Genomic DNA, 288,358 nt, shown 5'->3' with positions numbered 1-288,358 from the left:
TCCTGAATACAGAGACCACAGATGAAGAGTGTTGTCTATTTCTTGATTTATTATAAGGAGTTCAAAGCCATACTATTGCTAAATGAAGTACTCTGTATCTCCAGTCTCATAGCTTTGTTTCATAGCAATGATGGCTCAACCATGTAAATATACAACAGAGATATCCTTCTGAGCTCCAAAAACCACATCTAAACTGATTGTTACATAGATATTTCAAAGAATACTCAGTTCAATGCTTTTATAACTGTTCTCAGTGGCTCTTTTCCTATTGAATGCAGAGCAGATCATCTGTGCTCATTCTACCATTTGCCCCAGTTTCAAATTTAGGTGTGAACCTAATTTCTTCTCTCCTTTACCCACACAGAACCAAATCAATAGTTGGGTCTTCTCAAATTTCTGGAGCATCCTAGAGACTATGCTAGCTAAAGCAGTGTGAACAAAGGAGAGAGGGTGGAAAGAGCTTAGATTGAGGGGCAAGATGGGGCTATATCACAAGCCCTTTGTCTTTTCTCTTAATGGAATGGAAAGCCATAGCAACAGGACACAGTGATGTCTCCAAGCATGTGATCGGTGAGCAAAGGTCAGAGAGAAGGACACAAGGGAACAGGCAAATTAATAAGTCATTATAATAATGCTGATGAACTATACAAGTAACTAAGTTTGTGTTTGGTGGAACTAACCTTTCATCTCAGGGTCAGGAAGCCAGTGCAGGATCTGTGAGTGAGGCAAGCCTGGTCTACAGGGAATCCAGACCAGCCAGGGGTACCCAATAAGATTTTGTCTCAAGAAGGAGGAGAAGAGGGAGGAAGAGGAAGAGAAAGAGGAGGAAGAGGTAGAGGGGGAGAAGAAGGAAGAAATAAGAGAGAGGGAAGAAGAAAAGAAAAAAAGAGAAGAGAAGAAGAGAAAAGAAAAGAAAAGAAAAGAAGAAAATATAAAAGAAAAGAAGGGAAAAGGAAAGGAGGAAAAAGTGTCCTTGGTTAGAGATGATGTCAATAATAACTCAAGTATGGTTACATTGTAAAAGAGTAGTACATAATTTATTAATGAACTTATGTGAGATGAGGGATGAAGATAAGGAATCAAATGTTACATCAGCATCAAAGTTGTTTTTTCATTCTAAGTAACCTGAAATATGGAATTACCATGTGAACAGATATTGAAAAGAAAAATACATAGAGGGCAGATGTTACCGATCAATATAAGAACTTCATGTTTATGGGGATAGGGGAATTTAGACAGTCTCAATCTGTAGCTGAGACTGGTCTTTATAAGCAAGGATGTCCTTCAACTCATGCTTGTCCTACTTCCATCTCACAAATGTTAGGTTTATATGATGACCGTGATGCCAGGCATAAGTTGCTTATGAATATGTTGTACAGGGTCTATTGGCTCTTGAAGTAGGGAATTTAAATATTACTTTTTAATGGATAGTTCTGGATATGTGGAGAAGATTGCACTAGAAATAGTATTTGAAAGTTGTATAAATAATTCTGAACATCTGGATCAGATAGAAAAACAGGAAACTGAATGCAAAATGATGGATTGAAAGTTGAAAGAAAGGAGAAACCATTCAAAGACTGGGCCCTGGGTATATCACTGCTCTTCATTCTAACAAATGGATGATATACATGGAGATAAAGCCCGGAAAATGTGGTTAACAACAGCAGGAGGGCATATCTCATGGAGGATGAAGGTTAAACACTAGTACTGTGTAAGACAATTGTTACCTATGCTGCTTAAATTCAGTTGGCTTTAAGGGCTGAGCTTAGTGTCTGCCTCCTGCTACCATCCTGATTGCACAGAGCTAGAGTAAGATGCTTTCAAGATGCACACTAGCAAATCTACCATGTTTTGAAATAGTTTTCCTACTTATCTGAGTGTGATTGCCAGTGTCTCTTATGCAATACCTGTCAAGGAGTAACAGAGTAGGGACAATATTTACCAAACATAACTTAATTGAATTGTCTATGGATTGTGCCAGAAGTTAAACTTTTCCAGATTAAACACACACACACACACACACACACACACACACACACACACACACACACACATGCACAAAGGGTGGATAATATCAGGGAGTAGCCAAGTCAAGCGAGTATTGTGATTCATCTATTGATGACAAAACTCTAGTTTTTGCCTCATTTGGTACTTCCGATTCAGAGCAGCTTGTTAGAACAATCCAAAATGAATACCTTCCTAGGCGAATATCTAGGTGTGGCAGTTTCCTGAGGGCAAAGAACAGCCCAAAGCTAGCTAAGCAAATTAGTTAGAAGTTGTCATTAGTCAGCTATTCCTACTCCAGTGAAGCTTTATCAATGGACAGCTTGTAATTTTCCTAAACTTTTTATGGAGATGTGCATAGCTCAGTTCTCTACATCTACAAAATTTGGATGAATGAGGGCAAGATTATTTAAAGTGAAAAGATTTGTAAAAATAGTTGTAAGATAACATTGAGTAAATTAGTAATTATAAAATACTGTTACTGATAATTACATGAGTGAATAATAATCACAGGTCACCATACTTACATATATATACACACATATATATGGTTGAATATATGCCACAGAACGCACATGTATGTCAGAGAACAGTTTTACAGGAGTAAGTTCTTTCTTTCTACATTGGGGGTTCTGACTATCAAACTTAGGCCACCTGGTTTGGTGGCAAATCAACAATCTCACCTGCCTGGGTTACTTTAATTTTGATCAAAGTCATGTAGTATTAATGTCAACTTGTTCTGTAGACTTTGTTTACAGGACTTATTAAAGTAGAGTGAGATTACACTTTCTGTGTGTGCATGTGAGTGTGTTTTGTCTACAGTGTTCATGTGTATGGTGTATGCTCATGTATGTGTACCCATGTGGGTGTTTAGCTGTAGCATTCTCCACCATGTTCTTTGAGACTGAGTCACCGCTGACCTTAGAACTAGACTGATGACTTGTAAGTCTCAGTGATCCTCCTGTCTCAGATCCTCAAAACACTGAAATCATAGGCATGAATGACCACACCCAGTATTGTCTATGAGTGCTCACACTCTCACCATCGTGGAGAGAATGCTTCTTCTTACCCATTGATCTATCTCTATAGCTCATCTCTATTCATCTCTTGTCCACGAGTCCACCTGTACATCTTTCCTTAGCTTCTCTGTAGATGAGAGTAAATCTCTGCTTTTGCACTTTTATATAAGTAGTTAGTTTTATATTAGTAATAAGCCAGTATCATAAGGATTACAAAGAAGACTTTTCTCTTAAAAGCATTTCAGACCCAGCAAAAAGCTTATCTAGGAAAAATAACTTACCAAATAAGACTCTTTCTTTCCTGTTCACCTCCTGTATGTCGAGTCAATATGAACTGAATAGATAAGGAATTAATGAATGCATGCTCAAGTGATATGCAAAATAAAAGTCTATAGATGTCATTATTTCTTCCAAAAAGTGATTGCTGTTACCAAAAAGAAGTGAGAGGAGGGCTGGAAAGATGGTTTATAGGACTCGCTGCTCTTTCAGAGAACCTGTGTTCTGTTCCCATAATGCATTAGGAGGCTCACCACTATTTGTGCATTGGCTCCAGGAGATATGATACTCTCCTTTATCCTCTGAGGACACAGAGCACACGGTGGTACCCACACACATGTAGGCAAAACACTCATATACTTTTAAAAAATTAAAAATCATTAAAGTGTAGTAATAGAGAGTAGTGTATATTTATACCCAATAAAATTTGAAGTAAGCCCTGAAGAGATTTCTTTCTTTCTTTCTTTCTTTTTTTTTTTTTTTACTTTACATCATCTATTGCTTACTGTTTCCTCTCTGGCATTCTAAAATATCTCCCTAATTTTATATAATTTTATATTGTTTTTTAATTGATTTCTTTATTTCAGGAACAGGGCTAACCTAGAACTATGTGTGTCTTTATATGTGTAGACATGAATCACTTTGTCTACAATTTCATTATGAACATATTATACTAAAACCATCTTCAGAATCTTGTGCTTAGTTAGGAGTGGTATTTTACACATAACGTCCAAGTGCTTGGGAGGCTATGGCAGGGGGATTACTAGGAGTTCAAGGCCACCCTGGGCTACCTGAGACCCAACTAAAAACAAATAAACTGTAGCATTTTGAACCTGTCCATATCCTCTCTTTTTTACTCTTATTAGTTTAAGTCAAAGTTTTTCTCTATACACCTGGCTGCAAATAAAGAATTGGACTGTCAGATTAGAGGAAATGATCTTGACACATGACTTCATAACTCAAGATCCATTCTGGCAACTTAATTTCTATGGCCTATCATTGCTACAGGATATTTAAGCAAGCTCTCCTGGGTAGGTTTTTCAAGAGTATGGGATGGAGTGAAAGGTTACTTGAGGGTGACAAAAACTTGCAGGCACTAACTTAGGCAAATTGTCAGTGTAAGTTTCACTGGTGACATATTTCTGATAATATGGGATGACAAGTGCCATTTTCCTTCTGGGATAGTTTCCTCACATCCACTACCTCCATTTAACAAGGGGGAAAGAAGCCAAGCATCCCAGATGAAGAGCATAATCAAATACTTGACTAGTACCTTTTAAATTGGTCATGGCTATTGCAAACATGGAAAGAAAAAACTGCAACAGATCAAAGACTAAAGGGTATTGTAACATATGGTTTGTGTGTGCTTGTGTGTGTGTGTGTGTGTGTGTGTGTGTGAGAGAGAGAGAGAGAGAGAGAGAGAGAGAGAGAGAGAGAGAGAGAGAGAATAGAGAGAGAATAGTGAGGTAGTTCATGTAGTCCACCTGGTAAAACAACCTTTGACACCTGATACCCATACTTCTATGTCCCCAAGTGCTGGGATTTCAGGCATGTGCCACCATAAGTTGTGGTGTATAGTTAAAATGGTATGCTTTAACTGAAAAAAGTAAAGAAAAAAAATCAATCCAGATAAAATCTACTGGCTCTCAACAGATTAGGGGAATCAATGTACAATGTTTTAGGAGTGCACAAATTAGTAAGGCTTTAAAACTCAATTTTGGCCTTAGTTAATAAGTATTCTTTCTGCTACGTCAGTTCTTTTTAATTTTCTTTCCATTAGATGAACATTCAGGAGAGAACAATTATGGCTTTGAAAATTACTGACTTGCTGCTATTTATATTCATTAACTGCTAAACACCCAGGGACTACATGCCTCAGGGAACTAGGTCCATAGTAACCAAGTAGAACAGTAAAAGGTTTAACAAATCAAACTTTCCACTTATACTTTCCTTGTAGGAAGTATATTAACATTTACATCTACCATGATGCTAGAAACCAACACTTACTAAAAATCCATTTTGTGAAGAAATACTGCCAGCTTCATGCCAGTTAGTGAGATTGAAGAAGCTAGTTGGCTTTGAATGCAAACAGACTCTCTTCTTAGCTGCTGGAATTATGTGGACTTGAATTTAGGGATAACTGCAACAATTATTACTTTGGGAGAATGCTAAGGCATCCAGGGCTCTTCAAAGATTTTGAGACATCTTGGAAAATCATGGCAAAACCTCCCCTCCTCCAAGGTATTTTAGAAGAGAGGGTATCAGTAGGCAGGCACATAAAATGGTCAAGTTTTAATGATGAAGTCAAAGTCTGTTGTGCCTGTGAAAGCAGAAAAAATAAAATTGTTACCCTCACGTTCCTGACACAAAACAGATACAAGATCCATAATAGACACAAAGATGAATTGTCATTGAGTTTAAAGATGGAAGACACTGTGAAAGTCATTAAAATCTTGAGCTTTCTTTTAACTCATCTCTAGCAGATGGAGGAAACAATATAAATTCTACAGGGCATTATTAAAATGATTTTATTAGATAATTTAAAAAATACAAATGTGTCTTAATTAGTGTTCTGTGGCTGTGAAGAGATACATGACCATAGAAACTCTTACAAAGGAAAGCATTTAATTGGGGCTGGCTCCCAGTTTCAGAGGTTTAGTTCATTATCCTCATGATAGGGAGCATGGGTGCATACAGTCAGACATGATAGCTGAGAATTCTACATTTGGATTTGAAGGCAGCAGAAAGAGAGACACTAGGACGGGCTTGGGTTTTTGAAAAACCAAAGCCCACTTCCGCTGAGATACTTCCTCCGACAAGGTCATACCTCCTAATCCCTCTCAATAGTATCACTCTCTAAGCATTCACATGTATGAACCCATGGGGACCACTCTTATTTAAACCACCACACAGAGCATCTAGAGGTAGAGAGATGGGTGACTCAGTGGGTTAGAGTGTTTGTTTCTCTTCCAGGGACCCCAATTTCATGCCCCAACCCTACATTCCAGTGCTCACAAACATCTACAACCTCAGCTTTATCAGAATCTGAAGCCCTCTTCTAGCCTCTGAGGGCACCTGAACCCATGTGACAGACAGATGGGCAGACAGATAGACACACGTGAAATAAATCTTAAAAAACAAAAAACCCCACAAAACATCTGTCAGATATTCTTCCTAATTAATATTAGGTAGTAGATGCAAAAGAACTAGAAATAATTTTTTTTTACAGCCCTTACTGGCTATTTTTACCACTATAGCCACAAAGATACAATGGTAACAAATAAATAGAGACAAGCTGACTCAATTGTGGACTGAAACATCCATTCTTAGGTTTTAAGCAAATAGAAACAAATGACTCAGTAGAAACCTCAGGCTTCACTATTTGCTTTGGTATATAAAACTATGGGTTCCTAAAAACATCAGATTCTAAATATTTAACTAATGGAGAGCATTTAAATTAGGATTTCCATGCAAGTGTAGAAGTCCAAACTGGGCATTTTACTTTTTCCCATTTGTATGTCAGAATATAAACCAATGCCTTGTCCTTGAGTATATTTGTGTGTATCTGTGTGTACGTCTACGTTTTGAGGGTTTGAGGGGTTTTCAAATATTTGGCAGTTACAAGATTTTTGTCCCCCAGCCAGACGTTCATCAACCACTTCCATGAGTTTGTACTTACCAAGATTAAACTGATTTATGAACAACATTTATGGATGCACAACAGGTATCCTTACTATGAGAAGACATGACTCAGTAAAATTTTCCTGGAAAATTAGTTTCCAGCCCAGTGTGGTACTGCACTCAAGAAGTCTCTGCACTTGCAAGATTGAGACATGAAGATCCCTGAGTAGGGTCCTTTGAAACCAGTCTGGGAAACTTTTCGATTTCTATGTCTAGAAAATGCAACAGGAAATATCGAAAAGGAGTATTCCTATTAGGAGGAAAAAGGAGCTCTTAGTCCTGATGAATGTAAGACTCTATCAGGCTAACAAAAGTTGCCACAGTGGTGGCTTTATATGAAAGAAGTTTCAGAAAAGTTAAAATTTTGACTGTTAATTGTGGCAAGTCTCACCTATGCCAGAGATGAGTTGTAGATAAACTAAAGAGATGTGATAGGTTTGCACTGATATGAATAGCCAGTATTCAACACAAGAAAGGAAAATAACACAACACTAAACAGTCAAAAATATCCTGAGGTTTAAAGAAAGATCGAGTACCCGTACATGCACAGCAAAACAATCACACACACACACACACACACACACACACACACACACACACACAGTTCCAGCAAGGAATACTACTTTTTAAAAATTTTTTTTTAATTTATTTTTTTACACTCCAGATTTTATTCCCACCCCACACCCCCGGCACAGTCCACCCTCTCACTCATCCACATCCATACCTCCTCCCCACCCCACTGTCTCCATGAGGATATTCCCACCTCCTATCCCCCACTCCACCTGACCTCTAAACTCCCTGGGGCCTCCAGACTCTTGAGGATTAGGTGCATCATCTCTGAATAAACACAGACCTGGAAGTTCTCCATTGCATGAGTGTTGGTGGCCTCATATCAGCTGGTGTATGCTGCTTGGTTGGTGGTCCAGTGTTTGAGAGATCTCAGGGATCCAGATTAATTGAGACTGCTGGCTCTCCTACAGGGTTGCCCTTCTCCTCACCTTCTTTCAGCCTTCCCTAATTCAACCACAGGGGTTAGCAGCTTCTGTACATTGGTTGGGTGCAGATATCTGCATCTGACTCTTTCAGCTGCTTGTTGGGTCTTCCAAAGTGTGGTCATGCTAGGTCCCTTTTTGTGAGCATTCCATAGCCTCAGTAATAGTGTCAGGCTTTGGGACCTCCCTCCTAAACTGGATCCCACTTTAGGCCTGTTGCTGGACCTATTTTTCCATCTGACTCCTCTCCATTTCCATCCCTGTAGTTCTTTCAGACAGGAACAATTATGGGTCAGGGTTTTGACTGTGGGATGGCAAACCCCTCCCTCATTAGATGCCCTGTCTTCCTGCTGGAGGTGGGCTCTATAAGTTCCCTTTCCCTACTGTCAGACATTGCATCTAAGATCACTCCCTTTGAGTCCTGAGAGTCTCTCATCTCCCAGGTCTCTGGTGCTTTCTGGAAGGTTCCACCAACCTCCTATTTCCTGAGGTTGCTTGTTGACATTCTTTCTGCTGGCCTTCAGGGCTTCAGTCCTTTCCCTAACCCAATACCAGATCAGGTTCCCCTCTCCTTCCCCCACCCTACCCCTCTCCACTTTCCCTTTCCAGGTTCCTCCCTCCCTCCCCACTTATGACTGCTTTCTTCTCTCTCCCAAGTGGGACTGAGGTGTCCTCACTTGGGCCCTTCAGCTTGTTGACCTTTTTGAGTTCTGTTGACTGTATCTTGGGTATGCTGTACTTTTTTGGGGGGAGCTAATATCCACTTATTAGGACATACCATGCATGTCTTTTTGGGTCTGAGTTACCTCACTCAAGATGATATTTTCTAGTTCCATCTATTTGCCTGCAAAACTCAGGATGTCCTCATTCTTCATAGCTGAGTAGTATTCCATTGTGTAAATGAACCATATTTTCTGTATCCATTCTTCTGTCGTGGGACATCTGGGTTGTTTCCACCTTCTGGCTATCACAAATAAGGCTACTATGAACATAGTGGAACATGTGCCCCTGTGGCATGGTGAGGTATCTTTTGGGTACATTCCCAAGAGTGGTATTGCTGTGATCACCATGTATGCCAGCTTTTAAAGGTGAAATATACGTTGTTAACTTGTTTTTTTAAAAGATTTACTTATTTTATCTCATGTGTTCAGTGTTTTTCCTTCATGTATGTCTGTGCCATGTATACAGTGCTCTCTCAGAGGCCAGAAGCTGTCAGATTCCTCTGAAACTGAAGATACATATGGTTGTGAACTGTCATGTGGGTGCTTGGAATTTAACCTGGAAGAGCAGGCAGTGGTCGTAAATGCTGTGCCATCTCTTCAGCCACACAGGTGGTTTTATTTCTGAAAAGATAACTTGCAGCAAATTTAAAAAAGAAAAACGAATTTCCCCAAATAAAATCTTCTTTGGTATGATAGAGTACATTCCTTTCAGCACTTGTGGTCACACTGTATCATTTCCTTTTATGTGTCATTCAATTCATTTATTTACTTTTTAATCTAGGCATCAAACCCAGGGTCTCAAACATGCCAGGCAAGTGTTCTGCTACTGAGGTACATCCTTAGACATGAGACATTGTATTTAGTTATTTAGATAGGATCTCTTATAGGCTGTCCTCCAACTCATGATGCAGTAAACGATGACCTTCAACTAGTGCTAGGATTATAAGTATGTGCCAACTACCAAGCCAGCCTTCACTTGGTGCTGGACATTGAAATACAGGGCTTTGTTCATACTAATCTAACACTTTGCCAAACTGAGCTGTATCCTTAGCTCTAAATGTGCTCTTTTCTTAAATATTTTATAAATATGTTTGAAAAAGTTGCTAAAGGCAATACCTACATATCTTTGAACACAGAAGAGTTGAGCCAGTGTCTAACTAGATCTGTCATCCCTACTGAACAGTGTTCATAGTGGTGGTAGGAGATAATTTTCCTATCACCAGAGGAGCAAGATAAACATCGACCCAGCTATTAAATCCTTACTCAACAATGCTAACACACCTCCCAGTGTCGTGTGTCACAAAACTTGTGGGAATAGCCGACCACTAGCCAATTGGACTTAAGGTCCACCCTATGACATGCAACACATCCCTGAAATTGCTTAGGTAGCCAAGAACCTGAGATTCCACAGGCCATGGATCTAAGAGTAAACCAAAACCTATTGTTCTGCTAAGGAATGATAGTCATATAATGACTTCTAATGACATTCTGCTGTACCACATATCAATCTCTTGCTCAGCCATCATCAGAGAATTTCCACCTATAGTAGAGAGGAACAAATACAGACACCAACCATCAGACAACATGAAGAGAGTAAGAGACTTTGGAACACCTACTCCTAAATGGCAAATATATGACAGAAAGTATTCGAAAAGTTACCAAAAAAAAAAAAACCCATAGGAACTCAAAGAGGGTTTTAAAAAAATAAGCCTGAAAGATGGTTCTGCAGTTAAGAGCACTAGATGTTTTTACAGAAGACCTGGGCTTGAATCCGAGCACTCACACAGTAGCTTACAATCATCTGTAACTCTTAATTCTAAGGGATCCATTCAGGTACTTTCTTCTGGCCTCCATGAGCAGCAAGCACATGTGACAAGATATGCAGGCAATTTATTGTATAGGCATAGATGAGTTTGGTCAGGATTAAGTTTGATAAGGACCATGCCAAAGAAAAGGGAAAGCTGTTTAAGAGTACTAGGTGATCCAGATGTGGTGGTATCTTTAATCCCAACACCCAGGAAGCAGAGGCGAGGGGATTTTTGCATGATCAGCACTAGCCTGGTCTCCATAGTGAGATCCAAGCCAACGACTTGAAATGTCATTTACTATTTACTCATTTATTTATCTTGAGACATGGTTTTCCTGAGTTTCCAGGATGATTTAGTAAGACCTCATTGAAAAAGATCCCAACAAACAACAATAATAATTAACTGTGGCAATTCATTCATTCATTTACTCTGTAACAAACATTTATTGTCTATGGGATACTAGTCATTGAACTAGTTGCTAGGGCACAGAAAAATGGACTGGGAAACGATGTCTCAAGTTTCCATCTATTAAAGATTCATGCATAAATGAGTTACCATGATGCATGGGTGCATGGTAATACCTGTACATATGAGCAAACACAAGTATTCTGAGTTTCACAACACACCCCAAGTGAATGGCCTTCCCTCCTTCTCTCTTCTCTCTTCTCTCTTCTCTCTTCTCTCTTCTCCCTTCTCCCTTCTCCCTTCTCTCTTCTCCCTTCTCCCTTCTCCCTTCTCCCTTCTCCCTTCTCCCTTCTCCCTTCTCCCTTCTCCCTTCTCCCTTCTTTCTCCCTTCTTTCTCCCTTCTTTCTCCCTTCTTTCTCCCTTCTTTCTCCCTTCTCTCTCTCTCTCTCTCTCTCTCTCTCTCTCTCTCTCTCTCTCTCTCTCTCTCTCTCTCCCCCTTCCCCTCCTATTTTTTTACACTTCCCTGTCACATCTCTTTTTAACAGTGGTTTAAAAATTTGGCTGTGAATTGAAGTCATGTGAAGAACTTTAGAAAAAAAGCCTTGGTGAAATTGGGAGTGGTGGTTTGAGGCTGTAATTATCATGATCAGGAGGCTAAGGATCACAAATTGATGGCAGTCTAGAGTACACAGAGAGACAGTCCATTTCAAAAAGAAAATCAAAAGGAACGGAATAGTACTTGGGGGAGAAGAGAAGAAGGGAGGAGAGGAAAGGAATGGAGAGGAGAGGAAAGTGGGGGAGGGGGAGATAGAGAAGAAAAGAAGGAAGGAAGGAACAAAGGAAAAAGAGAGGGGAGAAAAAATCAGAGAGAAAGAATGTATTTACATTTGGTTCTCATACTCAGAGATTTGTAGTATGGAATAAGGATTAAAAATCATCTTGTTAATTCCAAGTAGAGGATCTTGGAAATGTTACATGAAATGGTTTTTCTTGAAGATTCTCTGTGGCCCAATAAAAGGAATTTTTAGAAGTATTCCCTGGCAACAAAATGAAGACAGGATTATGGGTTTTCCTGAAAGTGATTTATTCACTAGGCTTTGCAGCCACCGTGCTTATGAGTTCAATAAAATGTTTTAATATTATTTGTTTATTTATTCATTCATTTATTTATTTTGAGGCAGGGTTTCCCTGTGTATCTCTGGCTGTTTCCCAATTTGTAATCCTCCAGCTTCAGGCTCCCAAAATGCTGGGATTACAGATGTGGGACACTGTGTCCTGCTTAATGTCCTTTAAAAAAATCAGAAAAAAAATTCAACAGATTTTTAGAAGGAAGGTAATTTTACTTTTTGGGTGTAGCATTAGCAACTAGTTCATGCTATTTGTTTATCCATTGTTCCTAAACACAAACAACATGTCACAGCTAAGTAAGTATGGGCCAGTCATTTCCCACGTGACCTCCAAGAAGCTGAGTTAGTTATTCATTCATGCTTAGGCTCTGTCATTAATTCCTAACACAAAGTAGGTGCCCCCAAACATTTATCCATCAGTCAAAGTGCTATTAAATGTAATAGCACAAGAAATGTGAACTGTACTTTGGGACAAAAAGCCTAATGAACGAATAAAAAGCTCTGGATAATAAAACTGCTTGAAACAAATTTAGATCACCTCTCAAACAATTTATACTTCAAGTAAAACTGAGACACAAACAGCAAGGATGTTAGGTTGCCCATACAATTCCTGATGGATCTCAAAGGACTCTTTTCCTTTAGTAATTACAATGGATATTTTCTTTAACAGGTCTCAAAAAGGAGCCATCATCATGTGAACTTCTAGTTTCAATATTCAAAGTAGCACATGCTACCTTGGCTCTTCTGTTGGCTCAACCTTACCCCGACATCTAAAGAAAGTTCCACGTCAATCAATCAACCAATTGGAAATCAATGAAAACCTTTGTTCACACATCTGTTAACATTTAAAGATGCTCTATCTTCAGTATGATCAGGCAGACCAGTATGACCTGGCTACTTATTTGTATTTTCCATGAAGCACCGAGGTTCTGAGTGCCGCTGTTCCAGCTGTGACATTTGTGCAAATGCTGGTTCAATTAAAAAAGGAGAACTGAGTTATTTTTAATCAAGGGGCTATTTTTAATTTAGTCCCTAAAGAGTAATTAAATTAGTTGAAAAAAAATCACCCACCACAATCCTGCTTTTTCTTTTCTTATTTGGAGCACACGTGGATCCTATTGTCAGTGAAGCTATCTTTTTCTCTCTAGACATTATGCTACCACTTTCTTCAGTGCCTGTTTTGCTTTGGGTCACAGAGGACCTCAAAGACAGCAAACTAAAGTTGAGAAGACAGCAGCCTTCCTTCACTGAGCAAAAGATCTCATGCACATGTTCCCATAGAAATGGGGTAATAATAAAAGAATCAGAAAGAAGTATCATAGGAGGGAGAGATTGGGAAAAATCGAAAAGCTTTGGAAGATACAAAGGCAATAACCTGTTGTGTTTGGTCTTGGTATCTGTTGGTAGGCCATGTATTCCACACATGAAGGCAGAAGGATTGAGAACACAAGGCCTGTGTTACTAAATGAGACCCTATCCCAAGCCCTCCTGAAACACATAGGACAATATATTTGGGTGCTGGCATGACAGCCATTGTGTCAACCATGGCATTTTTAACTTTGAGGTTTCAGTGGTAGTTTGTAATTTCTCCAGGCCCAGCTCTGTAATTGCTGAGGTATTTAGAGCTGGAATGTTGTCTAGAGGCATTATCTGAAGTGAGATCCAGACAGGGTAAGCATTGAATGTGAGTAATGACGTTGTCAGTTTAAAATAAACACAGGTGCCAGTGGTCCTGTGTTATGTCAATGGTCATGCATTACTATGAAATGACTCCAGAGGCAGGGAAGAGGGAAGGGTCCAGTGGATTCATGGGCAAAGTATTGTGTATCAGTGACCTGAGAAATCAGGACATGGAAATCAAGAGGGCGCGTTCTACTCTTCTGTCTCAGGAAGGAAATAAAGCTCCAAATAAGGAGACTCAGCTAACAAACCCTGAAGATGACACATTTAGCATGAGAGTGCTCCAGTGACAAAGGTCACTTGGTACAGTTAAGAGAACAAGCTCGGAGCAGATGCCTCATGTTATTAAATTACTTACATCTGTGTTTCAGCTCACTCAGAGGTAGAGCTGGAGTTGACGGAGACAGTGCCCACCTTTTCATGAAAATTAAATGAGTTAGTGTTATTAAAATGCCTAGTTGTTGATATGCAATAAAGTGCTCAGAAATGGTAGCTATGTTTCTTTCCAGATACAGACACGGAGATGGTCACTGGACAGTCTAAAATGCTTCACCACCATGGTTCTAGGACTTTTCCATTCCAGCCATGTTAACATCAATTCAATAACAAAACTTCAACTCTTGTTTTTGCCACCCCTGGCCCAGATTAATTATATGATTTTATTATATTAACTCGTGTGTTAGAAAAATAATTACTGTTGATTTTTTTTGTTTGTTTAAATAGGTCTAACTATTTTAGTCTTAGTGGGCCTGGGACTCCTCATATAACTGAGGCTGATGTCAAATGTAGGGAGCTCCTCCTACCTAAGCCTCCTGAATACTGAGGTTAAAGGTACATGTTACTACAACGGGCTATAAGTTAAGGATGACTGTTTTTATCCAGTGGCAAAGTTTACTGACTAACCCACACACTGAATTCTGGGTCTATAGAAGGTTTTTGGCTACTAAGACTTACTCTGTTAGAAACTTCTGGCAAGTAGAAGCAATGGACACCTCTCTAAAGGATGCGTATTCTCAAAATTGCTTCTGAAGAAGCAGAATCTATGTACCTGATCAACTAGGCTGCCAGGTCCCATTTCTTAGGTTTAGAATTTCAGATCCATTCAGGAAACACTTAGCTGAATATCAACTGCAACATCAGTTATATGGAGAGGGGATCCCCTATTCCTCCCCTCCTTCGCCCACCCCATCCCACATACATACCATATATGCCAAAACGCACATCCTGGCATCTGCAAGCTAACTTTGTGCAGGAATTGTTGCTGGAGACATAAGAATGAACCTTCACGTCAGTGGGGTACTGGTAAAACATAAACTACTTTCAGGAGAAAATTACATCTAAAAGTTAAAAGGGAGAGCACAATGTTGTGATAAGACTTTACTGCCTACAGGCTTGAATGAAGTAGTAAAGGGTGGATGGCATTATTGGTATCTAATGAAAGAGACTATGTGCAGGAGGCTGCTTAAAAGGATCATGACTTTCATCGAAGGAATTCAATCAGCTTGGGGCAGTTTGGCAGGAAAGACATACGAGAGGAAACTGCCCTTGTGCCTTTTGTAGTTCTGCCAGTGACTCCTGTGGGCCAAATCCATCCAGTATTCATACAGAAAATGCATTGTATCTGGAGGTGCACATCCAATTTCTTTCTTTGACAGTCAGGGAAAATGTTTTGCATCCTCAACACAGAAGAGAAAGTCCCATTAACAAGTGCACCACTGCTTCTAGTTTCTGTCTGTGCCCCAGAACTGATCCTGTGTCACAGTTCTCCATACCCAAATCCTACCAGGAGAGAGCTGGTCTCTCCCAGGAGTGCTGATACTACTGGAAACACAGGTAAGACCACTACTTCTGCTCTGAGGGACCCGTAAGGAGCCCTCAGGACACAGGAACCAAGAAGCATCCTAGGACAGGATTCTTCCAGTTTCTGTCTGCTTCCAGAGCTGATCCTGTCCCACAACTCTCCATGCCCAAATCCTGCAGGAAGAGAGCTGATCTCCCAGGAGTCTGACATGCCTGTGAGTACATGTGAGACCACCACTTCTGGTCAAATACCTGGACCAAGAGGGACCTGCCCAGAGCCATCAGGACACAGGAACCAAAGAACAGCTGGGGACAGTCTGCACCCCAGAGTTGACCCTGTGTCACAGAAATTCATACCCAAATTCTGCCTGGAAAGTATCAGTCTCCCAGAAGTACTCTCACAAACTTGCAGGATGGACAAGCCACAGTCAGAAAGAGTAAGGCCAGCTAACACCAGAGATAACCAGATGGCAAGAGGAAAGGGCAAGAACATAAGCAACAGAAACTAAGGCTGCTTGGTATCATCAGAACACAGTTCTACCACCACAGCAAGCCCTGCATATCAACACACCAGAAAGCAAGACTCTGGTTTAAAATCACATCTCATGATGATAATAGAGGACTTTAAGAAGGACATAAATAGCTTCCTTAAAGAAATATAGGAGAACACAAGTGAACAGCTAGAAGCCCTTAGAGAGGAAACACAAAAATCGCTTAAATAATTACAGGAAAACACAAAAAACAAGTGAAGAAATTGAACAAAACCAACCAGGATCTAAAAATGGAAATAGAAACAATAAAGAAATCACAAAGGGAGACAACCCTAGAGATAGGAGACCTAGGAAACAGATCAGGAGTCATAGATGCAAACATCACCAACAAAATACAAGAGATAAAAGAGAGAATCTCAGGTGCAGAAGATACCATAGAAAACATTGACACAACAGTCAAAAAATGCAAAATGAAAAAAAGACCAAAAAACAAAAAACAAACAAACAAAAATAAAACACACACACACACACACACACACACACACACACAACCCTAACGCAAAACATCCAGGAAATTCAGAACACTATGAGAAGACCAAACCTAAGGAAAATAGGTATAGAAAAGAGTGAAGACTTCCAACTTCAAGGGCCAGTAAGTATCTTCAACAAAATTAGAGAAGAAAATTTCCCTAACCTAAAGAAAGAAATGCCCATAAACATACAAGAGGCCTACAAAACTCCAAATAGATTAGATCAGAAAAGAAATTCCTCCCATCACATAATTGTCAAAATACCAAATACACACACAGAAAAAAAAGAAAGAATCTTAGAAGCAGTAAGGGGAAAAGATCAAGTACCATATAAAGACAGACCTATCAGAATTACACCAGACTTCTCACCAGACACTATGAAAGCTAGAAAATCCTGGGCAGATGTTCTACAGACTCTAAGAGAACAAAAAGGCCGGCCCAGGCTACTATACCCAGAAAAACTCTCAATAACCATAGATGGAGAAACCAAGATATTTCATGACAGAAACAAATATACACATCTCTGCACAAATCCAGCCCTACAATGGATAATAGATAGAAAATACCAACACAAGAAGGGAAACTACACTATAGAAAAAGCAAGAAAGTAATCTTCTTTCAACAAACCCAAAAGAAGATAGTCACACAAACATAAAAATAACATCAAAAGTAACAGGAAGCAGCAATCACTATTCCTTACTATCGCTTAACATCAACGGACTCAGCTCATCCAATAAAAAGCTATAAACTAACAGACTGGATATGAAAACAGGACCCAGCATTTTGCTGCATGCAGGAAATGCACCTCAGTGTCAAAGACAGACACTACCTCAGAGTAAAGGGCTGGGAAACAATTTTCCAAGCAAATGGTCCCAAGAAGCAAGCTGTAGTAGCAATCCTAAGATCGAATAAAATCAACCTTCAACCAAAAGTTATCAAAAAAGATAAGGAAGGACATTTCATACTCATCAAAGGAAAAATCTACCAAGTTGATCTTTCAGTTCTGAACATCTATGTTCCAAATGCAAGGCCACCCACATTCATAAAAGAAACTTTACTAAAGCTCAAAACATACATTGCACCTCACACAATAATAGTAGGAGACTTCAACCCCCCCCCCCCATCAATGGACGGATCATGAAAATAAAACTAAACAGAACATTGAAACTAACAGAAATTATGGACCAAATAGATTTAACAGATATCCACAGAACATTTCATCCTAAAACAAAAGAATATACCTTTTTCTCAGCACCTCATGGTATTTTCTCCAAAATTGACCATATAATCAGTCCCAAAACAGGCCTCAACAGATGCAAGAAGATTTAAATAATCCCATGCATCCTATCAGATAACCATGGACTAAGGCTGGTTTTCAATAGCAACAAAAAAACAACAGAAAGCTCACATACACATACATGTAAGATGAACAACACCCCACTCTCTGATGACTTTGTCAATGAAGAAATAAAGAAATAAATTAAAGACTTTAGAATGTAATGAAAATGATACACAATGTACCCAAACTTATGGGTCACAACAAAGCCAGTGCTAAGAGGAAAATTCATAGCTCTGAGTGCTTCCAAAAAGAAACTGGAGAGAGCATGTACTAGTAGCTTGAAAGCACACCTGAAAGCTCTAGAACAAAAGAAGCAAATACACCCAAGAAATAATCAAACTCAGGACTGAAATCAACCAAGTATAAACAAAAAGAACTACACAAAGAATCAACAAAAATCAGGAACTGGTTCTTTGAGAAAATCCACAAGATAGATAAACCCTTAGCCGGATTAACCAGAGGGCACAGAGACAGTATCCAAATTAACAAAATCAGAAATGAAAAGTGTGATATAACAACAGAAATTGAGGAAATTAAAAAAATCATCAGATCCTATTACAAAATCCTATATTCAACAAAACTGGAAAATCTGGATGAAATGGACAATTTTCTAGACATATACCAAATACCAAAGTTAACTCAGGATAAGATAAACCATCTAAACAGTTCCATAACCCACAAAGAAATAGAAGCAGTCACTAAAAGTCTCACAACCACAAAAAGTCCAGGACCAGATCATTTTAGTGCAGAATTCTATCAGACCTTCAAAGAAGATCTAATACCAATACTCTTCAAACTATTCCACAAAATACAAACAGAAGGAACACTACCCAATTTATTCTACTAAGCTACAGTTATGCTATGTATTCTCCCTTGGAGATAGAATGGTTTCTGTCTAATCCGGAACTTGTCACCATTTCTTTTCATAGAGGACTTCATAAAATATTTTTTCTATTTCTATCATGTTTAATGTTCCAAATGGATTTTAAAAACTACTGAGTGTATATTACTTTTAGCTTCAGAAGATATCATGTATATTTAAGATGCCTTTAACTATTACACATTATTTTGATATCATAAAAAGTCAATACTGAGTTGTATATTTTAAAATATATTTTATTTGTTAAAAAAAATAAAAAGGAAGAGCAATACTCGAATTCATTTGGAATAACGAGAAACCAAAGATAGTGAAAAAGAATAACAATAAAAGAACATCTGGGGCAATTAGCATTCCTGACCTCAAGCTGTACTACAGAGCAATAGTGATAAAAAACTTGCATGGTATTGGTATAGTGACAGGCAGGTAGAACAGTGGAATAGATTTGAAGACCAAGAAATGAACCCACACACCTATTGTCACTTGATCTTTGACAAAGAAGATAAAACCATCCAGTGGAAATAAAACAACATTTTTAACAAATGGTGCTGGTTCAATTGGCAGTCAACATGTAAAACAATGCCAATTGATCCATTCATATCTCCCTGTACAAAACTCAAGTCTAAGTGGATCAAGGGTCTCTACATAAAACCAGATACACTGAATCTAATAGAAGAGAAAGTGGGGGAAAGCACATGTGTACAGGGGGAAATTTCCTGAACAGAACACCAGTGGCTTATGCTCTAAGATCAAGAATTGATAAATGGGATGTTAGTGTCTTAATCAAATTGACAATTTACCACTGCCAGAGTAATAGATGAATTACATATTCTCTTTCTGATGTGTGCAATAAACTTCCATACATAGATTGAAGCACATAAAAAAAGAAATGATAAATGAAACCTTATAAAATTTCAAAGCTTCTGTAAAGTACAGCACATTATCAATAGGTCAAAATGCCAGCCAACAGATTGGGGAAGATCTTTACCAAGTCTATATCTGATACAGGGCTAATATCCAATATGTACAAACAACTCAAGAAGTTAGACTTCACAGAACCAAATAATCCTATTTAAAAATGGGAAACAGAGCTAGACAGGGAATTCTCAACCGAGGAAACTCAAATGGCCAGAAGCACCTAAAGAAATGTTCAACATCCTTAGTCATCAGGGAAATAAAAATCAAAACGACCCTGAAATTCTACCTCACACCAGTCAAAATGGCTAAGGTCAAAAACTCAGATGACATTAGATGCTGGTGAGGATGTGGGGAAAGAGGAACATTCCTCCATTGCTGGTGGAATTGCAAGCTTGTACAACCACTCTGGAAATCAGTCTGGTGGTTCCTCAGAAAATTGGACATAGTGCTACCTGAGAACCCAGCTATAACACTCCTGGGCATATATCCAGAAGATGCTCCAACATGTAATAATGACACATGCTGCACTATGTTTATAGTAGCCATATTTATAATAGCCAAGATCTGGAGACAACCGAGATGTCCCTCTACAGAGGAATGGATTCAGAAAATGTGTTCTATTTACACAATGGAGTAGTACTCAGCTATTACAAACAATGACTTCATGAAATTAGTAGGCAAATGGATGTATCTAGAAAATATCATCCTGAATGAGGTAACAAAGTCACAAAAGAACATAGATGGTATTAACTTACGGATAAATGGATATTAGGCAAAGAGTGTGGAATACCCTTGATACAACTCACAGACTACATGAAGAGGAAAGAAGAACAAAGAGTGGATGCTTCAGTCCTACTTTGAAGGGGGAACAAATTAATCAAGGAAATACAAGGACAAAGGTGGAGGAGAGACTGAAGAAAAGGTCATCCAGACACGGCCCCACCTGGGGATCCATCCCACATGCAGACACAAACCCAGACACTATTGTTGATGCCAAGAAGTGCTTGCTGACAGGAGCCTGATATATCTGTCTCCTGAGAGACTCTGCCAGATCCTGACCAATACAGATGTGGATGTGCACATCCAAACTTTGGGCTGAGTGTGGGGACCCCAATGGGCAAGTTACTCTAGGAGCTGAAGGGGTTTGCAACCTCATAGGAAGAACAACAATATCAACCAGCCAGACCCCACTCCCTCCCAAAGCTTCCAGGGACTAAACCACCAATCAAAGAGTATACTGGGGATTCCTATGGCTTCAGCTGGATATGTAGTAGAGGATTGCCTTATCTGGCATCACTGGGAGAGGGGCCCCTGGATCCAGTGTAGGTTTGATGACCCAGGGTAGGGAAATGCTGGTTGCTGAGGCAGGAGTTTGTGGGTGGGTGGGGGAGCACTCTCATAGAGACAGGGTGAGGGATGAGGAGATGGGGGCATGTGGAGGGGAAACTTGGAAGGGAGATAATATTTGAAATGTAAATAAATAAAATAACCAATGAAAAAATAAACAAGTGCACCACTGGAATTATACCAATTTGTCATATTCTCGTCTGTAATCTAAATCATTTGTATAAGTAGTATTGAAAACATCTGAAAATCCCAGGAAAATAGAAATGGGGAGGCTGAGGTGGGAAGATCATTAGGTTTGAGTCCACCCTCGGCTACACAGTTAAACCATCTCAAAAATAAAATTGAAGCCAGGCATCATGGTACAGTCCTGTAATCCCAACACTCTAGAGGAGACAGAATCACTGCCAAGTTTGAGATCAGTTTGGTCTCCATAGCCAGTTTCAGGGCAGCCATGGCTGCATAGTTATACATTATCTCAAGGAGAAGAAGAAGAAGGAGGAGGAGGAGGAGGAGGAGGAGGAGGAGGAGGAGGAGGAGGAGGAGAAAAAGAAGAGGAATAAGGACTATAAGGACTAGGATGGGGAGGAGGAGGAAGGGGGAGGGCGGAGGAGGAGGAGCAGCAGCAGCAGCAGCTGGGCCTGGCCACACAGGGCTTTAATTCTAACATTTGGAAGGAAGAGGCTGGACAATCAAAAGTTAAAGGCCAATCCTTGTAACCTGACTTTGGGCTACTTTCTGGGTTCTTTCTCTATCATCCTACTCCACCCTTTATCTATGGTTTCAGCCCCCAATGCTAGGTAGGAGAGAAAGAGGGCTACAGGGAAGAAGGGCTTTGGCATCCTTAGATATTTCCTGCTGATTAGGGGCTTGGAGATCCTTGGGACAAGTTTATCTTCAAGGTCAGGATATCCAACTTCTTCTCATCTCTTTTCACAGGACCACTTGACAAACCTCAACAGCAGCAACCAGCAGCCAGCAGCCAGCAGCCAGCAGCCAGCAACTACCAGCAGCAACAGCAACCAGCAACCAGCAACTACCATCAGCAACAGCAACCAGCAACCAGCAACCAGCAACCAGTAACCAGCAACCAGCAACCAGCAACCAGCAACCAGCAACCAGCAACCAGCAACGAGCAGCCAGCAACAGGAGGAAGAGTGATAGCTGAAGCTCCTCTCAGGCTCTAGCCTTTACACACCCTTTCAAGAGTCTCTAAAATTCCAAGTGTAGCCATTCCTTGGGAGGTCCAGCCAGCAAATGATCAATGCAGATGTGGATGCTTGGAGCCAATCATCAGACTGAGCTCAGCAAACCTGGTGGGGTAGCTGACTGAAGGACTGGAGGAGCAGAGGGGGATTGCAACCCCATGGGAAGAACAACATAGGTTGGCCTGGCCACCCAGATCTCCCATAATCTAGACCACCAATCAGAGAGTGTACCTGGAGGGATCCATGGCTCCAGATACATATGTAGCAGAGAATGGCCTTACCTGACAGCAATGGGAGGGGAGGCCCTTGGTCTCTCGGAGGTTCGATGTCCCAGCATAGGGGGAATGATAGAGTGGTGGGGTGGGAGAGTGTGGATGGGTGGGGGAGCACCCTCATACAGGAAAAGGAGAGGAGGGTGGACAGATGTGGGATGAGGTAGTGGTGGAGGGATAACTGGGAAGTGGGATATCATTTGAGATGTTAATGAATAGAATTAATAATGATAATAATAATGATAATAATAAGCCTCTAGACTTCCAAATGTCACAATTCTTCAGAAACTAACTGTAGCTGGTAAAATCATGTACCTGCTAGAGCATGAGGTAAATCATAGTCAGTTGCTGTGACAACCTAAAGCAGCCCCATAGCCCACATCTGGGATTAAAACAATAACATATTCATATAACTTTTCTGTGTGTGTTTTTGTTTTAAAGAAACCAAATTTCTCACTACAAATCTTAGATACTCACTCTTAACTTAGTTGGTCTTGAACTTGAGATCTTCTTGCCTTGCCGTTCTGAATTCTGGAATTGCAGTGTACACAGTTTCTCCTGGCTCCAGCTATGTTGTTTCTAGCATTTATAACACTCCTATCATCCTTCAGCATGCCCAATCAGCCATGTGTTTATCATGCTCAGTGGGTGGGCCTCATGAGCCAGTAAGGTTGAAATAGTGACTGGGTTTTATTGTTGTTCTGTTTTACTCATTGCTTGTCCTTAGTCCATCCCTTTCTTCCTTTATTTTTTGAGAGGGTTCCTGTAGTGGTTAGTATTAAATTGCCAGCTGATATAATTCAGTTGTGTTTGGCCTTTGGACATTTCTGTGGGAAGTATCATGAGTGTATTAGTTGATGCAGTAAGATCTGCTCAATTCCCTACCCTGGCAGTGATCTTAGATTCTGTATACAGAGAAAGGAAGCTGTTATTCTTCTCTTTCATTTCTCTTTCTCTTTTCTGACTGTTGTGGTAATGTCACTAGCTGCTTAAAGTGCCAGCCACCATAACTTCTCATCTGTGATGGGTATACTTTGAACCGTGAGCAAAAAAACCAAAATAACCCTTCTCCTTTAATCTGCTTTTGCCAGAGTACTTTGTTACAGCAAAGGGAAAAGAAATTAAGTCTCACGCTGAGGTCTAACCTGGCCTGACTTCAAATTAATGGCAATCCTTTTACTTCAACCTTCCTGAGTGCTAGGATTGCAAATTGCATAGCCATAATCAGATAGAATAGTGATGTGTTAGTAACTGGATGGGTCAATGCCCACACTACTGGTTCATGAACAAGTATTTTTTTCTAAATATTTATTTTGCTTTTGTTTTATGTGTTTGAGTGTTTGCTTTAATATGTGTGTGTGCATTCATTCTATGCATCCCAGATACTCAGGGAGGCCAGAAGACAGTATTGGATCTGCTGAAATTGGAGTAATGGATGGATGGATGCTGTCATGTGGGTGAAGGGAACCACACATAGGTCTTCTTGTAAGAGCATTGCTTTGACCTGCTGAGTCATCTCTACAACCCTAAGGATGTGACTTTTTAAAAAATCACCTTGTACCACAAGTGAACTAATAAAAATTAGATGAATACTAGTTTATTGGCTTAAATTATTCTGCTGGTTTAAGATGCACAATGACATTGGTATAATCTGAGAAAACCACAAGAGGTACCAGGATATAGTTAATTTATGAAGATTTATATAGGGAGGGCCTATAAATATCAGTATATAAGAAAGAATAATTTACTAGGCATTATGGCTCATGCCTTTAACCCAAGCACTTAGGAAGCAAATGTAGAGGTAGGCTGATCTCTGAGTTAAAGTCCAACCTGGTCTACAGAGTGAGTTCCAGGACAACCAGGGCTACACAGAGAAACCCTGTTTTTAAAAAATCAAAAATGTATAATTCTATATTTATAATAAATGATGAAAAGTCAAGTAAGTTATCCAATAGTGCCATGTATAAAATGCGGAGTGAAAAATGTAAGAACAAAAATCAATGACCAGGGAAATGACTTCTTTACTTATATATTTATGGAAGTAATGTGAAGTCTCATTGTATATCCCAGATTTGGCCTCAAACTCACAACTCTGCTATAACTTTTTTAAGTTTAGAATTATAGGTATCTACTACCTACCATGCCCAGCTGTTTCTGATATTTTAATTGAGGTTCTTTTTAACTTTTTGTTTGTTTTTGAGACCTGGTCTCACACTGTATCTAAGATATACTGGGCTCACTCTGTAGCCCAGGCTAGCTTTGAATTCATAGTTTAACCTGCCTCTGCTTCTAAGTGACTGGATTACCAGTGTACTTCCCATTTATGAAAGACCTTATGTAGTCCAGTCTGACTTCCCATCTCTAGGTAGTCACAAAAGGTATTAAATTCCTAATCTTTCTCACCAGCCCAAGGATCACAAGAGCACACAATCATCATGTACTTTGAATGAATATATTTTATTGGGCAACACTTAAAGTTATCTCAAGCTTTATAAAGACCCATTATTCTGACACCACCTCCTGACCCAAGTGCGGTCAGTTAGCAATAGTTATAATCTCTATTGCTACAGTTTTAAAGTTCCATGTTCTCTTGGCTAAAGAATTAAAAGTGACACATTATTGGCACCATTCTTCTCTGCCCAGTTTCTTTACTGGGGAATGAATAAAAGGTCTTGAAGATTATGAAACCTTGTTGTGGCTTCATTGTGTACAGCTTCTTGGCCCTGAGACTGGAAATCTCTTAATTCACATTTGATTTTATTCATTTGGACCAAGAACTTTGTACCTTCTTCCCAGGCTCTGTCTTTTGGACATTGTTCCCTTTCCCAGTCTTCCTCCTGAAAAGATTTTGGGAGACACCGTAGCTGAGAAGATGATATCCAGAAGGTAACTCTTTGCCACAGGAAGAGACTTTAGACACTCCTGTCAACTCAAGGCTTCTGTAACCATTCCTGCTTCTACAAAAATAGAAGATGTTCCATCTGGAATCCCCTTATTCACACTAAGATCAGAGTTGGTAAAAGCACAGGACTGCCCTTACTATTATGCTACTTTCAAGGGGATTGTGGCTTCCAAGATAAAGTACATCTACTGAGTTCATTTGTTTTTCCTAAGGATGAAGTTGTGCTGGGTAGTCAGATTGACACAAGCCAAAATCATCTGAACGGAGGGAACTTCATTTGAGAAAAGGTCCAGTTCTAAGGCTTTTTCTTAATTAGTAATTGATGGGTGAAGGTACCAGCCCATTGTCAGTGGAGCCATCCCTAGGCTAGTGGTCCTGGGTTCTATAAGAAAACAGCTGGAGCAAACTAAGATGAGCAAGCTTGTAAGCAACACCCCATCATGGTGTCTCCATTGGCTCCTGCCTCCAGTTCCTGTCCTGTTTGAGTTTCTGTCCTGACTTTCTTTGGTGATAGAAGTGAACCCTTTCCTCTCCACCTGCTTTGGGTCATGGTGTTTTGTTGCAGCAACAGAAACCTTGACTAAGACAGATGATTGTTGCCATTTACAGTTGGAGATACTCTAGCCTCTTATGCTGGTCTAATGGAGTGCCTTGGTGTGTATTGGTTGATGTGTGAACATTCTCCTATTGAAGTCTGCTGTGTGCTCATCCCCACTTTCACTGACCCTGCAGAGATTCTTCCTTTCCCACAGCTTTCATGTGGTGTAGCTTTAAATACCCAAGTCTCCTGTAGGGGTTGAGCAACCAGAGGTATTTACACACCACCTCATATGCTTGTAAGTTCCTTCAGAAGTCAGGTCTAATCTATTTGTTCTCACTCAGTACCGTGATGAAACATTCCTACCCAGTGTTGTTCATCATACCTCCTAACTTTCCAGCTTTGCCAGTGTAGACCTTTCCTCAGCCACAGTCATCAACTTGGCAAACTCCAATTTTCAGTTCAGAGGTTTTGTTGTTGACATTGGCTACTTAGTTTTAAAGATGGACTGGGTTTGACTTTATCTTTGCAAAGCAAGAACTTTTCTTTTTTCTTTTTCTTTCTTTTCTTTTTTTCTTTTCTTTTCTTTTTTTTTTTTTTTTTTTTTTTTGGTTTTTTTTTGAGACAGGGTTTCTCTGTGTAGCCCTGGCTGTCCTGGAACTCACTCTGTAGACCAGGCTGGCCTCGAACTCAGAAATCTGCCTGCCTCTACCTCCCGAGTGCTGGGATTAAAGGCATGCACCACCACACCCGGCTAGCGGGAACTTTTCTAACACACTATCTAGTGCTTAGGAGTTCGGGAAAAGAGCTCAATTGCACAATAGGTCCAGATCCCATGGAATGGTTCTTACTCCTCTTCCCATCTCTCTTCATTTATAATTCTTGTTTTTTATATAACTTCTTTATGTTTATTTTATGAACATTGGTATTTTTGCCTGCATGCGTGTCTGCGTGAGAGTGTTACTGCAAATCTAACTGGCAAGTTGCATATAGATAGTGTAGATTTATCTGAGGCCATACCCCATGGTCTAGGCATTCACTTGCCTGGTTCTTACAGTAAATAGAAAAGGGAAGCTCTGAGATAGTGGTGCACTGCATCCCAGAGCAAACAAATGCATTGAATTGCTAGTTATATAAATTATGTGTACAGGGACTGGATAGATGACTTTTAGTAGTAATGGTGGCTTGCTATTCTTCCAGGATACCTACATGCTTCCTAATACCCACATGGGCAGCTAAAAACCATCAATAACTTGAGCTTCAGTATGTCTGATGCCCTCTTCTGGCATTTCACATACAAGTAGCATACTTACACATACACATACACAAACACATACACATCAACATCAATATAAGTCTTTTAAAAATTATGTGTACATTTTAATGACTTGTGTAGTATTGTCACTGTCTTTTAGGTGGGGAAAAATTTCCGTTTCTCTCTTCTTTTTTCTTTCTTTTGAGAAAGGGTCTTTGCCATCTAGCCCAGGTTGGCTTTTGAACTTGATATATAGCCAAATGTGATGGTTTGAATAAGAATTTCCCCATAGACTCAGATGTTTGAACATTTGGTACTCAGAGTTCTCTAGAGGAACAGAATTTATAGAACATATATAGGAGATTTATTAAAATGGCTTACAGCTTGTGGTCCATCTAATTTAATGGCTGTCTACCAATGGAAGATTTAAAAACCCAGTAGTTGTTTAGTTTATGAGGCTGGTTATCTCAGATGCTCTTCAGTATACACCAGAATCTGGAAGAAGTAGGCTCTAATTCCAGCCAAGGAATGGGCTTCTTAAGAGAGAATGAAAGGAGGAACTTTTATTGTTCTTCTGAAATGTAAGGTACAGTATAGTTCATTACAATTCTCTTTATGGCAGGTTATCTGTGCTGTATATCTGTATACAAACGTATTATAAGCTATCAATTCTATGCACCCCTTTAATCCTAGTACTTAGAAGACAGCAACAGTCAGATCTCTGGGAGTTTTAGGCTAACTGGTCTGCATAGCAAGTTCCAAGCCATCAGAGTTACAAAGTGAGACTTTGTCTCAAAGGGGTGGGGAGTTGGACTTAATCTGTTTGGATATGAAAGTTTAATAATTATGTTGTTGTTTTAGTTAGGGTTTCTGTGGCTCTCAAGACAAACCATGGCAATGGCAATTCTTCTTTTTTTTTTTTTTTAAGTATCCTTTTCTTTCTCCTCATGTTCACTCTTTTAACAGCATCTTTTTTGTGTGCTTTTACTTTCTTTTTTTAATAGTTTTTATTACATATTTTCCTCAATTACATTTCCAATGCTATCCCAAAAGTCCCCATACCCTCCCCCCTACTTCCCTACCCACCCATTCCCATTTTTTTGGCCCTGGCGTCCCCCTGTACTGGGGCATATACAGTTTGGGTGTCCAATGGGCCTCTCTTTCCAGTGATGGCCGACTAGGCCATCTTTTGATACATATGCAGCTAGAGTCAAGAGCTCCGGGGTACTGGCTCACAGTCAGCTATTGGATGGATCACAGGGCTCCCAATGGAGGAGCTAGAGAAAGTACCCACGGAGCTAAAGGGATCGGCAATGGCAATTCTTAGAACAGAAAACACTTAGTTGGACCTGGATTACATTTTCAGAGATTTAGTTCATTATCATCACTGCAGTAGGCTGGCATCTTGAGGAGGAGCTGAGAGTTCTATATCTGGCATGCAGAAGAATTGAAGGAAACATACTTTCTCCAACAAGGCCACACCAATTTCAACAAGGTCATATTTAGTGTCACTCTCTGTGGACCTATGGTGGCCATTTTCATTCCAACTACCATAGCTGTTCTCTGGCTGTGAGGTTAATTTAGCTTAGCCATTCTATGAGCTACTTGAAAATAGAGCTGATGACAACAAGATGTAAAAATATCTTGTATTATCTTGTAAAATTGCAAAATCATCTAAGAAACACAAACAAGAGAGTGAAAATCAGTCAATCGGTTACCTAAATAAAGCATTGAGGGTCATCAAGATGGTTAGTATGTGGTGGTACTTGCTGTCAAGGCTGATGCGCAACTTGAATTTAATTCCTGGGGTTCAAAGATGGAAGGAACTCCTGATGATTGTCCTCCCACCTCCACACACAGGTTGTGGTATGCATGTATAGCCATACACATGTAGAATAAATAAATTTATAAAGAAAATAGTTTATTGAAATGTACACTTTATATTTTCCTTGCTTTCTATTCAGATTTAGGATACCCTTGCCTAGCAGTGAGACTCACTGGTTCTAGTAGTCATCTGCCATAGCCATCAAAAACCTACTCCCCTGGGGTGGACAATCCTTCAGAGATGACACAAAAGTTGACAGAGAAAACAATCAAGTCCAACTTTAGACCTTAGTAAGAGAATTCTCCTGAAGTGATCAGTTTCAACCCTTTCCTAGGTTTTGATATTTTTCTCTCTGGTTGGTCCTCTTGCATGTCTATATGGGCATTTGTAAAACAGCTTATAGAGAGGAAAAAATGCAGCTCCCTGTTACCCGTCCACACCCACTGATACTGGAATTCCATGTGGGCTAGACTGGAGGACGAGGGAAGTCACTGACTAACTTCTGCTACCCCAGAGCAGTCTGACCAGAAGAGAAGATAGAACAGAGCGGGCTGTTAGTGCACATTGGAATTCCACAGGATTCCAGAACCATGAGCCGATGGTTTAGTAACTATAACAGTGTTATCAAACACAAACATACAAAGCTTTCTTTTCCAAAATGAGTCTACAAACACAGGGATTTCCTCCCCTGGGCTGTTTCCATCGGGGAGAACTCTGATAGGAAGGAAAGTCTAAACAGTGAGTGGCAACACAGAACAAGGGCATGAAGACTCAGCATCATGCCCTGCATGATCCTTTCCTTCCAGGGACTCACTAATTTTATGACTGCAGTGACTCATCTCCACCCCCATGCCTCAGTTTACAAAAACACACTGGTAAGATACCACCACCAAGACAAATTATAGCTTCGTTGACCTCTGTCATTTGTCATGAGGCAGTCACACAAGAAACATAGCAGACAAGATATAACCCTTTCAATCTATCATAACTTTAAAGAAGTATTTATAAAAGGTCAAAAAGACAGGTAACACCTCAGTGCTACAGGTGCCAGTGGAAAATGACTGTTATAGAGGTTGGCTTGGCAACTTACATTATGTAATCAGGTAATTATGTAATCCTGCCATTAAGCAAATTTGTGCGGGAGGATCTCCTTGAGTTGGTGGCTAGCCTGAGTTTCTGAGTCCCAGGCCATTTAGGGACACAGAGTAACACCCTGTTTCAAAACAAACACAAAACTCTTAATCAATCAATAGAGAAATAAATAAAAGACATAGATAGAAAAGGAGAAAAGAAAAGGAAAAATGAAGAAAGAATAGAGTGATTGTAGAATGGAAAGGGAGGACTTCCTGTGATGGACAGCAGTGACCTCAGATGTGTGACAAACTCTGGATTCTATGCCTATAATGAGTGATTGTTGTGCTAAGCTACCTCTCAATAAAAAATGTGATTGCCCTGTGTCACTGGGAGTAAGGCATAGTCCTATCCAAGTCTTATCATGTCTGGCCCCTTGTCTCTCCTGCAACACTTTGCTGGTCTTCCTTGGTTTTCCCTGGTCTTCACTTTGCAGAAAGAAATGTGCCAAAGTCCTTCTCTTGGTATTCTGGCTGATTCCGCTGACTCATGCTGATTCGGTGGAGGGGGCTGGGCAGGGCTTGTAGTTTCTGCTGGATAGAGGACTGCTACTGATTCATGTTTGTTGTTTGCTATTGGACTGGACTGCTGGTATCCTGACACTGAAGAGTGAAATCACTGCCAAAGAACTACTTCTAAACTGGCCCACCAAACCCTGTTCTTATGAACCTTCTTTTTCAGTCGCTGAACTAGAAGGGAGGTTGAAGTGTTCAAGAACCCTAAATAAAGTAGATTTAGAGAAAAATCTAAGCCTACAGCTAGGTTTCCATTACCAGGCATGATTTACCTCTTGTTGAGTGGTTCTTAAGTCAAATTAGAGAGCTGTTGGTTCCTGTCAAGATATAGGTTTTGATGCCCTGTTGATCATTGCTGTGGCTAGTAGGCATCAATTCTGGCCAAGACTGTCGATTGTTTTTTTTTTTTTTTGAAGCTTTCAAGGTGCCATCTAGTACCATAAAATCTACTCCCCAGGGAGGAGGCTTACAGGTCAGCTCATCTCAGGGGCCCCTGGACCCTATGTCTGAAGTGTGTGGTGTTTCTACAATAAAGAACCTTTGTTGTTCTACCTGTGTTGAAAAACCAAGGGCAATATTGGTAGCCTGCAATGTTTTGGAGTCTCTTGGGCAACCCAGAGCAACTCAGAAGAGGAATTCTTATGCCAGGTATTGGAGTTTTTGTAAGCTGGTCTTTGGCTTTTTGAAGGAGCAGTGTCAGTCCAGATTAGAACATTTTATTTAAATTATATATGTTTATTTGTACATGAATGTACATGTATTAGTGGTTTTTGCTAATAGCATTATTCCTTATGTCTTTTTGAGACATGCTTACTGTTATTTTATCTTCTTTTGTATGTATTTCCCTCCTTTAACAAGAGACACCCCCCGCCATTTTCTATTTCTCTTATCAGATCCATGATATCCTTCTGTTCTCCTCTCAATTGCTCCCCAAACTTCTGACCCTAGCAATGGTCTCTTTTTACTTACCTGATGTCTGTAGTTCCTCTAAGAAATGTATTCCCATCTGAGGGTCATCTCACTGCAACAGAAGGGTAATACTCAACAAAACTACTAACAACAGATCCCGAAGGATTTGTGGGGAAAAGGGAATCATTGTTCACTGTTGGTGGAATTGCAAACTCTCAAAATCAGTGTGGAGAATTCACAAAATTCTAAAAATAACCTTGGCATAGCTCCAAAGGACTGGATATCCTACCCCAGAAATACTTGCTCAGCCAGGTTCATTGTTGCTCTATTTCAATAGCTAGGAAATAAAAACAACCTAAATGTCTTTCAGCCAACATATTGATAACAAAATGTGGTTCATATCCACTATGGAATATGATTCAACTTATTAAAAAATGAAATAAGGATGTTTGCAGGTAAGTGTATTTCACAACTGATAAACCTATCTCAATGACATGTGATAACTTTTACATAAAAAAGTTCTATAACATAACATGAATAATCTTCTGTAAATACTTCAATTTCCGTGTTTCTTGGATTCATGCTGTATAGTGGGTCTATTAGACTGCATAGTCCATGCCTTTCCCTTTGAAGATTACCAACCTTTGCCAAAGGTATATTTCCCAATAAATCATCATCAACATCTTGAACACTGCAAATAAAAACTTGATGGTAGACACAAGCAATACTTTTGAGCCTGGAACTTTAGGGCTAGGGTCCCTGGAGAGAATTCTGTGCTTCTTAAGGCTATTGTATCCCATGCTTGAACAAAGAGCTTTATGACCTGGACATAAATGAGAGGAGAACCTGAAATACAGATGGGTCTATTCCAAGTACAGTCTGGTCTCCTTTGGGTAATATGTTGAAGTCCATCAGGGAAGATGACCTCAGGGTACTAAGACTGCATAAAGCATGGTAATCCTGTACAGGTCTCTCTCATGCTCTGTTCCCCCTTAGCTCCAAAAATACCAACTCTTGTCCTCAACTCATCCTGGAACTGAACCAGCAGTTCTTCAAGCACTGGTTCAGTCTTCTGGATGTTTCAGTACATTTTGTACTGAAATCCTTATTAGAAGTTTCCATGTCAGTTCTCTTGAGTCACCCCCACACAGCCTAGGTTTACTGTGTGAGCAGGACATGGTCTGGGTACTCCCTGATCTTGGCTTTCCTGTCAAGATGCCTGAGGCAGTGCACCATGGAGAGGAAGAAGTGGAGACCTTTGCCTTTCAGAAAGAAATCACCCAGCTCATGTCCCTTATCATCAATACTCACTATTCATCAAACAAGGAAATTTTTCTTTGGGAATTGATCTCTAATGCTTCTGATGTTTTGGAAAAGATTTGGTTTGGGAGTCTAAGGGACCCTTCCAAGTTAGACAGAGGAGAAGAACTGAAAATTGACAACATCCTTAACCCTTAGGAGCACACACTGACTTTGGTGGACACAGACATTAGTATGACCAAGGCTGACCTCATAAATTTCTTGGAAACCATTGCTAAGTTTGGTACAAAGGAATTCTTGGAGGCTCTCCAGGCTGGTGCAGGTATCTCCATGATTGTACAGTTTAGTGTTAGATTCTATTCACCCTCTAGTAGCAGAGAAAATGGTGGTGATCACAAAGCACAGTGATGATGAGCATTATACCTGGAAGTCTGCTGGTGGATCCTTCACAGTTCATGCAGACCACAATGAGCCTATTGGCCAGGAAACCAAAGTGGTCCTTCACCTCAAAGACCAAACAGAATATTTAGAGGAGAGGAGAGCCAAAGAAGTGGGGAAGAAAATCTTGCAGATCATAGTTACCAGGCTATCCCATTACCCTCTACTTGGAGAAAAGCAAGAGAAGATCACTGATGATGAGGCAGAGGAAGAAAAAGCTAAGAAAGAGGAGATAAGAATGATGTAGAGAAACCTAAGATTGAAGATGTGAGGTCAAAGGAGGATGATAGTGGTAAAGACAAGAAAAAGAAAATGAAGAAGAAATACATTGATCAGTAAGAGCTGAATAAGACGAAGCCTATTTGGACCAGAAACCCAGATGATATCACTCAAGAGAAACATGGTGAATTCTATAAGAGCCTCATGATTGGGAAGACCACTTGGCAATCAAACACTTTTCTGTAGAGAGTCAGTTGGGATTCAGGATATCACTCTTCATTCCCCAGTAAGCTCCCATTGACCTATTTTAGAAAAACAATAAGAAGAACAACATCAAACTGTATGTCCACCATGTATTCATCATGGATAGCTGTAATGAGCTGTTACCTCAATACCTCAGATTTATCCATGCTGTAGTTGACTCTGAGGACCTGTCCATGAATATCTCCCAAGAAATGTTCCAGCAAAGCAAAACCCTGAAGTCCTCTGCAAAATTTTGTGAATACATGCCTTGAGCTCTTCTCTGAGTAAGAGTCCACTGACCATTGCCACCTGTCTTGAGTTCCTTCACTATCATACCTTTCAGTCTGGAGATAAGATGACTTCCCTGTCAGAGTATGTGTCTCAAATGAAGGACACAGAACTTCATCTACTATATCACTGCTGAGGGCAAAGAGCAAGTGGCCAACTCTACCTTTGTGAAGTGTGTGTGGAAGTGGGGTGTTGAAAAGGTGTTCATGACTGAACCTATTGATAAGTACTATGTACAGCAGTTCAAGGATTTTGATGGAAAGAGCCTGATCTGAGTGACTAAGGAGGTCCTGGTGCTACAAGAAGATAAGGAAGAAAAGAAAATGGAGGAGAGCAAGCTAAAGTTTGAGAATCTCTACAAGCTCATGAAGGAGATCTTGGACAAGAAGGTTGAAGAGTGGCAATCTTCAGTAGGCTTGTTTCTTCACCCTGCTGCACTGTGACAAGCACCTACAGCTGCACAGCCAATATGGAGTGGACCATGAAGGCCCGGAAACTGTTAAGACAACTCTATACTGGACTAAATAGTGGTGAAACACACCTAGAGATCACTTTGACCACCCCATTGTGAAGACCCTGCAGCAGAAGGCTGAACCAGACAAAAGTGACAAAGCTGTCAAGGACCTGGTGGTGCTGCTGTTAGAAATTACTCTGCTTTCCTCTAGCTTCTCATTTGAAGATCCTCAAACACACTCCAACTGCATCTTTCACATGATCACACTGGGCCTTCGGATTGATGAAGATGAGGTGACAGTGGAGGAGCCCAGTGCTAATGTTTCTGATGAGATCCCTACTGGAAGGTGATGTGGATACCTGTCACGTGGAAGAAGTAGATTAAAGGCTACTCTTGGAAGCCCATGCTCTCTGTGTAGTTTCTCTGGGGCTCCCCTAGCAACCTGACTGACCCTGACCCACCTGGCTTTCTGCTCACGTCTCTTCTATCCTGTCCTTGTGCCTTAAGGCAGAAAGACCTCTTTCCTCAGAATAGCAGGGTTGGGTGTGGTATATTGTGGAGTTTTTGTTTGTTTGTTTTGTTTTGCTTTGAAATACAAAGTATTCAGTAATAATAATAATAATAATAATAATAATAATAATAATAATAATGTTTCTATGTCTTCATATTCAAAAAAGTATAGATCAAAAATACTTGAAGCCTGCATCTCATAAGGATTGGCATGAGTTCAAAACCAGTCTGGGCTATAGAGCAAGACTCTCCAAAACAAAATCAAGCCAAACCAAAACATAACTATGAAAAAAAAAATTACCTCTATATAAAACATGGCCATTTTTGCCTTAATCCCTAAAAAAAAATATAGTTCAGCATCTTTTTTACTAGCATTTACATTGCTGAGGTATTATAAGAAATGATTTCAAGTATACAAGGGATTCACATAGGTTCTATGACGCTATTATACCAACCTTATATAAGATTTTGCATACGCATTGATGCGTTATCTGCACAAGTCTTGAATCCAATTCCTGGAAGACACCAGGTAGCAAGTCATTAGCACTTTGAGCTAATTTTAGACCCTCAATAGACTTTGGAATATTGCAGCATGTTTTTATTGCTGATTTTTATTGTTTTAATATATAGCATTTAAAATCATATAAATAGAGGCAGTTCATTAAGAAGGAACAAAAAAATTAGTCTCGTATTTGGAGTTGGCTAGTGAAGTAAGCTAGAAAAGCAGATACTCAAAGACATTACGTGTGTGTGTGTGTGTGTGTGTGTGTGTGTGTGTGTGTGTGTGTGTGTGTGTGTGTTAGAAAAGATCTCAGGCTGACCTCAAATTTCTGATCCTTTTTCCGTCTCCCGAGTGTTATGCATACTTATAGGCATATGTTACCATGTCTAACTTTAACTGCTACTCTAAATTTTCCAGATCTCTTGGTCAACAGCTCTGTATAAAGATAACTCTCAGAAAAACAACATTAGAAATTAATCCATCTAGTGATACTATCTTATCTTTGCTTGTTGAGACATGGCATCACTATATTACAGATTTGGAATTCATTGTGTAGACCAGGCTGCCCTTGCACTTCAGGAAATCCTTCTTTCTCATCCTCCCAAGTTCTGAGATTATAAACATGAAACACATATGTCCAACAATTTAAATCACTTTCCAGGTTATATGACACTGATTTTTCAAAAACACAATCGACATTAAAAATAAACCCGCTCCTTGATTTGTTTTGTTTTGTTTTGTTTTGTTTTGTTTTGTTTTGTTTTGTTTTGTGGGGTGTCATCCATTAAAACTAAGTTATTTCTTGTAAACAGTTCCTCATCTTTTCTATGCCTAGGGTTGAACCCAGAGTATTTTGCATGCTGAGCATACATTTTATCACTGGATCAGGTCTCTTCTAAACTTGTAAGAGCCTATTTGACTAATAGATTTGGCCACAGATATCTTTTCAGAAAGTTCTGTTCTCCATCTTACCCAATTCTCATTCTTGTTAGCTAATCACAGGTATGTACCCTTAGGGTACACACTCCCCAGTACAAGGCCAGAGGAGCTTTTCTTGTTTGAAATAAGGTCATGAGGTTTGTAGGTTTGAGTAGTCTTAATGATGGAGAAGGACCCAGACAGACTCCTCGTAGACATTGATAAGATAAAACCTTAAGATCTTACTGTTGTCAGCAGTAAGAAGATAATGGTTTTAGGTTCTGGTTAGGCCATTTGCTTGCTTTAGGGCACACGTTACTTAGTCTCTTCATTGTTCAGTTCTTTCTGAAGTCAGGGTAATGATAGGGTTCAGCCAGCGGTGGGATTAAAAAGCTAAACACATCCCTGTAAGAAGTACTTAATGTGGTGCCTGGCTTAAAATGAATACTCAATAAACTTTGGCTGTTAAGCTGCGCATGTTCTCTACCTCTCAGAGGGATGCTCAGTAGAGAGGCAAAGCTCAGTTCCCAATCCCAGAAGATGTTTCTGGTTGCTGCTCTCACAGATGCTTAGCAATGTTGTTTAATCTGATAGGACCACAGTTATGTCAATTGTAAGATCTTAGAGAATACTATGCGGACCAAAGTGTTGAACTAACTATGTTGGCAGATTAATAATAATAGCTTGATTTTTATTTCAACATGAATGTTGTGCAAAACATGACATGAAATAGATATTTTAATATTATGGACTTTTTCCTTGCTTAGAGCAGTTGACTTGTTCAATAGTAGATAGCCAGCATCTGATATAGCGGCTGCATCTTAGTTGATTGCAAATATTTCTGTATTTCAGGTGAAGGGAGGGCAAATTTTCTGCAATCTGGAATGTCTGGAGATTTTATGAAGGATGATGGATTCAAGTGGACTTTGAATAGAGTTTAGAAGAGATGGTCATCATTAAGGGAAAATGGCCTTGTATTTCTCCCCCCCCCCTTTTTTTTTAATTTGTCTTTAGTTTTAGTGTCTGGATAATACTGAGTTTTCAGAGTGAGTTTGGAAATATTTCTTCCTTATTAATGGGCGAATTTAAGGACTTAAAAGTTTGTTAGGACCAAGCAGTAAATCTACTGGGTTTTTGCTCAGGGTCCTAACTATATAGAAGCCTTGGTTGGACTGGAATTTGCTATTTCAATCAGGCTGATCCTGAACTTACATATAAATGCCTGGGTTTTTTTTTTTTTTTTTTTTTTTTTTTTGTCTTTTCTCCTTGGTCCTGGGCTAATAGAATGTGCCACAATGCTGGCTTGTTATATTGTTTTGCTTCACTTTGGCAGGTTTAGAAAACTACATACTTCCTTATGTTTTAACTTATTAGAATATGAGTTCAAAATACTGCATAATGATTCCCTGGTTTTCAGTGGTATCTGTTGAAATACTGTCCTTCTTGCCTTAATGTATATTAATTTATTTCTTCTCTCTTTCTTTTGGTTAGTTTGGTTAAGAGTTAAGTAAATCTTGCCTATCCTGTCAAAGAATCAACTCTTTGTGGTCGGGGCAGGGGATCCCATAGACACTGAAGCAACACAAGTTCTTGTCATTACTTTGTTTGCTCATCATCAGAATTTGATGGTAAGATGCTATTGCTAAAACCATCATGTAAAAGCATGAAGTTTTCCTATAACTGTCCTTGCTCAGCAAAAATGACATGGAAACCTGATATATTCATATATCAGATTCTTATACTATACCTGGGCAGATACTAAGCTATTCTAACCCAACTATGATCGCCTGGCCTACTTCCTGGCCTACTTTCCAGCTATGTGTGTCCCCTTACCTGTGAGCTTAGTCATGCTCTAGCTGATCCTGCTCCATCCATGTCCTCATGGCGACTCCCTCATGGTGACTCTCTGGATCCACTCCCTCCCCTCGGACTGCCTTACTGGGATCTTTAGTCCCATCTTAACTCCTCTCCCAGCTATATGCTGATCACCTCTTAATTTACCAATCAGAGGTGATGGAGAACAATTTTTACACAACATTGAGGCACAAGAACTGCTGCTGTACAGGATAGGGCTGTTGCACACTAGAACTCACAGCTGGTATAATTCCATGCATAAAACATACAAAATTCAAGTTAGTCAAAATTCCAGCATGGATCAGGGAAGGACTCATATAATCACAACTCTTAGTTGAGACAGTTCCTGGTAGGTTGCCATGCTCCAATGAATGACCCTATATCCATGCATATACTAGTATCCTTATGGAGACTCATTGGGTTAAAATTTAAAAAGTGCATAAAGTTGGTAGGGTGAAATGGTGGTGAGGTGAGTATTGGAAAAGTTAGAGGGAAGAAAGTGGGGGTGAGTTTGATGAAAATACAACATATTCTGTTTTGAAGTTCTCAAACAAGGTATTCGAATGTATTCAAAGATCAACTCTTTATTTTCTGTATTCTTTGTATTGTCCTTTTAGTTTCCATTGCATTATTTATTTCTCAGCTCGGTTTGTCACTGTTGTCGAACTCTAGGAGTTATTCTAGTAAAAGCCTGGAAGACAGTAACACCACCAACAAATACGGTGCAGGCCTAGCTTAAGAGACTTCAGAGGGAAGCAAAGACTGTAAGAGCAGCTGGGATAGAGGCCATTCATTTCTGAGATATTTCAGCAAAGAATCTGATTGCCTATTGCCCTTGTCACTAGAAGTTGCCTGGTGTGAAACTAAAGAGTAATGGACTAAACAAAAGAAATTTCAAAACAAAATAGTTATATCTATTGCACGTTGTTTCATGCTGTATTAACTTTTTCTTCTACAAATTTTGATTTGCCTTTTTATCATAAGATATCAAGCTGCATCATTGGGTTGCTTATTTATTTTTGTATTTTAAATATACAGATTTTTGTGTAGGTTGGGTTGGCTTCAAACTCAATAGCTACCTGAGTATAATCTAATCTGCCTGTTCCTTAAATGCTAGTATTCTTATGTTGCTTTTGGTCATGGTGTCTTATCCACAAGAACCAAAAAGCAAACTAAGACATAGCCTATATTGGCCTTGTGATGAGAGCAACTTCCTAGCATCTGCCCCTTGTGTGCTAGAATGATTCTTAAGATTTTTAAATTATGCTATAAATCTTTTTTGACAATTAAAGTGTATTGCTCAACCATGTGTGTGTGTGTGTGTGTGTGTGTGTGTGTGTGTGTGTGTGTGTGAGTGATTATTGTCAGTATTTCCTCTTGCCTGTGATGTTTAGTTTTATTTCATTGAGATCTGGTAAAATGCAATCTCTGTTTTTTATATTAATGCTTATTAAGACTTTGTTTGTACCTTAAAATGGGATATATTTTAAGAATGTTACATGGGGGCTGGAGAGATGGCTCAGCATGTAAGAGCACTGAGTGCTCTGCCGAAGGTCCTGAGTTCAAATCCCAGCAAGCACATGGTGGTTCATAACCACCCATAATGAGATCTGATGCCCTCTTCTGGTGTATCTAGAGCAAGCAGAGTTGACCAGAGTGAGCAGAGGTCCTAAAAATTCAATTCCCAACAACCACATTAAGGCTCACAACCATCTGTTCAGCTACTGTGTACCCATATACATAAAATAAGTAAATAAATCTTAAAAAAAGAATTTTACATGGGTTTCAGGTTCCTCCAATAATTTGAAATGTGTATATATAATATATACATATGTATACATGATGATATATGCATCATATATATGATACAAAGGTAGGTAGATAGATAGGTAGATAGAGTGGTGGTTTGAATATATTTGGCCCAGGGTGTGGCACTATTAGGAGCTGTGGCCATGTTGGAGTAGGTATGGCCTTGTTGGAGGAAATGAGTCATTGTGGGGGTGGGCTTTGAGACCCTCCTCTTAGCTGCCTAGGGGACAGTTCTCTTCTGGTTGCAGTTGGATCAAAATGTAGAACTCTCGGCTCCTTCTTTAGCACCATGTTTGCCTGGTTGCTGTCATGCTTCCCACCTTGATGATAATGCGCTGGACCTCTGAGCCAGTAAGCCAGCCCCAATAAAATGTTGTCCTTTATATGAGTTGCCTTGATCATCATGTTTCTTCACAGCAATGGAAATACTAAGGCAGAGAGACAGAAAAATTGATGTGTGTATGTGTGTGTGTGTGTGTGTAAATTATATGTATCACAGTGGAGTTTCACTCAGATATAAACAAGAATAGCATTACATTGCTCACAATTGACTGAAATTGAAGATCATCATGTTAAATAAAATACACTAGTCCTACAAAGGGGAGCATGTTTTCTCCCATATGTGGAATTCATTGAGGGACGAAAATCAAACAAAAGAAAGGGGAGTAAAAACAAGTGCTCAGGATGTGGGAGGGGAACAGGAAAGCACAGAAGGAAGAAGGGTAAGAAGAAGCAATAGAGAGGTAAGTATAATCAAAGCATTTGCATGTGGAAATGCCACAGTGACTTTTAAAAAGACTTTTAATGGAATTACTCACAATGAGCAGCTTACCGGACTTAAATTTCAAATATACGAAAGAATGACAACCCTTGGAAAAATCTAGAGATACTATCATTCCAGTGTGATGCAGGAAATATTTACAGTTCTGAGACAGGAATAATACATATCCTGGACCGAAGACAGGAAAATGTGACTGTAGAACTACGTGGCCTTAGAAATAGAAAAGGCCATTCACAATGAACTTTTCCATGTCTTAACAGTAGTGGAAGAGAGCCAGAAGGTGGCTCAGTGGGTACAAGTACTTGTTGCCAAGCCCTAAGACTTGAGTATTGTCCTCTGCTCTCCATTCAGAGTAAAGAAAGTAAGGGAAAGAGGTAGTGGGTGCATAATTCATCAGGCTGAATGCTGTGTTCACAATTCAGATTTGATAAACTTAGTAATGCCAGTTTCCCCTTCACATATTTACTCAGCTCTTCTACTTGGATTGCAACCTTTAAGGGACATTCCACATATATATACAAAGCAGAAGTTTCAAAAATTTGCTGTCTTGTAACTATGCGTTTTACCATGAATAGGAGATAAATGTGTGCAGAGTGCACGTGTAAGTATGTGTGTGAGTGCATGTGTGTGTGTGTGTGTGTGTGTGTGTGTGTGTGTGTGTGTGTGTGTGTAGGTGTCCTGGTTTTGAACTTTCCTTTTATAGCTACCTCCTCCTGTGTGGGGGACAAAAAACCATTGATTTATTTCCTTCTTCATGTTGAAACTGGAACAGGATGAGGGTGTGAGGACTTCAGATCACATTTTCATGACTTATTACAAGAACTTGGCCTGTTTATCTACACTTTCAGTTTCTTATTTCTTTTGTGGAAATATCTCATTTCTAATCTTGAATAGGCACATTTTGAAGCTTGTCACCATCTACTTGAAGTTTGGTCAGATCTTTCTGTTCTCTGGTAATACTTGCCAAGACAATTAGGTGAGTGCTTTAACATTCATTTGATCCACTATAGATGAAAGAATGTAGATTTAAGAAGGCTGTGACTCTCCTACAACATGTTGCACATCATAATAGCTGATGCATAGATGCTCTCGATTGCAAATCCCTTTCTCCACAATGTGAGGACAGTCACTAGCCCCTTCAGTAGCCACCCTAACAAAGCTAAGAGATGCGGGATCCATTTGGACCATGGTCCCTTCTACACAGAGAAAAAAAAAGAATCAGATTCTACCTAAATGTGGTGGTGTACTTGTGTAGTCCCATCATTTTAGGTCAGCTACTGTATTTCAGAGACTTAGACCTAAGGAAGGTAAACATCTTATTATTATACAGCAACCTGGAGTATCCGCCACAGCTGACATTCTTTCTCTTCAGCTTACCGTCAAGAGAGAACCAAGAAAGAGGGACAGTCAGAGATGGTCTCTGGCAACAAGGTAGTGCTGAGACTAGGCTAGGCTCTGCCTCCTGGGTTCTGAGGTTAAAGGCTGTACTACCACACACAGCAAACAAATACTTGTCAGGTGGCCAACAATTAATTCCCTTCTTAGTTAATCTACTTATTTATGATTAGCAGACAAGCTCATTGCCTTCCTGAAATATGGTCTGAGTTCTGGGCACAAGTGGTTTTGGCAATAGCACAAGATGAAATCTGACTAAATGGTTAGGTGATTACAAGTTGGCTTCTTTTTTTGTTTTTCAGGGAAAAAATTAAATGTCCTTTAGGAATCTGCCCTATACAAATGCAAATACCACTTTGCCTTACAAAAATTAATGACTCCTAAAACGCACGGCCACTTTCCCCTTTGGGATTCTTGACTCAAGTATTTTTCTAACTATGTGAATAACCGAGTACTATCTTCATATCTTGGCATTTCATTTCTTGGAAATAATGGGCTCACTAATTTCAAAGTGCTTTCTCAAGATAAACTAAGATTATTTAACAATGAATACATTGTTTCATCTTTGGGACTGATAACACATACAAACATAAATTAATTCCTTTGCTCCTTCCAGCTTATTTATCAGACTGTGAGTTACAATCTATTTGAAAGAAAGCTTTTACATGTAAAGAATATATCAGACATGAAAAGAATGCTTTCAGAAACTTAGGATTATAAAATAACTTTGTCAAAATAGGAAGTTTGTGGAATTCTGCTAATAATTAAGTCAAAGTTGTATTATTAATTAACCTATTTACAACATAAATAAACTGACAGTACAAAAGTAATGTTAAGAGAAATTTAGGAAAATCTATTAGGTAAAATATTAGGACACTTGATTTTTAAGAAAGTAACTTAGAATGTTATACTAATAAGAAAAATAGGTTGGCTAGAAATTTTGAAGTCCTACGAATGTTGTTCATTCATTCTCTCTCTCTCTCTCTCTCTCTCTCTCTCTCTCTCTCTCTCTCTCTCTCTGTGTGTGTGTGTGTGTGTGTGTGTGTGTGTGTGTGTGTGTGTGTGTGTATGTGTGATTTGTTTGAGATAGTGTCTCACCCTGTTGCCTAGGCTAGGTTCAAACTCATGACCATCTTTTTGCTTCAGCCTCACGAACCCAGTATTAGAATTACAGGTATGAGCCACCATCCTTGTCTTGTTTTATGTTTGTTTTTTTTTCCCCAAAATTAAAGCATCTTTTTACTACTTTGCTCTCTTTCCCGATATGTTTCTTTCTCTTTTGAGTTTATTCCACTTAGTTGCAAACATATTCAAATGATTCAATTGTAAAGCAAAACACAGAAAGAAAGAGAAAAGAAAGAATAGAAAAGGAGCTGGAGAGATGGCTCAGTGGGTTAAGAGCACTGACTGCTCTTCCAGAGGTCCTGAGTTCAATTCCTACCAACCACATGGTGGCTCACAACCATTTGTTATGGGATCCAGTGCCCTCTTTTGGTGTGTCTATAGATAGCTACAGTGTACTCACATCTTGCCCGAGCTAGTATCTCGCCGGCAAGAATTCACTCGGACAACCGGATCCTTCTACCGCAAAGCTTTTATTGCTTCAACATAAGGAAGACCCCGAACCCGGAAAATGGCGCTGCTTATATAGCCCGCAGCGTGACATTTCAGCACCTGATGTGGCATGACAGCACCTGATTAGTTGCTCGCCCATCACCCCATTACTACACCCCGAGATGGGCAGTGACTGGGTGTGAATTTACTCTTGCACTTACGCATAAGGCTTGTTTACTAGTTAGGCACAGTGGAAGCCAGCGCCATCTTATAATGGCGATTGCTCATGGCACGGCTCTTCACACTCACATACAGAAAATTAAATAAATAGATACATCTAATTTTTAAAGAAAGAATAGAAAAAAAGAAAAAGAAAAGAAAAGAAAAAAAGAAAAAGAAAATCCCCTTGATCCCACCTCCTCCTCTGGCCCCTTTCTTTTATCACCCACACTTGCTTATTTGATTGGCAACATTTCCCTGCTTTCTGAATTTCTTTATTCTTCAGTTTTATGTCTACTTTCTGCTGCCTTGGTTCTGTCACATAGTGATGCTATCTCCCAGGGGGTACCCTTTATCTCCACATAACCAATGGGTCCTGCTGATGGTGTCTGCAGCTCTTGACTCACTCTGACTCTGCTAAGATAAAAACTAACCACACATGCTTTTGACATCTCGTCTATTTGGGAACATGGTACTAGACAATTGCTAAGAAATTTCAGCATGCTTAAATGGACTAGAGACTGCAAGACAAACTGTCCTTGGGGCAGCAGCAAAACCTCCAGATTGTCAAACCATCCAAATTTCAAAGGTGCTGACTTGTGTGAAGGCAGCCATAAGATCACTCTGGGTGCCATCAGGATCCAAAATGTTTTTGTTGTTGTTGTTGTTTTGGGTTTTTTTAGAAACAATATCATAATTTTAATGATTAGAAGTTTTATTTCTTTTGGTCTTCTTATATGCTTATAATGTTCCCCCTTTCCCTTACTAATTTCTTACCTTCCTGCTCCTTAAGTATGGTGGTGGCATTCTCAAAATTCTGTTATTTCATGTCCTTCCTTCTTTACTGTCTGCCTGCCTACCTTCCTTTCTTCCTTTGTTTAATTTTGGAGACATTATCTCAGGTATCCTAAGCTGTGCCCTTTTTTTTTAATTAGATATTTTCTTCATTTACATTTCAAATGCTATCCCGAAAGTTCCCTATATCCTTCCCTGCCTGCACTGCTCCCCTACCCACCCACTCCCACTTCTTGGCCCTGGCATTCCTCTGTACTGGGGCATATAGAGTTTGCAAGACCAGTGGGCCTCTCTTCCCAATGACGGCCGACTAGGCCATCTTCTGCTACATATGCAGCTAGAGATACGAGCTCTGGGGGTACTGGTTAGTTCATATTGTTGTTCCACCTATAGGGCTGCAGACCCCTTCAGCTCCTTGGGTACTTTCTCTAGCTCCTCCATTGGGGGCCCTGTGTTCCATCCTATAGATGACTGTGAGCATCCACTTCTGTGTTTGCCAGGCACTGGCATAGTCTCACAGGAGACCAGGGTCCTTTCAGCAAAATCTTGCTGGCATATGCAATAGTGTCTGCATTTGGTGGCTGATTATGGGATGGATATCCAGGTGCAGTAGTCTCTGGGTGGTCCATCCTTTCGTCTTAGCTCCAAACGTTGTCTCTGTAACTCCTTCCATGGGTGTTTTGTTCCCTATTCTAAGGAGGAATGAAGTATCCACACTTGGGTCTTCATAGAGCCAAGAATGAGCTGGGAATTAAGATTCTCCCGCTTCTATCTCCTCAGTGCATTACAGGCATTCATCACCATGCCTGGGGTCATATGGTCCTTAGGGTTGCTAGGTAGGACAAACACGCTACCAACCAGATTATTTCCCCAGCCATGTTCTTGCTTCCTTCTTACTCTCTCTCTCTCTCCCTCTCTCTCTCTCTCTCTCTCTCTCTTTCTCTCTCTCTCTCTCTCTCTCTCTCTCTCTCTCTCTATATATATATATATATATATATATATATATATCATCTATCTATCCTAGACCTATTTTCCAAATTTCAGCTATCTTAACTATCACCTTGGGACTGGTGACCCAGTTCAGTAAGTAAGAACACTTATCTCAGGCCCGAGAAACTGAAAATTACCCGGAGGAACCTACATAGTAGAAGGGGAAAAATGGGGACTAGAGAGCTGGCTCAGCAGTTTAGAGCACCGTCTACTCTTCCAGAGGTCCTGAGTTCAATGTGCAGCACCCACATGGTGGCTCGTAAGGATCTGTCATGGGAACCACCCTCTTCTGGTGTGTGTCAAGACACAGCGCTCACTAATTAATAATGTTTAATAATTTCTTTCAGTAATTAATATTTTTAATGGGAAGGAGAAGGGGGCAGGAGAAAATCAGCCTGGTCTGTACAGCAAGTTCCCCAACAGTCAGGGCAGCATAGTGGGAGTAAGGACGATTTCATTAAAGGTTTTTCTTTGGGGGTGGGGGTGGGGTGGGGTGGGGAATCGCGGTCTGGCCAGAGGTCTTTCTTCTGCTACTTAAGCCCTTAGTGATTTGTTGTCTCTTTCCTGTGCTGCAGCTGCTTGTTTGTGGTGTGGCTTTCTAACCTTTATCTCTCTAGAGATGCTCTGGGTGCATGCCCCTGAGGCAGAAGGGCCTGAAGAATCCGCCCATTTCCCTTGAGAGTTAAGTGGATCTTACTCCCTCCCTTTGTGTCTGTTCACGCAGAATAAGATTCCAGACACAGTCTAGCACCGGTCCAGTCCTCACTTCTCATTATTCGCCACGCTCTGAAAAATACAAAGAACAGGGCTGAGCCTGTTCTTTGGTTTTCAGGATTCCCTCTGTGGTGTGATGCCTTTTGTAAGAACCCGAGGAAGGAGCGCAGGCCCTCAGGCTCTCCTAACAGCAGCTCATTGTCAATCTTTTTTTTTTTTTTTTTTTTTTCCATTTTTTATTAGGTATTTAGCTCATTTACATTTCCAATGCTATACCAAAAGTCCCCCTTACCCACCCACCCCCACTCCCCTACCCACAAAAGCCGCAGCCTCTCACCCACTACCGATGCTATCTGTAGTCAGGCATCCTGCTGTATTCCTCTGACCCGTTTTCTGATTTTTCACCTTTGACGTTAGCATCACACCGTGCCTACGTAAGTGAGCCACACCTGTCTGTCTCACCAGCCTGTGGCGAGAACCCGCAGTTCTCAAAGAATGCCGCATACCGTTAAAAGTTGTCCATCTTACTTTACCTGCCCGCCTTCAGGGTGACTTCCATGAGCTATACTTTCTTTTTTATTGTTATTTTCGTAATTTAATTTACAAAATGATATAATTTAATCACAAGGTTTCTCCCTTCCGTTTCCTCCCTCCGAATTCTCGCATATACACCCCGATGAACCACACTGGCTAACTGTGATTTCTTTATTTCGTTCTCTTCTGTTCTTTCCATATCATTTTCTTTTTCTTCTTCTCTGCCCTGTCGCCACCTCTTTCGTCATCTGTTTAACTGAAAACCCAAAGAGCGGCTTGTGGCGGTGGACACCAATGACTCCAGCACTTGAAAGGCAGAGGAGGCAAGAGCCCAGAAGTTCAAAGTCACCCTTGACTGCATACACAATTCAACACCAACACGGGCTATGTAAGACCCCGTTTTGAAACAAATGAGCACACACAGAAGCAGTAGAGTGATATTTGGCAGGTCTTTTCTGTTCTATGGATTTATTAGATGGATTTCTAAATCCAAACAGCTCAACATGCCGTGAACCAGATTATTCTAGTATATAGGCCTCCAGCCGCAGCGAGGCCTAGCTTTAGAGTGAGCAGAGGTTGCAACTTTAGCTGGCTGTGCAGAAGGGAGGCTCCTCCCAAGATCCTTTGATCATCTCTTCTTGCTTCATCCCTGCAGTGTGTGGCTGGCTCCAGGCAATGTGTCTGGGAGAAGCTGTCTTATGCTGAGGGAAGCAGTACACTGAAGGCCTGCCTTGAGTATGAGTGAATGAGAATGAGTGACGTCGCGGTGACGTCACTGTCCTGGGCGTGGTATGGATAAGGTGAGCCTTTATCCTTTTAGGGTACATAGGTCTCTGATCAATACCGGAGCACATGTTCATCTCAAGTCCTCACCACTATGGGCTTCTTTAAAGCTTCTTGCAGGATTTAACACAGAAGATTGTCTATACACTCACAAAAGTCTTATTACCTGAACAGTGTTATTTTTATTATCCTATTAACAGAGAATTGCCACAAGACCACTCAGAAGCTCGGCCATGTACCTTCCCCTGTGGAAAGAGAGCCCATGGCTATGTTAACAAACGCAGCTCCCGAATTTGCCAGGTGGCCAGGGCTGACTGCTAATTGTTTCTTGCTGATGACCTAAGTCTAACTTCTTGCAGGCAGAACTCTCAACTAATCAAGGACAGTGTTCTGTGCTGCCCTGTTTTCTATGTACTGTGAGTAAGTCCTTTCAGCTGAGAAATCATAGTAACACATAAAACAGGGTGAGACTTAAATGTGGGGCACAGCTGCGCTGAAGTCCTGCCTTTTGGAGCTAGAGAGGAATCTTTGAGGTTATTAAGTAAAGCCCCTCCCTCGTTTGTAGATGAGGGAGCTGAAGTCCAGAGGAGGTTGCGAGTAGCTCCGGGTCACATAGAAAGCTTGTGCCAACCTTAAGAATTAAGGCCCATTCTTTTGTTTTGTTGTTGTTTCTTCTGTGAGACACTATTCCTTCTTTCTTTCTTTCTTTCTTTCTTTCTTTCTTTCTTTCTTTCTTTCTTTCTTTCTTTCTTCCTTCCTTCCTTCCTTCCTTTCTTTCTTTTCTATTTCTCTCTCTTTCTTCCTTTCTTTCTTTCTTCCTTCCTTTCTTTCTTTCTTTCTTTCTTTCTTTCTTTCTTAAGATGTATATTTTTTATTTATATGAGTACATTGTTGCTGTCTTCAGACACACCAGAAGAGGGCTTCGGATCCCATTACAGATGGTTGTGAGCCACCATGTGGTTGCTGGGAATTGAACTCAAGACCTCTGGAAGAGCAGTCAATGCTCTTAACCACTGAGTCATCTCTCCAGTCCTGAGAGACATTATTTCTTGTATTCACCATTTCCCTTACCTCACCTTTTGTGAGGAGCTCTGCTACTGGCTTCATGGTTCCGGGACCCTAAACTCTAGCAGCCATATTTATTTTCATTCATCAGAAAGTAAGAGTTGCCATTAGATTGGTCCTGTGGATCTTAGGGAGATATCTCGGGCTTGTGATTAGTGTTTCCATGATAATGGGGGATGCTGTTCAGATGGTAGAGTGCTTGCCTAGCATGCAGAAAGCCCTGGGTTAGATCCTCAGCCCTGTATAAGATAGGCACGGTGGCACATGCATGTCACCCCAGCACTCAGGAGGTGGGGACAGATCATACTTGGCTACTGAGAGTTTGTGGTTGGTCTAAATAACCTTAACCTGTTAGGATCATTTTAATAATAAATATATCAACTGTAGAGAGTCACTATATTACACCCAGTACCAAATACTTGATGTGTTTTGATGTGCTTTCTTCCTTTCCTGTTGCCTGCCACTGTAAGCTTCCATGTTTTGTTTTTTGTTTTGTTTCAGCATCTTGAAACAAAATGAATCAACAATCAGCTAAATATTATAAAGGTACTCATGTCAAGTGGCTGTCCTTGGGTGTAAGTCTAAGGGGAGTTACATATAAGGACCATGCAGTGACTGGTGCCCTTTCTCCTTTAGGGTGGTCAGAGGGAAAACATTCCTAGTTTATCTTCAGAGGATATCTTTTTGGAAAGAATTCTCAAAGGTGTGTCTTTCCCAGTTTTAGCTTTTTATACTAAGAATCTTGAATGTAATCACAAAGAGAAGTTGGAATGGAACAACCATTCTGGTAAGCAAACAGGACTCTAGCCTTGGTTTCTCTGATTCCTGTAAGGAGCCTGTGTCTTTTTAGAGGACTTGTTGCTGTCCCCAGAGGAAAAAAAAATAAACATTAAGAAAATTGGAAGTGGTCCTGTCATTGGCTCATGTGCAAACACAGTGGTGGACTACTTCTGTTAACATCCTGCTTTGAAAGGGAGCTGGGGAAGCCGAAGTTTATCTTTTCCTGACAACTTTCTGCTTCTGGCAGGACCACCCCACTGACCATGCCCTCAGGACCTCCATCTTCTTGTATCAATAAACAGGCCTTTCTGACTTCATCGTCCAATCTAAGCATAGCTTCTACTCAGCTTTGCCAACTCATCTACACAGCATTTATACACCATCATTTCTTCTCATGTCCTTCGAGGCAAATTCAAAGACTGCTTCTCTTACTCTAAAGTTTATTGCAATTTACCAGCTTTGTCTACCTTCCCAGGAAGCTTGGAGGCCTACGTCTACCAAAAAGTTCTCCATTCATGCAAATCTCTGCACATATAAGCTGCTTCTGCTGTTCTTATTCATTCTCGGGCAGTTCAACTCCTGTTTCATGTACATCTTCATAGATGAACTATACCTTGCATAGCTGCTTCTTCAGGAAGAGAGTCCTTACATAGTATTTTGTCCGTGACTACAAGGTCTCACTACATAGTCCAGGCTGTCTTCTAGATCATAATTAATGGAATTACAGGCACACATCACCATGCCCAGCCACTAACCAGTGAGTCTGGCAGTGTTTTAGTATTAAAGTCCAGTTACAAATTAATTGTAGTTCTAGATATATAATTTTCAAAACTAATACTAAAAGTAGCATCTACATCACCTCCCCAAATATTTGTAATTAATGTATAGGAGTAACACTGCTGCATTAAAACAATAAAATATTAGTGAGATAAATTAACAAAGTCCTTAATATATACAAAGACTCAATATTGTTAAGATATTCTGTGGCCTCCAAATTCCCCAATCCTTGTGCAGTGTCTCTAGTCTTTTTTTTTTTTTTTTAATACGAGCCAAAGGAGTAAGTGCTCAGCATTCCTCTTTTTTAAAAAAAAGAAAAAAATTATTCTATACATGTGAGTACACTGTTGCAGTCTTCAGACAAACCAGAAGAAGGCATCAGATCCCACTACACATGATTATAAGCCACCATGTGGTTGCTGGGAATTGAACTCAGGACCTCTGGATGAGCAGTCAGTGCTCTTAACAGCTAAGCCATCTCTCTAGCCCACATCTCCAGTCTTAACTTTCAAAGATTCTTTTAAAGCACACTTTCTAAAAGTAGAAGTTGACAAGGTAATTGTAAAATACATATAGAATTGATTCAAGCGACTTAAACAGAACAGTTCTGTATGTGACTTTAATTGTTTTACAGGGTGATTCTCTAAACTGCATGACCCTATGTGCAAAGCAAGTGTGACCTCTACTTCAAGTCACAGATACTGAACCATGGCCACAAATGCAAAAGCCAAAACATGGAACTCCTAGGTAAAAGAAATAAAGGAAACTAATTGCAATTGTTTACTAGGAAAGTGCCATGTACCATGGGTTTAGAAGAGACAAATAAAGCTAGCCATAGAAGAACCAGAAGGAGACTGCTTACAACTTTGGTTTAGAGGTAAACACTTTGAAGAAGATAGATATATAAGTCCACCTCCCCCTAAAATACTTTCTTAATTTTTAAAAAACTAGTATTCAGAATATATAAATAATTTCTACACCCTCCACCAATTCATTCTATCTTGAATGCCAGTGTTTTTGGTTTCTCCCAGTTTTTACATTTCAATAATAAAGAAAAGAAACCAGCAGAGGTGTGAACAAAAGACTTCAGCCTGTACTACACAAAGAAAGTTCCACGAGTGGATAACACACACATGAAAACTTGTTCCTGTCTTTAGTCTTTAGAAACCCCGTATTAGATTATTTATATGAAATCACTTCACACACACTATAAAGGCTGAAGTAAAAAGGCAGGGCTGGGCAGGCAACTTAGTGCCTGACATGCTTGCCCTGATTTGAGTGGCAGCACCTAATAAACCAGGTGTGTTGACATACATGCAAACCTAGAACTCCAGCATTTTGGAGGCCTATACTGAAGGATTAGTAGTTCAAGCCTAACTCCAGCAACATAATGCATTCAAGACTAGCCTGGACTACAGGAGTCTCCTCAAACATACATACATACAAATAAACAAACAAACAAACAAACAAACAAACAAATAGAAAAATGAAAGAAAATTTCAACATTACATGCCGACAAATGCACAAAACAAATGAAATTTATTTTTCTTCGTGGAAGTGTAAAATAGTTCATTAAAAAATGATTTGGTTGGTTTTGTTCTTCATGTTTACTCTATAGCTCAAGCTAGCATTGAACTCAGCAATCTTCTTGTCTCTGTCTTCCGAGTGTTTGGATTACAAGCATGGCCTACCATGGCTATCTTCTTTATTTTGTTTCAGACAAGATTTCCCTACCTAACCTTTAAATCAATTTTCAGAGTTGAGGGTTCTGAAAATTTTAAACAAATCTTTCCCTGTGATCTAGAAATCTCACCCTTCAGGTTTTAGTCAAGAGAAATTATAGTATGTGTCAACAAGGTTTGGATATGAACACTAACAATATATTTGGCTAGAAAGAGCCTAATTCTGGAAATAGCCTACATTGACCTCCGTGAAGGACTAGATACATAAAAATATAATGGATGGTTGCCAAATCATTAGAAGAAAGAAACTATAGATAGTTATCATAATATAGTAGCATCATACAGAGTAATGCTATTCTGACATAAAAAACACCCATCTAGAGCCAGATAGAAGAAACATTTTATAGTGATACAAATCAGAGCAAGGCTGTTCTAGGACAGGAAGACATTGGCTAGAAAAGGGTAAAATGGAATCTCCTGGGGCTGCTATCCCCATGTTTCTGTAGGACATGGGACATACACATTTACCTTTTTAGGTTGTTTTGCTTTGTTTTGGGACAAGATTTCTAGTTTTGGCTGGCTAGGAACTAAGCACCTTAAGTTTCTAGGAATGACCTCAGGCTTCTGGTATTCCTGCTTTCTTCTTGTAGATGATGGGGTTATAGTTGTGTGCTATACGTCTAGATAAAACATTGTCCCTTCGGGACTCAGGTTTCCCTCTCTTTTTCTTCTGGAGAAGATTAATGGGGAGCAGAGGATGACGGAGCCCACAATGGAGGGGGATTTAGAGTCTAGTTCAATGAGTCATGGGAAACACAGGGATCCCTCCCTCATCCACATAGTTTTCTGACTCTGCTAGTCTATCATTATGCACTAACCTCAATTCTCACTCAGCAAGTTTCCCATGACATTGTAAAATATAATTTTCCAATGTTATTCAGGGACAGGTCATTGAGTCTTTATTGCTAATATGGATTTCTTCAGATGTCATAGATTACTGTCATTTTACAGCCCAAATCCTCTTTGACGTGGCGTTTCTTCTGCCAGAAGTTCTAAAGTCATAGACTAGTGTGTAATCTGTGGTAAAGAATCTCTCTCTCTCTCTCTCTCTCTCTCTCTCTCTCTCTCTCTCTCTCTCCCTCCCTCTCTCTCTCTCTCTCTGCTTAAACAATTACCTTACGTCATTTTCTTTTTGACTCAATAACACACAGAATAAGTGCCTGGCAAGCTTCTTGTTTCCTAGGCTACAACCATATTCTACTTTAGTGTTCTATTGTGTTTTCACTGTGGTTTCCATGTTATTATCTGTCCATTGTCTTGAGAGTGACTGAACAATACTAATAAGTAACCTGTAGGTCATAAAAACTGAGACCTTCTCAAATAGTATATATAAATTCTAAAATCTAAACGTATTTCACTTTCTGCAAATGGATTTGATAAAGAGATGAACAATTTTCATACTTGTTATACTTCTGCATGAATATATTGAATAAAGAGGCAGTTTCTTTTCTTTTTTTTTTTTGGTAATTTTTTTTATTACGTATTTTCCTCAATTACATTTCCAATGCTATCCCAAAAGTCCCCCACACCCTTCCCACCCCTACTCCCCTACCCACCCATTCCCATTTTTTGGCCCTGGCGTTCCCCTGTACTGGGGCATATAAAGTTTGCCTGTCCAATGGGCCTCTCTTTCCAGTGATGGCCGACTAGGCCATCTTTTGATACATATGCAGCTAGAGTCAAGAGCTCCGGGGTACTGGTTAGTTCATAATGTTGTTGCACCGATAGAGTTGCAGATCTCTTTAGCTCCTTGGATACTTTCTCTAACTCCTCCATTGGGGGCCCTGTGATCCATCCAATAGCTGACTGTGAGCATCCTCTTCTGTGTTTGCTAGGCACCGGCCTAGTCTCACAAGGGACAGCTATATGACAGTACTTGCAACAAAGGCTTGCTAGTGTATGCAATGGTGTCATCGTTTGGAGGCTAATTATGGGATGGATCCCTGGATATGGCAATCTCTAGATGGTCCATCCTTTTGTCTCAGCTCCAAACTTTGTCTCTGTAACTCCTTCCATGGGAGATTGTTTCCAATTCTAAGAAGAAGCAAAGTGTCCACACTTTGGTCTTCGTTCTTCTTCAGTTTCATGTGATTTGCATCTTGTACCTTATATCTCGCTATACTAAGTTTCTGGGCTAATATCCACTTATCAGTGAGTACATTTCATTTGAGTTCTTTTGTGATTGGGTTACCTTACTCAGGATGATGCCCTCCAGGTCCATCCATTTGCCTAGGAATTTCGTAAATTCATTCTTTTTAATAGCTGAGTAGTACTCCATAGTGTAAATGTACCACATTTTCTGTATCCATTCCTCTGTTGAGGGACATCTGGGTTCTTTCCAGCTTCTGGCTATTATAAATAAGGCTGCTATGAACATAGTGGAGCATGTGTCCTTCTTACAGGTTGGGACATCTTCTGGATATATGCCCAGGAGAGGTATTGCTGGATCCTCCGGTAGTACTATGTCCAGTTTTCTGAGGAACCACCAGACTGATTTCCAGAGTGGTTGTACAAGCTTGCAATCCCACCAACAATGGAGGAGTGTTCCTCTTTCTCCACATCCTCGCCAGCATCTGCTGTCACCTGAATTTTTGATCTTAGCCATTCTGACTGGTGTGAGGTGGAATCTCAGGGTTGTTTTGATTTGCATATCTCTGATGATTAATGATGTTGAACATTTTTTCAGGTGTTTCTCAGCCTTTCGGTATTCCTCCGGTGAGAATTCTTTGTTCAGCTCTGAGCCCCATCTTTTAAGGGGTTTATTTGATTTTCTGGAGTCCACCCTCTTGAGTTCTTTATATATATTGGATATTAGTCCCCTATCTGACTTAAGATAGGTAAAGATCCTTTCCCAATATGTTGGTGGTCTTTTTGTCTTATTGACAGTGTCTTTTGCCTTGCAGAAGCTTTGCAGTTTCATGAGGTCCCATTTGTCAATCCTTGATCTTACAGCACAAGCCATTGCTGTTCTATTCAGGAATTTTTTCCCTTGCCCATATCTTCGAGACTTTTCCCCACTTTCTCCTCTATAAGTTTCAGTGTCTCTGGATATATGTGAAGTTCCTTGATCCACTTAGATTTGACCTTAGTACAAGGACAGAGGAATTGGTCGATTCGCATTCTTCTACATGTTAACAACCAGTTGTGCCAGCACCATTTGTTGAAAATGCTGTCTTTCTTCCACTGGATGGTTTTAGCTCCCTTGTCGAAGATCAAGTGACCATAGGTGTGTGGGTTCATCTCTGGGTCTTCAATTCTATTCCATTGGTCTACTTGTCTGTCACTATACCAGTACCATGCAGTTTTTATAACAATTGCTCTGTCATAAAGCTTTAGGTCAGGCATGGTGATTCCACCAGAGGTACTTTTATCCTTGAGAAGAGCTTTTGCTATCCTAGGTTTTTTTGTTATTCCAGATGAATTTGCAGATTGCTCTTTCTAATTCGTTGAAGAATTGAGTTGGAATTTCGATGGGGATTGCATTGAATCTGTAGATTGCTTTTGGCAAGATAGCCATTTTTACAATGTTGATCCTACCAATCCATGAGCATGGGAGATCTTTCCATCTTCTGAGATCTTCTTTAATTTCTTTCTTCAGGGACTTGAAGTTTTTATCACACAGATCTTTCACTTCCTTAGTTAGAGTCATGCCAAGATATTTTATATTATTTGTGACTATAGAGAAGGGTGTTGTTTCCCTAATTTCTTTCTCAGCCTGTTTATTCTTTGTGTAGAGAAAGGCCATTGACTTGTTTGAGTTAATTTTATATCCAGCTACTTCACCGAAGCTGTTTATCAGGTTTAGGAGTTCTCTGGGGGAATTTTTAGGGTCACTTATATATACTATCATATCATCTGCAAAAAGTGATATTTTGACTTCCTCTTTTCCAATTTGTATCCCCTTGATCTCCTTTTGTTGTCGAATTGCTCTGGCTAATACTTCAAGTACTATGGTGAAGAGGTAGGAAGAAAGTGGGCAGCCTTGTCTAGTCCCTGATTTTAGTGGGATTGCTTCCAGCTTCTCACCATTTACTTTGATGTTGGCTACTGGTTTGCTGTAGATTGCTTTTATCATGTTTAGGTATGGGCCCTGAATTCCTGATCTTTCCAAGACTTTTATCATGAATGGGTGTTGGATCTTGTCAAATGCTTTTTCTGCATCTAACGAGATGATCATGTGGTTTTTGTCTTTAAGTTTGTTTATATAATGGATTACATTGATCGATTTTCGTATATTAAACCATCCCTGCATCCCTGGAATGAAACCTACTTGGTCAGGATGGATGATTGCTTTAATGTGTTCTTGGATTTGGTTCGCGAGAATTTTATTGAGGATTTTTGCATCGATATTCATAAGGGAAATTGGTCTGAAGTTCTCTATCTTTGTTGGATCTTTCTGTGGTTTAGGTATCAGAGTAATTGTGGCTTCATAGAAAGAGTTGGGTAGAGTTCCCTCTACTTCTATTTTGTGGAATAGTTTGTCCAGAACTTTGATTAGATCTTCTTTGAAGGTCTGGTAGAACTCAGCACTAAACCCATGTGGTCCTGGGCTTTTTTTGGCTGGGAGACTATTAATGATTGCTTCTATTTCTTTAGGGGATATGGTTCTGTTTAGATCATTAACTTGATCCTGATTTAACATTGTTACCTGGTATCTGTCTAGAAATTTGTCCATTTCGTCCAGGTTTTCCAGTTTTGTTGAGTGTAGCCTTTTGTAGAAGGATCTGATGGTGTTTTGGATTTCTTCAGGATCTGTTGTTATGTCTCCCTTTTCATTTCTGATTTTGTTAATTAGGATGTTGTCCCTGTGTCACTAGACCCTCTAGTGAGTCTAGCTAAGGGTTTATCTATCTTGTTGATTTTCTCAAAGAACCAACTCCGAGTTTGGTTAATTCTTTGAATAGTTCTTCTTGTTTCCACTTGGTTGATTTCACCCCTGAGTTTGATTATTTCCTGCCGTCTACTCCTCTTGGGTGAATTTGCATCCTTTTTTTCTAGAGCTTTTAGATGTGTTGTTAAGCTGCTAGTATGTGCTTTCTCCCATTTCTTCTTGGAGGCACTCAGAGCTATGAGTTTCCCTCTTAGAAATGCTTTCATTGTGTCCCATAGGTTTGGGTATGTTGTGGCTTCATTTTCATTAAACTCTAAAAAGTCTTTAATTTCATTCTTTATTCCTTCCTTGACCAAGGTATCATTGAGAAGAGTGTTGTTCAGTTTCCACGTGAATGTTTGCTTTCCATTATTTATGTTGTTATTGAAGATCAGTCTTAGGCCATGGTGGTCTGATAGGATACATGGGACAATTTCAATATTTTTGTATCTGTTGAGGCCTGTTTTGTGACCAATTATATGGTCAATTTTGGAGAAGGTCCCGTGAGGTGCTGAGAAGAAGGTATATCCTTTTGTTTTAGGATAAAATGTTCTGTAGATATCTGTCAGGTCCATTTGTTTCATCACTTCTGTTAGTTTCACTGTGTCCCTGTTTAGTTTCTGTTTCCACGATTTGTCCATTGATGAAAGTGTTGTGTTGAAGTCTCCAACTATTATTGTGTGAGGTGCAATGTGTGCTTTGAGCTTTACTAAAGTGTCTTTAATGAATGTGGCTGCCCTTGCATTTGGAGCGTAGATATTCAGAATTGAGAGTTCCTCTTGGAGGATTTTAGCTTTGATGAGTATGAAGTCTCCCTCCTTGTCTTTTTTGATAACTTTGGGTTGGAAGTCGATTTTATTCGATATTAGAATGGCTACTCCAGCTTGTTTCTTCAGACCATTTGCTTGGAAAATCGTTTTCCAGCCTTTCACTCTGAGGTAGTGTCTGTCTTTTTCCCTGAGATGGGTTTCCTGTAAGCAGCAGAATGTTGGGTCCTGTTTGTGTAGCCAGTCTGTTAGTCTATGTCTTTTTATTGGGGAATTGAGTCCATTGATATTAAGAGATATTAAGGAAAAGTAATTGTTGCTTCCTTTTATTTTTGTTGTTAGAGTTGGCATTCTGTTCTTGTGGCTGTCTTTTTTTTTTTTTTTTTTTTTTTTTTTTTTTTTTTTTTTTTTGCTTTGTTAAGGGATTACTTTCTTGCTTGTTCTAGGGCATGATTTCCGTCCTTGTATTGCTTCTTTTCTGTTATTATCCTTTGAAGGGCTGGATTCGTGGAAAGATAATGTGTGAATTTGGTTTTGTCGTGGAATACTTTGGTTTCTCCATCTATGGTAATTGAGAGTTTGGCCGGGTATATTAGCCTGGGCTGGCATTTGTGTTCTCTTAGTGTCTGTATAATATATGTCCAGGCTCTTCTGGTTTTCATAGTCTCTGGTGAAAAGTCTGGTGTAATTCTGATAGGTCTGCCTTTATATGTTACTTGACCTTTCTCCCTTACTGCTTTTAATATTCTATCTTTATTTAGTGCACTTGTTGTTCTGATTATTATGTGTCGGGAGGAATTTCTTTTCTGGTCCAGTCTATTTGGAGTTCTGTAGGCTTCTTGTATGTTCATGGGCATGTCATTCTTTAGGTTTGGGAAGTTTTCTTCTATAATTTTGTTGAATATATTTGCTGGCCCTTTAAGTTGAAAATCTTCATTCTCATCAACTCCTATTATCCGTAGGTTTGGTCTTCTCATTGTGTCCTGGATTTCCTGGATGTTTTGAGTTAGGATCTTTTTGCGTTTTGTATTATCTTTGATTGTTGTGCTGATGTTCTCTATGGAATCTTCTGCACCTGAGATTCTCTCTTCCATCTCTTGTATTCTGTTGCTGATGCTCCCGTCTATGGTTCCAGATTTCTTTCCTAGGGTTTCTATCTCCAGCGTTGCCTTGCTTTGTGTTTTCTTTATTGTGTCTACTTCCCTTTTTAGGTCTAGTATGGTTTTGTTCATTTCCATCACCTGTTTGGATATGTTTTCTTGTTTTTCTTTAAGGACTTCTACCTGTTTGGTTGTGTTTTTCTTTAAGGACTTGTAACTCTTTAGCAGTGTTCTCCTGTATTTCTTTAAGTGAGTTATTAAAGTCCTTCTTGATGTCCTCTACCATCATCATGAGATATGCTTTTAAATCCGGGTCTAGCTTTTCAGTTGTGTTGGGGTGCCCAGGACTAGGTGAGGTGGGAGTGCTGCGTTCTGATGATGGTGAGTGATCTTGATTTCTGTTCGTAGGATTCTTACATTTGCCTTTTGCCATCTTGTTTTCTCTGGAGCTAGTTGTTATAGTTGTCTCTGGTTAGAGCTTATTCCTCAGGTAATTATGTTAGACTCTATCAGCAGACCTGGGAGACTAGCTCTTTTCTTAGTTTCAGTGGTCAGAGTACTCTCTGCATGCAAGCTCTCCTCTTGCAGGGATGGTGCCCAGATATCTGGTGTTTAAACCTGCCTCCTGGCAGAAGTTGTGTTTCACTCACCAGAGGACTTAGGATCCCGTGGCGGATCCTGTGTGGGTCTTTGTGGGTGTCCGGAGACTCCCCCGGGCCAGGGACCATGGTGCTGCAGTGGGCCAGCCGGATGGGACTTGAGCCCTGTATCAGGCCGGGTTACCTGCTTCCTTAATTAATGCAGTCTCAGGTTCTGCACGATTGGATTGGAGCAGGTGCTGTGTTCCACTCACCAGAGGTCTTAGGATCCTGTGGTGGATCCTGTGTGGGTCTTTGTGGGTTGTTTCTTTTCTTTACTAGGTACTCTTGAGTGTGTCAGCAAAGTGTAGAGGAGTTCCTGTTTTCTGAATGTATTCCAGGTTGCTAAAATGTGGCTTCATGTTTCTGTTTTGAGTATATGAGCAAACATACTCCATGGATGGAGACATGGATTATTTTGTTTATATTAAAAAACACACACATACACAAACAGACAAACAAACAAAAAAAATGAGTGGATTCTTGTGGGGCAGTGGGCATGGTGGATAAAGGGAGTGGGAGAAAACCTGTGTCCCACCAGAATTCTGGTGCTCTGGGTGGGCAAATTCTGAAGGACTACTGCACGCTTTCCAAGCAGCCTTGGTTGGTTGTCTAGCTGTGAGAAGCTACAGACCCAGTCTCTGGGGCTGGAAAAGGGGCCGTCCAAGGTCTTTGGGCCTCATGGAGGTCAGAGATAAAGGTTCTCAGCCTCGGGCATCCCAGATGCAGCTGGACATGGCAGAAGAGCTGAGAACAAAGTGGAGGTCTCAGGGGTGGCTCTGTCATCTCTGGGGCTGAAGGAAAGAGAGGGCAGGGAAAGAGGGGGTGCTGGGTGGTTCCCACATGGGGCAGGAGTCCTTGGTCCAATCCATGGCTGGATTGCAGGAAGGCCTTCCGCCAGGAGGTTAGATGCAGCTCTTTAGGGGAAAGCCTATTCTATCGTTTAAGCACAGCGGGCCATGATGGGCAGAGATAGTCTATGGATTTAGAGCTCTATTGTAGAAAGGCAAAGAGAAAGAGTAAAAGAAAGAGAGAGGCTGGCCATGGCCATGTGGAGAGAAAGGAGGGAAGGGAGAGAAAGAAGGAGGGCTAAAGATGAGAGTAAGAAAGGTAAGAGTTCAATTGTGATAAAAACTGCATGATACTAGTACAGCAATAGACAGGTATAGCAATGGAAGAGAATTGAAGACCCAGAGATGAACCCACACAACTATGGTCACTTGATCTTTGACAAGGGAGCTAAAACCATTCAGTGGAAAAATGACAGCATTTTCAACAAATGGTGCTGGCACAACTGGCGATATCATGTAGAAGAATGCAAATTGATCCATTCTTATCTCCTTATACAAAGGTCAAATCTAAGTGGATCAAAGAATTCCACATAAAACCAGAGACAGTGAACTTTATAGAGGAGAAAGTGGGGAAAAGCCTTGAACATATGGGCACAGGGGAAAAATTCCTAAACAGAACAGCAATGGCCTGTGCTGTAAGATCAAGAATCAACAAATGGGACCTCATAAAATTGCAAAGCTTCTGTAAGGCAAAAGACACTGTCAATTAGACTAAAAGGCCACCAACAGATTGGGAAAGGATTTTTACCAATCCTAAATTTGATAGGGGACTAATATCCAATATATACAAAGAGCTCAAGAAGCTGGACTCCAAAAATTCAAATAACTCCATTAAAAAATGGGGTACAAAACTAAACAAAGAATTCTCAACTGAGGAAAACCGAAGGGCTGAGAAGCACTTGAAAAAAATGTTCAATATCCTTAATCACCAGGGAAATACAAACCAAAATAACCCTGAGATTCCACCTCATACCAGTCAGAATGGTTAAGATCAAAAATTCATGTGACAACAGATGCTGGTGAGGATGTGGAGAAAGGGGAACACTCCACCATTGCTGGTGGGATTGCAAGGTTGTACAACCACTGTAAAAATCAGTCTGGCAGTTCCTCAGAAAATTGGACATAGTACTACTGGAAGATCCAGCAATACCTCTCCTGGGCATATACCCAGAAGATGTTCCAACTGGTAATAAGGACACATGCTCCACTATGTTCATAGCAGCCTTATTTATAATAGCGAGAAGCTGGAAAGAACCCAAATGTCCCTTAACAGAGGAATGGATACAGAAAATGTGGTACATTTACACTATGGAGTACTACTCAGCTATTAAAACAATGAATTTATGAAATTCTTGGGCAAATGGATATATCTGGAGGATATCATCCTGAGTGAGGTAACCCATTCAGAAAAGAAGTCACTTGATATGCACTCACTGACAAGTGGTTGTTAGCCCAGAAACTTAGAATACCCAAGATACTATTTGCAAAACACAAGAAAATCAAGAAGAAGGAAGACCAACGCGTGGATACTTCATTCCTCCTTAGAATAAGGAACAAAATACCCATGGAAGGAGTTTCAGAGACAAAGTGTGGAGTTAAGATGAAAGGATGGACCATCCAGAGACTCCCCAACCTGGGGATCTATCCCATAATCAGCCACCAAATTCAGACACTATTGCATATGCCAGCAAGATTTTGCTGAAAGGACCCTGATATAGCTGTCTCCTGTGAGGCTATGCCAGTGCCTGGCAAATACAGAAGTGGATGCTTACAATCATCTATTGGATGGAACACGGGGCCCCCAATGGAGGAGCTAGAGAAAGTACCCAAGGAGCTGAAGGGGTCTGCAACCCTATAGGTGGAACAACAATATGAACTAATCAGTACCCCCAGAGCTCATATCTCTAGCTGCATATGTAGCAGAAGATGGCCTAGTCGGTCATCACTGGAAAGAGAGGCCCCTTGGTCTTGCAAACTTTATATGCCCCAGTACAGGGGAACACCAGGGCCAAGAAGTGGGAGTGGGTGGGTAGGGGAGCAGGGCATGGACAGGGTATAGGGTACTTTTGGGATAGCATTCGAAATGTAAATTAAGAAAATATCTAACAAAAAATTGAAAAAAAAAAAAGAAAGGTGAGAGCTTAAGAGAGAGAGAGGACGGATCAAACAGCTCCTTTTATAGTGGGCTGGGCTACCTTGCTGTTGTCAGGTAACTGTGGGGAGGAGCATACCTGGCTATAGTCAGGTAACTGTGGGGTGGAGTCTAGCCAGAATGCCAGAAGCTTGGGACATTGTCTGTGTGACCTATAGTCACAGAATTATGGAGTTGGGGACTCTGATGGCAGGCACCTGTCTCTGGGAACATGGCTTACTGTTCTGTCCCTTGAAGAGTTTCCTACTGAGTCTCTGGAGTAAGCGTCATTCAGCCAAAACAGGCTGCCCCATAGATTCCTGTGAGAAGAAAACATTGTTTTAGATCCTTGACTTCTGGCAATTCTTGTCCTTGTTAGTCCAAAGAGGAAAAAAAAAAGTATATGTCATTGTGTAAACTCAGGTGTAGCTGGACTTCACACAGGACATTTAGAAGGGATCTAGCAGTGAGTTTGGAGTTGCCCGAAGCTTAATCTCTTGAGAATTGTACGCTTGAGTGCTTGAGTTCCTGGAGGCATGTTTTCCACTAAACCCAAACATGATACTTAGGTTTTAATATTCATGCATCTGGCAGCCAAAGCTTCATGAAACTTATACACTAGTACTGACAGGTAAGACTGTCATCATTCCTCCCCAGAAAGTCTTCCTTATTTTAATTTCTTCTCCATTTCAGGACACTCCTCTATGTTAGGAACATGAGCATTTAATGATTGTCTTAGGGTTTTACTGCTGTGAATAGACACCATGACCAAGGTAACTCTTATAAGGACAACATTGAATTGGGGGATAACTTACAGATTCAGAAGTTCAGTATATTATCATCAAGGCAGGAGCATGGCAGTGTCCAGGCAGGCATGATGTGGGAGACACTGAGAGTCCTACATCTTGTTACTGAGGCAAACAGGAAAAGATGGCTTTCAGGGAGCTAGGATAAAGGTCTCAGGGAAGGGAGATGGAATAGGGAGGTTTTCAGAGGGGAAATGAGGAAAGGGAATAACATTTGCAATATAAATAAAGAAAGCATCTAATAAAAAAAGCCTTTCTCCAGCCTCTAGTTATGACTAATCTAATTTTGTTTTTTATAAGTTCACTTATTGTAGATATTATTGATAAATGCAATCACACTCAGTATAACAGCCTTTTTTTTCACATAACATAATACTTTGATGATTCATCCATATTTTACCAGGTTTACTTTTTGATTGACAAGGCATTTATTGTAAAGAATTATACTGACATGTTATATTCTATTTGTCCATTATCACTGAATGTCATTATGTACAAGTCTTTGGGAAAGTGTTTTCCTTTCTCTCAGCTGCTTCAGAGGGAACTTGCTAGATCACATAGCAGTTTTGTCCAACATTTTAAAATTCTGCAGAACTGTTTTTCAAAGTGGCTGTGTCTTTTTTACATGCTCAAAACACTGTATGACGGGATCACTTACTACCCATGTTTGCCACCATTTGTTATTGCCTGTCATTTTTGACTAGAGTCATCATATTGAGTGTTCAGAGGTGTCTCACTATCACACTCCCCTTCACTAATGGCCACTAAATATCTTTATATTAGGTTATTAGATAATTATATATGTATATGTGTATGTGTATATAGGTAATTATATAATTATATATATGTATGTGTGTGTGTATTCTTTGGAAAGATGTCTACTCAAATTCTTTATTCATGTATAAATTCATCTCCTTGACTCTTTGTTATTGGATTTGTAAGGCCTATTATGGATACAAGTCATTTGTCATAGATCTATCATTTATAATTAAACACATGGCCATCATTTGCAGTTGTGACCCTTAAATTATAGGGATGACAATTTTGTTTTCTCACAATCTCCCAAATTTTGATCATTGTCAGAACTTTCTGTGTGGAAATGTGAACAAGTAGAACAAATCTACTCACTCCAGGTAGATTTCAATGACAGAACAAAGGATCATCCTACAAATAACTTTGCAAACCACTGAGTTGTCTTGGCTTGTGGGGAGCCGCCCTCACATTTGCCGTTACAAGATGGCGCTGACATCCTGTGTTCTAAGTGGTAAACAAATAATCTGCGCATGTGCCAAGGGTAGTTCTCCACTCCATGTGCTCTGCCTTCCCCGTGACGACAACTCGGCCGATGGGCTGCAGCCAATCAGGGAGTGACACGTCCTAGGCGGAGGATAATTCTCCTTAAAAGGGACGGGGTTTCGCCACTCTCTCTTGCTCTCTTGCTCTTGCTCTTGCTCTCTTGCTCCTGAAGATGTAAGCAATAAAGCTTTTGCCGCAGAAGATTCCGGTTTGTTGCGTTCTTCCTGGCCGGTCGCGAGAACGCGTGTAAGATTGGCTTACTTACAAAACATAGGTTTCTAAGCATATATTACTCACAGGAACAAGAGTGACCTCAAAGCATCTAGTTTTGTGTCAACTTGAAACAGGCTGGAGTTATCACAGAGAAAGGCACTTCAGTTGGGGAAATGTCTCCATGAGATCCAGCTGTAAGGCATTTTCTCAATTAGTGATCAAGTGGGGAGGTCCCCTTGTGGGTGGTGCCATCTCTGGGCTGGTAGTCTTGGTTCTATAAGAGAGCAGGTTGAGCAAGCCAGGGGAGGCAAACCAGTAAAGAAACATCCCTCCATGGCCTCTGCATCAGCTCCTGCTTCCTGACCTGCTTGAGTTCCAGTCCTGACTTCCTTGGTGATGAACAGCAGTATGGAGTGTAAGCCAAATAAAACCTTTTCTCCCCAACTTGCTTCTTGGTCATTATCATTGTGCAGGAATAGAAACCCTGACTAAGACAAATTGGTACCAGCATAGAGGGGTATTCCTGTGACAATCTGACCATGTTTGGGGAGGACTGTGTTAGGAATTTGGAACTTTGGGCCAGAAGATCCATTTGGTGTTAAAAGCTCAGTCGAATGCTGTGTAGGAGCTTGGAAGATAATGTTGAGAACAGTGCAGAAGATGGAGGCCTGGCTTGTGAAATTTCAGAGTGAAGATTAAAGACTCTTTTCAGGGCCAATTATATTTTGATTGTGAAGATTCTGTGGTTCTGGTTAGCTGGGGCTGAAGAATCAGCTGTGATTAACAAGATACCAGAAGTACTAAAGCAAAACCTTTGCATTACTGGGACTATTGATGCTGGTTAGCTGGAGCTAAGAAATTAGTGGTGATTAAGAAGAGACCAGCATCGTTGAGGTGACATCTTCTGGGAAGTGTTTTCTGAGAGCACAGAGGCTGTGCTCCAGAGATAGCCAAGGTTATACCTTGTGTTGTGGCTGGATTTGGTAATGTGTAAGAGTTACCCAGGTGATATTGTGAGAGGCCATGGAAGGCCACTGGTGAAGGTGCAGCCTCAGTTACAATTGATGGCCCAGGACTGAAGGGGTCATGAAAAGGAGTTGAGGTTTGGTACCATGAAGAGAGCCTATGAGAGGCTATTGTTGAAGCCAAGTTACAGTAGAAGACAGTGGTGCTTTTGAGATGCCAGGACCATGAGATGACCACCAAGAACAGCAGCAGCAGTGGAGTACAGGCAGCTGGAGCCTAGAAGACAACATGTGTGCTACAAAGGGCATGACTTGAGAAGTGACCCAAGCCCTTGGAGAAGCCCAGAAGATCATGACTTGGATCTACAATTATGAAGTAGCAACCAAAATAATTTTATAGTGTGTGTGTCACCAAAACATGAGGAACTGTGTTAAAGGCTTGCAGTATTAGGAATGTTGAGAATCACTGGCCTATATGCAAATAAGCACAGTTACTGTTGAGTGTTTGTAAAGAGTATTGGATTCTCTGGCACTGGAGTTAAAGGAGGTTGTGTGAGCCACCTGATATCTATGTTGGGAACTGAACTGAGCTTCTCTGTAAATATACAGGACACGGATATGCACACAGTGTTCTCTGTTATTCACTGGGTTGTCTCTCTTGCTACCAGGATATTTATTTATTTATTTATTTATTTATTTATTTATTTATTTATTTATCAAGACAGGGTCTCATTCTCTAGCCCAGTCTGTCTGCAAACCCAATCCATGTGCTGGCTTTGAACTTGAGTTATCCTCCTGACTAAGCTTTTTAAGTGTTAGGATAACAAGTATTGACACCTATATCTATCCTTTGATCCCTTTACACTCTATGATGCTAGAAATTCAGTAAACATGTTTTGAATGTGCTAATGCTCTTTTCCAAACTTTCATCTTTGCTGTTTGTTTTCTTCCATTCATACCTGAATACATTTGAAATCTCATGATTTTCTATTTATTGTTCATTAAAAGGCCAGTGAAAAGAATCAGACCCTGAGATCCCAGCATTTAAACAGTGTTCAATGAGGTTCACAGATCAAAACTAATGATTTGTGTTACTAAAGGCATAGAGCTCTGATCCAATTTGTCAAGCCAGAGCAGTGTTTTCTGAGAAGAGGTATTTGAAGGACTTTATAACAAACTAAAATTTATTAGGTGAAAACCATGTGAGAGATGTTCTGGGAAGAAGAGATATTGGTGTAGCCCATTAGTAGAAGGGTCATGGTATATATTCTAACTCTCAAGAAAGGCAGTGGGCCCGAATAAGGAACATAATGAAGAAAAAGTAGCCAGTGAGAAATTTGGGTCTGAAGCAATCTGACACTAGTCAGAGAGGTTCAGAAAAGTTAAGTAGTCTCAGGTATTACCTTGGAAGAGTCAAAGAAAAGAGAACATCATGAAGTTGGTTTTATCAGCAGTTCATAGAGATTGATGTGTGAGAGTCAATTGAAGTGACCAAAGTCTAGACAGATTGGAAAGGTAGTTTAGTGTACTGTCAAGATCCTGGGGATGGGGGATGCCAAGAGATAGGATATGACAACCAAATATTTATTCCTTTCACTGAAAGAGGTGTTGAAAGGGTGGGACAAAGACCAAAGTTTTAGTGTCGATCTTACTACATTTGTAGTATCTTTTAGGTTTAAATGGAGGTTTCAAGTAGAATGGCTGATACACATGTCTATAGAGGAAATATGGAGAACAAGTGTGGAGTAGAGGCTGAAGGAAAGGCCATCCAGAGACTGACCCACCTGGGGATCCCATCCCATATACAGTTACCAAACCTAGACACTATTGCAGATATCAAGAAGTGCTTGCTGACGGGAGCCTGATATAGCTGTCTCCTGAGAGGCTCTACCAGTGCCTGACAAATACAGAGGTGGATGCTCAAAGCCAACCATTGGACTGGGCATGGGGTCCCCAGTGGAGGAATTAGAGAAAGGACTGAAGGAGCTGAAAGAGTTTGCAACTCCATAGGAAGAACAACAATATCAACAAATGAGACCCCCTATAGCTCCTAGGGACTAAACCACTAACCAAAGAGTACACATGGAGGGACTCATGGCTTCAGGTGCATATGTAGCAGCAGATGGCCTTGGTGGACATCAGTGGGAGGGGAGCCCCTTGGTCCTGTGAAGGCTCAATGCCCCAGTGTAGGGAAATGCCAGGGTAGAGAGTGGGAGTGGGTGGGTGTGTGGGAGAACAGGCTCATAGAAGCAGGAAGAGGGGAGATGGGATAGAAGGTTTCAAGGTGTGGGGGGGGGAGAGGAATTGGTAAAGGGGATAACATTTGCAATGAAAGTAAAAAAATATCCAATAAAAAGAAAGATAAAAAATAATTTTAAAAATATTAAGGGGTCAATAAAAAGAAAAAGTTGTAGTCTACAAAATGTTACTAATAGGCAATTTCCTACTTATTTACAGTAAGGAATGACCTTACTGTAGGCCTTACTAATGTAGCAGGCTTGCTAAACACGATCATTTATAAAATTATGGAATTATCAGTAAGAGTTTAAGAACACATGAAATATTCCAACATGACATATAACTCCTTCATAAAGCTAGATCAAGCATGCCCCTGTCTTCTAAATCACCTTGATTACGACAGTAAATAACTCTTCCCCACTTTTTTTCTTTTTGCAGAAATGTTTTATGATGTACTCCTGAGATTTTGTTTATGAGTTTCAGTATGTTTAGGTATATTTCTATGTATTTTGTCTTACATTGTTTCTCATTGTATTATACATTTTTCGTCGAGTGGAAAAGTTTGTAACTTTCTAGTGAAATTTCATAATCACAGATAGGTCACAGACCCTTGAGTAAGTGATTTGAATTTCTCAATGATGTGAACCAAGCAAATAGAGTTTGTGTCACTGAGAACCCTCATGGTGGCATTACTCTCACGCTCATGGCAAGTAGGCCCCCAGCTGGCTTCCTAGTTTACAAGTATCTGTAAATATTTGCAAGTCTCAGAAAAGAAATGGTCTCTCTCAAGTGATTATTTGTGGGAATGTGAATAGGAAATCATAGTTTATTTCAGATGATCACATCTGGATCTCAGCTGGAACTTTTGACGATGTCTGACTGTAGCAAACTTAGAAGCACAGTCTCAGAAGGTAAATGCTGATTCAGTCACGAGACACTAATATAGAGTTCTGTGGAACATTTATATTATGTTTTTAAAAGGATTCTTTTAAAATCATCCTAATTAATAGACTGTAAGAGAGCTAAGAGATCTCTAGAGTCTGTGTTTACATAAATTAGAATATCTCTCTCCATTCATTTTGAATCACTACTCTATTTATTCCACTCTGCCACTGCCTCTATGTAATCTCCAAACCTCCTCAGCAAATAATTCTTGGAATCACCATTGTTATCTCATTCCTTCATACTAAAGTTATTAGTTTTTGAAGCTATATTATATAGTATAGCCTGGCCTTGAGCTTCCTTTGGGGTTGAAGATGAATTCTGCATTCCAGGTCTTCCTACCTCTATCTTCCAAGTTCTGGGATTATAGATATGTGTCACCACATTCCACAGAATGTGCATTTTTTGATGCAAATTCCTTTAAAGATGGTAATTAATAGAAGCTCACTTATTTAAATGCACTTTACTATCACTATAGGAATCAGATAATTTTCCAATACAAGGTCACAACTGGAAAAGAAATAAGAGAAAGTTATTGTCTTAGTCAGGATTTCTATTCCTGCACAAACATCATGACCAAGAAACAAGTTGGGGAGGAAAGGGTTTATTCAGCTTATATTTCCACATTGCTGTTCATAACCAAGGAAGTCAGGACTGGAACTCAAGCAGGTCAGAAAGCAGGAGCTGATGCAGAGGCCATGGAGGGATGTTCTTTACTGGTTTGCTTCCTCTGGCTTGCTCAGCCTGCTCTCTTATAGAACCAAGACTACCAGCACAGAGATGGTTCCACCCACAAGGGGCTCTTCCCCTCTTGATCACTAATTGAGAAAATGCCTTACAGCTGGATCTTGTGAAGGCATTTCCCCAACTGAAGTGCCTTTCTCTGTGATAACTCCAGCCTGTGTCAAGTGGACACAAAACTAGCCAGTACAGCTATGTTAGATAAGAAGAGAGGTATCATAAGAGAAGAACAATAATGAAAGACTGGAGTTCTGGGTATAAGTTTTCAAGTTGTAGTCCTCAAAGAAAGGTTTTCTATTTTTCACACAAAATGCTTCCAAACAATTTTTGTTTTAAGGATTTACTTATTTTTTTATGTATATGACTGTTTTGCCTTCATGTATGTGTATCCAACATGTACATAATAACTGATGCCCACAGGCATTAGAAGAGGACTGTGGTAGTTTGGATGAAAATGGCCCCTATTGGCCACTAGGAAGTGATACTATTAGGAGGTATGGCTTTGTTGGAGGACGTGTGTCACTATTGGGAGTGGGGGTGGAGTGGGCTTTGAGGTCTAAGATGCTCTAGCCAGGCTCAGTGTCTCAGTTTCTTCCTGCTACCTATAGATAAAAATGTAGAACTCTTAGCTCCTTCTTCAGTACCATGCCTCTTTGCCTGCCACCATACTTCCAACCATGATGATAATGGACTAAATCTCTAAACTGTAATCCAATTAAATGTTTTCCCTTATATGCATTGTTGTGGTCATGTTGTCTCTTCATATCAATAAAACTCTAATGAATATAAGGGCGTAGGATCCTCTGGAACTGGAGTTACAAAAAATCCATTCAATAGATGCTAGAAAATGAATCTACTCCTCTTCATAGGCAGCAAGTTCTGTTAGCTACCTCTCTAACCTCACAGATGCCCTTTAAAGATTTTTGTCATTTCAATGCTCCAGAATACTCAGTTGTAATAGATAAAAACAAAGAGGGGCACAGTGGTACAGTCTGGTAATCCCAGAACTTTGTAGGGAGAAACAGGAGGATTAGAAGTTCAAAGTTAACCTTGACTACACAGAATGTTCAAAGCCTGCCTAAGCAAGGTAAGGTCCTGTATCAAAAAAACAAAACAAAACAAAAACCAAAAAAAAAAAAAAAACAAAACAAAAAAAAAAACAAAATCCAAGTAAACAAAAGTAGGATCAAGCACACAAGTGCAAATCATCTGTATGTAAACATTTTTCAAGTATGACCTTGAAGGGTCTATCCTTTCAAAGGATCGACCAATTTGATCAGGTTTTTTTTTTTTTTTTTTGGTAAGGGAGAGTCAGTCAGATAACTTAAACTCCTCCAACCATCTCTTTTTCTAAGCTGATTTGATAATGATGGAAAATTTTAAGCTATTGAAATGTACATTTAGGTGTCTTCATGAATGACACAAGAAACATGTTCATCTCTTCAAACACAGATACAATAGACTAGGAAGGAAAATAAGCAAGGAAGTACTAATCTGGGGTCATTAGTTATATTACTACTAATTAATAAAAATCATCTCAACTGTTCTTAGGAGCCATTGAGCTAAATATTTAGGGGATCATCTAATTACTTTCAACTCTGGAAGTTCTCCCAGTCAACAAAGTAAATTGTTTATTGTTGCTGATTCATAGCATCGTAAGGTTGAATCAAGTTGTGACCTGACTGTTTTGAGTTTCTGAGACATGGTCTCTTTCAATAGCCTAGCCTGGCCTTAAAATCACTCTGTAGCTGGGCCTGATGTAAAATTCCTGAAGGGTCATCAAGAAGACTCTGAATAAAGGTGATCACCACCTAACTTAGTAACCTGAGTTCATTCCCCACAATCAGCACAGTGGAAGAAGAAAACCAACTTCTCCATGTTGTTCTTTGACTTCAACATTTGTGCCATGGTATGGTCCATATTCTCTAAGGTTCTTTAGAGATTGTGTTTAACATTCAACTAGAGATACAAAAATGTATAGTGTCTTGTTTGTCAATTCAGGATGGTCTATGATGGCTTACCTGATCCTAGCAGATAAAGCACTTGAATGCATTGTTAAGGTATGTAACAAGAAAAGAAGTCAATCCATGCCTTCGGGGTTTTCATGAGCCCAGAAGTTCAATTTTATGTGCTGATATGTTTGTAGATATATTTAGGGTCATTTATCTAGAGATGGGTCTTACTCTGTAGCTAGTTTCACTCTGAACTCATAGAAATCCTCCTCTCTAACCTCCTGAGTGCTGGTGTTATTGACATGGAACACAACTGGATTCATGTAGACATTTAAAAGAATAGTAGTTTCTTCATGCAAATTAGAAATGGTCACTGCTGTGCTTCTCATCAAGAAGTGTCCATGTTCTCATACTCACCCTCATTATGGAAGTCTACATTCTTAACCTTGATTCATCTGGTCACTTGCCCATTCAATCACTTACTGAAGTGTATTTTCAAGACTTAATGAAGTATGTACTGTAACATAGGTGCTGCAATGTTCAGCAACTTACCTAGACACTAGTCTGCTTACCCAGAGTTTTCTCATCTACTGATCTTCTACATTCAGTTGCAGATCTGTAGATTTGACTTCCTTACCTGTATTAGACTCTGCTGTTTTCCTTTCTTCTACTCCTATCAAAGACTAAGCACATCACTGCTTCTTGTGTAGGCTTTAATGCTCTGGAAAGCAGACGGTGTAATTAGTTCTGAGCCAGACTGTCTATAGTGAGACTCTATCTTTGAATAAATGACCCTAAACAAACCTAAAAAATTTACCAACACAGAGTCAGTGTAATGAGTCAGGGCGGGTGTGCTTTTGGTATATACTGCTCTCTCAAGTTTTAGGGGCAGAATCAATTAAAAGGGCAGACAGAGAAAATGAAAGCTTTAGTGTCAATGTTTTCTCTTTCTTTTTACTTCATTTATGGTCTGTTTACTGCTTACAATTACTTTTCAAGGAATGAACCATCTGCATATTAAATTGGTTGCTCATAGAAGTACAGGTTCCTATGCATGGTGGCTCAAATGGAAGTAGATTCATATGTTTGAGTGCCTTGTCCCCAGTCAGTAGAACTGTTTGGGAAGTACTAGTAGGCGTGACCTTGTTGGAGAAGGTTTGGCCTGTTGGAGGAGGTGTCTCTGGAGGTTGGCTTTTGAGATTTCACAAGCCCATGCCAGGCCCAGTATTTCTTCCTCCCTGCAACATTGCAGATCCGATCTGAGTTCAACCTGTTGCTCCAGTGCCATGCCTGCATGCCTGTCACTAGCTTCCTGCCATGATTATTGTGAAACTGGAAGCAAGTTCCCACTTAAATGCCTTCTCCTAAAACTTTCATTGATCATGGTGTCTCCTCATAATAAAACAGTAACTGACATACTATGAATGAATGTCACTACATGTATGAATATTTTCAGCCTTCTATTTTCATTTTTAATAGAGTGTTGAGAATAGGAAACAAGGACCATGAAAGGCTGCTCCTAAAGAGGGACATGGTGATGAAGGAGGGGTTAGAGACCTTCCAAAGAGAAACAACCAGTCTGGTTTTTAGCTGATTGTCATTACTTTCTAGAGAAACACAGTCAACTTATGTGTGCCTTTGATACAGCACTATTTAAACCAGGCATGAAAGAGACTCTAAGAACTCATTGGTACATCATCAAATATACTTGAAACTAAAAAAAAAACAAAACAAAACAATCTTCCTTCCTTTTCTTCAGAGCACCCTATAAACTCAGGCATTGATGAAAGCACTTGGGAGACCACATACAGAACAAGGGAGTTGCAGTCAGCAATTATCCTCAATGAGGGAGGGGGTCATGGTGTGGAAGCTGGCAATCCCCAAGCATGATATTGAGGTGTAAGCAGCTCCCCTCCCCTGTGGAAAGAGAAACAGTCCTAGTGTTACTCTTTAACCACCCAGAAGCCTTGAAAGAACTAGGCAGGGCATTCAGAAACCTAATGAACTATGCTGTACATGTAAATGTTCTCAAGACTTCTTTCCCAAGGCAGGGCGGGGTTATTAATACAGTCACAATTTCAAGGGCACTCAAGGTTTTTCATTTACAACTCCGTTTAATATATTTTTTAAATCCTTGTACCTGCACTGAACACATTTAGCAGCAAAGTATTTATTTTTATTTGCTTGTTTTGGTTTTTGATGTTTGATTCAGGATTTGACTAGACTCAAACTCAGTATATAGCTAAGGATAACATTGAATTCCTGTTACCACAGCTCAAGTTCTGGGACAAGAGTAATACTTAAAGATTTTTTTTTAAGTTTTTGTGTTCTGCCTGTATGTATGTCTATGGCTACAGAGGCCTGAAGAAGACATTGGATCCCTTGGAGCTAGAGTAGCAGATGCTTGTGAGTCTGTGCTAGGAGTCAAACCCAGGACTAGAAGAGTAGCCAGTGCTCTTAAACACTGAGTCATCTTTGCAGCCCATGAGTAAAAATTTTAATTCAATACACACACCTTGAAATACCTCGGTTCCTAGAATGTGAGCATCACTCGATCTCCAAGTGAGCTGCTTTGTTAATGTATAATACATTGACTAGCGATTGAAATCACTGAAATTCCACTCAACATTCAATGCTTTTGCAGTCTCCCTTACGTTATCTCTGAACAATAGATAGTAAGATAGACTGCTTATGTTGCCTTTGTGTGTATATAGAAATCATTGGGTACAAAGTTAAGTTAAAGAGAACTTTGTTTAATATAGTTGCCAATATTTTTTGGAAAAAACAACCATTGCTCAAAAATTGATAAAATATCTTCATAGGTCCCTAGAAAGTGTTTGCCAAGATTATTTTAAGAATAAAAATAACTAACCTGTAAAAATTGCTTTCACTCTTAAAGCTGGAGCAAAGATCAAGTAGTCCAGGAACAGCTCAGCTATTTTTATGTATTAATGCATATGTATGTATTTATGTATTAAGGCATAGAATGTATACCCATTTAGCTGCTTCCATTTCAGCACACAAGGTGTTAATGGGGAATGGCAAACTCCTGGGAGGGGCAGTGAGAGTGGTCATGGAAGCAACACCAGTAGGTCTCTGACTGTTATTACTATGCAAAAGGAAATGAAGATTCCCCTTATTACTCTTAAGCATTGCTTTTATCTCCACTTTTAATATTTAGATTTAAAATGAATAGAAATCTCCAACTGATGGGGGTGAGGAGGTTGGGGGCATCTCCAGGATGAGACAGAGATCTGGGATAAGGGAGGCATCCAAAAATCAATGGTACTTAGTTGTGACTCACTACATTGGGGATATGGAACCTGAAAAGTCTACCTCCTGTATCTGGACAGAAACCCCAGTGGATTGATAGAGACCCCAACCCACCCATAAAACTTTCAAGCCAAAATTTATCCTGTTGATAAGATATGCAGGCATCGGGGAGGGAGCAGAGACTGACAGAATTGCCAACCAATAACTGTGGAGAGCCATGCCATTATAAGATGGCGCTGGCTTCTGCTGTGCCTAACTAGTAAACAAACCTTGTGCACAAGTGCGAGAGTGAACTCACGCCTAGTCACTGCCCATCTCGGGGTGTAGTAATGAGGTGATGGGCGAGCAACAAATCAGGATCTGACATGCCACATCAGGTGCTGAAACGCCACACTGAGGGCTATATAAGCAGCACCATTTTCCGGGGTCAGGGTCTTCCCTCCTTAAGAAGCAATAAAGCTTGCCGCAGAAGAATCCGGTTGTCCAAGTGTGTTTTTGCCGGCGAGAACGATAGCTCAGGACAAATAACCATCCCAACTCGAAACCCATCCCATAGGCAAGCACTAATCCCTAGCAGTGTTAATGATTCTCTGTTATGCTTGCAGACAGGAGCATGTTATCCTCTGTAAGGCTCCACCCAGCAGCTTTCTCAGACACATACAGACACTCACAGCCAAACAGTGGATGGAGATTGGAGACTCTTATGGAAGAACAGGAGGAAGGATTGTGGGCCTCACAGGGGATAGGAGCTATTTTAGTTAGAATTTTACTGCTCTGAACAGACACTGTGAACAAGGCAACTCTTATAAGGACAACATTTAATTGGGGTTGGCTTATAGGTTCAGAGGTTCAGCCGATTATCATCAAGGTGGGAGCATGACAATGTCTGGGCAGACTTGGTGCAGGAGAAGCTGAGATTTCTACAAGGTGCTAGCAGTATACCGACTTCTAGGCATCTAGGGGTAGATTATTAAAGCCCACACCCACAGTGACACACCTATTCCAACAGGGCCATACCTAATCCAACAGGGCCTCTTCTAATAGTGTCACTCCTTAGACCAAGCATATACAAATCATCACAGGAGCTCCGCAGGAAGACCAACAATATCAACTAACCTGGACCATTGGGGTTCTCAGTGTCTAAAGCACCTAACAAAAAGCATACACAGGTTGGACCTAGGCATCCCTGCACATATGTAGCAGATGTTCAGCTTGGTCTTCATGTGGGTCACCAACAACTAGAACAGGAGCTATCTCATGTGGGTCACCAACAACTGGAACAGGAGCTATCTCAAAAGCTGTTGCCTGGTTCTGGGATATGTTCTTCTAGCTGGGCTGTGTTGTCTGTCCTCAGTGGGAGAGGAAGCACCTAGTCTTGCAGAGACTTAACGTGCCAGTGGGATAGGGGATCACCAAGGGGACCTCACTGGACAAGAGGAGAAGGGGGTTGAGGGTAAGGATTGTGGGAAGGGGTGACCTAGATGGGGGCAGTGAGCAGGATGCTAAGTGAATAATTTTTTAAAAATTCAATTAAATTTTTAAAAGCTTTTACTTTATATGTTTCTTTTTCCTTTGTTCAGTCTCCCTCATGTCATCTCTACCCCTATTGTCCTCAGACTTCTAAGCATCTTGGTACCATATTCTATGATCATGTGAGCCTTAGGCAGCTTCCCACGTGTTAAGCAAGCATGAAGTATGAAGTATTCCAATCTTACTACAAGATTGTGAGCACACTGCTCCTTATTACCCGAGACACTTCTCCTGAGTCTATATCTTTTGAGGAACATGAGAAATGTGACTCAATCAATTATCTTTAAAATACCAGTTATAGTGACAATGAGGAATAAAAGTGTTTGCAAAGGATGCAATAACATTTTAAATAGGTCTCAATAGCAATACACTGATTTCTTGCAGACTGCTTGGAAAGTAATTATGGAAATGCAACATTAAATGGAAATACTGAGGAGTCTCAGGTGGGTAAGTTCCACCTGAACTCTTGGCCTGTTTAGCTATTCTGCAATTAGACTTGCTTACTGGCTAAGAAGAAGGGCTGGTGAGGTGACACACCCACCTGCTGACCTATTGGAAAATGCCTGGCTCACTGACCTCCACATGAGTCAAGTCTCTGTTTCTTTCCCATTTGTCATTGTGGTGGTTGGTGAGACATGCCCCTTTACTTCTGGTTTCAATACAAATTAATAATTATAGGAAAGGCCATTCTTTTATCTTGGGTATTCTAAGCTTCTGTGCTAATATCCACTTATCAGTGAGTACATATTGTGTGAGTTCTTTTGTGATTGGATTACCTCACTCCGGATGATGCCCTCCAGGTCCATCCATTTGCCTAGGAATTTCATAAATTCATTCTTTTTAATAGCTGAGTAGTACTCCATTGTGTAAATGTACCACATTTTCTGTATCCATTCCTCTGTTGAGGGGCATCTGGGTTCTTTCCAGCTTCTGGCTATTATAAATAAGGCTGCTATGAACATAGTGGAGCATGTGTCCTTCTTACCGGTGGGGACATCTTCTGGATATATGCCCAGGAGAGGTATTGCTGGATCCTCTGGTAGAACTATGTCCAGTTTTCTGAGGAACCACCAGACTGATTTCCAGAGTGGTTGTACAAGCTTGCAATCCCACCAACAATGGAGGAGTGTTCCTCTTTCTCCACATCCTCACCAGAATCTGCTGTCACCTGAATTTTTGATCTTAGCCATTCTGACTGGTGTGAGATGGAATCTCAGGGTTGTTTTGAGTTGCATTTCCCTGATGATTAAGGATGTTGAACATTTTTTCAGGTGCTTCTCAGCCATTCAGTATTCCACAGGTTAGAATTTTTTGTTTAGCTCTGGGCCCCATTTTTAATGGGGTTATTTGATTTTCTGGAGTCCACCTTCTTGAGTACTTAATATATATTGGATATTAGTCCCCTATCTGATTTAGGATAGGTAAAAATCCTTTCCCAATCTGTTGGTGGTCTTTTTGTCTTATTGACGATGTCTTTTGCCTTGCAGAAGCTTTGCAATTTTGTGAGGTCCCATTTGTTGATTCTTGATCTTACAGCACAAGCCATAAGATACAACTTGCAAAACACATGAAACTCAAGAAGAAAAAAGACCAAAGTGTGGACACTTTGCCCCTTCTTAGAACTGGGTACAAAACACCCATGGAAGAAGTTACAGAGAGTAAGTTTGGAGCTGAGACGAAAGGGTGGACCATCTAGAGACTGCCATATCTGGGGATCCATCCCATAATCAGCTTCGAAACGCTGACACCATTGCATACACCAGCAAGATTTTGCTGAAAGGACCCAGATATAGCTGTCTCTTGTGAGACTATGCTGGGGCCTAGCAAACACAGAAGTGGATGCTCACAGTTAGCTATTGGATGGATCACAGGGCCCCCAATGGAGGAGCTAGAAAAAGTACCCAAGGAGCTAAAGGGATCTACAACCCTATAGGTGGAACAACAATGTGAACTAACCAGTACCCCACGGAGAAGCTTGTGTCTCTAGCTGCATATGTATCAGAAAATGGCCTAGTTGGCCATCAGTGGAAAGAGAGGCCCATTGGTCGTACAAACATTATATGCCTCAGTACAGGGGAACGCTAGGGCCAATAAGTGGGAGTGGGAGGGTGGGGGAATGGGTGGGGGAACATGTGGGGAACTTTTGGGATAGCATTGGAAATGTAACTGAAATAAATACCTAATTAAAAAAACAAAAAAAGATCGAGACCATTCTTATTCTGCGTGGTTAGTTTCCTCAAACTTTCTTGCAATTTAAATACAATTTCGAAAATTTAAACCAAAAATGTGTTTTTTCTGGTATACCACAATATCACCAGCCCCACTTTCTAAGTTACTTAGGATGATTTTCTGAAACAAATTTCACAGATATAGAAAATTGAAGATAAGGCTAATAAATGTTTAGCAAGCATTTAGATAAGATGTCCTGCACTTTATGAAAACAGTTTGTTTCTTGGCTAGGTGTCTTGACTAATGATGGCTGGCATACACCAACGTCAACATGCAGACTAAACTTTTGTTTTGTGGTGTCTCTCATTGGGTACTTCCCCCAGACAGTCATGTCTGGGTAGCTCTGTATGATCCTTGGTTTGTAACTTGAGCTAGTTCTGTATTTTCCTCTAATGAACACAGATATGTGACTCTTTTCTGTTCCCGTCTATGCTTTCTTTAATTCTTGATAGCCCCCTAATGTACTGATTTCTACTATACAACAGTTAAGAAAGTAGGAAAGTAGGATTCTATAAGGAGTTTAAACTAAAAATGTATAATTTTTGCTATAAAAGATTAAATCCTCTGTCAACTGCATGGGTTAATATTAAAAATTATGGAGATTTCATGATAGTCAGCTCCATAAATGTGAAGATTTTATTATAGATTGCTAGTTAACATCATCTTAGGTTACTTTAATTTTTTTTATGTGTATGGGCATTTTGCCCATGTATGTATGTATGTATGTATGTATGTATGTATGTATGCATGTATATGTATACAAATATATGTATATATATGTGTATATATATATGTATATATATGTGTGTATGTGTATATATATATACATATACATATACATATACATATACATATACATATACATATACATATATATATATATATACACACATATATATATATATATGTACCTTTATGTACCATGTACATTCTTGGTGTTCTTAGAGGCCAGAAGTGGGCATCAGACCACTGGGACTAGTGTCAGGGACAATTATATACCTTGTGGGTCCTGTTTACTCTGACTTGCTGTCTTTACACTAAGGTAGAATGGGTAAATTGGGGAGTGACTTTTTTCATTACTTATTTTTATGATTGTCTGACAGTGCTGTAAACAATAAACCTCGGAATAAGAAGACCAATTTCAAACTCCACTTGTAGCATAGATAATTCAGATCATGTCATATTCTTGTAGCTTTAAATCTTAGTTATCAATGAATCTGGCAGTAGCATGTATCCATTATCACAGATCATTGTGGGCACAAATATGAGAACAGTAAAACTTTATGTATCTGACTGACATGGTTCTACAGAGGACAAAACCTATGGGATAGATGATAGACAGGTAGGTAGGTAGATAGATAGATAGATAGATAGATAGATAGATAGATAGATAGATAGATAAATAGATTGTAGGTAGGTGAATGATAGATAGATATGTAGATAGATAATTGATAGATAAATAGATGATAGAAAAAAGATGATAGATAGGTGATAGATATGTATGTAGATAGATTATAGATAAATAGATGATAGATAGATATATGATACATATATAGATGATAGATAGATAGATAGATAGATAGATAGATAGATAGATAGATAGATAGATAGATAGGTAGGTAGATAGGTAGATAGGTAGATAGGTAGATAGGTAGATAGATAGACAGACAAAATGATTACTAAGTGATTTCATATGGGAATAGATGCAGTAATATTGAAATCAGGAAGTTCCCAAATTGCCATCCCCAACTAGAGAAATGGGAAAGGTGGTGGGGCAATCCATCCAATGACATGAGCATGTAGAGTAACTCTTGTTGGGGTGAAATGTCCCTCAAGCCAAAGCTCTTACGAGCCAGGAGCTCCAATGTCTTAAGGTAGGAGAAGGTATGACCCATCTCTGGAACAGAATGTTCATTACATTCATACCACTCCTTGGCATTTTCTTTTATTGAATATCCCAGTGGTAAGTATGTATCTTTTTCATTGAATATCTTGATCCAGATGATGACCATCTCTTGAGACACTTTTGCAGTTGTGTTTACTAACTTACGTGGCATTCCTAAGCCCAGTCAAATCAACATCAAATTTACTATCACTCTATATAAGAGTGTTTGTTATTAATGCTGTCATTAATGCCAATGTTTCAGAGTCTTATGTGTAAATGTATTTTTATACTTCCAGTAGTTTATGAAATAGTGGAGGAGCATGTTGGGATTATTATTTCTTAATATGACTGAATAGACAGTTTATACGAAGATTTGAATAAGGCATGCTGAATATATAAATGAATTTTTATAAAAAGTAAACCTAGGAGGGCTGTGGTAACCCAAAAGTAATTTTCACTTGTTTTCTTTTTTTCTTTGTTTTAGAAAAAAAATTACAGGATAGAGAAGAGAGTAATGTTTTCAATGAGGAGTTGTCTCACAGAGAATAAAATAGTCATACTACTGAAATCCTGTGGACCACAAGAATTTAACAACGATTCCAAGATAAACCATTTGTAGCTCATTCACTTGACAATGAGGCTGAAATTATGCAGGGAAAGAATGAGCCAAAAGCAGAAGAGAATTAAATATGAATCAACCAGAAAAATGAAATTACAGTAAAAAAAATAAGTTCAGCTCAATTCTGGGAAGATAGTTTGCCTCTTACACAAAGGAACCTATTAAAAATTCAGCCTGATGTCACCTTTATATTTAAACTAGTATTGATTCAAATCAGAAATTAAGAACATATAGGGTCCTGTCATGAAACCATGCTAAGATTAATAAGTCCCACTTTTTGCAGAGTTGTAAGAAATGTTATATAAACTCCAATAATATTCTGACATAAATCAGTACATGCTACAGATAGGATCACATCCGTTTTTTATATCTTTTGGGAGAGAGTTTTACTGTGTATCCCAGGGTACCCTTGAACTCACAGCAATCGCCCTTCCTCGGAATCCTTAGAGATAGGAATACAGGCACGAGACACCACAGCAGCTCAGGTATCACTGCATTCTGATCTAATGAGAATGTATAAGGTTTGGAATAAGACTGAAATAAGCTGGCATGGAAAGCAATATAACTCTTGCATATTGTCATTACTGTACGATGTAATTGCATATTAAAATGTTTACTATTTGTCTTCTGGGCAGCAATCATGATACTCTAAGTGATAAGAAAGAAGTAATAATCGCTAGCTTAAAAACATATACAATGTAGTTGGTGAGAATAAACCAACTTGTAAAATAAAATAACTAAGATCAACAGTCTAAAAGATTCAAATTGGTACAGCTTGAATAAGCAACATGCGTGTGTGATTACCCAGGACTATCATGGAAGATGGTTAGGGGAGGCCTGAAACACTTTCCTTAAGGTGATGAAGCCCTATCCACTCCTATAGCCAGTTCTAAGCAATGACCCATGCAAAGGCACAAGGACAAAAGTACAGGTTAGAGTATAGAAAATAATGGATGACTTATGTGTGGGTGTTGGGTTATGGGCAAGTCTTGAGATTTGAAAATTACAGTGTTGGTAAAAATAGGAATCTACTGAGTCTGGATTGGAAGTCAGTGGGGAGAATAGAGATACCCATCTGCCCATCTTTCTCTCTCTTTCTCTCCTTCTTTCTTCTCTCTCTCTCTCTCTCTCTCTCTCTCTCTCTCCCCCTCCCTCCCTCCCTCCCTCCCTCCCTCGCTCCCTCCCTGTGTCTCTCCATCTCTCTCTTTCTTTCTTTCTTTCTTTCTTTCTTTCTTTCTTTCTTTCTTTCTTTCTTTCTTTCTTTCTTCCTTCCTTCCTTCCTTCCTTCCTTCCTTCCTTTCTTTCTTTCTTTCTTTCTTTCTTTCTTTCTTTCTTTCTTTCTTTCTGTCTTTCTGTCTTTCTTTCTTTCTTTCTTTCTTTCTTTCTTTCTTTCTTTCTTTCTTTCTTTCTTTCTTTCTTTCTCTAGACAGGGTTTCTTTGTATAGCCCTGACGGTTCTGGAACTCACTCTGTAGAACAGGCTGGCCTTGAATTCAGAAATATGTCTGCCTCTGCCACCTAAGTGCTGGGATTAAAGGCATGTGCCACCACTGCCCAATGTCTGCACACCTCTTCATCACTTACACATGTCTCAGAATGTCCTGTGAATTTTGGAGCAAAACAAAGAATACTCTGAACATATTTAGACACATGGTGCTTATGCCACAGTGAAAGGATTTACAAACACACAAGACACAAACAAATGCCATAGTTACCAGATAACTGCAATGAAGGAAATGAAAGTGAATGAAGATGTGGAAGGTGGGGAGCACGAGCACACACACACACACACACACACACACACACACACACACACACACACAGAGAGATACATAGAATACTTGTTTCTTTATTAAGACTAGCCTCACTTTTCTCTGCTCCCAAAAGTCAAGAGTACAGCTCAGCTATGAGATTTATTTATTTATTTATTTTAAATTTGGAGCTAATGCAAGGAGAATGGAACCTCACCTCAGTGACATCCCCATTTGGATTTGAAGACTTGTTGATAGAATGCTTTCCCAGCATGCGCAGGGTCTGGGTTTGATCCCTTCAATTAAAAACAAAGAATAGGTAAAGCTGAATAAAACATAAGCAACAAAGAAGAGGAAACAGGAAGTCATAAAGAGATGGATACAATTATATTATTATAAAGACTTACACGAAAAAGCATGGCCTCAGTTCCAAACTGACGTCTAGTCCCCTAACCATAGGCAACTCTACTAATGTACATGACAGAGTCCTCACAGCTATGCCTCACATACTGCCTCTTTATTTGATTTGTGTTTGAAGTCATATACTTAGGATGTGGTCTTAGTCTGGTGAAGTGATTCCCAGGAGACAGACAAAATTCAAAACACTGGAGCACACTGGAATTTAGAGGGAGCAGGCAAGAACCAGGTGGCCAAGCAGACAAGATGTGTAATGAGTGAAAAAGGAAGGACCCCAGGTGCTGAAACCTCCTCTGAGGTAAAGGGGCAGTGTGTCAGCAGAGCTGGGAGCACCCAGTCCATACATAAATTGAGTAAATGACCAGACGTCAGTTTGGAACTGAGGCTGTGAGTTCTAGCTTAGGTCTTTGTAATAATATAATCGTATCCATCTCTCTGTGACTTACTCTTTCCTCTCTTTGTTGCATATGTTTTATTCAGTTTTGCCTTCCTTTTGTTTTGTTGTGTTTTTTGTTGTTTTGTGTTTTGTTTTTGTCTTGTTTGTTTGTGTTTGAGTCATAGGGATCAAACCCTGCCCCTTCTGCATACTGGGAAATCACCCATCAGTAATCTTTGTGTTTTTCTCCTCAGGAGTTTAGGGATCCTAAAATAATTCTTAACCCAGAGTGCATTATCAATACCACAGTTATGTGGCTTCATATTTATTTTCTTCTGAATTAAGATCTCATACAGCCTAGTCTGCTCACAGGCTCACTGCTGAGGCTGGCCTTGAACTCCCAGTCTTCTGCCCCCACCTCCCAAGTATTGAAATTACAGATGTGTGATGGATATTCTTACGTGAGATGATTTTTCATTATCAATGTTACCATGTTGTAAAAGGTAATTGGCCAATTCGGGGTTGGATATGACCTGAGGTTTAGAATGAGGGATTTCTCCACGAAGGTTTTAAACTGCTAAAGGCTTGGTCTCTAGCTAGGGTGTTATTAAGACTAAGTGGAATGTGAGGGTTCCACATGCACCAATGGACTCAAGTTAACTGCATTAGGACAGTATTATTATCCCTCATCTCCTCTACCCCCATTCTGTCACTGTCTCTTTCTTGTTGAGGCTTGGTATTTTGCTGTGTATTGCAATGCTAACAGCAGGTCCCCAAGACCTGGTTGCCCCACAGACAAGAGAGAGTCCACAGATAGACCCAAATGATGCTATGTGACCTTGCCCCCAAGTTATTTCTAATTGGTAAACAAAGATACCAATGGTCAATAGCTGGGCAGAAGAGATAGAGGCAGGGTTTGGATTCCCTGGCTTGGGGTCTGAGGAGAACCTAGAGGGAGAAAAGGAATGGAGGAGAAGCCACCATGAGTTAGGTGAGTGATAAAAAATGTGGCCCCGAGGGCTGGGCATTTGGATTTCAGAGCAGCCCAGATGAAACATGGTAAGTATAATTTGGGTCCATTTATAGGGAAGCAGATTCTAATAGCATAGAAGGTAGATATCTGCCCAGTTATGGTGCTGTTTAAGGCTTATTGTAAATAATAAAAGTTGCATGGCTTTGATCTGGGAACTGAATGATCAAAGGTGGGGTAGAAACTCCTGATTGGGATTAAAAATTTCTACAACACTTTCTCTCTCCGATTTTCTCTGTCCTTGTGTCTCTCTGTCTCTGTTTCTGTCCCTGTCTCTGTGTCTTTATCTCTGTCTCTGTCTCTCTCTCTCTCTCTCTCTCTCTCTCTCTCTCTCCTCTCTTTCCCTCTGCTTCCTGGCTACAGTAAGTTGAGTAGATCTGCTCCACTGCACCTCAACACCAGGAAGTTCTGCTTCACCACAGGCCCAGAAACAATGGAGCCAGCTGACCATGGACTGAAAATGAAACTCTCTTTTTTATAAATTGTTTCTCTTGGGCTGGAGAAGTGGCCCAGAGGATCAGAGGACTGCCTGCTCTTCCAGAGGTCATAGGTTCATTTGTCAGCATCTCCACAGCTGCTTACAGCCATCTGACCTTTACTTGCAGGACATCTGATATCCTCTTCTGGACTCGTTGGGCACCAGGTGTGCTAGTGGTACAAACACACACACGTAGGCAAAACACCTATAAACATTAAATAAATAATTAGAGCAACTAAAAAAAATCCTGTTTCTTCAGGAATTTGTTAAAGCAGTGGACAGATAACTAATACAGCTTTCCAGCTGTAGAGCCTTGGAGCAGAACAATGGCGCTGGGTAAAGTGAGAAAGCTTGCAGGAGAAGTTCAAGTCTTAGTAGAGATGGGCTAACAAAGAGAAAATCCATCCAAAGACTTCTGGATTATAAGCCTATGATCTTAAGCTAAGAAATTCAGCATAATAGGGAACTGCAACCCTATAGGTGGAATAACAATATGAACTAACCAGTACCCGGGAGCTCTTGTCTTTAGCTGCATATGTATCAAAAGATGGCCTAGTCGGCCATCACTGCAAAGAGAGGCCCATTGGACTTGCAAACTTTATATGCCCCAGTACAGGGGAATGCCAGGGCCAAAAAGGGGGAGTGGGTGGGTAGGGGGTTGGGGGGTGGGTATGGGGGACCTTTGAGATAGCATTGAAAATGTAAATGAGGAAAATACCTAATTAAAAAAAAAAGAAATTCAGCATAGCAACAGTATCAACATGTGCCCCCAACACAATTGATGCAACGAAACACTTGTCAAACACCTTAAGAAAGGTAGATTTATTTTGGCCTACAGTTTGAGGAGATAGAGTCCACCATTGAGGAACGGCCATTGCGGCAATGTGTCTGTGCTGGTAACAACATGTGACATGTGTGACAAGGAAGGAGAGAAAGCGAGATGCCAGCCCTCAGGTGGTTTTCTCATTTTCATTATTTTTTTCTTCCGGCTGACATTACAGCCTGTGGGATGATGTCACCCACATTCATGATGCACCTGTCCCTGCCAGTGGTTCCTCTTAGGAAATATTCTCATGAATATACCAGATGTCTATTTCACTAATGCCTTAGGCACTCCTGAACTCAATCATATTGTTAATTAAATTTACCATCATAGCATCGAACTTGAGGAATAAGCAATGAATTTAAAAATGGAAATAAAAAGGAAAGGAAAGGGCATGACTGCTCCTAGGTGTGGTTAAGGAGAAGGTTTATTGTAGATATGTGAGAGAGAATCACCCGAGTTGGGGACCTCTGGGAGAGTTCAGGGTGGATACGACTCTGAGCTGGGTCAGGTGAGGAGATGGGGAAGGAAAAGAGGGGAACCAGGTACAGCAACCAGGAGCCCCAAAGACACAAAAAGAACAGGCAACCAAAATGGTTGGATCATATAGGGAAGAGCAGTCCAGCCCTGTGGGCTGGAGAGTTCAGGATGGTAGGGTGAGGTATGCCAGCCAGGAGAACCCTGTTACAGGTAAGTACTGAAGGATGCCTGGAGAAACTGGTGGCCGGGTCTGCTTGGAGATGTTAAATAGGCACCTCAGCATTTGTCCAGCATTTGAACCCTAACAGGAACCAACTCCCACACATTTTCCACTGACCATCACACATATGCTTTGGCCTGTTTGTCCCACCATTCATAAATAAATAAATAAATAAATAAATAAATAAATAAATAAATAAATGTAAAAAAAACATTTTATTTGGGCTGTTTGCCCCACCATTCATTCATAAATAAATAAATAAATAAATAAATAAATGTAATAAAACATTTTATTTTTAAGTCCTGGAAATGGATGAGTGTAGGTCAGGGTATAACCCTTGCAACCAATGCTTCAGTTCCTCACTTGTAATGCTCGCTCTCTCTCTCTCTCTCCTTTCTTTCTTCCTCTCTTTCTTTCTTTTTTGTTTGTTTATTTATTTTGTTTGCTTGAGGCAGTATCCCTGTAATTCTGGCTCTCCTCAAACTCACAGAAATCCTCCAGATTTTGCTTCCTGGATGCTGGACTCAGACTGGAAAGAACATTTAGTTGTGATGATTTGAGGAAGCATTGTCTTCTGTAAATGTGTAAGATTTTGCAAATCAAAACCATTTTTTTTTTGCTCATCCCTTTATCTTTTGTGATTTCAAGATGATGGCCCCCAAGATAGTCATCTTATGAAAGCAAAGTCTGTTTATAACCAAGGATGAGTTCCTTCACTCCCTCGGGTGTGTACAATTGGCATGGTTAGGACTTCAGGCTGCCTCTAGGTTCAGTAGCTTTCCTCAGCACAACTACTGGAGATTATTGCTCTCCCATTTTATTACCTTCACTGTAGAATGGGAATGGTCTGCTTTCTGCGGTGGGTTCCCTCTCTACAACCATACATTGTTAAAATGTTCCTCCTGTTCCTCCCAGTTTGAATCGTTTCACTACAATATGCTATTCAGACATGACTGGAGAGCCCTGCTTTCTTCAGTCAGCCAGTTTTGGCATGCGGTAAAGTCCATAAAAATCCTAAGGCCACAATAGGAGAAAGAGCAGCATGTCAGATTATGTGATAAGAATTCAATTCCTGTGCCTTATCTTATAAAAAGTGTTTAATCAAAATTAGAGAACACTACTAAGCTACACAACAGGAAGCAGTTTAGGAACACACATTGTGTGTTACATGCAGAAGAGAGGGCTCCTGGCTTTTGGGATATTGGTCCATCTTCATGTCCCATTTTCAATTAGTTGATGTGAGCTGTTGATTCAAAATATCAAAACTACAAGTTAATAGAGAATTTTGCTAGTTGGATATTATTGTCAGTTTCATACAATTTAGAGTCATTTGAAAAGAGGGAACCACAGTGGAGAAATTGATAGTTGATGTGGGAGGGCCCAGTCCACTCTGGGTGGCAGAACTGATTTTTGAGATAGTCCAAGGAATGATAAAGGATGCCAAGCTTCCAATCTGAAGCTAGCAAGTAAAGGAATAACAAGAGTCTGTTATACAGCAAATAATGCGCGCGCGCGCACACACACACACACACACACACACATACCAGTAATAGTGTGCTAAGTTATGTCCATAGCTCCTCAAATTACTTTGTTGACAAGACATGTGTCTTGGTTAGCGTTTGCTTTACTGTGAACAGACACCATCACCAAGGCAACTCATATAAAGGACATTTATTTGGGGCTCGCTTACAGGTTCAGAGGTTTACTCCATTATTATCATAGCCGTAAGCATGGCAGCAGGCAGGCAGACACGATGATGGAGGAGCTGAGAGTTCTACATTTTGATTCAAAGCCAACCAGGAAAAGACTTTCTTCCAGAAGCTAGCAGGAGGGTCTCAAAGATAACACACACAAATGACACACTTCCGCCAACAAGACCACACCTACTCCAACAAGGCCACACCTCCTAATACTGCCAATTCCTGGGCCAAACCATCACAACATGGGATAAAGCTTGGTGTGATTAGGGGAAGTGATTGCTTTCCTTGTCATTTTTCCATAACAAGAGAAGAAAACAAGAAGCATTCGGTTAGTTTTTAAACCAACTTTTCAATGAATGTACTTTCTTAAGGTCAGAAATTTCCTAATTAAAAAACAAAAACAAAAACGAGGTTGTTCATAGAAATATTGGGTTCACTGATGCATCATTAAATTGTATTATTAACCTCTTGTTGCTTAAGTCTACTACTGAGCCTTCACTGCCCAAAGCCTAGCCTACTCAGATAGTTGGAGAAGGATGGTGTCACCTATTGCTGAGTCTACATCTCAGCATCTGTGGTGTTTCTAAGCAAAAGCAATATGGGCTCTGCAGACTAGTTTGAGATCCATCCAGTGTTATAGTGATTATAGAGACCACTTATGCCATTTACAGTTTATCAGTTTCTTGGTGTGTGCCTGCTCCCTCATGGATACATGGCAGATTTAAGTTCTGGGAGCTTTGTGTGGCTTGTTTGATCTCCCGGCCGGACTGGACCCAGATGGAAATCAGCCTCCCCTCCGAATAGATACCACACATCATTAGTAATGAGCTAACAGAGCACCTTAGCATTACCAGAATACCTGCTGTAACTATGGACATGCTTTGAAGTTTCTTGAGTCTTAAAGTTAAGAGAAATTTATTCTGATGACAGAATTAGTAAAACAATCCTATGTTCACTTTTTCAGTTTCCCATTATATCAGTATTTAGTAGGTTGATAATATGACAATACTATTTTTAAAATTTTTCTTCTTTAGATTTATCTTAATTTTTGTGTGTTTACATGAATACATGTATGCATGTATCCTTGGATGCATGTAACCATGAAAGCTGGCAGGGGTGTTGGCTTTCCCTGAAACTGGAGTTATAAGGCAGTTGGGAGCCACGGTAAGGATGCCAGGAACTGAACCCAGGTTCTCTAAAAGTGTTCTTAGCCACCGAGCTCTGTCTTCAGCCTCAAGTGTCATGCTATTCATAAAGATTCTCAGGAGTGTTCCAGTGACAAAGTAATAGTTGGGAAAGCAAAGTATTTCCATGGTTGTCTACGTGTAACTTTCTTGAATGATAAGAACCACTGTTCCTGAACCAGAGAGAAGCATGCTGCTTTCTTCTCTGAAGCCTGCCCTTGTAGTTGCCATTTCTAGTCAGGTCTATTGAGTAGACTTGCTCTGAGTTCAAGTCCCCAAATTCTACTTAGAAGATCCCTTGCCTTCCTGCAAGTGACCAATTCAGCCATGCCTGTTTTGCACACCAACATTGGGGTGGCATGTCTGGCAGAATGTGGACCATGTGTTTAGCTCATAAAGAACACAGTACCTAGGATTCCCACTCTCAACTCCTAGGGATTGGACTCTCAGCCATAGTCATGGGTTTTTGTGCCAGATGATAATTTGATCTTGTGATATTATGTTCATTAACTTCTTACAATGAGGGAGTGGGCAGGTATGCTAGAACATTGAGTTTGCTATCACTCTCTGCCTAATTCCTTTGAGACATAGTCTCTCCCTGACCTAGAGGGAACCTGTGTTGTTTAGCTGGGCTAACAGCCCAAAAGCCTCAACACTTCTTCAGTCTCTATGCTCCACTGCACTGCAGTTTCAGGTATACAAGTCTGTCGTATAAAAACATGTGTCTTGTTGTAGGGCCTGCTGGGATCTGTACTCAGCTCTTCCTGGTTCAATAGTAAGCAGTTGTGACCACTGTGCCATCATTTCTCAAGTTGCTGCTTTTATACTCTAAAGAATTACAAGGAGAGGTCCCTGAAAAATGAACCACAGTCTTGCCTCTGGATTGTCTTCACTGTGTCTTTTAAACAACAATGTAAAATCTTGATATGTATAACTTAAAGATCACAAAGTCCAAGCAATCATTTTTGCTGTATAAGCTTTTAAAAATCTCTTTGGCAGTTGTAGCGTGCTTTGTTTTGTGTTATAGAATGAGTGGTAGTAATTATAGTCTTAGAAAGGGTATTTAAAACAAAACATGATTTGTAGTGCCAAATATTCCCCCTCAGTATTTTTTTTCTATAATTTCTAGATGCCAGAACTGATCCCACCTAAGATTAAACTCTTTACTTGTTTGGGCATAGTTTTTCAATGTAAACAGCATCTTGAAGATATAAATCTCAAACCTTGGACCGGATGTGGTAGTGCCTGTCTGTAATTCCAGAACTTGCAATGTGGAGGTGGGAGGGTCAGGAGTTCAAGGTCAGTTTGAACTATAGGATGCTGTCTCAGCAAATTAACAGCAAACAGACAAAACCATAAGTCATACATATTGTGCAAGCCTGTACCAAGTATGTGTAAGACATCAAGTCTAAACTTACTCTGAACTGTGAGTCTTATATTAACTAATGTGCACAGTACAGAATTGCAGCTAACTTCAATCTAGTTTATTACCAGCCTGTTCCACCCTGAGGGGCCCCCTCCCATTAAGCCCTAGTGCACTATGCCTGCTTGATAGTGTTCGATGTTCCCCCTTTTAAGATCACCATCTATCCCATTCCCATCTAATCTGCTGTTAGGAAGTCTAGCTACTGCAGTCCCTGCAAAAGCTCAAAGAGATCAATGTCAGCAGCCTCCGAATTCAGAGCAGAATGTTCTCAATAACCCAGAGCATCTCATTCTAGCTCCAAATCTAGAAGTCTGTCAAAACCTGACCTCCGACATACATTTCTAAAGTTGCCTCCAGCTCCTCTCCCCATAAGCTCTGCTGTAATTCGAGAAATGCTTTTTCACTACACTGGGTTAGATCTGACCTCCTCTTCTGTTGTTTCTGTTTGCCCACCAAATTCCAACAGTGGCGTCAGGATCCCCTTTGGATTTCTGATTTAATTTAGTCCTTGTTTCTTCCTCATTCACTTCAGTGCTTGTTGTTCAGTCTCTACTTCACCCCCTAGCCCGCCCCTCACCACTGTCCACCCCTCCTAACTCCTCAACCCCCAGCCCTCCCTCCTCCCTCTCCAGCCCCCAGCCCCCCTCCCACCCCCCCCCCAACTCCTGCTGGAATTCTCATGCATGTCTTTCAAGTTTCATGGGCCAATTTAGATTTCTATGTGCATACCTCCTGGTTCTTTTGTCTGGAACATCCCTCCCATATTTGGTTTCCTCCTCCAAGCCTCAGCCAAAATGTTACTTCCTTAGACAGGCTTTCCAGGACCACCATAGCTTCTAGAATCCATCTTGTTCTCATCTAGTACCTTTCAAAGTCCATCATCTAGGATGTAGGTCCAGGAAGACATGGAGCCTGTCTGTCCTGGCTGTTTCTCTCTCTCTCTCTCTCTCTCTCTCTCTCTCTCTCTCTCTCTCTCTCTCCAGTACCTTCTAAAATGCTATTTCACTTTACTCTTTTGCCCCCCATGGGTTAAGGAGGATCATCTACTGATTTGAAGGTTGATCTCTGCTAGTAACCCCACAGGGATCCACTCAGAAATGATGTTCTCCCAACAATCTGCTTTCCCAATAACCCCAGACTAGTTGATACATAAGGTTTATGTACCAACACAGTAGTACGTGACGAGATATTTAACTTGGCTGTATTATCAATGCTTTTCTTAATGGGCCACCAACAGGAAAAACAATTGGATTATTTTACTGATTTGTGTGTGTGTGTGTGTGTGTGTGTGTGTCCACTTGAAGAGTGCATGGTGTGTATATGTATATGTGGGTGTTTATATATGTTATAGGTATATACCTGCAGGCTAAATTTGATATCTACTGCCTTCCTTGGTCACTTTCCACCTTATATATTTCTAAAAGTAATTTTATTTTTTTTCTGTCACTTATGTGTGGATGGCCTAAAAGATATGAGATTTTCTGGAGCTGAGATGTAGGCAGTTGTTTGCTGCTCAACTCAACATGGGTTCTGGAAATCTAGCATTAATTCTCCGAAAGAGCAGCAAGGGCTCTTGAGCCATTTCGCTGACCCCTCCACCTTATTTATTTATTTATTTATTTATTTATAGGCATGATCTCTTAATGATCTTGGAGCTCACCAACTCAGTAGATTATCTGACCAGCTTACTCCAGAAAGCTACATGATTCTACTCTCCAGTGCTGTGGTTGTAGAAATGAATTGGCATTAATAGGGATTCGAGGGACAAGGACCCAGATCCTCGTGCCTCCTTGGCCAATACTTTTAGCAACTGTGTCATTGCCCCAGACACTCATTTAGCTTATTTGGAGCAAGTATCAGTCTCTCATTAATTAAATGTTTCATTATTTATTTTTCTATGTTTACATTTACTCCTATTAAAATTGTGTCTATTATATGAAATAATATATTATTCAATATCTTGCACATGCATGTGCACATGTGTACTTCTGGATGTAGGACAATAACTTTCTAGAGTCAGTTTTCTTATTCCATCATAGTGTGGGATCCAAGGATCAAACTTAGGTCAATACATTTGTAGTATTTTTTTTGTTTTGTTTTGTTTTGTTTTGTTTTGTTTTTAAACCCACTGAGCCAGTTGGACAGCCTTGGTTTTTTTTGGGTTTTTTTGTTTGTTTGTTTGTTTGTTTGTTTTCCTCTCTCCTCTTTCCCCTCTCCCTTTTCCTCTTTCTCTGAGCCTAGGGCTCATGCAGCTGTAGGTGACCTGGAACTGCCTATGTAGACCAGACTGACCATCAATTCCCTGAGACCTGCCTGCCTTGGTCTCTCTCTGGAGGGCTAAGATTTAAGGGTCATCCCATGACCAGAAATTTTTGGAAAAAGCGGTTTGCAGTATATATTTGTTGCAAGTTGTCACATTCTTTTTTTTTTTTACTTTACTTACAAAAATAAATGGGATAACTGTGGACTTTGAAGCCATGTGATAAATAAAATGAAATGAAGTCCTGGCATGTGACTATTTTTGTTATTTGGGTAAAAATCAAATTATCCGTTTTGTAGTGTGTCTAACTGAAGAAAAATGACATGAATGTAAAGAATGAGGATTTTTCAAAGTAGGTGCTGAGGCCTGATCATGTATTTTAGAGACTGAAAAGTAGAGAGTTCCTGAGCTTGCAGGCAGTGGTGTTATAAACATACATATAAGAATTCTGTTATTATCTTGGCCCTAGGCAACTGATGTGCTAAAGAAAAACCTTCTAGTGACATCTTTCAAGGCTTGGCTACTTGAGAAATACAGGAAATTTACTCAGAGATAATTCTTTCTACTCAGAATTGCCTCAACACAGAGGCAATGGGCTTAGACTACACACTGTCGTCAGCACATTTAAATTCCAACAGCATAAATATTTTCAAAACCCTGCAGTGCCTGGAAGTCCTTCTGTGAGATGAGTAATGGGGTTTGTGCCCATTGTGACAGAGTCACTAAAATTGGACAGGAATTCCCTGCACCAAATTTAGAGGGATCTTGGAGAGCAAAAAACAACTCGTGAAATTGTTGCTGCAAGTGGATAGAAGGAATTAGGGTAACCTAATTCCTAACCCAAGTGTTGGTGAACACAACTTACGTGTAGCCATATTTTCTGCAGTGGATTACCATATTTATCTTAACTTCGTGAATCTGTCTATTCATACCACATAAACTTGTACTTTGTGATAGAATGGAGGTGTCAGATTTGCCTTTTACTTTACTCATGAATGGAAAAGGAGCCTTTAAAAGTGTAATTGCTAGGCCTGGGTGGCATGTGCTTTTGATTCCACGGAGGTGGTGGCAGGAAAGTCAGGCGTTCAAAGTCATCTGTTGCTAGCCAGTTCAGTTTGAGTCCAGCCTTGGTTGCATGAGAGCCTGCCTCCGACACCAAAAAGGAGTAAATTATGAAACGAGAACAAAAATGCATCCCTCCTTGGTTTATGCTTCAGGTCTTGCCTCCTGTTTTCTGCTTTGAATTTCTACTCTGACTTCGCTTCCTGATGGACTGTCAGGACCTGTATGCCCAAATAAAACTTTCCCTTCACAAATTGCTTCTGGTCAGAAAAATTTATCCCAGCAATAGAAAGCAAACAGAAGAAGAAAAGATGTGCTTTTAAGAAATATTGAGGATATTAATTAGGAGATAAATGGTGGCGTTGTAGAGAGGAAGGGGCTCTGCTAACTGCCTTTGATATGGAGGAAGCCCTGAAGGCATTCTAACCAGGGTACTTAGAGTAACAGGATTTCATGAATTGTCAGGACGTCTGTTTGCCTTGAGATATGGCTTCACTATGTAGCATAAGCTGACTTTGAACTCATACATGTTTTTTTTTCTACTTCCCACATGACAGTTGTGAGCTACCACGCTTGTAATAGATACAACACTTTCTTCACATAGAAGTTATTATATGCTTCAAATTAGATTGCAGATTCTTCCTGATTTGTTGTTACTTCTACGTCGGAACTTATGGGTTCTATTCTCTGAAAGGGCTTAAACAACTCAGAGGCTTTGAGTTTGGGGAGAAAGGCTTGAACAGGTTTGCTTTTCAAGGTTGTCCAACACTGTTCAACTGTAAAATGTATATGCGTTTTGTATTTGCGGTTTGTTTAAAACTTCACCTTTTAAAGACTCTAAAAATTCTCAACATAATGCATTATCTTTTCAACTTCACTTTTAGTCTTTTGGAAAAAAGAGGAAGTAGTGACTGCTTAAGGGCAAGCAGCAGCAGCAGCAGTCTCTCTCTCTCTCTCTCTCTCTCTCTCTCTCTCTCTCTCTCTCTCTCACACACACACACACACACACACACACACACACGCACATGCACACACACACACACACACACACATGCACACACACACATAGGCACGCACATGCATACCCCCAGGACCAGTTAGGTCACATGTTTTTAAAGCATATTTTCATGCACACCCCTAGGACCAGTTAGATCACATATTTTTAAAGTATATTTTCTGACTCGAAAGGCCTGTTTCTGAAAACTAAACATGTCCATTTAGAATGTTAGTCTTCACCAGAGGAGCTCGCTTGAATTCCACCTTAACATCCACAGAGACCAGCCCACTTCTTAGCCCCTCCTACCAGCCGGAGAAGACTTTCTAGAAGTCGGAACTGTGAAGGGCTCCCGACTGAGAGCCAGAAGGCACAGAGAAGCCTGAGGATTCTCATTTAACTCTGGGAACTGTAAGCAATGCATTTACTCTCCCTGCCTGCTTCCTCTTGCACTTTCCATCGCTATCCGTGGGCAGCTTCCCAGGAGGAAGGCAGCCACGCGTGCTAAAACTTCACTTCTTTCACTCCTCTGCCTCTGGGAAAGGTTCACAACGCAGGCTTCAGTTTCCTTCTAAGTGAGGAGGGTTTGGTTTCCTGGGTCTAAGAGCAGATTGGAATAAAGGTATAGGTTGTTTCCTTCAGCGGGTGCTGGGAAATTGAGTCTTTATAGAGAAGTGAGTTGGCGCGCCTTTGTGTCCCACGTGATGCTACCCAGTGATTCCTGACTCCTGAGTTTGAGTGCTGCTTGTAAAGATGTTTAGGGGCAGTTTGGTGACTCATTTAAATTTTAATTGATAAAAAGAGTTATGTTCGCAGAACATTCCTGGGTATTTAATGGGCTGCTGTGTGATGTGACTTATAACACTGAAAAACTAACCTTGAACTAACAAGCACCGCTGCTCTCAGGCTTTGGGTAACTTGTGACAGGACAACAGGTCAAAACAGTTTTTTGGAAAATATTCTATCAAGTTGCACACTTGTGAATATCATTTTAGAACTGAGGTTCTAAAATCTAAAAGATGGAAGAGTGAAAGGGACTTGGTTTTGAAATAAATGACTTAACATCTTTACTTCTTTTACAATTTGTAATGATTTAAATAGATTCATCACTTCAGACACTTGGTTATGAAAAATGCTCCTGATGTTAGCTGTTGGTTTAAACTGCTTTCACTGAAGGCTGGTGGAGAGCAGCATTAGAGATGTGCCACTTAGAAGGGGTGGATTCGCCCGGCATGGTGGCGCACGCCTTTAATCCCAGGGAGGCAGAGGCAGGCAGATTTCTGAGTTCAAGGCCAGCCTGGTCTACAGAGTGAGTTCCAGGATAGCCAGGGCTATACAGAAAAACCCTGTCTCGAAAAACAAAAAACAAAAAACAAACAAACAAACAAACAAACGAAACAACAACATAAAAAGAAGGGGTGGATTTTAGTATTATATTTGGGATTCTAATTTGGGAAAAAGGAGTGTATTTTGTGTTGCTTCTGTTTGTTGAATACATTTGAAATTGCAGTCAAAGAGATTCACAGAGAATTTAATGAAATAGACCTATCCAGTCTGAAATTATATCACAGATATAGTGAGACCTGGCCAATGAAGCTGGTCTCTGTTTTCATTGAGCTCACGAAGAGTTAAATTTTAAATTAAGCAATAATTGTGAAATGCATAGAGAAGTTTAATGGCCTTCTCTCAAAGTTTTACAAAACTTCCTCTAAGGAAAACATATTTTATGGGAAGAGACACTTTCATTTTAACTGTATACGTTTTTAAAATAGCATTTTATATTTATTTTTAAATAGAAAAAATAAAATTATGAAACACATGTCTTAGCCTCTCATAAGGTTCATGTCAGAGAACTAAATTGGCTTGTCTTTAACCCTTGTCTTTCCTACTGTTTTTTCTAGTCCTGAAGCAGATTGTTCGATTGTTTAAATATTAATAAACATGCTTGAGGAGTAAAAAAAGAGTAAGAAAAAAGTTGCCATGTTTGTTTTCCCTTCCTTTCTGTATATCACCACATCTCCCCACAGTATGCCATCATGCTGGTAAAATTATATATATATTTATATATACATAATATATATTTCTTTTTCTTTCTTTTTGATCTCTAACTCCTTTACAAACATTTTGAGGACTCAGGAGTTCTCCTAAGGTAATGAACACATGCTTGTCCAGTGCACACAAATTTGAAAGAAAGAAAGCAATTCACACATTTGCCAAAGACATGGGACATTTCATAAACCTCTGGATTTTCTTATCATTTATCAAAGTTAAGCAGCAAACGCTTTCACATGTGAGTAGGAGCTGCCCCACTGTCATACTGAGAATCTCAAGGGGCACTTGTTCACTGATAGCCACTCTAAGCTCCCTACTACCATGAATAGAACCACTTCCTAGAAAGCTAGTGACCTAGATTCTAGACTCAATTCCAACAATATTCTCCATGAAACATTAGGCCTATCATTGTCTTCAACTTTTGATGAGTCTTTTTGCTTAAACACAATATGCATAAGGGAGAAATTGATGCAAGTTTTTCATTGGATTCTGAAGTATATCTATATATTCTGCTTTTGTCCTAACTTTCTGAACTGTATTTCCCAGATTGATCGTGTTTTTTAATATTATTTTTATTACAAAAATAATTCACACTTATTGTCAAAAATCTTGTTAAATAATAGAAAAATTGCAAAGAACAAAATAAAAAAATACATACTTATTCTCCTCTAAGGAGTTAATTGCTTTTAAATGATTTTTGTCTATTTATTTACTCTGTTAATATTTATTGATTATCTAGCACACATTACCACATAGGGAAAGAATCCATGTATTTTCATTACTTTATGCTTTACACATTTTCTTTTATACTATGAGTATAAAAGTATATAATACTATGAGTATTATATAGAATCTACTCATAAACTCACAAATTTAGGAGTTAGATTTTATATGGCATTCTCCTTTGATTTATGATTTTATTAAAACATCTTTTTTAAAATAATTGTGACTCTATATTCATCCATACTTTTAGCAAATACTATTAAGTCTCTGCTCTGAGTCATATATCATGTAGGGGATGATAACCTATGAACTAAAGATTATGAGCTGTCTTCAGTTTGTGGATATGTTGAACTGACCAATTGTACATTATTGAATATTTAGATTGATTGTAAATATTAATCTAGAACCATTATATTAGTTTGTATAGCTCAGTATGATTCAGCCTTACAAGTGCATTTCTAGATAGCAATGAGATCATAAACTACCTAGTTACTTAATCTCCATATTGTTATTTTTTAGCTGTAAAATAGGAACAAAAATAAAATTCAGTATGCTGACAGTTCTCAAAACATTTAACAAAATGGCACTGAGTACTAGTTAATCTTTGCCATTTTGCTTTGGAAGAGTGTATCCATTCTTAAGGAGCTTGAGTAAGCTTAAGTAGCTTAAGTATTGGAGTTTGCCTCAGATAACATTGAATGGTATCATTCAGAATAAGAAGAGAATCCAGTCATTCAGACAGCTGCTACCTTATTTACAGTTGTATCTCTTTCTTAACCAAGTTTGGCAAATGTTCAGAATGGTTACTTATAAGGGTGTGTTCCATGTGACTTTAACAATTTTTTTCTCAGTGTTAACTTTCAGCCTAGCAAATCTGAACAGCTATAGTTCACATTATCAAAAATCTTTTAGAATCCTCATAGATCTTGGAGAATGTCAAGGGTCTTAACAATACAGGTGTAATTCCAAAGTAGAAACAGAAATCCTGTAGACACTTTTCCTTATTTTTTTTTTTTTTTGGAGTTCGTCTCAGTGTTTTATGGAACTTCCCTTCACAACAGATGGTAACGCACAAGAACGTGAGAGCAAATCATGTTCTCAGAGAGTCATAGTTCAACAAAATTGAGGAAATGCAAGAGAATTCTGAGATGCCTCAAGATTTCTGTAGCATCTCTCACAGCACTGGAGACATCCAGGCTTGCTTAAGAGAAAGTAGGGCAAAGGCCAAGAGCTTGTTATGTGATGGCTGCCAATAAGAAAGTTTGTAAAAAGAATGTCCACGTTTGTTTGTCAGTAATCAACTTTGACCAACTCATCATCTTTTACATCACTGGGATCAAAAAACAAAGCTGGGAACAGACCATGATTAAGGGGTTCTTCTTAGAGAAGGCAGCTAGCAGAGAAAGTATTCTTCCAATCTTTTGATACCATCACCTCTGTGTGTGTGTGTGTGTGTGTGTGTGTGTGTGTGTGTGTATTGCAGGTGGGGCTGCAGCATGCTTTTGCTGCTCTTGGTGTGTAGACCTCAGTGTTTTACTGTTTGTGACTCTTAATCCACGCATAGTAATCTTTAAATACAGTTTCCTTCTCTTCTTAAACAAATGTAAATAATTCAATGCTGACGAGAAGCAGTTTTGAAAACCTGTACTACCAGTTTAATCGTTTAATTAATTCAAATGTCTTTACAGAAACTCAACAGGCATTTGTTGAGTAAGCTGGGACTAAAAGACAGTAGACAAGGCAGACTTTATCTTTCTTTTCTTTCTCATTAGCATGTGCAGCTGTGAACAATTTGCTTAGTCTTCTACTCCTTTGCTTGGCCTTGGAGTCTACAGGCAATTTTATCTATTTTAAGTAAAGGGTAGGTTTTGAGTTAGCAGAAAGTGTCCCAAATGTGTCTTTTTTTTTTTTTTTTGCATTCTTATCAAATATAGAAAACTCGTGTGTCTGCAAAACTCAACTTATATTTTCTTGCTCATTTGTTTGTGTTTATGAACTATTTTGCAGTTGTTTAGTTTGAAGAAAAATGTGAGTTCTATTATGTCCTATTTATATAGTGCAAATGGTTTATAGGAAGGCTACATAAAAACTTTATTCTTAACTGAGGCTGGTAATTCCAGCTACTTGGGAAACTGACACAGGGGTTAGCAAATTCAAGGCCTACTTGGGCTACACATTAAGGGCCTTTGCTTGTCAAGCATTCACTACACTGTAGATTCTTCCCCAAACACTGAAAAAGCAAAAACAAAACAAAACTAAACTAAAAAACAAACACCACAAACAGAACAGAAAATTCCATTCATTTTTTGTTTTTTGTTGATGTTGTTGTTGATAAACTGACTTAGCAGAGCACTACTGTTGACATTTACAGATATGAAAAAAGAAATTTGGGGGCAAATCTCTCTCTGTACAAGCTTGTGTTCATGGTATCCACCTGATATACTTTGTATACTTTTTATTGAAGCAGCCAAGTTGTTCTTATTCCCTCTTCTTGATGTGCCTTATTCGTGATTGTTAGCCTTCTCCAGCTGGGGTTAACAGAAAATCTGTAAGAGGAGGCTCAGCACAGATCGTGGTCCCAAAGCCCAGTCCCACAGAAGCTCATTGCTCTGTCCTCACCAGCTGCTCAGTGATTGACAGGACACTGCACCGACATCCCAGAATGACTGAAAAGATTAGCTTCAGATTTGTAATTTCAGGGTTTTTGAACTACTTAGTATTTTGTATAGGCACATAATGCTTTAAAGAAAATAAGGCATATGATATTTTATCAAATCTACAAAATAGACATATTAAAGACTGATTAATTTTTTATGAATCACAATAAGAAATACTTATTTAACGGAAGGATTTACATCCAGGTGGCAACAGAGAAATTTTTTTAGACTATGTAGAGTCTTAAGGTTCTTTCAGTCTCTGATTATGCTGGACAGTATAAGGCATTTGCATTTACTCTTTGTAGAACAAAGTGAGAAGTTTACTTTTCCATGCAATCTAGAAGCTTACAGGCAAGAAGACAGATGCTTCTTGGCAGGGCTTATAAACTTCAATTACGAACTATTTTCAGTATGCACATGCATGACTTGGTCATAAGCAACAGCCAATGCCTGGATGCTGGGTGCAACTCCGTCTTTAGAAACATTAGGTCAGCAAATAGCTTTAGAATTTCAGCCAGTGAATTGGCACACTTCCTATTTGCACCACACTTCATACCCACAGCTTTGACAAGATAAGCAAGTTGAATGCAGTGTAAAAGCATCGAACTGGTTGTTAACCCCTGGGCGAAAGATATGTCCTTGTTGGATTCACAGATCTGAAATTTCAGAAGATACTACTCATTTGGGGTCATCTAGGGGAAGAAAAAGTGTGTATTAAATTTTTTAGGTTCTGATGTTTACTTAAGGAAACGAAAAGGCAATCGATTCTGTGGATTTTTTTAACCCGTATTTTATGCAATATTTTGAAAGCATTGAGAGAAGTAATTTAGAGAAATTATGTGAGAATTTATAAAAAATCAATTTGGAGGAAAATGCATTAAGATGTATACATGTATAACGATATAGATCATTAATACATACTATTTCATCTATAATTATGGTGTTGTATTAACAATCAACTACTTATTCTGTCCACCATAACCTTAAATAGCTTTCTATATCCTTTTCATCCCACTGTCATAAAGAAAAGGGGGATGATTTTAAAATCAACTTAGTTTATGAAAATAGATTAAGGAATAAAAACCTGGCATTTTTATAATTCATGGAAGAGAGTTTTACTCTCACTGTACAATGCACATTCCCAAAGAACATCTTCTAAGTATTGGTAGAGTCCTGATTCTCAGAAGGTACAACTTACACACTTTACAAAGATTCGTTGTAGCAAAAATTATAATTTAAATACATTTCTTGAAATCAAGAGTTAGATGCATGCCTATAGTCCCAGGCAGGGAACTCACAAGTTGAAGGATTACCTACGATACAGTGTGAGTTCACGGCTCGCCTGGTCGATTTAACGAGGTCATAAGTCACAGTGAGGAGCGAAACAATAGGGATAGAACAGAGCTCAGTTGTAGTGTATTTGCTGAGCCCTTATATCAAAACTAAAAAATAAGTATCAAAACAAAAAGGGTTACTTTAAAGCTATTAAGCAGCTATTATTATCTATTACTTATAGTTATTTCTTGAGTCAGGAACACACAGGGATTTAAATCTAAAATATATAAACATTTACAATATGAAAACAGAACTTCCTCCTTCCTTTGCATTGTCTCCAGTGATGCCTCTCTCTCTTGTCAATGGCAAATGATGAAATGGTCAACTTAAGAAGACTGGAGGGATGAGAGGCCTTGAGCTTGAGGTGCATAGAACAAGGGTAGCATGGCTCATACACGCTCCTGGCAGAGAACAGCATTTGTAAAGGTACCTGCAAGGAAGCAACCATAAAATCAGATGAGAAAACAGGGGTTTAGGGTAATGTGGGAGCTCGGGAAGCATGGTGGTTCCAGAGGAAACTTAAGTTGGGTAGGATGCCGGTGGAGAGTTGGCTTCTATGTTAGAGAAGGTGGAGGTTGTTCCTGATCTTGCCCAGTTCCGTCTCGGTGCAGTGATGGAGACAGACTTAGAGGAGAAAGCAGAAGTGGAATAGAGATACCGGAAGCAGAGGACAGGGCAGATCTGAATACAACAAGGAAAGGATCCTTTCTAGAAGGATCAGGGACTGGTGGAGACTATAGTACGCTGTCCATCAGATGATCTGGTTGAAGCTAATGTTTGATGATTCAGGAAAGAAAATCTTTGCCATCAGAGTAGAGTCCTTGAGGGGTAAGGAGGTAGGAATCTCCCATTCAGAGCCATGTGCACTAGGTCTATCCAGGGGATGGAAGGTTACCTCTTCTGTGAGGGATTGTCATGTGTAGGACTGTCCTAAGCTAAGAGAGTATAGGAGGGTGAGGTCCTGGAAGGTGAGACAGAAGTCAAGTCACTTCCATGAGTGGGGATGCCTCTTCACGTTCTGAGGATGGGAATCTAAGATACACCCGTGGCTTGGGTGGATGGATGGTCTCTCTGTAGCAGTTGGTTTTAGAGTGAGTGTGTCTTCTGTTTTAGTTTTTTGTTTCAAAAAGGAGAAGGAAGGAAAGAGAAAGGGAGAAAGAAAGAAGAGAGAGAGAGAGAGAGAGAGAGAGAGAGAGAGAGAGAGAGAGAGAGAGAGAGAGAGAGAGAGAGAGGGAGAGGGAGAGGAAGAGGGAGAGAGAGAGAGAAAGAGGAAATGACAAAGGAAGAAATGAAAATCTTGAAAATAAAAGTGTATTAAGTAAAACAAAGAGCCAAATAGTACCAGACCTTAAACATAAAACACCTCAAATAAAAATACATAGAAATCCAGGAACGTTTAGGACTCAGGTTCTTTAATGCAAGTTAGTTAGTAACTGGCAGGGTTTGCCACACTTTGGCTTGGTTTCTAGTAGGCAGGAATGGAGCCTTTGTTCTTGTCAAACCCCTGTTGGATTCATGCCTCTCCCTGTCCATGTTAGGCCTGTTTCCACACTTCATTGAATCTCAATGACTTTCGACCTGTTCCAAGAGCCGACATGCTCTAGAATCTATTTTCTTCATGTACCCAATTGGTAGAATTGCTGCTGAAGTTGATTTGAGTTCTGAGTTCTGTTTGCCTCCTCCCTGGCTCCTGGTAGTTCCCAAGTGATGTCCTTGGGTCCCACTTGAAGTGCATTGGATGCCTTTTGTCTACCATGTCAGTTTCAGAGGTAAAATTAAAAATATATTATTATTTTAAGACAGTAATTTTGGGCTGGAACTTGGTATTTAGCCCACTGCGGAGCCTCAGCTTCCCCCTGCTTCGATTACAGGTGTGTGTAACACCTGGTTCTTGGAGTGTGGGTGGATCTGATAAGACTTGGATTACACTGATGGGATTCTACTGGACCTGGTGGGGAATTAGCAGAAGAGTCCTTGCCTGGCATGTGTGAGCTTCTGGGGTCTATCCCTAATACCACCAAAAGCAAAAGTAAATCCAAACCGAACCAATCACATTATACTTGAGACAATTAGTAATAAAACAATAATCAAAAAGAGAAGCTTTCTCAGAATTCTACTATTAGACTGTGCTGTTTTCAACCTGACTTTTTTCTCTTCTTTTTTCTTCTCTTCTTTTCTCTTCTCTTCTTTTCTTTTTTCTTTTCTTTTCTTTTCTTTCTTTCTTTCTTTCTTTCTTTCTTTCTTTCTTTCTTTCTTCCTTTCCCTCTTTCTCTCTCTCTTTCTTTCTTTCATACTTTCTTTTTTTTATTTTATCTGAAAGTCATTTCTTTTGCTTTTTTTTTTTTCAAGCACCAGAGTCTTGGGGAACAGCTGGCTATCATAAGCAAAGTGATGGGTTCTTCCTACTCATGACAAAAACAGTATTATTGAAATATTGACTCATATATTTCTTCAAAGCTAAAAATAAATCACATTTTTAAAAGTCCATTAGCCATTTTCATAAATTCTCTGTACATAAAAGAGCCTTACTTCTGAACTAATTAGAACCTAAGTCTGAGAGACCCAAGCTGTCCAGCATGTAAGAGCAGTGGACACACTGGTCAGAGGCTGTGAAATTGTCTCTGGCCTTGCTTTGAATAGCTGTACTGTCCTGTGCTTAGGAACCCCTTCCCTTCCCTTCTTTCCCTCTTCCTCCTTCCCTCCCCCTTTCATGAGAATCATGAAATGGAAAGTCACTGTATGCTTCTCTCCTCATTTGGCCCATGTTCCTTAGCTTATATCATGGTTAACAGTCAGCCAACTCCTCATCTGTAAAACTAAAGAGAATGTCAGACAGTTTTGTTATATATATATATATATATATATATATATATATATATATATATATATATATATATATTGATAGAAGCTCACCTGAGACCCTACAGATTTGATTAAAACCTCTGGTATAGCTTTTTATAGAAATTATAGTAATTTTAATCATCTAATTCAATCCATCTTTGTATAATAATCAAGGTGTAGTACAGGAGCATTACGGTGCCAGCAAAGGATAGTGGCACAGAGAGAATTCATTTTCTCTCATTTTACCAAATATACTGTATCTCATCATAATGACTTCCCTTTATAATCTGATGGCTTGGTTAAATGGATTTCACCTCAGGCTGTATTGAGGAGTTCCTTCCTAACCTTCACTAGACTGCCACCAGGTACCAAAACCAAAAGGTGACTAAGAACCATTGAGAATACTTCCCTCTAGTATAAACTTTATCTTTACAGACACCTTAATCCTACAAAAGACTGGGTTTGTTCCTCATTTCAAAAGGGAATTACCTTTCATAGTATCTGGAAACATATTTTTAAGATTTCTTATATCTGAGAAAAAAATTGTGTCTTCAAACCCCTTTTCCATGTTACACAATACTGGACCCTCAGACTTGTGTTTTCATGTCTAATGATTAAACTTCATCATGCTGCCTAGACAGCTGTGTGAAGTGCTCCCCCAAGTTTGCACACACCCCCTTACAGTTTTTAGTTCAGTTGTTCCACTTAAAGATTCTGTTGACATCACATTTTAAAGTAAAAACAAGACCAGTATCCCAAATTTCCAAATTAGTTGCTAATTTATGCTGGTCAAAAAGCCAAGCACAGAAATTCATTTTGAACGAAAATGGCTCCCAGGAGACAGTTCTTGTTATCACATAGATTTCCAGAAGGATTTGCCTGGACTGTGTAGGGCTAGGAAACAAAACAAAACAGAATCCCAAAGCTCATTGGTTAAAGACCCACTGGGTTCCAAAGAAGGATTCCCATAGAGCCATATTTGCAACTTCCAGTCTGTAGAGAACTCACAGCCTTGGCTTCAAAGCACACCCGACTTCTTGGCACTTTGTGCCACTTTGTTAGATGTGTTTTAAAGGGTTGAGACTGCCTGAATCACCTTCTCAGTTTCTATAAGGGGAAGGAAGAACGGTCTTCTCTATATTTTCGGAAAGTGAGTGTCCAGCTGTCCCCTAGCTAAGCTAACTTGTCTGGGCTTGTCTGTTTCTTAGGCTGCTGGTTATAAACTTGATGCACAATGTTGACTGGCATGCTAAGTGTATTTCCTCCAACTTCAAAATATTACAACTCTAAAATATGGCAAGAATGGGCACTTGCTTAGGTGAAAAGATGGAAAATAACAGCCAACATGAATGTCAAGGAAAGAACAGGAGAAAATTGTCTGGCGACTAAGTTGGTTTGCTTTGTTGTAATTCACTATGTAACTGGGCTGGCCAGTTTGCTTACTCTGAAATGCACAGGTACCCCACCCCCACCCCCACCTCACCCCCAGGGAGTGTTTCCTAGTGGCAAGGTGGTGTAGGAAAATCCTACTGGGAGGGAAGCAGTAACTAGTGTTCATTGATGTGGAATGCCCAGGGCTGTGCATTGGAGCTTACTGAATGGTCAGGTCTGGTGGCTGCCCCAGGGAAATGGTGAGTTCTGCCTTCTAACCAAAACTCTGGCTCAGTGGGGGACTCAAAACAGGTAGGCTTCTCTTTGCAATGCCTACTTCAGCAATTAACACCTAAGCATCCACAATCCATTCCTCATTGCTGGATTCTGGATTGCTATGCCTATGTTATTGAACTGTGTTTTAAAGGGATGATCAATTTAGAAAAAAGATTCATCAGATGGGCCATAATCCAGCCATCCAGATGTTCTAACAGAAAATTTGAACACACAGACACATGGGGCATTTGGGAAGAGACATGTGGGGGCTGAGTGACAAAAGACCAACACCTGTATGCAACAAGTGGTGCTAAAGGCACAAATATGTAGTGCTTTGAGTTTGGACTTCTACTTTCTAGAATTGTAAGAAAATGAATAATTATCACAAATCTGTAGTCTGTCTCCCTCTCCCCCCCCCCTCTCTCTCTCTCTTTATTTCTGTGAGACAGGACATTTCTGGCATGTCTCTAAGGCTTCCCACTATTTCATTTCTTCTCTTGCAACTTCCAAATGTTTCTGGATATTGTCTTTTAAAAACTGTTTATTTTGTGAGCATATGTGTGTATGTGGATATTTCTTGTGTTCAACAGCTGTATGTGCTCACTCTCCTTTCCTCTGTTCCTGTCTCTCTGTCTCTGTCTCTCTTTCTCTCTGTCTCTGTCTGTCTGTCTCTCACTCTGTGTGTGTGTGTGTGTGTGTGTATTTTGGTCAGAGTACAGCTCAGAGTTAGTTTTCTTCCTTCCACCATGTGGGTCCTGGTTATTGAACCCAAGTCATCAGGTTTGGCAGCCAGTGCCTTCCCCACTGAGTCATCTTGCTTGCCCTTTAGAATCTTATTTGCCATGTCAGAATGATATAGAAAGAAACAATTGCTACCAAACAGGTCAGAACTCTAGGGCTGGCTTAGTCTGTTAATGTTTCAACCTACTTGGGAGAAATGTTTTATATAGCATGGATGTAGAATTTGCGTGAGTTCAGGTTGTCAATTTGACCAGTTATTTGGCCTGATAAACCCATTTTGTTTTAATCTCAAAATAATAACTATTATCTTGTAAAGAAAAATAAATGTGGTAGTATGTATACATTACTTAATAAAGTAGCTGGGGAATGATTAGCAAGTGTGTATTTAATCTTATTGTAACTTGTTATGCTGTATTCCATTGATATCCCTGGGAGGCCTGCTCTTTTCTTATGGGAAGCAGAGGAGTGGATCAGAGATAAAGGGGAGGAAAAGGAGAGAACTGTGGGTGGGAACTGGAGGGAGGGGAAACTGTGGTCAGTATATATTTATTGTATGAGAGAAGAATAAACAGAGAAGAATAAAAAAGTCCAAAATATTTAAGTAGACATTTAATGAAATCAATTTGATCGATCATATATCTATCACAAAAATAAAGTTTGATATGAAAAAAATTAGTACTGAAACAAGCAACTGCTTAGATACCTAGTAGTTTATTGTTCTAGGTTCTATGAATAGAGAATCACCTTACATGAATTCTCAGTGCATGGTTCATTTATACTCTGGAAAGTTTTCTCCAGTATACCATGAAAAGTCATCATTTGTTTATTTGTCCTTTTAATCAAGAGTAATTAAATAATTGCTCCTGGTCCAAGTTGAGAACGTGGAGAAGGAAGCAGAACTCTCCTTGCGCTTTTCAGAGTCAGGGCCACCACTGTGTAATGAAGTACACAGCTGTGCTGAGCTATCACATAGAAACACAAGGGTCCGAGCTAGTAGATATATCAAGAGTGCTTCCTCAATTTGCATTTATGAAGAACACTGAATAGCTGGCAGACAGCTCCAGGGAGGACCAGAAATCTTTAGCACTAAGTCTTTCCCTAACATTTCCTTGCCACCTTCCTGTGTATCTTCCTACTTTGTGCTTCTCTGAAGTCTTAGTTTAGGCCAATAGACTCTGTTCTGCTGGCTGGTGCATGCTCTGTATGTGGTTGTGGGTTTAGAGTGAGCTTTAGGAAGGCACATGTGAGTGGTCAGGAAGAAGAATTAGAGACTTAAAAGAGAAAGCAGGGAGAAAAAATACATCAGCGCCAGAAGAAGAGCATGGGTTCCAGCATATGGCAACAGGTGCCTCGTCGTGATATGCTGGGTAGGCTCTTCCTCCACATGCTTGCTGGGAACCCACCTAGTTGATAACCTGTGTCTTTGAGACTGAGAATACGCATTTACATCTTCAAGAGAACAAGAAAGCTCTCAGGCTTTCTGTGCTAAAGTAATGCGGCTTGGAGGACATTTCTTATACATGCCTTCTTAACTACCTTTTTATTTGTTTTGAGACGGGGTTTCCTTATGTATTCTTGGCTTACCTGGAACCCATTATGTAGACCAGGCTAGTCTCTAACTCAGAGACCAAGTGCCTCTGCCTCCTGAATGATGAGATTAAAGGCCTATGCCACCATGCCTGGCACATTTACTGTTCTGATTCCTATTGCTCATTTTTCTCTGTCTGCGGTTGATAGAATGCTTTGGTTAGCTCTAGTTTAAAAAGGAGAAGCATCATTCATACCATTCCAGAACAGAACTTTAGCAATGCCTGAGTGGTTATGCATGTCTAGGGAAGATGCTGATAGGACCCAGAGACAAGTTCTTTTGTTTCCAAAGCAACTGCTTATCCACCATACTGAAGGAAACTTTGGTTCTAGTTAGCATCAGACAAGCCAGTGGATCAGTGTTTTTACTTTTTAAAGTGCTAGTTGATTTGAAATGTAAGCACTTCATATTTTCTAGTAAAACTCAATGTCGACCATTAAAAAAAGCACAAGATCCTTGTAAGAATTGCTCCACAAACTAGCCAACTTCAGACTTCTTAGAACTCCCCATAGAGCCAAACACCTCCTATCAAGTTGAGGCAGCTTGGGAAAGCATACGTTTTATAAGCAACAATACATTATTTTCTTTATTTCATTGGATTGTGGTTGGAGTTGACATATATTTGCTCATTTTGTCCAATGAGTCTGAGAGATGGAGGAGCCACCTCCTCATTTTATACAACAGAATACACAGGGGATCAAGACAGGAGAGGGAGCAAGCTCTATTTGTCTCTGGCTAAGGAGGTGGTGCAATGCCTTGAAAGCTCATGTCATTCATTACACAGGAAATGTAATTCCTGTCCTTCGCGCCACCAGATGCCACGGCTCTAATTATACCATGCTCTCCCTTTGTTACATCATCTTCTGCAGAGAGACAGAAGTGACAAAGCACTTCAGGGCAGACTTTTGGTTTTTATTCACTTCTTCTGAGAAGCCTGTGTTGCTCCAACATGACTAAATGGGTTTTGGTCACAGCATACGATATTAATCACTGATTGAAAGCCAACAGAAGCAAGTGTGCGTGGGGAAGTGTATCCCAACCCTGAGTATTCCAGAGGTTTCTAATTATAGGGCATTGGGGTGGGGCATAGGGATGGAAAAAAGACCAAGTGAAAACAAAAAAAAAAAAAAAAAAAAACAAAAAACAAAAAACAAAAAACAAAATAAAACCAAAAACCTCCCAAATCAACCAAACTGTGAGGTTCCTATCTCTTACCACAGGCTTGGAGGTAGTCTTTACGCAGGAAGATTGGTTGTTTAGCCTAGTTAGAAGAAATGAGGAAAAACCTTCTGTTTTGTGAAGAGTCATTATAGCAGTTGTGCAACTTGGTTGTAGCAAGATTCCCAGGACTGAGCTAATTGTGGGGGTAAAGGCATTTTCCTAGTGTTTACTATGGATAGTTGGGTAGAGATGGCTTGGTACCACAGAAACCTGAGGTATCTGCTGCTGTTACTGTCAGTCACGGGCGGGGGAAAGTGGGTGAGAGGAAGCTGACTCCTAACCAGAACTATACAAGTGGACTCACTGACAGTAACTACATAGGATTTTATCCTGAGGAAAAGTGACTGTATCCTAACCCAATTACCTTAGGACTGCTTCATTTCCTGGAGTGAAAATTGTACATATAAATGAGGTCTGTTGACATTTCTTTTTTGAGACACAGCCTCACTATGTAGCCTTGGCTGATCTTGAACTCACAGATCCACTTTCCTTTGATTCCAGAGCCCTGGGATTAAGGGCATACATCACCAGAGCCCCCATAACAGGTATTGTGTTTTAAAATAAACTAGAGATAGTTAAGATAAGAAATCATTAAAGTGCTATAGAGAGTTTTTGTGTGCCTTTTACTAAAGTTCCCCATTGTATATAACCAAAGCACTTACCAAAGCCAGGACACTAACATTGGTACAGTAATATAAATAGACTGCCATGCTAAAAGTATTACAGACTTTGTTTATATGCTTACAAGTCTTTGGTAATATTTAGTCTGAAAGCTTTTGACTGGAGGACTGATCTATGCACATAAATTTGCTGTTTTGTTTTTGAGAACATTTCTTACTATGTAGTTGTTCTTTTTTTTTTTATTTGTGCGTGTGTTTATTATTAATTGCTTAAATTTTTAGTTTTTATTAGAATGTTCCATGATATGATTTACGGTGATATTTTCAAACATGTTATAATACACTTTGACTACATTCACACCTCATTACCCTCCGTTCCTTCCCACTTCTGCCGAGTCCTTTTCTTTCTTTTTTTTTTCCCACTTTTTAAAATTAGGTAATTTCTTATTTTACATTTCCAATGCTATACCAAAAGCCCCCCAAACCCTCCCCCCCAATCCCCTACCCACCCACTCCCACTTCTTGGCCCTGGTGTTCCCCTGTACTGAGGCATATAAAGTTTGCAAGACCAAGGGGCCTCTCTTACCACTGATGGCCAACTAGGCCATCTTCTGCTACATATGCAGCTAGAGACATAAGCTCTGGGGGATACTGGTTAGTTCATATTGTTGTTCCACCTATAGGGTTGCAGATCCCTTCAGCTCCTTGGGTACTTTCTCTAGCTCCTCCATTGGGGACCCTGTGTTCCATCTAATAGCTGACTGTGAGCATCCACTTCTGTGTTTTCCAGGCACTGGCATAGCCTCACAAGAGACAGCTATATCAGGGTCCTTTCAGCAAAATCTTGCGGGCATGTGCAATGGTGTCAGTGTTTGGAGGCTGATTATGGGATGGATCTCCGGGTGCAGCAGTCCCTAGATGGTCCATTCTTTTGTCTCAGCTCCAAACTTTGTCTCTGTAACTCCTTCCATGGGTGTTTTGTTCCCAATTCTAAAAAATGAATCAGGTACAGAGCTAAACAAAGAATTCTCACCTGAGGAACACTGAGTGGCTGAGAAGCACCTGAAAAAATGTTCAGCATCCTTAATCCTTTGTTCTTCTTGAGTTTCATGTGTTTTGCAACTTGTATCTTGGGTATTCTAAGTTTCTGGGCTAATATCCACTTATCAGTGAGTACATATAATGTGAGTTCTTTTGTGATTGGGTTATCTCACTCAGGATGATACCCTCCAGGTCCATCCATTTGCCTAGGAATTTCATAATTCATTCTTTTTAATAGCTGAGTAGTACTCCAATAAACTCATTAGAGTTACAGCATAGGAGATTTAATAGGTTATTTACAAAAGTATGAAAAACTGACCAGTGGTTCTACCACTCAAGAAAATGTTTCTCTCCTTTAGCACCCACTAAGTTCTTCTAGGTCTCCAGAGAGATGCTGGGGCTCCTAAGGCTATCCTATTCCAGGACACAATATTGTACATCCTCATATTGTTCATGTCTTGTGATGGTGATCACAGATGCTGAGAGGATGATGACCCTGTCATGTCCAAATGACAGACTCCACACCACTCTTCTCCCTTTCCCCAGCTATTAAATTCTTTTCATCTTCTGGTCTACAGTGTCCGTTGAGCCTCTGGGAAAGGTGATATAGATGACTGCATTCAGGGATGCCTTATTCTTAGCATTTTGACTAGGTATGAGTCTATACAGTAACCGCTACAGCTACACACTACACAAAGGGAGCTACTTGATCAAAACTGACACCAGCCTTGTTTATGGGTTAAAGCATAAAAATTTTAAGGCAATTTGGCAAACCATCATATCTATCTCTCTCCCTATCCCTATCTTAATCTAATCTATACCTATCTTATCTCTATTTATCTCTATATCTTCATCTTTATCTCTATGTATATCTCTATCTCAAAAACAAACTAAAAAAAACAACAACAAAGCAATAACAACAACAAATAAAACAAACCAGGGTATCATCCCCAGTAAGGCCCATGACTTCACTAACCATTGACTTTGATCACGTGTTCAGTACCAGACATGAATTCCTTCTTGTGGAGAGAAGACCTCAGTTCCAATTAGAAAGTAATTTGTTAGCCCACAAGTCATGCCAATATTGCCTCATTTTTGCCTTGCAGGTTGGTAATACAACATGCAGGGTCCATAGCTGAGAATGTTGATAATTATTCCATAGCAGCCCAAGAGCCTGCATAGTATCTGTGAAAACTATAAAAACGAACTGTGTGGGAGGAAGGATCACTTTCAGCTTGAATTCTCTAGTCCTGTATGCTATGCCTTAAGCAATACAGTCTTATGATTTACTCCTGGCAGGCAACCAGCAGCAGATACAGTAGCTCTCAGGGTTCTCTCTGGCCAGGCTGACCTTGAACCTATAATCTTCCTGACACAGCCTACCAAGTGCTTGGATTTCAGATCTGTGATGCCTCATCTGGTTTCACGTTCATTGTTGATAGAGATAGGGTTTGAAATTTTCTCTGCCACTGAGGTTTCTGTTTAACTGCATCTCATTTCTCTATTGACTTCTTTTTAGTCTTCTGGTCCCTGTAATCGGTAGCTACTTTCTGGTGATCCTGTTTGTTTGTTTGTTTGTTTGTTTGTTTCATTTTGGCCTGGTGGTTCATTTAGATAATTTTGTTAATGATATTTCAATGATATTTGAATGAGTTTGTTAGTAGCTCTAGGAATTAAGCTAATGTATTAATTTATTACAGTTTTCTTCATGTGAGTTTTAACTTATTCTTGTAAAATAGTCTTTCCATGTAGTTACAGGGCTTCTTTACTTATTTGGCTATTGCTGTTACATGTATCATATCTGCATTATTATAAATCATGTTTCTATAAACCTCATCCTTCTATAAAATATAGAGATAAAACTAAGACATATTGAGTCTGATATTCTTCATTTCTTCCTGTGAATTCAGATCATCTGTTGTCATTTCCTTACTCCAATATAGCTACATTTATAACTATATATATAGTGAAAAATAAAAAATAAAACATGATCAACAGAATAGGCCATTATACTGATATTCTGTCTGCTCATATTTCTGAAAGAGTTTGGTGGCTCCGTTTTTCTCAGTGTACAGCTTGATTCTTTCTGTACTTTGACCATGTGATCCCACTGCCTTCAGGATGTTGTTGGTTCCAATGAGAAGGCATTTGTTGATCTTTGGTTATCTCATGCATGGGCAGCTGTTATTTTCTTGCTCTTAAAATTCTTCTCTATTTCTTTGAATTTCACCAGGTGGATTATGTGTCTAGACAACATTCTTCTTTGTATTTATCCCACTTGGAGGAACTGAGCTTTATTGAAATGTTTTTAAATGAGGTTCAGTGGAATTTCAGCCAATTATTTGTTACCATTTTTTTTCTTTTCCTCTTTCTCCTTGGAAACTTTTGGTGTATGATTAACACTGTTTTTGTTGTCCTTTTTATTATTAATTTGTTTGTTTTAAAAACCTTGTTACATTTTATTTGTTTGTTTGTTTATTTATTTATTTATTTATTTATTTAGTGTGTTTATGTCTGTGCTTGCCAAGGAGCTTGTGTGGAGGATGTCAGAGAACAATGTGCAGAAGGGGGTTCTTCCTTCCACCATGGAGATCCTGGGGTCTGAATTCAGATCCTCACGCTTGGTGGCAGTCATCTCTACCAGCTGAGCCCTCTTCCTGGCCTTCTTATGATTACTTCTGAAAATGAAAGTCTAGATTACACACCAAAGTGTAAATTGTATGTGATGGCGTCTTTTGATTCTGAAATGTTTTATGGGTAAGTTATTGCTACTGTTGAGTTGTTTCAGTGACGGTCCTCAACTTATTCACAGATGTGCTCTCTTGTGGTCAAGCTTAGGAATGTTTGCTCAGGTTATCCTCTGTTTCCATTCTTGCTTTTGCTTTCTGTGTCCTTTTCCTAAGGTTCTTTCTAGGTTAGCATGGCTTAGTTGTCAGCCAGTGCTTGGGCAAAGATTTACTTAAGGATCTTAAATAAGTAGTACATCTCTGCTATGACATCTGTCTTGCAAGTGGCTTCAAGAATGCCTTCTAACTTCGGACAGTTTATAAGTCCCTGACTACGTTTTCCTCTCTGCCTTTATGATCCTCACATGGCATAACTGTGCCTACCTTCTTTCAGCATATCAGGAATACACTGGACATCACCTAGGCCTTTCTCCATTAACCTTTCCCCATCTGTTTTGTTGAAGATTGTATCTGGAGCCTTACACATTGTTCTTTTTGCCATATTTAATTTTCTGGCTGGTCTATTGTCTGGTTTTGTTGTTGTCCCAGACAGTGTGGATCACATTATAGTATAAGATGTATCTGGTGGTTGCTTCTGTGATCTTTGGTTTCTCTAACAACATCTGGGGTGTAGAATTTTCCATGTTCTGTCCAGTACCAATCAGCAAGGCAGCAGAGCTGTGTATTCACAAGGCTGTACTGCCTTACTAGTTAGAACTTCATGCTAAGAAACTGGGGAGGGTAGGAACAGCTCCTTCCTAAAATGCCAAAGGTCTTCATTCTCTCTGGTTCTTGGCATGTTGGAAGATATGTTCATATGCTTTACGTTCTTTTGAAGAGTTAGTAATTGATTACTTATGATATTTCTGCTTTGTCAGTGTTTCCACAGCCAGAACTTTTCAACTTCTTTTCTCTGCTGTTCTGGAAGCTTGTCTAGCTTGATATTCAACCTTTAAGTGGAACTTTTAGCTAAGATGCTAACCTATTTTTATAAAATAAAAATACTAAATATGGATTATTGGTATACTTTATATATTGTGCATGGTTTTGTTGTTGTTTGGTGGGTTGGTTTTTGTTTTGATTTTGAGATAGGGTCTCATGTATGACAAACTGACTTCAAACTCATGTAGCTGAAGATGACCTTGGATTCCTGATGTTTCTATCTCCCGACTACTAGGACACAGATGGGTATCATTAGTTGATTTGGTTCTAGGGATTTGACTATAAGTGTGGTGTGATGATTTGATTTCTTACCTTGACTTCCCCTTAATAATGGGCTGGAGCCTAAGATTATAAGCCAAATAACCATTTTCCTCCTCTAAATTGCTCTTTGTAAGTGCATTTTGCCATAGAAAAAGAAGTTTAAAAAATGGAGCAGAAATATTAGATCTAGGGTAGGGAGGAAGAAAGTCAGTGATCCACTTTCTCTTCCTTCAATAGTTTCTTCTTTCCATTCTAAATGGACCTGGTATCTAAATCCATGAGTTCATTACCTTGGCTCATTGCAAAAGTTAACGGAAATCTTCTAAGGCAGCCTGAATCTCATGAGAGCTGGAAAAAGTTTAGACCTGGGTGGAATTAAAGGAGACAAGAAAAAGGAAGTTGTTCTAGGACTAAAGGATTAATGCCATGAGTCATGTTTGTCTAATATCTAGTTATCTCGTAGTTCTTAACTCTGTAGCTTTAGAGAGGTGGAGACAAGAGAAGATGGGGGTGGATTTAATAATATTGGTTGGATCTAAATACATTGTATGCATATATGAAATTACCACATAATAATATAAACATTTAAGAAAGAATATTAGTTGGATACTTAACCTGTTAACTATCTCAAACACATTTCCTGCCAGGGAAGTGTCTGCCCAGGTCTGGCTGGAGGATGTGGTTTTGGCTAATAGTCGGATGGTGAACATGGTAGTTATGAATGGAGTTACTGGATGGGAAAAGAGGAAATAAAGTTGCTGACACCAGGCTTTGGTCTCCAGCAACAGATTTCCTCTAAATGAAGAGTCATCTCAGTTCTTGTGGAATTTTCCTTCTTCCTCTTTTTATTTTTTAAAGTACAGTCTCATTTATAGCATCTTTTGCTGTTAAATATAGTTAGGAATGAACAGGAGGACCATTGAAAGAGTGTTATTGTGAGAACTTCCTATATGCACACACTTGCCATTATTCCTAGTTCTGTCCATCATCCATCATCCATTGAACACATCTTTATCTTGAACCTGCTTTGCTGTAGGCACCATGCTATGCACACAGAACAGCAAGGTGAACATGGACACTGACTTTATGCGTCTGGCTTTAGTTCCATAAAGGAAGGCAGACATGTTGGAATGGGAATTAAAGGCTTGAAGAAATATAAAATAAAAACAGGATCAGACATGCTTTGAAGGTCACAGAAAAATCTCTCAGGGGTAGTGACCTTGAAGCTGAGTTCTGAAGCTTAGGTCTGTTTTAGCTGGTATACAAGTGATGCCTACCGAGGCCTTCAGGATCTAACCCAGCTTCCTTTGTAATCTCCCCACCAACCATTTTTGCTGTTGGTTTTTATTTAGTAGCCACAGGTTCTCTGTCACTTCCTCCACATGCCTGCTGGGAACATTATCTTCTAAGACCACTCATTTACCCTTTTCACAGCCTAGCTTTAGGAGACGCTCGCCTTTTCCTGTTACATTATTTACTGTGTGATTGTTCTGTAAAATATAAGTTCTTACAATGATGAGCAGCTATCTCAATTGTCGCTTTACCTCTGGGACCTTGGAATATGATTGATAGACATAGCTAAATGTTCTACTTGAATATTTGTTAAATAAGTGGATGGACAAAAGATGCAGGCTATAGTTTTGCACCTGAGAGAACATCCTACACTTGGCGAAAGGGAAGATGATCTGTATGGTTGTGAATAGAAAAGAGGAAGGAAATGGAACGGGAACGGGGATAGAGATGAAAATCTAATCTAGAAGTCTCCTACATCAGTGTTTGTCAAACGGTGAGGAGTTGAGCCATAAAACAATTTTGGTGGACTTCTCTTAGCATTTAATCAAACGGGACAATACAATACTGTACCATGTTCCTAGTAAAAGCATCACATTAAGCTCTCTTCCACATATATATGTATGTGTATGCATTCATATTATGGTATGGCAGAAAAAGTTTTCTTGTTTTAGTGTGAAATAAATAAGTATGAAAGAATCATTTAGTGATCAAGTGAAGACTGTCTGGTTTTCTGCTATAAGACTAAAGGACTCATGAAAACTATTTTCACAGAGGAGGTAGATTTCAAGGAGCCCTTTCATCAGAAGGCATCAATCCTAGAAGACGATCCTGCTTTTACTAACATAGAAGCGTTAGGTGTTGTGCAGAGCTATGCTGTTCTTTGCTATGTCTACAATCTCTAGGTTTCTGGGAGGCAGGAGCTCTGCCTTGTTTACTGTATCTGGTGCCTAACATATGCTCGTACTTAGCAATGACCTAGGGGTTGCATGAATGACCAGATTAGTCTACCGAGAAATGTTTGTTTTTCTAAAGCTGCAGTTTGTGAATTTAATAGCTATAGAAGCCTGCTGACAACACACATGCAAGGCAGCAATTCTACTACTGAACTACACCATAGCCCACCTACAGCTTTTAACATGAATAATTTGGGTGAGAATAATTTGGGTGAGAATAATTTTGGTGAGAATAATTTGGGTGAGAATAATTTGGGTGAGAATAATTTGGGTGAGAATAATTTTGGTGAGAATACCAGTCATAACCCTCTTTGCTTTCATAGATTCCAATATGGATCTACTATAACAATAAAAACCAAAACTAAACATTAAAAAAGAAAAAAGCAAAACAAAACAAAACAAACAAGCAAACAAACAAAAAACCCATAGTAAGCATAAACAACTACCAAAACAAAACAAAACAAAAAGTGCATTTTGTGTTAGCCAGTTTCTCCTGGCATGTGGCCTGCCCTGACTTGTAGGTTATATACCCAGTGATAGTCTATTGGAGAAAACTAATTTTCCCTTTCTCGGAAGGTATCGATTGACTGTAATAGCTTGTAGGTTAGGGGTAGAACTCTGTGTTCATCTCCCCTTCTTAGAGCTGGGATTTTTTTTTTCCTTTTTGAACCTGTATAGGTATTGTGTATGTTATCACAATCTTTGTGAGTTTTGGCCTTATTTATTATTTTCAATTGTAATTATGTTCATGTGTTTATGTTTATGTGAGAATATGTGCACATTTAAGTTTTGGTGCTTGAAAACTCCAGAAGACAATGTTGGATGCCCCCTTAAGTTGGATTAGCCTCGAGGTTAGGGATTAGCAGAGTGAAATAGGGTTGCAGTGTTCATGTAGTTTATCTCTTCCAAACCTCAGGTTGTGTGTTAGTCATACCCTTAGTTTGCTTCTTTCTTGCTATGATAAAGGCCATGGGAAACCACAACTAGAAGAGGAAGCAGTTAATTCGACGTCCAAGTTCATGTTACAGCGTATCATCTAGAGAAGCAGGACAGGAATTCAAGGCTTCCTGAAGGGAGAAGCTGAGAAAGATGCATAATAATCTGAAATCATCAATTACATTTTCTTTTTAAATATATGTTGCCCAGGGTGATCTCAAACCTTGAAGGAGTAGATAGCTGACCTAGAATTGTTAATCTGACTATACCTCCCAAGTGTTGGAATTATAGGCATGTAGCATTGCATCTGACTTTTGGAAACTAAGTGACGAAATGAACTTCTGTGAGCCCAAACATTAAAACTGTAACACAGAGATCCTTGGTGATAGTCTCATTTATCATCACATTTTTTTTTTATGGGTGGTGAAAGAAAATAAAGACAAATATCTCACGAAGCTCAGGTTGGACTTGAACTCCTGATGTTCTTGCCTCTACCTGTGAGTCCTGGGAATGTGTGTTTTCCCATGCCTGGAAAATGTTTCATTTAAGTTTAAAGTAAGGCAATAAAAAACAAAAACACACAAACAAACAAAACCCACAACAGCTTTATATTGGTTTATTGAAAGAAAACCAGAATGATGGTTTAAAGTTACAATGCTGTATACATGCTGGGATATGATGGTGCAGCCTTTAATCCCAGCTTTTGGGAGGCAGAGGGAGGTGGAAATCTGTGAGTTTGAAGCCAGTCTGGTCTACAGAGATAGTTTCAAGATAGCTAGGGATACCCAGAGAAAACCTGTCTTGGAAACAAACATGCTTTGTGCAGCCTGATAGAAATATATGATAAGCAGAACCAGCGACATGGCTTGCTGAGTTAATATGCTCAATCCCAAACCTGCAACATGAATTTGGTCCATGGAACCCACGTGGTAGAAGAACCATTCCTATAAGTCACCCTTTGACCTTCACCTACAAGTGACACATTTGCATGGATATACACATAAACATTCACACACATTCTCTCTCCTGCACAAATAAGAAAATGTTAAAAATGCATGGCTAAAAGTAAACATAATTATCTTTAAGTTGGGCATGATGATATGCTGTTTTAATCTTAGCCTTAGGGAGGTGGAGACAGGACCAAGAACTCAAGCTCATGTCCAGGGATATAATGTTCAGGCCTTATAAGCCCCATCCACTCATGATGAAATATTGATGAACTTGGTACTGGCAGGTTGTAGCACGTAACAATTAAAAATCAATCCACACTGATGCCAGCTATGCTCCAGTAATGCAGTTTCACCTCTCCCATTGGTAGCTGCAAACTGTGGTGGTCTTCCCTGTTTCCCCTGGGTGGGTTCTTCCCTGTCCACCCCTCCTCCCACCGCTCATATCTTCCCAGCCATTGGCCCCCTGTGGCTAGCTGTCACAAATCCCAATAACCTAGTAAAATCAAAACTCTAGAGGCTTGTAATTTATCAGTCAGATTTATAGCAGTAAATTCTCAACCCACAAAATGCCCACACAGTGAACTCAGAGCCAATTGATATTGACACAAGCTACCCACCTAGATTGGCCAAATTGCCCTATATTATTCTATGCTCTTCTATGATATCCATAGCTACCTGTGGCTATTTAAAGCCACGTGGATCCAGTTTGTCCTCTTCCTCTATCTTTCTCTCATCTCTGTCCTTTCTGTTCCCTCCCCTCTCTCTCTAAAATTCTAACCCTGCCTTCCTTTTTTATTGCCCAATCATAGACTCTAGCCTTATATTTCACCTGCTTTCATTTGCATAGACAGCAGTCCACAGCATGTAGCCACAGTGGTTGTGAGTTCCTATGTACAGGAGCCATGTCATGTTCACAAGACAGTGTTTCACATATATTCCTTCCCAACCTTGAGCTCTTATATTCTTTCTGTTCCATCTTTCACAATGTTCCCAGAGCCTTAGTGCCAGAGGGTAATATAGATGCTCCACTGAAGGCTAAGAATTTAACAGTCAATTGTGCTAGCACTTTGACCAGTTAAGAAAATAAAAAAAGAATACTGCCTACTAAAAAATGAAATCTGGTGATGCCTGAGATCAGCACTGATTTGTAGTGTAAACAGAAATATTTAGAAGTCCGTTCTATATGCTCATTTAAGAACACAGCAAAAAACATAGGATAGCAAAAACTCTTCTCAATGATAAAAGAACCTCTGGTGGAATCACAATGCCTGACCTGAAGCTGTACTACAGAGCAATTGTGATAAAAACTGCATGGTACTGGTATAGCGACAGACAAGTAGACGAATGGAATAGAATTGAAGACTCAGAAATGAACCCACACACCTATCATCACTTGATCTTTAACAAGGGAGCTAAAACCATCCAGTGGAAAAAAGACAGCATTTTCAACAAATAGTGCTGGCACAACTGGCGGTTATCATGTAGAAGAATGTGAATTGATCCATTCCTATCTCCTTGTACTAAAGTCAAATCTAAGTGGATCAAGGAACTCCACATAAAACCAGAGACAGTGAAATTTATAGAGGAGAAAGTGGGGAAAAGCCTCGAAGATATGGGTAAAGGGGAAAAATTCCTGAATAGAACAGCAATGGCTTGTGCTGTAAGGTCGAGAATCGACAAATGGGACCTCTTAAAATTGCAAAGCTTCTGTAAGGCAAAAGACACCGTCAATAAGATCAAAAGGCCATCAACAGACAGGGAAAGGATCTTTACCAATCCTAAATCAGATAGGGGACTAATATCCAATATATATATAAAGAACTCAAGAAGGTGGACTCCAGAAAATCAAATAACCCCATTAAAAATGGGGCTCAGAGCTGAAAAAAGAATTCTTACCTCAGGAATACCGAATGGCTGAGTAGCACCTGAAAAAATGTTCAACATCCTTAATCATCAGGGAAATGCAAATCAAAACAACCCTTAGATTCCACCTCACACTAGTCAAAATGGCTAAAATCAAAAATTCAGGTGACAGCAGATTCTGGTGAGGATGTGGAGAAAGAGGAACACTCCTCCATTGGTGGTGGGATTGCAAACTTGTACAACCACTCTGGAAATCAGTCTGGCAGTTCCTCAGAAAATTGGACATAGTACTACTGGAGGATCCCACAATACCACTCCTGGGCATATATCCAGAAGATGTTCCAACTGGTAAGAAGGACACATGCTCCACTATGTTCATAGCAGCCTTATTTGTAATAGCCAGAAGCTGGAAAGAACCCAGATGTCCCTCAACAGAGGAAAGGATACAGAAAATGTGATACATTTACACAATGGAGTACTACTCAGCTATTAAAAAGACTGAATTTATGCAATTCCTAGGCAAATGGATGGACCTGGAGGGTATCATCCTGAGTGAGGTAACCCAATCACAAAGGAACTCACACAATATGTACTCACTGATAAGTGTATATTAGCCCAGAAACTTAGAATACCCAAGATACAAGATAAAAATTTCAAAACACATGAAACTCAAGAAGAATGGAGACCAAAGTGTGGACACTTTGCCCCTTCTTAGAATTGGGAACAAAACACTCATGGAAGTAGTTACAGAAACAAAGTTTGGAGCTGAGACGAAATGATGGACCATCTAGAGACTGCCATACCCGAGGATCCATCTCATAATCAGCCTCTAAACGCTGACACCTTTGCATACAGTAGCAAGATTTTGCTGAAAGGACCCAGATATAGCTGTCTCTTGTGAGGCTATGCTGGGGCTTAGCAAACACAGAAGTGGATGCTCACAGTCAGATATTGGATGGATCACAGGGCCCCCAATGGAGGAGCTAGAGAAAGTACCCAAGGAACTAAAGGGATCTGCAACCCTATAGGTGGAACAACAATATGAACTAACCAGTACCCCACGGAGGAACTCGTGTCTCTAGCTGCATATGTATCAGTAGATGGCCTAGTTGGCCATCAGTGGAAAGAGAGGCCCCTTGGTCTTGCAAACTTTTTATGCCTCAGTACAGGGGAACCCCAGGGCCAAGAAGTGGGAGTGGGTGGGTAGGGGAGTGTGGCAGGGTAGGGTATGGGGAACTTTTGTGATAGCATTTGAAATGTAAATGAAGAAAATACCTAAAATGAAAGAAAGAGAGGGGGGGGAGGGAGGGAGGGAGGGAGGGAGGGAGGGAGGGAGGGAGGGAGGGAGGGAGGGAGGAAGGAAGGAAGGAAGGAAGAAAGAAAGAAAGAAAGAAAGAAAGAAAGAAAGAAAGAAAGAAAGAAAGAAAGAAAGAAAGAAAGAAAGAAAGAAGACAGCAAGAGTAGACACCATCTTAGGACTCATGATTTTCTTAGCCACAGGGTTTTGACCAGGTTGTTAGTACCAGGCATAAATTTCCTCCTGTGGAGCAGGATTCAAATTCAACCAGAAGAAAGCAGTTGGACACCCTTTTAACAGTCATGTTACTATTACATGAATGGATACATCTTATTAACAGGTTGTCACAGCTGTGTAAGAGCGTTGATTGACATAAATCGATCAATTAATAAATAAACTGGAAAACTACTTTCACTTAACTGTTTCCATTTAAACTGGAGGCTTAGATGTAAAAGGAAACTCTATCACCAAAATTCACATTTAATATGAATGCATTTTTAAGATTCCTAATAAATACCTAAGGTGAGGAAGCTATTATTTTCCTATTGTGAATTTATGTAACGCTAAGCAACTGAAAATGCAAAGAACATGCATCATTTAACTCTTCTTGAGGTAATAATTTTAGAAAGAACTTTACTCTTTTTAGTTATGCATATGTGTGAGTGAGTGTGGGTTTGCACTAGTGAGTGTAGATATGCTTGAAGGCCAGAGGAAGGCTTTGTATGTCTTGGACCTGGAGTTAGTGGTGGTTGTGAGATGCCTCATGTGGGTGGGGTGAGGTGTACCAGGTCTTCTGCAAGAGAACTACATTGCTGTTAAGTGCCGAGCTATCTTTCTAGTCCCTCATTAATAATTTTAATTTTCTGAAATTCAATAAATTTCTCATCATATACTTGGCAAGTAGAAGTAAACCAAAACAAAAATCTTTTGAAAAATTTTGAGTGAATATATAGAGAAGTTAAATGCAAACTATGCTTAACCTTCCCCTATAAGCTGTACAGAAATAAAAAATATATATTGAAAAGTCATATAGATAGAGCTCAGTCGACCTGGTCTACTTCCGTGGACTTGCATATCCTAAGATGCCTAGTCACCATGGTTTAACCTTGGAGCTGAGTCCAGGAGGAAACTTAATGATAATGATTGCTTGTTTTGTAGGCTTCAAGAAGCTACAGTACCATAGAAGACCTGGGAAGTGTGAGAATTTCTGCAACTGGGACCAAAATGTCTTTCATAGATCCTTATCAGCACATTATAGTAAGTGGTACATTCCTTCTGGGAGGGAAACTTATGTGGTGTGTGTGTGTGTGTGTGTGTGTGTGCGCACGCACCCCCCCCCCCATACACACACACATGGGTGCCAGCAAACAGAGCCCATCACAACTATTAATTACTTAACTATAATACAAAGGATAAGCCCACAAGATTGCAAGGTCTGAGAAGCCTCGTCATCTGTTTTCTCAAGATGGAGACACAGAACTTTTGGAGGCATAATTTAGTGCTAATATAAAGGCCTATCTTAATTTCATTTTCAATTGCTGTGATAAATTACTCCAACAAAAGCAAATTAAAGGAGAAAGGTTGTGTGTGGCTCATAATTCCAGATTAGCAGTCCATCATAATGGGGAAATAAAGGTGGAGTGATCTGAAGTAGTTGGTCATATCCACAGTCTAAAGCAGAGAGAATGAATGCATGCGTGTTTGTGTTCATTGAATTTTCCCATTCAAATAACATAATTAAGATAATACCCATAAGACACATCCCCAGGTCAACTGATCTAGACAGCCCTTCACTCAGACTCTTCTCCCAACTTAAGATTAACCATCACAGGGCTTGAGAATGAAGGGGATATGTTAGTGTTAATTATAGCCCAAGAACTCATCTTAGGCGAGATGAGACTTCTCAGCTCAAATAGCAAGACAAAGAAAAAGAAGGCACCCTGTATATTCTGTTATATGCAAGTTCCATCAACAGATTGGGTGATGGAAATCCTATCACAGTGAGGAGGATGGTCTAGTTTAGGCAGTTCGCTAATTCAAATTAGAAATCATATTAAATTGATTGTCAAAAGACCCACAGTAGTTGATGATTCTTCTCTTGTACCCATGTCTGGCCACAAGCTCTCTTTTTACTGGAGAAAAAGTGTAGACATTGCAATTACCATTCATGTTTTTGCTTTTGTACCATGAAATGTATTTCAGAAATCCATAGGTAACCAAGATTTTTAAAAAGATACTTAATTTATTATTAATTTTGTGTCTGTGTGGGTATGTGAATGTGAGCTCAGGTATCCAAGATGGCCAGAGGTGTCCAATCACCTGGAGCTGGAGATAGGACAATTGGGAACCAACTGATGTCAGAGCTGGGAAGCTCATGGTTCTCTGGAAGAGCAGGATGCCTTCCTAACCACTGAGCCATCTGTCCAGGCTAAGGCTATTAATGTTTATCTTTCACTTCTCAAATTTCTCCTTAGTTCTTTATAAAATCTCATCAAGTTTTATAACTTCCATTCCATGTGGTTGTGGTCCTATGCACTTCCACTTCTTGAGATTTTCTTTTAGGGACTCATGAAGTATGGCAAGAATATGGGTAAGTCTATCTTTGGCTCATTGCCTTGATGTCTTGCCTCTTCATGCTACTAATTGCTTCAGACGTTGTGCTGAGCATCATGGAGAAATCTAAAGGTAGAATTGTTTCTCAAGGACAGAGCTTGGTTTGCTCCTACCAGATGCTGTTGTATTAAGAGCTTCCTCCAAGATTGAAGCGTTCTGTCCTGTAGGGATTCTCCTTAAGCAGGAAGGAGCTAAATAACCCATAGTAGGTTCAGGAAGATCCAGCTTCCTGGAAGGAGATTTAAAACTAGAGTGACTTCCAAAGGACTTTCTCCAACCTGTTGAGCTGCATGCAGGTTGTGCAGAGTGCTCCAGCTTTTGGAAGCTGTCACTGTCCTGGGGTGGATTTTGGTGATGCTGCTGTCTTTGATACATTTCTGCTCCTCTAAGGAACCTGGCACTGATACTCCTAGAGTTGCAGAAAAACTCATTAGTTCACTGTGAGTTGGACTGTGGTGGCATCTGTGCTTTGGTCTGTCATAGACTCACTGTCTGGGGTGAATAGATGTGTTTGTTGCATCTCCCTAGGGAAAGTTTTGTCAAACAACAGATGCCTAGAGAAAGTGACACACTGAATCTTAGTTCCATAGTGGTTGTTTTCTGGATAGCCTGGGCTGCATTAAAATGTCTGCCAGTGCATGGGAGGGTTTTACATGTTATCCCCATGGTACACGTTGTGTAATTTCTTTCTGTTCTGTTTTCTTTCTTTCTTTCTTTCTTTCTTTCTTTCTTTCTTTCTTTCTTTCTTTCTTTCTGTCTGTCTGTCTGTCTGTCTGTCTGTCTGTCTGTCTGTCTGTCTTTCTTTCTTTCTTTCTTTCTTTCTTTCTTCCTTCCTTCCTTCCTTCCTTCCTTCCTTCCTTCCTTCCTTTCTTTCTTTCTTTCTTTCTTTCTTTCTTTCTTTCTTTCTTTCTTTCTTTCGACAAGCTCATGGCTGGGGTCAGATTTACTGTGTAGTTCTGTCCGATATTGAACTCACAATCTTTCTGTTTCTGTTTCAAGGGCTAGGATAGTCTTAACTGAATTTTCTCCCATCAGTTGTTGCAGTTATTGCACATTTTAATCAGTTTGGAATGGTATTTCCAAACATCCATACAGCATGCATTCATCATATCTATCTATCTCTCCTCTACCATCCACCCCACATGCCCTTCTGAGTCCCCAGTTATCAATTGTTTAGTGTGACCATGGGAAGGGAGTCTTTGTGCTCCTACAAGAATGAGACAATGCTGATCATTCCTTTAGAGAGAAGGAACAGGATGGAGCAGTGCCCACACTAGTTATTTGTCCTACAGTGAAACTGCACATCAGGAAGTGAAATTGAAAATAAGCAAGAAAGGTGAGGGTAATATCAAGGTGGAGGTATTTTTTTAACAGCTCTGAGATCAGTTGGAGTTGCTAGTTGCTGATCAAAGATCACTATCTCTCTTCTCAGTAGTAAGATTCTGTCCACCCTGACTGTAATAGCATCCTTAGTGCAGCCTTCAGATTAGGTTTTGGTTAAAGTGCATCTGTTTATGTGTAGTCTCTATCTTCTCTTCCACCTGATTTGTTTTAGGTTAGTTTTTTTTTTCTATTTTAACAGTACAATTTTAAATGTAGGCAAACCATCACAGTGATCACACTGGCTTGATCTAAGTTGGTTGACTTTTCGATGTTAATCATCTTAGTTACCAGTGTCAACATAATTGTACAGAATCAACTGAGTACACTGGCTTTTTTTCCCCTATTGTTTGGTAAAGTTTAATTCACTATGGAAAAGATTAAGGATGAGGACAGACACTCAAAGTAAGGTAATTCTAGACCTGCAGGCAAGGCTTAATCTTGGTGACTAAGTCAGAGGCTGGGGCTTAGATTTGACATCTCAATAGAAATAGAGCCAGCTCCCGCCCAGTATTGTCCTGAGTCACTGGTTTCCCCTGGAGAATGTTAGTTGTGGAGTCAATGTCATTTCCTTTGGCGGCATCCCCGAGCCATAAGCAGCCGTCTATCATCCAAATTGGGACCCAGCCCAGACTAAGCTCCTTTGAAATGATATGTGATACTGGATACTGGCTTTGGGATGCCATGACAAGACACTCCTAGACTATAGGGATAATCATTTATCAACAATGAACACACTTTTCTCCAACGGTGCAAGCTCTGTCTGCTTTATAGCTACTCTCTTCTTCGTGCTTACGACTCTGAGAATGAGACAGTGAAGACTGTGGTGGCAGTGTTTAGGAAACAGTGCGACATCTGAAGCTTTTTTAGTGTTTCCAAAGCTAACTTGGGAAAATCAAGAAAGTGGTCAGTTTGGACTGATTTCTTATGAGGAATCTGGGAGTGCGCTTTACTTGTAATTAAGATGAATTGAGACTAATGCAAATAGGCACAGATTAGAACAGAGGGCTGGAAGGGTCAGAGTAAGACTAGCTTCGAGATCTTTAGGTAGGTCAGCTACACATGCAGAAACAGGACTTTTTCTAATGTAGGAAACCATCTATTCTCCTCCAGTAAGTGGAAGCCATCTTAATTACTATTGGTTTGGCTTTAGTCTCTGTTCAAGCAAGGAGTGTACAAAGGAGACAACACAGGGGATAGTCATACTGGAATCTAACAATGGTTTACCTTTTATGAAAGATAACTCACCAATAAATCATTTAACCTTACAGAATTATACTTTATTGACCTTTAAATGTAAGTCTTAATACACAGGGCTGGAGAGATGGTTCAGTGGGTAAGGCTACTTGCTGTTGTTCCCAAGTACCAGAGTTTGATGACCAGAGTTCTAGCAGTGTAGCTCACAACCACCTGTAACTCCAGTTCCAGGGCATCCAACACCCTCTTCTGGCCTTTCTGTGCTGCCCACACACATGGCACACACACACACACACACACACACACACACACACACACACTCACAAATAAATTATCTTAGATACTAAAGCCTAATGTAATTTATAGTAATACATATTATTTTTATAAAATCTGTTATTTATAATGATGCCTCATGGAGTCGGCAGTAGGCATCTTGGGAAGACTGAGAGGCAGCATCCAGTAGAATGCCTTGAATTTGATGCATGCTCAACAAGCCCTTGTGATGATATCTTTCTTCTGATAAGAAGCACTTATAAGCACTGAGAAGAAGAAGAAGAAGAAGAAGAAGAAGAAGAAGAAGAAGAAGAAGAAGAAGAAGAAGAAGAAGAAGAAGAAAGAAGAAAGAAGAAAGAAGAAAGAAGAACTTTCTGTGATAATAATATCCTTGCAACAATTTAAGGATTAAAGTAGAGATAGATAAAAGTATTGCTCATAAGTTTCAGACTACAGGGGAATTTTAGACGTTGAATATTCATAGGCTATTACATGTTCAAAGACATAGATAAGCACAGATTTTTGGCAGGTAAGCAAGCTTACATGTAAGAATAATTTTATGTGTGTGATCTCTTCGTTGTTTCTTTCTTCCTTTCTCTCTCTCTCTTTCTCTCCCTTCCTTCCTTCCTTCTTTCCTTCCTTCCTTCCTTCCTTCCTTCCTTCCTTCCTTCCTTCCTTCCTTTCTCTTTCTCATTTTCCTTCTCCCCCCTCTCAGACTTCTTTCTTTTTTTCCTCTATCTTTTCCTCCCCTCCTTCTGTCTTTCTCCCTCCTCTTTCTTCCTCTTCCTTCTCATTTTTCCTTCTTCCTTTTTCTTCATCCCTCTTCTACTTTCCTTTTCTTTCTTTCTCCTCATTCTCTTCTTCCTTCTTCCTCTTTTTCTTCCTGTTCTTTAACAAGGATCCCACGAAGGTTAATCTAGTCTCACCTTGTGGCAAGGGCTGGTTTTGAATCCTTATTTTCCTGTATCCATCTCTTGTGTGCTAGAGTTCTAGCATACATCTAAACTAGTTAATTTTGAGGTCTCTTAGGTAGAAAAATTCAGTTCTCAAGGTTGGATTTTCCAAGGCATTTTTCATTTTATTTTAAGCCTAAGTATTATTAGTCTTGGTTTGTCTTTATCTAGATGTCTAGTTATAACATCCAAATTTATCAAAAGACAAAATCTCTTGCATTGTTAACTTGTCTGTTTTTTTAGAAGTACCATACCCTCAACTTTCTCCCTTTTCCTTAATATCCTTTTCTCCTGTCTTGTGATCTTTTGTCTAAATTTATGTGTTAAACATGCAGGGAGATAAAAGCAAGCACCTATGCATAAATTTACATGTAAAAAATTTAAGTCTAAAATATGCATATGAAAGAAAATTTATTTTTCCTGTTGTTTGAATCATTTTACTTAAGACAATGGCTTCTAGTCCCAGCCATTGTCTGCCAAGTTCCATGGCTTGTGACTCTTTATAGATATTAGACTAAGTTTGCCAATATTTTGTTGAATAGTTTTGCATTTATGGTCATGAGGGACATTAGTCTATAATTTTCTATTATTGTAATATTTTTATCTGGTTTTAAATTCGAGTAATGCTGGCTGCCAGCAATGAGTTAAGTACTATTCTGCCTGTTTCTATCCTCTGGAATTAGATTGTACATAACGCTTATAGTTTTTCATTTGGTAGAACTCACGAGTGGATTAGATCCTTTCTCTTTGGGAACGTTATCTGTCCCTGACTCACTTTGTTTTGTCAAATGTGGGGTATTCAGAATCTTTTCTTTTGATAGATTGTACAATGAATTGCTCTAGTTTACCTACTTTTGTCAATTTTGAATCAATTTTTTAAGAATACCTTTTACTATCATTTTGTTGTCCATGAAATTTGTTGCTTTTTGATTTCTGAAACTAAATAACCCACATTCTCATTTCTGAAATGCCTTGGTTAAAGGCTTATTGAGTTTATGCTATTTTATTTTATTTATTTACTTTTCTGAGACAGGGTTTTACTATGTAACCCTGGCTATCCTAGAACTCACTATATAGTACAGGTTTGCCTTGAACTCACAGAAATCTCCCTGTGTCAGCCCTTTAATGTGGAGATTTAATGCATGCAACACCACACCTGGGCTGGTGTTTTCAAAGAAGGAAATTTTTTGGTTTTTTTTTTTTTTTTTTTTTTTTGGATATTGCTTTTTCTCTTCTCGTTTTGAATTTCAATTTTATTGATATTGGCTTTAATTTACTATTGTTTGCTTATTTGTATTCGAACCTTTTCCTTTTTTGTGTTTCTTTTTTTGTTTTGTTTTGTTTTTTGTTTTTTGAGACAGGGTTTCTCTGTAGCCCTGGCTGTCCTGGAACTCACTTTGTATACCAGGCTGGCCTTGAACTCAGAAATCCGCCTGTCTCTGTCTCCAAAGTGCTGGGATTAACGTGTGTGCCACCACTGCTGGGCTTTTGTGTTTCTTAATATGGAGGCTTAGTTTACTTATTTTGGATATTTGTCTTCCTTTTAGTCAAAGAATTGGATACTACAGATTTCCCTCTAAATTAGACAAATTTTCCTAAGTTGTATTCTATTTTTCCTTTAATTCCTGCTATCTGTGATTTTCTTTTATTATTTCTTTGACTCACCTGTTGTGTGTGCACTTGTCTCTGTGTATTTGGGGGACTTTATGAATCTTCAATCTTTAATTTTTAGTTCATTTAATTTCCTATGTTATGAAAACAGTTTTATTTCTGTATTTTAAATACATTAGGAAGTGCTTATTGTTTTCTTTGGTGAATGTGCATATGAGATGGAGAAGAATGAGTGTCCTGATGGTAGATGAGATGCTCTGTAGATATTTACTATACACGGTTGACTGACTGAGCTCTAAGGTAACTGGTAGCTATGTCTTTACTAGGTTTGTGCTTGCTGTATCTTACTGGTAGAGGGCTGTTAAAATCTCCAGCTGCGATAACAGATCTTGCTCTTTCTTCTTGCTCTTATGTATTATATTTTGCCTCATGTATTCATGATATATTACTTGACACATACATATGAAGAATTATTTTGTCTTCTTGAAGAATTTACTCCTTCATCCTAAGTAATACTCCTCTTTATTCCTGATCATTTTTCTTCTTAATGTTTGGTCTGTCTGAAATTAAAATAGCAAACCAGTTTGGTTTTTTTTTTTTTTTGATTAATGTCCACCTGGCATATCGTTCACCATTTTTTACATTTGTAGTGGGCTTAGTCCATACAGCTAATGCAACCTAATTTTTAACACACACTAGAGAAATGACAACCATTTTAACAAATGTTCACACACACACACACACACACACACACACACACACACACACTGAATCAAAAACCCTATGAAAGACCTGGAACTTTAATAGTACTAATTCATAAACTTTATAATGTAAGACATAAACAATGACATTTTCAAAAGAACTCTATAAGCACAAGAAATAGTACTAAGAATTAGCTTAGGGCATGAAGTATTTGCTGTGCAAGCATGAAGATCTGAGTTTAGATTCCAGCATCCATATTAGTTGGGCACAGCAGTAGCACACATCTGTAACTCTAGTACTGGGGAATGAGTGATGGACACTAATAGATCCTGGGGGCTGATGGGCCAGCCTTTTTTTTTTTTTCCAAAATGAAGAGCTCCAGGTTCACAGAGAGACGCTGTATTAAAAATTAAGGTAGAGAGAAGGTTGAGGAAACACTAGATACTGGCCTTTGTCTTCCATCAGTACATAAGAGTAAAAACACTCAAATGCAGATATGCACACATGCAAACACACACACACACACACACAGAGAGAGAGAGAGAGAGAGAGAGAGAGAGAGAGAGAGAGAAATACAAATGGCTAGTAAATCTGGAAAACATGTTCACTATCCTTAGCTATAATGGTAACAATCCTGGCATGGATATGGACAAAGAGGAGTGTTGATTCACTACTGGAGGGAAGTGGAAGCTGACATGGGTGATATGGAAGTAGAGACTCTTCAGAAAGTTGAAAACAGTATTGCCATATTACCCAGATCTGTCATGCCTGAGTATATATCTGAAAGACTTCACATCCTACCACAGAGATACTGCACACAAATATTTATTGCTGTCTTCTTCACAATAGCTAGGAAGTAGAAGCAGCCAAGATCTCCGTTAAGAGATGGATGAGTAAATTGTGTTACATATACATTAAAAAAGTTTTATTTGGGCATAAAAATGAAATAATGACCTTTGCTGGAAATTAGGTGAAACTGAAAATAGCTATGTTACGTGCAATAACCCAGATCAAGAAAGTACCACATACCTCTCATACCTGGAAGCTAGCCTTAAATTTATGCACAAACACATGTGTGTGTGTGTGTGTGTGTGTGTGTGTGTGTGTGTGTACATCTTGAAAGTAAAAGGGAAGTTATCAGAGGGTGTGTGTGTGTGTGTGTGTACATCTTGAAAGTAAAAGGGAAGTTATCAGAGGGTGTGTGTGTGTGTGTGTGTGTGTGTGTGTACATCTTGAAAGTAAAAGGGAAGTTATCAGAGGGTATGCAAAGCTCAGGAGGGAGGTGGAAAAGACAGGGTGATGGCTTGTATGTGCCATGAGAACAAAAGGGAGGATGCTGATATGGAAAGGAAGGGGGCCAGACAGAAGTTCATGGAGGGCTCTAGGAGAGGAGTATGAACTAGGACAGTCTCTAATCACATGTGTGTTTACGAATGCCATGATAAAACACATTACTTAGTGTGTTTATTTAAATTTGGTGACTTGATCCGTGGCACTGCCTAACAGGACCTGGAGGAGACACACAGGCCTGTGGTCATAGCTATTCCACAGGCTCAGAGGCCCACCTGGGCTACATAAGACCCTGCTAATCTGTGAGTCAGCCTCAGTTGTCTTTTAAGCCTTTTGCCTATAAATTACCACTACTCCATAGTATTGACATTATCTCAGATTTTTTTTAAAAAAATAATTTTAAAAAGTGATTTGTTTGTTTTATATATTTGAGTGGTTTGCCTGCACATGTGCTTGTGTATCAGATGCCCGCAGAGATGAAGGCCTCAGAGACCCCAGGACTGGAATTACAGGAAGTTGTAGGCTGCCATGTGGGTGTTGGGAATTGCAACAAGCACTCGTAATTGCTGAGTTTTCTTCCAGTCTAGCTTTTTAAAAAAATAACTGTAGACATTTTATCTTCCTGGTAGGTATATTAATATTAACTGAAGTAGACTTCCATAAGCTTGAAACAAGCAAGAAACAAAATTTGTGTTTTAACTATTTTTCTCTTCCTTCCTACTTTCTTTCTTTCTCTCTCTTCCGTCCTACTTTCTTTCTTTCTCTCTCTTTCTTCCTTTCTTCCTTTCTTTCTTCCTTCCTTTCTTTCTTTCTTTCTTTCTTTCTTTCTTTCTTTCTTTCTTTCTTTCTTTCTTCCTTCCTTCCTTCCTTCCTTCCTTCCTTTCTTTCTTTCTTTCTTTCTTTCTTTCTTTCTTTCTTTCTTTCTTTCTTTCTTTCCTTTCTATTTCTTTCTTCTTTTCTTCCTCTCTTTCTTCCTCTTTCTTTCTTTCTTTCTTTCTTTCTTTCTTTCTTTCTTTCTTTCTTCCTTTCTTTCTTTCTTTCTTTCTTTCTTCTTTCTTCTTTTGTCTTTTTTTTTTTTTTTAGTTGCTCTGAAAACTATGTACATTCCTACTTCCCTATTTGTTTTAGTTAGTAAGGTTGTTAGATATCAGGTTTCCATTTCAGCCAGGTGTTTAATGACCCTCCTCCCTGTTAATTTTATTATGTGCTCGCAGACTTCCAAGCTCTTAAAAAACAGAACACTGTTTTGAACATAGTTTATAACAAATGCATTTAAATCAATAAAAGTAGTTCATTTATCATTGCTTTGGGTCCAGAGTATTTTGACCACTGCCTCAGAAATGTCATGCAGAAGACTTCTAGTGGGTTCTGGGTAGCAGCAAGAGAAGCAAACAAGCCTGAGTGATAAAACTTTCTTGCTTGGGTTCACCTCTCTGAGCAACACTTCCTAGTCAGAAGACAAAGCCCAATTGTGCTCCTGCTGCCCGCAATCCTGATTTACATTTCCCCTCCAAGTAGCAAAGACTATCTGATACTCACAGTTAAGCTGTAGTGACAGCTTAAGGCAGGAGCTAACCTCCTCAATGATTCTGTGGTGGGTGAAAAGAGAGAGTGAAGAGAGGAGCAAACCCTAGCATCACAAAATGTTTCTGGTATGTGTGTGCTGGTTTTCAGCAAGCCTGTTCATAATCTGTCTCAGGGAAACAATGAGATTCCTTAGGAAATACTTGTTTTATGTTTCTTATTATTTGATTTCTAGGTGGAACACCAGTACTCCCATAAGTTTACTGTTGTGGTTCTACGTGCCACCAAAGTAACCAAGGGGACCTTTGGCGATATGCGTGAGTACTTGACTTGTTGTGCGTTGGGGATTAGGTATGTCTCAGGAGGTGGGGGACTTACTGTTCAGTAGCTTGATTCCTTGACAAGCCAGGGGTTTTTCCTCCTTAAGTGCAATTACCTGTGAATGTCTGAACCATCCTGAGGCTGTTTGTCATCTGTCAGGAGAGCCATTTACTTTGTCTTTACATTAGCTGAGAGCAACTGCAGTCCGACAAAAATGACAATCTCGTGACATAGCTCTGTGGAATTCATGTTCTATTTCATCCTATTTGGAAAGAGTGCTGAGTCAGGACTTCAAACAGGTTGCCTTTGTGAGGTATTGTGCTTATAGGATTAAAAAGTGCAGTGCTCAGAATTCTTCTGCCTCTGAGTGTTTATTATGTATGGGATAGCTATAGAAACTGGTGTAGGACACAGCCTGGGGATCAGGCTGCATTAACTTGTTGGCTGTCTCCTTCGCCATGCTCAGCAGCACTTTTCCTTGTTCTTCTGAGAAGACCAAAGCTCAAGGGTGTGGAGTGCAAAGAAAAAAAAAATGTGTAAATATGGTGAAGGTGAATTTGTGTTTGAGTATTGTTATAGAAGGGGGATGGGTGGCTGAACCCTCAGAAGTCTTGGAGAAAGGATAAAAAGCATACCTTTAAAACGGCCGGACTCATGGGCAGCAACCCAGTGCACGTTTCAGAAACACATTTGTTTTGTTTCTCCTCAGCCCGCATATCACTCTCAACAAAGACCTCTGACACCAGGTGTGTGGGGATTTTCACCATCAGCAAGGAAGCAATTGGTTGTGAAGTAGACATCAGCAGTGTCTCTTCCGACTCAATTCAGTGTGTCTGATTTTGGCTGGGGCTAATTTTGGATCACACAGGACTGCATTCCCAAGACTTCTCTTCTCTCCCCACACTTACAAGCATGGGGCAAGCTCCCACTTTTTAAACTTGGACTTCTGACCAACTGGTGAATGAGTAGTGCTTCCTTAGCTCCCAATTCATTTGATGGGAAAATGGCTCATGGAGCCAGGGAAATACGTACATTTATCACTTTGTTATGGAGACATCTTTAAGGCACTTAAATGAAGAGATACACCCAACATGGTGGCAAATACATTTAATTCTAACATAGTGAGTTCCAGGAAAGCCAGGGATATATATGTAGAGACTATCTCTAAAGAGAAAGCGGGAGAGAGAGAAAGAGAGAGACAGAGGGGGTAGGGAGACAGAGAGGCAGACAGAGAGACAGATCAGGGTGAGAGTTCCCTGATTTCTTTGGGCATCACCCATTTGAGAGCCTCTCTAGTTCAACAGATCTGATTTTTTTTTTCTAGTCCTGTGCTTTGGGCTTTTGTGGGGACTACATCACGTCTCCTGCTGACAAAACTGGAACCCAGCAAGGCTTGTCTCCTTAAGTGTTTTTCTTGACCTATCTGGACATAATCATCCCCTCCAAGGTGTGAGGCAAGCCTCTTCTGGAATCAGTTGCATCTTATGACTTACTGTTACACTAGACTGGGTGGCCAAAGAATTTCTTGATGGTCAGAAGGAAGAATAAAGTTCCTGTGATCTGCTGAGAGGGTGGGAAATGCTAGTGTCTGTGGCTTGTCTTGGAGAAGAGGTCATGATTCAGGAGCCATGGAGGAGAACAGAATGTGCTTGACCACAGCACATCTGCAAAGTGACGCTCCATGGTGGTGAGCAGGGGGAATCTCAGGCAGAAGGAATCTTGGGTGGAGAGTGGCTAGCATTGGTCCAGCATTGCTAGTCAGTAATAGAGACTAGATGGGTATGCATGGCTAGGACAGCAAGCACTAAGAAATCCAGGGTCTGGGAGGGAGACCATTGTCTATGTGGTAGGAAGAATTGGATGGCATTGAAGTGGCCAATCACAGGACCAAGTTTTCACTGAAAATGTTTGGACAACAATAGATTAGATGTTTAAACAAATGAAGTAGTTTGGTGGGGAATCAGGAAATGGTTTTGTTTTTAAAAACTAGGAAGGACTTGTGCTTGCTTGAAATAGTAGTGAAAAGGCCGAGAGAGGAGAAAGTTAAATACTAAAAAAGAACGACTGTAAAGACTTAGTACATTCCATCAGTAAACGCAGAAGAAGCAGGAGGTTGGTGGATGTCAGCATTAAGAAGAACGGGGCCAACTCTAATGGTTTTGGTAGAGCTGAACAGTAGAACTGAGCTTAAGAATAGCAATTTCTTCAAAACTAATGAGACTCACTGGTCTAGCGCGTTGAGCATCATGCTTCTGTCTAGCCTGCCTAATCCTGCTTGTCACTGTGGTCCTTTTATTCTTATTTGACCTTTTACAATTCTTTGCCCTTCTGCCATTTTAAGTCAGAATTTTCTGTGGAAAAAACCATGTCCTAAGTACTCAGCCAGCACTTATCACTTCTGATATTAGCAACCATGTCCCGGAGAGACCGGCAGCTGCCTTCTTCCTGCCTGATCCAGAACGCTTAGTCAAAAATCCCGGGAGTGGAACGGGTCAACTGTTAAATGAAAAGGCCTTTCTTCCTCTTGTGAAGCCCTGTGCCAATAACTTGCCAGCCATGCAAACAATAGTCCTGATTTGACTTTTACAAATATGGCTTTTATCTCTTAGACAAAGCAGCCTTGGTCCTCTTCCACCAATGCTCATTCTGTTGTATAGAGACAATAGGTGTGGCTACACTTGGGATGCGACTCGGACTCACTGTGCATATGTGTATATTAGCTAGAACTGTGTGGCCTCTGATAGTCTAGACTGATAGGAAAGACTCTGATAGTCTCACCTGGTGTGGACTGGATTCCTTTGGAACCTGAGGCATTTAGTGTAATTACTCCAGGAAGTAGACTAATGAGAATAGTGCTGAGTTGATTTCTGTGCCTACAGTGGATTTGACACAGGTTAGACCATTGGGCTCCAGATATGTTCTTTTAAAAGTAAAGGGTTCATGAGAGGAACTGCCACTGAATATAGGTGAAAGGCTCAATGATCAAGTGTTTAGTCAGTGTTCCCAAGACCTGGAACACATGAAGAGCAGAAATCACTATTCCATGTTTATTTTTACATATGTGAGTGTTTTGCTTATGTGTATGCATGTGTCTGTAGAAGTTAGAAGAGGAGGTGTGCTTCCCTGGAACTGTGGGTGCTGGGAACCAAGCTTACAAAAGCAATAAGTGCTCTTAATTGCACAGATATGTCTCCAGCCCCACCACATTTCCATTTTATGCTTCCTGCATTTATTTGAAAAGAAAATGTTAGCTCTACATGTTGGTATAGAAGAAGGATGGCTAGCTTTTTGACTACATTTTTAAAGGGGTGAGACATTGTTGCCAGCTTCTAGTATCAGGTAATGATGTGACAGAAGTAGGAATACACAAGGAGGAGGAACAGAGGGAACAAAAAGAACAAAACCCAAACCCAACCACCATCACCACCACCACCACCACCACCACCACCACCACCACCACTGCCTTCATTGCTGCCACCGCTGCCACCAAGCAGCAAACAAGCTTCATGGCAAGTTTGCCGAAAAAGAAAAGGCAATACCCAAGGCCAAGGCCTCAAGTTTTAGAAGCTGCATGAGGCTACAGTGAGGAAAGGCTACAGTGAGAAAAGATCCTTATCTTAGATAAGTGCTGGTGAACTGGAGCTGTGCAGATTAACAAGTTAGCCAAATGTAGCAAATTTGCTTACAATAACTCTTAGCAAACAGGTCAGTATAGGAAACTGTCAAAAGTATTTGAGAACCATATAGCTACTACAAATATCTAAGAACTAGAAAGTCAAGATAGCAGAACCCTATACCCTATTCTGTTTTCTGGTGTCTATATTTAAAAACAAGTTTCCATTAAATTCTCCATGTGGATAAATGGAGAGACTACTATCATGTTGCTTTTGTATGGTGGTCTTTCCCAAGGAGGCTGCATATTGGATAGCTGATTCTGTATCTGAATAGGCTTTGTTTTTAGATAATACAAACTTCATACTTGTTTTTACTTTATCTACTGGCAAATTATCCCATTCTTAATAGCTATACTTGGAAATGGCCTTATGTATTGTCTAAGTGTCATAGTAAAAGAGGCATCCCATAAGCTATGTTTTTAGGGATTATAACATAGCTCATAAAATTACTGAACAGCTAACTGTTGTTCTAAATGAGGTTAATGACAAGGTTGACCTGGAACTCACCATGCAACCAGGCTGGCCTTGAACTTGGTACCCTCTTCTATCAGCCTCCTTGCTGCTGGAATGACAGGTGTATGTCACCACATCCTACTCCAAACTGACATTTTAATCATAACCCATCCTCATTTGTGGCTTTTTGCCTTAGGGTTCTGGTCAAACAAGAACAAGATAGTTGTCAGTCTCTTTTGGGCATGGCTGATGACCTTAGAAGCATTAAATGTTGATACTACTGAGCATTGTTTGTATCTAATGTCCCAGAACGAAACACATTCTGCATCAGTGTGATCAAGGTTGATAGAAATGCAGCTTAAAGTTCAAATTTTCACCTGGCTAAAGATCATCACCATACTCTCATTTCTAAAATAGGTAGTTGAATTAAATTGATATACTCTTATTTTGAAGTCATAGTCAGTTATCTTACATGTCACATGGAACAGGCAGCATGAATGCATAGGTTGGGAGCTGAGTTTTGGTGGGTATGACATTTATTCCATGACTCTTCTCACAGAAGTTGTACCTGTTAGAACTGGCTACACTGGTGGCAGGATTTCAGTAAGTTCTCCCTATGTCAACAGAACCATGATGGTGAACTAATTGTGGAACCAAACACATAGCTGAGCAAAACTATTTGAGTTCCTGTACTGAGTTCTTACTTCTTAATTTTAAAAAGTGCCAGTGAATACATAAGTCATGGGACAGCAGAGATCAGTTCTAGAGTTTAGATGCAGGTAAAGCCAAGCTTAATTCTCTGTGAAGAGATGAGACAACGGTTCTACTGGGCTTTGTTCAAGGGGGTCTTTAAAAACTAATGTAGAGATTTTAATATGTAATTATTGTTGGTGTCTATGGAAGAGGATTTTGTGTTTATTTGTTATTGAGACAGGGCTATGTAGCCCTGGCTGACCTTGAACTCATTACAGAACTCCTCCTGCCTCAACCTTCCCAGTGCTGGAACTCCAGATATGTTATAGCATACAAACTCTTAAGGCTCTTCTTGGCCTCTTTATTGGACACTGAGAACTTTCCCCTGAGGATTTTACCCCGAAAATATCAGGGCTTCTAAAGATACTTATAGAATCATAGGTAGGCCTTCCTTTTCATTGCTCAGGAGACAGCAGAGCTTAATGAGGACTTTTAAACAGAACAAAACAATTTAAGAGAGATATGTACATGTTTACAGGGTCATAGTATTCACATGATTACCAGAAAATTTTATTGAAAATTGAGAAGTTTCATCAAGGAGATGAAGATCAAGCATGTGAGTGATGTAGGCATGGACGATCCATTGAGCACTTTCAGCAGGCAGGATGCTTCTGTTGGTCTTCAGTCTTCCTTACGTGTACAGCTTCAATATTGAATAGTGGAGTAAAAGTCCAAGTGTTTTTAGTTTTTACTGCTTGTACTTATTAAAACAAATACCATAAGCCCCTTACCACCTTTATTTTGCTTTCTAATTCCTATGAAGACTGCCCAATTCCATGACTCACAGCATTTTCACCTAGAAGACTAACAGAAACAAACACAGAGATTTGAATCCTGCATCACAATTCCATTCTTTGACCCTGAAATTCATTAGACTGGAACCATGATTAATCCAGTTTACTAGTAGCAAAAATGCATTGTTTCTTTTTATTACTCCAAGGACCTCAGTGCCTACTCAAACTCAAATGGTCACCTTTTTGTCAGGTCCTGTATACACATGAATATTCCCAAGCACCTAAGCGCTGCATCCCCTACCCCAAGGGATTCCTAGTGCTTAATGCTCCTTCCTCTTAGTTGGTGACTATATTATATTTGCCTGGTATTTCCTCTGCTTTTAACCACTGCAGCATTATAAACATTGTTTTATTTACCTCTGCAAGTAGCTTTGGTTGAGACAAGGCAAATCTTGTTAAGAATGTGTTGTCTGTGTAAAATTTAAATAAATATCATCATTTGTACAAATTGCCAGAGAATATGAGGTGCAAAATCAAGTTTACTATCAGAACATAAATGTGTTTTTGAAGATTTGTACGTATGTATATATGTATTCTTGTGTGCCTGCATGTGTGTTTGTGCTTGTGCCCTTGTGGAGGTTAGAAGAAGGTGTCAGATGTCCTCCTCTATTTATTCCACTTCTTCCTTTGCAGCAGAGGGTCTTTTAGAACTAAGAGATTGCATTTTCTTGGCTAAGCCAAAAGCCAGAAAGCCCTATTAATTGTCCTGTCTCTGCCCCTCTTAAATGTGGACTTAGAGATGTATGCAGGGGACCTGACTCCCTGCATAGTTTTGATCTCAGCTTCAGGCATCAGGAATTCACAGCAAGTATTCTTGACAGCTGAGCCATTTCTTTAGTGCCATGGAAGAGCTTTTATGGACATTCATGGTATGCCTTGATTTTACTAGCTTCTGAGAAAAGAGATACTCTAAAGCTCCACTTCCATCTTCAAGGGAGATAGATGCTCACTTAGCAGGAATCAGCAACAATTCTGAATTGGCACTTAAACAATGCAGACCAAACACCTATGACGTTCCAGAAATAATGATCGAAATGCCTCTAAAATTAGTTTTAACTACATGTTCATTTACAAAGTGATTATTAAGCATACAATATTTGCAAATGCTCAGTGAGTCTTGAATCTACTGTGTTGTATATTTTGCATTCTAGCTATCAATCATTCTTAACACACCAATGAGTGCTCGTGTGACTTTTTATGCTCACACTCAGGGAAAGCAACACTCAATTAGCACATTTCTAATTCACTTTGGGTTTGACTTTGGGTCTGTTTTGGTCAGTTTAACACAAGTTGAGGTCATATGGGAACCACTGCACAGGTGATTCCAGGTCATGTTATAAAGCAAGCCATTGTGAGCAAGTCAGGAAGCAACATTCCTCTATGGCCTCTGCTTTAGTTCCCACCTTTAGATTCCTGCCCTGCCTTCCCTTTGTGATGGACTGAAATAAGTAGGAAATGAAATGAGACCTTTCTCCCCCAAGTTGCTTTTGGTCTTGGTCTTTGACCATAGCAAGAAAAAGCAAACTTAAGACCAAGCCCCAACTCATTAAAGGTAATGAGTGTGGGTGGTCTCCCCCTTTCCCTAAGAAACTACAAGAATTCTAGGTGTTTAGAATTTCCTATAGTGCAGAAGGAAAGCCTGCAGCAAGCATTGATGATGACATCACTGGCTTCCATCTTCAGGTCCATGGTTTTATGGATCCTGGCCTTCTGCTTTTGTCAGGAAATGAAATCCCTAAGGGAAGACTTCTTCTTAGTTTGTATAACAATAAAGAGCACTTGTGAACCTCCATAGGATAATGATGTTGAGCACAGACCCATGGCTACCACACAGTGGGTGAGAGCATAGCTTTCTTTTTTTTTCCAATTTTTTATTAGGTATTTTCTTCATTTACATTTCAAATGCTATTCCGAATGCCCTCCATACCCTCCACCCCCCACCCCCCGCTCCCCTACCCACCCACTCCCACTTCTTGGCCCTGGTGCTCCCTGTACTGGGGCATATAAAGTTTGCAAGACCAAGGGGCCTCTCTTCCCAATGATGGCCAAGTAGGCCATCTTCTGATACATATGCAGCTAGAGACACGAGCTCTGGGAGTACTGGTTAGTTCATATTGTTGTTCCACCTATAGCGTTGCAGATCTTTTTAGCTCCTTGGATACTTTCTCTAGCTCCTCCATTGGGGGCCCTGTGATCCATCCAATAGCTGACTGTGAGCATCCACTGCTATGTTTTCCAGGCATCGGCATAGCCTCACAAGAGACTGCTATACCAGGGTCCTTTCAGCAAAATCTGGCTGGAGTATGCAATGGTGTCCACATTTGGAGGCTGATTATGGGATGGATTCCCGGGTGCAGCAGTCTCTAGATGATCCATCCTTTCATCTCAGTTCCAAACTTTGTCTCTGTAACTCCTTCCATGGGTGTTTTGTTCCCAATTCTAAGAACGGGTGAAGTGTTCACACTTTGGTCTTTGTTCTTCTTGAGTTTCATGTGTTTTTCTAACCCTTTGGAAAGCAAGAAAGTTAAAACTCAGGTGAATTTCAGGAAAGATTGCCATCTTTTTTACAACTGGTTTTAAAATAGTGTGTGTGTGTGTGTGTGTGTGTGTGTGTAAAATACAAACGTATGCTCATGTGTGTTAATGTTTTGCATGCATACCACAGCCCGTATGTGTAGTCATAGAGCTCCACAAGTGTCAGTCAGTTATACTTTCCACCTTGTTTGATCAGCTCTTGTTCATAGCTTCAGATCCTGGCTACCTGACATACAAGCTTCCAGGAATTCTCCTTCTTTCTGTGAGGACATTGTGACACTTAGCGGCTTGCCTGACTTTATGTGTTCTGAGGATCCATAATTACATCACCACAACTGCACAAAATGCTTTTGTTTTCAACCTACTGAGCCATCTCCCCACTCACCTTTTCCAGTCTTGTTTTTAAAGCATCAACCTAAATTCCTCCTTTAAGTCCACCTAGTTAAAGCCTCTTCAAAAGACCACAAAGTCCTAGTGATTCCCCTACACAAGCGCCCTGTTTCTAGACAACCTACACGCCCTCCCTCTGACTTTGTTTACCTTGTCTTGGAAATGTGAACATTTCAGTTAGCATTGAGTTACTTATCTGTGTGCTCGATACACTGCCTGTTGTTGTGGAACCATTTCCTGTATCCACATAAAAAATGTAAATACTCTCAAACATCTCAACTAAGAGCTTAAGGAGTACTGGGGAAATAAATCAAATTCATGAGCCTCTTTTTGCTGCCTCAGTGAGGAGAGGATTGGAAAAATAGCTTTATGTTACTCCTCCTGTCCAGATTATAAATGTCTGTGTTATTTCTGTCCACATTTTATTAGACGTTTTCTGAAGCACACAGTATAGAGATTTTTATTAGTAATTATGTACTTTAATTACAGAATTTCAAATCTTATTCTTTGGAACTGACTAACCTTGCTCTTTCCTATCTGCTGCCCTGATGTGTGTATTTGGTAATTTCTTTCTCTGGGGTCAGCCTTTAGGTTATGACTGAATATGAGTTTTTTAAGAGTTTACTAATATGTTTGGAATGTTTTTGAGTCCACCCAAAAGTTTAAAGGGCTCTAAATCTAATGAAATTATTCCCCAGCGGTCATTTCAGAGGAGATAATTTCAAGATGAGTCAAGTGTCTCCTAACATGTTTATCTCACATGTCTTCGCTCTATGTGACAACGAAGAGAACGTGTTAGGCATGGAGAAGTACCAGGTGCTAAAGTGCTAAAGTGGAATGTTTTCCTCTTCTGCTTAGAATGACACATTCTATGTGAATTTTCAAGTAACTTTAGGAGTCCATTTAGGCATTTTCCTCTGCACTTAAATTTGAAGAGTTTTGTGTGTGTGTGTGTGTGTGTGTGTGTGTGTGTGTGTGTGTGTATTAATTTAAGTCTTAGGGGTTCAGTTAACAATACCATTGTCTATTTCAATAACCTTGGCTAGGTGGGATTTCACCCAGTTTAGAGAATTTCACCCTTTATTCAATAGAGTACGAAGAAGAGGGTTACAGCAGTATAGGTGTATATAGGTGGCATCGAAGAGAAAGTTCATTTTCTGTCCCAGTAGGGATCCCTGCACCCAGCCCATGTGCTGCTTTGAAGGCTCAGCCATCATTACTCATTTTGGCCCTCATCACTCCTGTCTCATACGGGAGCATCCTTGTGTTCCTGCTTTTACTTTTATCTATACTTTGAAAGGCCCATGTTCAGTCAAGTGAGAACAAAAGCTTATTTTCCAAATCTCTCTTACAGTTGAGTTATGTTCTCAGTCTTCTTTGCATGGACTAAAAGCATTCTATTTTTTGCTGAAAAAGTTTTAAAAGGCTGTGATTAAAATGTAAAGGAATTAAATTTTTTAAAAAATGAGATTAACCTTTCTTAAGTTCCCAAAATACTTTCTTAAAATATCTGTGTTGAATAAAATAGCCCCATGACTCTAAAGTTTTAAACATTTGTATAAACATGTCTAGCATATTATTTTTAATGTTTTAAAGTTTTTTCCTGAAAATAAAAAACTGTTATGTTTTTAGAGTTGTGTAGAACTGGAATGGCTAATTAAATATTACAAAGATATAGTTGGAATATCACCTAGTATCACATCTCCATCCTTAGAAGTTATTTTTTGTTTTTACAGCTCCTTGGATATATCAAAATACTTCAAGTTTTGCTGTTGTTGTTGTTGATTTTTTTTTCTTTTGGCCAAGGTTGATCTTGAACTCTATGCTCTGGGGATGAACTTAAACATCGTATATCTTATCATTCCGTCTCTGCCTCTCAAGTGTTGGGATCACAGGCATGCACTGTCATGTCTGGCTTCAGTGACACACTTGGATACATTTTCAGATAAAATTCAAACATAAACTGTAATAGCAACATGGGAATTTTGACTTTGGAAAAGAAATATTAAGGAAACATAAACAAGGGTTCTTGTAGCAATTTTCTTTCACTAAGGTCCTTACTGATAAATGCTGAGTGTCCCTGTGTAGTCAGGGCTTGCCAAGTCCCTCGAAAAATTAAGAGAAGCATCCTATTTGTGGCAAGGAACTACACTGAATGTGGCTTTCCCACCAAAGAGGAAGCTGTGCAGAGGCCAGAGCCAGCACTCTGTGTATTGCTAGGCTCACGTGGCCACTGTTTGTCAACTGTGTGACCTGGGGGAAGCTGCTCAGCCATTTCATGTCTATTCACCATTGACTGTTACCTGAAGTGACAGTTACATCTTCTTCTCGGGTTCCTTCACAGCATAACTATTTGTTAAATAACCAGAGGGGCTGAGCGAAGTTCTCAAGACTTATACTTCATGTCTTTCTGTGACTCTGTGAAACGTGGTGGAATATTGTTGTTGTTTTGGAGACATGGTCTCATGTAGCCCAGATTGGCCTTGAACTCACTACATAGGCTAGGATGACCTTGAATTTCGGATCCTCCTGCCTTCCCCGAGTGTTGAGATTGCAGGCATGTCTGGTTTGGGGAGTACTGAGATTTAAGTGGGGATTGAGCTCAGGGCTTTGTGCATATTGGGTAAACTAAGGTCCTTAAGTGTGTGCAGCAAGGACTTAACCAACTAAGCTGTCTCCCAAGACCTAAGAGTTACAACAAAAGCATTTTTGTTCCCTTCTAAATGGTACCACAGAGACTTAAATAAAATGGTCATACAAAAGCAACAAAAGTCGAATTTTGTTGGAGATCTGCAGATAGCATGTATTTTTTTCCACTTCAGTATTTTCCACCATTCACTGGTGTTACCTTTCAGTATTTTTAGCCCTAAGGATTACAGCTCTTAGCCTTTTCTGGAGGGAGCATGAGCTGATACCTATAAACACCTACCCTGATGCATTCCTGTTCTGGTAAGGAACTATTCAGGGAGACTCAGAATTTGTTTTTCAGTATTTCTTTGAAATACAGATGAAATACAAATGCACTTGGAAGAAGTGGCTGGCACTAATTTGTTTTGAGATACAAATCAAAAACAATGGGTGCTATATTACGAGAGTTATGGCATATTACTGAGGAGTGAAATGGATATATATAGTGGGGCCCACCTGTTCCTCAGTGCCCCTCATTATTAGATAACCTTTTATGATATTCATTATATTCTTGTGATGTTTTGTATTTCATAATTTGCTGTTGGCTTTGCCATTCCACCATTCAGTACTGGATAAGAAGTAATGGATCCCTGTTAGGATTTACAGTGTAGTACAGACAGGAATTACTTAAAATTGCTTTATTTGCTGCAGCTAGGAGTGTGGCTTAGAGAGACAGAGTTAAAGCCTGTTGTTTGTTTTCTGTCCATATATACTTCTGTGCATGTGTGTGATATGTGTGCCTATGAATGTCAGTGTGTGATATAGTGTGTACTTGTACACATACTCTTGTATAGACCAGAGGATGCTGCAGAGCATCCTTCTCTATCATAGTGTGTTTTCTTTGTCTATCATAGTCTGATTTCTTTGAGGCAATGTCTCTCACTGAATATGGAGCTTGTGATTTTAGGTCAGCCTGGTAGCCTGTAAGCTCTACAGATCCTCCACTCCATCCACTCTCAGTGGAGTACAGAGATGTGGGCATGTAAGGGAACGCAGCAGGCTTTTGATGTCAGTCCTAAGAGTCAAAGTCCACCCTCATACGTGTGCAACTAGTATTGTCAACCACTGAGCTATCTGTTCAGCTGAGTTGAAGTCTGTTTCTGAAGGATCTTGTTTGACTTGGTACATGTCCACAGGTCTGTCTTTTTCTCTGTGGTGGGAGTAGTTGTGTCTAATGAGTAACTTGAATCAAGTTACTTGTCTGTAGATGCATATATAGTAAGCTTGCTGGGAAAATGAATTTTAGTTGCCAGTTTCATCCTACAGGAAAGCAGAAGAGTCAATTCTTTGCCTAGGAAAGTAAGAACTAAATTAAGAACATGACCAGAAGACCTTATTCCCTTTAGTCCCAACTCTCTTGTCTTTGAGTTCTTTTCTTGAACATTCTTAGGACAATAGCAGTGGCTGGATAACTTTCAATCTAGAGAGAAAACAATGAGAGGTGCAAATCTGAAGTACAGCTCTGCTGTGTTAGCACAAAGATTTCTGCTCCCAGCCTGCATGGGCAGAATGTTTGAAACAAGGTGTGCTCTTTGGTTTCACTCAGGGTGCTCTTTGGTTTCACTGTTAAAGACCAACAATAGCATTGCAGTGTGGGGTAGAGGAAGAGTCGCTGACCATAGGGGAACTTGGGGGTTGGTGAAGGGTCTTTCTGGTTCATTTTTGTCCCCCGCCTCACCATATTTAGCCCTGGCATTGCAGGAAGTAAATTTAAATACTGTGCTCCAGAAATACAACTGTGTGGTGTTGTGAAGAGTGCCTGCTGAGTTATCCACTGCAGGATTTGGATTATATTATGTTCACGGTAACCTTGGTGCTTGGTGAACAAGGGTAGCAGTGTGCATGGAATTATTACTAACGAGCTAGATAGAAGGTCTTGACTCTAGCTGCATATGTATCAAAAGATGGCCTAGTTGGCAATCACTGGAAAGAGAGGCCCATTGGACACGCAAACTTTATATGCCCCAGTACAGGGGAATGCCAGGGCCAAAAAATGGGAATGAGTGGGTAGGGAAGTGGCGGGGGAGGGTATGGGGGACTTTTGGGATAGCATTCTAAATGTAATTGAGGAAAATACATAATAATAAAAAATATTTTTTAAAAAAGAAGGTTCATTTTTAAGATGTAAGAAACAAAAACTGAGGAGAAAATTGGATGTAAAAAGCTCAGAGGGAAAGGAAGCCACTCTGCTTTCTAACTCTCACAGCTGTAAATGATGGTGGCGCAAAGTCAAAAAAAAAAGCCAGGGAAAAGTACAAGGTTTACGTCTAGTTTTTGTTTTGTGTTGTGTTGCATTTTGAGAAAGAGAGATGGAAAGGATATGGGTTTGGTTTCTGCATACTGAAGGATTTTCCAGGTAGTAAGAACAGATTTATGGCCTCACAATGGAGATAGAAGATGTGGATGAGAGAGACACCAGTGCTCTGTGTAAGCCAGAGCCCCCGAGGGACGGTTAAATGGTGTTGGTGACCACCCTGTCCTAGGGGCTGTGGGAGCCACTCAGCTACCTTAGAATATCAGTACAGAAGAAACTGGCTATCCTCAAACCTGCTGATTATCATTACAATTTCAAAGAAATGGCTACATTTGGAAACATCCACAGTCTGGCCTTTAAGCAAATTCCTTCTTAAGTCCTGACCTTTCTGGATTGGAGATAGTTGAAAACTAAAGTTTAAATAACAGCCCATAACTTCAAACAAATTGCTGACCATCATACCTGCTTTACTTTATTCTTGGAGATGGCTTTCATGTGGCTACTTGTAAATAAATTAAGTGTTACACAGCATCAGCAGTGGTTAGCTGGACTGTGCTTAATAATGTATGGCAGGGTAATTCCTGTACAGGAGGGCAAGATAACATTTGTTACGTTCCTTATGCCAAGTGTTTATATGGGTATTATTAGACTGTCATTGTTTAGTTCATTCTAACCCTATAGTGTGAGTCCTTGGTTTTGAAAGGTGTGTAAAGCAATCACCTGATTATGTTACTAGAAATGGAGATTTCTAAACCAATCTGAAGATTCTGATGGGAGCTGCATTTTCCTTCCTTCCTTCCTTCCTTCCTTCCTTCCTTCCTTCCTTCCTTCCTTCCTTCCTTCCTTCCCTCCCTCCCTCCCTCCCTCCTTCCCTCCCTCCCTCCTTCCCTCCCTCCCTCTCCCTTCTTTCCTCTTTCTATTTCTTTCTTCCTTTGTTCCTATGTGGTTCTGGGATGCACTTAAGGCTTTGCATATTCAGATGAGTCCTCAGATATCCCCAGTTCCAGTTTGCATTTTAAACCCACCACTGTAGATGATTCTGGCATAGTAACCAATGGTCTCAAAAAAGAGAAACAAACGTTTTTTGTTGTTTTGTTTTTTGTTTTGTTTTGTTTTCCAGATAGGGTTTCTCTGTGTAGCCCTGGCTGTCCTGGAACTCACTCTGTAGACCAGGCTGGCCTTGAACTCAGAAATCTGCCTGCCTCTGCCTCCCAAGTGCTGGGATTAAAGGTGTGCGCCACCACTGCCCGGCAAGAAACAAACTTTTAAGCTCTCTACCACTTATGGTAAAATGGATTCTGCATTTTTGGGAACCCTCTTTTTGAAATCTTTGGGGTTTGTTTGTGCCTCACCTCCAAATCAGTAAATTACTCATCAACTTTATTTCAAGCAAGGAGTTTAGATTGTCTTGGGGGTAAAGTGGAAGAGAAAAAAACAATAATTTTTTTTTTAAATAAAATTGGGAGTTAAGGAGCTGCACCCGTTCTTGTCATGAATCACATAGTCTGTGACCTGGATAAAGCTGAGTGACAAATGGGACTGTTATGACTTCAGGCAGGCGCTCCTCGAGTTTATGAGTAAGTTCCAGAGCCATGGAGTTGTGAAGTTATTTCTGGAGCAAGTAGCTTCATGTCATCTTTATGATAATAAAAATGGTCTTTATCCTACACCCCCATCATTTTTTGTTTGTCAAGATGTAGATAAAAGGATGAGAAGCAGGAGAGTCTCTGCCCACACATATTTTCGCTTCATTACTTCTTTAACTGGAAACAATTTAGGTGTTCACTGGTTAATGATTAGTGGTGCAACATAAATAAATGGACCTGTGGGTATTAATTTATAAGATATTAAGTAGACAGGGGGTTCTGTTCTTTTCTTGCCTTTTATTTATTGATTTTTTTAAAATTATTTTTTAAATGCATTTCTAGGAAATTCTCTTAAAGCATTGGGCTAAGTTTTTGCCATCAAAATGGACTGATTTCCCTTCCCACAGATTCTAAATGTGCTACTCTTCCAGCCATTATTATAGTTCCTATAGCATGGACTTGAACTTTAGAACTCATACCTTAAAATTTCCTTTCATTCTGGAGACTCTCCCAGGGATGGTGTCTCCTGCCTTACACGATTAGCAGAAAATGAGACTAAAACATCAGAGTTTGGAGCTGTTAGTAGTTCTCATTCTGACAGCTGCTCTCGTCAGCCCATCAACTTTTGACATCTTAACTTTCAAATCTCTTGCTGATGAAACAACAGGAGAAACAAACAAAGACAAACAAAACACCAAAACCAAGCAACAACAAAAAACCCCAATAAACATGTCACTCTTTTCAAGCATTTTGAGCTGTTCACTTTGACTTTATTTAAAAATAAATATTTGCAAGGCAAAGGAATTGGACGAGATTCTAATTTTTAAGATGTTTTTAATAATTTGACATATGAAGATGGAACAGGTGTTTTTAGATATGATTTTTTCCTTTCATTTTGTCTAATTTAAAATGGTTTAAACCAAGGCAGGCACTGAGAGTCCCAACTCACTAAAAAAAAAAAAAATGGTCCTGTTATTAATTGAGACCTTCTACTTTACTAATCGCTACTTCCTGTTTCTCTTTGGTGTCTTCCAAGGAAGTTTACCTTCTGTTTCCTTTCCCTGTCTGCTCTGTGATCTCTCATTCTTCTTCCTCTGAGACTCATAGGAAAGGAGAGATAAATGGATGGTCAAAAGCAACTTGTTGTTCTTACACTCTGTATCTTAACACCCGGTGCAATTCCTAGTACCCACTTGGTGGTAGCTCGTAACCATCCTTCACTGCCGATCTAAGGGATTCGGTGCCTCTTTTCACCTTCAAGGACACCAGGCACACATGCAGTAGGTGCACATTAAGTAGGCAAAATGCTCATACACATAAAATAAAATAAAATAAAATAAAATAAAATAAAATAAAAACATCTCTGATATAAGACTCAAATATCAAGCCTCAAATAACAATCTCTCCACCTACGACTTGACCTGGTTTTTTTGCATAACCACTTGGGTGAGTGAGCGGGGAGTCACCAGTGTGATGTATCTGCTTGTCTCCCATTTATCTTGCTGTTAAAATTAGGCTATTTGTTTTTGACTCACTTTCATAATTCAAATCTACAGTTTAGGGCTTGGCTCTTTATCAAAGCCAAAGTACCTTTTGACAGGCAATCCTGGCCTACAGTGTGAGCTTGAATTGCGTGAATGAATGATTATCACCCACATGCCTGCCCTTCCCATATAGCTTTTATGTTCCAGAGTGGGTTTTCTTAAGTTTCTCCCCTAATAGTCTAGGGAATATATTTGAAAATGAACAAACACACAAAGGGCCCTGTGAGAAAGGGCAGGCCTAATGGGGTGATAAATAGCCATGTTCCTTTCTTGGTTTCATTTGCTGTATCATATTCTCATAGAATGTATGTACTTGTCTTCCACAGAAGAAAGCCTGCTTCTCCTTACAATCTCTGTATGCTATAACTGTTCTAAATATGCTGATTTGCTTCTGGTTTGGCCTCTAAAGCTCTGGCTAATTGTGTAGAGTTAAAGGAGCAAGTTGAGGGGACAGAACCACCCCAGTGCCTTTCTCTTATCACACTTCATGGATGCCTTGCTATCCCATAGCTCTTCTTGCTTGGTCTGGGAAACATACATGCTGTTTTAGAAAAGGCAAGAGCTGCCTGTTATCCAGAGTGGGATTTTACCTGTGTTGTCAGAAGCTGTCCTATGTTGGTGATGTCAGCTAGACATTAATGCATTAATGATGAGGTCCGCACCCTGCCTGCTCATTGTCGGTTTAGGGGCTGAGATGATTTTTTACAAAAGCTCTGGACATTTATATGTCACACTTGCCTTGAGACTCGCTGTCCTTGTCCAATGTCCCATGAGGTCTGAGGTAGAAATGTAAATATAAAACAATTCTTTGTGTATCTTTATACAATTAGGACAAAAAGAAAAAAAACTAATAAAACAAACTGTGAGCAGTTTTTCAAAGAGTAAGTGAAGAACATTGGTTATGTTATTTGATGTGATGATTATGGAAAACATGATATATATGGATAAACATTTATTTATATCTATGAACCAACACTGGCCTTTCTTATGCAAGCTCTAGATGCTGACTTATACGCCTTTCTGGCTTTTGCTCTCTTGATCTTCCTCAAATGTCTTGCTCCTTGTTGTCCATCACACGGCCATCTGTTCACCACACTGGTCCAAGGTTGATGGGCCTCCAGCAAGAAGCTCATCTCATTGGACCTGCTCTTTCATAAGACTGCCACCTCTTCCACCCTTTCTTTTCATAATATATCTCTTCTTAAATACTTTTCATTAATCACTTAAAAAAAAAACTTTCCTCCTTAAGAGCCAGGTTGGCCCTCTTCTCTCAATGTAAGCAGAATGAGTAGTGAGACACCTCCCACCGGCTGTAGGGTGTGTTGTCAACTAGCACCATACAATTATTCATGAGGGGTTTGGTGCAGACCAGCTCATTATTAGATGTGTTGTAGAAAATATGAGTGGTCCTCATTCTGAGTGTAACACGGGGTCTTAGGTGAAGCTCCTGAGGTGCAGTTGCAGGGCGCTGTACTATTTCCTTCCTTAAACTTGGGCTGCTGTATATGGGAGGGATCAATTTTAATGTTGGTAGCAGGACAGCTCAGCTTATTCTTTCTTTCCTCTGGTAGGGCTTCCTCTTGACCCCAGTCTCCCAGTTCTTGTGCTAGTTGTTCTGAGTGATGCCCGTTGCTGAGTTGGTGGTGTTGGCTGAAAAGATATTTATATTTCCTTATTTCCTTGCCCCTCACTCTTTGTCCAGCTCTTCTCTTCATGGAAATCTGTGTTTTATGTTCTCATCCTGTTTCTTAGGGACAAGATATCATTAAGGCTTCAGCTGATGAAATTAGATGACCCAAGTTCAAGGTCTTCTCTGGAGCTTAGCTGTAGGTCAGAGGCCTGACATGTTAGTTCCTGTTGCTTTCTTCATATGGAGTACTAAGATAGAGTACATATTGTATTGTGATGTGAGAGTTAAATGAAATAAATGTGTATTAAAAAAGTTTATCAAGAACTATCACTAATAGTCATTGGTGGCCACATGGGAAAGGTTGTGTTAAAGACAAATGCAGACCTTATATTTTACTGTGGCAGGCTTTATTTGACAGATTCTGAAAGCATGAAAGGAACATATTATGATCCTTGGCCTCAAGGTATTTATGGTCTTAAAGGAAACAAACAGATGTATCATTTCATACATACAATAAAAGTACAAACAGTGGTATAACATCAGAGGAGTCAGTGTACTCAAGGAGGAGGGGCCAATCACCATGTATATGGTTTGAGTAACTTAGTTAAGTATAAACATAGTAGGAATAAAGTAAAATAGTTCCTTTACACGCTTCTCTTTCTTTGTCGTTAAGGGAGCATGAATAGGCATGACTCAAGTGGACTTTTAAGTGACATAAAAAGAGCTTTCATTGTTTTAGACATCTCACTTTAGTTTGATACTGCCACAGTAAAGACAGGCTAAGGGCTAATATGAGTGCTGCATCTTAAAGCTGCCCAGCCTAATTTCAGGATACCTGCTCATTTTGGAGATGATGGAGTTTATGTCAGCCGCAGTACTCATTTTGCAGTGCCTTTTACTGTGGTGTCAGGTAAGCAAAATAAGCAAGATGATTTTTCTCGTGTAGACCAATACAAGGATCTTGAATTTGTGATCTTGTTTCTGTTACAGCCCTGTAGTGAGGGTCGTGCTGTAGAGTTAGATAAATGCCATTCCTCTCATTGTGGGGTAGCTGGATCCAGCAAGATGCTGGCCTTCCAGATGGGTGAATTTCTGAATAGATTGCTTTATAAATGATTCCTTCTCATTCTTCTGTAATGAAAGGAAGGGACAGACGAAGGAAAAACTTGGTGATGTTCTGTTGAGTGTTATCACATTTTGATGTATAGTCCTGCAGACTTACTGGAAGTAAGTTCACATCTGGCATTAAGAAAAGAGTTCAGACCGTGAGACATTTTTGTCTTCTTCTCTTCCATTGATTTCCATAGTGGACACTCCAGATCCTTATGTGGAACTTTTCATCTCTACAACCCCTGACAGCAGGAAGCGAACGAGACACTTCAATAATGATATAAACCCCGTGTGGAATGAGACCTTTGAGTTCATTTTGGATCCTAATCAGGAAAATGTTTTGGAGGTAAGTGAATCATCCGGGGGATGTGAACAATGCTCGTTCCCATGCAGCGAGACATCAAGGCTCTTCCTCACTGACTTCCTTCTCCTCAAATTACTGTGATCGCCTGTGAGCTGGGTGTCATGCTTGCTGAGTGTCTGGATAGTGTGCATGGAGTTATGTGAGGATCCAGGTAGAATTTCAGGATACTTGTGCACTTTAGAGAAAATATGGTTTCTGTTCTAAAGATGGGAATTCTTTAAACAAAAAACAAAACAAATAAACTAACAAACCAGAATATAAATACTGTCAATTGCTCACAAGGTCTATTTATAGAGATTTTTAAAAAGTAGACACATTGATTTTCTGTATTTCTTTTATATATTTCAAAATGAAGAGGTAATAATATTCCATTTTTATAAATATTGGTCAGTCAAGAATATGTAAAATTTATTGCTTTCAATAGAAATGTAGTATTACGAGGGAGAAAAAAAGACTATTTTTGTGTATTAATTATTGAGACTTCTAGGGGATATGTATATAGCTTACTTGTCTAGAATGGACTAAAATTAAAAACAAAACAAAAACATGAAATCCTTAAGGGACTATGAAATATTATTTTAGATTATTTTAAATTAATTTTTGAGACAGGTTCTTGCTACATAGACCTGGCTGACATGGAACCTACTTTGTAGAGAAGACTGCCCTCAAACTTCTAATATCTGCCTGCCCTGCCCCTTGATGCTGGTATTAAAGGTTTTGTGTTACCTTACCTGGCCTAGAACTTTATATGATAAACAGGTTCTTTTAAAAAAATACCTTATTTTTTGATATAATGTGTTGAGTGTTTGGATGGTATTATGTCCGTACACTATGTGCATGCAATGCCCATGTAAGCAAGACAAGGACATTAGATTCCTTAGAACTGGAGGTACAGACAGTGTGACATGCCACATGGGTGTGGGGAATTGAGCCTAGGTCCTTTTGGAAGAATATCTAGTGCCCTTAACTGATGTACCATCACTCTTGTCCTCTGTGACAGACATTTTAGAGAGTGCTTCTAAAGATTCCGAGAAACATCTTACGTTCTGCTTTGCTTTGTAGATCACACTGATGGATGCCAACTACGTCATGGATGAAACCCTAGGCACAGCTACATTCCCTGTATCTTCAATGAAAGTGGGAGAGAAGAAAGAAGTCCCTTTTATTTTCAACCAAGTAAGTAGCAGCAGAATCATGTCCCACTCCATATTCCATGTGCATTGATTTATTTTCAAAAGTTGGGCTTAATGTTTGGAAATATATTTTTTCTTATCAACTTTATCTTTCATCTTGTTTGCTCTTTTGCTTCCTGCCTTTACTTTGTCCTCTCTGGTTATTCTTTGTGGTGCTGTGGCTTAGAACCAGCCCTTACACAGGCTAGGCAAGCACTATCATTTAGCCATATCCATAGACAATTGTTCTAAATGATCTCTTATTGTTAAATATATACACCTTGATTGAAATGATAAATACTATGAGGTATTGATATTTTGTTGTTCCAAATAATAGCAGTGAAATGAAGCATCAATTTTGGACTCCACTGGAGAGTCTGTTAGCATTTGGGATGATAAGGTGGTTGCAAAATTCGAAGTATTTCAACCTTGTGTCCTACTTTGTTGGAACATATATTTACTATCACTATTGTAAGGACACGTTTACTGTCGATATATTGCTGTAAATTAAGCATCTCTAAGGAAATAATTCTGTCTCAAATAATTAGGTCCAAATCAGTAAAAGATCAGAAGAAATAATGTTTGATTAATTTTATTATTTTTGTACTTTCAGAATTATCACAATAAGGTAGTTATTTATTAATTTATTAATGAAAAAAGAATTCTTGGATAAATTATTTGTGCAGAACAAATGCACTGTATCTTAATGGATGAGAAACATATGAGAATTGAACTAGAGGACTTAGGTGAGACATGTAATCAACTGGTGGGCTAGTTAGCACACAGTATCATGCCCAGGGAAACATTGCTTTCACTCACCCTTAGAATGACTTCAGGTTCCTCCACTCACACAAACCTCTCCCATAACACTCAGCTACCCCATGCTGCTTATCCTTTGGCAAGCTCAGATAACCTTGTCCCATTTGATCTGGTATTTTCTAGCAGTAACTTACTCACACTACACAACTTAGCAATTTCCACTGGTAAATCAAACCATATAGACTAAAAAAGTCAAATACTAATTATATGCGCCTGCAGAGTCGGTCAATGACTTACGTGCATGCTATGGATGCGCAGTTACATAGAAGTTAACTGGAAATCACAAGGTTCCTTGAGTAGTCCATGTGACCTGACTACCCAGAGACTTTGAGAACCCACATCTGTGCATTTCCATGGGTCCTTTTCCTTCTCTGGAGGACATGTGTTCTATGCAGTAACAAGAGATTCATGCCTGACTTTCCTGTGGATACCTTTTAACTTCTTTTCATTCACTCATTTTACAATTATTATTGAAAAAAACTATGATGTATCAGCCGTTTTATTTGTACAAGTCATATAAGGAATACGATACAGGGCATTCTCTCAGTTATCGTCTTCTGAGGTAGAGATGGTATTGGATTAGTAATAGGAAGTGGAAGGAGGTGTGTGTGTGTGTGTGTGTGTGTGTGTGTGTGTGTGTGTGTGTGTACATGTATAATAATAAGAAATCACCATTCATTGAGATAAATATCAGTAAGGTCAGTATGGTGTATATAGAGTTTAATTAGAGTGCAAAAGAAAGGAAGTTTTTCTTGTGAGAGTAGTTATCAGGTCATTTGAACAGTTTGAATAGTGAACATAGTGGTTAATACTTTGACATTTAAAGCTATTCCATTAGGTCTTTGAATTCTTTATCATCATTTGCATCATGGAAATTTAGTTGTTTCTTTGTGACTCATTCATCTATAAAAATAGAGATAATATCTTACAAGGGAATTATTATGATAACTATACATGTTAAAATATAATATAATGATCATAAAATTGAATTATAACTTGATATACTTTTTGCATAAAATATAAGCTATATGTAATTTTGATAGTTTAAATATTAATATAATATAGTGTTTTCTACATTAAGTATGCAATGATAATTAAAACATAAATAGTAAGCATGCTATATGCATGCATATATACAGTGCTGCCTAGAACAGTGGCTGGTACCTATTAAGCACTATATATGAATGTGTTTTGCTTTTGGTATTGTTTGACTTGAGGAAAGGGTAGCGTTTCAGGGGGCAGAGATATAGATTTGAGCATTCCAGACATAAGCAACTGCAGTCTTGAAGTTAAGAAAGCAAGACGAGACCTGGTAAGTTAAAGGTTTACCAAGTCCACGGTGGTGAGTGCTGGTGGTGAGTGCTGGAGCAAGGAGCATAGAGGTGGGCGGAAACACCTGAAGGCTCCCCCATCTGGTACTATAATAAAGACTTGTTGAGAGCTTTGTAAGCTTGGATTAGCCTTTCCGAAAACAATTTTTTTTTATTCCTTAATCTCTGATCCAGGAACTGATTATGTAGGAAGACATTATGGAGAAAAAAAATATTTCCTCTCCCTCTGTTGTTTGCTATGGTTAAGTTATATAACCCGTGATCTCTGAAGAGATGGTCTACATTCCTGAATTGAGAGTAGGTTATATAATCACTTAGTGTGTCTTGGAAAATAGTTAGGCTTTTCTTCATTACTTTTCTTTCTAGAGTCCCTTGCAATTTGTATTGAATGTCTGCCTTCCATCTGATGAGCTTGAGTGCTCACTGGGAGAAAGGGAATTGGCTGGTTGAGTGAAGGGTTTGGGGTTCTTTCTGGGATCATGTGGGAGAGCCCCATGGGAGCCTTGCCTTCCTCTTCATTTCCTGAGGTAGGATCTGCCCGAGGTGGGTGGCTTTCTGTCTGCAACACTCACAGACATGTAAGAAAGAATGAGTCGCTAGGGAATGCTGGGAGAGCAGAGACTAAAGTAAACCTTCACCATGATTATGACAACATGATATAATAAGAAGAACACTTGGCTTTGGTGAAAAAGCACAGAAATCACAAGCCAAGACATTACTAGTCAAAGCTCTCTCAAACTTTTGGCATTGTAAAGTTAATACTGACGCAACTTGAGGAGAGTCCATGGCCAGGACACAGCTGGGGAATCAGCAGGAACCTCCAATTGGACTTGGGCTGACTCCCAGGGACAGCTCTGTCCATTTGGCTGTAGAAACAGAACTAGGCGTCTGTAATCTTGTTTGTATTGACATTGTTCTCCTTTCAGATGTTTGACTTGTTATTTTCTTTCTCTGAGTCTCGCTTGCATCCATAAATGATGGTTTAGAATGCATTATTTCCAAGTTCCTCTCTCCCTTCGTTCCTTTGACTACGTTCCTAAAACGTACCAGCAATTCTTCCCATTTCACAGACATTCAAAATAAAACCAGCAAGGGCATATTACATAATTTTAAAATTCTGACTTTGTCAGTGGAATGGTAAGTTTCAATATGAGGAGAGTGTGAGGGCTTACTGCATGCCTGAAGCCTACTAAGTATTAGGGCGAGGCAGAGACGTCCTGCTCAAGAACCGAATGATCTGTGTGAAAAGTGGGTAGTCACGTGTATTGTGCCTGAGTAATACGTGAGGAACCTGAGTGCTCCCTCTGACTTCTTTCATGATGAATAAAGAGTAGATGACATGATGGGCAGGATCCTAGTTCCAGAGACTCACATTCTCGTAAGGATGCTAACAGGGCAACAGTGAGCAACTATGTAATCACTCAAGAGCAGCTCGTGATAAACACCAGGAAGAAAATTTCACAAAGCAACATAACAGTGCTGGGTGTGCCTTGGGGTGTGGTGGCACTTGCCTGTTACAAGCACCCGAGAGGCTGAGGCAGGAAGATGAGTGTCAGGTCAGTTTGGCCTACATATCCAAATCCTGTCTTCCAAAAGGAAAAACAAAAGGGTCTGTAGAACTGCCTCAGGGTGTAAGGGCACCTGCTACCAAGTCTGACAACTGGGTGTGTCATTTCACCCAGAGTGACATGGTGGTGAAGTCATGACTTATTCTAAGTAACCCTTTCACCTTCAGTTAAAAGTGCTTGTGGCATGTGTAGGAGACCGCATTACACACATACATACATGTACACTAAATAACTAGTTGAAATATAAAACAACAACAAAGCCACCCCCACCCCCAATAATCTGACGGTCTGACAGATAGCACTTGGTAAACACCTAAAGTTTATAGTTTATACAGCCAGGGAAGAAGGCAGTCTAATCTGTGCCCTCACCCCCACCCCCAACACCAAATTTTATTATGACGTCTTTCAAACATAAAAAGTTCAAACGTTTCTACAGCAAACAAGCACATAACTGTCATCAAGTTCTATACTTCACATTCTCCTGTTGCATGTGCCTGCTCCGGGTTTCTGCATCTCTTCACTCATCCATCAACTAACTCCCTTTGATACATTTCTAACCAGATGGCAGATGGCAGCATGCTTTACTGCTAAGCACTTCAGTATTAAGTGCCAATCAGGATTTCTATAGGATCATTTGAGTGCCATGTGCCTAGTACAGAAAACATGTGCATAGAGCTAAGGAAATAAGCTGCTCGTTTATTAATTCATTCATTTCACAAGCACTGTTGCCTTCTGTCATTAACCTTCGCCTGCTGTGTTTGTTTGCCACCCATCCCCCATCTTGACACAAAAAACCACTGAACACCCGGGAATGCGCAGTTACTTCTCAGCCACCGATTTCCACCTTGAGCAAACAAACAAGTGTTCTTGTCTTTCTGCAGCTAATATTCTGTGTAGTAAACCAGATGAAAAGCAAGTTAAACCAGGGAGAAATGCTCCCTTTAGTAGTATGAACAAATGACATACAAATCAGGGGAGAGGAATAAAGGGATTTACATATGTGTGTGGTAAAGTCTGTAGCAAACGTCATCCTAGAAAATGTGGCTGAGGAAGGAATCTTAAAAGCTGAGAGCAGAAGATATCCCAGGTAGAAAGCCTTTTCCTCTGGTTTCCATGTGTCTTCCTGGGATTCTAGTCTTGGGAACGTGTGGCAGTGTTGATAGGTGGTGGATTGGAGCCCTTAAGATGTGGGGCTTAGTAGGAGGTGTGTAATTGTACGAGCTACCTTTTGAAGAGATTGATGCAGACCATTCTTGGAGGATGAGGAATTGTTAAAAGAACACAACTTGTACTTCCACATGTTTTGGTTCTCTGCCTTTGACATAATCTCTGGGAGTTCAAATTGTTGCCATACCATTTGTCACGAGGCCTTCATGGCGCAACCTGATTTGGACTTTCAGCCTTTTAAACTATCTAAGTAATGTAACCCCATGCTGTTGTTGTCGTCATTGTCGTTGTTGTTGCATTAATAGCATACGTAGCTTCTATGGTTGCAATAACAGAAAACTGACCAATGCAGTCTAGGAGCCCGGATTACCTGGCAAAGTACCTGTGATTCTCATTAGAATTGCCTGGGGAAATGCCCGAGGGAAGCGATCATCTTGGATTGGCACAGCAGATTCAAGAACATGTTTCTAAGGCTAATGACAAGAGAACTGATGAATGGATGAAGAACAGGTACAAGGGCTCAGGACACAGTAGCACTTGGATTTGAGATGCAAAATTTGACATAGCATCTTCCAGTACGAGTAGTGACTCATAGCAGGCTTGTGCCCAGGTTACAGGAAACTGAGAGCAAGCAAGATTAGACGTTTTCCTAAGAAAGGGTTAGCAAGGTCCAAGTTACCATGTAAAGATACCTGGTGTTGAATGTGTGTCAAAAGGGTGGATGTCCTAAGAGTACAGTGTTCCCCTGGAAAGTAACTAGAACGGGAATGGGAATGGGAGGTGCTAGACAGAGGTGAAAGCCTCTCTGTCATCAGCTCTAATGTGTAAGAGTTGACTCGAGCAATTTCTTAGTAGGGGTGAGGGCTGCTGAGCTGGAAAATAGGAATTGCTGTCTGAGGTTCTTCCCTAGAGCCATAGAATTATCTGGTTTAGAGTTGGGTCTCCTGTTTTTGGTGCATCGGGCATTTCCCAAGTCAAGATTAGAGCTTACAGAGTAGCATAGCTTTCTCCTGAGAGCAGCCTAGTGGCCAGCTGAGAGCGTCTGGGATAACCTCAGTCTCAGAGCTGGGAGGTTTCGGTTTGTTGGAGTTTATGGCTTGTGACTGATTAGCTTGAGTGATGGTAGACTCGTCATTATTGCCTCATCCGGTCATCGAGGAAGCAGAGTTTCACCTAGTGCCTACATCGTAGAATTGTGGTTTGTTAAGCAGGTTGATTAACCTGGGAACGTAGTAATATAATACATGGTCCAGCAACCACCAGATAAATGCTAGATATTCTCATTATAATTGTTACTTATCAGATTCAACTGAATATGAAGCACATATGCTTCGTGAAAGTGATTTAGCTGGATAATAAACTTATTTGTCTCTATTGACGTAAATGCACTCATTATTTAAACACAAAGAGAGCTGAATTCCGCAGCCATTTGTTTGAAAATGATTCCAACTACTCTAGTCAGCCACTTGTGAGTTTATCAAATACAGTCTTTAGGTTATAATTGACAATTTTGGCTCTCAGTTCTCAACCTTCCTAAGGCTGAGACCCTTTAATGCAGTTCTTCATGTTGCCGTGACCCCCCAACCATAAAACTATTTCATTGTGACTTCGTAACGGTAATTTTGCTACTGTTATGAATTGTAATGTGGGACTGGAGAGGTGGCTCAGAGATTTAAAGTGCGGGCTGTTCTTCCAAAACTCCTGAGTTCAGATCCCAAGAACTTTATGGTGGCTTGTAACCATCTATAATGAATCATAACATAAATATTTGTGTTTTCTGATGATCTTAAGTGACCCCTATAGAGTTCAACCCCCAAAAGGGTCATGACCCACAGATTGAGAACCACTGGTCTAGATCCTTCAGAAGTTACTTGGATGTGTATAAACTAGCCCACTTCAAACAAACCATGAAAATGCTATAGTTTGGAAGCCAGACAGAAAATATACTTCATTATTTTTCTGGATAAAGTAAGTTTGTTTTGGCCAATACTGCAGCCTCAGGTTTATACTATGTTTTAATTTTCTGTCTTTATTTAGAAGTTAGCATTATTGCTTAAAAATAGCCATGTTTCATGCTTCTGTGGCAGTGGTCTAATTTTGGCTGATTGCTTTCGTTGTTGCTTAGTCATGATTCTCACTTAAAATGAGTTCTGTGGAAGAGATAGAGTCAAAATGTTGAAACAATGGAAGCTTTGAGTGTGAGTTCAAGATGTTAAGTTTGTGTTGGAGTGATTTCATTGAGGAACTATGTCTCGTGTGAAGTCAAAGACTCCACATTAGGTAAGTTCAGGAGATAAGGTAGAGTTTGGAGGAACATCAAGATACCACAGAGGCCCCAGGTCATGGTGTTCAGCAGGATTCTGACTTTACAGTGTGTAGAGCACTGATCCATTTACTAGAAGTCATACTTTAAAAGTTGTGAATTCTTTTCTTTCTTTCTTTTTAGTTTCTTTTTATTTTAAATGAACACTGAAGATAGGAACCTGCTCTTAGGTATGTTAGGCAAGGATTTCACCAAGGAGCTGTAGCCACAGATTTTAAAATTTGCTGTTTTGTTTGACCACCAGTGGGAGTCCACTGCTATTACTCCTATCCCACTGTACCATCAACAAAGGATCCAACACTTTACAGGGCACTATTTTGCTAATCCAAAGTGAGCTGGTGGGTTAGGTGCATTCAATGCCTTTGAATTATAGTTCCTTTGTCCTAATAGGTTTATCAGCACACAATTTTACATCAGTGACATCACTTCACGAGAAGTCTGGGAATCATTGGATAAGATGGTGTGCTGGAGAATTTTTATGTCAACTTGACAGAAGCTAAAGTCATCTGAGTGGAGGGGACTTCAGTTAAGAAAATGCTTCTATTAAAATTTGGCTCTAGGCAAACCTATAGGGTCTTATGTTAATTAGTGATTGATGACAGAGAGTACAGCCCATTGGGGGTGGTACCATCCCTGGGCTGCTGGTCCTGGGTACCATAACAGAGTTGGCTGAGCAGTCCACATGGAGCAAGCTGGTAAGCAGTGCTCTTCCATGGCCTCTGCATCAACTCCTGCCTCCAGCTTCCTGTCCTGTTTGAGTTCCTGCCTTGACTTCCCTTAGTGTTGAACCATTACCTGGAAGTATAAGTTGACATAAACCCTTTCCTTCCCAAGTTGCTTTTGGTCATGGTGTTTCATTACCCCAAGTAACCCTAAGACAGATGTCAAGGACATCAGACTGTCAACTATGCACAGTATAGTCCAAATGAAGGTCAAACAATTTCTGGCTTTAAGAAAGAATAGCTTTTTTTTTTTTTAGACTAGGCACTGTGGTGAAGTGACACATCTCATATAGCAATCTTCACAGTATATCATATATCACATCTTCACAATATATCATATACCACATCTTCACAATAGCTAACTTTTAAATGACAGGGTATTTTAGAATGTTCCTTTATTCTTGCTGTTCCTGTTTTAGGCAGTAAGTTCTGTGAAGGAAATACAAAATAAGCAGCTACAAGCCATAGTATAGCTACAGTTGTTTGAATACTTTTGTTAGTGTGAAAGATTGAAAACTTGGGATTTGCTTAGCTAGTACTAATGAAAATCGTGACGTTTAACAGACAAAAGCTATAGAGACCACAGAGACAAAGTGACTTGTTGACAGTGTTTTAAGGAACCTGGGTTATTATATGAAAGCTACTTACTGTCCAGGTCTTCATAATTCTCACTGATGGCTACACGTGTTAACAATGAAAAAAAAAAAGTTAAGTTGAGGAACTGTAAGGTTATAGAGCACAAAGAGGAACAAGCCACAGGAAAAATCGTGTAGCATCTTCATCTTTTAAATCTTGAAAGATTGCCTAGGATATACTCTGGATGGCAGTTGTTGAGTTCTTGAATAAGAGAAGATTCTCAGTAGGAAACACATAAGTTAGTCCAGTTTTATATATTAAAAATGCTATTTCTAAGTGTCCCCTTGTGCCAGTGACTCCAATTGCACTGGCAGACTTGCAGTCCCCACTCACTGTTCAGAATATTCTTTCTTGTCAAGTTCATATTTTGTTCTTCCCAAGGGAGAATTACAGGCATGGTATGGAAATATGACTCTTTCTAAAAGTGACTCTTAACTTTCAAAGTTTCATTTTATTATCTTGCAAGGGTCAGATAAATGCAAATACACTGAAACCGTCATTGTCGTTCCGTTGAGGGATGTACACAATTACTGAGTCAGCATGGTCCTCATTGACCTTTGTTTCTGTCTAGAAGAAATGAGGATGAACAGACCGGGGATAAGAATTCAAAATCATGACTTATTGACAGGGAACAGGTCTTAAAGTGTGTGCATAGTGTGTTATAAGACATTTGAAGACCTCTTTACCAATAGGAAAATAGTGTTTGACTGTGTGGATCTTTTCAGTGTACTAGCTTAAAAATATCTCTGGTACCAGTGACTGTATTTGCTTTTTTAGTTTCATTCTTTTGACATATTCAAGAGAAGCCATGGCTTAGGCACATTAGAAATTAATGTTAAAGTCTGAAATGCTGTTTTAAGCAATCGTTTCTCTACTCTGGTTGCCTATGCTTTCTCTGACTGAACACGTGCCATGGGAGATGTCAAAATTCTTCTCCACCCTGGAATGCAAAGAAGAGGTTTTTAGTTTCCACAAGGGTGCATAATTGGTGCTGCCTGCCTCTTACATCTCTGATTTTGAGAGGAGTTGGAGTTATGATTTGTTCAGAAGGGGCTGATGGTGGGGAGCTGCCTCAGAGATTTGGTCCCCCTTCTTTCTACTGCAGTGTGTGGGAAGAAGCTTCAGTCATTGTCTAAGACCTCACAGGAAGTGCATATTTTTGTAGCTGTTTTAGCTGAATGACATGTTCCTGGTAGAAGATGCAGAGATCACGAATATCAGATTTCCTGGCAAGTCTGAACATAGTGCATGGAGCGGGGAGGCAGCTAAACTTCCTTCTGATGCTCTGTCATCTGCTTGGGCAACACAAGGAAGTTAGGGGCTGACCCATGACGAGAGCCTCAGCAACACATCCTGAAATGTCCCAGATGACAGAAACATCCTGTACCCGCTTTTATGCTGCCTTTACCTGAAGATCCTTGTCTTCTATCTAGGATCAGAATATCTTAAAAGGAACGTGGATAGAAAGGGTATTCTCCTGGTAACACAAATATAGCCCCAAACATGGCATACCAAATTTTAGGTTTTGTTTTATCAAGTCAATGGAACAGTGAGGCACTAGATACCTTCAAGCATTGAGTATTTTAATAACAAAGTGGTGTCAGGAGCTGCCAGTTGAAAATTCAGTTTTTTATTAACTAATCTCATGAGGCACACATTGTGATAGGGCATGAGAGTTTATTTTCTATCCATTTGTACATGGAGATTTGGCCCTTTGGAGAGAAATACACTCAGTCTAATAATGGCAACTTTCATTATTTCCTTGGAACAAAACAGAATATACAGCCAAGTATGATGGGGGCATGGTTGTAATTCCAGAGCACCGTGGCTAAGAAGGAATTACCAGTTCTAGCCCAGCCTAGATTATAGAGGGATACCTTGTCTCAACAAACAAACAGACAAACAAACCCCCAATACCAGCGGCCACTACAAAACAGAATTTGTGTTGCCTATGTCTGATTTATCTTACTAAATATCCCCAATAAAATTATTCAGTATAAAACCTTTCCCACATCCCCTTTTGGAAAGATTTAAGTGGATATTTCAAAATGTGAAATTAGGCATAATATCCTGGGATGTGGTCAGACAATACTCCCATTGATAGATGCTGATTATTTGAAAGCCTGTCATTTTGACTAATATTGAACGACAATTCATCTGGGCATGTATAATTCCTTTTGTCCTAGAATATTTGGAATATTTTTATCAGCTAAAAAAGTAATATCTAAATCTCTCATGGATTAAGATTTGTAAAGTTAGGCAGAGGAAATTTTCTGTGGGTCAGACCCTCCCAAGGTTTTATCTCTCTATTAGTGATTGTATATTTCTCAAAAGAACAAGATTGTCTGATGTCCTCACAGACACATTTGCGTTCACCAAGCATTCATTTGGAACAGATTGCCCATCAGTTCCAAGTATTAAGTCCAGTACACTATGAGAGAAGGTTTAATATAGACTTTATTATAGTTTACTTGTAAAGTCCATTCTGAGAATCATCTGTGAACTCATCTCAAACCTTTAAAAAGCTCCTGCTAGTTTGTCTTCTTCCTATACCATGAGCTCCAAAGTAACAGAAATTCGATAGTAGCAATTGAGCAGTTTTTGCTAACTGGCATAATAAAAGTAGTAATATGATTTTAAAATTATACAACCACTTTCAGGACATTTTCCCCATTAGTTCTTGTGACAGTCTCTAGGGATATTATTTAGTCCTGATACCATCAGTACTAATGTCAGAGGTCTTGCAATACAGCAGAGATGTACTCTCTGCAAAGGCACCGTTTCATAAATTTCGGTTCTGTGGATATTAGCTAATCCCCTTAAGTTAAACAAGATTTGTCCAATAAACTTGATATCGTTTGGTTAGCTCTCAAGTGAGCTTGAGAAAATAAAACCAGGATTTCCCACATTGCATTGATAGATGTGTCTTGGAGCCTATTGGGTGGGTGTCCAGTAGGTATGGATATCCCAGTTCCAGACCTGTTGCTTGTTATACACATGCATAACTTCCTCCAAGGCTTTCTTTAGTTTCTTGGCATGGTGGATGTTGAATCTTCAAACTTAAGCAACTGGCAGACAGTACACTCAACAGGAGTGTACCATTTGTGTGTGTGTGTGACTTTTTTATTGAGTCTTTGTGAGTTTCACGTCATGCACCGCAGTCCTGTTTGTTTCCCTGTCCCTTTGTATCCATCCTTCTCCCTTGTAACCTCCCCCTCAAAAGAAAATATAAAACAGAAAAACAAAACAAAGCATGAAATACATCTTGTAATAGAAGCTGTGGTGTGTCACAGTGTGTCCCACAGTACACCTCTGTGTCCACACATCTTCACTTGCAAATGTTCATTGTAGTGAGTCATTGGTCTGGTTTGAGGCCTCTGGCTTCTGCCAGATCCTTATCAGGACTCCTCTTGGCTATCCTGTTGTTTCCCTCTGTTATGGAGATCTTGAAGCTTTGGATCATCTGGACCAGACCTTTCACACACACACACACACACACACACACACACTATAACAGTTGACAGATGATGTAGATTTTGGGGTGGGCCAATTCAAAGACCTGGATCTGGGCCTGGGACTTAGTTGAGTTGGTCAGCCCTTTGACTCTCCCACATGTGCACCTCCAGGTCAAACTCTCCAGCACTCTCCTGGCTAACCCATGCAGTGATACTGTTGGCAGGGACAGAGTCAGCTCTCCCACTTTCCTTACCTAGGGTTTGGCTCACCTGCACCTATGACACCAATGTCAGTTCCACTGTGCTGGACAGTTGAGTTGTGGTGCCCACTCTCACAAATGCTGCAGGCTTCAAGAAGTTGGGCCAGCTCTCCCGCTGGGGCAGGTTCACCCATGCCTTCACTATCAAGGCAAGCTCTGCTGTGTTGCCTAGACAGGGAGCAGGGCCCACTTTCCCAAGTGATGCTGCTGGTGAGGGGCGGAGCAGGCTCTCCCACTCTTGTAACCCCAGGGCCAACTCTCTAGCCATTTTGCACATTTTGTGAATAATAAAACTGAGTACTTTATTTTAATGTAGGAAGAAAAGAACAAAGCAGAGTTATTTCTTTCTTTTTTAATAAAATTACCATATTTGACAATCTCTCTCTCTGTGTATATATATATTATATATATATAATCTCTCTCTGTGTGTATATATATGTATATAATTATATATATATATATATATATATATATATATATATATATATATAATTTAAAATATTTCTCCCCATTCCCACTCTCATCTCCCTTCCACTCCTGCTGAACGCCACAATCACGTCTTCCTCCTTCATCTTCCTATTTTCACTTTTTTGTCTTCTTGTTTGTTTTTATGATGTACTTATTTATTAAGAGTTGCTTGCATGAATGTGGTTAAAAGTTTACTCACTGGAGCATGGGTAGCCTACCAGTGGCTACTGAAGAAATTGATTTCCCAACCATTACCTGCTAATAACTTCTCAAGGAGGGCTGGAGCATCATGAGTCCCTCTCCTGTCTGTGATGGAATATTGAGGGGGTCCCACCTTGTCTGGACCTCGTACAGGTAACCATGGCCTCTGTGAGTTCCTACATGCAGTGGCCATGACATGTATGGAAGACAGTGTTTCATAGCATGCCTACCTATCCTCTGCCTCTTACATACATTCCAATGCCCTTTCACTGATGTTTCCTGAGCTACTGATCAGGAAAGGCAACTCTAATACTTGCTAACATAACTTATTGTGTAGAGGTGTATAAAAACTAACAAAAATGGACGAATGTATCTATATAGAGAGATCTGCATGGAACTTTCACTTTTCTTTTATTCTTTGTTTTATTTGTCATTTAAAATTAATTTTGATTGCTTTTTATCAATCACATCTGTTTTATTCTCATCTAAGTAACATGTTCCTTTTATAGGTCACTGAAATGATTCTGGAAATGTCTCTGGAAGTTTGGTAAGTTTATTTATTTAATCAGATGAAGAATATTAAGTTATATTACTGAAGAAAATACTTGATGTGTGAAATAATTCCTAAAGTTTTGAATATATAACAGTATCATTATAGTCTCCTTCAGCTATCTACTCATTTAAAATATCCAAACGGCAGAGTTGTACATTCTTTTCTTAATTTTCCAGTAGTTTGGAAGCAGGGTAGTAGTTATCAGAATAAGAGCTTGTTTTCAAGGGCTCTCCTTCTAGTAAATTGTTTATTCCCATAGGTATAATTATAATTTCTAAAGCCTATGTCCTATTGTGGATTAGCCCCTATAAGTGTAATAATTCCTTCCAATGCATTATGCTTGATGTGGTTTTTCAGCAGAGTATAGGTTTCTAAGGTATTGTTACTATCAGTATTCAAAAGAAGTATTATAAATACTGGGATTTCAATGTCTTATAGATGTCCCTAGATTTGTGGGTATCTTGAGTTCTGTTATTTAAACTTCTTTACTTTTCGAAGGAGTCCTCCATTAGACAAGGGAATTTATCAAGAGAGTATTTCTGAAAAAATGTTTTCTGGGAGTCAAGCACTTTGTGCTGTTAGTGAGTATTATGATGTTAGCGTAGTCAGGGTGCAGAGACAAGGGACAAACTCCTGACCACGTAACCTCATAAAGGTCTGAATAAACCACCACGACCAAGGCCACTTATAAAAGGAAGACTTTGCTTGGGATTGAAGGTTCCAAAGGGTTAGAGTTCACAGGGGTGGAGTAGAGGGAGCAGGTGGAGGAGATGTAAGCAGCAGTTAAGAGCTCACATCCCCATCTAGAAACAAAATGTAGAGGGCACACTGGGAGTGGCAAGAAAATGCAAACTCGGTCAATAAGTGACATACTTTTCTCAGCATCACCATACCTCCTAATTTTCTCCAAACAGACACCAAGTGGGCAGCAAATTATCATAAGTGCCCAAGACCTATGAAGGACATCTCATCCAAACCATTACAAGATGTATTGGGGACTCTTATTTTACCTAAATATCACTGTTTTTTTGGGGGGGGGAATGTGTTTAATTTGTTCATATCTGAATATATATTATTAATATTTTATTTTCTCTATTTTGAGTTCAGTGTTAGATCATTGTTAGCCATAGGACACACACTTGTTTAAGATAATAATCAGAATGTATTCTTGTTTAAGTTGCTTCCTGGGAAATGGCTTGAGGGAAGCAGTTGGCATGTATTAATGCACCTTTGGGGAACTTTGGAGGGTGGATGATATAAAACAAGGCTCCTGGGAACACTGGCTTATTGACTTTTCTGTTTTCCACCATAGTTCATGCCCAGACCTACGGTTCAGCATGGCACTGTGTGATCAGGAGAAAACTTTCAGACAGCAGAGGAAAGAGAACATAAAAGAGAACATGAAGAAACTTTTGGGTCCAAAAAAGAGTGAGGGGCTTTATTCCACACGTGATGTGAGTCTGGAAATTTTAAATGTTATTACAGTCTAACGATAACCTAGTATTTTCTCCAAATATATCCCTTGATGTAGACATTGTTTCTTCAGCTTTTGGAGTGGAACAGTGGTTCAAGAAAAAGATTTGAGGAAGGTCCAACTGAATATTGATCATATTTGGTAATAGTTAACAGCTATAGTAATTATTTCATAAGTGTTAGTTCCAGAGAAAAGCTGAAAAGAAAACACAGAAAATTCCCCTCATGTTCCATTCACACATATGTATAATCACCCAGTCTTAGAATTCCTTAGTGGGACAGAAACAAAATGGTGGGGGTTGGGGAGAGAGAGAGAGAGAGAGAGAGAGAGAGAGAGAGAGAGAGAGTTTAATATGGAAATTGGCTCCTGTATATTATGAGCGATATGAAGTCCTGTGATATGCTGTCTGCAAGGCAGAATCCCAGGGAATACAGGAATATAATTTAATCTGAGTCCAAAGAATTTGATGCTATAACTATAAAGGCCTAAGAATTAGGTTGGCTGGGGTAGTGCGATAGTGCTGTTGATATCATGCCTCAGAGAGTCAAGGCCTGAGAAGCCATCGGGATAGGTATCCAAGGACAAGAGGAGATGGATGCATATTGAGTTATGACTGTTCACAAAAAGGACAGAAGTTATTCTTTATATAGTCCACTGATTTAACACTAGACTTCTTGGAAACCACCCCTATAAATGAATGCAGAAATACTGTTTTATTAGCCTGCTGTCTGAGTATCCCTTGACCCAGTGCAGTTAACACAAAACTTACCATTGCATTCTTGAGCTGTTAATCCTCTACATCAGCATGGTAGACTTGTTAACATCAACAAACCTGCAGCTGATGCAGACTGGCTCAAAGTCCACAGTTTACGTAAGGGTTTGTAATTAATGTACATTTTATGGGTTTTGACAAATGTGTAATGGCCCATGTCTACAGACTCAGGGGAGATAGTTTTGTTATCTTGAATAGCCATTGTCTTCTACCTACATATTTCTTCCTTTCACATCACCTCTGACATCCACTAGTCTTTCTTCTGACTATCAGAAAATATGAAATCTTTTCAGACTCGATTATTTTATACAATAATAAAGTAAATTTCAGTTTGTTCCACATTTTCTCATGTTTTTTTTTTTTGTTTTGTTTTGTTTTGTTTTTTTTTTTTTTTAGCTTCTTTCCTCTTCTTAGAATTGAGTAACCTCCACTGTGTGGATGTAAAACAATTTGTATTCTCTAATGCAGGTTTAAGCATTTTCCCCTTTATTTTTATTCATGTGTTTTGTTTGGGTGTCTTGTCTGCACGTGTGTCTGCTCCCTGCACTTACGTAGCTCCTACGGAGAGAATTAGAGGGCTTCTGATCCCCTGGGACTTGAGAGAGTTGTGAGTGGCCAGGTGGATTCTGGGAATTGAAACCAGGTCCTATGGAAGAGCAGCCAGTGTTTTTAACTGCTGAGCTATTTCTCCAGTCCCCAATATAGATTTTTTGTTTGTTTGTTTGTTTTTTAAATAAGGCATGCAAGTACTGATCCTTTTAGGAAAAAAAAATCCCAAAAGATGAACACAGAAATAAGATTTTCTTAACTAGTTTTCTAACATTCTGTAGCTGAATTGAGTTCTTATCATAAGAAGAGATTAAAAAATGTAAGGTTCTATGCCTCAGTATAGGGAAATGCCAGTGTTAGGAAGCAGGAGTGGGTGGGTTGGGGAGTAGGGAAAGAGGCAGAGGGGAGAGGGGGCTTTCAGAGGGGAAACTAGGAAAGGGGATAACATTTGAAATGTAAATAAAGAAAATATCTAATAAAAAATAAAAACATAAAATAAAAAAATTTATATTTCCTAGCAAAGAGCTTCAAAAATTAACAAAGTAGTCAAAAAATGAGTTTTACCTATCAAGAGCTCAGAATAAAATGACTGAAGACAGTTATTAACAGTACAATATTTGAATTTACTTTACCTATTTTGGTTAAATTACAGTGAATATTTAGTAATATATTATGTAAACCTTTTAGGGCCATTTATCATTCACTTGCCTGTTTGCCTGTGTATGTATGTATGTACGTACGTACGTATGTATGCATGTATTTATGTATCTATCTATCATCCTCATCATCTACTTAATATCCCCTGTATCCCTCTTTTCCTCTCCATTCTATCTCTCTATTTTTATCAATGAAGTCTATAAAGATAAATTACTGCAATAAAATTTCTTGTTAGTGGTAGATCAGAAATTCTTGGTTTATTTCCATTCGCTTTTTCTTTTAACTGAATATTTTAACTAACATAATTTTGTTCATTAAATTCATGAATATGTACTCTCTCTCCTCTCTCTCTCTCTCTCTCTCTCTCTCACACACACACACACACACACACACACACAAACACACATACACAGAATTTCGATATAAATGAGAATTAATAACTGAGTAAGGGCACCAGATAAATTCCCACGCGGCATGAGATGGAAGATTTCCAGCTATGTTTTCAGGGAGCCCTGAGGTGAGAAGCCAGTTGCTGCTGTTGGAATGGCTTTGATTTCCGTGGAACTAACTTATCAGTAAGATAAGCTACTGCCACTTAGGGTTTTCATGAAGGGGAGAAGTGAAGCCTCCATTTAAATTTCTATTTTAAAAAATGTAGAGAATGAATTATCTTTAATTGTGCATCTTCTTCTTCAGTCTTGAAGAATTTATGACAGGTTATTGTGTTTGGCTACTAGTATTTGGAGAAACCACTTTATTTATTTATTTATTTATTTATTTATTTATTTTTTTTAGCATATTACTCAGTTTGTTTTGTTTCTCCATTTGTTTTAAATGTAGGGAACGAGCCTTTCACCAGCAGTTCTTCCACTGCCTTTTGTTTCTGCCTTTGGTGTTGTTAGACCATCAGAACCTAGAAATTATATTTCAAGTTGTTCTGGTTTCTGTCATATGTCACTGACTGAAGACAGCTGTGCTAGCTCCTGGAGATATGGGTGGCAAGAATGGTTTCCTTACTTGATGACTTTAAAGCCTTTTTTGACAGATATCTAAGCAAATGAAACAAATGATGCTCTAAGGGAAGCCATGTACAGGGATGCTGGAGTGGGTGGGAAGGTGAGAGAATACTAGACAAGCCATGTGAAAGGAGCCTGCTAGAATGAAATGAAGGTTCTCTGCATTCATGGTTCTCGCCATCCCTCAGAAGAGCCTGACTCTCAAGAAGGCCCAGATCCCAGGCTCTCAGCTTAGCTGCTGTTCAGTTATTTGCAACCATTTTATTTTTCACTTCAAGTCTCTTCTTACTCCATTCACAGCGAATAACTTGGCTCCTTATCAAAGACAAGTAAAAGTCGAGAGCTAAGAGGTCCATAAATCTTTCTTTTCTAATTTTTGGCCATAAGATTGACAGGTACCATCTGTGCCTTTCCTTTCTAGTTTCTCTTCTACTTTAATGAGGGAATTTCCTTTTCTTTCAAATGTAAAACCACATCAGATCACAAGCTTTTCTTAGGATCCAGGATGTGTTGATTATGCAGCCCTTCCCAGGCCCCTCTACATGGCATCTATGTTGTCAGCTTCCACTTGGGTATGGATATTTTATACAAAAGTGTCTGCATGCTCGTTGCAGCCCACTTTGCACCTTTTCATGCTTGGAGCACCCCTCTTCACTGCTCTATTGCATCAGTTCCCTAACAGATGCTGAAAGGGTCTTATTCGGCCGTTCCCAACCACACAGCTGCTGATGTCCTGACATTTGAAGCACTGCCCCTACACTTTGCAACATCTAAGTCATCATGGGTCTTGATTTTCTTATCCAATCTCCTTGTTCTCATCTTTAGTTTCGTCATCCGTGTGCCTCTCAGGATCCCCAAATTCACATTCCTAATACTGAAAACACCATCACTATTCTCTATAACTCCTCCTTCCAAAAAATAAATGTGATTGCATTATACTCCTTTTTTTTGTACTTGAAGGTACATTGTTTGTTTGTTTTTTCTGAATCTATCATGGTTGTACCTAAAAGTACTTGTACAAATATTCATTTGATATCTGCTTTCTCCATTAGAATATAAGTTTGATGAGGGCTGTGTACTGTCTGTGATGTCTACCTGTGTGTTTCTGGTACCTAGCATATCTCCTAAAATACGTTACTCAGTCAATGGGTAGCCCATATTCAATAAGCTAGAGGACAGAATAAAACAAAACAAAAAAAGTGTAGGCTGCCTAGTCAGGAAGGACTTGCACAGTACTTCTTTTGGACTTTGTACCATCACCTTTTCTGGGCCTGGACCTTGCTAGTCCATACTTCAGGTTTGGACTTTCTATTCTCTACAGTTGTGTGAACCAATTTCTTATAATGAACATCTTTCTCTGTAGACACACATTGTATTGGTTCTCTTTCCTTACTGAGCCCTAGCACAGGGTGATGGAAAAAATGTCTTTTGTGATGGTTAGATCTTGGAGTCTATGGAAATGTCAAAGCCCTTAAGCACCTCAGAGCTTTTTTCTCTAAGGAAGAAAATAGTATTTGCAAACCCATACATCGAGAGAGATTAAATCAAAATATGGGCCTTTCGGTAAAGGCAAGTTCATTTCCTGTAATCATACCAGAAAGAATGTGAAATATTTTTGGACACATTTATACACAAATATTAATGATGTTAGGTCCAAATATAACCTAAAACTTAACATTTCTTATCTGATTTTCTCCAAATAGCAACCAGGACTAACAGATGCACAAATTATTTCTCTGGATGTTATTTCAGAAATGATTGTTTAGAAGACTATTTTAGCATCCACATTTACTCTTCATGTACCAATGAGATACATGAGATTGTAGCAGGGAAGACAGTGTAGAATGCCCTTTTGGGGGAATCTGTAAAGGTAAATTGAGCAGATGAATCTTTACTTGGCATAGGTTTTAGAACTCAGCAAAGTTATGCTGATACAATTTGATGTTATACATGAGTATGAAATACAGTTTGCCTATGCATCTGGGAGTTTCTCTCTATAAACACCATCTTTTTCTATAACAATGACAAAGAGGAAGGAGCATGGCTTTTGGCATTAGTTGTACCTTAGCTTGAGTCTTGGCTGTTATGGAGCTTATATTGTGGGTGCTTAACCTGTTTCAAGTGAAAACAAAAATGGCCTCTCATTACATGCCCAACTCTTACTGCTAGCACCAGATCAGTTACACTGTGTTAAAGATTCTCGCTATAAACATGCCTTGAAAGCTAGCTGTTTGCTCAACTGTAGGTTACCAGATGGGAGGCTGACAAGTAACAATATTCTTTTTAGGTCTTTATGGGATGTTTGAGAGACCAAATGAATCAATGACCTGAAAGCAAGAAAAGCAAGCTACCAGCTACACTAGCCTGGGCAAGCATAGAGATTGGCTATGGGTATTATTGTAACTCTTATTAAAAAAAATATGTTTTCCAATTGACTTTCTTGATTTTTAAGATGAAACACATTTTTGGGTTGTTTTATCTCTCTCTCTTTTTTAAAACGTCAAGTTTCTTATTTACTTTAAATCCTGATGGAAGCTTTCCCTCCCTTCTCTCTCCCAGTCTATCCCTCTCTTTAGCTCTTCCTCCTTCTGTTTTTCCCAAAAGAAGGGAGGTCTCCCGTGGATATCAACCCGCCTTGGTCTATCAAGTTGCAATTAGAACACTAGGTGAATTTTCTTCTGTTGGGGCTAGAGGAGGCAACCCAATTAGAAGAAGGAAGTTCAAAGACAGACAATGTAGTCAGAGACAGCCTTGCTACTGATTTTGGGTCAATAATGACTGACCCAGCTTGAGATCCATGCTATGAAACACTTCTTGAAAAAAATTAAATTTATGAAATAAGATGAATAAACATAGAAAAGAAAATTCAATAATGCCAATGTGTGAGTTCTTTCAATATATTTCTTTATATTAAAATGAAACATGCTTAACCTTAAAATTGAAACTGAAAAGAAATTAATCTATAGTTTTTGCTGTGTGTACAATCTTTGTGTTGTTTCATTTTAGGTGCCGGTGGTGGCCATTTTGGGTTCAGGTGGGGGTTTCCGGGCCATGGTGGGATTCTCTGGTGTGATGAAGGCACTGTATGAGTCGGGGATTTTGGACTGTGCTACATACATTGCTGGTCTTTCTGGATCCACATGGTTAGTATGCATTTTTAATTAATTTAAATTTAATTTTTCTAAAGGTTCATAACTTATCTAACTCAAACATTAGGAAAAGAGGATTTAACAAATTGAATCTTCTTATTACTAAAATGTTACAGTGTGATGCTACAGTCAGTTTAAGAATGTCTTATAATAAACATTTCTATCTATTTAAGACTTTGAATATTGGTTTACTCTTTAAAGCTAGTTTTGATGAACATTGTAGTTAGGGCATAAAGCAAAAAGGATAAACTAGTTGAAGATAATTTTAGATAAATATGACAGTAGTGGAATAGCATACTCCACCCATAATTAATTTAATCTGCCTATAATTTGCTGATTTGAAGTCCTCCAGAAACATGTCTAAGTCTATATGATTCACTAGGTATTCATCTTCCTCTTTAGGGCAAATAGGAAAAAAATGGCAAGATGCTAAAAACAGCAGAAGAAAAATGGCTCTGGGCTGCACAGACACAGTAGGCTTCACTGGTTCTCATCTAACTAAATATCAAGCTAGATCTTTAATTCTATTTAAACTCCCCCGAACTACGTGGATAGTGGTGACATTCATATAGCTATTATTTATGTCCTGTGGAATTTTCATTTTGTGAATAATAATTATATAATGTTTTCAGAGGAACACTACATAGTTTTTGGTGTGCCCAGCCCACACAAGCCCAAGAAAAAATCAAACAGACCACTGATCTTGTAGTGCCACACAACGTGATTTCAAAAGCTCAGGAGGCAAAGGCAGGTGAATCTCGGAGGTTGAGGCTAGCCTGGTCTACAGAATGAGTTTTCAAGACAGCAGGAGCTACACAGAGAAACCCCATCTCAACCCCCATCTCACTACCCTCCCAGAAAAGCCAACCCCCTCAAAAGAAAATCAAATAGACGATCTTATTCCGAAATATCAAACCAATTGTAATAAGATGTATCACCTTATTACAATATATCTGTCTCTGGCCTAGAAGGGCAATTTAGTATTTATGTATGTCAAAATTCATGTGATATACTATTGTTTATATATATTTTTATATGTTTTATATATATATGTTTATATATATTGTTTATATATATTGTATATGTTTTATATATGTTTTATATATGTTTATATATATAATATATATATATTATATATATATATATGTTTATATGTATTGTTTATATATTTAGCATTTTTAAACTATCTGCATCATTTCATCCCATGAAGTGGAATTTGTTTTTTTTTTTAAGCTAAATAAAAATGGAGTCACAGGCTAAGTGACTTTTTTATCTCTAGCTTTAAGTTCCATATTCTGATTTTTGGTACTAAATTATAATGTTGTATTAGAGAGTTGGATATATGATATGATATGATACGATATGATATGATATGATATGAGTGCCATGTTCTAAGCAATTGAACCAACCAGCTACTTCTTACATATTATATAGAGTTTCCTATGTAGATAATACAGAGTTGTTGAACTTTTTCCCTAAATCCTTTGAACCAGATTCTGTGATTAAATAACCAATAACCCAGGGCCACATTCGCCACCTTCATTGTGCCCTCCACATGATTTATGTCTTCTGACGGAAGGGTGTAGCCTGTCATTATTCTTTCCCTTGAAGGAAAGAGCACGCACCTGCCTGTTCAATGAGTAATGTTATGTAAACACTTGGACCCTTTTGTTCAATCTCTTACTTAATAATTTTGTGATTTGCCTCTGAACAGTTTTCTTCACTCAATATTAATTAGATCCTTGGGCCCTTTCCTGACTACTGCAAGAAGTCCAATTTCTTAAACTCACCCAATAAGTGATATCTAAGCCTTAAACACTGACTTGGGGTAGACTCATGTTCTTGTGATGTGGGTTAGACCTGTAGTCATTGCGTTTGTCATTGATTTGGGCAGTATCTTCTTATATAATCTTGTAAGGAGTGTGATAACGTGCCATATGAAGTGTCAGAACGTTTTACATTTGTACACACTTTCATACAGACATGATGTCAGCTCTACTCCTTTTCATTTGAATATTTGCTTTACCATCTTTATTCCATTTTCATGAATGACCTTTGGTCTTTAAATATTTGTGATACTTGCTCACTCACAGGCTACTCCATGTGTATATATTGTACATATTTTCCTTTATTTCTTTGGTGGAGTAAGGAGGTAAGGGCTGTGATGTGTCAGACATACTGTCCTTTTAGGTTCTATGGCATCCCATCTAATCGCTCTCTCTTCTGTGACTCCATTATTTACTTACATGGATTTCTTCCTGACTCTAGGCTTTCTCCATGACTTCCATTTTGCCATATTATATGTGCACAACAAGCTTCAACAGTTCCACAAACCTTTACAAATTGACCACTTGGCGCTGTTGTAACAGTTTAGTTTGTAGAATCCTGAGAAGAGTTAAATGTAACAGACAAAGAAAAGAGAAAGAAAACTAATAGAAATAGCAAGAGAGGTGAGAGAAGAGTCTGGAGGGAAAGATGAGTCCCAGAGCACAGGCATGGGGACAGCTCTGAGAAACAGGCTAGCCTGAGTTTGGAAAATGTATGTGGTTTTAATTAGGAATCACTTAATTCAGTTAAGTCATGTCCTTTCGGTCATGGAGTTACATGAAATAATGCAGAAATTCAAATGTGGCAATGTGAATGCTTGAAAACGTGGGACAGAAAGGAAAAAAAAAAGGACAGACATTGTTTGAGGAGACTACAGGGCTTCCTTGTTATGTTTTGCAAATTTAAGAGACTTGGATATTGAGGTAAATGTCTGAGGTGCCGGGAACAGCACAGAGAGGTAGTTGAAAGACAACAAAGGAAAAGGTCATAGACCATGAGCAGAAAAGATTTAGAGAGCGACAGATCTCAAGTAGAGGCCACATACAGGGAGAAGTCAACTCTGAAGAAGCATTTCCCGGGGTACAAGAAGGGTGGCAGGTAGTTCATGCTAATGAATCTTCTTTGAGTAAGACAGGTAAGAAAGTAAAATGAAGAATTCAGAAAGACTTGGAAAAACAAACTACACTTCATTGTTCTGTAATGCTTCATGTTCATAATTTGGCAGAAATGAGTTAGTACAAATATATGTGGAGTAGCCCTGGACCTCCCAGACAGTTCTCTGTGGTCACAAAATTCAGTTTCAGGTTAGTCAAAGGTTCGCTTATGACTGTAGCTACCTTTACAGTAATTATTTCTGAAATTATTTTTGGATGGTTCCTATGACTCATTAAATATAAACTCGGGAGACTTGGCATGAGTAAGCACAGAGAGTCACAGTGCTAATTCTGTGTTCTCTTGCCTAGGCTCTTAACAAAGCTCTCTCCCACAGAGAAGCTGTTGTCTTGTAGTACTGGCAGAGGCTATATAATCTTAATTACCATATTTGTACTGGATTACTGTCTAAAGAGAAATCAAAGTGTCTCTGTGTCTATAGACAATAATAATAGTGTCTCGTCCATTAAATTGGCTAACATAAAATTTGAGAATTAAAGCTGTTCACTAGTGTGGAGGACTCCTAAGATACTGTGGACAGTCTTCTCAAGTTTACAGAATCTTGATTGAGAAAGAGAGTTACTTTGGCATGTTTTTGATATAGAAAGTCTGTATGTATGCACCCAAGGATTCTAATTCAGCAAATCCAAGGACTGGGACACTAATGCGTTGAAATGTGCTCTGTGGCCTGTAGTATTGGAAGATAGGGTCTACACCGAGCCTTTTTCCTTCTGGAATGGCATAGCACTGAAAAGTTTACACTTAAATTCATTTATATAGAAATAATGATGTATCTTCTATAAAAAAGTTGAAAATTATAAGTAAACACTTACAGGTTTTTATGTGAATAAATATATGACCATTTGATTCATTGATTTATACACGTTCTGCCAAAGACATTCCTTAGAAACTTGATTAGTAAAATTGGGATCAAAATTAAGGCTTAACTGTAGAGTCATAATGTGGAGTGACATATATGAACTTCAGGTGTCCTTATATGCATTAACCTAGAGGTATTTAGTTCTGAGTCAATCCAAAGAGACAGAGGCATTTAATCTTAAAGAGATGCAAAGAAAAACTAGTTGCCTATTATTTTATTTTTAGCTACCACTCAAGCCAAAATTCAAATCCAAGTAGACAATGATATCATGGAAAGGATTCCGGCTCACTCTGATGAATTCTAAAGAATATGTACTCATAGGGCTAAACAATAAAGACCATTAATTTGGAACCAAGGTTTTTGCGTTTTGGTTTTTACACCAGAACTTAAATTCCCAATCCAAGTGCTTCCTGAGAAAAATGGAAAGTAGAGATAGAATGAAATTGAATGACTCTACTTCGTCATTTGTAAGATAGAGGCAGAGGAAGAAGGGAGCCCTTCTCCATGGGATCCAGAGAACAGTGAGCTCACATCACAATACAGTGTATGCATTATATTCCCTCGCAAAGGCCTTTCTCTGACATGGACAATTGAAGATTTTCATCAACCTTTAGCTGTTGAGGAAAGACTTTTCTTAACTTGCAGGAGGGATAGATTAGTATTGAGAGAAACACAAGGGAGGAGAGAGTCTTTTGATCTTGCTTGAGGCAAGCCTTTGGGAAGAGTACTTGTTACAGTTCACATTGATTTATTCGCAATTCAACTAAATATAGGTGAAGAAGTTGTACTGCAGTGTACATAGAATTTAGATAATTTATATCTGTTGGTGTACAGTGAGGAATGACAATTTCCAGAGACAGAATGACCACATCAAACCCTTCTCACTTGGGTTTTTAAAAAAATCACACTGTGACTCGACAGCTCCCCGATGTGAAGCATTGCGTGCCTTATTTACATTTATCCTGTATCATTCAGGGAAAGACTTAATGGTCCTTGTCATAAAACAGACTACATTTGGTACATCAAATATAGAAATGAAAGAAAGAGAAATGTAGTTTGAAGTAAGAAAATAGGTGCTATAATACCTTTTGTGAGCAAAGTTTTCTAGACTTCAGAAACACGAAATCTGTGTGAAGATAAATAGTACACATTTTGAAAAGTTACAGTCATATATGTTGAAGTAAAATTATTCTTAGTAATTTGTGTTGGTTTTTTGTTTGGTTTGGTTTGGTGTTGGGAATTTAACTGAGACTCATACATACTAGCCAAGTGTTCTACTACTGAGCTAAGTCCTCAACTATTCTTGGTAATAGAACAAAGAATTTCTTTTTAAAACTCTGATAGAGTGTGAACTATATTCTGAATATTTTCAGAGATGAGCAGGTTAAGAGTCTTGAAAGGGTGATTTACTTTCAAATATTATGATGTCCTTAAATGTAAAAAATCTATAGCTACATATGCATTTATTAAGCTTAATAGGGTTCAGAAATTTGGGTTCTTGTTGATGTGTATGAGTCATGATGTAGACCTTTGGATAATTATCCAAGTACATGAAGACTGTATTTTTAAGTTGTACTTTTATAGTTATTTGATGATTGTACTAACCAGAGTTCAGCGTTTTTGATGACGTATCTGTACCAGGTGTTGGAGGAGTTATAAATTCAGTTGGTATGATCAAAACATTTTAGTAGTTTTCCTTTTTTGTTGTTGAGCATCTGTTTTGTCTGTGATCTTTCATTCTTTAATCATTAATTTATTTTTAAAAATCTATTATTTTCATCTTGTTTATAAGAAACTCTGCATCCAAATGGACATTCTAATTGACTATTTAGTGAGAATAATTTTGTTCAGTGAAGACTAAGATCTTGTAAAGTCATTAAAATCTAAAGCCTACACTTTGGAGGCGTTTGGAGTAGCTTTGCAAGTTCAAGGTTTGTCTAGGCTGCAGAGTGAGACCATGTTGCATAAAACCAAACAAACCATACATATTGATGAATGCCTTAATCCCAGCCTTTAGGAAACAGAGGCAGGGCGAGTTTGAGGCTAGTCTAGTCTACCTCTTAAGTTCCAAGACAGCTAAAGTGAAATAATAGAAAAACCCTGAAAAACAAAACAACACATAAACGATAGCCAATTAATGAAGAAAAATAATAAAATTTACCAGAAGAGCAGACATGCTTTAAATTCTAATTCTCTTTGATTGATTGATTATATGGGAATCTTACTGACTAATTAATTCTTTCTTTAATCATTTTTTATGCCAGAATATTTGCAGGTCACGTGACTCTTTAAGGCAAGAGTTACTAGGAGTATTTAACCCAAATAGTGCCTAAAGCCCAGCATGTCTCAGTAAGTTTGGCTTGCCTTCCTGAAGAGAAGATAAGCCACGATGGTGGGCAGAGATGAAAACCTGTACTATTTTATGGATTTGCTTGTGTGGAATGGTATTCTGTCTTCCATTGCACTTTGTTCTGTCGGAGCAATAAGCTGTTGCATATGTCAGATTACCCACTGAGACGGAAAATGGTAATAATAATTTTCCCAGAAGACGGTCAGAATTTATTAATGGAGACAAATAAGGAAAGAATCTCTCCATTTGATAACTACAGTAATAGAGTTTTGGGATAGCAGCAGAGAGGCTAGTAACAGAATGATCCGTATCTGCTTAGTAAATTAAAGGCTTATGGTGAAATTTTTTTTGGTATCACGTGAAGTGGCCAAATATCTGGTGGCCAACAGGAGTCATCTGGCAGGACTGCCTTAATCTCCTCTAGGCTGTTTGACTTAGGTTCATACCATTAAGAACTCAGAATTCTACCTGGAGGACCATTTTGGATTTCAAATAGTTGGCCAGTGCACAATTTTAAAAAGAGAGAAAGAAAAAAATAAGGAAAGAGCGTAGAAAGAAAGAAAAATCTGCCTCACAAGTGCCAAGCAGACAGCACAGTTTCTCCATGTAGATCATCCTGGAAAGTGAGATTATCCCATTCCAGGCTGCTTTTACATCCAGAAAGGTCAGTTAGCACATGACTCAAAAGCGTTGTCATCCATGTCCAGTAAGTATGATAAGGACAATCATTCTTCGCAGACTTTTCGGTAGTAGGTCTGTCCATCCTTTTCTTTCAACTATGAAGAGTCTCCATTGCTCTTCCAAATACATTTCCCCCTAAATTGCTTCCATCGTAGAGCAGGTCAATCCCACTTACATCTTTGTTTCTTAGATAATTACTACTTTCAACAAGAAGGAGATGTTAGCCAAATATATCTACTGTTCTTTATCTCGTGGTGAGGAGTGCCTCCTTTCTTTGTAGACCTTCTAAGGAATGCCGGCTGTCTTCACTAATGATGTTTGGTTTATTTACAGGTACATGTCAACCTTGTACTCTCACCCCGATTTTCCAGAGAAAGGTCCCGAGGAGATTAATGAAGAGCTAATGAAAAATGTCAGCCACAACCCTCTCTTACTTCTTACACCACAGAAAGTTAAAAGATACGTTGAGTCTTTATGGAAGAAGAAAAGTTCTGGCCAGCCTGTCACCTTTACTGACATCTTTGGGATGCTAATAGGAGAAACACTAATTCAAAATGTACGTCATCGTCAAATAATAATCCCTTTAACTGTAGTAGGCAATGTAAATTATGTATGTTGTCTGACCTTGAAGTGGGTATAAGACATTTTGTACAATCTACTTTGCTCAACTTATTTCTTCAATAGTGTATGTGCTAAGCCTATCCATCCTCTCTGCCAGATGTTACAATTCTTCACTGCAAACTAATGCTCATCAATGAATTTAAGCTATTGTCAGTTTGACATGGGGAAGAACTTTTCCATTGTCCTTTGGAAATGTCAAATTGTCACTGCCACTCCCCCCTTGAGTGGTAAGATGGTGAATAGAAGTGCTATTTAGGTGAGATCGTGAATACAAGTGATATTAAAAGCAGGAAGGAGGAGGTTTTCGCTCCTCAGCAGATAAGCCCATGCACTGCTCTTGTGGGGACATGAGTTCAACAACCAGCACCTATGTCTGACAGCTCATAACTACCTGTAATTCCAGATTCAGGAGGTGCCAATACCTCTGGCCTCTGTGAATATCTGCACTCACAATCATATATCCACACACAGATACATATTCATATACATATTTTATTTTTTATATTCACATTTTAAAATAATAAATTGAAATGGTAGAAGAACACTCTTTGCCTCATAAGAGACAAATAAGGAAATGGACCATGGGAAACAAATGGACTTGATGTGTCACCAGAGGGTGACATTTCATCTGAAGATAAAGCAGGGGAGAAAGGACAGCCTGTGCCAGGGACGCCAGCTGAGAGAACTAGTTCTCAACACTCTAGTTGCCAAATCTTCCTCCACTTCAAATGTTGACACAGTCTTCAGAGATTCAGTTGTTTTAAAATACACACATCTTTTTCCCTGGAACTTTATTTCTGTTGTCTACTTGAGACCACAGATTTCCAGGAATAATAGGACTTCATTTCATTATAAAATGAAAATGATTTGCTTAGATATGTTATTTTGAATAACTTTTATCTGTGCCCATGCCTATGTATTTAAAGCCATCTCTTCTTTTCTTATGTTTGTGGACAGAGGATGAGCATGACCCTGAGTAGTTTGAAGGAAAAGGTCAATGCCGCCCGGTGTCCTTTGCCTCTCTTCACGTGTCTCCACGTCAAACCTGATGTGTCAGAGCTGATGTTTGCCGGTATGTTCCATTTATCCCAACACCCCTTGAAATGGAGATTTCAAATGCTTTTCTTTACAGACAAAGTCATAATCAATTTCATTGCTAATTATAATACATTTTCTGTAACCTCAGACAGTTTGAAAATATTAAGATGACTTTTTTCCGGTTCAAAGTGGGTATCCCGCCAAACTTTATTTGATGCCCACTCATTTAAGTCAGAGAACTGGAAGGCAAAGTAATGCTGAAAGAACCCAGTTACTGAATGGTCCCCTTTTTGCTGTCTGCAGATAGTACGATGCCTGGTGATCTTAAGGCATATTTATATTTGTGATTGAAAAGCAAAATGCCTTACCTCTAATAAGTAAAGTTCTGCTTGTGTCTTTTATAGCTTCAGTTCTTGGGTGCTCTGAAAGTACATCATGTCTCTGGGGACTCCCAGCTGTGTTTGTGTACAATTCAGGGACGTCGTGGACTGGCTTTAGGGACACATAACTTAGTAACTTTATTCACATCATGCTCTTAAAAAAAACAAATATGGATTAGCACATGTGAATCCATAATCCTTTTGTAATTTATGCCTCTTTTTTCTTGACTAAATATGCTCTCACAAGAATATTTAATAGTTTATTTTAAAAAGTGATTTGTTCACTAATATATAATTATTTATTAATGATGTGGATCAAAATATTTTTTGTGCTTATGACTTCCAGAAAGCACTACTTACAATGAATGTTTTAATCCACATTTAGTGGATCATAAGGAGGTAAGTATTTTTAACTTTGTTTCACAGGAGTACAAGTAAAATCTTAGGAACATGATGTGACTTGTATAGTCAGGATGATCCCAGGCCACAGCAGAACTGAGAGATGACCTTGGAAAGCCTTTGTTCTTGTTTGTTTTGTTTTGTTTTGTTTTGTTTTGTTTTGTTTTGTTTTCCCAAGACAGGGTTTCTGTGTGTAGCCCTGGCTGTCCTGGAGCTCACTTTGTAGACCAGGTTGGTCTTGAACTCACTGCCTCCCAAGTTCTGGGATTAAAGGCGTGTGCCACCACTGCCCGGCTGCCTTTGTTCTTTTAATGGCCTTGTTTTGTCTAATTATTGACCTTGTTTGGACGCAGATTTGTCAGGCTCTCAGAGTTACCCCTCTCTCTTGCTATAGCACATTTTTCTTGTCTATAAGGACTTGTCATTTCTTTGGGAAGTTTACAGTAAGTATCAAAGAGATCTAAAAAGACTACGCTTATCTTTCGGTATACAGCCATCAGCTTCTTGTCACCTACATTCCTTCATCTCTTAATAACGTTTTGACAAATGCCTGTGATAAAATATAGGAAATACATCAATTAATGGCAAGCCCTAATTAAATTTCTGGCCCATTTTCACAAATTTGAGTGTTCTATAAAAGTTGAATGAGAAAAATCAGTCTTCAGCATCTTAAAGACAAATAGCATTGTGTATATAAAAGTGAGTTTAGCTACTGTGCTGTTAATGATGGGAGGGAGGCGTCTATTCAGAGTAAATATGTATATGCCCAACAGCACGAAGAATTACAGCTTTGACCAGGAAGTAGTTTGTCAGGGATGAAGCTTTATCATGCAAGGGAATTAAGTGCTATAATGATATACAGCCCCCTCTGTAGCTATTCTTTTAGAGTTGACTTGAAATGTTGGGGACTGGCTTATTATACCTTAGCATTCACATTCTACGGGAAAGATTGGGACAGCTGGAGAGATCATCTTTTACCCCGTAAGCATTGAGGAAAGACCAGAAGAGCACGAGGATTTAATTCTTCAGCCTTGGCTTCTATGCTGAAATCTCTCTGGCAGGTCATTTAATCTCTCTCCTGCTTACTTCCCTCACTGTTTTAAATATTACCATCCATTACCTTTACCATGTGTAAGAAATTATAATGACAACTCCTGGTTTTTGCATAAAATTGACAGTTGTAGAAATACATATTCTATTAATATTGTTACAATAACGGAATGGCCTTTTTCACAGTGCCAACTATCTTCTCTGAGATTTTAGTTGACAGTCATTGGCAAGGAAAAAATTAACTACAGTAAGAATAAGTAGTTTCGTGGAGGCAAATGGCCCAGTTTCCTCTTTATCTTGGGTCTGAATGCATCTGATCTAGAAATGACGTTCTGAGATGCTATGTACCATTAACCTTCATTGCTAAGCCTCTGTGATAAGGAGGGTCAAGTTGTGTCTTCCATTAGCTATTCAAATTTTGTACTCAGATAAGATGTTCTGAGTTGCATATCATGACTGTTCAAGTGGTTTGACTCAAATAATTAGCAAAGAAAGAAAGGAAGGAAGAAAGAAAGAAAGAAAGAAAGAAAGAAAGAAAGAAAGAAAGAAAGAAAGAAGAAAGAGTGTAAACATGTTTTGCGTTTACTGCTTAAAAATGCTTTTTCATACAGAACAGAATGGCTGAAATAACCAGTGAATTATTTTCTAGAATGCTGAAAAAACCCAACCAGCTAAGAGAAGCTTTATCAACAACTGTGCTTCATAAATACCAGAGAATGTTTTTCTTCCTTCTTGGAATATCTTTAGACGATTTTTCCTTTGGAAGATTTTCAACAAATGAACATTAGTGTTTAAACCATTAAATCGTCTGACTCCTCCACTGTGTTCCACTGCTAAGATTTAAAACTACATTTAATATTTTCACAAGGGGTGAATAAATTACATGCACTGAGTATGACTTACGGTTATGGACTCAGCATCATGATAAACTAATCAATTTTGAGACAAGATCTTGCTACGCATCTCATGCTACCTGCCTTAAATTTCCCAGTTGTTGGGATTACAGAGATATGCCACCATGCCTTGTCTTAGGCTAGCTTTTATGATTAAAAGCGTATTTTTGGAACTCATTGCCTTTTCTCTCAAAAGTAGAATCTCACTGAGGACACAAAGTTAAAATCTGGACAAACTAACAATGTACATGTAACATATAATTGTTGGAGTATGTAGATATGACATAGTATGACGTATATCTTTAGTATAGTCATAAAAACACCTCACAGGGACGGGACGATTGAAGTATGATTCAAGTTAGATGTGGAGGCAAAAGGCATCTTTGAATAGGAACGGCATGGAAATATTTAGAAAAAAGCCAAAGGTCTCTTCTAGGGAGTCACTAAAATTCTTGAGCTCCGCATTTTGGAGTCCAGGACTTCCTCACACACTGGTGTAGACTAAACGTCCATGAGAAAGACTTTAGTGCTGAGTTAGGAACAGTTTGCTTTGCAGCTCTGTCTTTACTTAGTTTTATGACAATGGGAAAGAGTTATTGTTTTGGTGCTAGGCAATTAAATTAGTAGGCTAGTGTTTTTGCAAAAGATTTTTTTTTTGTTTCTTTGTAGGGCCTAGAAAGATGGCTCAGTTAAAAACACTTGATATTTTTGGAGAAGACCTAAATTAGGTTCTCATGATAGATAACAACTATCCTCACTTTCAGTTTCAGAGAAGCCTGTGCCTTCTTCTGATATCCATGGGTACCAGTCATACATGTATGTGGTACACATACATACATGTAGGCAGAATATTTATATACAAAAATAATGTCTTTAAAAATGTTTTCAAAGGTAACTGGACAGATGGTAGAAGAGGAGATGCTTCTTATTTCCAAATTCAAATTGAATCCCTGCGATGAGTTCCTGAGGGCAGGGAGACACTCTTTAAGAAAGAAACAAGTAGGAAGATGTTCAGGGCTAGTCTATTATGATGACAACTTTCACAGACTCAAACAGTTTTCAGCAATTGGTGAAGCAGTCAGTCAGTAGCACAGTTGTCTGGGCTGTGATAATGTAGTTTACCAAATAAGTAGGAGAGGAGGGAAGGTGATTTTTTTTTTCAGACAAGGCCAGTGGGAGGTGATGATAGAACATCTGAGTGTAGTCCTGAGCAGGAAGTGGGAGTGAGCAGATGGGGGTACAGGAGTGAGGCTGAAATTGAAATGCATGAGTCAACAGCTAGAGAGCTGGAGGAAGAAGCCTTCAGCAAGGGGTGGAGGGGAGATCTGAGTTTTGCAAAATGTCTGTTATCACAATGGATAAGCCAACAGAAGCAATAAAGGAGGGATCAATCAAAGGGAAAGAGGAAATTTTCACAAGGTTCCAAGACAGTGCTAGACATGGAAACACTGACACAGGAGTTTGCCAGGTACCCTCTGCCTCACTGCTAGTCCTGTCTCACCAATGCCACACTACTCAGTTTAAAACAGGCCTCTGTCCTATGGAGCATCTGTAGGGGTCCCATTCAGGTTGGATTTGAATGAACCATTCTAGCTCATCGCAATTATGATTTTACAACTTCCTTTTTGAAAGAGGCTAGTGTTCTTCTCCCTTGAGTAAACAGTACAGGTTAAGTAGGATTTATTTTTTTCTTAAATGATAAAATTATTCTTGGGCATTCAAATGCTTGAAAGTTAAAATCTTTCCCATAGTTGATATGGTTCAGTATCCCCGTTGAGTCAAATAATCAAACAGCTGGTATTTGTTGAATAGGAGAGACCAGCATTTGACTGGGATAACTAATACAGGAAGAGTGCCCTTCCCCACAGTGAGTTCAGATCAAGTATTACCACAAAACAATCACAGAATGGCTTGTGATTTTTGTGATCATTTGCATTTTGGTTCTTGAATGATATATTTGAGACAATATCACCTCACAAAAATAAACGGAACAAAACTGGGGTGGGATAAGATTGGGAGTGGAGATGGAGTTACATGATGTTGGGGCTTTATAGAGAATTCCTAATAACGGCATCAAAGTCAGGATTGAAAGAAGCCATGTAATTGCAGAAGGGAACAGTGAGTAGAGGACCCTGTGGAAACGGCCTTGATTTCCAAGGAATAGCAAGAGAGTTTGCATGATTAGGGTGTGTGATGGCAGAGTTGATGGGAGACTGCTCAAACTGGGCAGATGGAGAGTAGGCTGCCTTTCAATTCAGAGCCTAAGAAGGCAGCCTTAGAAGGCTTTCAATTGGTATCAGTGTTCTGTGATTTCTATTTTCCTATGTTTATTTTGAAACTAGTAGGTGGGAATCAGAATGGGGGATGCTGAGGGAAAGAAGAGGGTTGAGACATTTTAGGAAGTCACCATGGAGATCCAGGGAGAGGGCGGAGCACTCTGTGTAGTGTGGTGATGGTTTCTGTGGTGATGATGCTATATGGAAGCATGTCTGATGATCGACCCTATAGCACTTGAGTTTTCAGATGTGAACTATTATGTCAAGGGAGGCAGTCACAAAAGATGTTAAAGTAAGATTAATGCTGTGAACAGTGGTGCTAAGAAGGGAAGCCAAAAGGAACAGTACGTATAGCAAGCAAGAGTCAGATCCCAGACATTCTCACTAAAGTGAAGATCACGATTAGACACAGTGATGCCATAGGCAGACCACAAATATTGCAATGGCTGCTATTAACTGAGCTATTGAGATGTGTCATGGCTTTCCCGATGCTTCCTACATTTCTTAGCTCACTGGGGCTTTAATCTTACAAACCATCTACTGACTTTATTCATGCTAAGATTAGGGCATTAAGACCGGAGGAGATAGTTGATTTAGTCAGATGAGCACAGTTAGCGAGCCCCAGCTTAGGGATGGATCCCAGACTGTCTGGCTCCACTGCTTCTGTTGGGCAGTGTACCTTCCTATTCCGGGCTTGGTGTATTGCTAAGAAATCAGAATCACAATTTGGCATTATGGTTGGGACTTTAGAACAAATGACTAACAGAATAAAAGTTGAATAAAGGTACTGAAAATTCTTCCCCATTTTGTTAGAGGTTTGATTTACTATAAGGAGTTTGATTTCTTTAGTCTCCTTAATGGATTTTATGCCCGAGTTAGACTTCTTCACTCAGTTTTACAGTCTTAAATTTAAGATGGGCTATGCAAAAGAAGTCTGAATTTTTAAATAGAAAAAGATATTCACTTTGTGCCGATTAGAAGGGAACTTTTATATTGTCTTTTTCATCTGTTTTTCTTCCTCAATCACTAAAGAGTGTCATAAGGATTGTTTTTTTTTTAAACTAGCTTAAATAAGTGAAATTAATCATGGTTCTGTTAAAGCCACTATTAACTATGTGTGACTATATATGTCAGTATGTCATTTTTCTATTAATGAAGTGTCTTGTTTCTAAAATGCTTCTAGATTGGGTGGAATTTAGTCCATATGAGATTGGCATGGCAAAATATGGTACCTTTATGGCTCCTGACCTATTTGGAAGCAAGTTTTTTATGGGAACAGTTGTAAAAAAATATGAAGAAAACCCCTTGCATTTCTTGATGGGTGAGTGATCAAACCCTCTCCCTCTCTCCCTCTCTCCCTCTCTCCCTCTCTCTTTCTCAACTAACTTAAATTTGAATGCATTTGAAGTTACTGTTTTTCTCTTTTATTCTAGGTGTCTGGGGCAGTGCCTTTTCTATACTGTTCAACAGAGTTTTGGGAGTTTCTGGCTCACAGAATAAAGGCTCTACAATGGAAGAGGAATTAGGTATTGTAAAAGGCTTCGGATGATGAAAAGCTACACTGATAATTAACTATACTGATAAACGACTCACATATATGTGGAGAACATTAAATCTTCATAAGGATTTAATTCTGAATTCATCAGTAACTTGGTTGAAACAATTTAAGTGTTTCCTAAAAATCATGTCCAAATTATTGAAGCACTGTTAATGGCATTTCAGTTGTGAAATTTACAAAGATTACTCGTTGTTCCTAAGAAGAGCTTTACATCTGGCATTCGTTTCTAGCTTATCAGATGATTCTAGTACACACTACAAAAGCAAGAACAAAAAGCAGATAAATTAAGTCATGTCTTGTAAGCTAAAACTAATGGTTTTCTTTAAATCAAACATCCTATAATAATTCAAAAATGAGTGTTCCAAATCTTTAAAAAATAGACAACCTCTATGGAGAACTAGTGGATTATATTCATTATTAAAATAGAACTCTAGAAATATGTTTTTCTGGATGAATAAATTTGACTTTAAAAAGTGGTGCATATCATCATGATTTGCCCAGAGGTTTGAGGTCTATGCCCAGTAAGCACTATGTTTTGATGGACTGTGGAGTTCAATGCTGAATTAGAGATTTTGGGACAAGGATGTGGTTCCGTTTATAGAGCACTCCATAGTCTGCAACATCCTGCATTTGATCCCCAGGAACATGAACCATGGCATGGGGCACAAGTCAGAGAACTCCTCAGGACACATGAAATCCTGTTTCAGAAAGAAAACAAATAAGAATAATGAATGAGTGAATTTGGAGCCAATGTATCAGGGATCAGGGCTACCAGTCAATTACATCTTCCCCGCCCTCCTGTTCATGAAATATCTCTGGTCTGTTTGGAGAACACAGGATACAAAAAATGATATTTTAAAAATAATCAATTCATTTTAAAAAATGTATTTATGTAAAATGTTTATTTGCTTTCCCCGTCCCCCCCCCCCCCACCACCACCAATATGTGACCTTCAGCAATCATGGGCAATGGCTATCGACATAATGAAGCTTTATGCAGAAGAGACTCTAATTGTAACATGGCGTGGAGTACCATACATGTCCTTCTGAGTAGTAGTACTGTTTCTCCTCCTGAGAGGTTTTCTTTCTCTTGTTGATAGTTATATATAGCATGCAAAGATTCATTAGTCTATTCTTTAAGAGTTCCATTTGTTCATTTGGATCATTCCTAAGTAAGTACTGGGAAAGTGATTGTACCTTTTCATTAGGACCAACTATTTCTAAATACACATTAAATCAAGCAGAAAGGGCAGTTATAGTTGGTAGTACTTGGTCCATCCAAGCATCACTAAGTTAGGGGGCCGGCAAAGTGGGTAGTATCTGGAGCCAGAGGTGATCTTTAATAGAGTCACTATTTCTTCATGGTTAAAATATAATCAAAGTGTATAAAGATGAAGAAGGTCTGGGAGGCAGCCTCAGTGGTTGATAACTTATCTGGCATGTGCAGGGCCCTAGATTTGATCCCCAACATTATACCACCACCAACAGCAAATCGGGGTTCCCCACCAGAAGATTGTAAGATGACACCTTTAATCTGAGCTTTATAAGAAGATCTAGGTTAGCCTGAGCTAAAGTGTAGGGGTGAGGTAATCCTGCTTGGTTTATTTTAGTGGCATCCCTGGTAGATGACCTGTTCAACTTTAGTTTTGTGGAAACCACTGAGTCTTTTCTGAATCACACAAGTCTTTTCTGAACTACGTGAAGGTTTTTAAAAAGAGAAAGGAAAGCAGAGAGGGAGCCCACGCGGGTGGCCTGCTTCCTGTGTTCCTTCTCTGCTGAATAATCCTGATAACTCAGGTTAATTATTATTTTTTTCCTCCTAAGGCAGGAAGAGAATAGGGCTGAAATTACACATCAGAAGGTGGGCGAGACAATGGCTGCAGGCCAAGGAAAAGGAAGATGTTTACAGCGCACAGTGCTGAGAAATCTCTGTGGAGAAGTCCCCTCGGGGCCAGCAGTCTGGCCACTGGCTGTTTTGTGTCAGACTGAGGGCAGTGGATATTGTGTTCTTGGGCTCCACTGGTCAGCAGGAGGCATGTTAGCTCAGATTATGTAAGGGTTTCCAGAAATGAAACTGAAGAGGTGACTGAGGGTTCTCGAGACTTCTGGGGACTGCTTCATCCTTTGACTAAGTGGGGTCTCTCTTTTTAAGGGGCACCCAGAGGGGACTTGTTTGCCTGTTTGTTTGTCTGTTTGTTTATTTTTTACTCTATTACCTTAGTGAAGATTTTAAGGTGAACTGGAACCCTGATTAAATAACTTTAAATGAAATAATTTACTTGCTCAAAGAGTTGTTTGATGTGGGAAATTTTACTACTAAAGTGAGCTATGTAAAGATACCAGAGATGAGTTCAGATAAATCCAGTCAAGCTCTAAAAACATCCTTATAAAGAAAACAGTGCCATTTTCTTAAATTCGCTTACTAAATGCAGCCAAAGTAGGACATACCAAAGCCATAGAGACAGACAGGAGAAAATGTCTAAGGAAAGAAAAGTGCAGATAGCAAGCAGCAGAGCAACCCAAAGTGTATGACAACTGGGGTGTGTCTTTTTTACTACCCGCCTCTGCTGTGGAACAGAATTACTGCTGTCACAGTTATAATAGGAAAAGAAAAAAATCACATTTTGAGTATTTTATTTTGTTGAATTTTGTAGTTATAACTAATGCCAGTAAAAGTGAAATTTAACCTCTCAGGAATTTACTAACCTTTTCATTATGTAACTGTCCATGCATCTGCTATTTATGTGAGCTTAACAAATATAAAGAGAGAAATATGGGGAGCTGCATGCCACACCCCTTGGTTTTTTTTTTTTTTTTGAGCTTGCGTTTTCCCAAGTGGTTCTTGTGAGTAAAATTGCTAAATTTGGATCTAGTGTATTGAAATTGAATAAAAAAATATAGTCTTTTCTATTTGCTAGCAAAGAAAAAGAAAAAGTCACTACGAAGCATAGTTCACATGAACCAGCAGAAAGTCTGATTTTTCTGCAAATATTAATCACAAGAATAGTTGTCAGGTTTCACAAATTAGATGCATTTCCCCTGGGAAAAGGATGGTGAAATGTTAGACCAGCTTTTACCACTATGTTGATATTAAGGCTATGTAGTGCTTCTTAGCTTTCATGGCTGGTCTTAGTATGCTTTGAAAAGAAAAAAAAAGACAAATTATTCACATACTGGAAACCGACAGATGGTTTTCAGTGTTGGCAAAAAAAATCAGAAGTTAAATAAAGTGAGTACTTGTTCTCCATGTTCTGGAGACTGTTTAGTAAGTAGATCATTTGTAGATCTGGTTTTGTCCTTTATTCTCTTTCATAAACACTATTTAAAAATATAATCAAGCAGTTATTAAAGTTACAATGAACTCATAAAAGCCCTTTCCTTAAAACTAGGAATTGATAAATTTACATTAATTTTGTTTACTGGGATATTATTTCACTCAGTGATACATTTTTTTTTAAATTAGCGAATCTGGTAAGTGTCCACTTACAACACTAAGGCTAAAGTTCCAGGGAGACACAGTAGTCCTCCTCCTGTAGTTTTGCTCTGATCACTTCTCCACAGTTAAAAAGGAATGCGACCACCACATAGCTCTGGTTGGCTTGGAACTGGCCTTGAACCCGGAGAGTTCTGCCTGCCCCCACCTCCTGCGAGCTGGAATTAAAGACTTGCACCAATACTCCCTCGTCTGCCCCGTAAATTTAGTTGTGAATCTGATCCCCAAGATGTCTCAATGATTTTGTCTTCTTCCCATAGAAAATATTACAGCAAAGCACATCGTGAGTAATGACAGCTCCGACAGTGATGATGAGGCTCAAGGACCCAAAGGTGAGAGAGCGAGAGCTTCTGGGAGAGTGTGAGGGGAGGAGGGGAGAGCATTGTCCATCCAGTCCACCTCTATGTCTCTAAGCACTGATGACCTTCTAAGTCCTGAAGTGTCAGCATGGGGGCTGTCCAGAGGCAGACAGGACTGTTGCATAGAACATGAGAGGCAACACAATCACACCTTTCCCTTGCTTTTAACGTCTCACATATATGTACATACTCCAACAAATGGGCCTGTCTGAGGTGGCGCCCGTACTGAATTCTGTCCAAAGCCTGATTAACGAGCTGGGACCTCTTAGTGTGGAAAGCGGGATTGGGGAATATGTTTAGTGTCTTTAACATTCGTGAAAATATTTACATTTAAATAGTCATTCAGCCACGTGAAAGGTCTGCCTGGGCGCCTTAGCGTTCTGCTATGGTCAGTAAACCAACTCTAACTAAGAACGCAGTGGTGAAATGTGTTAAAATTATCAAGACTTGTTGCACATTTGACCTGTGGGTATCAGGGATTCATTTTGCATTGGGACACAGCAGCGAGATATCAGTTTGGTGTGGGTCAGAGTGGTCAGCAGGACATTTGGGATGAGGATGAAGGTGAGGAGGATGAGTGAGGGTGAGAGATATTGGTTGCCGCATGGTATTTGTTGTTAATGAAAAAATGAGAAGATTCTATATGTGGACAACTTTCCAACAAAACAGTTGATAAAAATGCACCCAGTAGTTCACACATACATACACACACACACACACACACACACACATCCCAATTATCACTAAAGAGTAAGATTCTGTTCTCATAGCCAGGCTGCTCTTATGTCTTTATAAGACAAGTTTATGCAAGGCTCAGAGCAGTTACCTCACCACAGGATGTAGCTGCTCCTGACCATGGCATAGGGAAGAATGTGCTGTGCCTTACACACACACACACACACACACACACACACACACACACACACACACACAGAGGGGAGGGGATGGAGCAGGAGAGAGGGAGAGAGAGAGAGAAATAAAATAAAAAGAAGAAATAAAACAAAAAACAAAAAAGCAGCCACCCTTCTGTCATCTAAGCCTTTAGCAGGATGGTGCCAAACTAGGGTTCAGTGCTGGGTTACCGATTTGACTGTTAGCCCTGCTTAATAGCTGAAGCCCTGGAAAGACTGTAGGAAACATACCTTAATTCGAAAGTCTTCATTTAAAAGTTCAAATTTTACATTTGGCTAGTTGATCAGACTTGCATTTTTAAATTTGTTTTTGATGAAGGAAACAAGCCAAGTACAAAGGGGCCCTATGCCCTATGTCAAGTATTTTGAGAATAGTTAGGAAAGGTCATGAAATGGATGTAGCTGATTGTTACTTACTGAGTAAATCACATAAGTGACCAGGACATTTAATCACGATTCAGCAGTAGCCAGTTTTTGAGGCTGAGAAGTTTAAGAACTTTGAATTTGCTGTTTTTGTTTTAGTTTTGTTTTAAGTTAGAGGTTGACACTGTGAATATTTTTTTTATTAGTTCTTACTGTTCTTTTAAAACAAGCATTTTAGGTTCCATGAAAGATGGAACAGATAGGTCATTTTGGTAAATCTCCTGCCCCATACTCTCCCAGACAATGTCCCCTCCCCGCCCGCACTATAACTTGTTCCATCAGAGTGGTACTCTCTGTTACATGGATGCCCTTCAGTGGACGTGTCCTGGTCTCTAATGCCCAATGTGGATGATGCACTAGAGTGTCACATGGAGTCATTTTACAGCTCTCAAAATCTTCTCTACCTAACCATTGGTCAGCTGGGGAAAACTAATTCCTTTGCTCCCTCCATACTGTTGTCTCTCCCTGAATGGTATATAATTGGAAACATGCCGTCTGAATCTTTTTCAGGTCCATTCCTTTTTTCTCTATAATGAAGAGTTTGGTTACTCTGATGTCTGCTTACGGCTTTATGTGTGTTTAGTATATATTTATTGGAAATTGTAGAAGTTGAATATAGATGCTCATCTTTCAAAACACACAAGGTGGTGGTGGGTGTAGTGAGTTGGCTCAGCAGTTAAAAGCACTAGCTGCTCTACCAGAGGCCCCTGGACACCTGTGGCAGCTTACAACCATCTGTAATTCCAGTTCCAAGGAATCTGACGCCCTCTTCTGGCCTTCTCAAGCAATACATGTAAATGTGCAGACAAAAACACCATAAAGTACAAATAAGTTTTTTAAAAATTAAGAAAAATAACCCATGGGGCTGGAGAGATGGCTCAGTGGTTAAGGGTGCCGAAAGCTCTTCCGAAGATTGTGGGTTCAAATCCCAGCAACCACATGATGGCTCACAACCATCGGTAATGAGGTCTGATGCCCTCTTCTGGGATGTCTGAGGACAGCTACAGTGTACTTACATGTAATAAATAAATAAATCTAAAAAAAAAAAAAGAAAAATAACCCATTAATACACAGAATTTTATGTATGCGTGTATAGTTATTCACTTGGTTCCTAGATGCCAGAGCAGAAGGGTTCTGCTCAGGTGTTCTTTGACACTGATAAGATTATGCTGCAGTTTGCCAGCTGTAAGACTTTCTATTCCCAGCTGGAATCGAAGGCCAGCCGCTTCCCTGAGAACTTTACCCTGAGATCCAAATCACAATAACTCTCATTATAATCCTGCGCGATTGACTTCCTAATGAGGAAAGGAAGGCTGGAAAGTGGTTCCTTCAAACTCACTAAACGTGGAGAGGATTAGAACACAGAATGAGCCCTCCCCTAGAGTTGATCTGGGCATAGTTTGCGAGGAGGAAATCATTTGTCATTGCTTCTCTGGACCACTGGTGAATTTTAAAACACTTTATATCATTTGTTTAAATTACAGAGTTTTAAATCCCCAGACTTTATAAGCAGGTCATAAGATCGATGCATGAGAGTGTTTATTTATCAGCAGTCAGATGGTGGGTCTGCTGTCCTGCCTAGCTTTGTGTAATTCTTGGATGTTTATTAAGCAGGATATGGACTCTTAGGAAAAATTAGAAAACATAGGTGGTAGTATGAAGTAATATGGACTCTCAGTGTGTGTCTGTGTTGTGTGTGTGTGTTGGATGAAAGAGAGCTAGGGAGAGGGAGAAGGAAGAAAAATTTTTATGTGAAAAATTTAAATAGATCCAGAGGTTTCAGTGAAGAATATAGACTGACCTTGTGTGTAGGTAAAAGGTAACTATGAGGACTTGAAAACAAAAAACGACTGGGCATTTATATTCTGTTATATTATTTTATTTTATTGCACAAAAGCCCTAGAACTTTAGTTTTAATTTTGATGATTAACAAAGCTAATAATAGCCAAAACCTGTACATTTTGGCACGTGTGTAAATATTTGGCATGTGGCATGTTCCTCCCCTTCAGGCACCGAGAATGAAGAAGCTGAAAAAGAGTACCAAAGCGACAACCAAGCAAGTTGGGTCCATCGGATGCTAATGGCCTTGGTGAGCGACTCGGCTTTATTCAATACCCGAGAAGGACGTGCCGGAAAGGTGCATAACTTCATGCTGGGCTTGAATCTCAACACATCATATCCACTGTCTCCCCTGAGAGACTTCAGCTCTCAGGATTCCTTCGATGACGAGCTCGACGCAGCGGTAGCAGGTATGTAAGCCGTCTAAGCTACTTCAGGATATCTTTAATTTTAATTGGGGAGAAGCATTGTAATTATGGTCAACATTTAACTAGACTCAATTTTAAGAACATTGACTTGTGAGAGACATTACTACTACTGCTACTCCTACTACCACCACTACTACTACTGCTACTATTGAAGAAAAATACATTGGTTAGGTAATGGCCTAGCCATGCTAGTATAGAAAATATTCTTTGAAATACTTTCTTAATTGATCAGGGTTCCCCTAGAGTCAACAGGAAACCTCTACCGTGATAATTATAGAATAGTGTAAAGTAGGGAAATAGGTGCTTCCAGAGTTGTTCCAAGGATTAGAGAAGCAAGTCCGAGGCTTCCAGGAGTGACTCCAAAAAACACCAGACTCATTCCCCAAACGCCTCCACAGTCGTGCCTGGCAACGGAAAGAGAAGAAGCAGCACAGCTATGTCTCATTTCCTCCTTTCTATCCCGTGGGCGGGCCTCTTTGGAAAAGGCCAGGTCTCTACAGATGGGATCTTTGAGGATGCGATGAAAGTTCTCTAGGCCTGGCGCCCCCTTGTGGTAACAGGGAACGTGCAGCACAGGGGTTGGAGTGGAGCCTTCTGCAGTGCCCATCTGGACAGGGAAAATTCCTCTCCAGTTTTCAGGCAAGACTAGGAAACCTTGTGAAGTTGCTTGGTTAAGAATCTAGTCACTTTCACACTTGTCCCTAAGTGAAATTCCCAAGTGTAGTAACCTTTTATTCTTCAGTTCCCTGTGACTTACAGATTAAATGTTACGTTAGCCTTGCTGGTAAGTTATATGGGATACATCTTTTATATGGTGGCCTGAAATTTTCCTCTCAATCACCCCATCATCTTATCTTAGTCGTCTAAATATCATTTCTTAATCATCTCTGTCTTAAGGTCATTACTATGATGCTGTAAAACTTTAGATCAGATAAACAACAAAACTCCCTGAAGCTTTCCCATTGCCTTTGGAAATTATTATAGGCTTCAGAATTTGTTGTTGGTTTCTGTTTGTTTGACTTTAAGGGGAACAAATGTTGCATTTTGTATTGCGTGCACGGCCTTAAATTCTTGGATATGAGTTACATTTTTTCTTTATTTCTTTATTTCTTTTTTCAAGACAGGGTTTCTCTTATAGCCCTCGCGGTCCTGGAACACACTGTGTAGACAAGGCTGGCCTTGAACTCAGAAATCTGCCTGCCTCTGCTTCCCAAGTGCTGGGATTAAAGGCGTGCTCCACCACTGCCCGGCATGAGTTGCTTTTAATTATACATTTATTATCCCCAAATCTATGCAGATTATCTGTAATAAAAATCTAATTGTGATAGAGTAAGTTTACCCGAACTAAAAATGGATTAAAACATACAGCTGGAAGCATTATTTTTCTTGTTTTGTGACTATACTGTTTGTCTTAACTGTCCTGTGGTAAATGCTTCTTCTGAAACTCGTGCTTTACGGTGACTGCTGACAGAATCAAGCAAATCATACTCATAGCTGTTAGATCTATAAAGGACCTTCAGCTACTTAACTTTCTAGACAAAGAATATCAGAGAAACTAGTTCTGTTGTCTTTGTTCCAAATGGCTCAGCAAATCTTGGCTTGGGCCACAGGTCTCAGGGGCTGTTCTAAGTCTTCCCTCCATCACACACCACCCATCCCTGTGGCTTTATTAGTCATTGTTTTGCTGATGTAAGAATGGAAGTTTTCTTGGTGTATACTTCGTTTCATCTCTTTTTCAGTATCATTTTGCCAAAACAGTTCATCTGAGGTTTGCACTGCATACATCCTAGCAAACGTTCCCCACATTTCAAGAACTTCCTGGTAGTTTTATAGTATCCAATATGCTTTTATTTGTCAGTGTTAGGACCATAAGAGAAAGCACTGAGTTCCAAATTAATTTTTTTAATATTAAACAATACATTTATGTGTATATAAATAACACAAAAACATTTGGGACCTATGGAGAATAAGCAATCATTTGCTGCTTAAGTGAGATGAGAATTGAAAGGGGCCACCCTGTGTTTCGGTGACTGTAGGAATTATGCCTCTTTATTGTTTGTCTTAACAGTTGTTCTGAACCCTCACCTGGTTTCTTTCTTTCATTCCTTTCTGCACTCGTCCAGAGTTTAGATGCACTCGCAACATGCTTGGACCTCAAGATTCACCGGCCAGCGTGTTCTGTGTAACCTCTGCTGTTGTGAAGATTAAACACACTTTAAGGCCTTTCTTCCAGGAGCTCGTTCATGGGAGGATTTCTCTGCTTTGGCTATAATAACACGAATAGGAAAGAGAAAACGAGCCACTCTGAGGGAGCTCTAGGTCAGTGAGGCATAGCGATACACAAGTGTGGCCAGCCTGGGGTTTCCCCTTGCTGTGAGGTTGGGAGAATAATTGCTGTGTATATATCACCTTGTCTCATGCCTTTTCCCTGAAAAAATAAAAATAAAAACACTTATTAGCAATTTAAAGAAGTAAAATCAACATAAGGAATGAATCATTCTAAAGTGTATAGCATATACACTAAACATTTGTTCTTGAGATTTGTTTTAGAGTAGTACGTTTTGGTTATCTAGTTATGTGTCAGTGTATGTGCACAAGGAGGCAAGAGAGGGGTTGGCGCCTTGAGGCCAGACTTCCAGTTGTGCACTGCCTGATGTGGGTGCTAGGAATGAAACTTGGGTCCTTTGCAGGGACAATTTGTGCCCTTAAACACTGAGCAACTTCTCCGGCTTCAGTGTTTGAGAGGCTCTTGACGCGTTCCAACGGAAAGTTGGTTTCTGTTAATAATCTTGGAAAAAGGTTTATTCTTCCATCTCAGTAAACACTTCATTTAAATTATTTTTTAATGTGATTTGTGTTTACTTGATTGAGATACACATGTAAAAGTTCTAATTAGTTCAATAATAAATTCCTCCAAATGTATTATTTAGATACCACCATTGCTAGACATAATTGTGTATTAGGCTGAATTCACCGAGCTTGTTAGTGTACATACAGATGAGGGTTTTCCAGAAAGAAACCTTATCTTCTTCCCGTCCTGTAGGAGTTTTAGAAAAATCCCATGTTTATTGTGAAGGCTAAAAGGTTTATCACAAACTGTGATCCCTGTGGTTCAAATGAGTTTATTAAAATTCCTGTGTATAGCTCAGTGCATAAAGTCACTTACTGTCTTGTCTGACACCCTAAGTGAAACCTCCAAGACTCATATGACAGAACCAACTCCCTCATGTGGCCCTTAGCCTCTATACATGGGCAATAGCATGTGTGTGACCTCCCGTCTCACACAGAAAGAAGTAAATAACAGTAATAAAAAGTGAAACAAAACCCAAAATACCCCTTCTATAGTGTACAACTGAAATGCCACTTTTAAGATAGTGAGAAGATATTCCCCTCTTAATTGTACACATTCTTTATGGAACCTAAGGAAAAGTAAAGGCTTTACATTTTAGATTTTGTCCAATGTACACATTAATATTGGAAGAAGCTTATATCTTATTCTATGGCAACTCTGCTCATACACATTAAATTTTGAGTGACACAGTTTCTTAGTCTAAAATGAGTAAAAAGGTGCAGTTATCTCATACCTAGGACTTCAGCTTTCAGACATTTTGAAACAAGATAAATTATAAAATAATAAAAATTGCCATATTAGTTGTGTGTGAAATAGTTAATTGTCTGTAGAAATAAATTTTGGAGGAGTTATTCATCAGTCACGTGGCTTCTTTCCTGTTTACTTTGTGTTTATAGTGTTTACTGTGACACACATTATCTTGACTAACAAGTGGACATGAGATAATTCAGGCCAGAGTTCAAGACACAGATATCCAAATATTTGTCTGTTGTAAATTGAATCTATGTGATGGATTCATCAGATACGACATAACTCTTTAAGGCAGAATTCTCAACTGGCAGGTCACTACGCTTTTGGGTTTGAGCCTTTCATGAGAGGCATATATCAGATATCCTGTATAACAGATATTTACATTAAAATTCATAATAGCAAAATTATAGTTATGAAGTAGCAACAATGATTGAGAGCCAGAACTGTCTTAAAGGGTCGAGACATTAGGAAGGTCATGACCCACGGCTATAAGGAACCATTACTGACTTATAGCAGTGTTGTTTCTGTGTATGTCAGGGAACCAGATTAACTCACTCACAGGCTTGGGGAGTTTGTGTGCTTTCAATCACAGGAGCATGTTTGCCCATTGTAGTCTAAAACACATTTTCCACATATTAGTACTTGTCACATGATAAATTGGTCCTGAGTACAAATATACTTTCAAAACCTGATCTCCCCCCAACCCCCATCCCTTCCACATAAAATACTGGGAGAGCCTACTGAGTTTAGGTGCTACTCCGAGGGCTCTAATACGTTCAAAGCCAACTGACACTTAAAACCCAACCAGACCTTTTAATAGTTGGATATCTTCACCAATTAGTTGGCATAATTTCTAGTTTGTTATAAAGTAACAATGAATGGTAGCTTACTGTGGGGATTAAGAAGTTCTCCACACAAACCACTGTTATTCCCAGGGATGGCAAGGAGAATAGGAACATGCCATCTCCATGGCTATTCCTGTAAGATATTCAATTCTGACTTGCTGAAATCTGTTTGGTGATGAAAGTCTTATTTTGTATGCAGCACTATAGTTAATGATTCCCAAATGTATGCTGATGGCAACACAACAAAGGTGGCTCGGTGTCAGTTTATCTTGGAGGCAGGACAGTGGTACTCAGTCGCATGCCATTTAGGAACCCACCTAGAACATGCTCAGCTCCTCAGAGACAATCTTGGGCTTAAGAAAGGGAGACAGCTGGTTTTCTGACCTGTTTTTTGATGACTCTCTTAACTAAAACAAAAAGAGAAAACACTGGGTTTGCAAAGCCAAACTACTTATGAATTCTTGTGTTTTATTATGCTAGGAAACCTCTCTGCAGTAAACAAACATTGAACGTTGTGTTTACCCATGCTCAGGTGCTACTGATGTGTTGCCATGGAGCTTGAAGGCATTCGTGGGTCGTCTCTGTGCTCTCCAGTGGCTGCCTTTTGAACTATCTACTACAAATGACTTCAGTGTTCTTGACTGTATGCTGCTCTCTCCTTAACCTTTGTACGTCTATGTTGTCAGGTCTTTGAGGCAAGGATTCTGAAATTATTAAATAGACAATTCCAGAAATATTGGTTCTGTGGTTCTGTTCCAGATCAAGGATGTCATCTCAGAACTGTCTCCTGTGGTCATGGAATAGGTGGATGCTCACTCCTCCCTCACCACGTTGTCTTCTGATACTTCTGCCATGGCATTCCTCACTGCCCTGTCCTGTCAGTGCATTTACTTACGTGACTGTAGGCTCACAGCATCTATCAGTGTGTACTCGGCTTGTTCAGTCCCCAGACTTGTGCATGAATGTGGGCACACAACTAGTGCTTATGGAGTGTGCTGTTTAGACTTTTATCTTGGATCCTTATCTCATAGTATAATATCCACTCAGTCCAGATGGAGGCAGATGGATCCGTTCCCACTCTGCCTCTTCCCAGATGTTTCATTTTCTAGATGGCTTTTAGTTTGTTTCATCCTCCACTTCTAAATGTCCTCTCCTCTGTCCCTCTGACAAATAATTAAACGAGATGATGTCTGAAAAAATATTTTCAAGTCAGTTAAGACGCTGTAATAGCATATAATACTATCAAAGGCATCATGGCTAGTGTCAATACTGGAGGCTGAGCTAAGTTCTTCCCTTAGCATCTTATTTAATCATTGCTTTCATTTTGATACTACAGATGAAGAAACTAAGACTTAATGCTATTCATTTAACTACATTTGTTAGTGTTCAACCTATACCCGAGTCTAACAAAGATGGGGAACCTATCCACATGATGCTCTGCCTCTCAAGTATAAGATAAACATTTGTGTATCTGAACTAATGTCGAATGACCATTTCATTCATTGTTCTCATGCCTTTCCTTTTTAAAGATCCAGATGAATTTGAACGAATATATGAACCACTGGATGTCAAAAGTAAGAAGATTCATGTGGTAGATAGTGGGCTCACATTTAACCTGCCATATCCCTTGATTCTTCGACCTCAGAGAGGTGTGGATCTTATCATCTCCTTTGACTTTTCTGCAAGGCCGAGTGACACCAGTCCCCCTTTCAAGGTAAGGAGGACAATGCCCAGGGTGCACCCCACAGTGGGCTGGGTGCCTGTTATGGTTTGTATATGCTTGGCACAGGTTGTGGCACTATTAGGAGGTATGGTCCTACTGGAGTAGGTGTGTATTTGTGGGCATGGGCTTAATTCCCCCATCCCAGCTACCAGGAAGTGAGCATTCTGCTAACAGTCTTCAGATGAAGATGCCGAGCTCTCAGCTTTGCCTGCACTGTGCCTGCCTGGATGCTGTCCTGTTCTGCTCCCACCTTGATGATAATGGACTGAGCCTCTTAACCTGTAAGCCAGGCCTAATTAAATGTTGTCCTTTATAAGACTTACTTGGTCATGGTATCTGTTCACAGCAGTGAAATCCTGACTAAGACTGTGCCCTTATATAAGTTAAGAATCAAGGCAATACCTATATAGGCCAATCTGATCTGAAAAACCACTCAATTAGTAGTTCCTTCTTAGGTGACTCTAGACTGTACGAAATTGTCAGTTCAGTCTAATTGTGGCAAAAGTTCCTAGGATGAAAAGTGGATAACATTTTAAAAACGTTAATATTCAACATATATTAATATTCAGTCTCTTTGAGGCTGTTAGTGGTATTCAACAAGAGAACAGGAATTGGTAAGATAATGGTAAATTCTATGACTTGTAGAACATCAGGACATGACTGTGTTGATGCTTCCTGGAGTCAGGGAACAGGGAAGTGAGTGAGTGAATGGTATAAACTGGCCAGACATGACTGCCAGCACATTGGAAAGACTGGGCTGCTCTGATTGTGACCCACAGATAGTAAGCCCACGAGGAGGGCTCCAGGGAAAATTTTAACCCTGGAAGGTAGGAAATGGAGACGTGGTGGAAGATTTCCAGCAGACAAATAAAATCACGGAACTGGAATCTTAGGATGATTAACCTGAGTTGGCAGAAAGGCGAAAAGGTTAAATCTATGACTTACTGTAAGCCCAGTCTAGGATAATAAAATATTGTACTATGCAAACCACAGGCAGAAACTGATGACCCATGAGGGACAAAGAGGTGGTAGTCTCCAGTGATGACTCCAAAGAGGTGGTTCTGATGGTGGAAGGCACAGGAGCATTCATTTGACCAATAGAGTGCAAAATGCCAAAGCCATCACTTTCTGAGTCAGAGCTTTACTACTGAATGTGATGGTACTACCACGGACTTCTAGGGTACCACTTAGCAACACAAATAAGAGAAATATTTTAAAGGGTTTTAAAATGTGTCATTCTTATGATTAAGAAGAACATATACTTAGTAAATATATGAAAAAAACGGAATATACATATGTATATGTCAAACATTTCTATATAAAAATGCTGATGTTTTGATGATTTGTTCCTATTCTAGTCTGTCTTTGAAGGCATGTGTGTATGTGTGTGCATGTCTGTGTGCAAGCGTGTGTATTATATGTATGTGGTATACTCGTTTGAGTTTGCAACCCCCACCACTTTAGGCATACATTAAAGCCAGAGCAGTATGTTAAGCATCTCTCTGTACCTTATTCCTTTGAGAAAGAACCTCACCATTTTTGTTAGGCTGGGTAGAGAGCTAGCTGTCATGTCCTGCCTGTCTCCCTTCCCTGGCTTTTGATTAAAGGCAGTAACAGCCAAATAGTATTATAAGGAATGCTGTTTTCTTTAGAGCAGATAGGATACACTGTTAAAAAAAAATATCTAGTGTAAAGAGTCTCATAATTCCAAACATTATTCCTCTTAGTTTCTCCAAGAAGAGCAGCCCTGTGTTTCTTTTCTTTTTTTTTTTTTTTTTTGAGTTTCACTTCTATTACTCACTTAATAATGTAGGTATAGACGGTGACTGTTTGACTTTCCATTTAATGCCTACCTGTCAGTAGCCCCAATCATGCTTGTCTTAGTGGCCAGATCATTCATGAATAAACAGACTGAGTTTAGTGGGAAGGCTGCTTTGGTTTTTATTGAGGAGCAAGTCAGCTGTTGGTACAGCAGAACTCAGGTTTACTACTGGTATATTTTTCTGTATTTTATGAAGAAATATTTCAAGCCATTTTGTTATAACTCGTTCTAGGTTATATCACATATCATGTATTGCACATGGGTCTGGGTAACTCTTTCAATGTTCCTTTGAATGATTCATGAGCAGAGGCCAGCCACAACATTGGATCTCCTTTGTTCAATAGAAGGAAAAGGAAGGAGGCAATGAGGGGGGCAAAGGACAGAAGTATCAAGGAAGCTTGGCTAGCTATGCATACATGTGTTAGGAATAATGTGTGTTAGCTCAATTCATCTCCATATAGGTTATTTGGGGGACTCACAAATAGAACAAACCAATCTGTGTTTGTCCACATTAGCCTCATTTATTTGTTGGTCATGGCCCTTGGTATAGAACTACCCTGCATGTAATTTACTTCTTCACTTGGGTCTCATCATAGTCTACAAGAACTGACTCTGGGCACACTATCCTACCAGGCCTAGTGAGGGGAACTACCCACTCAAGCCAGTCCAAGAGACAGAACTACAGACAGTAAGGCACCTTGGATGATGGAGTGGCTTGCAGAGACACATTAGCCTGGGTTAACTTTGCAAATGGCAACCCATCATGCCTGTGGAGAACTCTGTCTGTTGTACCTGTAGGTTTACCTCTCCTGTTACTTTCTTAGAGTGGCTATTTAAAAAATGACATCATACATAGGGCTTAAAATTACAAAGAAGTGTAGTGTTGCAGTTCTGAGGGCCAGCAGTTGACGAGGGTATGAGCACGGCTGTGTTCACTATTAGGATTCATGGTAGAACGGTTTGATTTTGTGGGTTCTGGTAGCTCTGCACATGCTTTGCAATGTGGTTTGGGGATCTTGGTCACTACCTCAGTTTTTACTTGATATTTTTATTTATGTGTCTCTTATCTATTATTAGCAAAACTGTCATGGTACTTAACCCCTACCCCACAATCAAGGCTGATCACAGCTCAAGAGACTTAATTATATTGTGAAGAGCCTTCTTCTGGCCAGTAGGATGACTCAGGGAAGTTATCCTTTGACTTACACACACACACACACACACACACACACACACACACACACACACACACACACAGAGAGAGAGAAAGAGAGAGAGAGAGAGAGAGAGAGAGAGAGAGAGAGAGAGAGAGAGAGAGAGATACACAGCACTCATACATATACACAGAGACACATACATTCACATACACAAATACACAGGCATACACACACAGAGTAATGATATTATGATAATATGTTTTTGAAGAACCCTTTTCTTTAATAAGGTCACATTCACAGGTGGGTGGCTAGGTTATAGGATAATCCTGTTAGGGCCTCCTTTAAGTCACTGGAGGTTAGAGCATTGTGGTCAGCACATATACCCAATATTAATTTTCCCAGGGATGTTTTTGCAAGCATATACCCAGATTTTAGTGGAGCACTAACTGCCCCAAGTGTTATACAAGCTTTGTATCCCCCCTACTCAACTGCATTATGAGGCTCATAAAGTCTAACAAAAGCAAGTTCCTTATTAGAAGAGATGGTAACTATAACAACCAATAGTAAATTCTAAGTGGTGGTTCTGTCTGTCCATCCTACCTTAGTTCCTTTAGTATTTTTAATGATTATATTGTTTTAAACATTAATTATCTATATACTGTTAGGTCATCTATCTCCACAATCTTAAAAATAGGCTTTAAATAATGAGGAAATTATAGGGTAGTAAAAAATATGTATACTATGTTTGCATACAGATGAAAATAACATTTTCTGTTGTGAAAACCTATTTATTATTATGTATATATCTTTGTATAGAGAAATATATCGTAGGTCCAAATTAATTAATTGGTAATTCTTGTGAAAGGGCTATTAGACTATTCCCTAAGGGGTCACAACCCACAGGTTGAGAACTACTGTTTTAAATTATTTTAAGATTTTTGTTTGTTTGTTTGTTTTTCAATTATAATTTGGTATTCAAACAGGAGTATGGGCATTTTTGAAAGCATCCCTTTGAAAGAGGGTACCTAATTCTTTATTCGATAAGAAGCTGTGTTTGCAGTTAGTACTATGTAAGCTTAAGATGTTGACCACAGTGAAGCATCTTGGGGTATCAAGCAGCCACTGACTCTCAGATGCTGTGATTTGAGAATCAAGCCTTTTAGCTCACTAAAATGTTGTTTTTGTTTTAACTCTTTCAAATTGGGGGGTTTACTCACAGTCTGTGTCATTGTTTCTCAGTCTTACTGGAGAGAAAGGAGACGTCAGGAAGGAGACGTTTGCCATCCTGTAATCACGGCCCTTACAGTCACCGGTGTTTAATCTTTTCCACTTTGGGATTGGAGCAGAAAAGGGAAAGTTTCCATCACTTCCTGATCCCAGCATAACTCTGTCCAGCTAAAAATAGCCAGACCTTTACCTCAACTCATTCCCTTTCCTTCTTTCTCCACACAGCCACATATCATTTGGTCATTCCCTGACTCATGTTAGTAAACACTAGAAAGCTGCTTTGCCTGTCTCTCACGCAAGTACCTTACTGTACGAGCCTTGGTCTGACTGTGGTGTTGAATAATCAGGAATGAATAACTGTGGATAGGGCTAGACATGAAATAGCAAGAGGAGTTTGGTGGAACGCGGCAATGGGGGAGGAAAGAGGAATGAGAAAAGTCTTCAAGAACCTCAAACAAGAAGTTTTACATCTGTCAATTTCTTCTTAGCAAAGCAGAATCATATTCAGCAAAAACATTTTATAAAAGCAACTGCTCTCATATGTATTGAATCCCCTTTGTCTTAGATTTTATTTCTTTGTACATTTTGGGAGAATCGATCAACTTAAAGTTCATGCCTTTTTTAAAAAAAATTTCAGATTCCTTGAATATTTAGGATTTTTATTGCTTATTTTATATAATTTTTGAGATTTTTAAAAAATTATTACCCCTTCCCTTCCCTTCCCTGCAAACTCTCCTATATGCCACTCTGTGATCTCTTTTGAGGCTGAGAGGAGAGACCAGGAGGGCTTGAACACTATAGAAAGAACTAACTACTGGCAACTTAGGAATGATGAGTAGAGAGTAGTCTCCCCCTGGGAAGGGCACACTAATTGCTTACGCAATTCCAAATGCTTAGCAGTAAATATGTGCAAAAATGTACCATTATACAGACTGATCAGTTCTCTTTAGGGATATACCCATATACATAGATAAACACATATGCATGTAAAGTTCAGTACTGAAAACTATATGATTTCTGAATTCAGATGTACCAGATTGAAATACTTGCTGTCCACTCAAGTTTTTCATGTCTCATCTCTAATCCTCACAGCTACACCGTGAAGATGAGAGTGGTGATCAGTTTCATTTTGCAGAGTCAGGAAGCAAATCGCTGAGAAATGGAAAACGGTGATGCATAGGAGAGATGTGCTCAGGAGCTGGTTATGTCAGGGACAGCAGCGACACTTTAGTCCCCATGCTATCCTGTGGCTCACAATTCCCACAGTGACTTTAGGCCCCCTCACCTGTTTGGTGCCTGGTAGCTGTCGTGTCTAGGCAGCGGGGCCTTGTATCATCTAATTAGCATGTTTCTGTCTCAGCTGGGCCTGTCTTCTGCCTTTCCTACTTTCCCAAAAGGTTGAACTATTTTCAGTTGTCTCTCTCATGGACATAAATACATCAAAGCTTCCAATGCAGGTTCTCTCTTAAGCATAGGACATAGTGAGAGGCTCAACAGTATTTGTTGTATAAGTGAGCAAATACACTGAGGACATAGTGTAGTCGTATGGCCCTGTCTTCTGGAAATGTGTAACTTTTTAATAGCATCTCTGATGGTTTTGAATATGAAAGGTTGTCCCTTACCCAACAGGGTCTAGATGCTGTGCTGCTGAGAGCCATTCAACTACACTCACTGACTGTTTTGCCCTCAGCCAGTGATGATTAGTATTGAGTAAATCAATATGACAATAATAGCTTAAAAACCACCATCTTTAAACATCTTCTAGTATGGTTCCTGATTTTCCTCCTTTTTCTTCTGTTTTCTTCTTTTTATCCTTATTGATTGGATATTTGCATAGCCTTTTCTGTGTGAGACATGGTGATCTAAGTAATTCCTTTTATTCAGATTATAATCTGTGTTTTATAGCTAAGAATAGTAAGTTCAGAAACATGCCCCAGGCCATGGAACTGACATTTGGACTCAGGCACCAGGCCCAATCTGTGGTTTTACACCATGGCACTTTATAACCATGTATTTATTCTGGCTCCAGAAACTACATAGAAAATGAAATGAGGCTTATTTTTTCCTGACAATGTTCCACATTGATTCCCCAGGTTTAAATTTAGTTCTAAATTTTATTTATTTATACTTTGTATGGTGTGTGTGTGTGTGTGTGTGTGTGTGTGTGTGTGTGTACACATTCATGTTCAGTGCATGCATATGAATGGTGGTGTACATACACATGCCTGCACCTGGGTGTGGAGGCCAGAGGCGGCTATGGAGGACATCGGTGTTTTCCTGAGTTGCTCCCCCCCATTCTTTGATGTAGGCTTTCTCACTGAACTCAGAACTCACTGACTTGATGCACTGAGGTCTGAAGTTGCTTTGCATTTCCCTTTCATAAGCAGAAGCCACAAAAATGCTAATTTAGAGGCATACAAATATTATATATACATAAAACTAAGTAATTTCTAAAATATGTATACTTTTATTACAAATTTAAAAATAAAACAAAAGGAAACATTGTTTTAAAACATTTACTAGTAATACAAAAATCCAATGAAATAGGAACGTCCGACAACCAAAAGCTCTAATTCTAACTGTGTGTAGTAGCTATTGAAAAAACAACCAGCAATTTTAAAAAGTATTTTCTCTACAAGCAATCTTACCAGCTATACAAAAACTTATACCATGTTAATGGCGAACAACACTTGAATTTCACATTCTTAGTAAAATAATTTAATTGATTTTTTTTTATGCTTTGATGGAGATGACAGGTATAAAATCCAGTAACAGGGCATCTTAGTATTTCCATTGCCGTGATGAAACTCTGTGTCCAAAAGCAACTTTGGAAGCACAGGGTTTAGTTCATTTTATAGCGTGTAATCCGTCTTCCAGGGAGTCAGATCAGCATCTGGAGGCAGGAACCTGGAGGCAGGAACGGAGGCTGAGTCTGAGGCAGTGGAGGAGTGCTGCACACTGGCTTGCTCAGCTTGCTTTTTTACATACTCCACAACTATGTGAATATAAGTGGCAACACCCACAGTGAGCTAGACCTTCCCCCATCAATCACTGATTAAGAAAAATGTCCTGGCTATGGAAAGAAACCTAGTGTTGAAGAAGCAGAAGCAGAAGCAGGAGAAGCAGAAGAGGAAGAGGAAGAAGAAAGAAAGAAAGAAAGAAAGAAAGAAAGAAAGAAAGAAAGAAAGAAAGAAAGAAAGAAAGGAAGGAAGGAAGGAAGAAAGAAAGAGAGGGAGAGAGAGAGAGGAAAGAAAGAAAGAAAGAAAGAAAGAAAGGAAGAAAGAAAGAAAGAAAGAAAGGAAGGAAGGAAGGAAGGAAGGAAGGAAGGAAGGAAGGAAGGAAGGAAGAAAGAGAAGGAAGGAAAGAAGGAAAAGAAAGAAGAAAAGCTTCCCACAGCTTGTATACAAGTCAGTGTTACTGGAGGCATCTTGCCAATTGCGGTTCCCTTTTCTCAGATAAAGCTAGCTGTGTCAATTTGACAAAACAATAGCACACCAACCGAGACCCAGAGTTTTTCCTTTCTTCACTGTAAAAGTCATCAACCTCCCAAGGCTTAAAACCCATTCACATAGTTGTAAATATTTTGAACCATTTATCTTTTTCTTTAGTAGGTAAGTTCTTTTTTTTTTTTCCATTTTTTATTAGGTATTTAACTCATTTACATTTCCAATGCTATACCAAAAGTCCCCCATATCCACCCACCCCCACTCCCCTGCCCACCCACTCCCCCTTTTTGGCCCTGGAATTCCCCTGTACTGGGGCATATAAAGTTTGCAAGTCCAATGGGCCTCTCTTTCCAGTGATGGCCGACTAGGCCATCTTTTGATATATATGCAGTTAGAGTCAAGAGCTCCGGGGTACTGGTTAGCTCATAATGTTGTTCCACCTATAGGGTTGCAGATCCCTTTAGCTCCTTGGCTACTTTCTCTAGCTCCTCCATTGGGAGCCCTATGATCCATCCATTAGCTGACTGTGAGCATCCACTTCTGTGTTTGCTGGGCCCCGGCATAGTCTCACAAGAGACAGCTACATCTGCGTCCTTTCAATAAAATCTTGCTAGTGTATGCAATGGTGTCAGCGTTTGGATGCTGATTATGGGGTGGATCCCTGGCTATGGCAGTCTCTACATGGTCCATCCTTTCATCTCAGCTCCAAACTCCGTCTCTGTAACTCCTTCCATGGGTGTTTTGTTCCCAAATCTAAGGAGGGGCATAGTGTCCACACTTCAGTCTTCATTCTCCTTGAGTTTCATGTGTTTAGCAAATTATATCTTATATCTTGGGTATCCTAGGTTTGGGGCTAATATCCACTTATCAGTGAATACATATTGTGTGAGTTTCTTTGTGAATGTGTTACCTCACTCAGGATGATGCCCTCCAGGTCCATCCATTTGGCTAGGAATTTCATAAATTCATTCTTTTTAATAGTTCTTATTCAAATCAGTTCATTAATGCATTTGTCAGATGTCTGCTGTTTAGCCAGTCCATATTGAGAACTGATGTAATGGTACTGAGGTTGTTTAAAGAGTCATTTTTACAGATATTGGCAATTTGCACAGTCCTTGAACACAGTGATTTTTTTTTCTTTTTTATCTTAGCAACTGCTGGCAGAAAATGGATGTAGAATAATGGACAGACCAGATGAATGAATGAAGACTGGACATTTCTCAACGCATCTTTCTCTTCCCTGCAGGAACTTCTGCTTGCAGAGAAGTGGGCGAAAATGAACAAGCTTCCCTTTCCAAAGATCGATCCTTATGTGTTTGATCGGGAAGGATTAAAGGAATGCTATGTTTTTAAACCTAAGAATCCTGATGTGGAGAAGGATTGCCCAACCATTATCCACTTTGTTCTGGCCAACATCAACTTCAGAAAGTACAAGGCCCCAGGTATGTTTCTGTAAAATTGAAGTCTGGCTGGTAGGATGTTTGCTATTACACTGAGATTGTCACATGAACTGTGACTGTGGGGAATGCGCCTCTTACCATGACAAACAGCAGTGACTTGGGAGCCCAAAGCCCTTCCTTCTTTTTTTACCCCAAGATTCATGTTCCTTATAATAGAGAAACTGAAAGAAGAATGACAATCTTAGCTAAAGATGATTAGGGCATTGAACCAGCATCTTGGGTTTGGTAGGTGTCCAATTCATAAAGGATGTTTTAAATAGTTTGACTTTCAACTTTGTGAAATCATGAAAATCAAAATCATGGAAAATTCTTTGGGAGTATTAATTGATCACAAAACTCTCTAAAAAAAAAAACCAAACAAACAAAAACAAAACCCACAGCATAACTGATCATTTTGGGATGTCACATTATATTTTACAGCAAAGGAGATCTAATTCAAGAAATGGTTACTCTGTTTTCTCATATCTGAAGGAGTAGGTAGACTCTAATGCATCCTAAAAGATTCTCATTAAAAAAAAAAAAGCATTCTCCCATCCAAGTACTAACCAGGCCTAACCTGGCTTAGCTTCTGAAATCAGATGAGATCCGGTGCATTCAGGGTGGTATGGCGTTCTTAAGGCTTTAATTGCTAAATATTTCTCAAACCAGAAGATGCAGTTTTCCATTTTGTGATTAGAAATTACCACCCACCCACCACACACAAACTCTGGGTGGTAATGGGATATAGGGAAGTTTTTCCCTAGATTTCTCAGAAGGATAAAGAAGAAGTGAGAGTGGAGTTGTGAGGCAAGTCTCATCCTGGAGAAAGAAGGCTGGCTAGCATCTTTCGTTTTCAAACTGAAACCGTAGTTTCAAATTGAAACCCTGATTTTAAACTGAAAGCAACCTAGATAATATTCTATTACTGGTAGTTCTTGGGGAGAAACCAAGAGGTTGGTAAGTATAGGGACTTCTGATGGTTGAGTAGGGTTCAATGTTTTGGTTTGGATTTCCCCGGAGGAAGATTCTCAGGACAAGCTTCAAGTGCAGAGGGTTTATTTGTAAGGGAGTGAGGAAGTGATACTGGGCAGGGAGACAGACAACATAGCACATGTTTGTATGCCAGCTACTCAGAGAGGAACGTGACCCATCTGGGGAAGGCTATAAGGCAGGAACCCAGGATATGGGGTCATCCTTCCCACCCACGCTAGCAGGCACGGAAGCTGGGTATCTTCCCAACTTGAGTGTGGCTGACTAGGGAATGGAGTAATTTTTTAGAATCACAGGCTTTCTGGTGATTCTCTGTGCTGTCCTTATGCTTGTTTTGTATGTTTTGGAGAATTTTTTTTTAAGTTTTCAAAAGCAAGATGCATATTCTTTTTGGCATATAGGTGTTCTAAGGGAAACCAAAGAAGAGAAAGAAATTGCTGACTTTGACATTTTTGATGACCCCGAATCGCCATTTTCAACCTTCAACTTTCAGTATCCCAATCAAGCATTCAAAAGGCTTCACGATTTGATGTACTTCAACACACTGAACAACATTGATGTGAGTATCTACCACAGCAGATAACATGGAAACTCCTTAGCCTACACATGAATTCATTAAGAAGACAGATATGGCTCTGAGGTGACCATATGCAAAACATGGTGCCTTATTTTCCTGAATGATGTCACTAACATCTAGTAGACACTAAAAAGTCATGAATAAGGACATCACTGTCTGTGGCTAATCAGAACCACACTTTATGCATTGTTTGGTGAAGGAAGTGTTCCTTCTCAGCTTCCCTGATATATATGTATTGTATCCATTTAATGGTAAAAACAATTTATAAAAGGAGGGAAGTAGAGGAAGAGCAGTATATGGGCAGGAGAGAGTGTAACCATGAATGTCATTATTGCAGACATCTCAGCAATGGCATAATGTTTTCAAATGTTTGGTTCTTGTAGATCTTGACAGTATCACCAAATACTCCAGTCCCCTGCATTTCAGCCTTTGAGATAGCCTGTGTGCTTTGTGAAATCGACTTCTGAAGCAAGGCTTTCCCTGCAGTATCAAACATTCTTATCACTAGCATATCTGCTCCTGAAAGTCTTTGTCTGTGAGATTGCTTAGTGTTAAATGCACCCTTTTATAGTGCTGTTGTGTGATTGAGATCATCAACTTGTGGGCCACAATCAAAGCATCTAACGAGTTATTATCACCTGTAAAAGCTGAGCTCATTGGATTAGGAAAGAAAACAAGAAAGGAAAGATAATTAGAGTTGTGTATTATGTATGATTTGGTGATCTATTTGGAAATTATGAATGATTGTGGATTATGAATTATGGAGGTCAATTATGAAGACTTTGAAGGAACACATGGCTGTGTTGTTTCTGTGGAACCTAACTAGATTTGTGCTAAAGGAAAACTGACATCCATCAGTGTTCATGCTTTTTAGATCATTTTCCTTGAGACAGTTAAAGACAGGTCAAATGCAATCATGACACAGTGGCCATAATACTTCAAAATTCAATACAATTTAGTCATCATACAAGAATATTTCTAATAAACTCCAGTTCCTATAAATTCTAAAATTCCTCCTTTTTTGCCCATATTTTCTAGTAGGCAATGACTAATATGCAATGTACTTACCAAAAGTTGTAACACATTATTTGCTTAACAGATGCTTAATAACTCTTACATGGGATGCTTAGTAAAGCTTACATGGGAGTAAATATTTAAAAACCTCATTCTACCTTATTTCTGTAGTGATGCTTATAATTTATAGAAAATAGAGACATGAATTTTGTGACATGAGAAACACAGAGAAAGTTTGAAAATAATGTTGTGTTTTATGTTATTTAGATTTCATTTCATGTAAGTGTGTAGGAGGGGGCATGTGAATATAGGCGGCCCCTGAAGCCAGAGGTGTCAGATATCCATGGAGTGGGAGCCACAGGCAATTACAAAGTACCTTACATGGGTGATACGAATGGATCTCAGGCATTTATGAAATCAGTATGTGTTCTTAATTAAAGAGCCATCTCTCCAGTCCACAAGGAGGGCTGTATTTTATAAAGTTCAATAATACTAAAAGAAAAGAGAGCTAAAGAGATCCTAATATTCTGTTTTGAAAAGAATAGACTCATATAACCTTTGGGATAAAATATATTAAATTTGATAAATTATCCTTTAATGAAAAGAAATAGAATTGTAAGAACTATAAATATCCCCTTAGAAATAAAGATATTTGAATACAAATTCACATATGTATTTTAAACAACTATGTTTCTCTTGCTATTTTCAGGTTCCATTTATATTAAACCTGATAAAGCATTTGCTGTAAGCTATTGTGTAGTATCTACTTACATACTTACAAACATTCCTCAAGGTAGTTTATTTGATGCAGACATAAAAACCTTAAAGCCTGAACAAAAATAGACTGATTTTCAAAACAATCATCCTGACTATAAATCAATAAACGCTATATACTCACAAACTATTAACAAAGCATTATATAATAATATATTTGATATGTATAAAAATTAAGAATTTTATATATTATATTTTCATCATAGTCAGTGTTACCCCAAATGTGCCTCCCAATTCCATGCACACCATCTTTGTGTCTCGTTTTTAATATATTTAGTATGTCAAGTCCAATGAGTGCCACCAATATCCTCTTGGCTGTGTGACTATCCTTTAGAAAGAGTAATATCCTTAAAGAAAAAAAAAAAACCCTCTTCTGTTGGTTGCCAATAGCTCCTGTACTAGAGCTAGAACTTTATAACTGCCCCCATGCCTCCATATGATAGGATTTTGTCTGGTTTGAGCTTGTACAGATTTCATGCTTGGTGTCATAACCGCTGAGTTTCCACATGCAACTACCCCCTTTTGTGTAAACCAACATTTTTTATAGCTTCTGCTAACATTTGAGGCATGATATTTAGAGGCAAAGATATGGGTTTTATAGTATTTTTACATAAAGGATAGGTCATGGCTTAGTTATGTTTTTATTGCTGTCATCAGAGGCCATGACCAAGGCATTGTGAGAATGATGAGAAAGAGTTTAGTGGGCTTATTATTTCAGAGGATGATTCTGTGATCAGGATGGCAGGGAAGCATGGCAGCAAGCAGACAGGCATAGGACAGGAGCATTAACAAGAGCCTACAGCTTGAGACACAACCACAAGGCAGAGAGAAAGGTAACTGGTGATGGCAATGACTTTTGAAACATCAAAGCTCACCCCAAGTGACACATGCACTCCAACAAGGCCACAAAATATGATCCTTCTCAAACAGTTCCACCAACTAAGGACGAAGCATTCGAATATATGAGCCTATGGGAACCTTTCTCATTCGAATCACCGCAGGGCCACTTGTCACTGAACATACTACTCAGACTTGAGGAGATTTGGATTCTTTATCTTAACAGCAGGAACAATAGGATTCATCGCAGGGGCAGTGTGACTATGAATGTGTAACCAGGTATGGCATAAACAGTTCCCTGCACACAGAAGCCACTCAAACATGACGATCTTAGCTTTGCATGACAATCTCTTGCTGTCCTGAAGTGCATGGAGAATCTAAATATGAAACAGTGAAAATGTTAAGGATTTACCATATAAACAAGTTTTATAGATGGTGACAGTGTAGGCATTAAGTAAATGTATTTAAATTAATGAATGTAGGCTTTTTCCTAAATTAAATGGTCATTTTGACATTTAAGTGGATTGTGCCTCTCTCTCTCCCTCTCCTTCTCTCTCTCTCTCTCTCCCTCCCTGCCTCCCTCTCCCTCCCTCTCTTTCTCTTTCTTTCTCTTTCTCTTTCTCTTTCTCTTTCTCTTTCTCTTTCTCTTTCTCTTTCTCTTTTCTCTTTCTCTTTCTCTCTCTCCTTCTCCCCCTCTCTCTTTCTCTCTCTCCCTCTCCCTCTCCCCCTCCCCCTCTCCCTCTCCCTCTCCCCCTCCCCCTCTCCCCCTCCCCCTCCCTCTCTCTCTCTCTCTCTCTCTCTCTCTCTCTCTCTCTCTCTCTGTGTCTTATTCTATTTTTACTGATATCTTCTTGGTGACCTCTTGCATTGCCTTTATCCAAGAAAAACACGTTTTATCACAAAAATTATTGGTAAGTGGTGATGCCTAAAAATTATTCAAGTTTTGCTGAGCTTATGATGCAGCACAGTACATTGAATTCAGTTGGTTCAAGCCTCCCACACCATCTCAGTGGAGCAAGACATGGACTTACACGTAAGCAAACGTGCATGTGGATCATCAGAATGGTTTCGTCTGGCATAAACTGGAATAAAATGCAAAGTCATTAATCTATCAAATCCTAAAACAGTTTTCAACCTTGTGGCCAGAGTCACTGTGGCTTAAGGTGTATTCTTGCAATTTGTTTTCTGATCTGGTATTGGTCTGAAAAGGCCTCTGTGTGTCCTGCAGCGGGGACTCCTGCTGCTCATTCTCTGAGGACTCTGTCCTTTCCAGTGCTGGGCTTCTGCTTTGGCTCACATTTTGACAGCAGTCTGGCTTTTTCATTAGCATCAATTTTCTGCCCTTACTCAGTCCTCCCAAATTCCTTTACAATGAACACTGCTGTGATGCTTTTACAGTTAGGGAATTTTGTGGGATTTAGATTTTCTTTTCCTTATTAGAAACTTAGGGTATAGTGACTTAGACTGGTGGACGTGCGGTATGTGGTATACAGAGTCTTTGGATTCAGACAAAATTGTGTGTCTAGTCATTGCTCAGCTGTCTCCTAACTGGGAGACCTTGAACTGGTAGGTTATTTTCTTCTTTTGTAGGGGAAACAGTGATGCATTTTATAGGATTAGGGGTCTAGTTAAAATAACTTAAGGACTTAGGATATAATAGGAACTCAGAAAATTGAAACAGCAAATATAATGAACAAGTTTTAGTTTTTATATTCTTTTCTGCTTATAATTATAAATTATGAACTCCATAAAAAACAGGACATTTATCTTCTGGGCTCTAGGACTAGTGATCATAATTCCTGGCACTTCACATAAATATACAATGTATTTTCAGGTATTTATTTTTAGAAGCCGTTGACTGGTTGAATATAATGAGGGCGAGGATAAAAGTTGCCACTGGTTGTAGATGGAGTTGTTGACCATGAAGCGTGTTTACAGCACATATCTGCCCATGTAACATGTACACTCAGAAGCCATCACTTTGATCTGGAGGGAGCGTGTATTTGAAGGACTGTTTCACAGTACCTGTTGATTTGGCTTGTTTTCCATTCTTATTTAGTTATCAGTTCAGTAGGCAAATTCAGACAGATTCTATGGTACTATTATAATCACTCAGTTCAGTACTTGCCAGTGTGCATCATCTGTTGACAGTTTTGTCCGATAGTTTTATAAAGTGTTTTTATTAGTTTCTTCTCTTGTGGATTGTGTGACAAAAGCAGAAGATGTTTGTTTGGGTTCATAAATTGAGGGCATCATCCATGATGGTCGCTGAAGGTATGACTGTAGGATCATGAAGCAGCAGTGACAGTAGTGACAGTCACAGAGTGGTGAGGATGACAGTCCATGGGATGACACTGCCCACTTTTAAGTTGATTCTTTCCATCTAACTTAACAAACCAGTTAGAAATATGCTCAGAGATTTATCTTCTAGATGATTTTAGATTGTGACAAGGTGGCAGTTGATGTTGACTATCATAGTGTTAAAAAGTATGTGTTAATCAGAAGGAGGGAAAGTATGTGTCTTAAGTACTAGGAGTTAATTTTTAGCCTAATGGCATGTCATCATTATGATTATACTGGCTAGGTACAAATTACAATTTTTGCCTATGCAAAAGATAATCTGCAAGTTGAATATTCTGACCCTATTTTATTAGGGTTGCAGGGGACAGGAGACAGTGGTTCATCCTGCACATCACACACAGTCTTGGCCAATATCCTAAACAAAACGTAGATCAAGTAGAGAAAAGCCTCGTGTATTCATTAGAGCATGGTTCTGCACAATATGGGATCCTTTAGAGTAAAGATTCAAAGTTCTAAAATGAACTACTACTTTTTAATTTTAGGTTTGGGGATGCATGGACAGATGTATAGAAATATGACATGTATAGAAATATGATTGTTTTAATAGAATGTGTAGTATCTAATTCTGAGAGAAACCCAGAGAGGGTTTGTTTGACTTTTTTTTCTCATGTTTGTGTAACATTCTGTCCTGGGTATGAAGCAGGATGCTTTGAAGTGTGTGTGTGTAGGGGGGGGGGTCCATAGGATGTGCCATCAGATGGGGCAGAGCCTTCCTTTATGAATGGTTCTAGGGAAGGAAAGATAGGGAGTAAGGCTAAGACTTTCTTTAAGACCTCGGGCTCAGATAATGGGAGTTCTAATGTCTATATTCCCCTTTAGGGAAGAGAGACCCTACTTGTCCTGGATTATCTGAGGAAGAATAGAGAAAGGACCATGAGACAATAGACAAGAGAACATGTTTCCAAGGCTTTTGTTGTTGTTGTTTCTGAGACTTTCATTCGAGGGTGTGTTTTCTGAACCCTAACACCCCCACACTAATCTGCCTTTCATGCCCTGTGTGACCTTATCCTATCTCATTTGTACATTGGTTCAATGTGTCTTTATTACTAGATGTGCCAGGCTATGTTCAAAGACACAGAGACATAGAGCACCAAAGAACCAAAAGCCCAGGTTGCAATCTTATCACTCAGGAAGCTAAGGTAAGAGGTTCCTGAGTTTTCTCTCAGGAAACTCTGTTTCAGAGAAAAGAAAAGAAAAAAACACCCAAAAAACAAAAACAAAAACAAAAGTATGAATACCTTTATTAACCAAATATTTTCTCCTAAACATTCAACACTTAAAACCAGCCAAAGAAGCATGATGGATAGATCTAAGTGTGTGTGTGTGTGTGTGTGTGTGTGTGTGAATTTATAGGCATAGGAATCAAGTAAAAAAAAAAAAAAACTAGAAAAAATGCCAGAAGTCACAGTTTTGGAGTGGGGACTGAGCTTAAGGCATAAATCTTCCTTACTCTTTTCTCTGTCAACCATTTCTCTCCCAAGTGGCCTTGTTACTTAGTGTTCTACATTCACTTTCTTTTCCAACCAAGCCAACCAGTTTCCATGTGTTTCATATGTCCTGCGTTTACCACAGCATTCCATTCTTAGCTTTATATGGTTATTCATGGAGAAAATTGCTTGCCTCCTCTGCTTATGAAATAATATGTGTTTAACTCCAGTTATATTTTCCTCATGGTTTATCTGGGCGTTTATTAATCTAGAAAATATTTGTTATATGCCTTTCATAGTCTCAGTGCTGTGGTCAAACACTAACAGTCCTGGTTTTCATGGTATTTCAGACTTACATAAAATCAAACATTAGTCAGGAGCCTCACAGTAATTTTTATGAAAATAGTAGTTGCTTCTTATGATGGTAATTATTTTTATTCCTCTCTAAAGGTGTGTCTTCTCTGTAAGGTTACACCATAACATTCTCTCCTGGACTGCTGTTTTTAATTTGATACTATAAGCATCTCAATTTGTCTATAGACCCCTCAAAAATCATTCATTTCGGTGGAAGGGAGGAAGATCTTCTTTTCCAAGTTTAAAATTTTTTTTTTACTTATCTACTGAAAATGCTGTAGTATTAAGGGAACTGTTTTTTTAAAAAGAAATTGGAAAGCTCTTGAATGGTGTAGAAGAAGATGGCATGGATAATACTTGGGACAAGCAGTGAGGATACAGAAGGTTAGGAAACAATGGATATTATTGGAATAAACTGGCAAGGGAGGATCTGAAACCCCATGGAGGGAGAGAAGCAATTATACAAACCCTCTAAGGTCATTCCTGGCTTAAAAAAAAGATAGAAAGATACAGATACTACATAAGACATTTTAGATTCATCCAGATGTGTCACGTAGCTTCTAAAAGCTTTACAATTAGCAAGTGATTTAATACTAAGTTTTTCTTGGCCTGGAAGCATTAGGTTCCCAGGGCGGCAGTAGGGCTGTTTTATGAGGAAACAGAAGCCTGTTCAGTGCTTTCATAGTGTTAATATGCCATCTAGTGGTTCAACTTGCACACTCTTATCCCAAATGACTTGGATTTTTAGTTATAAAGGCAAACCCTAGAATGAATATATATCTCCCATTCATATCTCATTATATCTCTGTGATACCAACATTGCTAGTTTTTTCTATCTTCCTTATTTTCTTATAGTGTAAAATATTGAACACAGTGCCCCCATATACATTAGGCAAATAGTCTACCAATTGAGCTAAAAAAAATCTTGGTCTCCAAACTTTGTTCTCTCTCTCTCTCTCTCTCTCTCTCTCTCTCTCTCTCTCTCTCTGTGTGTGTGTGTGTGTGTGTGTGTGTGTGATAGAGAGAGTCAGACAGCCATCACAAGTGTACTATTCCCTGGGTCTTTTCTGTTCTAAAGCATTTTGGATGGCTGTTTTACCCTTCCCTGCACCAAGGGTATACATCTGCGTGAAGGAGCAGAACTGACTGGTAACATGGCAGCCAGCCAGAATCTAGAAAGACAGAGACTATTAAAAGTAAATACAGAAGGTCATTTGAATAGCAGGATTGATTTGCCAGTTCACACAGTGTAATGAGCCCATTCTTGCCCATATTGACTTCTTATAAGCTTTATAGCTTCCTAACTTTCATCACACACAGTTTATAAGCAATGGTATGAGCACATGTCTGTTGCAGGATATTTCTCTATGTGCTAGTCACTGTCCACAGCACTTTCTAGCAATATTCTCCAATTCCTAGCAACCTAAGATTAATAACGTTATTATTGTCTTAAAGAAGCCAGGAGTAGAGAGACGGGTCAGCAGTTAAGAGTCCTTGATCTTCTTGCAGATGACTCAGGTTTGGTTCCCATGCACTGTCTATAAATATTTACAAGGGATCCAACTCCCTTTTCCACACTCCAGAGACACTGCATACACATAGTGCAATTGTATGCAGGCAAAATACTCACACACATAAAATAAAATACGTAAATCTTTAAAGAAGAAGAAACAATCTGAAGTGTGTAGGCTGATTTTCATCTATTTCACAGAACCTGGACATGAATGGGCCAAGGAGGCCTTTGACTCAAGTCTTTTTCAATAGATCTGAAGCCCAGAATGTGTTATGTCTCTCTTATGTATGGGTAAATGCATTCTGCCAACATGTAATTAAAAGACTCTGTAATATTTGACTCTGGTTCTACAAGCAGAGACTAACAATATTTTTTAACCATATGAAAGACTCAAGTTTCTTCAGGATAAATTCTTTTCTGTTATTTTGTTTTTAGGTTTTTTGTTTGTTTGTTTGTTTTGTTTTTGTTTTTGTTTTGGTTTGTTTTGGTTTGGTAATGTGACAGCATATTTAACTAGCCACTCTGGAAGAAATAGAGGTTTCTACCAATGGGTATGATAAGTTGCTGGATACTGACCACATGTGCGCATAACTGAGTCCTCCTAGCTCTGTTCTAGGCACTGGAGCATACTTGCTTGGTGACCTGTGGGATTAGGAAAAGCCTTCTGGATGGCCTAGTTGGCCATCAGTGGAAAGAGAGGCCCATTGGTCGTGCAAACTTTATATGCCTCAGTACAGGGGAACGCCAGGGCCAAGAAGTGGGAGTGGGTAGGGGAGCGTGTGGGGGACTTCTGGGATAGCATTGGAAATATAAATGAAATAAATACCTAATTTAAAAAAAGGAAAAGCCTTCTCTCTCTCTCTCTCTCTCTCTCTCTCTCTCTCTCTCTCTCTCTGTGTGTGTGTGTGTGTATGTGTGTGTGTGTGTGTGTGTGTGGCCAGATGAGCCTCATGAGGTCTGAGTGGGAGGAAGTCATGGGTCTTGGGCTTTTTGAACTTTCCAAGCATGTTTGTTCACAATGTAGAACTGAAAGTAAGAAGTCAATGCTTTAACCTTACGTAACAGTCCCATTGAGGATAAAGGGGGCTTTGGAGTGGCCATGTAACTGGTCTCTGCCTTTAGTGTCCCAAACATCTGTTTTTTGACCACTCTTGGGGGAAGGTTGAGGCTTTTTGATGTTGATAGGTCTCTAAAACAGTAGCAGAGTCCTCTTGAGCTTCCTCCCACCCTACTCCCAAAGCAATTTCCCAACTGCAGTAATGACTCTGTCCAAATACAAATTCCCCAAATTCCCCTCTCTCTTAAAATTTCTAACAGGGTTAATTTTTTTTTTTTTTTTTGGTTTTCGAGACAGGGCTTCTCTGTGTAGCCCTGGCTGTCCTGGAACTCACTCTGTAGACCAGACTGGCCTCAAACTCAGAAATCTACCTGCCTCTGCCTCCTAAGTGCTGGGTTTAAAGGCATGTGCCACCACCACCTGGCACAAGGTTAATTTCATACCAGAAATGATGTATATTGCCTGTGATCATCATTAACTTGAATAGACATAAGGTAACCTTGGATGGATAATAGCAAAGTATTTTCCTGGGGGAAATCACAAGGTATGGTGTGACACTAGTTCTCTACTTGTTAGTGAGAATCAGGAAAATTTTCCAGCAATATACCTTCTCTGTTCACTAGGGGACAGCTTCCTCCTTTGTGGTCTCCCACCCATCTTTAACTTTAAAAAACAAATTACCAATTCAGTATTTCCTTTCCTATTATCACTTCCTAATGAAGGATTGATGGAATGTAAATTTACCTTACAACAATTATTTTATTCTCAATGGTACTCTTAGAGTACATCTTCACAAGAGTGTAGTAATGAGATCTTGCACAGTCTCTGCACAAAAGAATCATATTTCCCTCAGTAGAATTCAAAAGGGATACAAACACACACATACCACACACATACACACACACACACACACACACACACACACACACACCACACATACACCACACACACACACACACACTTGCAAAGAAAATAAAAGACAGAAAGAAACGAGGCTTTTGTTTTCAACCAACGAATGTTTCAGAGATTTATAGCTGTGCTCATCATTAATTTTCTGTGTCTTTTGGCAGGTGATAAAGGATGCCATTGTTGAGAGCATTGAATACAGAAGACAGAACCCATCTCGTTGCTCTGTTTCCCTCAGTAATGTTGAAGCAAGAAAATTCTTCAATAAGGAGTTTCTAAGTAAACCCACTGTGTAATTTCTGTGCTGGGATGATCAAGCCATTTGAATTCCATGACAATTTGAGTTCAGAAGACATTAGAGGTCATCTTACTATGCAGAAGAGACTGGCTGCTACTCAAAGTTGTGGAGATTTAGCCATGTGTTAGGTGAAAATGATGTTGATTATGTAATACTTAGCAACAGTTTCTGACAGTATGAATTTTTTGACATTAGCATAGAGCTATATACTGTATTTTAAACATTCCTCACATTTTTTACCTGTACTTTTTATATAAATATGACATGTCTTTTCTTTTGAAAATATTTAATAGTTTAACTCAGTAAAGGAGACTTCCCATTGTGTGTGAATGTTATTCTGAACTAGATTTGTTCATGCCATGTTACAACACTATTTTTATTTAAATGTTTATATTTACACATACGAAATAAATACTTTGCTGTACAAATTACCACTAGAAACTTGAGTCTTTTCTGTCATTTCAAAATCTTTCACAATGAGTGGGCTTTATATGATGTGTGTGTACTTGTGGCTGTTTATATGTGTGGTTGCAAATGTGGTTATGCCACTACAACTCAATGTTAGACCTTTCATTCTGTGTGAGACAGGGTTGCTTTGTTGAACCTGCATAAACTAGGCAGCTGCCTTTGAGTTTCCAGGGCTTAACCTGTCTCTGCCTCCCAGCTCACCATAGGGTGCTGGGATTGCAGATACGCACTGCCCAGGTTGGCTTCTCATGGGGATTCAAACGCAGCTCTTTATTCTTATGCACTGAAGACTTTAACCATTGAATCATCTTGCTGGGCCTTGTTATTATTTAATGGAAGTGTTTTAACATGTAGTTTTATGCTACCATCTTTGCTTTTTCACCTTTAGCTCCAGGAGGTGACCATTCCCAGTTTCCCTTGAATCCTTGGATAAAAGACACATAGTTTGTTCCTTTACAAATTGCCTTCTTGAAACAATTGATGGGCATTACTGTCTCCCACTTGGAAAAGTGTGCCCTTATTAATATTTTTTATCTTTTTCTGTCCACCTGCTTTAAACTTCAGTGGCTAGTCCCACCTGGCTCCTGCCAAACATCCATGACCATCTGCCTGTGGCAGTGGCCACAGGCTCCAGGTCCTCCTGAGACCTCACATGTTTGCTGTGTTCTTCTTCCTCCAAAGCATGGCATAAAACCTCTTTCCTTCCTTGTGTCTTTTTTCCTCTTGGGACCCGGAAGTCCTACCTTTACCTTCTGCCCAGCAATTAGCCCCTGGCTTTATTTACTGATAAATCAAGAACCAATGGGGGATCAGGACCTTAGCATCAGTACTGCCCCATTGAAAGAAGTATTTTACTTTTAGTATGAAAGGTTTTCAGATTCACTGGAGCAGTTGGATTGCTATGATTCTGAGATAACCTCCCAAACATAACTTTCTTCCTCTATTTCCTCTGCTCTTGGTCAATCTCTTTAGAGCTAACTTTAAGCTCTCTGTTCTTTTGTTCTATAATTTTCTTTCCTCTTACATTCTTTCTTATGAGAAATGACAAACAGCAATTTTAAAAAAGGATTAATTTTTAAATTGATTTATGCAAAAGACAAAGGAGTAGCCATTATATCCCTTTTGACATTCTGTAGAGTCTGAGAGACACAATATTGATTAATACAGGCAGAAATGCTTGTCTTGGGCATTTCAGAGATATTTTAGCTACTGTTATATCATTATGCAAAATACCTGCCATAAGCAGTGTAAAGAATGAAGAATTTGATTCTTGGTTGCCTATTGGGGTCATCAGAAACTGGGAATGGTCACCTCCTAGAGCTAAAGGCAGACAAGCAAAGAGACACCTGGTGGAATCTTGGAGCATCATGCTGACAGGAGCTTGCCGCCCAGGAGGATGTTCACCTCATGGCAGAAGGTGATAGAAAGGCTCTCAAGATGAGACGTAGTGCCAAGAACACACCTGAGTGACCTAGTTTCTCCACCCACCCCCTCTAACAGTTCCAGAGTCTCCAAAAATAGGTCATCAGCTGTAAATTATCCTTATAATATGTGAGCCCTTTAGTCAGATGCTTCATATCTGAAACATAATTAGTTTTTTCACCAACAATAAACAAGTTAGTGTGACAAAGCATGGCAAGTAAAGAATGGACAAGATCTGAGAGCTGCTGGACATGTGAGACTTTAAATGGGCTTTGGGGAGTAACAATGTAAAATTACAGGAAAGCAAGGGTGTGACAAGAGCATTCCTGAAGGAAATTGAGCATAGCACAGAGGCTGAAGGCCAAGCATAGAAAACTTGACAATACTGTTTATTTCTAATAAATATTATGGTGCTAGAAATCACATCAGGACAATACAGCTGTTTGTGTTTCTTTTATTCTGAATATCCCTGTGAAGGATCCAAGCAAGATAGTCACTAAACTTAGCTAAAATTCCTCAAGATAATATCAGACCTGGGGTCATCTGGTGTGTGGTCTTTATGTCACTATCTATGGAGGTGAATGTGGTGAAATATGAAAGATCATTGTGTGTGAATTCATAATGTAGTTAACTACAATAATACCAGCTTATTGTTTAAAGGCAACGTTGTCAATTTTCTGTTAGGAATTTCCTGGGTAGCCAATTTTATTTTAAAAGAAAACAAATTGATGACACACTTTTAAAGGAGTACTTGTATATTAGGGTAACTAAGAAGCTAATCAATATGAACAGCTTCAGTGATGAGCAGAAATCATTTCACTACCTGCTAGAATGCCTCACTTCCAGGATCGTCTTGTGTAAGAGGCACTACCTCAATCTAGTCACAAAGAGATATCAGACAAAACCAAACTTGGGGAATACAGAATGGTTAAAACAGGAAGTCAAGGGAAAGAAATTGAAGAACTTTTTTTTTTAAGTAAAGAGATCTGACTACTGAGAACTTTGTGATCCTAACCCGAGTTCTTCCTGCTAAGGACATCTGTGCGATGATTGGTGGAACCTGAGTATGCATCAGAGGCTTTGATCACAGTCATATCGTAAAGCTAACTCGATTTCAAAATGGTCTTTGAGATGGCATCCCTTGGTACAGTTCAGGCTACCCTCAAATTTACATTGAATCCCAGACTGACCTTGAAGTTGCAACTGTCCTGCCTCAGCCTCCCCAGTGCAAGGACTAGTTGTATTGTAGCTTTCTAGCAGATTGTCCATAATTTAATAGATATGCATTACCCAGAAGGCTAGGACCTGAGATTGACAAAAATATATCTAAGAGACAGACAGACAGACAGACAGACAGACACACACACACACACACACACACACACACACACACACAGAGAGAGAGAGAGAGAGAGAGAACCAAACACTGTTTCAACAGTGTCACAAATGGTTCAAAATAGTGGCAATAAAGTTTTAGTCAGAGGATTCTCTCAAAAGGGATTTACATCATGGTTTCCCTTGTTCATATCCATAGTAGTCTCTTTAACCAATTTTTCTAAATTGAAAAAACCCTAAGAAATAAATCACTAGGAAATATTTCCACAGAATTTTTCTTAATGGCTTTTAAATACTATATATATGTAAGCAGTCCCTCAACCCACGGGAGAAATCAGGTTCTTAGTAGTCAATTGGGCAAGGATTCAGCGAATGACAAACAGACACGAAGACAAGGGAGTGTTAGATCTGAATGCAATTTTTTAAAGCAAGCATCAGACTTATACTACAGAAGAAAATAAGGAAGTTAGATGATACATTGAGGTCATCTGGTGCATAATAACTCTTTACACAAAACAGAGAAATGCAATCATAAAAGCTAGAAGGAACCAGGCAGTGTTTACAACTGGGGTAAAAGTCAGCCCTACCTAAGGTCAGTTTATTCTTAGAAGCCAGGGGCAAGGGCTTCACACCCTTGCCATAGTTCCAATTCTAGTCTATCATATTATCCACCTTCTCCCTAGGCCGTTGTAAATTCCTGTATATGGGAACGACTTGGCTGTTATTCTAATTATTTACTCTAGTTTCTTCTTAAATCACAACCCACTTTCTTTCTACTCTTATATAATGTAGTCTGCCATACATGACCGTAATGAAAATTCTAAGTTTACTTTGTTGAACTAGCCCTGACATTTCTAGCTCTTATCCAGTAAAATACTGAAAGAAAGCATGCAAAACCCTTCACCATGATTGCAAGGACAAATCTGCACCACTTCCATGTTACAGGACACCAAAGACTCCAGGAAACCAGTTTGCCTCAGGACTGTAGCTAGGCTTTTGGACTAGTCACACAGACTCCACTGGACTGGGTGTGGCATATATATATATATATATATATATATATATATATATATATATATATATATATATAAAAGCATTCTTCTCCAAAATATTATAAAACAGTCCCTAGGCCATATATTAACATTCTTCTCCTGGTGAGTCAGGCCCCCACAGTTCAAATAACCCTCAGCACCAATGTCTTCCATATTTCTCCTAGGATCACACATTAAATACCACTTAAAGCATTCTACCACTTCCCAAATATGAAGTTCCCAAATCAACACTATATGTATGAAGCAGTAAATAAGAATATTGCCCTATTTTGTTGGACTCTGAACAGTGAATGTCTATGGACATTTATTGTTTCTTATACATGTAAAAAGCCATGTTTGGAGTGAATGACCAGTATTCCTCCAGATACCCTTTACTATGCTGTAACACCCATCCTTCATGTTTCATGATACTGACTGCATTCTTCTGGGAATTTCTCTAACTTGATAGCATTGGCTTAGGTGGTTATGACAACCTTATTGGAAAACCATAAGAATGATTAACTGTAGTGGGGGTACAGGGATCACTGTATCTCAGAATGGGTCCATTCCCTGATATCTTTCATGGTCCAGAGTTCTATGTTAAGACTTCAAACAAACCTACCTGTGGTGGAGCAAGGATGTCACTGTGGGGGTGGGCTTTGAGACCCTTCAGTGGGAGTAGCTTCTCATGAAACAGTCTTCCCCTGGCTTCCTTTCAATGAAGATGTAGAACTCTTGGCTCCTTCAGCACCATGTCTGCCTACATACTGCCATGCTTCCTGCCATTATGATTGTCTAAAGCCATTCCAAGAGGTTGTCAAACAAAATGCCAAAGGTCATAAAAAGAGAATTTAGGATTTACTATAGGTGCAAGGACAGAAGATAAAATAATCACTGGGTTTATCTATAGAAAACTTAAATGATAATTTAGTTATGGTCTTTAACTCTCCATGAATGTGTAAAGCTAGTGACAGGTAATGAATATTTAGCCAGATAATTACTCTTAATTGTTATGTATGTAAACATTCTCTGTTGTAAGTTTCTCATTCAATTTATGATTTGAATTTATGTGTAAACTTGTGGTGAACCTTTTATCATGTGATCATGTATTCTGAAAGATGTATTAAGTGCTGAGGACAAGAAAGGAGACAGAACTGAATTCATGATGAACTTAGAAGTAAGGGCAAAACTTTGTGAGTAATGACTGGAAGTAAGGGCATTATGAGGAGGAACGAGCAACATTAGGAGAAAAAGAGATGAGAGAGAACTTTATGAGAACAAGAGAGAACTTTCTTAGAGAACTTTTTGGAGAACCTTTTAGAGAGAACATTTTGGAGGAGAACATTTATAGAAACATTTTGGAGAACTAAGAACATACAAATAAAAGCTAAAACCACTTTTCATCTTTTCCCTTTGTCTTAGGGTTTTACTGCTGTGAACAAATACCATGACCAAGGCAATTTTTATAAAGGACAACATTTAATTGGGAGTGTCTTACAGGTTCAGAGGTTTAGTCCACTATTGCCACGCACTCTGGTCGAGTCAGTTTGACAAGCTGAGAGGCTTGAAAGCTACTCACAAGGCAAAAGAGTTTCACGGAAACTCACTTCTGGAGTCTGGTGTTCTCTCTAACCCATACATGAATTTTCCATTCCCGAGTTAGTCTAGTGTATGGATCCCGTGCTCTCTTTTAGTATTATCCTATTACAAGTGCCTTTTAAGATTGAACTCTGACATAGCTAAAGTCTTCCGCCAGTGTTCCAACAGTCCTAGAATGTCCTTGAGCAAGACCATGGGCTTGCAATTCAGGAAGAATGTTGTTTTCACTGATATTCAAAATAACCTCTGATATTACACTATCACTTAGAATAAAAGCCAAGTCGCTCCCATATATAGGAATTTACAATGGTTTAGGACGTAGATCGGGCTGTGGTTTTAGAGTATTTCATTATTCATGAGATGGTTAGCTAGAACAGAACTACCTAGTTAGAACCATAACTTGGGTGTGAAAGCCCTTGCCCTAGGAGAGTAAAGACCTCACACCTGGCTTCTAAGACTATAGCTGAGTTACCCATACACACGTATTTACAATCGCTTAAGGGGAAGGTGGACTATACAGTAGACTAAAATAGGAACTATGGCAAGGGCACGAAGCCCTTGACCCTGGCTTCTAAGATTAAGCGAATCTTAGGTGGAGCCCTTGTTGATCCCAGTTGTTAACAATGAATTCTATTACAGGTGGTTCCCGTTAGACCTTCTGTGTTTGCATTCCTCTGTTTTATGTAAGAATCCAGTAACCTCTTTGTACCTTGCTGGTATGTCACCCAACTTCCTTATTGTCTTCTGTATAAATAGTCTGATGCTCGATTTGACAACATACATTCAGATACTACATAACCTCTCCTGTGTGCATCTGTCTGTCAATTCATCCGACGCTTTGCCCACCCACGACTAGAGACCCATTCCACACAGACAAAGGGGCCCAGAGGGTCTGAGGCACACTATCATCAAGGCAGGAAGATGGCAACATCCAGGCAGGTGCAGTTGGAGGTGAGAGTTCTACATGTTCTTCTGAAGGCTGCTAGCAGAATACTGGCTCCCAGACAGCTAGGACAAGGGTGTTAAAGCCCACACTCACAAAGCCACACCTACTCCAATAAGGCCACACCTCCCAACAGTGCCTTTCCCTGGGGCAAGCATAAAAAATCTTTTTCTTTTCACACCCTTTTTCTTTCTGGGACTTCAACTAGGAGGCTGGAAGTTAGAGACACTTAGTTCCTGCAGAGATTGAATCATGGCTACTTTATTTAATCCCCTGCTGTCTTATGACCTGGCCTTACATCAACTCAGGCACGTCAACTACCTCAGCAAAGTGACTTAGACTTAAGTTAGGTAAACATTTTATTATTAAACAGCAACCCTAAATGTCTCACAAGACCAAGTCTTGTCCCTGCTGATGCTCTTTGATGCTCTTCCCCCTCCACTGCCTCAAGAGGAACCAAGAAAGAAGAATAGCTGGGTTGCCACCCCCACACACCTTCAGGTGATAATGGATTGAACTCAAAGTGTAAACCAGCCCCAATTAAATGTCCTTTATAAGAGTTGCCTTGGTCATGGTGTCTCTTCACAGCAATGACAATTCGAACTAAGATAGAAGCTGGTACTGAAAGACTCCGAGAGGAGCCCCTCGCTCAGGCCTCAGGACAATAGCAGACACCCAGGAACTCATGATAGACAGAGCTTGTTGCAAACCACATGAGGCTTTATTCGGGGAAAGCCAGAGCTCTGGGGACGACTCATATCCCAAGCAGGGTAGAGGAGTCGACCTCGAGGGGAAAGAGGTCCCAATTTTTATAGCCCCTCAGGGGGGGAAGGAGAAAGGGAAAAGTAGGGGATTTCCAGATCTAAACAATGTCTATTCTCAAGAAATGGGTATGGGAGGGGTACAAGGAAAGAGTCTAATGAAGGTGCAGCAATGGGCACACACCTGGTCAGAACATTGGCAGACACAAAGGTTCTAGGAGTGGCCAGAGCATTGTGCACCTCTATTTTTCTAAATCAGTGAAGCTAGTTCTGCTAACACTGACATCTATCTTGCCAATTTCAGGGCTTCTGTGACCTTCTACATTCTGTCAGAATCTTTCAGTACCAGGGACTGAGGTATTGCTGTGATAAGCCTGACTATGCTTTTGTTTGGAGGAATGTGGGTGTTAGGACTTTGGGGAAAGCAATGGAATGCTTTAAATGGTATTTAATGGGCCATCCTAATAGGAATATGGAAGACACTGGTGCTGAGGGTGAGGCAAATTGTGGAAGGTCTGCTTCAAGATACTTCAGAAGAGAAGAATATTAGTATGTGGCCTAGGGACTGTTTTGTATATTTTGGTAAAGAAAGTGGCTGTGTTTTGTCCTTGTCTAAAGAGTCTGCTTGGGGCTAAGGCTAAAGTATAAAGAGTCAGATTAATTGCAATGACAAAGGATATCTCAGAAAAGCATAGGCCTTGCCCTCTGGTTTACTGTCATGAAGAACATTTTGGCCAAGTGTAGCAAGCTTAGGCAAGATAAATACAAATTGTTTGGGTCCAAGAATAAATGGGCACCAGGAAGTAGAGTGGACCTGAATCTCATGTTCATGGAGATAAACAGATTATGAGAGTGATGACCTCAGGGCAAGATCCTACCCAGCTAAGCTTATTATTTATGCTTTTGCCATTGAACAAGGGATAGTTATATCTAGGGGTTATTATTACCTTGCTATTGCTTTCATTTAGACTTTTAATCTGAAGTTAAGTACAATTCAGTGATAGAGGGCACACCTGTGATACAGAACTTGAGGCTGAAAGACAAAGGCTTTTGATCCAGCTCTTGAGAACTAGTGGTCATGAAAAGGTTAGATCCAGGCTTTTAATTTGAGCATCCAGGAGACAACCATGTAGATCTCTGAGTTCAAGGTCAATCTACAGAGCAAATTCCAGGACAGCTGAGCTTAGGCAGTGAAGGAGTTAGAAAACATAAAATTGCTGTTGTTGTTGCTGCTGCTGCTGTTATAGAACAAGCCCCAGCAAGTACTAGAAATCAGTAACTTTGGCCATGTACTTCTAGCTTTAGAGTCAGGGATAGAAGGGACTCCTGCACAATTGATGCTGGTTAGCTAGAACTAAGAAATTAGCAGTGATTTAGAAAAGATCAGCATTTTAAGTGAGATGGAATCTTCTGGGAAGTGTTTTGTGAGAGCACAAAGAAGCTGAGTTCCAGAGATAGCCAAGGTTGTACCTTTTGCTGCAGCAGCTGTACTTGGTAATGTGTACAGAAAAAGAAAAAAAATATGTAACTCATGAAGTAACGAATGACAAACACACAAACATACATTGCTGTTGAGGATTGTTCTTCAATATTAGGTAACATGGGGAATTTTCATGATACATCAGCCTTTAGGCTGAATCTTTAGAAGATAAGCAGAATTGCAAATGGGATTTGGGAGACAGGTTATTTTTCTACCGAAATGAGCTTCTTTCTTTCTGCTGGATTCTGTACCTTTCAATGCATTCTAACATTACTTTAGGGATTTGGGACACTGATTCACTGATATATTAGCTAAAGAAACTCTAAAACTTCAAAATATTTTTAAAAGTGAATTGCTCATATGCTGCAACAAGCTGAATTTGATCAGACAAAACAGAACAAACCAAACAGGGAATTCTGCTGTGAAATCCAGTGACCTGAGTATGAAGCTGAAAGGAGATGCATAGCTTCATATATGAAGGTAGACTTCATCTATAATGCCTGAACAAAAGTGACTTCTCTGACCTCTGTGAGCAAACACTTGAGAAGAACTAATTCTGGCTCACGGTTTGAGAGAGAATAGCTCATCATAGTGAGAAGGCATGGAGGGTTGGTCTAGGTGACTTGCAACCACGTTGATAGCCCAGAAAACACTGACAATCCCAACCCCTAACAGCAGACTCTTTACCTCAGAAAGGACCCATGATTCTCCCATATCTACTACCATCTGGAAACCCAGTACACATGAACCTAGGGAAGATATTTCACATAAACCATAACTGAAGGCTAGAAGCAAGCTTAGAAAAATTTTAATAAGATTATGCTATGCAGTGTTTTTAATGGAATATTTCAAAACAGAGGTGATGGCATTATGATAGTCATCTCTGAATAGTTTGATTTTCTAACACATTCTTCACGTTGCCTCTCTCCTTTTCAGAATTCCCGGCAGACATATTCTTTGAATCATGTTCAGTGATTAATCTGGATATACTTTCATTTCCTGCTCAGTTCAGTTTCATGAGTCAGTCACGCATATGCATCAGAATTAAGGTGGTTTGAAAATTATTTCTAGGTCTCTTGTGACAATGGACTTAGACATGAGACAGTTCTAAATAAGGAAAAACAACTTAGATTTGTTCAAAAGTAACATGAAGCCCATGATGAATTCCTTGTCTTGGTGCTTATCATTTACTTAGAGGATGTAGCCTCAAGGGATCCATTTACTGGGTGGGAAATAAGTCAAAGTTTAGGTGACTGCTAAGAGTATGAGCTTCTTCAGTTCAGTTCAACAGGGCCACACATTCTAATTATGTCATTCCTTGGGTCAAGCATATTCAAACCACCACATCTTTCTTCTCTAATAACTCTCATGCTCTCTTACAGTTTACAATCAAGATCATCACTTTGCATTATTTTCTCCTAACTCCTGCCTTTGGTTTTATTGGTCATGCCACTAGCAATGCTTTTCTTGTTCCCATCCCATTGGCCCAAAATGTACCTCGGTATAAAGACATCTCTTTATCAGTTCTAGAAGCTTCCTTCCTGTTTTTTCTTGCTTCCCCATCTAAGACAGGACTGGGCACAACATCATGTGACATTGCTTTTTATTGTTATTTTTGTTGTTGATGCTAGTTAAATGAGAAGATTTTGGAAAGCATTTATTTTAGCTGTCCGATGTGTTTGGAACAGAAATAAAATGGATTTAGTCTGATTCACTGCCAGGCATCATCCAAGTTTGTGGAGAGAGTAAATGACAGAAAGCTGTGGAGTCTTCTTGGATCTTAAACTTTTTCATTTCCTGCTAAAACTGCTGCCCCTTTTTTGAGTATGCATATCATCATTTTTAAGGGCAGGAGTCTCATCCCACATAACTGGACCCTTTCCAATCTCAGTGGCTTTGCTAGAGCCCCTCACAGCTTGGGCTCAGCTCACCTGCTCAGTGTCCACACCAACCATGGTGAACAACTACTATTTGTGCTACTCAAGATGTTTAAAATTCACAGTCCTCCCAACATTCAACATAATCAGGGCCTAATTCATCAAAATGAGTTATTGGCAACACAATGAATGTTCTTTGTGTGAATTATAGCAGCCCTTGTTAATTGCCTGAAATCTGCAAACCTGCAGGAAACATTTGCAATAAATTGATTTTTCCCAGACATTGCCCCAGTAATAAATAAATTCTCCCGTTGATTAATAAGTACCCCTTTTGATTTTGTTCCTTTTTAATTAAAAAACCTGAAGGCAATCAAGAGGAATCTTAACACCACATCTGGCAAAATACAACGGCAAGTACACAAAACAGGTCTGAGGCCCTGAAACTGTTCTCCCTCTAATCGCCACTGTTGAGAGCATTTCAGTTGCTAATGACAGGAACAGAATTCAGATGAGCAGGCAAAGAAAATATTTTCAAATTTACATGAGCAGTAGTGTCCAGTCCCAGGTTTGATCAGGAAAGAATGTGAAGCATACGTCAGTATCTTTCTCCCCATTCATCTCTGGGGATCTTTGCCTATCTAGCAAGCTTGCTCCTGTCCATAAGAGTCAGGCATGTCAGTCTATATAAATCTGTGGACCCAGACAAAGATTTTCTTTCTATACATTGCCTTTCAGAGCTGAACCCTGAACTACCTACTGTCCACTGGATGCATCCACTTAGATTATAAGTGGAATAGACATCAGGATGAAGTGGAAATATTTTTCTTGAGGATCTCTCTGCCTGTGAGATATTGTCCTACAAGCTACTGATAAAATATAGGAAAAAGAAATGAATCCCTTCCAGTTCTAACATGTACATTTTAGTGGATGTACATGGTAACTACTTGGACAATATGTTTTAAGTAATAATTTTATATTGAAAGCATGCTTTGGAAAATATAAATCAGAATACAGCAATGGTGGTATCTGCAGCATCTTAATGGGAGGATTCAGGCAAGGATGGTTTTAAATATGCAATATGTGAGCAAGAATAGCACCCAGGCCTGTGGATCTTGTTATGATTTTTTGTTTATACTAGAGAAAAATTCAGAGTCAAAAATAAAGACTATCAAGCTCAGAAGCACATATATTCTAAGAACTTACCAGCTAGGCAAGATTGATCACATAAGAAAGATTCAGAGCTGAGAATATAGCTTAGTTGGTAGAGTGTTTGCCTAGCATTCAAGAAACCAGGGTTCAATCCCAGTACTTTATAAACTAAGCATGCTAACATGCATCTTTAATCCTAGCATTTAAGAGGTAGAGTAAAGATGAGAAATTTAAGGTTATCCTTATCTATAAGGTGAGTTTCAGGATAGCCTCATCTTTTTCAGCTCCTGTTTCAAAAACAATAACCAAGAGCTTATGAAAGAGGTAAGATTTTTTTCTTCCTGAGGCTTTACTAGCACTCTGAAGACACTTGGATTCTCTAGATTGATCTATGAATACATGGCAACGTATTTTTTAAGCTTTAAAAGTTGGATAATTCTGAATTCTTATACTTTTGGTTGTGAGTCTAGCCTTTAATGGCTGAGCCATCTCTCCAGCCCCTGAATTCTTTCTCTAAGAAATTCAGCAATTCATTTTTACGTCCTTTATCATTCAATATTGCCAGAATGAATGATGGAAGGACAAGATTAAATCATAGAACCACAATTTGTATTATTCAAATCATTGAAGGACATTATAAATAACCTTATCTAAAGAGAGACAAAAGTTATATTCTTTAATGATTCATATGTCAATATTTGTAAATCCCATTAAGCGACTTTGAAAATGCCTAGTGATACAGTTGTAATGATTTATTTTCTAGCGTGTGCAATCTTTGATTAGATTAACATCTCTCTGATCAGTAAACAGTCTCTAAATGTAGTTGGCATGACCTTAGCAGTCAACGGGACAAATATTTGAAGAGAAAGAATCTTAAGTATTTCTGACTTGTGCTTGTTAGCACTGGTACTCTTTGTTTTAATAAGAATAAAAGAAACACCCTAGTAAATGTAATCCTAGAAGACTTTGCTTTTTGTCATTCATGCTTACAAATGCAAAATACCTGGAACAAGAACAATAGAAGTAGCTAACATTAGTGTCTCTTTATAGCATTGATATATATATATATACACACACACACACACACTATACAGAAACTGCTTTTCTGGGTGCTTTGTATCATGATTTATTTTAATCCATAGCCCTATGAAATGCTGTTACTTCTAACTTATACTGCAGATGGGAACAGAGGTTACAAGATCACAGAAACTTTTCCAGTTCAATGTTACATTCACACTTACTCTATCTGGGATCCAATGCAGTTTTTACTACTATATCGACCCTCCAGGGTCCCTATGTTCTGTTCTACCGCACTTAATACTTGTGAGTTTCCCAAAGAAACTTATTTAATTGCCTACAACTTAATATCATCTTGCATCTTAGCTTGTGTTTCTCAGGAGGACAAAGTTTATAGTACTGCAGAGAAACAAGAGGCTTTGCTTTGTCTGAAGGGACTCAGATTTATGTGAGAGGGTGGGATAAATATTTGGAGGGTCTGACTGAAATCTCACTGTTGAAGCAAATCCACCTATTTAAATGGTTTCCCAGTGTTTGGCTTTGTAGGCAAGGGTACTTAAGCTAATTGTATTAAATATTCAAATTTGTGAACTGGCAAGGGATAGAACAATTAATTGGATATAGTTTCCCAGGATGGCCGTAAGCCACACGATGTATCAGACAGACTTTGAAAAGAGATGGAAGAAGTAAATGATGTAAAATTCAAACGGTTTTACTAACTCTCACTATAACATCAGGAATAAAACATTACAAGCAAATAGGGCAATGTGGCTTGCCAGCCAGATGAGTGCTTTGGGTCGAATAAATGCTGGGGTGTCTAGCAAATTGGAAGACCTTCATTTTCCTGTGCAAAATTCTCTCTGAGTAGCTGAAGATAATCTTAATCTGCTAACCCTCCTGCCTTTTCTCACTGAATGCAGGGGTTTCAGGAGTGTGCCACCCCACCTGGTTTATATGGGACTAAGATTTAAACAGAGGGCTCTTCGAATGCCAGGCAAGTGCTTTATCATTTGAGTTGCGTCCCAGGTATGAAAATTTCTGTTTAACCTTCTGATGTTTCAATAAACCTTTTACAGGATTGCTTGAAAGTGAAAGAATGTCTTCGTTTTGAGTCATGAAACACCGTAAGTAATGTCAAAGTAGTCAGTAGGTGTTCAAACTCTAATCATCACTATCTTTCTCCATGAAGTATCACATAATCTGAACTAAGTAATTAAGAAGCAAATAAATAGAACCTTGCAACAAGGAATATTTCCTCCTGTGGCTGACACCTTTCTCTCAGGAGAGGGCATGCGTTTCCCACATGTCCATAGAAAAGATTCACCACTTTCACGTAGCACACTTGATCTGCTTTTGCATTCATAGTGATTGCTCTCTCTCACCTCACAGTAGCTGCTGGAAAGAGGTTAGTACACACAGGCAAAGCAACCTTAAAGCTTTACAAATGTCACATGCTGTCAGGGACTTTCAAGTAACCCGCCTATGGCTGTAGTGTCAGATGCTAACCCAAGGATGAAATAACAAAGTGGCTACTCAGAAATGTTCAATGACATTGTAATCTAGTGATCTTCTTGCTTGCACATGTGGACAGCTCTGCCCTTTTTCCTGGCTTCTTCTTCTTTTTTTTTTTTTTTTAATTGAAGATCGGTTTTCCTTTACAATATGTTCTTCCCCAGCCCCAACTCCTCCCACACGACTTTTCTTTTCCAGTTAACACAAAGAGGATAACATTAAGAAGGGGAACTTTTCTATTTGTTCTCTCAGTGTTTTCATTTCAATAATATGAGAAACTCAAAGTTTTGACTCTTTAGAAAGAATTTACAAAGAATCATTTCAGTACTTATTAAATAATACAAGGGATAGTTTTCTTCCCATTTCCTTTCTTTTTTCTCTTAGATACTTTCATATAGCTCATGTTGCCTGAACTGGCTAGGTTTATGTCAATTAAACACAAGCTAGGGTCATGTAGAAAGAAGGAATTTTAGTAGTAATTCAGAAAATACCTCTATAGGTGTGGCCTGTACGGCATTTTTTTTTATTGATGATTGACATGGGAGAGCCCAGCTTATTGTGGGTTGTTTCAATCCTGAGCAGGTTATTCTGTGATCCTGATAATATGAGAGAGCAGGCTGAGCAACCCACGGGGAAAAACCCATGGGGAGCAAGGCAGCACCCCTCCATGGCTTCTACTTCCATTCCTGCCTCCTGGTTCCTGCCTTGAGTTCTTGCTCCGACTTTCCTCAGTAATGGGGTGAGACCAGAGAGTTGTCTGGTAAAATAAATCCTTTGCTTTCCAAGTCACTTCGCATTATGTGTTTTATTACAGCAGTAGAGACATAACTATGACATAGCCCAAGCTGGCTTTGAACTCACTATGTAGGCTGCAAGACCTTGAATTCCTGATCTTCTTGCCTCAAACTCACTAATGGCACTCTTTACAGGCATGTGCCAACCCACCTGGCTAACTACTTGTTCTTGAAGCACTGTGTCTCAGAATAATGAAAAATAACTATTTTATGGCTTATCATAAATATTAGCTCTCAAAGAACAATGCATATTCATGAATTTTCAGATTATTTTAGCCTATGTATTCATGCATGAGTACATATTTTGAATTCTGTCTTTGGTTTGTTCACAGGTTCATGGAGAGAATCTGGCTTTCCAGTCTGTGTTGTCAGACACTTTAGAGGCCACTGGGTTCATCCTGGCAAATTCTGTTCCAGCTAGGTTTTCCCTGTTCACTCCAATCTACTTGTCAGACATCAGAGTGTCTGACTCTGGTCTGAGTTTTACTGAATCCTCTAGACGCAGTGGTTAGAATGATTCATCTGAGAGCTACAAGAGTGTTTATCTTCTACATCAGAAGTGTAAGGCAGAAAAAAGAATGATTACAAATGCTTGGTTTAAAGCTTCAGATTAGGCTGCTACCCTGCCCTCAGGGCCTTCTGATTCCAAACTTTTTAAACAGTTTATAAAAATAAAATTAATCACACTGAAAAGTTTATTACGAGGTACTTACGTTAACTTAGCCTCTCTTAGCTCTACATTTTAGGTGAGTGATTTGAGGCATTTCCTGGCATTTTACTACATTCCATTTCAAACTGATTTGCTCTTGATTAGCAAATCAGTTTTGTGCAACAGGTAGTGAGTCAGTAGCCTTAGCATAAGAAGAATCTTGCCTAATGATGACAAATATCTTAAGGGGCACTCTGAGGGTCACGGTGAGGATTATTGCAGATAAAACCTACAAACATTTCAATCTGAGTTTGGCAGAACTGTAAGCAGTCTGTCAGTCAGCTCTAAATTATCACTACCACAATTAGAAATTGCTCAGAATCCTCTTTGTGAGCTGTTACCACCTAACCGTGTGGGAGCAAAGCAATCTGAGCACCACCAAAGATCGTGTCAAAAAGGAAGACTTTTGACTTTAACCCACAGTGTTCTCTGACATATGCAACAGTCTCACTCAATTATAATTAAAAGTCAACTTTAGATCTTCTTGCATTCATCCATTACCAAAGAGCTGTGATGGCATCAGGCAATACAATAGATCTACAAATTATGTTATGTATACATTTATTAATGCTCCTTTTTATCCTTCTCCTGGAAGGAAGGGAACAAAAAAAGTTTCAGTTTAGTGACCCAAGTTTATACACCCAGAGAATGATAGAACTGGGTTGTGGGAAACATTTCAAAATAAACTACTATACTATTTTGATCTACATATTATCTATTAATATCTCTTTAGCTACTCTAGTGCACAATATCAATAGTTTGAACCATGATGGTGATCATTAAATCTTGAATGAAGTTCAGACTGATTTCCACTTCACAGGAGTCAGGATGCCCAGCCCTTTTGACTCAGTTCATCGAGGATGACTGGATTATTAGACCTCTGAAGAGAGCTCATCTCTGCAAAGTGTGAATGCTTTACCTTATGGGAGAAAGGTGATTTGATGAATCTGATTAAAGAAATAGGCTCAATGTAAACACATGGATCTCTTTTTCCCCTTTATTTTTTGTTTTGTGTGTGTGTGAGTTTTTTTGCTTGCATGTCTGTGTCATATGTGTGAAGTTCCCAAAGAAGCCATAAAAGGACATTGCATCTCCTTGGAACTGGAGAGACAGACTTCAGGGACCCTCTGGAAGAGTAGCCTGTGCCTTTATGGGCTGAGACACCTCTGCTGTCCCACAGTGGTCCTATTAAAAAGAAAGAGAAAGACAGGAGAGCCAGAGATGAGAGGAAAAACCAAGGATCTCAGAGTATACTGCCAAAATAGAAAACGGCTTTCAGAATACAGACTTAGAGCACTATTTCTCTTCCTTCATGTTGTGGTGACCCTCCCACCATAAAATAAACTTTACTTGTACTTTATAACTGTAATTTTGCTCATTTTATAAATTATAAAGTAACTATATTTTCTTGGAAGGTTAGAAGGAGTTGCAACCCTCATGTTGAGAACCCCTCTGTCTTTTAGAGGCTTGAAAGGCAAGGGGACAGATTTTGTCATGGTGTCTAAAAGGAAGCAGCCATACTAGACCTTTTTTTAGTCCTATAGTTGCCATTTTCGATGTCTCACCCTCACTTCAGTATGATGTATGACTTGTGTCTTAGGGTTTCTATTCCTGCACAAACATCATGACCAAGAAGCAAGTTGGGGAGGAAAGGGTTTATTCAGCTTACATTTACCACATTGCTGTTAATCACCAAAGGATGTCAGGACTGGAATTCAAGCAGGTTAGGAAGCAGGAGCTGATGCAGAGGCCATGGAGGGATGTTCTTTACTGGCTTGATTCCCCTGGCTTGCTCAGCCTGCTCTCTTATAGAACCAAGAGCCCAGCCCAGAGATGGCACCGCCCACAAGGGGACCTCCCCCCTTGATCATTAATTGAGAAAATGCCTTACAGCTGGATCTCGTGGAGGCATTTCTCCAACTGAAGCTCCTTTCTCTGTGATAACTCCAGCCTGTGTCAAGTTGACATAAAACTAGCCAGTACAATTGACCCCTTGTCAACTTGACACACAAACACATCACTAGTAAGCCTCAACCCTTAGTTTCTTATTCATCCCCAGATCTAAATGACTTTAAAAGTCCCACAGTCTTTACATATTAAAAGTTCAAACCTTTTAAAATATCCAGTATAAAATTCAAAGTACTTTAACATTCAAAGTCTCTTAACTGTGGGCTTCACTAAAAAGCTTCCTTCAAGAGAGAAAAATATCAGGGCACAGTCACAATCAAAATCAAAATCAAAATCAAACTGTCCAATGTCTGAGATCCACTCACAATCTTCTGGATTCCTCCAAGGGCTTGGGTCACTTAACCAGCTCTGCCCTTTGTAGCACACACCTCGTCCTATAGGTTCCAGATGCCTGTACTCCACTGCTGCTGCTGTTCTTAGTGGTCATCTCATGGTACTGGCATCTCCAAACACTACTTGACCCCTTCAGTCCTGGGCCATCAATTGCAACTGAGGCTGCACCTTCACCAATGGCCTTCCATGGCCTCTCACAGTGCTGAGCCTCAGCTGCTCTGCATAACCCCTTCATGCCTTCAAAACCAGTACCATCTGGGTGACTCTTACACATTACCAAGTCCTACTGCAGCACGAGGTACAACTTTGGCTATCTCTGGAACACAGCTTCTTTGTGCTTTCAGAAAACACTTCCCAGAAGATGTCACCTCAATGATACTGGTCTCTTCTTAATCACTGATAATTTCTTAGCTCCAGCTAACCAGCTTCAATAGTCCCAGTAATGCAAAGTTTTCACTTTAGTAATTCTGATATCTTGTTAATCACAGCTGATTCTTCAGCCCCAGCCAACCAGAACCACAGAATCTTCACAATCAAAATAGCAACAGCCCTGAAAAGAATCTTTAATCTTCTCCCTGAAATTACACAAGCCAAGCCTCCATCTTCTGCACTGTTCTCAACATTATCTTCTAAGCTCCTACACAACATTCCAAAGAGCTCTTAACACCAAATGTTTCTTCTGGCCCAAAGTTCCAAAGTCCTTCCACAGTCCTCCCCAAAACACGATCAGGTTGTCACATAAATACCCCACTTCTGGTACCAATTTGTCTTAGTCAGGGTTTCTATTCCTGTACAAACATCATGACCAAGAAACAAGTTGGGGAGGAAAGGGTTTATTCAGCTAACACTTACCACATTGCTGTTAATCACCAAAGGATGTCAAGACTCGAACTCAAGCAGGTTAGGAAGCAGGATCTGATGCAGAGGCCATGGAGGGATGTTCTTTAGTGGCTTGCTTCCCCTGGCTTGCTCAGTCTGCTCTCTTATAGAACCAAGACTACCAGCCCAGAGATGGCACCACCCACAAGGGGACCTCCCCACTTGATCACTAATTGAGAAAATGCCTTACAGCTGGATCTCGTGGAAGAATTTCCCCAACTGAAGCTCCTTTCTCTGTGATAATTCCAGCCTGTGTCAAGTTGACACAAAACTAGCCAGTACAGCTTGTTTAAGAGACTGTTACAGAAGCAATAGAAAATGAACGTATCTTCTTTGCCGTGTCTGGAACCCATTCTTTTCTATAAGCGCTCTCAAAAGTCAGGGTGTCGGATTCATTCCCATCTAGATCAGGGTTCTGAATGACTTGATTTCAACATACACGTGAGGTATTCAACTCATTTTTGTCATTAAAAACGTTTGGGAAATTCAGTATGAGAGTCTAGTAGGGAGAACGATGGGATGGAGATGGGGCATGACCCTTTAAAGCTTATGTGGCTTTCAGTTCCCTAAGGAATTTTGACAAGGTCTTAGGAGACATTTGTCTTGTACCATTAAAAAGATAATTTACCCACCAATAGGAACAGCAGCAGTTGGTGATTCTGGGCTAACTGAAGTTTGGAGAGCTTTACTTATGTAGAGGAATGCATTCATCATGAGTTAGCCATGCGAGAAACACACTCTTTGTAACTTCTCTAATTTATAAATTTAATTAGATACTTTGCTTATAATTAGCCTTGAACTAATTGTCAAGTTGTAAAATAAACTTTTATGACCATAGAATTATTTTCAGTTTAATATGTACACTTTTAAAGTATTTTGGCTACTCTTTTTGTCTTCAACTGGCAATTCTGCTTACTGGAGTGTTATTTAGAGAATAATTAATGAAGTAGGTTGTAAGTGATTAAACATCTTTGCTCATCAATGATAAAAAAGAATTTATCATTTTAATGCCATTTCACAAACTGTCCACTGGGTGGCAGTATCTTACAAGAACAAATGGATAATTTTTTTTCCAGTTGTTAAATAGTTAATCTTTGCCATTCTGTTTATTTTTAAGAAGGTACTAGGGTTGGGTGGGGTGCAGGAGCTTATACTGTATTTAATATCTTTTCAAAATAGAAAGAATTTTAGCAGTGCAACAACTTTGATTTATAATATAATTTTTAAAGTGAGAATTTACGTTGAAATGCCTTTTATAAAAAAAAAATCAAACCTCATAACACATACTTAGTTAATTATTAAGTCTGTGAGAAAATGTGTAGAAGTCCTTTGGCATCTGAATAGGCAGGCCATGATGGCAAATAACATAACCTGTGATGGCACTGCCATGACATTTATCCCAAGTCTTCTGAGAGTTTTCAGGAAAAATATTACATGATATGCATTTACCACATTCAATTACACAACTATTTTTTTCCCTAGCAATCAAAATCTTCCATGTTAATGACAGGTTTTTCTGGTCAAGACATTTCAGTGCTACAATTTGTGGTCAGATCAAAATTATAAGTTTTTTGTTTTGTATTTAAGGAATAATTCAGGCAGGAAAGAAGCTATTCAGAAAGCGCTTTATTGAATGCATGAATAAATAGCATTTCTGTAATAGTTCGGTTGGTACATTTAGTCAGTGAGTGAGGCCCCAGGGAAAGGTTCTCACCTGATCCCTGGTCCCTCTGGCTCACAATCACCTCATAGCTGTTTACTACTAAGTCTTTCTCCTTTAGTCTCTGGGCTGAAGCAGGCTGTTAGCACTAATTTACCTGCTCCTGAGATGTCACAGTAGCTTCTCAATGCCTCATCTTCTCCTTACTTGAATGGATATTTGAGGGTCTGGTTCTTTGTATCGAGTATTGTAATATGTTGATTAGTGCAAGTTAAAATGTACTTTATAGTGTTGAGTGCTGTAGTTTCTCCTAATCACAAGTAAGAAACGACTCTCTTTCAGTCACCCAAATTTCAGTGTCAGCAATCTCACAGTTAATAGTTCTTGCCTTAACTATTGGGATGGATGCCAACTGAGTTTTTGAGGTATAAATACAGATACTTCAACTCTGATCCATCTGTGTGTGATTCCCTCAGCACACAAACTAGACGAAACCTGCTGAAATATTTCCCATGGAAGGGTAGATATTTCACACACCTAAAAGGTGACTTTGGTGGTATTCATTTTTAAAAATTTATTTTTGTCACTTTTACCTATGTGTCAGTGTGCTGCACATGTGTGCAGATGACTGAGGACGCCAGAGGCATCAGATCCCCTGGAGTTGGAGTTCCAACTGGCCTGACCTGGGTGCTGGAAACAGAACCCCCATCCACTGGAAGAGCAGTAAGTGCTTCTAACCACTCAGCCACCTCCCACCAGCCTTTGTATGGTGGGAATTGATTCATAGACGTTTTAGCAATAATCATCAAATATGAAAAAATGTTTCAGCAATGTTTTCATTGAAATGCCACTCTTTCAGATGAGGACAAACCTGGAAATGTCTGAAAAGGAAAGGCACTGCACAGAGACAGGACCAGGCTCAACCAATCGACTGGAAGAAAACAGCTGAGCATGCATTCAGTGAGAAGCATGCAGTGGCCAATCGTTATCTCTGTTATTGACTGGTTGGTCATAGAGTTGGAAGCTTGCAACGGCCACTCAGTATCTCTATTTTGATTTGGTATATCACACAGTGGGATGCATGGAGTGGCCACTCAATTGGTATCCCTGCTATTGATTGATAGGTCACACAGTGGGAAGCATGCAGTGGCCACTTGGTATCTCTGTAATTGATTGGTTGATCACACATGCTTCTTTTGATTAACATTAGTCCTTTGTTTCAAAATTAATTTCCTGTAAAGAAAATATCAACAGACACCAGTATGTTTTGACCATTTTCATCTGCCAGACATGCTGTCTCATTGTCTGGAACGCTAGAAAAGGTAGAGTCACACAAAACAGTGGTAAGGCATTTAGTGTGGTACCTGAAATATAGCATTGAGCAGTGGCTGTGCTAAGCCTACAGGGTTTTCCTTTCTTCCTTTCTTCCTTCCTCCCTTCCTTCCTTCTCCCTCTCTCCCTCCCTTCCTCCCTCCCTCCCTCCCTCCCTCCCTCCCTCCCTCCCTCCCTCCCCCCTTCCCTCCCTCCCTTCCTTCCTTCCTTCCTTCCTTCCTTCCTTCCTTCCTTCCTTCCTTCCTTCCTTCCTTCCTTCCTTCCCTTCTTACTTCCCTCCTTCTTTCTCTCTTTCTTCCTTCCTTCCTTCCTTTCTTTCTTTCTTTCTTTCTTTCTTTCTTTCTTTCTTTCTTTCTTTCTTTCTTTCTTTCTTTCTTAAATTACATGATCCACTGACTTCTATCAAATAACTCATAAACTTTTGGAAAAACAAGACACATACAACTGAACATTCTGCTAATAAAAACAGACATAATAAGTCCATGTGTCAACATGTATAAACTTCTTCTCCTCAGTGGAACTGACACCACCGTCTGAAGAAACTTACTGCCTCATATAATATGTGGAAAATATATTTAAGAGAAATCCTTGTCAAACTCACTTAACTTTAATATTCATCTGGGGACTGGTTATAGTAATGATAAAAGCCAGCACCAAAGATCTGATTTTATTTCTTTTAATGTTTTTTTTTTCTTGTAATCTAATTCTTTTTCCAATTTTTGTACCCTGAGTTGTCCTTTTCCATCTTGTAGCCTAGTAGCCTGAGGAGTAGATGAGCTGGCAAGAGGAGCAGACAGGCTATGAATGTTCCATGTCTGCTAGTGGAACAGCAACATCATGTAGCAAGGATCGTCGGAGGCAGGATGTTTTCATGTGCATGAGTTAGTGGAAAAAAAATCAGTAAATGTTTTGTGGCTCCACAGCTCAGTTCTACAATGGAAATCAAATGTCACCAATGACTGCTGTCTGTCATCTTCATATGACACCCAGGGGCAGAATCAGAAAGGTTAGGTCAGGTCTCACTAAACTCTCCCAATCTCATGAAGAATGAGTATAGCTTCTTAGGTTTGAATTATTTTAACATTTACTCAGATTTGAATACAGTGTCATTACTGCTCAAAACCCATAGTCCTTTGTTTCACAATGTATTAACAAAGAGCTACATAATTTTGTAAAATATTTTGTTTACTCCATTTTCCCAAGGCATTTATATTTGAGTCAAACTTTATTGCTGTAAGATCAATCACACAAACCATAGACCCACACATTTTACTTATATAATCTTTGTCATCCTATCAATGTTGGTTGGGGAGGGGAGGGTATCTCTGAATTTGCCATGGCCAGCACAGTACAGATCCATGTGAGGCAAGAAAGAGATCTGTGTCAGCACAGCTCAGTAACTGGTGTTGGTTCAAACTTCTAGAGTATGACACTGAGCAGTTTATTTTAGGCATATGTAAGCACAATTTTGGGGAAAAAAAGTTACCTGATGATAACTCAATCTAATGTGCACCAAAGCTTAAGATGTGAGTACATTGAAACTCTTTTCAAAGTACATATCTATAAAGTACATTTCTGCTTCCCTAAAGATGAGTTCTATCCATTGAAAAACAATGCTCAAGATAAAGGTTTAGGGAGAATTACTGGAATAGAAGCAAAGTCTAGGGGAGCCAGATGTGGCCTAGCCATACAAATACCACCGAGGTCACTGGGTTATCAAAATCCTCTGCTCCATTTGTAAAGTGCATGTGACATTTTACATGAGAGGGGTTCTATGGATGGAGAAACAGAAGTCAAGGTAAAGGTCTGGGGATGGAGAGTCTGATAAACAAGAGACTGGGGGAGTCTGGTATGGTATGGCTCTACAGATGCCACAGGTCACAAGGCACAACCAGCCTTCTGGGCAGAAAACAAGTTAGACACCTCTTTCTTTGAAGAGACAGCCCATGTGTTTAACATGCCTATCTGTGAGCACTAGGAAATCATGATGCCCTCAGCAATTTTCATCTGGAAGACTCACATTAGCTTAAAAGAAGTAAACACACCATCTCTAGGAACGTTTTGGATCATGGGGGGCGGGGTGTGCGGCTGATTTAACTGAAGAGCTATGGTTGCTTTGACATCATCTGAGAATTTTGTTCCACATCCATTCTTTGAGGGTCGTAAGGCGTTTCACAAGAGCCCAGTTTCATGTACAAGCAGGCCTATCAAAAGGGAATAGAAAAGGAGACTTCCCACTGCCTCTTTTCTATATAAGAACAAGGAAGACAATCTTAAATTATCTCATTTCCATGAATGCAATGTAGGTATCTAGACCCAATACTGGCAACAAGAATGGGAGGTCATTGGTTATTCCAGAGAATCCAGTGAAGAGAAAGTTTGCTGGGGAGCCTGCTGTTAGGGTATTTTTATGTTATGTTATGTTATGTTATGTTATGTTATGTTATGTTATGTTATGTTATGTTATGTCATTATTATTCTTGTTTTTTTAGGACAGTTTTCTCCCTAAACAGGACCCTCTGTTTCTGCCACCTTAAAATGCTTCTTTCCCTGGGTATGTTACATGCAGAAGGCCCTTTCAAGGGGAATGTCAGTTTGAATGATTACTGTCATAGAATCGCTGCAGTGAACATGCGCACAGATACTGGTATGCAAATGGACCTGAGAGATCGTGAAAAAGGATGGGTCACACTGTTCATCTCTCTAATTCTCACCCTTTGTTGTGTTTACGTTGTCTTTGAGCGCTCTTGGTTGTAAGCCAGAAAGTTATGGTAGTCATTATAGGAAAAAAAAAAAAAAGACTTTTATTTCCCTGTGCATGTTAATGAAATACCCTTCAAAGTTACAGGCATTAAACTTGGTCTTGCAATCAGGTTTCTGATGTTTAGGGGGAATGGGAAAGGACTTAGATATTTAGTGGCAGACCTATCTTTCAGAGAGACAGTGACAGACAGCAAAGCGTGCTTGCCGCTTCTTTCAATTTCTTGGCCAGGCATAGCTAAATCCTGTTCTATTTCATGCCAAAGCCGGTGAGTTAATGGGAGAAAGAGGAATAGCTCAGACTCTGATGAGCAAGCTGGGACACTTTGATGTGAATCTCTCCTCCTGTCTGTGAAACAGATCCACATTCCTCAGTCTCTTAAAGAAATAGAGGTTCCTGATATATTCTGTGTTAAAGAAATAAATAAGTATAAGGAAAAAAAAGAGGCATTCATTATTTGTGGGACAGTTTTCTTTACATTTAAAACTAGTAGTAAAGGGTGACATTGATTTCTACAATAGGGTCCTCAATAAAGACTTTTGTTCACAATTGAATAGATTAATGAAAGAATTTCCCATTCCTGCTTTAGTGTTTTAAAGTGATGATCACTGCTCAGATTTGCTGTAAATAAAAAAGAAAAGAAAACAACAATGAAAACAAAAACTACTCAATGTATTGTAGCTCACCACTGAAATTGCTGGGCACATTTACATAGTTTGTCTCTTTAGTCAGTGGGAAACTGCCTGAGTCTTTGCTTGCATGCTTTTCCTTCACAGAAAGAAAGAGTGATCAAAACCCCTGAGTCTCAGGTCAAGTCAAATAATTGGGCTTCTTCTCTAATCTTTTTCTGCCAGTGCTGTAGTCTAAATGAAGGAGAGCAAAAACATGCAGAGGAAATAACAGAGGTTGAGCAATCTTGAGATATATATATTGCATTCTGTCAGTTTCATCTTAAGGAGTGCGTCCCTGAAAGCAATGCATACTTTATAAATCAGGTGAAATTATTGGTAACTTGAAAAATGTAACAACAACAGCAACAACAACAAAACTGTCCCCACAAGGAGAGAAGAAGACATTAAATAAGAACTCTCTGTATTAAATACCTAGACTCTTCCTAGGTATTCGCAATGGGCTGCAGTGAAATGGATCCTCCGTTACAATTTTAACACGTTAGCACAGCCAGTGAAATGCCCGTGTTGTCTCCTGGATCTGAGATAACAGGGATTATTTAGTATTCATGCCAGGGCCAGAAATGTGCTCCCTGCACCTTAGTCCTCCAGTTCCACAGAATATAGTGCCAGTGTGTGCCATATTGGGGAGCACGGAGCTTGAGAAATACTCCTGATCTTATAGGAGAGATTACAGAAATCTTTCTGAAATTTTCTCAGTACAGACTGAATTTCACCAAGTTTATTGTTAAGCACATCTCTTCCTTGTCTCAGAAAGAAGCACCCCCCCCCAGGGATTTTTTAAAAAGAAAATCAGTCCAAAACAAGAACAAAAGTCATTACAATGCTTACATTGTAATTACATTACAAAAAAGTGTTACACTCCCAATTCCAGGGTCTACACACATACAGTTTTGTTATAAATTGTATACATGTATGGTGGTGTAGATGTGTATATAGACAGTATAAAAAATATATGTTACTTCCCTATAATTTGATTCTCTTAAAAGTTCTGGAGGCAAGGTGTAACCAAGTCATGTGAACCAGGCACCTTGTCCTAATTATACAGAAGTGACATGGGGCTGATCCAAAACTTTACTGCTGTCTCCTCAACATTCCATTTTCTTTCAGGATAGCCTACACAACGATCATCACGATAAGTAGGGGGAAGTAAAAGTGTCTATTTCTGATACTGAGTTCTAGAAACATGTCCCTTTGGCTTCTTACATTACTCCCACCAGAATGACAGGAGTTACTAGTGTCACTCCATTTGTAATCAGAGTCCATACAGATTAAACCGAGTGCCCTGATATTCAAACAAGTATGCCAAATGATGGTCAACGAGGCAGTATGATATTTTTCCTTCAATCAAACCAATTGCTGAGTATAATTATAATCTTGGAAGATACAGTTAAAAAGATGTTGAATTAAATTGAGCTCTGAAAATTGCTCACCTCATGATTCCTTCTGATTACATCTTGGCATAATTCCACCAAGTTTCAATATGTAATTTAGGGATAATGTATAATTGGTATCCAAACCATTGCGACTTCTCTACATTTAAATGGGAGGTCGATTTTATTAGTAATAACTATAATAACTCAGCTAAATAGCTTGTACGACTTACCTTCTCATTAGGAAATTATTTTTCAGCAGGAATACCTTGCCTTTACATATTTAGTTCAAATTTTAAATAGAAAATTTATTAATAAGACAAGTGTTTACTAGAAGATACATTTTTTAAAGAGATAATATAGTTAGGTCCTAATTAAGCAATTATTTCCTCTGGTGTTAAATTTAAAAGGGTATTTTATGAGGTCTTATTTGCAAGAAAAACTTTATCCACAAGAGAAACACTCTAATGATATGCGATAAGACTTAGGACCATGGTGTCATAATACCAGAAAAAAGAATTGTCTCTTTCAGGTACATTATAAAACATTTTGTTAATATGACTCATAGAGAAACATCTCTTTAAAATTAAAAATTCACTAAAATAATCATACCAGATATTGGTATCTACCTGCAGGAAATAGTGTTATTCACAGTGAACTAATGCTAATATACTCACCTAAAGGGCAACCCTCTTAAAGGAGACTCTCAAGTTAAGTGAACCTGAAGAACTGGTGAAAGCAATTTTCCTCAACCCGTGGGTCGTGACAAGTGTTTCATGTCATATATCCTGAATATTAGATATTTACATCCCAATTCATATCACTAGCAAAATTATGGTTATGAAGTAGCAACAAGATAATTTTGTGGTTGGGGGTCACCACAACATGGGGAGCTGTATTAAAGGGTCGGAGCATTAGGAAGGCTGGGAACCAATGGGTTAAAGTAAGTTTTTTTTTTTAAGCATACATTTTTTTATTACTATTAATTAGGTATTTTTTTCATTTCCAATGCTACCCCATAAGTTCCCCAAACTCTTCCCCCCCACTCCCTTCCCCTCCACTCCCCTCCCCCCCACTCCTACTTCTGGGCCCTGGCATTCCCCTGTACTGAGGCATATAAAGTTTGCAAGACCAATGGGCCTCTCTTTCCATTGATGGCCGACTAGGTCATCTTCTGATACATATGCAGCTAGAGACACTAGCTCAAGGAGGGTACTGGTTAGTTCATATTGTTGTTCCACCTATAGGGTTGCAGATCCCTTTAGCTCCTTGGGTATTTTCTCTAGCTCCTCCACTGGGGGCCCTGTGTTCCATCCAATAGCTGACTGTGAGCATCCACTTCTGTGTTTGCTAGGCCCTGGCATAGCCTCGAAAGAGACAGTTATATCAGGGTCCTTTCAGCAACATTTTGCTAGTGTGTGCAATGGTGTCAGCGTTTGGGGGTGATTGTGGGATGGATCCCCAGGTATGGCAGTCTCTAGATGGTCCATCTTTTCGTCTCAGCTTTTTTTTTATGCAGCACTATTACATGTTAAATACAGACCCTGAAAGATCCAACCATGAAGAAACTTAATTGTCTTAATCTTTCTTATTTCCTTGATCACAGTGTCTCCTTATGTGGTAACTGTATTGACAGTTAAGGAGTCTAAAAGTCCTAATAAATGTTTTATTCAGAATGCCAGGGATCAAAATATGGTAGACTTTGTCTTCTCACATTCTGGTTAAACTCTTCTTGTTCTTGTTCTTCTTCCTCCCGATTATCCCCTCCTCCTCCTCCTCTTCTTCTCTTCATTTGAAAATACTCAGTAGTCAATAGGTCCATCTTTTCTCAGGCTTGGAATTTACTCTGAAGAGACACACCTCAAAGTTTAATATGGCAGGTTGAAGAGGATATAGTCGTGAGGGATTTAAAGAAATTAATGATGCTACAAAGATGAATGATGGGGATTTAGTAATCATTGGCTCAAAATGCTTATTATCTATATTTTGGTATCTGCATCTCTAACATGAGAACAATTTCTCTGTTTAGTATAAAGCTTACCCAAGCTGTACAACTTGGGATCCTTTACAAATGGCAACAATCACAACAGAGCATGCCAGCTATCAAAAAGTGGCTATCAAAGTAATACCATAGGGGTTATGTTTATTTTCTCTAAAATATCCTTTTGTCATCCTTTCATGAAATATTCTGTATAAATCATGGAGAACTATATAATATTTATATTTTTTTGGAAATTAGTATTGACTCACATTGCACTTGTTTAGCTTATTCAACAATATTGATCACAATATTGTCGAACAATCATATGATGGATATTTCTCTGGCTTCTACAGATATATCAGTAAGTCAAACAGAAAAAAAACATTCTCCTTTCTTATATTTGAAGTTATAAGCAGGTTCTTATACTTTTAGTGAAAAGAAAGAGAAAATTTTAGAAAATTGGAAAAGTAACAATAATAGCATGATAAGTGTGACTTCACTGAAAGTAAATAAAGCCAGGTGCTTCTTAAAAGAAGCAGAAAGTGCAGAACTGACACGCTAAGAATGCCTCTGGCTCTGCCTGGCCCTTCCTTTCTATTTCCATATCTCTTTAGTAACTCGAAGATACAATTTATCTCCTATCTCTCTTCCTTCTCGGAAGACAAACAGTAAAAGATTAGTTTTTATTTTCTGAAATGTGTTTATTACTCTTTGTTCTCTCTGTGTGTATCTATGTATGCACACGTGTGCTTGTGCACTTACACACGTGCCTTTGTGCATGCCACAACTTGAGGGAGTGAGTTCCCTCATTCACCTTGTGGATTTGAGGGAATAAAACTGCTTGTCAAATTTGCTGCACATGCTTAGCCCACTGAGCCATGTTGCCAGCCTTTATTTAGATTTAAAGCCATTATCTCTGAGCAGACTGCATGTAGGAGCAGAGAAAAGCAGCTCCCTATTGCTGAGGGAGGAGAGAAATTTGATATGACTCTTGGCTGAGGGTGCTGGCTACCTCCTCGCTGTGCAAAGAAAGGGTAACATTGCAACAGAGCATGGCAGCAGTTGATTGACAGCATGCATGGAATCTAAACATTCTTTTACATAGATCATTTCTTCCTCCTATGAAAACAGATAATTCCATGGAAACTAAGATTTTGAGAATGAGAAACTAAGATTTTGAGGTGAAGATTATAAAGTCATGTTGTCAATCATGCTAAATGAAATTTGCAATTTTATATGTTTTTGAATGAGTTCTATCACTTTCCCTGTATTGAGAATGTAAGTCTGCATTCCATGGTACTTTATTCCTGATGAAGATGTCATTGATAAATGACAAGCGATGGGGAAGCTTGTCCCAGTGGCTCACCTAGCCTGGATAATATGGGCCTTCTTTGGGATGCATGGTGGTTAGTGTTCTTGTCAATGAAGTCACAGGCCCTGCTAAAGACTGTCAGCTGCCTATTCCTTTATTTCCAACATAGTATTTTTATATTTTGGAATTTCACATAATGCACAACCACTTGCCAATCTTCCCAGGTCTAGATCCCTGCCCCATCCTTGTGACCTCTGTCACCCAAAAAGAAAAAAAAAAGAATGAAAGAAAAAATAAATCACAAAGTCCAATTTGTGTTGCCCATGTACTCCCTGGAGAATGGTCAAACTCCCAGTGGGAAACCCCTTAAAGAAAACTGAGTCTTTCCCCACCCCACCCCCACCCCAACCAGAATTCTAGCCTGTGTTCTCCTCACTGTTCAATGATAATAAAGGTGCCTACTTTATGGGTATTACTTGATTAATAAGACTTGTACTCAGCAAAATACTTGCCATCTTTGACATTCTACTTCATGTTAATCTGCTCATAAGATTATGTGAGAAAAGTTTGTTAGTATGAAGACGTTTCAAATACTGACACTATTAAGAAATCCTTAACATTTGCATGCAAAATAACCAAGTGATAGTCATTTTTAAACAATCTTCCATTTGTCTTTTGCTTGATAGGTATATATTATATAGATAATATTTGATATATAGAGATATATATTTGATATATTATATATACAGATATATTTGATGTATAGAGGTATATTTTTATATCTCTATCATCTATCTCTCCATCTAAACATTAAAAGTTTGAAATTGGAAATTAATATCTTCTATCTATCCTGCATGCTATCTATTAGAATAACAAGGAATCACACTATCATATTGTTCCTTTCATGACTTTAATATGTCAAACTTTATTTAATTAATTTCTGGGTAGGTAAGACTGGGTAAAAAGGCAGAAATCAACATGAATAGATTTAGATCCCAGTGTGAAGGAAAGATGCCTGGCTCCTGGTGCAAAATCCCCATTTACAAGCTTACAAAGAAATTGCTCTAAGAATCTCTGTGGATCTGTCATTGTCAGGGAAACATCCTGAGAGTGATTTCTCAGATGTATCAGAAATTTCAGAATGCATTGCTGGTGGTGTTAGTTAGACTCCTTATCTAAAAGGATGCTTTCTCAGGTAGGCTTTTTGTTTTCTATTTTTGTTTTGTTTTACTCTATCAGTTTGGCTTCGTGAAAAACAATGTTTCAGAATCCAGCAGAACATGAGTGCCAGGTCCCAGGCTGCCATATTGTGGCTATGACCCTTCCTAATGCTGTGACTGAAGTTATCATCTTTAACTTCTAGACATTTTTCATTGACAGCTTTATTTCTGATGGTTGTGTAAGACAACACATATAAAGAATTTATGTGGTATGTAACACTTGTTTCACATGTGCTAGCTCATTATTGTTTATCAGGTAGATAAACTATTATTATATCATCTTACAATCTTAAACTCCCTTTTCATTGTTTTGTTTAATAGTTATGATGCCACCTAAGGAAGGAAGTTCAGAAGGTCTTCTCTAGAAAATTAAAAATAACTGAAATCCAAAGTTCTTGAGATTCAATCATTTCCTCAAAAACTTCACCTCTTAATACTATGTGTTAGAGATTGTTTGAGCACATTAATTTTTGGGGAGACATCAACTATCTCATAATGCAATACTTGACCATATCATATTAACTATATAGCGAAAGGTTAGTCTTTCTGTTTTCACTTCAGTTCATGCAGCATCTTCAACACATGATGATTTTTCACAGGACAGACTTGTGGCATTATTGACGTAAATGACACAGAGGACATGGTTATGGGTTCAAATGCAAACAGATGAGAATAAGTAAGGAGCCGAGGAGGGAATTTAAGGTACAAGTACTGCTAAGGATGGATCTGGGCGGAATCTTCTATGGTCCAACTAAAATCCAATGTGATTGCTGAATTGTTTAACACTGAAAAAAAATCAACTAAAACTTAAAACAGTGCACATGGAATTAAAAATGTGCATAATACAGGAGACCACATTAGTTAATGAGTAATTTCCACATCTCTCAAAACAGCCACTTCCCTGCTTTGTTTTTAGCTTTGCAGATTTCAGTGGAAAGAACAGCTTTTATTCTCATATTTAAGCTATCCCATCGCTCATTATAAATTGCCTGCCTTCAACAATTATGGAAGATATTAGGCACAGCAAGACAGGAAGAAAATTGAGTCAGTTCTGCTAAAGGAAATATTGCTTTTTCTATAGCGTTTACTAATGTCACTTTGAGAAATCTAGAGTATCTGTTTTTCCGTTCAATTATTAAAGACAATATGCTCATGAGACTGAGTCCATTAGTTTTGAATTTTGCTTCATGCTGTTCTGTATAGGGAGATGTTGCTCCAATTATACTGGGCAATATTTGGCCTTTTGATATTTTTCTTTCTGTTTATTACACTATGACAGTGATTTATAAATGTTCTAATATATTTACTGATTTTTGTATATTTGAAAATAATTAAAAATGCTAAAATGATTTTTAGAAAACTAGTGACTTAAATATAAAATCTATCTTTGCTTTCCATTAAAATTTCTACATAACCCTGAAGCACATGCATCTTTAGAAAGAAAAATGCTATTTATCAAAAAAGAATAAAACACCTGGCAACATGTATCATGCTACTTTAGAAATGCATGTAGGAATAGCTATGGAAAACACAAGGTATTAAAATATGATCCATTAGAATTTTATTCAATATTCTCTTCAAAAATGATTGCATAAGATTTATTGTATTAGGACTGCTACGATTAAAAAAAACATACAAATTTAAGGACTCTGTTATCTTTAAAATAAAATCAAAATAACTTAATAGATAACTCTTTATTACTTGCTGTATTTTTGCCACCAGGTATTGCTACTAGAATATCAGATGTGACTTTCTTGGACAATAAATACCATGTTGTTCAGAATAATTTCTAGCTATATTTAGACGATGAAATCTTGGGAAGTTCTGAAACAAAACAAAACAAACAAAACAAAACAAAACAAAACAAAACAAAACAATTCATCTATATGGAATAAGTCACACGCTATCTCGTACCAAAGGAGGCTAACTTCGGGAATCCTTAATTCAGTCCCCATGTGTGGAGAGTGTTTGTCCAGGCATTTGACATGGAGATGGAGCTTCCACATTGGCTTCCACAGTGTGGCAGGAAAGACAACACAGCTGGGCGTAACATCAATGTTTTCCCAGACAAGCCTATTTAGAGAGATGGAGAAAGGTGTGAGGAAGCTATCAAGATTGGTGCTGGTGAGCCACCACCTTCAGCAGCTGCTAAGTCCCTCCTTTCAGCCTGAGGTGATGAATTTCAGGTGTAGGGGAAGCAGCTGCCAGCTACTGAACTCTCAACATCTTCCTCTTTTGTCTGAATTTTAGGAGAACATCCTCACTTTCAGCTTGTACGGCAGAGTCGAAGTAAAGTGGTACAAGCTGATGCAATAGACAGCTCGAGAAACCAGAAAGGATTCTGTAGTTAGTGCTGTTAGGCAGAGGTTGAGAGAAGTTCAGATTTGGATTTGTAAGAAGGGGATCTCCAAAGGAGTCTCGAGGCAAGAAAGAACTCTTCCACAGGCACTCATGCTACAGCGTGCATGTCTCTCCAGAGCTCAGGCGACTGATGCCAAAATACTGCAAGTCCCCTTCTGCTCTGAACTACAAAGTGAGATAAGAAGAGAAAGCCTGGGGAGAAGGAGAAGAATATAGCGCAGGAGAAAGATGAAGGGAAACATGCAGGGAGGGAGAGAAGGAGGGAGAGAGAGGGGGAAGGAAAGGAGGTGGAGAGGTGGAAAGGAAAGAAGAGGAGGAGAGAGAGAGGGAGAGGCAGACACAGATACTGAGAAACAGAATATTAATTAAAAATGTAGCTGGCATTGAAAATATAGCATGGAGAAAAATAAAGCTAAAATGTTTCTTCAAAGAAAAAAAGCAATAAGAGAAATGACAATAAGGGGTTGAGGAAGGAAATCTAAAGTGAGAAAATGTGGCCAGATTTGAGAGAAGCAGGGGCCAGTATCAGCATAGGTGTAGGGATGGGAGGAATGCATTGCGCCCCCTGTCAGCAAATGCCCAGGCTTGTCTGGAAGATGCTACCCAGAGGCAGGTATGTTTTACAACTCCTCATAGCCTCTCATAGGCTCCAGAAATGACCAATTCTGCTGACACCTTGGCTCAGTGTCTCAGTCTCCAGTTCTGAGAGGGGACACATTTCCTTCCAAGCCTTTCTGGCAGCTCTGGGAAACCACGGCATACTGAATTTAACTATGGAACTCATTCATCTATGTAGCACTGGTCATTTCTGCTATTTTTTCTGGTCTTCTTATACATTTCAGTGAGATTGAGTTCATGCTGACTAATTTTCCATTTATAATTTACAATGAACATTAAGTTGTTTTGCTCTGCCAATGAAATATATTCATGTTAGATTTTTCAATTGCAGTTTTATTTTTCTCTGGTCATTATTTCCACCAAGCCTGTTTTCCCTGGATTAAAAATTGAGAATGTAAATTTTTCTAAATAGATATAATTTATCCAACACAATTAGCTCTTTATAGTTGTGAATATGGCGATTTTGTTTTTATGCTTATGTCTATGCATGATTTTCATTTTGCCTTTCATGAATTACTATGGACATTTATTTCTGTTACGAGAAAACTGTAAATACTGTAAAACTGGACTTGAAGGAGACAGAGACAAACACTGGTGCTGGAGACAATTGAGAGCTACATATAGAGATATTTACTCAGATATAATGTGAAGTCAGAAGCCACATTTTCAAATGCTTAGATAGGACCGGTGCTTCTTTTATGCTAGGAGTCAGGCCTGAGCATGCTGATCAACCTAGTTCACATCTGGGTACAGATGTAGTCTTTGAGTCAGTCTACAGCAGCATTTACACCATCTGCAAGATTCTGGAGTGAGTAGAGGAGCCAGCACTGTAGAACCACGTGTCATTACTGAATAAGGCTGGTTCTAAGTCTCCTGGCTGGCTACCAGCGTCATGCCACTGTGGCTGCAGCTTGAGATGCTTGCTCTGTTGGGAGGCAGAAAGCAAGGGCATGGTGTTGTCTCCAGCCTACGGACATATTGATCCTTGCAGCAGTTGACACAGAGATCAGGTAGTTGTGCTGAAGCTTGGAGTTCTCCAGGAACCTACCCCCAGACACCCTGACTAACCCCAAGGTCACCCTGATTCTGGGCAATAGCAGCATATCCCAGACAAGCCTCAGCTATCTTCCACTGTTTATGGTGCTTCAGAGACCAGAAACCTTGAACCAGACCAAAAACCTGGTATAATGAATATTTTCACATAAATCTGTTTGCATAAAAATATACTGTAGGATGCACAGAAGTTTCCAAAGCAAGTGTGATGAACAGATACAAGATGGAAAAGTGAGAAAGATGGAGGAAAAGATTAGTCATTGAGCAGTGTGAGGAGAACTGGATTCATGATGGCAGTGATAGGTGTAAGCAAGGGTTGAGGGGTACTGGGGAATACATTGTTGTCAAGTATGGCCAACAGGGTGGTGTACAGCAGTCTGGAGCTTGGATGCTGCTCAGTCCCTGAACATGCTGCTCAGTCACACCATCACCCTGGTTATGAGCAACAATAGGATGTCCAAGATGAAGAATGGTTCATGTTCTGCACTGGACCTCCTTGAACGATCTCTATGGTCTGTGCTGCCCCTAGAGGCTACGTTGATATCTGTGGTCCACTGTTCCAGGCCATGTACAAACCAGAAGTTCATGTGGATGTCCATGGTCCTATAATACCAGAAGCCATGTTATTTCCCTGGCCTCAGATTCCATGCAAAGGCTATACAGATGTTTTTGGTCTGGGCTGCCACCTGAAGCCATCCTAATCTCTGTACTCTGTGCTTCCAGTGAGGGGCCATGTTGATGTAAGTGGCCTTTGCTTCCCCCTGAGGCCATGATGTTCAGGTCTATGCTGCCTCTGAGTGCCATATCTAGGTCCATGGTCGTGCTGCAGTCAGGATTTGTGTTGATGTCTTTGGCCTGTGATACCACTGAAGGCCATAAAGATGTCAGTGGACTGTGCTGCATCCCAAAGCCATGTTGATGTTCATGGGTTGTGGTACCACTGGGGGCTATGTTGATATGAGTGACTTGTATTGGCACCTGAGGCCATGTAAATATCTCAGGGCCATGTCTGGGTCTATGTTCCTATTGCAGTCAGAGTCTGTGTTGATGATCATAGCCTATGTTACCATCAAAGGCTATGCAGATGTCTATGGCCTGTGCTTCACCCTGAACCCATGTTTATATCAGTGGGCTTTGCTGCCACCAAAGACATTGCTACCCACAGTGGGCTGACCTCTCTCCCATCTGTCAATAATTCAGAAAATGTCCTATACCTTTGCTTGAGGCCAGGTCATATGGAGACTTTTCTTTTTCTTTTCCAACATATTTTTATTAATCATTTCAGAATTTTGTACAATGCACATCATCATACTCATTTCTCATCACCCCAGTCCTCCCTGCCAGCCTTGTGTTTCCCCCATGTTCCTCAATAAAACCCAACACCAAGTTCAATTTGTCTTGCCCATAAACATATTGGAGCATGGTCAAATTCCCATCAACTATGAAGAGCTACACTTCAGCATCTTGATTACAGTTTTTACGGACTCTCTTCAATAGCTTCCTGCCTGAACTATTTCTTTTTTTCCCCCAGGGGCAGGGAGTATTTGTCAGAGTTTCAATGCCCCTCATCCTCAGTTATTTGTCTGCAGTCATGGAGGCCATTGCTGAAGAAGCGTCTTTGCGCATTGCAGCCAGCAGCAGGGATCGTGGACTTCACATAGTTTCCAATGGCAGCACAGATCACTTTCTTACGGAAGATTCTCTCTTCTCAGATGACTTCAACTTGTGTCAAGCTGGCATACAATTACCTACTATGTCCACAAACTCTGGCCCCTCCTTGAGGTGACTTATTTCCCTCTCAGGAGGTAACTTGGCCCATAGTTTTCTCTGCATGTGCACAGCCTCTGGCTTTTGTTTTATCCTTTCTATAAGTTGATACACTTCTGTGAGAAAGTTACAGAAGGACTGAGAATTCCTCCTTACTCAGTTGTGGCTCATGCTTCTCTCTCTCTCTCTCTCTCTCTCTCTCTCTCTCTCTCTCTCTCTCTCTCTCTCTCCCTCCCTCCTTCACTCTCTCTTTCCTTCTCTCTACCCTTTGGGAAATACACATTCACTTTTCCTTCTTTTTAAGGTAGTATATTTTATAATTGTGTCCATGTGTAGGTATGTGTATTTGAGTGACGGGTACCATGGAGGCTAGAATGCATGTTAGAGACCCTGGAACTACAGTTATAGCCTTCTGTGAGGTGCCTGACATTCCTGTTGTGAATAGAGCTCTGGTTCTCTGAAAGAGCAGCAAATATTTCTAGCTGTTGAGCTTCTCTCCATCCTCAATTTAATCTCCTTCTTCTTGTGCTGGTGATCATTTGAACTAAAGTTTCCCCTTCACCCATTTCCTAAGCCCATGTCCCAATTCTCCCTGCTCATTTCCTGTCCAGTAACAAGATGACATATCCATATTTTGCCATATTTTATGGGTTAATTTTCTTATCCAGAAGCACAATAGGAGATTGTGATATGCATCTTGGGGTCCAGCCATGGTTCCTGCCTTTCAGAGTGTCCAGATGCCAATGCATACCAGGATGGAAGGATGAAGCAGAGTACAGAACTGGTGGAGTTCTGTAGGATTTCACTGGTCTGAAAGTGAGTACTAGGGTCCACAGTGTAGGGGGAAGAAGGCTTTCTTTGAGGATTTTAGTGTTATGGCTCTTTTAGGTCAAGTCCTTCTCTTATGATCTTCAATGAAACTGTTCTCTGAGATGATCTTAGCGTGTGTATATTTCTTTATTTGGGGTAGGCTTGTATACATACACTTAATTGTGGTGATCCAGGGGTAGGTATTGACTTTGGAGAGCGGGCAGGAGTTTTCAGGGTGAATAAAAATCACTGCCTAGAATTTAAAGTTCTATAATTTACACAAAGGGCAATCCAGGTATTTGCTGGGTGGGTTCTTATGTGTGTGTGTGTGTGTGTGTGTATGTGTGTGTGTGTGTGTGTGTGTGTGTGTGGAGGGGGGATGTGAGAGGAAGGAGAAAAAGAGGAGGTTGAACTTGTAGGTTTGCAAAGGACTACTCTACCTTCCCCAGGTAGAGAATGTAGGGTTTTGGGTTCCCCAGACAAGGTCAGAGAAGGGGAAACCCTGCTGGTAAAGGGAGTCCCCTGTTTCATAAGAAGCTCACAGAGCTGTCTGAGAAATGGGAGAGTGTGATCTTAATTAGCATCATCTAACAGGGGATGGAGATTATGGCATCATTATGAATCTTCTACTCAGTTCAATAGACAATAAACTTGTCAGAATTCTTTCTGCTAATTGTTTACAGAGCAAACAGTAAGCAAATTAATATGGTAATTTGAGTCCACTTCTCACACACAATTAAAGAGAACCATTCAATTGGGAAGAAACAAAGCCATCAGAGTGGCTCTACTGTACTGTCTTTTATTGGGCATGCTCTGTTTCAACCCTATCCTTTCTCAGCTGGGAGCCATTTTGAACTAAAGCATTATACCTGTCAGTTTACCAGAGGTGGTTGACTTTAGTCATATTCAAGAACTTTGTGTTTTCAACAAAACCAACCAACCAAACCAACCAAAAAGGAAAAAAAAAAAGAAAAAACAAAAAAAAAAAAACAAAAAACAAAAACCAACAACAACAACAAAAGAAACCAAAAAAACCCCAAAAAACCAAAAACCCAAACCCCCAAAGCCATGGTTACAGTTGTTAGACCTGAGACAGAGTAACTTTGTGTAGAGAATCCTAAACTTGAAAATACCTTTTCATTAGTGTAATACCCTCAACGAAAAGTATATTGGTTTTTAATATTGACATGCATACACTCTAGGTGGAAATTTTAAAAATCTTTAAGTTTTGAGATCAATTACAACAGATCTGAACTGTTAGAAGAGTGGACAATTTCATCCTTGACTGGTTTATTGGATTGTTCTGTTAATGTTTTAAATCGTGAAATGTTTATAACTAAAGAGAAAGGACTCCTTTCTTCTGTAGTTCTAGACCACTGGTTTTCAACCTTTCTAATTCTGCCACCCTTTAATATTGTTCCTCATGTTGTGGTGACCCTTGACCATAAAATTACTTTTGCTTCTACCTCATAGCTATAATGTTGCTGCTGTTATGAATCATAATGTAAATATTTGATATGAAGGATATTTGATATGCAAGCTCTGTGAAGGGCTTTCAGACCATCTATACTGCAAATACAATTTGCCACTAAAGTCCAAAATAGTTCAGTCAATGTGGAATTCAGTCCCACCACACTTCTGTTGTAGACAGAGTTTTGACAGCTTACTGCCTGTAAACAAATACCTGAAGGAAAACTACTCACAGTTAATATCATAAGGTCTCCAGCAACAGTTTAGTAATGACTTAAGCATTTGACATTTTTTTGAAGTCTTAGAATCTATAATGTTTCTTTCCTGTCACATATAGATCATGTCTCTCAGAAATTCTGACAACTGGCCAGAGCTGAAAGTGTTCCCTTATCTTATCTTCCATCCACATTCACAAAACCTGCCAAATCCAAATCTAACACATCCTTTGGGAAACAGGAATGTTCTTCACGGTAGTTCATTTTTGCTTTCTTTTTGGTAAGCCTAGAGATATATTTTATATACCATATATTTTGGCAATATATATTCTTTTTCTCAGTCACTTAAATAAATATTTACTATCTAATTATTTTCTGTTCTGTGTATAGGTGATTTGTCTGCATGTTAATCTGTGTACCATCTGTGTGCCTTTTACCCTTGAGGGCCAGAACAGAGTGTTTGAGCTCCTAAAACTGGAGATGAAGATGTGTGTCATGTGGATGCTAGGGTCCTGTGGAAGAGCAGCTAGAGTGACCAAGTCTCCTCAGCCCCTTTCACTCATTTTTAAAACCAAATAAGATGCAAATAAACAATAATATTAAATTTGTAGAGTTTTGTGGTGCTATTCTAGTAATTGTTTCCTCCTCCTCCTCCTCCTCCTCCTCCTCCTCCTCCTCCTCCTCCTCCTCCTCCTCCTCCTCCTCCTCCTCCTCCTCTTCTTCTTCTTCTTCTTCTTCTTCTTCTTCTTCTTCTTCTTCTTCTTCTTCTTCTTCTTCTTCTTCTTCTTCTTCTTCTTCTTCTTCTTCTTCTTCTTCTTTAAAAAACAAAAGCTATTGTGAATTATAGGGAGAACATTTAACTGCAGGTAATTTTTATCTTTATACTTAGCTCTGACTTAAATTTGTGAAAGAGTTCCATGCCAATTTTTCTCAGTTTCAAGTTCATAATTCTATAAAGTTGCAGACTTGGATGCAATAATTTCTAAAATCTGTTTTAGTTGTCATAAGCAAATGATTCTCAATAGTCATGATATCCTATCCAGATCAAACATTTATGACCTTGATATCTATTAATTTACAATGCATATCAGATGTGTCCTCTGGTAGAAGATGAAGCTAAAACTAACACCTCTATGCCACCACTGTTGTCTTGTAACTTCAGGTATATGACCACAGCCAATGACAATACTGTTCATGACTCATCTCAGTATCCTTTTCAAGGCTTGGACACATGGGCAACCAAAAGACATGAAGATGAGCCCTTTAAAAATCTTTAAAACGGATTTATCTTTGTATCCTCATCATTTAAAGTCTTTGCCATTTGAATAATGGAGAAGGAGTAAGTAGAATGGTTTGATGTTTGCATAGGGTAAGACACAGATTGGTGGCATTTGCATTGCACTATAGAAATGAAGGCAGGAGGAAGCAATGACTGCAGGGAACATCTAGAGTTCTATTAACAACTCCATGTTTTGACAGTTTATGTGGGAGTCCCAGCTGTGACCAAGAGAAACAACATGGTGTCACTTTGACATTGCAGTTGCTCTTAGGGCAGGTTGAGTTCTATGTTAGTCTCAGGAAGACACTGTATAACATTGAAAAGTGAGCCAGAACCTTCCAAGTCCTTAATGAGCTGACTGAAGAAAGAAAGACTAGAAACACTATAAAACTTTGCGTATTTTCTCCCAGTTCTCCCAGAAATGGTAAGAAAAGAAAGTGATTTCATACTGTTCTGCACATACTCAAAATAAATGGACAAAGGAAGTAACACACACACACACACACACACGCACACAAGGAGTTTTGGGAAGATGTTGTTAAGTCAGAACCAGTTATTTTAGGCCAGGGAAGAATGTGAACATTTGAAGCTAAACACTGAGGCAAAGAGCATAAAAGTTACGTAGATAGTGAAGAATCAAATAATGACAAATGCTATAATGTCAGATCATTGTATCCGGAGTAACTACATGATATTGCAAACTTCTGAAAAGTAGTTTTAGGATCTTTTAGAATCTGTTAGGAACCATCTTTCTTCCTTGGAATCACAAGAATAGACAGCCTGATTTTTCAAGTTGTTGCCATGATTGTTACATATCACTTCTTCACGGTCAGGCATTGGCATAGATGTAGCCTTCCTATTATTATCCTGTCTCCATCTATAGAATCATGTCACAGATGGTGAAGGGTTTACAAGTGGCCATGCTGTACATATGGTTATTAAGAGCCTACAGCATACCAAGAGTTATGATGCTCTTACAGATGCTGCCAGGTTACTGTAACCATAACCTTTTTGCCACATTGTGAGATTTCCACACAAAATTGAGGGCAGACCTATATCATTTCCTACAGAGACCCTTTTTAAACGTGTGTGTGTGTGTGTGTGTGTGTGTGTGTGTGTGTGTGTGTTCCACATATGTGTGGGTGCCTATGAAGGTCTGAAGAGGGAGTGAGAGTTGTAGGCAATTGTGAGACAAGACCTAAAGTTTCTAGGAACCCAGATCCAGTCCTCTGTGAGATCAGGAGCATTGTCAGCTGTTACCCCAGCTCTCCAGCCCCTATCAGTTAACTTCAACTCTCATCATAGTTCATTGTGTCTATTAATATACTAAACAATATTAAGCACGTTATTGCATTAATGAGAGAAAGAAGCATTAGGCTCAACTGGGACAGTTCTTAATGTTTGTGATTTTACCTGCTCCATCCACTCAGGGAAAAAGCCTTTGGCACATGATTTTCTCTTTCCCTCTACTCTTCCTGTCTTTAACGCTGAATTTAATATCATTGAAATATAGTTGGGATTAAAAGTCATTTACTTGCAAGAGTGATATTCTCAGGAGATGTGAAGAAAACTCGATGAAATTACTGTTTTTTAAAAAAATATGCTTCTGAAGAAAAGTCATATCTTTTACATTGGCGATTTATTGCCATGCTTCCATAAACAAATTACTTGTGCACTTCACAGACAAATAGATAAATTAATGATAATTCAATTTAAAATCTTGTCCTGAGGTGATGTATATAAAATTATTCAAACTTCACCGTTTGTGCTCCATAAAAGGACAGCTAAGAGTAGTTTGTAATTCCTGGGGCATGGATTTCTGCATTTATTCGTCCTCAACGGATATAAGCTTGGAAATCACACTTTTAGTTTTGGTTGAGTTTGGCTTCGAGCTGGAGGGGATGGAGCTACCTGGAGAAAATTGATAGCAGCACACATATTTGAGGATTGGCAAGGAAATAGCTGCATGCCCATGCCATTGCAGTGCAGCACTTACTGTTGGATTTGAAGATTCCTCAGAGTAGGTGGAAGAAGATTAACAGAGGCTAAACTTGTAATGATTACACACACACACATATATATATATATCGACAGTGGAGAAAGACCCTTTGAATTTGGAAGGGAACAAGGACTTCTGGGAGGGTTTAGGGAGAGGAAAGAAAAAGAGGAAATGATGTAATTATAATATCAAAAATAAAATAATTAAAAAGAAATTTACATTGAAATGTATATCAAATAATAGCATTAACTGATATTGGATTGTGAAAATATCAGTGGTGTTGAAAAGTCATCTGAAATTATTTTTTTAAAAATTAAAGTTTGTTGCAATAGCAAGATTCTAGACAAAAATCAAAATTGTATTATTCCCAGAGGATCCGACTATAAATATTCTTAAATTAGAGCTCAATTCTTAACATCTATTTCTTGTACTTAAAATCTTCTTACCTGGAAATTGTCAGCCAGATTTCACAAGCTGTCCTAAGGTCCCATTACACTACTAGAAAAGGGAATTGAATGGAATTGGTGAAGAATTTGTACTAATGGAGACATGTTCTGCAGTAAGTTTGCTTTTGTTGTGTAAATTGTCTTAGGTAAGTTCCATCAATGACGAAGAACATTTACTCAAATGGTCCTTTCAGAAGAGAGAATGGGGTTATTCATACCTTGATGATGTAATCACTGTAGTTTCCAGAGGAATCGGAGAGTCGTCTCAATTCAGAAATTATTCTATCTCTCAAACCAGTGTCGTATGACCTTACATGTACAACTTCACTTGTATTACTGTGCAGAAAAACTTTTAGAAAGTTTCACTCATGCAATCTCCCTTGGCGGTCTTAACCACACCCCCTTGGGCAAGCCTGAAAAGGAAACATGGCTAAACCAAGAAGAACACAGATTTTTTTTTAATGATTCTGAAACTGGCTTAATGAGTTAGGCAAAGGAAGTTAAGGGTCGGGGTGTAGCACAATGGCAGAATTTCCAATGCTGACCTTATTTATATGAGAAGGATGAGAGACCCATTCTCTTCTCCTTTCCCTCCCTTCCTCCCTCCATCTCCCCTTCCTTTCTGTCTCTGTCTCTGTCTCTGTCTCTGTCTCTGTCTCTGTCTCTGTCTCTGTCTCTGTCTCTTGATTTTACCTTCCACTTAATGAATGCTTATTTATGATTTTATTTTTGGATATAGATTATCTTATAACTTATGCTTGCTCCATTCTGGCTGTGGCTTTTAACTTCTGATAATCTTCCATCCTCCAAGTGCTGAGATTATAAATGAACACCACCACAGTTAACTAGTATCTTTACATACTTTTTCGAATAGAGTTTAGATTGCCACGACGTTCAGCTTCTCCAACGGTCAAGTAGTTGAGGTCAGTGAGAGGTTCCTTACCCGAAGAGTCTAGTTTCTTCTGACATTGCATTTTGTCATCAAATAACAAGAATTTAAGCTCATTAAATAGATCCAAACTTCAGTTTGCTCTTTCTTTTCTTTTCCTTTCTTTTTTTTCTTTTCTCTTCTCTTCTCTTCTCTTCTCTTCTCTTCTCTTTTTTATTCTCTCTCTCTCTCCTTCCTTTCTTTCTTCTTGTTTCTTCCTCTTTGTTTTATTTTATTTTATTTTATTTTATTTTATTTTATTTTATTTTATTTATTTATGTATTTTTTACCTATGGCCTGAGTAATGAGGTTACTTGGTTACTTGTCTTTCTTGCGCACTTGTAATCAGAGATGGAAAAGTATCCAAAAAATATAGAAGTTTCAGTGACATTAGTTTAAATGGCATTTGGGCAATACTAACAAAATAGGGTGTGTTATTGTCAGGCTTCTTATTTTAGGGTGAAAAATCTCCATAGATTTGACATTTGGCATAAATATTCCAGAAAGAAAACCATGGAGAGTATGGAAGAAAATCATGCATATATCGACTAAAGTATGTTTCAAAACAAGTTGATCTAGAATCCCCTGATGTCTGCTGAATAGTAGATAAAAGTTTTTTTTTTATTATGTATTTTCCTCAATTACATTTCCAATGCTATCCCAAAAGTCCCCCACACCCTTCCCCCCCCCCCGACTCCCCTACCCACCCAATCCCATTTGTTTGGCCCTGGCGTTCCCCTGTACTGGGGCAGATAAAGTTTGCCTGTCCAATGGGCATCTCTTTCCATTGATGGACGATTAGGCCATCTTTTGATACATATGCAGCTAGAGTCAAGAGCTCCGGGGTACTGGTTAGTTCATAATGTTGCACCTACAGGGTTGCAGATCTCTTTAGCTCCTTGGATACTTTCTCTAGCTCCTCCATTGGGGGCCCTGTGATCCATCCAATAGTTGACTGTGAGCATCCACTTCTGTGTTTGCTAGGCCCCAGCCTAGTCTCACAAGAGACAGCTATATCACGGTCCTTGCAACAAACACTTGCTAGTGTATGCAATGGTGTCATTGTTTGGAGGCTAATTATGGGATGGATCCCTAGATATGGCAGTCTCTAGAAGGTCCATCCTTTTGTCTCAGCTCCAAACTTTGTCTCTGTAACTCCTTCCATGGGTGATTGTTTCCAATTCTAAGAAGGGGCAAAGTGTCCACACTTTGGTCTTTGTTCTTCTTGAGTTTCATGTGTTTTGCAAATTGTATCTTATATCTCGCTATACTAAGTTTCTGGGCTAATATCCACTTATCAGTGAGTACATATCATGTGAGTTCTTTTGTGATTGTGTTACCTCACTCAGGATTAAAAGTTAACTGAACCATTCTGCTGTGAAGTACATGTCCCAGAATACTTACTGTCTTAATCATTGTTCTAGTTCTATGAAGAGACACTATGACCAAGGTAAGTCATAAGAGAAAGCAGTTCTTTGGAGGCTTGCTTCCATTTTTCAGAGGTTTACTTCATTATAGCATGGTAGGGAACATAGCTTCAAGCATGACACTCCTACAGTCGCTGAGAGTTATACCCTGATCTGCAAGCAGAAAGAGAGAGAGACAAAGAGAGACAGACAGACAGGCAGAGAGACAGAGAAAATATATGAGCCTTGCATAGGCCTTTGAAACCCCAAAGCTCACCCCCACTGATATACTACCTCCTAACAATACCACATCTCTTAATCCTCCTAATTCTTTATCCCACTCCTTAGTGACGACACATTTAAGTATCTGATGCTAAGGAGCCATTCTTATTTAAACCATCACATTCTACTCCCCGGATCCCACAGATTTATGAAAATAACATAATGCAAAATGTGTTCACTCCAACTTCAAAAGTCCAATAGACTCTCAGTCTCAACACTTTAAAAACCCAAAGTTCATCGTCTCATCTGATACTCATGGCAATCTATCAGCTATAACACTTGCAAAATCAAAATTAAAAAGCAGATCGGACACTTCTATCATACAGTGGCACAGAAGATGCATCATCATTGCAGAAGGGGAGAAAGGGAACATGAAACATTTCTGTACAAAGACAAAACCTAAACCCAAGCAGGGCAATCTCCAAACTCTTCATCTTCATGTCTAATATCCTAGCACTCTTCATACCTCCAACTCCCTCCAGCTTTGTTGCCTGCACCTCTCTCTCTTGGTTTGGATCCACACCCAGAATAAAGTTCTCCTTGTTAGGTATCCCACAACTTTGTCATCTCCATCATGTTGGGGTGTTTAACACAATTCAAGATTCATTCCCTTAGAATCACACAATGGTCTCTTTGGGCTTCAGTGATTTTCCTTAGCAGAGCACGGTGATTATTACCATAGCCCTTTCTTGTATTCTAGATTGTAAGGCCAGACCCTCTAGCAAAAGCTGCTATATTCTGCTGCCTTCTGGGGCTGGAACGTGACCTGCTCTTTCAAATACATTTGCAACAGCTTTCTGTTTTTGATGGTTTCTTTCACTGCTTAAGCTTTTCTCTAATTTGGTCTCATAATTTGGAAGCTTAATTAGATATGGTCTTGACCTGATGTCTCCTCTCTCTTTATTCCAGTTAGCATCAGACTTTTCTATAAACTGTTTATACCTTTGAGCAATGATCATATCTCCAACATTACATTTCTTGGTATTCCTTTTCTTCTCAAATTTATATTTTTCCTTGCTCAAACTTACTCCTTTTTGTTATAGATCTACATTATTGTGACCACGAGGAATCATGGTACTTAGTCAATATTAGACTGTCTTGAAATTTTCTCTGAGAACACTATTAATCTAAAACTCCACAATTTGATTTTTATGATAGGGTAAAAACCAGTTATATCTTAGCAAACTATCACAAGAATGGTCTGTAGGTCATTTAGTAATATTGTCCTCTGAAACAACTTGAGTTGAGCCCACATTATTCAAATTTTCCTCAACATTGTCTTCCATGGTCCTACTAAGATGGCCCATTAAGCCCAGCTTAGTGTCCAACTGATTCTCTACTGTAAATTCCTGAAGTGTTCTATATTCTTTTATCAAACAGCATGGTTAGGCCTATACCCACAGCAATACCCAGATTCTGGTGCCAACTTCTGACTTAGTCGTTATTCTATAGTGTGAAGAAACACCATGGCCAAGGCAACTCTTATTAAAGAAAGTATTTAATAGGGGGCTTGCTTATATTTTCAGAGAGTTTAATCGATTATCATGGGATATTTGGCTTGGCATGGGCTTTTGAAAACTCAAAGATCCATGCCCAGTGACACACTTTTTTCAATTCTACATATCCTAATCTTTCTAATCCTTTGAAAAACCGTCACTCCCTGGTGACAACACATTCAAATATATATATATATATATATATATATATATATATATATATATATATATATATATGATCCTATGGATGTCTTTTTTTACCCCCTTTTCTTTACTTTTATTTCATAGTAATTTTTATTCCTTTTTTTATTTATATACTTTTTAAAATTAGGAATTTTCTTCATTTACATTTCCAGTGCTATCCCAAAAGTCCCCGATACCCTTCCCACCCACTCCCCTACCCAACCATTCCCACTTCTTGGCCCTGGCGTTCCCCTGTACTGAGGCATAAAAAGTTTGCACAACCAATGGGCCTCTCTTTCCACTAATGGCCAACTAGGCCATCTTCTGATACATATGCAGCTAGAGACACGAGCTCCGGGGGGTACTGGTTAGTTCATATTGTTGCTCCATCAATAGGGTTGCAGACCCCTATAGCTTCTTGGATACTTTCTCTAGCTCCTCTGTTGGGGCCCTGTGATCCATCCAATAGCTGAATGTGAGCATCCACTTCTGTGTTTGCTAGGCCCCGGCATAGTATCACAAGAGAGAGCTATATCAGGGTCCTTTCAGCAAAATCTTGCTAGTGTGTGCAATGGTGTCAGCGTTTGGAGGCTAATTATGGGATGGATACCCAGACATGGCAGTCTCTAGTTGGTCCATCCTTTCGTTTCAGCTCCAAACTTTGTCTCTGTAACTCCTTCCATGGGTGTTTTGTTCCCAATTCTAAGAAGGGGCAAAGTGTCCACACTCTGGTCTTCATTCTTCTTGAGTTTCATGTGTTTTTCAAATTGTATCTTATATCTTGGGTATCCTAGGTTTCTGGGCTAAAATCCACTTATCAGTGAGTACATATCATGTGAGTTCTTTTGTGATTAGGTTACCTCACTCAGGATGATGCCCTCCAGGTCCATCCATTTGCCTAGGAATTTCATAAATTCATTCTTTTTAATAGCTGAGTAGTACTCCATTTTTCAAATGTATCACATTTTCTGTATGCATTCCTCTGTTTAGGGGCATCTGGGTTCTTTCCAGATTCTGGCTATTATAAATAAGGCTGCTATGAAGATAGTGGAGCATGTGTCCTTATTACCGGTTGGAACATCTTCTGGATATATGCCTAGGAGAGGTATTGCGGGATCCTCTGGTAGTACTATGTCCAATTTTCTGAGGAACCACCAGACTGATTTCCAGAGTGGTTGTACAACCTTGCAATCTCACCAACAATGGAGGAGTGTTCCTCTTTCTCCACATCCTCGCCAGCATCTGCTGTCACCTGAATTTTTGATCTTAGCCATTCTGACTGGTGTGAGGTGGAATCTCAGGGTTGTTTTGATTTGCATTTCCCTGATGATTAATGATGCTGAACATTTTTTCAGGTGCTTCTCAGTCATTAGGTATTCCTCAGGTGAGAATTCTTTGTTTAGCTCTGAGCACCATTTTTTAATGGGGTTATTTGATTTTCTGGAGTCCACCTTCTTGAGTTCTTTATATATATTGGATATTAGTCCCCTATCTGATTTAGGATAGGTAAAGATCCTTTCCCAATCTGTTGGTGGCCTTTTTGTCTTATTGACAGTGTCTTTTGCCTTACAGAAGCTTTGCAATTTCATGAGGTCCCATTTGTTGATTCTCAATCTTACAGAACAAGCCATTTCAAGAACTCCTAAACCTGATAAACAGCTTCAGTGAAGTAGCTGGATATAAAATTAACTCAAACAAGTCAATGGCCTTTCTGTACACAAAGGATAAACAGGCTGAGAAAGAAATTAGGGAAACAACACCCTTCTCAATAGTCACAAATAATATAAAATACCTTGGCGTGACTCTAACTAAGGAAGTGAAAGATCTGTATGATAAGAACTTCAAGTCTCTGAAGAAAGAAATTAAAGAAATCTTTCTCAGAAGATGGAAAGATCTCCAAGGCTCATGGATTGGCAGGATCAATATAGTAAAAATGGCTATCTTGCCAAAAGCAATCTACAGATTCAATGCAATCCCCATCAAAATTCCAACTCAATTCTTCAATGAATTAGAAAGGGCAATCTGCAAATTCATCTGGAATAACAAAAGTCCTAGGATAGCAAAAACTCTTCTCAAGGATAAAAGAACCTCTGGTGGAATCACCCTGCCTGACCTAAAGCTGTACTACAGAGCAATTGTGATAAAAACTGCATGGTACTGGTATAGAGACAGACAAGTAGACCAATGGAATAGAATTGAAGACCCAGAAATGAACCCACACACTTGATCTTTGACAAGGGAGCTAAAACCATCCAGTGGAAAAAAGACAGCATTTTCAACAAATGGTGCTGGCACAACTGGTTGTTAACATGTAGAAGAATGCCAATTGATCCATTCCTATCTCCTTGTAGTAAGGACAAATCTAAGTGGATGTAGGAAATCCACATAAAACCAGAGACAGTGAAACTTATAGAGGAGAAAGTGGGGAAAAGCCTCTAAGATATGGACACAAGGGAAAAAATTCCTGGATGTCATTTCTATTCCAACCACCACAAAGTATTTCTTACCAGTGATCCATATAAGAAAATCATCCTAATCTTTTCCCAAACAGCTAAAATCTGCTAAGGCAGAAAGCTTTCTCTGAATCAAGTTGAAAATGGTTAACTTGTGTCTAAAGGCTATGTGAAGGAGGGTAGAAGAAGTTAGAGTTGGTTGGAAAATCTCGAGAAAGAAGTTCTGCTTTACAGAACTTAAGGCAATATTGCATGTTTGTGTAAATGCCACTCCTATAGTGTAACCTCTTAGAGTAATTGTGAATAGAGCCTCTGAAATGCTCATGGCTGTGTACTGGGCATCTGAGGTCTTGACTGGCAAAGAACATTTCTTAGCACTATACAGTATATGTTTTCCTAGAGTGATGCACTCACTCTTTTTCATACATCCAGCCAATGGTATGCATTCTGCTATGATGGTCAGCTCTAGGTAGTTGCCTCCATCTCTCTCTCTCTTTTCTTGTGGATCAGAATGTAACTCATATATATATAGTATATAGTATATATATATATATATAGTATATAATAATAAACTATCCAGGACATAGTTTATTATTATACCATATATTGAAAGAAATATTAATTTATTTAAGCATTTAAAGATGTTTACTAATGGATCCCAGGGTGGGGTAGTCTCTGGATGGTTCATCTTTCGTCTTAGCTCCAAACTTTGTCTCTGTAACTCCTTCCATGGGTATGTTGTTCTCTATTCTAAGGAGGAATGAAGTATCCACACTTTGGTCTTCCTTCTTGATTTTCTTGTGTTTCGCAAATTGTATCTTGGGTATTCTAAGTTTCTGGGCTAATATCCACTTATCAGCGAGTGCATATCAAGTGACTTCTTTTGTGATTGGGATACCTCACTAAGGACGATAACCTCCAGATACATCCATTTGCCCAAGAGTTTCATAAATTCATTGTTTTTAATAGCTGAGAGGCACTCCATTGTGTAAATGTACCACATTTTCTGTATCCATTCCTCTGTTGAGGGACATCTGGGTTCTTTCCAGCTTCTGGGTGTTATAAATATGGCTGCTATGAACATAGTGGAGCATGTGTCCTTATTATCAGTTGGAACATCTTCTGGGTATATGCCCAGGAGAATTATTGCTGGATCTTCTATGTCCAATTTTCTGAGGAACCACCAGACTGATTTCCAGAGTGGTTGTACAACCTTGCAATCCCACCCGCAATGGAGGAGTGTTCTTCTTTCTTCACATCCTTGCCAGCATCTGCTGTCACCTGAATTTTTGATCTTAGCCATTCTGACTGGAGTGAGCTGGAATCTCAAGGTTTTTTTGACTTGCATTTCCCTGATGATTAAGGATGTTGAACATTTTTTCAGGTGCTTCTCAGCCCTTCACTATTCCTCACTTGAGAATTCTTTTTTAGCTCTGTACTCAATTTTTAATAGGGTTATTTGAATTTCCGGAGTCCAGCTTCTTGAGCTCTTTGTATATATTGGATATTAGTCCCCACCAGGGGATCCATCACATAATCAGCCACCAAACCCAGACAGTATTGCATATGCCAGCAAGGTTTTGATGAAAGGACCCTGATATAGCTGTCTTGTGTGAGGTTATGCCAGTGCCTGGCAAATACAGAAGTGGATGCTCACAGTCATCTATAGGATGGAACACAGGGCCCCCAATGGAGGAGCTAGAGAAAGTAACCAAGGAACTAAAGGGATCCACAACCCTATAGGTGGAACAACAATATGAACTAACCAATATCCCCACCCCCACCCCCAAAGCTCGTGTGTCTAGCTGCATATGTATTAGAAGATGGCCTAGTTCGCCATCATTGGGAAAAGAGGCCCATGGGTCTTGCAAACATTTTATGCCCCAGTATAGGGGAATGCCAGGGCTAAGAATTGGGAGTGGGTGGGTAGGGGAGCAGGGTGGGGGGAGGGAACTTTTGGGATAGCATTTGGAATGTAAATAAATGAATAAATAAAATATCTAATTAAAAAAAGGCAAAAATGTTTACTAAATCAGTCATGTGTATATTTTTTCTAACCTTTATTAAAGTTAGTGTACAAAGTAATGAATTTCACGTGGGTCTTTTTATATAGATACATCATTATTAGTAACCATCACTCACCTTCCCTCATGCCTCTTCCTATCCTCTTCTCTAATTGATCCAGTTCTTCAATCTAAGCGGTCCTCCATTCTGATTTCATGTTTTATACATCCCATCTCCCAATCTTGCTCAGCAGAATACCCCATTCCTTTAGAACTCTTCCTCTTCTGTAGCCCACTTGCTTTTGAAATCATAATTTTTCAGGACAGTGGTGAAACTGGAGTTCATGTTCAACAATGCTGGTCAACACTGGATTCTATATTTAAACACATGTACAAACATATACACATGTGTGCATTGTCAGTGCTTGTAGGGAGGGATAAGCCCATGATGATGTGCAATAAAGATACTCCAATTAGAAGAAGAAGAAGAGAATGCCATTATCCAAGGTGGTTAACGGGTATTGGCTCTGAACAAAGGAAGATTGTTATCTTTTTTGACTACAAGTGGTGGGTTGTTTTTGTTTAACTTAAAAAGAACAAATGAGCCGGGCAGTGGTGGCGCACGCCTTTAATTCCAGCACTCGGGAGGCAGAGGCAGGTGGATTTCTGAGTTCGAGGTCAGCCTGGACTACAAAGTGAGTTCCAGGACAGCCAGGGCTACACAGAGAAACCCTGTCTCGAAAAACCAAAAAAAAAAAAAAGAACAAATGATAAATTTTCTTATAAAATATGGTGTAATAATAAACTATGTCTGGGATATGAGTAGCGTATGCTTAGCCTCTGCACTTCGTGCTTCTATTCATTGAGGTCACTAAGTGTTGAGCCACAGAGCTGTGGAAGAACTGAGAGGAGGTATTGTTCCTCTTGTTCCCAGCTGGTAGACTGAAGAGCAAGGCTCCCAGGGCAATTTTCTACTGTACCTAGATGTGTAATATTTAGCCCTGTGGTGCCAGGGTAACCTGACTTCTGTGCTATCCCAAGTTTTTTAAGAACAATATTCCTAAAAAGCCAACAGAAAAGTGAATATATATATGTACACACACACACACACACACACACACACACACACACACACACACATACATACACACACACACACACGTACACACACACATATGACTTAGATCTGTCAGATCTTTATTTCTATTACATTTTATTGTCTGAACTTGTTTCATTGAGGTCAAGCCAAGTTACTTAGATTTAAAGTCCACTTTCCTATGAAAGACATACCTTAAACCAATGAGAAGCTTTCAATGGGAGTAGGAGATTGAAACATGATAGCTATAAATATTTTAACTATGTTCTTTCTAAGATTTGTTAGTGGTTTCTAGTGGTCAATGTATAATTTTCTTCAATGGTGTAGTCACTGACAAGCTGTCAATGTTCTAGTGATAACCTTTACCCATGCTTGTGCAAGGCACTCTAATTAAATCAACAGGACACACACACACACACACACACACACACACACACACACACACACACAGCAGAAAAACTGGGAAGAAATGTTTCAGCAGGAACAGGAGGTAGAAGAAAGAAAACAGTGGTGGGGTGCAGAAAATGACTAAACTTTATGACACACATGTGTGAAGCTGTTGAAGAATTAAAAAAATAACACTGTAGAACTAATTAAAAAAATAACACCGTAGAACTAATTTTTCTCTGTTTCTTTCTTTGGAGAAATTTTGTTTCCAAACCACAAGGAAGAAAGTTTTTAGTAATCTGACCATCTGTCTTTTCTTTTTAAAAATGAATATATATATATACATGTGTGTATATATATATATATATATATATATATATATATATATATGATAAGAGTACAACTTAGTGGATTTAGTTCTCTAATTCTACCTTTATATGAGTTCTGTACCTCAAATTCAGGCCACTAAAGTCTAGTATGACAAGTGCTCTAACCTGCTGATCCATCTTCCAGGACCCCTACATTCTTTTTCTTTTTTTAAATAACCTTTCATTAGAACATTAATTTGACTTATATTTCAATATTTATAGAATGTTTGGATTTTTCTGGTTGGATTCGACCTTCCAGTCAATGGGAGGCTCCTGGGATGCTTTGCCATCTTGATTAGCGTTAGCTGCAGGTGTCAGTTTAAAGCAGAACTGAAGCAAACCAACCATCACTAGGCAGACCCTGGAATGAGGGCCTGGTTTTTCTCTCCTGTGCTCATTAAAGAGCTATACGTGTGGCCATGACTCAGAAGGTACCACCACCTCTGACAGCTTTGATTTAGGAATAGACTTATTTTGTGACTTCAGCAATAAGTCTTTAGATAGCTTGGGAACAAGAGTGTGTGGTCTAAAGTTTAAGAATTATAACTCTGCTTAGCTCGGTTGTGATATATCTGAAACACACCGGGGGTGCTAAAGTACCCTGCAGTCATTGAAAAGATAGTCACATTTTGGGAAACAGATGGCAGAACTGATGCTAAGTTTATGTGGAAACTCATCTGTGACGAATAATGAGACAAAGTTTTATAATGAAGAGAATACAAAGAAGTACTAAAGACTAAATATGGGGTTACTGGTATCCTGAAATGCAGGAAAGAGCAAAAATGAGACAGAGATGTATGCATTGAGGCTACAGAGAAAGAATTAGAAAAGTACAGCTGTCTCCAATCATTTTGAACTGAGATAAGGTATAACTTTACTAATAAATGAAAAGAGTTTAACTCAAAAAGACCTCCAGACAAGGAGAAATGTAGACAAATGAACAGAGATATATTTATCAGACATGTAAATGATCAGATATTCTCTCTCATTCATATAAGACATATATATGAACATAGATGCACGGGGGGGGTATTATCTATCTACTTTAGGCATTTTCTGTAATGAACTAATATTGAACGGTATTCCAGGAAGAGATGTATCAGGGCAGAGAGACTCAGCAACCTGTATAAAAATACAGCGAGACACAGCTCACAGAAAGACATTTCTGAACTGTTCTTTCTTATAATGATATGCCTTCCCTGGAGTCTTTTAGGATTTTGTATTAAAGCCATTTAAAACTGTATTTCATTTTAAACTCTTCTGACAATATCGCCTCTAGGCATTTGCTTCACAAGCTATATTAAAGTTATCAAAAGGTAAGTTTTGACTCATGGGCCAGGGAGATTCCCCACTTCTCACTTTTACTAATAAAAATCAGTGGATATCACTATTAGCTTGCAATTATTGGTATGGTTTAATACATATTAAAACTTAAAATGGTTGCTAATGTTTTCTTTCAGTATGGTGTTAATGATTGTACATGCCATAAGGCATCCATATAATCTAATTCCTTTGTATTTGTTCAAGCACAGTAAGTATTTTTAGTGGAAGAGAATATAAAAAAAGAATCATTCCAACAATAACTATGCATTTACTCTTTCCTGAAGCTTTACACTATTTAAGAATTAATTGTGAATATGTATGTGTGTGTAAAATACATTCTTTCAATTCTTCAGTATTAATTTTCTAAACAAAAATTGTAAATGCTTATATTCTCCTTAACACATAGCATAGCATTGCTAATCAGACAGTATAATTCTGATTTTTACTAATTCATTCCTTGTTTCCACTGTTTAAGTTTGTGATTATATTGTGTGAAAATTGCCTTCTAAGATATATGCCATGCACACATAAAGATAGGCAGTATATAATGGATAATTAGGAAAATGGTTATTATGGATAGAAAAAGATTACATGTTATTTTAGAGGAGACACACTTTTAATGTCAAACAGAAAAAAATAAATATCTTTACCTAATTTTCTTTTTTTTAATTAGGTATTTATTTCATTTACATTTCCAATGCTATCCCAAAAGTCCCCCCACATGCTCCCCCCCCCCCACTCCCCCCTCCATCCACTCCCATTTCTTGGCCCTGGCGTTCCCCTGTACTGAGGCATATAAAGTTTGCATGACCAATGGGCCTCTCTTTCTACTGATGGCCAACTAGGCCATCTTCTGATACATATGCAGCTAGGGACACGAGCTCTGGGGGGTACTGGTTAGTTCATATTGTTGTTCCACCTATAGGGTTGCAGATCCCTTTAATTCCTTGGTTACTTTCTCTAGCTCCTCCATTGGGGGCCCTGTGATCCATCCAATAGCTGACTATGAGCATCCACTTCTGTGTTTGCTAGGCTCCAGCATAGTCTCACAAGAGACAGCTATATCTGGGTCCTTTCAGCAAAATCTTGCTAGTGTACGCAATGGTGTCAGCGTTTGGAAGCTGATTATAGGATTGATCCCTGGATACGGCAGTTTCTAGATGGCCCATCCTCCTAATTTTCAAAGATAGTGTAAATCATGTACATTTTAAAGCAAGTATCAAAATGTCAAGTGGTATTGATGTAAACGTTTTAGAGCATTATATATTTCTGAAACAATTTTTAAAGTTCTATTTTTTCAACTTGTTACTAAATAACACATTGTCAAGCTATAACATGAAATTCTAATTACCATAAAAATATAAACTATCATATTATTGGTAGAAAGCTTAGGTAAATTACAGACTATTAAAGTCCAAAATTTTATGAATCACAGTCAGTCAAAATTGAGGTATGAACACCCAAGCTAAGATGTTCCCAAGATACCCCTAATGATTTTGGCTTTTTGATAGTATTCTCGTTCATTCCTCCTTTGGATGTTGGAACATGATCTCTTGTTTAACTAGTAAGATATTGAAATACAGTAGACTGTGACATCCAAAGAAATTTAGTGAAATCTCTCATTTTGTTATCATAGCTCTGGAGGCTAAGCCAAGTCATAAGACACACAGCCTCCTAGGGTGGAGTGACCTGTCTTGGACACATATCTGCCAGCATGAGTCAAGCCTTCAGATAATTGCAACCCTGATTCAAAATCCTGATTGCTCTCTTCATAAAAATCAGCTACTTCATAAAGTACACTGAGTTGAAATAATTAATGGTTTTGTAATGTTACTCTTGAGTTCATGATCCACAGAAACAGAGGTTATAAATGCATGCCCTACTTGCCTGTGTCTTTGTTCCACTTACTAGTTCTATACAGATCTTTTGGATTGTTTAATTTGAGGACACATTGGTCTTATAGTTCTAATTCTAATATTAAATGTGCAAATGGCATTGTGATCAGTACTGGCTTATTCTGGGTCTCAGCTACATCACTTTTTTCATTTATGTAATTAGAAATTATATTTAGATGATATCTATAATATTTTTTAGGTTTATGAGTATATGAGAGTATTCGCATTGGGTTAGTCATGTCCAATGATCAGATTTGAATATCGAAAAGCCTCCATATCTATTAATATTAATAACTTGTTCTTGTTTTGTATTTAGTATCACTCAAAGGATAATAGAGTATTTAAAAATAGATTTAGTAATCTATTATATACTAGCTTCCATTTCTTATTGACATTCCTATTATAGAAGATAAGTTGCAAGATGTATGACCTATTGATTAGAAATGAGGAAAAGATGAGCTATTGTGCTGCTCTAATCTACAGACACATTTAAATCACTGAGAGAGTTTTTAAAATACTGATCCTGGAACTTCATCTCCTAGAAGCTAAATCAGAATTTCTGGTAAGTTCTGGTAATTTCTGTGAAGGGGATTAGGAACAGTTTTTTGTACTTTATATGAAACTTCAATTTATGGGCAATGATGAAGACCTCTGCCACTTATGGGCAGTCAGTTGTTATCAAATGAAAACCATTTGGAATGAGCCCATTGCACACAAAAAGGACATTCACAGCTGTGCTAGAGATGTGTACACAGGAGGAATAACCACAGGTCCAGGCTACTGTGGGCAGGTAGAGCTTGCCATATGGTAGATCCATTTCTAGCTGTATGAGAATTCTCCATAATAACCTAATATAGTAGTTTCTATTTAAATCATAACATGAAAGATAGATGCTATAGCTAAGATTTTTTTGAAATTGATAGTTTATGTTATCTTAAGATATTAGTGATGGCTGACTTTTGACAGGCAGCCATAAAATTTCAGTAACTTTGCAAGTACTGTTAGAAGTAAAAACTTCATGTTGCAAAAATTAACATTTAAATTTTAATAAGTTGAAAAGCTTCTTTTTTAAAAAAGATCTATTTATTCATTTATTGTATGTGAGTATGCTGTTACTGTCCTCAGACACACTAGAAGATCCCATTACAGATGGTTGTAAGCCACCATGTGGTTGCTGGAATTGAACTCAGGACCTCTGGAAGAGCAGTCAGTGCTCTTAACCACTGAGCCATTTCTCCAGACAGGGAGATGGGGAGGAGGTATGGGATGTACAGCAGTAAGAGGGTGAACAGGGTGGTGGTGGGGAATAAAATATGGTGTGTAAAATAAATAAACAAACAAACAAACAAACAAATAAAATTTTTAAAAAAGCTTCTTCCATAAAACAATAAAAATAAAAAGAAAATTATTTATACCCATAATATTATGGGCAGAAGGTATGACTTTTAAGATAAGGAGCAAAACAACATAAAACACAAAAGTCAATGAATAGAAGAGAGGTTGTTCATCCTAACAAGCAAATAAAGCTTACCCTATGTTGCATCACTCGTTTTAAAAATGAATATATTAACATCACTTTCATTTACTTCTACAGAGTTACATGCTTCAACCAAAAAATAAACAATTTACAAATCAGCTTTCTATTTCAGTACTGACACACCTAAATTTGAATTCTAAGAATACAAAATAAAATTATTTTATTTTATGTGTGTGAGTGTTTATTGCATGTATGTGCACCATACATGTTTAGAGTTCTGTCAAGGTCTTCTGATTCTCCAGGAATTAAGTTGGTTTTTTTTTTTTTTTTTGCCTTAGAGCTAGAATTTAGGATGGTTGTGACCCACCATTGCAGTGCTGGGAACTGAATCCAGATGGTCTGTAAGAGCAACACAAACCCCTTGAGATCAGAGGACAAGTTGTGGCAATGGCTCGCTCCTTTCCTGTTGGAAATGGGGATTGACTTCAGGTTGTCATCAGTCTTGGCATCTAGGGCTTTAACCTATTCAACCCTATAAGATTATGATATGCAACATAATGTACAATGCAATATATGACATGTAATATAACAAATACATAATATAATGCCTTTGAGTTTCTGCCAGTTACAATGCTGGTGGCTGAGTTCCCTGTAAAGTAAATTCTAAATAAATAGCCCATTCATTTTCAGATAGTTTCTGACTGTTTATATCACCATAGCATGTGAATTTTGTGGGTGTTTTCATGAGAAAGATCAATTTATGCTTACATCGTTGGAAAATCAGTAATGTCTAAATTTCAGATAGTCCCAGATATCAAGATTAGATAGCTGTAGGAGTTGAGGTGTGGAGGTGTTCTGTCTTCATGGCATTTTGAATTTGCTTTTTTTTTTTTTCAATGAACACATAAAAGTCATGTGTATAGAAACAAAATCACTTCAAGTTCTAGGTCAGGTTATTGTTTTTAAGTCAGTTTTCCACCACTGTGACAAAACACCTGGGGCAGACAACTAGCAACATAGAAAGGTTTCTTGTCATCCAAAGCTTCAAAGGTTTCAGCTCATACCACAACTCCATCATTTTGTACTTGTCAGTGCTAGAAGACAGAGCAGAGGAGTTGCAGGGACCACGGTCCCTCATATGCCCTTGAGAGACACTTCCCTAGTAACCTAATTCCCTTCTACTAGGCCTCATTACCTAACACCTTCCTTGTTTACCAGTAATATGCAGGAAAAAAGAAAACTCCAACTCTAGAGGACATTTAGGCTTGAATTACAGTTGTACTTATGTTTAATGTCAAAATGAAAGCTCTATACATAACATGACACATGCATGTGTGAATCTTATCCCTATGTGGTGGTGCTTAGTTTATTAGACTTCCCCTTTTCTTAATTAGTCTCAAAAATAGTTTCTTCTTTCATATGTCAGAAAAGTTTTATTATAATAGGTATTCCTTAAATATGAAAAATAAGTGGAATTGAGAAATACATTTTTAATTATAAAAATGATTAATGAGTGTGAACCATTGGAGAACTCCCTGATTCAATAGTCTCCATTATTTAGCCATAACTCAAATAACTATTATCATTCCAGGGTGAGAAAAAAGTCCCCTTAGATTAATAAACATAAATCTTCCTGGTCATCAATTTTCCCTGATGTTTCTTTAACAAAGGCCAGAAAGATTAGATTTTTGAAGAGAGCATCGCTCATTTCTGTCAACATCTGATTATTTATCCTTCTAAGTTAAACAAAACCCTAGCTAAGGCAAAGACAAAACTTTGAATAAATCTGTAACCTTCAATTACATAGCAGACAGCTAGGAGGTAGGTGTCTCAGCCGAGCCCAGAGCTGCTCTTCTGAGTTGAGGCCGAGGCTAAACATCTAGCCACAAAGATGGGCCTTGTCTTATTGTGACACAGTGTGTTTCTGGTCATACAGTCACCTCTCATTTACCCCAGATTCTCTCTCCATATGTTCTATGTTCTCATCCATAGAAGTGAGATAGTTACCAGGGAAGAGGCAGCACATGGGGACAAAATGGCGTTCAGACATAGATCTTAATCCTCTTCTCTGTCACACTGGTTTTCATATTCACAGTGCTATGTGGGTTAACCCTTGCCACACACATGCACACATATGTACAGTACACACATACATATATAATAGCTATTTATTTATTTATTTTTATTTTTTTATTTTTTGTTTTTTTGAGACAGGGTTTCTCTGTATAGCCCTGGCTGTCCTAGAACTCACTCTTTAGACCAGGCTGGTCTCGAACTCAGAAATCTGCCTGCCTCTGCCTCCCAAGTGCTGAGATTAAAGGTGTGCACCACTACTGCCTGGCTCTAGTTATATATTTTTAATAAAAGCAACAATTTTATATTTTAAAACACAGCCTGGGAGAAATCTTTCCATGATATATTTGAATAACACTTTAATATAATTCTTTTATTCACTAT

General features: G+C 39.2%; 1 protein-coding gene and 1 pseudogene across 2 annotated transcripts; both read left to right on the top strand.

The window, feature by feature from the left end:
- Gm19136 (predicted gene, 19136) lies at nucleotides 32,808-34,851 on the top strand (annotated as a pseudogene).
- Nucleotides 95,750-227,422, top strand: Pla2g4a (phospholipase A2, group IVA (cytosolic, calcium-dependent)). 2 transcript variants are annotated; one of them, NM_008869.4, is made up of 18 exons: nucleotides 95,750-95,849; nucleotides 124,284-124,382; nucleotides 134,904-134,985; nucleotides 154,598-154,746; nucleotides 155,827-155,940; nucleotides 169,396-169,433; nucleotides 170,752-170,893; nucleotides 176,914-177,050; nucleotides 184,280-184,502; nucleotides 185,525-185,639; nucleotides 191,787-191,924; nucleotides 192,037-192,129; nucleotides 195,914-195,985; nucleotides 199,356-199,595; nucleotides 205,589-205,773; nucleotides 214,681-214,876; nucleotides 216,265-216,422; nucleotides 226,848-227,422. In NM_008869.4, the coding sequence occupies exons 2-18, from the start codon at nucleotides 124,350-124,352 to the stop codon at nucleotides 226,977-226,979; spliced, it is 2,247 nt and encodes a 748-aa protein (NP_032895.1). In that variant the 5' UTR covers nucleotides 95,750-95,849; nucleotides 124,284-124,349; the 3' UTR covers nucleotides 226,980-227,422. The 2 variants fall into 2 exon arrangements, with proteins under 2 accessions (NP_032895.1, NP_001292561.1); NM_001305632.1 differs by lacking the exons at nucleotides 95,750-95,849; nucleotides 124,284-124,382 and adding an exon at nucleotides 134,601-134,796.
- Nucleotides 227,423-288,358: the final 60,936 nt, after the last annotated feature.

Source organism: Mus musculus, chromosome 1, assembly GCF_000001635.26.
Source record: "Mus musculus strain C57BL/6J chromosome 1, GRCm38.p6 C57BL/6J".
Lineage (NCBI taxonomy): Eukaryota > Metazoa > Chordata > Mammalia > Rodentia > Muridae > Mus > Mus musculus.
The sequence above is the reverse complement of the archived record's forward strand: the minus strand, read 5'-3'. Positions and strand labels throughout refer to the sequence as shown.

Coding starts and splice junctions, on each gene's coding strand:
- Pla2g4a (NM_008869.4), top strand. CDS start 124,350: ATGTCTTTCATAGATCCTTATCAGCACATTATA. Junction 177,051..184,279: donor GGTCTTTCTGGATCCACATG/GTTAGTATGCAT, acceptor GTTTATTTACAG/GTACATGTCAACCTTGTACT. Junction 216,423..226,847: donor ACACACTGAACAACATTGAT/GTGAGTATCTAC, acceptor GTCTTTTGGCAG/GTGATAAAGGATGCCATTGT.